General features: G+C 40.6%; 1 protein-coding gene across 3 annotated transcripts; it reads right to left on the bottom strand.

Moving 5' to 3' along the window:
- Positions 1-11,673: 11,673 nt before the first annotated feature.
- Positions 11,674-230,552, bottom strand: frmd3 (FERM domain containing 3). Of its 3 annotated transcripts, XM_043712851.2 has the most exons (15): positions 229,800-230,552; positions 156,941-157,045; positions 148,826-148,868; positions 131,651-131,729; positions 125,868-125,965; positions 118,960-119,083; positions 105,958-106,045; positions 94,816-94,914; positions 86,863-86,951; positions 75,351-75,414; positions 58,599-58,687; positions 56,224-56,298; positions 46,815-46,883; positions 45,386-45,507; positions 11,674-13,283 (listed from the first exon to the last, which is right to left on the bottom strand). In XM_043712851.2, the coding sequence occupies exons 1-15, from the start codon at positions 229,902-229,904 to the stop codon at positions 12,682-12,684; spliced, it is 1,851 nt and encodes a 616-aa protein (XP_043568786.1). In that variant the 5' UTR covers positions 229,905-230,552; the 3' UTR covers positions 11,674-12,681. The 3 variants fall into 3 exon arrangements, with proteins under 3 accessions (XP_043568786.1, XP_043568796.1, XP_087849462.1); XM_043712861.2 differs by lacking the exon at positions 94,816-94,914; XM_087993336.1 differs by lacking the exons at positions 94,816-94,914; positions 148,826-148,868; positions 229,800-230,552 and having other exon boundaries at positions 156,941-157,024.
- Between the last annotated feature and the right edge of the window lie 13,241 nt (positions 230,553-243,793).

Here is a 243,793-nt window from a genome sequence, read left to right as displayed (position 1 = left end):
TATTCTATTGGATAATTTCCTGATAGAATTCTATGGAATCTTAAATATATTTGTAAAAGTTAGGTTGAGCAACAAGGAACTCTATATTTTACTACCTCCCCATTCACCACCTTCCTTTTCCCCTTAATATACTCTAAATTAGTTTGTGATGTTGAGAGCATCCATTTCCTGATTAACTGCTTTAGTCTTGGAATTGCTATCTACAAAAACACTGGAGGCAATCTCAAACAGAAAGACCCATTGAAGTGGCAGGAATCAGTTTTAACAGTTATTCACAGCAGTTTTTGAGATATAGAAATGAAGAAGCTACTAATATGGGAAAGCAGATGGACTGTTTTGTGCTATCGACTAAGCAGGATGCTGTTGTGGTTCTGATTCTGTTCGGAAAAAAAGAAACAGAACAAATGAGTTTCTTGACAACTGAATGGAGAGTCACCAAGGTGTGCCTTGTTGGTGATAACCAGGTTGGGAAAACTAAGACCGGGAATGAAATAATTGTCAAGGAATACAAGTTTCAGCTTGGTGTGGCAGGGGTTGGTTCCTATAATGCTACACATCTTCCAAAATGCAGAAGTACCTTTTGGTGATAGTGATGGAAGTACTTTTTCTTTCATTTAATGTATTTTTAACAAGTATTTTTTAAATCTGTTAAGTATTGTTTAATACATTTTGATTCTAGTATGTTACAATAACAGTCTTACAAAATTATCTCTTCTCCCTCAGTTCTTCCCATCAGTTTCTGGGAAATTAATCTTTTTTTAAAAAAATCAGCGGCACGGTGGCTCAGTGGTTAGCACTGCTGCTTCATAGTGCCAGGGACCCGGGTTCAATTCCCGCCTCAGGCAACTGTCTGTGTGGAGTTTGCACATTCTCGCCGTGTCTGCGTGGATTTCCTCCGGGTGTTCCAGTTTCATCCCACAGTCTAAAGATGTGCAGGTTAGGTGAATTGGCCATGCTAAATTGCCCTTAGTGTTAGGTGCATTAGTCAGGGGTAAATGTAAGGGAATGGGTTTGGGTGCGTTGCTCCTTCGGAAGGTCGGTGTGGACTTGTTGGGCCGAAGGGCCTGTTTCCACACTGTAGGGAATCTAATCATCTAATCTAATCAAAGCAATAAAAATACTGGCTTCTGTGATAAAAAGATTTAATTCCACAAGAAATTCAAGTGTGGAAGCAGATGAACAATAGGTTGTCTTTTTTAAATAAAGATCAGAAATATGATGTAGGTTTTTTATTCTTTAGATTTATATCTTCAGTAGAAAAGTGAAGCAAAAGAGAAATAAGATTCAGCGGTCTCTGCAGATACTACAGCTCGATAAGTGAAAGGTAAAACACACGCTATTGTGGAAGGTGCAATAACATGTGTATAAGGGAAGAAAGTAGTAAATTTGATTACAAAATGCAGGCTATGTCAGTAAATATGTTGATTCTGGATTAGTGGTGCTGGAAGAGCACAGCAGTATGTTGAGCCAAGAATAAGATAGGTGCAATAGGGAGCCAAAGATTGCAAGTGTCAATACAGGTATTAGACAAATATAATTGTGAACAAGTAAGCAGGTCTGAAGAATATAATCAAAGTGAGTGACACTGATCTTGTACAAAAGCATCAACAGTGTTACAGTTGTGTTATCACAGTCAAGAAAAGATGAAGGTGTGGCAAGATATCATTTGATTAGAATGAGATTCAGATGGAATTCATTTTTATGCAGAGAATAAAGTTCAGTCTATGGAATTGTTGGATGGGAAACATGAATAAAATTTTTAAACAAATAGGAGGAAATAGACAAATTGAATGCCAAGAGACATTTTGTATTTTACAAACAGAATCAAAGCCGGTATCCATGAAATAATTATTATGAGTCAGAAAAATCGATATAGTTTTGTCATCCTCATTCATGGTCATGCTTCTGGCAAGCATAATCTTCTGGCTGGAAGCATGAATTGCATTGCTATTGCTCTCAGCCTTCATATTATAAACATTGAAGTATAAACAGTACATGAAGAGTAACTTTTTTATGTTTAGAATAATTAACATGTGGGATAAGTCACCTACCATTCTGATATATACTGATATCAATTAGGCACTTGAGTGGGAATTGAAGACATCTTTGATTCAGTATAGAGCTATGTGAATCATTCCCTCAATTAATTAAGCATATGTAAGAGCTCCCGATCAGTATAGACTGGGCATTTGGGGTTGGAAGCTCTTCTAATCCCAAACGTCCGACTGTGAAGGCACAGATGGGAACTCAAAACAAAGAAATTCATGTATCCCTACTTGTCAATAGGATTTGGTGTGTGATTATCAGAGATACTCCTGGTCAAACCAGACACTTCAACTGCCTGTCCGGCTCTGTTGAAACGTCCAACATGATTTCTATGAAAAATATTCTTGAGGACTAGTGAAGCATTAGCAGACAAGTCAGTCTTCCTGGGAGTCAACCCAAGGAAAATGACGAGCCCAGACAGAGTCCCCAGATAAGCACTTAGATCCTGTGAGGACCAACCGGCAGAGGTATTCACAAACATCTTCAACCTCTCTCTCTTATAAGCCGAAGTTCCCACCTGCTTCAAGAAGACCATCACCATCCCAGTACGTAAGAAAGCACTTGCAATGTGCCTTAATGACTACCGCCCAGTGGCTCTGACCTCCATAATCATGAAGTGCTTTGAGAGGCTGATCATGGTTCACATCAAATCTAGTCTCCCAGCCTGTCTTAATTTCCTACAATTCTACTGACACAACAGATCCACATCAGATACCAGTTCCTTAGCCCTGCACTCATCCCTGGAACATCTGGACAACAAAGTCACCTACGTCAGAATTCTGCTCACTGACTACATTCCATTATCCTGTCCAGACTGATCTCAGAACTCTGAGACCTTGGTCTCAGCTCTGCCTTCTGCAATTGGATACTCAGCTTCCTGACCCACAGACTGCAATCAGTGAAGATAGACAACAGCACCTCCTCCATGATAACACTCAACACTGAAGCACCCCGCCCCCAGGTTTCAGCCTCAGCCCCCTACTGTACTCCCTATATATCCGCTATTGTGTTGCCAAATTCTGAATGAATGCCATCTACAAATTTGCTGATGACACCACCGTGGTAGGACGGGTATCCTACAATGACGTGTCAGAACACAGATTGGTGATGTGGTGCAGTGAGAACAAGCTCTCTCTTAACATTAGCAAAATGAAAGAACTGATCATTGATGTCAGAAAGAAAGGAGGAGAACATGCCTCCATCTACATCAACGAAGCAAAGGTTGAGAGGGTGGCAAGTGTCAAGTTCCGAGGAGTGACGATAACTGACAACCTGTCCTAGGCGTCCCACGCAGTTGAGACAGTCAAGAAGGCACCACAGGCAGCTTCCTCAGGCGGCTCATGAAATTTGGCATATTCATTAGGACTGTTACCAACGTTTACAGATGCACCATTGAAAACATACAGTCCTGGTGCATAATGGCCTGGTAGGCAAATACTCTGCCCAGGACCATAAGAAACTACAGAAAGTTGTGTGCACAGCACAGACCATCACGGAAGACAACCTTCCATCCATGGATTCTGTTTACATGCCTGGTTGCAGTGGAAAGGTTGCAAACATCAGTCGCACCCTGTTACTGCTCTCCGTCAGGCAGAAAAAACAGAAGCTTGAACACATGTACCAACAGGTTCAGGAACAGCTTCTTCACGCCCATTATTAGACTGATGAATGGATTCTCTAACTTCAAATAATGCTGATCTTGCTAATGCTGATCTTACTAATGTTGATCTTGCCTAGCGCACACCGTGTGTGACCTAACCTGCATGCCTCTAGGTTTTTTTCCTCACCCTATAATCTGTATGTACTTGCTTACTTACACTATGATCTGCCTGTACTGCTCGTAACCAAAGCTTTTCACTATACTAAGCTACACGTGATAATAAATAAATCAAATCAAGTCAGAACTAGAGTCACTGGCAAAGTGAACTTGTAAGTTCTACTCAACCATTATGTCTAAATTGTTGAAAAAGCAAGGTATAGCATAAATATATTCTAACAGGCTTCAGTAATATCTATTCTTAACCAACCATTTTTCAATATCAAAAGCAAACGATGAGTCCCAATCATCCATCATCACGATGCTCACAGACTTACATTGAATCCATAAAATTAACATATTGTTTTTAACATTCTCATTCTTGTTTACAGTTCCATCATGAGCCATCCATTTGTAGCTCCATAATCTCCTCCCGCCCCACAATTCTCATCTAATTCCGGCCGCATCAGCATTTCTGGTTTTAATTGCTCCATCACTGCTGGCAGCATATTCAGTCGGTTAAGTCTGACACTTCTTTGCCTTTCAACCTCACTTAACTCTTCTAACGCAGACCATAAAACATACATCATTGATCAAGCTTTTGGTTAACTGACTTAATACCTCACAGTGATAAATATTACAGTACTCCTGTGAAGTCCCTTATGATGTTCTACAATGCTAAAGGTTGTTGTTTGATTGACAACGACATAGTGTTGTGTTGGGACCACAACTAATCACATTATACATTAACAATCTGGTTAAAGGAACTCAGGGCATTGTTGCTAAGTTTGCAGATGACACAAAGATAGGTGGAGGGTCAGGTAACATTGAGGAAGTGGGGAGGCTGCAGAAAGATTTGAGATTAGAGTGGTGCTGGAAAAGCACTGCAGGTCAGGCAGCATCCGTGGAGCAGGAAAATTGACTTTTCGGGCAGCAGCCCTTCATCAGGAAGGTCTCCTGCCCGAAACTTCGCTTTCCCTGCTCCTCAGATGCTGCCTAACCTGCTGTGCTTTTCCAGCACCGCTCTCATCTTGACTCTGATCTCCAGCATTTGTAGTCCTCACTTTCGCCTTGAAGAAAGATTTGGACATGCTAAGCGAGTGGGCAAAGTGGCAGATGTGAAAAAGTGTGTGCATACATGTTTTGGAAGGAAGAATAGAGGTGTAGACTATTTTATAAACAGGGAAAGACTTCTGAATTTTGAAGCGCAAAGCGATTTGAAAGTCTTAGTTCAGGAATCTCTTAAGGTTAACATGCAGATTCAGGTGATGATTAGAAAGTCAAATACAATGTTGGCATTCATTTCAAGAGGGCTAGAAAACAAATTCAGGGATATACTGCCAAAATAGTATAAGGCTCTGGTCAGACCACATTTAGAATATTGTGAGTAGTTTTGGACACTGTGTCTAAGGCAAAATGTGCTGGCATTGGAGAGTGTCCAGAAGAGATTACAAGAATCATCTGGAGGATGAGAAGCGGTTGAGGACTCTGGCTCTGTACAAAATGGAGTTTAGAAGGATGAGAGGCGCCCTGATTGAATCTTACAGGATACTGAGAGGCCTGGATAGAGTGTACATGGATAAAATATTTCCACTGGGAGGAACAGCTAGGACCTAGGGGCACAACCTCAGGGTGAAGGGACAACCCTTTAAACCTGAGATGAAGAGGAATTTAATCAGTAAAAGGGTGGTGACTTTGAAACTCATTGCCACATTAGGCTGTGGAGGCCAAGCTATTGAGTGAATTTAAGACATTGATGCGTAGGTTCTTGATTAGTAAGGGGATCAAGGCTTATGGGGAGAAGATAGGAGAATGGGTTTGAAAAACCAATCAGCCATGATTGAACAGTAGAGCAGAATTGGTGGGTTAAATGTTACATGACACTATAATCTTTTCTTATATATTCTGTGTCTTATGATCCTCCTCCACAGCTTGCAGAAGAGAGCACCGATCCAAAGGGAAGCAGCTTGAAGTGACACTGAACAATAGCAGAGGATGGTTTCGATCCATCAATCTCTGGGTTATGGGCCCAGCACGCTCCCGCTGCGCCACTCGGCCTAGTTCTACTCTTTTATCACAACTGATTCATTCCTATTGGATCCCTCAGTAATTAATGAAGTAATTTTATTTGTAGATTAAGGTCAGTTGAGTGCAACACTGAAATAGTCTCGCTTAAGATCTTCTGTCACCAAGATGTATAGGGATGGTCAAGGACAGATTGTAGTCTGACAATAGCAATTTTGTTATTTCTATTTATTTCATTCTTTGATATTGACTTATTGGTTTCCATTAATTCCCTTCTCTCAGCAGGCAATTCTCTCAAACAGTCAGTGTACCTCACAAGCAACCTAATAAAATCATGGTCATTCAATTGCAGCCAAAAGAATAATGAGACAATGTTTGAATTCTGAATTTTAAAAATTGTACAAGAAGAAATACTAATTAGTCTTTAATCTAAGTTTTCTAGACCAGCCTCCTTCCTTTCATCATCAGCAAATGAAGATAAGCCAATATTCTGCTGCCTACCTGCTTACTTACATCAAGTCTTATTCAGCTCTAACCTCTAAGTCCTGTGCTTGCTGACCTATTTTAGCTTCCAGTCTGTCATTGTCTCAATTTCATAATTCTTATTGCAATGTTCAAATTCATCCAAAGTCTCGTTCTTCCTTTTCTCTAATTTCTTGCAGCCCTTCAGCCCACCACAATCTCTGCACCTCTTCAGTTTTCCATGCACTTCTTCACTTTAATAGATGCATGCTTAATAGTCATATCAGCAGCTGCCTAGATTCTAAGCTCTGAAATTCACTCCCTCAACTTGTCCACCTCTCTTTCCTTTTATGTTAGTCCATAAAATCTACCATTTGACCAAGCTTTTGGGTATCCTGGTGTCAAACTTGTTTAATAATGACCCTGGAAAGTGCTACTTTGTTATAGGTGCTATACAAATGTAATTTGTTATTGTTATCAATAACGAAACTTTAAAGGTTTACTTTCAATTCTCTATACTTTTAAGCAAAACTGTAAATTCCAAAGAATTAACTATAAAACTGTAACCTGATTCAGTGGTTAAGATGATATTTCCTCTGTTCCTGGACATCATAAATTATTAAATTAGAAAGCTTTATTATCAATGACCCTCTGGCAGAATAATTTCTTCTTTGTCAATTTAATTGATTTAATGATGGACTATGGTTCTCCAGGTGGAACCCTCCAACGCTATTTCAATTATGCAAAAAGAGATCATAGCCATGCAGGATCCTTTCCTCAGCTGTACAAGTGTTGCTAATCTCCGGTATGGGTCAGTGTGTAACAATCAAGAACAGAAACACAGCCAAATTTCTCCTGCAAGATTAAAGTCAATTGTAGCAGTCAATCTGCCAACCTATCCTGAAATAATTAAAAATCATACAACACCAGGTTACCTGATGAAGGAGCAGTGCTCCGAAAGCTGGTGCTTCCAAATAAACATGTTGGACTGTAACCTGGTGTTGTGTGATTTTTAACTTTGTCCACCCAATTCCAACACCGGTTGCTCCACCTCTTAGAATAATTTAATCAGCAATAGCCAAGAATTCTGGCCTGTGTAGTTCAGCTACTCGCCAGACACATTCCCTAAAGTAGTAGGAAGTTCATATGTGTTCAATGCATTTATACACAATTTAACTCTTTTTTTTATTATACTCAAATTGTATTTTAACTGGCAAAAGCATTGGTAATTTCTGACATTCATCAGGAAAACATATTTCTAATTGTACTGGGTCTGGCATCCAGGATCAGGTCATTTTCCTTCTCTCTTAGCACAGCCATGAAGCTGCCGTATACAGGGCTGAATAAACTCTTTAATTCTATTTTTTAACAAGTAAGAAATGGAGCTTAGGGATAACCAATTGTTTGCTCCCTGAATAGATACACTGTCTGATATTTTTTCACTGGACACCAGTGAACAATGGTAACGTAATTCAACTAGCAGGAAACTGACATGAATGGATTGATAGGAAATTCTGAAAATCACACAATCTTACATAATTAGAAAGTAAAATCAAGTGGTCAATGTTATAGCTTCAGATTCCCTGTGACTGGATTATACTTACTACTTGGACTATTTCTTAGCTGATTCACAACACAGGATTACAATGTACAGAAGGGGGATCGATTTTTTTCTGAAATTTATTTAAGATTATACTAAAATATGATAAGGGTGACTTCATGTTCATATCTTAATAGGGAATGACATTCAAAAGAACGCATCTGGGAGAATCATTGCCAAGAACTTACTAATTATTTGTCCATTCTTTTTAACAAACAGTAAATCACAGCCTATGCACTCCTGATTTTGCAAAATTCACAGCCTATTCATGAATCATAATTCATGAGTACCATTAAATATCTTGTTTCCATAATTCAGATCAAGTAGCTGCTGTGTTTTAGTTATTTGGATAGAACAGTTAATGTCTGACTGCAAGAAAGGTGTCTTCCACTTGTAAATCCTAAGACCTCTGCCATGCATTTGCAATAAAAATGAGGGGAGTGTTTTTTTTTGAAGTGTGATACTACTACAATGGGAAAATACTACCTGAACAATATTCAAAATTATGCTGATAAGCAGCAAATAATGCTAATGCCACATGGTTGCCAGGCAATGACCAGCTTCAACAAGAAAGAATCTAACCACTTCCTCTTCATATTACAAATCTCTGAAAATGACACCATCAAAATCAGAGCTTAATTTCACAACCCTCATAAACCCTGTTAGCAAGTCAATTCAGATGCTTGGTATTATGTATCTAGTATTTTATCTTGTGATTCCCTAAAACATGTCCACAATTTAAAAAGCATAAGTCAGGACTGTTGCCTGGATAAGTGCAACTCCAAAAACCACACAAGGTCCAACAACATCCATGATAAAGCAATCTACTTGACTGGCACTCCACCCACCACCCTAAACACTCCCTCCACCACCGACCGACCGTTACTGCAGTTCATATTATTCGCAAGATGCACTGCAGTGATTTGTGAAGTCTATTTCAACAGTTTTTTTCTAGATCTGCAATCTCAATCATTTAGAAAATCAATGATACCAAGTGCATACAACATCACCACCTGCAACATGCACTTCAAGCAATATGCCATCTGACTCAAAAACACCCTCATAGCATAGTGGGTACACTACATCATATTGATTGCAGCAGTTCATTTAGTATTCACTATCACTTTCTTGAAAGCAATTAGGGTGAGTGATAAGCAATACCCTCCATCCTAGGTACATTCAGAAATGATATCTCGAGCTTCTCTTGTATATATTTCCAAATATTACTTAAAAGTTTTTGCCAAAAGATCTCACTGCAAGTGTTATCAAAATGGCTAATAGTGAAATTTCTTGTTTATAGCTTTAACAACAGTGATTATAGTCAATTAATTAAGCATTAACAATTGTCAAAAGTTGTTTTCCCAACCAAATTTGAGAAGTAGTAATTTGAAAATCTTAATTATGAAATCTGGAAAATAATTGTTTGATTTTGGTTGATTCCCTGAGGCAGTAAACACTGTGGACTGCTAACCACACAGCACTCTTCAGTGATATCAAGGAAGAACCGGGCACGCTGCATGAGAATTGTGGTAGTGAGCAAATTCTCACCAATATCCTTAATCTGCCCAGATATATCACATGGTTTTGGATATACATGGACTATTCACCTTAAGAGTGGTCAAAAACAACATTAAAAGCATGGGTTCAATTTCCATTTCAGCTGAAGCAGATTTGGTTATACTTACACTTCTTGTTATTTTCTGCAATAGTTTTTAGCTTCTAACTTGAAACAATCTTTCTTTTCATTGCAAGGTAACAGCTTTACTGTTTGACCCTGTTGGTTCAATTCATGAAATTTGAAACTACGTAGGAGTTTGAATGAGTGATGTGTATTCTGCCAGAAGACAAATTCTCAGCTCATTGCCTGTTAATGCTTCATCCTGATTTTTTTCTATAGTTGTTTCCTTTCAAAGGTGATTTGCCATTGTTTTTCCACTCACTACAGGGTAGGGCAAGGTCCAGGTCTGCTTCAGCTGAAATGGGAATTTAATCAATGCTTTTAATGTTGTCTTCAACCACCATGAAGTTTCACTTGCCCCTGTACACAGAAACTAGCTGATATTTCTGTGCAGGTTAAGGATATTGGCAAGTAGTTTGTCACTACCATTCAATTCCTATGATCCTGCCCCACTAGCTATCTGACAAAGAATCAGCGCTCCGAAAGCTTGTACTTCCAAATAAACCTATTGGACTATAACCTGGTACAGTGTGATTTTTAACTTTGTCCACCCAGTTCAAGGAGAAAGTGAGGACTGCAGATGCTGGAGATCAGAGCTGAAAATGTGTTGCTGGAAAAGCGCAGCAGGTCAGGCAGCATCCAGGGAACAGGAGAATCGACGTTTTGGGCATAAGCCCTTCTTCAGGAATGAGGAAAGTGTCCCCAGCAGGCTACGATAAAAGGTAGGGAGGAGGGATTTGGGGGAGGGGCGTTGGAAATGCGATAGGTGGAAGGAGGTCAAGGTGAGGGTGATAGGCCGGAGTGGGGTGGGTGCGGAGAGGTCAGGAAGAAGATTGCAGGTTAGGAAGGCGGTGCTGAGTTCGAGGGATTTGACTGAGACAAGGTGGGGGGAGGGGAAATGAGGAAACTGGAGAAATCTGAGTTCATCCCTAGTGGTTGGAGGGTTCCCAGGCGGAAGATGAGGCGCTCTTCCTCCAACCGTCGTGTTGCTTTGGTCTGGCGATAGAGGAGTCCAAAGACCTGCATGTCCTTGGTGGAGTGGGAGGGGGAGTTGAAGTGTTGAGCCACGGGGTGGTTGGGTTGGTTGGTCCAGGTGTCCCAGAGGTGTTCTCTGAACCGTTCCGCAAGTAGGCGACCTGTCTCCCCAATATAGAGGAGGCCACATCGGGTGCAGGGGATGCAGTAAATGTTGTATGTGGAGGTGCAGGTGAATTTGTGGCGGATATGGAAGTATCCCTTGGGGCCTTGGAGGGAAGTAAGGGGGGGAGGTGTGGGCGCAAGTTTTGCATTTCTTGCGGTTGCAGGGGAAGTTGCCGGGAGTGGAGGTTGGGTTGGTGGGGGTGTGGACCTGATGAGGGAGTCACGGAGGGAGAGGTCTTTTCGGAACGCTGATAGGGGAGGGGAGGGAAATATATCCCTGGTGGTGGGGTCCGTTTGGAGGTGGCGGAAATGACGGCGGATGATCCGCTGTACATGGAGGTTGGTGGGGTGGTAGGTGAGGACTAGTGGGGTTCTGTCCTGGTGGCGGTTGGAGGGGCGGGGCTCAAGGGCGGAGGAGCGGGAAGTGCAAGAGATGCGGTGGAGGGCATCGTCGACCACGTCTGGGGGGAAATTGCAGTCCTTGAAGAAGGAGGCCATCTGGGTTGTACGGATTTGGAACTGGTCCTCCTGGAGGAGAAGAAGGGATTGGGAATATGGGATAGCGTTTTTACAGGGGGCAGGGTGGGAGGAGGTGTAGTCTAGGTACCTGTGGGAGTCGGTCGGATTATAGTAAATGTCCGTGTTGATTCGGTCGCCCGAGATAGAATTGGAAAGGTCTCGGAAGGGGAGGGAAGAGTCTGAGACGGTCCAGGTGAATTTGAGGTCGGGGTGGAAGGTGTTGGTAAAGTGGATGAACTGTTCAACTTCCTCGTGGGAGCACGAGGCAGCGCCGATACATTCATCGATGTAGCGGAGGAAAAAGTGGGGGGTAGTGCCAGTGTAGCTGCGGAAGATGGACTGTTCCACATATCCACCCAGTTCAACACCAGCACCTCCACGTCATGACTTCAATTCCAATGGAGTGTGCCCAGTTCTTCCTTGATATCACTGAAGATTGCTGTGAAGGTAGCAGCCTACCATGTTTACTACCTCAGAGAATCAACCTAAATTAAATAATTTTCTCCTGGTCCATTTGTGTTAGAAGTTGCTAAGCTATTTACATTACATATGTTAACATATGTATAGCAATTTGAAGCCTTGTGGAATCCTGTGTTTTAAAGACATCTTGTGATAATCTTTCAGTTTGCATAATGATGTGAATGAAGTGAATGCATGCTATAAACCTGAAGAGTTGAGCCAATTTTCCTTTGTTTATAATTTGCAATCTCAATTTACTCAAACACATCATTTTCTTGCAGCTTGTCTAACATTGGCAACTCTTGTCTCCTTTTATACTGCAAAAACATTCATCATTTCATGAATCCACCTATTTGAAAACATCTTCAGTTTATGTAGAATTTAATTACAAGAGGGTGTATTTCCATGGACTGGAGGCATTCTGTTGTACTTTTCCTCCAGTTACAATAGAGAAGTGGAAGCACCTCCATGGAAATTTACCCCAAATGAGCTTGGTGTTTCCAATTATTATAAATAATTTCTAATAAATAATTAAATAAAATGTTGTTTTGATTTTGGACCCTATGAAAATACCAAGTGCCCACCCTCCAAATTCATGCATTTTACCACATGTAACCCAGTCAACACATTTTATGCAAATACACAAGAAAGGTCCATTGCCATAACAGTTATTCATCTGTATAGACCATTTGGAATCTTGCATCCATCTTGAAAAAGATGGAAACAAAATGCTGTATATGCATACACAAATACAACAACCATGGAATATCAGAAAATACTCCATCATGCCACACTTATTACTTTGTGCATTACAATTCAATCATTTCATGAGCAATTTTCACTTCAAAAAATGAATAAAATTTCCTGAAATACTTTTTAAACCACATTAAAAAGGTACAAAACATAAAAACAGTAAAAACAGCAGAAATAAGTTTTGCTCAGAGACGAAGTTGTCATAAGTTGTTACTGTTTGTCCAGCTGGACACTGGTGTGGTTTCAGGTGCTGCCTAGCTTATCAAAGATATAATGTACTTTACATGCCAACCACTCTCTAAGCGGACAGTAGTATTCACTGTGAAACTGCTCAAACTCTGGTGTCTGCCGGATTTCTCTCAGAAAAGAAGCATCAATGTCGGATTCCAGCAAGACCAAAAGAAGTGGGAAAGCAAACAGCATCAAGCCCAACCCCACCAGAAGAAGTTTCACAAAGCTTTTTGCGAGTGCGTTCAGATGTTTGTTGCTTGTTAACAATTCAAAGCTGCTGGTGAGTACTCGCTTTACATCCTTTAATTCTTCTTCTTCAGCAATCAGCGGTGTGGTTTCATTTGCATCTAGCTCATCATACAAATTTCCTTCATCCCTCTGATTTCCAAATGGGTGACTATTAAAGAGCAAGTCAATCCCACCATCTTCTACAGGAGTAGGCAGGACACTGGCACTTGGATTATACACTAATTCTGATATGGTTAAAGCTTCATCACTGTTTTCCTCTTTGTTCTCACATTTGAATTCACTCATCTCTCCTTTCTCACTCTGTGGCTCCTTCTCCTTTTCTGCTTCAGAAGGAGATTCATCATTCAACACCAACAACTCTCCACCTGAAAAGTACAAGAACAGTTAAAGATCTTAACATGACATTTCACAATCTTTCTCTTCCTGTTGAACCTAAGGCAATGTGTGAGAGACTGCAGGTCCAAACTTGTCTCCTACATTAAGCTTTCTAACTTTGTCTAATTACACCTTATTATCTTAAAAGCAATTTTCTCAAGTCATCTGAGAAACATGGACCTAATTATCCAATTGGAAGATGGTCACTGATCATTTGCTATTTTCTCTGACAAAACACAATCTGACTGCTGAAAGGGCATAGATTGTACTGGACTTAGAAAAGTGATTTTGATTACTACACTTGATAACATTCAGCACGGAGTTTAAGCAAGTGAATCTGAACATGATACGTTTCAGTAAAATTACACAGATTGGTCTCATGCTATCATTTTGCTGTCCATACATGTACAACTTCCACTATTTAGCATAAATTTTTAAATGATCAATATCCAAATAGAATCAACTGGAATACTGTGTTCAGTTCTGGGCCCTACACTTTAGGAAAAATGTCAAGGTATTAGACAGAGTTGAAAATAGATTTACTATCATTTAACTTAGGATGAGGAGAAACTGCAGTAACTTGGGTTGTTCTTGGTCGAGGAAGGGACAAGAAAAGATTTGACAGAGGTATTTAAAATTATGAAGGATTTTGACTGACTAAATAATGGGAATCTGTTTCCAGTGGCAAAAGAGTTGATAATCAGAGAGCATTGATTCAAGGTGTCTCTCAAAAGAGCCAGAAGCAACGTAAAGAAACTTATTTTTTATGAAGTGAGTTGTCGTGATCAGAATGTATTGCTGAAAAAGTAGTAAACAGAGATTCAGTGGTCATATTCAAATGAGAACTGGCTAAATATGTGAAGGAAATAAATCTACATGATTACGGGGAAAAGGGAAAGCAGTCTGATTAATCAGATTGTTATCTCAAAGAATCTATACATGCACAGTGGATTGAAACATCTCCTTTAGAGCAATGAGACCTGAGCAGAATACACAATGATGATGATGTATAATGATGTAAAGTTGATGTCAGTACCACATGATTATGTAGAGTGATCTGAAGCTCTATTAGAGTCTTCAGAAATGTGTATATCTGCAATGTTGTAAATGAAGAGTTCTGATAAACTAAAATATGTGTCAAATGCAGTCATTTAAGTGGCTAGTTTAGCTCAGTTGGCTACATGCTGGTTTGCAATGCAGAGTAACACCAACAGTATGGCTTAAAATCCTGCACCATTGAGTTTATCATGAAGGCCCCACTTTCTCAACTTCTCCCCTTACTTGAAGAGTGGTGACCCTCAGCTTAAAACCCCACCAGTCATCTCTCTCTAATGAAAGAGCACGGTAATGATGATTTTATTTAGTGAACCTCATGGTCAAGAAAGAAGAAAGAAAGGTTTTCAAGAATTATCTAAGATGTCAGAGTTATCAAAGGTAGCTGAGAACTTAGAAACACACTCAAAGACCAGGCATCAATGAGCACAGACCCAAAACAGTAGCTGGCAGAATAACCAGGGTCACAGTCAAAACTGCAGGTCCAGAGAGTCATAGAGTCAACCTTGCCACTTCCAGGTGACCAAGGGACTGAAACAGACTCAGAAGTGGGAAGTTTGGAAGAAAAGATTTATGAAGTTTAGAACAGCTTCAGAATTAAAGGGAAAAAGGACAAGACCTGTACGTGATGGAGACTATTGTGAATGATGTAGTTGCAGAACAGATTTTGGCGAAAATACAGAATCAAACAAAGACGTATTGAGGGCATTTCATGCTACTTCACCGTCAGCAGAAATTTAATAACATGAAAGAATTTTAAGTTCTTTAACTTTAAGAATTTAAAGAACATGTGAAGTGTAATCAGGGAAAACAGAGACATAAGGAAAGCATGGATTTGTTCATAAGTGACCTTTACCTGCTAGCAGCAAACGAGGAGGGATTGAAGGCAGAATTAATTTGCAACCTGAATGTAATCTGGAGTTTCACATGAGGTTTTCTCAGAGCTTTTACCAGTCAAAAAGGATTTGGTACGAGAGAAAACAGACAGATTGCTGAACACAGGGATAGCACATTTCCCAGTGAGGCCAACTTCAAAAGGGAACCTCCAAAATGTCCACCTTCTTTCTCAACCAAGGATTCCCCAGCACCATAGAGCTTCAATCAGGTCCAACTCATCTCCTGCACCTTCATCCTCATCCCCCTCTTCTCTCTCGCAACAGAGATAGTGTTTCCCTTATCCTTGTCAAAAAGTGTGGTGCTGGAAAAGCACAGCAGGTCAAGCAGCATCCGAGGAGCAGCAGAGTTGATGTTTCAGACATAAGTCCTTAATGAGGAATGCCCGAAACGTTGACTCTCCTGCTCCTCAGATGCTGCCTGACCTGCTGTGTTTTCTCAGCGCTACACCTTTTGACTGACCTCCAGCATCTGCAGTCCTTACTTTTTCCTCTCCCTTGTCCTTGCCTACCATCCCACCACCATCTACACCTAGAAGATCATCAAAAACCATTTCCGCCACCTCCAGTGAGTTGCCACTATCAGACATATATTCACCTCCCCTCCCTTATCCACCTCTCACAGGGACTGCTCTCTCTTGGACACCCTTGTCTACTCTTCCTTCACTCTCAACACCACCCCTATAGCCCACAGCACCTTCCCCAGCAACCACCAAAGGTGTAACACTGCCCATTTACTTCCACCCCCCTCATTATCCAAGGGCCCGAACATACCTTTCAGGTAAAGCAGTGCTTTACCTGTGCTTCTCACAATCTAGTCTAATGCATTCACTGCTCACAGTGTGGTCTCCTCTATGATGGGGAAACGAAGTGTAGACTGGTGACCGCTTTGCAGAATATCTAAGTTTTACCCAAAAAAATACCCTGAGCTTCCAGCTGCCTGCCACTTTAACACACTACCCTGTTCCCCAGCCAACATCTGTGACTCAGGCTTGCTGCAGTGCTCCAGCAAAGCTCAATGCAAGCTAGAAGAACAACAACTCATTTTCTGCTTGGGAACCCTGCAGCCCTCCGGACTCAACATCGAGTTCAATTATTTTAGGGCCTGAACTGCCCAATGTCCTAGCCCCCTACCACACACACCAGGCCTTGTTATCACATAGCCTGCAATTACACACTACCTATTGTTAGCGACTAACAGTCTCCATTAAAGCTATTCATCCTCCCAGCCAGATCGTTACCGACTTCTTTGTCTGTTCAACTGTTCATCTCTCTCTTTGGGCTCTATCTCTATCTATCATTTACCCTCCCCTAATCCTATCTTCTGCACATAAACCAACACATTCCTAGCTGCCATCAGTTCTGAGGAAGGGTCACTGGACCTGAAACATTAACTTTGATTTCTCTTCACAGGTGCTGCCAGACCTGCTGAGCTTTTCGAGCAACTTTTGTTTTTGTTTCTGATTCACCGCATCTGCAGTTCTTTCAGTTTTCACTAGAGTGGAAATGACTGCTATGAAAATGTTTGGCCAATTGAGGGGAAACCAGTTTAACAACCCAGTAAATACTGGGAAATGAATGCACTGGTCATACTGGAGCTCCATTTTGAAGTATACACGATCACTCAGACCAGTATGTGTCATTTGTAAGTTTTACTGTTATTATTCCACACACATTCTATGTAATAAGGTTGCCCCTCAAGTCCCTTTTAAATCTTTCCCTTCCCAATGAAAACCTCTGCCCCCTAGTTTTGAACTCCCCAACCCTAGGGAAATGATCTTTGCTATTCACCTTAGCTATGCCCCTCGTGACTTTCTAAAACTCTGTAAGGTCATCGGTCAACCTCCTATGCTCCAGTGAAAAGCATCCCAGCCTATCCAGCCTCTCTTTATAACTGAAATCCTCTAGACATGGCAACATGCTGGTAAATATTTTCTGAACCCTCTCTAATTTAATAATATCCTTCCTGTAGCACCTCGTCAACACCGTACAAACTCAGCATGATGTCCCAACTCCTTTACTCAATGGTCTGAGCAATGAAGGCAAGAGTGCTAAACATCATCTTAATCAGCTTGTCTACCTGTCATCCAACTTCCAAAGAATTATGTACCTGAACCCTTAGGTCTCCCTCTTTGACAACATAACCAAGGGACCTATCATTTTATAAATATATTGAAGGGAAGAGGTTAACCAGGGGAAGAGTTTTGCCCATTAGGGACCAAGGGGGCTACCTGTATGTGAAGCCACAGGATATTAGAAGGGTGTTGAATGAATACTTCTCTTCAGTCTTCACTCTGGAAAAGGAGAATGTAGGTACAGATTCCAGAAAAGAGGCTGTGAGGAACATGCACAGTTTGACATAGGGAAGGGGCAGGTGTTTGGAGGCTCTGTTGGGACTTAAAAACAGCCAAATGCCATGAGCCAGATGAATTGCATCCCAGGCTACTGTGGGAGGTGAGGCAGGAACTTACATGGGCTTTGACACAAATTTTTAATTCCTGGCTGACCACAGGGAAAGTGGCAAGGGCTGGAGGATGGCTAAAATGGTTCCACTTTTTAAGAGGGATGGTAGAGATGAACCAGGAAATTCCAGACTGGTGAGTCTCACATCAGTGGTTCAGTAAGAACAGAGAAAATGGTAAAAGAGGGGGTGATGTGGCACTGTTAGTCAAGGACAGTATTACGGTTGCAGAGAGGACGTTTGAGGATCCATCTACGCAGGTGGAATGGACTGTGACTAGAAACAGGAAAGGAGAGGTTACCCTGTTGAGAGTTTTCTATAGGCCTCCAAGTAGTTCCATAGATGTAGAGGATAGTTTAGCAAAGATGATCTTCGATAGGAGCCAGAGTGACAGGGTTGTTGTTATAAGGGACTTTAACTTTCCACATATTGACTGGGAATATTATAGTTCAAGTACTTCAGATGGGTCAGTTTTTGTCTAATGTGTGCGGGAGGATTTCCTGACACAGAATGTATACAGACCAAGAAGGGGTGAAGCCACATTAGATTTAATACTGGGTAATGAACCCAGCCAGGTGTTAGATTTGGAGGTAGGTGAGCACTTTGGTGATAATGACCACAATTCGGTTATGTTTACTTTAGTGATGGAAAGCAGGGCAGAAGTTATCGCTTGGGGAAAGGCAATTACGATGTGATCATGCAGGATTTAGGATGCATAGGATGGGGAAGGAAACTGCAGGGGATGGGCATAATTGAAATTGGAGCTTATTCAAGGACCAGCTACTGCGGGTCCTTTATAAGTATGTACCTGTCAGGCAGGGCGGAAGTTGTCCAGCGCGGGAGCCATGGTTTACTAAGGAAGTTGAATCTCTTGTCATGAGGAAGAAGAAGGCTTATGTTAGGATGAGATGTCATGGCTCAGGGCACTTGAGAGTTACAAGTTAGCCAGGAAAGACCTAAAGAGAGAGCTACAAAAAGCTAGGAGGGGACATGAAAAGTTGTTAGCAGATAATATCAAGGAAAACCCTAAGGCTTTCTATAGCTATATCAGGAACAAAAGAATGACTAGAGTATAATTAGGGCCAATCAAGCATAGTAGTGGGAAGTTGTGCATGGTGTCAGAGGTGACAGGAAAGTGCTAAATGAATACTTTTCATTAGTATTCACTCTAGAAAAAGGTAATGTGGTCGAGAAGAATACTGAGATACAGATTACTAGACTAGATGGGATTGAAGTGAATAAGAAGGAGATGTTAGCAATTCTGAAAGTGTAAAAATAATTAAGTCCTGGGCCAGATGGGATTTATCCTAGGACTCTTTGGGAAGCCAGGGAGGAGATTGCCGATCCTTTGGCTTTGATCTTTATGTCGTCATTGACTACACGAATAGTGCCAGAAGACTGAAGGATTGCAAATGTTGTTCCCTTGTTCAAGAAGGGGAGTAGGTACAATCCTGGAAATTACAGACATGTGAGCCTTACTTCCATTGTGAGTAAAGTAGTGGAAAGGGTTATAAGAGATAGGATTTATAATCAGCTAGAAAGGAATAAGTTGATTAGGGATAGTCAACACGGTTTTGTCAAAGGTAGGTCGTGCCTCACAAACTTTATTGAGTTCTTTGAGAAGGTGACCAAACAGGTGGATGATGGCAAAGCAGTTGATGTGGTATATATGGATTTCAGTAAGGCATTTGATAAGGTTCCACATGGTAGGCTATTGCAAAAAATACAGAAGCATGGGATTGAGGGTGCTTTGTGGTTTGGATCAGAAATTGGCTAGCTGTAAGAAGACAGAGGATTGTAGTTGATGGGAAATATTCATCCTGGAGTTCAGTTTCGAGTGGGGTACCACAAGGATCTGTTTTGGGTCCGCTATTGTTTGTCATTTTTATAAATGACCTGGTTGAGGGCATAGAAGGATGGGTTAGTAACTTTGCAGATGACACGAAGGTTGGTAGGGTTGTGAATAGTGACGAAGCATGTTATAGGTTACAGAGGGTCATAGATAAGCTGCAGAGCTGGGCTGAGAGGTGGCAAGTGGACTTTAATGCAGAAAAGTGTGTGTGATTCACTTTGGAAGGAGTAACAGGAATGCAGAGTACTGGGCTAATGGTAAGATTCTTGTAGTGTAGATGAGCAGAGAGATTTTGGTGTTCAGGTATATAAATCTTTGAAAGTTGCCACCCAGGTTGCTAAGGTTGTTAAGAAGGCATACGGTGTGTTAGCTTTCATTGGCAGAGGGATTGTGTTTCAGAACCATGAGATCATGCTGCAGCTGTACAAACCTCTGGTATGGCCACATTTGGAGTATTGCATACAGTTCTGGTCAGCACATTATAGTAAGGATGTGGAAGCTTTGGAAAGGGTTCAGAGGAGATTTACTGTGATGTTGACTGGTATGGAGGGAAGGTCGTATGAGGGACTTGAGGCTGTTTTCATTAGAGACAAGAAAGTTGAGAAGTGACTTAATTGAGACATATAAAACTATCAGAGAGTTAGATTGGTTAGACAGTGACAGCCTTTTCCCTTGGATGGCGATGGCTAGCATTAGAGGACATAGCTTTAAGTTGAGGGGTGATAGATATAGGACAGATGTCAGAGGTAGTTCCTTTACTCAGAGAGTAGCAGGGACATGGAAGGCACTGCCTGCAACAGGAGTAGACTTGCCACCTTTAAGGGCATTTAAATGGTCATTGCGATAGGCATATGGACGAGAATTGAAAAGTGTAGGTTAGATGTGCTTCAGATTGGTTCCACAGGTCAGCGCAACATTGAGGGCCGAAGGGCCTGTACTGCACTGTAATGTTCTATGAAACTATGAAACTCAGAGAGTAGTAAGGGTATGGAATGCTTTGCCTGCATCGGTGGTAGATTCGCCAAGTTTAAGTGCATTTAAGTTGTCATTGGACAGGCAAATGGACGTACATGGAATAATGTAGGTGGGATGGGCTTCAGATTAGTATGACAGAGCGGCGCAACATCGAGGGCTGAAGGGCCTGTATGTTCTATGTTCTATAACAAATTAATAGCCATTTGAAAAGGTATGGGTTAATGAGGGATAGTCAGAGTGTTCCTGTTCAAAGGAGATTATGCCAAACAAATTTGTTAGAATTGTTTCAAATTTTTGTGATCAAGTGTGTGGATGAGGGAAGTTCAGTCGATGTAGTTTATATGGATTTTAGCAAAGCTTTTGACAAGGTCCCACATAAGAGACTGATTGTGATGGTTAAAGTATGTGTAATTCAGGGAAACTCGGCAAGATGGATCAGAAACTGGCTTAGTAATATGATACTGAGGGTACTGCTGGAATGTTGTCTGAGTGACTGAGGCCGGTATCCAGTGGTGTACCACAACGATCAGTACTGGGACCCTAATTGTTGTTATAAACATTAATGATATAGATGAAAATGTGGGGGGAATGTTCAGCAAATTTGCAGATGACACCAAGATTGGTAGAGTGGTTAATAATGAAAAAGATGGTTGTCTGTTACAGGCAGACAAGTGGCAGATGATATTTAATCCTAATAAGTGAGAGGTGATGCACTTTGGAAAAAGAAACAAGATGAGAGAGTATTTAATGAATGGCAGGACACTGGTTAGCTTAGAGGAACTGAGGGATTTTGGGGTAATTATTCCCAGATCCCTGAAGTCGGCAGAACACATCAATAGGCTAGTTAAGAAGGGATATGGGATACTTGCTTTTACCAGCCACAGCATAGAGTATAAGAGCAAAGAGATAAAGTTGGAGTTGTACAGAGTATTAGTCAGGCCACAACTGGAATACTGTGTGCAGTTCTGGTCACCTCACTACAAGAAGGATGTGTTAACACTGGCAGAGTACAGAGGAGATTCACCAGGATGTAGCCTAGGATGGAGATGTTGAGCTAAAAGGACAGACTATATAGGCTGAGATTGTTTTCTTCTGAGCAGAGAAGACTGAGGATGGATGTGATTGAGGTGTAGAAGATTATGAGAAGTATGGACAGGGTGAATAGAGAGCTGTTGTTTCTATTGGTAGAGGAGTCAATCATCAGAGGGCATAGTTTTAGGGTAACGGGTAAGAGATTCAAAAAGGATTTGGGAAAAAAAAACTTTTACACTCAGCAGGTGGTGGGAATCTGGAGTGCACTGCCTGGGAACATTGTAGATGCTGGAAACCTTAAAAAAAAATTTTGAATGAGTACTTCAAATATCAGAACATCAGAACAAGGATATGGGACAAGTGCAGGAAATTGGGATTAGCACAATTTTCGTAGTAATTATGTCAGTGCAGACTCAATAAGCCAAAGTGTTGGTTCTGCTATATGAATCTATTGACTGTATATGTCCTGCCCCTGTTCACTTTAACAAAATGCTATACCTCACGTTTATCCAAATTAAACTCCATTTGCCACTTCTCAGCACATTGGCCCCAGTTGATCAAGATCCCTTTTTAATCTTAGGTAATCTTCCTTACTGTTGACTATGCCACAAATTTGGTGTCATCCACAAAATTATTAACCAATCCTCTTACATTCTCATCCAGATCACAGAATCTCTATATATCATCTAGAATCAAGAATGTTCTCTACTATCAGGAATGCATAAATTAATTCAAAAATTGATGAGATTGCATATGCAAAACAAAGGAAATTAATTTTAAAAAGAATTCCCAAGATTACAGGTTTGAGTAAATTGGTACAGATAGCTACATTAGGGATAAAGCAAAACTAATAAGCTTGTACACATCAAGAGGGTGCCATACCCACACTTGGACATAGAAATAGGTTCTACACGCAGATAAGGAGTAGTTTAATTTGTTTCAGTATTGATGGGATGGTATAAATGGTTACTGTGCATAAAGGTTTAGCAAGAATCTTTTTGGATCAAACTCAAATGAATAAAGCGATGGAATGTGCAATTCACTCTATGACTTAATTGGATGAATAGTCTAGCAAAACCAGCTAAGAATACCCTATTCATCAATCTGCACCCAGAACATTAACTCTGATCTCTCTCCACAGATGCTGTCAGATCTGCTGAAATTTTCCAGCAATTTCAGTTTTTGTTTGTATTTGACCCTGTTCATCAAACTGGATGTGAACAGTGAACTCTGGCAGTTACCTGTATTTGAAGACTTTCGTTGATGACCTTTATTAACCCTTTTGAGCATTATTACTTTAACAGGCTACCCTTTGAAAAAGCAGAGGTTTTCCAAAGAACAATATCAAACACATTGTCAGGTATTGAGGGGGTAACATGTCACATGAATGACATGATGGAGCTATAAAGGAAAATAATGATCAAAGAGTTAAAACAGACATAAAAGTGATTCAGAATGCAAGTCCAATGTTAAATGAGAATAGTTACATTTTCACAGCCAATAATAACATTTCTTGGGCACATAATCAAAGGGACTAAACTCACAGTAAAGATAAAATTGTTTATAGTCCCACTGGATTGTGGATCTGCTCTCTCATTAGGGAGAGATGACTGGTGGCGGTTTAACAGGAAGTTCACTATACCTCAGGAGATGAGTGAGGTTGAGAAGAAGTATCCTTTATGATAACCTCAGCTGACTGGGGAATTAAACTCATGCTGTTGGCATTGCTCTGCATTGCAAACCAGCCATCTAGTCAACTGAGCTAACCAACCCCTCGTAGAAATCATAAGAGACCCATAGAAAACCAAAGTAACTGAAGAACTTTCACTGCTGTGATACATTATAATGAGTCTTCGAGATAACTACTTTGCAGGGATCAACAATGATGTTGAAATGTTGAACAGAAAACACCGTTTAACAAAATCAAGCAAGTTCTGATCTCATCAAAGATTCTATCACATGATCATCTGCATCTACTGACCTTAATAGCAACAGATAGGTCTGCAGTAGTACTGGAGGTTAACTAAGTCAAAACAACAATATGCAACAAATGAAAAGGAAACTTTAAAAGCAACATAGGTAGATTATGTCATTCAAATTATGTAATGGGCCTCCAATTTATGGTAGAAACTGACAACTGGTCTTTCACCCACTCTTATTTCTTACCTTTACCCATAAGATTCTACATTTTCTGATCCAAGATTATTTCATGGTATTGTACTTACTTGTGTTGTACTAACATAGCTACCCCACCTTCATGCTTTACTGATGGTCCTTTTGAAATATCAGGTAGCCCTGAATGTTTAGTTCTTCCCACAATCCACACCACCTCTGCATGCAATCACAGAAGGTGTAACAACTGCTTCCTCCCTCCTCACTATCCAAGGTCCCAGACACTCCTTCCAGGTGAAGCAGCAACTTGTTTGTGCTTTACTTAATCGATTCTACTGTATTCGCTGCTCACAATGTGACCTCCTCTGCATAGGGAGGCGAAGTGCAAAGTGGGCAACTCCGTTGCAGAACACCTAAGTTCTGTCCGTAAAAATGACCCTGAGCTTCCTGTTGCCTGCCACTTCAACATAACACTGTGTTCCCTGGCCAAAATCTCTGTGTCAGGCTTGCTGCGGTGCTCTAATGAAGCTCAGTGCAAGCTGGAAGAACCACATCTCAATTTCTGCTTGGGAACTCTGCAGCCTTCCAGACTCAATATAGAGTTCAATAATTTTATGGCCTGAGTATCTTCTCCTATGTCTTTATCCCAACCCCTACACACCAGATTTTGTCATCACATGGGTTGCTACCACAAACAACAAATTTTCAGCAACTACTGGTCCCAATTATCAGCTATTAATTCTCCCAGTCTGATTTTTACTCATTCCTATGTCTGTCCAACTGTCTTTTTCTCTCTCTCTGGGAACCATTTTCACTTACTGTTTACTTCTACCCCCATCCACCCACACCATCTTCAGCATGTACCGAGCTAAAATCAAATCTAAAGAAGGGTCACTGGACTTAAAACATTAACTCTGCTGCCAGACCGGCTGATATTTTTTTCCAGTAATTTCTGTTTTTGTTTCTGATTTCCAGCATCCAGAGTTCTCTGGGTCTTCTTTTGTCAAATAATTTCATAACAGCACATGGATTTTGTGTGTCAATATCTTGCAGAACTTAGATGCAGCTGGAATTGTTACCTTTGCTATAACAGAAAAAAACAACTTCAGCAATAGTAATTTGAGAAAGCATGGTAATTAGTGTCACAACTGGAATACAATTCCCATAAATTACCCCATTCATTCATTTTTCTCTTGGACTAAAATCTCTGCCTGGAGAGCACAGAAAGTGGTAATCACAGCTCATTTATATTACTAGACTTTATTATATAACAGCATCAACTATGACTGTTCATATCTTTCATATTAGTGCTGCTTGTGTATTTATTATCTCAAATTCAGTGGTAACACTTTTTTGATGTTGTTTAAAGCACAGATTGAATTAAATAAATCAGTTTGTTAATCTGTAATTTTTCCCCGTGACCAATTCAATCAGTTAGTCCCTGTGATTCAAAAATAATCCCTGCAGCAGTAATTCACAATCCGAAAATAAATGCGTGTCCTTGTCTGGATCTTTAGCAAGCCTTTCAGCATGTCTACTCCTTTCAAATTCGTCTGAAAACACTATAAATCAGTCACTTTCTTCCCTAATCTAGTCTTTACAGAGTTGTCAATATAGCATACAGAATTAAAGTTAGATTAAATGTCAAATGTGTGAAAGGGCTTCGGAAAAGGCCATGAGGGAACTGAAGACTAAGATTACAGTTATTTATAAACTGCTTACGTGAATCAACTGTTAACATTGGACTAAAAAGACTTGTAGGAAAGTTTTAACTGAATACTATTGTCTTTCTATTTGCCTATAATGTAAAATTTTTGAGAATCGTAATTTCTAGGTGCCCTAGCCTCATTCTTTTTCAAGCATCAAGGTTCAAGAGATACATAGTCTGGGTTTGTTGTTATTAACCAAGGGTTGTCAACACTTAGCGCATAAATTTAAGCAGCCTGTCCTACCTCTACTGAAGGAATGCAGGTATGATAGGAAAATAAATCACAAAATGTTATAAGCTGCACAAGTGTGGGCACATGTGCATGTGAGAAAAACTTATATTATGAATTTTTTGTTTTTTGGGAGAATCACATAAAATTCATTACTTGCAAGTCTTGCCCATTTTTGGTTGCTGGGTTGCAACTTGCTTGATGAATAATGGGATGTCTTTACAGAATCATAGTACTGTTACAACACATGAGGCCATTCAGCCCACCATGCCTGCACTATCTCTTCAAATGAGCATCATTATCTAGTGCCAAACTCCTGCACTCAGAGTGTAAAACAATACTGGAGTTTCAAAGAATGAGGTGATCTCATTGAAACATGTAAGATTCTGAAGGGCTTTGGCAGAGTTTATTTCCCTGGTAAGGAGCATTGTCTCAGGTTAGGGAGTTGGCAATTTAGGACTAAAGTGAGGAGCTTTTTTGTCCCTTAGAAGGTTATGAGTCTTGGAATTCTCTGCTCTAGAGTGTTGTGGCTTCAAGACAACAGCATCAGTGTGACTGTTACTGGAGACTTTGACAGTATAGTGTTGGGATGCTTTGATCTTACACTCCTGGAGAAAACCAACTGCTGCTACCAGGGTGATCTCTTTGAGAAGACAATATGTAGCCCCATGGTCTAGCAATTCCTCACTGTAGGCTCTCCTTCAGGCTTCAGAAAAGGCAGTAGGTCTTGTTTCCAAGGGATGGTAGCAAGGGATCCTCCCAGCAATCAAGATGTTCTGGGCGGAGGAGGCAATCCAGGTTAGCAGCCATGTGCTGAGTAGAACATCGATCCAGTGCAGGAAGAGGATGAACAATCCGCTGTGCTCCACAAGGATAAGTGGCACTGTGTGATGTTCATGAAATGTGACATTCAGAGGGGCATCAAGCAGTGTAAGTGTGTTGGTGCAGAGGAATGTTTCATAGAAGTTTGGTTTGCAGACCTCAGCAGCAGATAGAACACATGGACAGAATGTACGGGAGCCACTTCATGCTGCAAATGTTGCACCAGTTGCAGGAGAATGAGGGGTTGGAACACTAACTGGGAAGGCTCAGGACCTGTCATGGTGTGCATGGCCGTAACATGCTTACGTGGCCATTTGGATGGCTGTGAGCTAGTGAAAACTGCCTGTAATAGGCAGAAGCGCCCAAAAGTGGTGGAGGTTTCTTGGGCACATGAATCCTGACTGCTGCTGAGAATGAGGCTGTGGAAGCAGCCAAGTAGAACCATGCCTTCATAAATGGAGAAACTAGAGTTGTTTAGCAATCTGGTAAGAACACCTCAAGTCTGGTGCTGACAAGTGAACATACTGGACCAATGCCCAAAACTCTAGAGAGAAAGGAAGTGTGCATAAAAATAAACTAATTCTTGTGCTGAATTGTGTTTAACTCAAATAAAATTTTCACATAAAAGATTTGACTTGAATTCTGTTTAAATATAGTTATCTTTAGTAGTATAATACAAGATGCACTGCAGAAATTCACTAAAACTCCTTACACAGCACTGTCTAGTGGGCGGCACGGTGGCACAGTGGTTAGCACTGCTGCCTCACAGCGCCTGAGACCCGGGTTCAATTCCCGCCTCAGGCGACTGACTGTGTGGAGTTTGCACATTCTCCCCGTGTCTGCGTGGGTTTCCTCCGGGTGCTCCGGTTTCCTCCCACAGTCCAAAAGATGTGCAGGGTCAGGTGAATTGGCCATGCTAAATTGCCCGTAGTGTTAGGTAAGGGGTAAATGTAGGGGTATGGGTGGGTTTCGCTTCGGCGGGTCGGTGTGGACTTGTTGGGCCGAAGGGCCTGTTTCTACACTGTAATGTAATCTAAGTAATCTAATCTAAACCCTCAACCCTACCATCTAGAAGGACAAAAGCTGCAAATAGATGGGAACACCACTACTACCATTCACCTGCAAGTTCCCCTCCAAGCTATTCTCCATCCTGCCTTGGAAATATAATGCTGTTCCTTAAGCATAGCGGGGTCAGAATCCTGCTACTCTTTATCTAACAACATTGTGGGTCTACCTAAAGCAAACGGATTATCAAAAAGACAGCACACCACTACCTTCTCAAGGGCAACTATGTTTGGGCAATTATTGCTTGCACAGCCACACCACCCACATCCCCCGAATGAATAAACATAAACCTGATTAACTCCAGCCTTGAGCTTCATCGAATGCTGACATAATTTCTTATTGATTCTGTTATTCTTCTTCACATGGATGGATCCTGGATATGAAAGACTGATTGTTCACCCTCCCATGATCATTAATGCATTTTCTACCATAAAGCCTCAGCCCATCACTCTTGCCTCACCCTCAGGTAGGTTCCACACAGCCACTTAATAGCCATGCACCTTGGGATTCCACCGATAGTACATTTTCTGTCTGTAATCTGCATTCCATCATCCTTGGCACTTTCCCTATCATTCTTGAGCTTCCCACAGTTTCCCTCAACTCTCAGGACTTCTAGATTAACCCTCCTAGTATAACCCTTACCCTCCAAACTACATGTTCCATCATTGAAATTTCCTGTATGCTCCAGTATCCTTCCACTGTGTCCCACGAGAGATCGTAAGAATATCATATTCCACATTCATTCTGTCAGCAGGAGCTGACCTTCAGAGCATCCTTCTCTCCTTCTCCTGACCTTTCTGAGATCTCTTTTGAATGAGAGCCATTCATCAGGCAGCAATGTGACTGCATTCGGTGAGTTACATTAGAGATGAAAACGTACCTAGCAATGCTTCTCATTTATTTAGTTTAGGATTATTAGCCCGCTGGACTAGAAGGCCCAGATTCAGATCCCACCTTCTCCAGAGGTGTCAAATAACATCTCTGAACATTAGAAAATCTCTTCAGTATTTATTAAAGTGTCCATTAAGTTGGCCAGTTGTGCCCAATTTTAACTCCATTCAACAATAACAATCTTCCTTCACCTTCAAAGGATTGCACTTTCAGAGTGAGTACATTATGAAGACATTTTTAAAATGTTGTGCTTCACATTCTAGTCTCTTTCCACTTTCCAACCCTCCACCACAGTAACCTACCAGTTTACCTCCATCATCCTTGACCCACCCAATATAACAATTCCTTTCCTCTCCATTATCCTTGAAATTAAACCAAGAACCATCCACGTCCTTTTCTCCACCCTCAGCCCACACCCAATACAGTCAACCATGCTCACACTAACCTGACACCTCTTGTTATATCCATGTCACCAATTCTGATAGATTCCATGACTTCCTGCTGTCAGGCCTTGTGATGCTTCATCTTCCAATGTACCACATTTTACTCCCCCTCACTACGACTGCATCCTCCACTGTCCAGTACCATCAGTTATACTATGACTCCACCATTGATCCTGCCCTTTAGGACCATTTTCTCCATCATCTTGCCCAGAGAGCCCTTCAAGCACCCAACAACAGAACCACAACACTCAAAACACTAATCTGTTCTCTGTTCCAGATATCTCTATACCCCTGTTTTCGCTCCCTAAATTGGAAAACTTCCCTCCAAACCTTCCTCCATGGAAGTTTCAGTCCCTTAGAGAACTTTCCTTCATACCAACCGCTGTGGATAACCTTCTTCCCCAACTTTCTTTCTAATGTAGATACCTGCAATGTCCCTTAGGATGTAACTGCTCTCTATGCCTCAGAAAGCTTCCCACCTGTCCTTCTCCATGCACCTCAATAGCACACAGCAGTCACAGTGGGTTTGATGGCCATCATTTACTTTGAGTGCTCTAATTGGCCACCCATGTTGAAGGGCTTTTGCCCGAAACATCGATTTTGCTGCTCCTCGGATGCTGCCTGAACTGCTGTGCTCTTCCAGCACCACTAATCGAAAATCTGGTTTCCAGCATCTGCAGTCATTGTTTTTACCACCCATGTTCTCAGTCTGACTGCCATCTTTTATCACTGAGGGTGCTGCCCTATTACTTATTTAGTGGCCTTGCCAAGAAAATCATGCCACAAACATCCCAACTTGTCTGACACTGGTTTTGCAGGGTAAGTTAGAAAATTCAGGCTGCCTCTGAAATTGGAAATTTACATACAAACAGCTTTAAAATCAAAGTCTCCTTGAGAAAGTTACTTTTCCTGTGTTCCCTATTTATGTTGAAAAATGTGGCACTGGAAAAGCATAGCAGGTCAGGCAGCATCCGAGGAGCAGGAGAGTCGAGCCTTAGATGAAAAGCTTATGTCCGAAACATCGACTCTCCTGCTCCTCAGATGCTGCCTGACCTACTGTGCTTTTGCAGTGCCACACTTTTCGACTCTGATCTCCAACATCTGCATGCCTCACTTTCTGCTCCATATTTTTTGTTAGTTGAAGCTCATTTGGCAGTCTTCTCGTACCTGAATTCAACTCCCACTAGAGATAGGAGCATAAAAATCCCTGCTACTGTTCCAGGGCAATACTGAGGAAGTGCTGCATTTTTGGAGGTTCTGTCTTATGGATTAGATGTCACAAGGATCAGATGGATGTGAAAGATCTCATGGCACCTTCTTAAGGAAGAGCAAGTGAGTTACATACTTATTCTCAAACTCACAGAAAGAAAATATCTGATCATGGTGAAATATGTGTTTGTAGATGCCTATTGTATGCAAATTACTTGCTTTTTTGCGACATTATTGCAGTATTTTAATAGTAATTCATTGGTTGAAAAGTATTTTGGGATGTTCTGTGGTCAAGAGAAGAATTTTAAAGTTCAAACGTTTTGTTTTTGTTCTAACCAGACCTGAATCCGGACTTTTTCTGGTTTCTCTTGCATTTTCTGGAATAGCAACTTCAAACTCAACCTTTCTCAATTACATTTAGTGGTCACCCAACTAATATTCTGCCTTCCTTGATTCTGATATTAGTTTAGCAAATCACACTATCCCCTCTAATACATCTTCTGGGTTGTCCAGCTCATGTTTGATTTCACACTTAGCTATCAAATCATAACCAGACAATTTTTAACTTTTTACCCACAGGATGAAGAACAGCATTTATGGTCCATTCCTTATTGCCCTCAGGAATGAGCTGCCTTATTAACAGCTTCAGTCCACACGATGAATGGACACACAGTGCTGTTAACAAGGGAGTTCTAGGATTTAGATCTTCAGTGGAGAGTGAAGGAATGACAATATTATTCAGTAGGATTATGTGTGATTTGGAGAGGAGCTAGAAGCTGGTGGTGTTCCCATGCATCTGACGCCTTTGACCTTCTAAGTTGTAGAGGTCACGGATTTGAAAGATGCGTCAGATGAGCCTGAGTAGGTTGCTACAGAGCATCTTGTACAAGCTGCACACTGTCACCGCTATGCATTCATAGTGAAGGAAGTCATAGAGTCATAGAGATGTACAGCACAGAAACAGATCCTTTGGTCCAACTCATCCATGTCGACCAGCTATCCTATATTAATCTAGTCCTATTTGCCAGCATTTGGTCCATATCCCTCTAAACCCTCCCAATTCATATACCTATCCGGATGCCTTTTAAATGTTGTTCACTGTGGAAGGTAGGAATAGGATGCCTATCAAGCTTTGTTCTGAATTGTGTTTGTACTGTTGCAGCTTTATTCATCAAATTAACAAACAAAAGTTACAAAAAGCTTGAATGGAAGAGGACTTGAAGTAATGTGAACTGTTCTGGTCTCCATATTCTAAACAGGATGAAAAGACTCACAAGAACAAAACTAAAACTGCGAGGTTACACAAACCTGGAAAGGTTAAAGAGTTCAGGCTCTCTACAAAAGAAAAGGCTCAAGATGTGATGAAGGCCTCTGACAGGGTCAGAACAGAGAAATTTGCCCAGATCCTCCAGTCAGAGCTGTCCATGTGATCTCAGCTGAAGCAAAATTAAGTCAGGGCAAAGCTTCCAGTGTAGGCCCAGAACACAAAAGGAAGTCAAAGGAAAGAGTGGACACATCCCCTTTATATAATAGTAGCTACCTTATTTAGGTATGTATTTTAAGGCTCACTTCTTCTAATGAATGATTGTAGGTTAGTGAATGGATGAGTGAGCAAGCATGTGAGTGAGGTGTGTGATATGATCAAGTGAGAGAGTGGAGTGATTTTATTGGGTGAGTAGGGTAGGTGAGTGATGTGGCTAAGTATGTAGATGAATGACTAGGGAAATGAGTAAGTGGATGAGTGAATGGGAACTGAGTATGAGAGTGAGTGGGTGAATGATTAGGAGAATGGGCCATCTGGTCAGGACTGTGATCAAATTGGGGTGGTGAATCAAGTCAGGTTGGGGTGGGTTAGTCATATTTGCTTTCAGTCATGTCAAATATTCAGCCAGGAGCTAATGGGAAGCCCACTGCAAATTTAAACTTGCCAGGCAATTCCAGCACAAGTATGTACTCAGAATCCCAATGCACATTACAGACTGAAGTCCAGATTTCACTACTCCAGTCATGAGAATACGTGCCTATTGTTTACACTTGTAAAGGCATTTAAAACTTGTGGTCATATATTATTTAATCACCACAAATCTAGTGAACAATTAAGGAGAAACTTACTGAAAAGTGATATGAATCTTGAATGTGCACCACCAGAAGTAGTTGAATGAACAGCTTAAATGCATTTAAAAAAAAATACATAAATACAAACAGGAAGGAACAGCAGGATATGTTTTTGAGTTAGACATTGAGGCACAAAAGGATGCTTGTATGAACAACTAGGACAAATAGTCTGTTTGTGTTCTGTGGATAATACAACTATTTGATGTTATATAAATAACCAGTTTGCATTAAGAATGTGATCTGAGTAGATGGCATCTCATGATCGTACAGTTTAATATTCTGAAGTGTGAGATTCTCTTGATCCTGTCCATTAAGCATAAAATACATTATCTTTTCTTCATCCTGAACTTGAAATCATTGGAACCAATTTTAACTGAGATTGAGAGACAGAACGATGTGTCCAGCTTTCATGATCTTAATAATGCTTCCAAGCTGATCCTCAGCATAATTTCCCTGATCAATAACAGATAAGTAGCTTTATGATTAGAATTTTAAATACCACAGGGACTATTAGGAAAGCCTGGGAGCAGTGTCAGCTGTTGGGCTGAATTCAGAAGATGATTGATTGCCTCCCTTGGCAAACACCTGTTAGATCTGTGGTTTGAGGGACTGATGTTATTACATATTTAAATCATATAGCTACAATAATGTGATGTCAAGTTTTGTTTGATAACACTCTTGTGTGAAGTGCCTTATGACACTTTGCAATGATACATACAATCTAGTGAATATCTATAAAATTTACATACTAGTTGTAACAGTATGAAAAAGTCCCAGATTTTGAGGAATACCCTCTTGTTGATAAGATACTAACATTGCTTAACACTGAAACTATTTTCATCCAATGGCTCCACATCAGTTTATTAGTCACAAACTGTCTCAGTTAGTAGTTGTTTTTAGTCCAAAGCTTTTTCATTAAAATTTACTAACTAATGACTGTTATTAAACAGAAGATGTTTATTGGAAGTGTTTATATAATTTTTATACTTTGATAACAGTTGGAAGATTTCTGTAAATTTTATTTATCCATTCCTGAAAGCACCAACCCCAAAGATTCATAGGCCACAAACCCAGGTAGTTGCCTGGATCAGGCCAGCCAGAAAATAACATGTGCCTCTGTCACTGTGTATGTATCTCCATGGCCCCACAATGGCATTCCATGGATGGTGGAGACTTGACTTTCCAGATCCCACTTCCTTCCCCTTCCTCCCACCACGATTCCAAAATTTATTTCTGGGAACAGCATTATTTAGAATGATTATTTCATATGCTACTGTAGTAAATTGTGTGGTAATTATTTCTAACATAATTTACTCATGGCTGTCCAATGGACAATTCAAGCATTGGTCGAAGCAATGGAGCTGGAAACCACAAGAATCAATGATCTCAGAATTTCTCAAAATGATTATTTCAGTCTGGCCATAGTACCCACAATACTGATTCTAAATGTTGCTATTGCAACACGGAAGTTGGGGTGGTGGTAGAAGTCCTTCATGCTGCTGAAACCCCTTTTTAGCAATAGCAGTCTGAGAGGCAGCAAATCCATTTTGATCTGCCCCTTCTGCACTATCCCTACAGAGGTTAGCTACCACGTTGGATTCTTAAAGGGCACATGGTATCCCAAAAATTGATATAACCAAGCTCAACTTTAACCTCAAAGTCTGTAATCACTTACTGCAGCAGGGTTATCTATGGTGTCAGCTTCATTTGTGGCAGCCTAATTTTGTTATGGCATCCTACAATAGATGTTAAGTTCCCCATTGCTTATGCTCTCCATCCCTAATTCTGTTCCAGCAGTAGACCATGGACAGCTATGTGCTGGGGCCTTCATATTATGGCAGTACAGAATGTGCACAAGCCCATGTTGTGAAGTATCTTCAGAAACCTATTTTATTCCAATGAAACAAATGTAGAACCTATGAATTGCTAGTCCTTAACATCTAGAGCAGCTAGTTTCAGAGTAGTTTAAGTAAAAAATGGACTATAGCTAGAGATGAACAAGGTGTTAACTTTATTACCTTTTATTTGCTTATAGCACTACAGGAAATTGATTGTCTTTATTGTTCAAACTATACAGTGTTCATCCAGATACTTCATGACAATAAAGTTATTGGTTTCAAATTTAGCAGTTTCTTGACAGGGTGCTAATTAGCCTGCTTTAAGGAAGCAGGGTATATATAATGATGCAAACAATGATCTAGTAGCTGACGTGTGTTGAACGTATTCACAGTTACAATCCCTTAGTCATGCCATTATTTTACTACACATTGGGCAATACTGAAAGATGCACTCCAAATGGTTCAGAGCATGAAATCTACTTATAACATATGGATTAACTCAGAGCAATTAACATGGATCTATAACAGACAAATTGAGAAAATAATGTAGTCTTTTGATTAGGGAAATGAAGTGTGTTCTGTCCACAGTTTTCAAAAGATATTTGTTAAGGTGTCACACAGATTATTTTAGATTTTACTAACTGAATTTAAATTCATCAGCTTCCAGTTGGGTTTTGTCCCATTTAATGTCTCATTAGCTTGGGCTGCTGGATTACTATAACAGTGACATAAACATTACACAAGCATCTCTCCATTTGAAGTAGTACAGGCACTATGTGCTGATGTTATTCCGGAACACCAAGAAAAATCAGAGAAATAACAGCAGGGACTCCCAGCTGAACTGTTCAAACATTCCAAAATGTTGAAAGTTGGGAGTACTTTCAAAGGACTGCAAAAAATGCAAAGTGTTTGTTCAAGAAACAGGAAAAGGAAAAAAAACTGAATATGTTACCTGGCAATGGTTAGTTCCCTTGCAAGTATAAAATATAATAAAATTAATGCTGACTAAGAAAAATATGATTCAATTAAGGACAGTTAATATAGATTTGCAAAATGCAAATCAGTTGTGTGTACGTTCTTAAGACCAGGACAAAATTAATTTATCTAATAACCTACTTAAAGATATTGGTTGATTAAGACCATCAATACAGATTCATAAAGGGAAAGTTACCTTAAAAATATGCCACCTAGTTTTGAACTTCCCCGCTTTAGGGAAAAGAGCTTTGCTATTCAGCTTATCTATACCCCTCATGATTTTACAAACCTCTGTAAAGGTCGCCCCTCAACCTCCTGTGTTCCAGTGCCAAACTTTTCAGCATTACCTAGGCCCTACCATTAACTGTATAAGACCTGCCTCTGTTTGTTTTACCAAAATGTAATACATCACACTTGTCCAAATGAAACTGCATCTGTTGGAAAATGGACAAGAAACAGAAGGATTAATGGATGCTTTTCAGACTAGAGGATTGATGAATAAAGTATTCGACAGAATCAGTGTTAATGTGTTATCTGCATTCACAATCTGGACTTTGGTATCATACAAAAATTTGCAAATGACATTAGAAGAGAAAGTATATTTAACTCTGTGTGACTTGACAAGCAAACTGTTAGATTAGACAAATAGATGTTGCAGGGATTATGAGATTATGAATTATGTGAACTGGAAAATGGACTTTGAACATTTCTGGATTGCAAAGAATTTATCATGTGATTTTCCCGGAACTGAGGTTAACACGTTAAAGGAAACTATGGTGTATTTGCTATTTACAAAAGAAAAGGTGACTTTGGAAGGCAGTCTCCAGCAATATTTTAGAGAGTGATAAGGGTGGAGTTTTATTGCTTTAATTGTTGAGCAAACATACCTGAAAAACCTGAATGGGTCACTGCTGTTGTCATCCAGTAATAGTCTCTGGACTGATATAATGTGTGTTTTATCAGTACACACTGAAAAGCTGTAGATAGTTGCTGGAGAGGTTTACTGGGATGGTGTACTGTCTCTCATAGTTTGTAAAAGTCAGAACTTGAAGCTGAAAGCAGGACTCTATTATGTTTTAACAGAATAGTTTGAAACAAAAACTGATTCAGTTTCAAATATAAGGTCTTCCATTTTTCATCTGTATCTGAAATCTGCTCTGAAGATTTTCCATCTTGAGCCTGTTGACAAGAATCCAAGGGAACTATGAGAAAGTTACTTCATTTTACTCTTTCAGTTTGAAATCTTTATCCATAGGGTTTCCATATCTTTTCTATTCATAATTGTCCTGCAGAGCTGCGTCAGCCATGCCTTTGCCTTGTGTATAAATGTATGTGTGCTTGGAATTAAAAAGAAGAATTAAAGGGTTAATTTGTACGGTAGTTTGATAACCAGTTTTATCACTTGCTTGAGGAATTTGTTTTCCTCGAATAAACTTGTATTTTTTTGCTGATTAAAAAGTTTAGTGAAAGTCTTTCTTCTAATTAACAGTGATAAACAGAAACAAATCGATCTTGTTCGTGATCGATTATGATTCTTATACTTTTGCAGTTCCTTGTGGAGAAATGGGACTTGATTTCCTCCCACCTGAGTTGTAATAATGAGGAGATAAAGAATAATGGGGTGGAAGAAGTGTAATAGGTTCCATTAAAGATGTAAGGGGTGCAGGTCATTCTGCTATAACATGCGTTTCGTTGACACAAATGCACTATAATGCTATTGATGAAATGAGGACACTTTCTGAAGCACAAACTTTTAAAACATCTGTTGGTTGTAACACAATTACATTGCCAACTCTTTGAACATGGTTTCTAAAGTGTGATTTTTCTATAACACAGGGTTGCAGAAGAATGCAACTATCGCATTATAGAAGAACTACCTGTATTGTATATTTTGAGACAGAGGGCAAAACAAGAATACTTAATTAATTTGATTTAAAAACTGAAAGAACTTAGATGCTGCAAATCAAAGACAACAATAGAAATTGCTGGGAAAGCTCAGCAGGTCTAGCAGCATCTGTGGAGAGAAATCAGAGTTAACGCTTCTGCTTGAGTGACCCTTTCTCAGAGTGTTTCGTTTTGGGAGCATTCACCAAGAAAGGCCAGCACGGAATTATAAAAGGCGAACCTTTCTTGATCTTGTTGATTAGGAGGGTCACTGTTAGTTTGGATAAACAAAAGCTTAAAGATAGGAAATAGTAAAGCATTTCCTAACTGAAAGGAGGTAGACAGTGGTCTTCCCCAACGTGCAATATAAATAACTTAGTTCTTAAGTTTTTATGCCTAGGTACTTGTACCTAAGATGGCGTCATGTGTGGTGACATTGAAAAACCATTCACTGTACTCCTGTACTTTTGTATTTGAATACATATGATAATAAAGTCTACATCTGAATCTAAACCATTGCAGCAGATCATAGATAGGCTAGCAGAATGGGTAGACAAGTAGCAGATATAATTTGAATTAGAAAAATGTGATGTGATACACTTTGAGGATATGAAGAGGGAGTATAAATTTAATAGTACAAGTCTAAAGACTGTCCAGGGAAAGAAGGACCCAGACATTTGTGCTTAGATCCTTTTGGGTGCAGGACAAAATGAGAGAGCAAATAACAAACCTTTTGGGATCTTGGGCTTGAAAAATACAGCGAGTTAGTACGAAAACAAGAAAATGACATTAAACCCTTATAAAGTGTTAAGCCATAAATAGGGTATTGCAACCAGCCTGGTCACCATATTTTTGGAAGACTGTGAGGGTCCTTGAGAATATGCAAAGGAGATTTACCAGAATGGTTCCAGGATGACAGGTTTTAGGTACAAGGTTGAGTTAGAGAAACTGGGCTGTTTTCCTTAGAGTAAAAGAAATTAAAGGAAAACTTGACAAAACTGACACAATCGTGGCAAGCTTAGTTCAGGTAGACAATGAAATTTGTTCCAATTAGCTGATTGTGCAATGATTAGTGAACCCTAATTAAAGATAGGTAGGGATGTGTGTTGGAGAACTCAGTCATAACCTGGAACTTTCTACCTACAAAGATGGTTGAAGCTAAGACAATCAATATTTCAAAAGGAAACTGGATAGGCATTTGAGAAAATTAAATTTGTAGGGAATGGGACATGATAGAATCCTTCCACGGTCACATGAAAGGGACAATGCAGTTCAACGGCAGCTCTTCTGAGCCCTTCGACATCCACAGCAGTGTCAAAAAAGATTGTGTCCTCACTCCCACACTCTTTGGGATTTTTTGCTGTGTTCCTGAAACATGCCTTTGGCACCACAACGGAGGGGATTTACCTACGCACTAGATCAGATGGCAGGCTCTTCAACCTAGAGAAAGCAAGGACTGCAGATGTTGGAGATCAGAGTCGAAAGTGTGGTGCTAGAAAAGCACAGCTGGCCAAACTGCAACCAAGGAGCAAGAGAATCGATGTTTCGGGCATAAGCAAACCTGGCCTGCCTCAGAGGCAAGACAAAAGTACATGTGGCACACATTAGGGATGTGCTGTTTGCCAATGCTGCTGCAGTTGCAACACACACCGAGCCAGAACTTCAATCATGATAGATCACTTCACCCACACTTGCAAGTATTTCTGAAGAACATTAGCATCCTGGGACAGGACACAGGGGCACCGCTGGTCATCACCATCAACGACTATGTACTCAACAACATCCATCAGTTTACGTACCTTGGTTCTACCAACACTGACAACCTCTCCTTGGACACAGAGATTAACAAGAGGATTGGAAAAGCAGCCTCAACTCTTGCTCATCTCACGACTCGAATATGGACAAATCCCAAGCTGACAGTGAAGACAAAAATGTCAGTCTTCAACGCCTGCGTCATACGCACACTGCTGTATGGCAGTGAAATGTGGATCACATATGCCAGACAGGAGAGAAGACTGACAACCTTTCACTTGAGGAATATCTGATGTATCCTGGGCATATCCTGGCAAGACAGAGTGTCCAATGCAGCAGTCCTATTTTGTGCTGGGCTTCCAAGCATGTACACTCTGTTCAGGCAGGGGGGACTGCATTGGCTGGAACACGCATAGAGGATGGCTGCATCCCAAAGGATATCGTCTATGGAGACCCACAGGGTGTTCCCAGCTGTGCTACAAGGACATCTGCATGATGGACATGAAGGCGCTTGCTATCATTACGGAGTCCTGGGAAAGGCTTGCAGCTGACCACATGAGATGAAGAAGCACCCTGAACCAACACCACAAAACAGAGGAAAAGAAGCTGATGAGCGCTGTAGCAGACAAGCAGATACGCAGGAAAGAGTGCAGCAGCTCTAGCAGATCAACGAACACATATAGATGTGACCTCTGCGACCGGGCCTGTCATGCCAGCATTGGTCTCTTCAGTCACAAACGACGTTGCTTCAGGGAAGCAGAAAGCTAGAACAACAAAGATGCAACTCATGGTCAGCCATGACCGAAAGCGCCTCACAAGGGACACACTGGCATGTTCTCCAGAGAGCCAGCATTGACTTGACAGGCAAATAGCCTCCTTGTGCTTTAATGACCCATAAGCACAAGTAGGAAATGTTACATTCAGCCCCATAAAAATTATTTGTAAATAACATTCAGAATATTGTGTCTGGATTTTGGGTACTACTATTAGAAGGGTGTCAAAGTTATTAAGAAGATGATTTCATAAGATGATGAAAAGATTGAGAAATTTTTGTTTTGAAGAGAGGTTTGGAAAGTTATGCTATTTTCAGTTTTATTTCCATTTAGGTAATACTGAAAATATCATTATTTTCAGTAATAATACTTTACTGAATAATAATAAATGCTAGTGCTTCAATTTCTACTTCTAGATTTGAGTTAACCAATTATTATTAATTTTATTATAAAATTAATAATTGGTTAACTCAAATCTAGAAGTAGAAATTGAAGCACTAGCATTTAAGCATGCAATTAACAAAGGAAATTAAGACAAAGTTGAAAATTACTCTCCCAATAAACAAGTCCTCATTAACTGTAATTTTCCTTTGCACCTCTGAGCTAGCTGTTAATCCCTTTCTTTCCGCTGACTGAATTTGCTCCTCATTGGCTTCCCATCTGTTGTTTTACTTCTTTCAACACTGCCAACTGCTATTATCCTTATTACTCAACCCCCACCCATTCCCAATACATTTTCCATGAGCTATTATTCCCCTTGCCTACTGATTGGTTTCTCTGCTTTCTTCTACTCTTTGCTCTCCCTTCATCATCAAAATTATATTCCTCTCACTTCTCTTTGGCTTCCCCTTTTGCCTTTCCTTCTTCTCACTTTTCCTCTCCCCTGCTTGGTTTTTCCTCCCCTTATCTCCTTGTCCCCTTCTCCTCCATTATCAATCCCTAGTTTGACTGCTTGTCTGCAACATGGCCACATATTGACTAATTATTGCTGAGTGGTTACTGCATTTCATTTCAAATTGCCTTGAACGGTGCCATGTTACAGAATCACACAGCACAGGAGACTGTTTTGTCTAATATGATACTACTTTTACACAGAATAATATATTAAATTGTCATAATTTGACCATATATGTTACACTTACAGGTGAAATGATATTAAAACTTTTCATTGTTAAATGCCACATAACTTTAGCTACAGAACTAAGAGAAAGTTATATTTTGGAAATTCATAAAGAACGTTTGTGACTGTCTACAATTGCAAGCTCCAGCCACCAAGTGTCACTGTGTAACAGTCTCAGCTTGTATCAACGCATAGCTACATGAGTATCGACGGGTAAACATTAAGATTAGTGATCTCCAGTAGAGAGTATTGCATACGATGGTCCTATGCAATAAGTGTTTAAATAGATTCATTGGGTGCCAGGCCATGTGCAGTTTTTTGTGGCCTGGAGAAAGCTGTGTTTCATGTTTATGCTGAATGTTTTCATTTGCAGCCCTTATTTAGTTTCTTAAAGAGGCTGCTTTTACATTTTTATTTGTACTTTAGCCCAATGCACCTGATGCATGGGCAATCTGTGCTGAGGAGAGTGGGTAGTTTCTTCGTGGACCTGTTCCTGGGCCTGACCAAGGTTGCCATCAACAGGTCCAGGCAGTGGGCAGTGGAAGTGGTCATAGCCAATAGCTGCGACGGTGGAAGAGCACACCATGTCAGACAGCATCCGAGGAACAGGAAAGCTGACATTTCAGGCCAAAACCATGCTTGGGTGTCCATGGAGAGGATCATACAGTGTCCATCAGACCAAAAGATGCCTTTAGTGACTGGTGGGTACCACAAGGGCAGGAGTGCATTATCACCTTAGTAATGATATTTTTATTTAATTTTGATAAGTCTCTGTTTGTTAACTTCCATGAATCTTTTCATTTTTAAATTACGGAATCCCACCAGGGCAGTCTAAACCATTATTGTACATTTAAAAGGATAAAGATATTAAAAGGGAATATTATATGTTTTATTCATTATGGCTTTGCAACTCTGAGAAACTTGTTTGCACACCAACTTATTAATTACTTTTCTGTCCACTAAATGTTTCAAATGTAGTCAAACACAGTCACGTTTTTGGTCACATAGCAATTTCCCATCTTGTACAACAATGCTTTGCATTGTGGTAGTCAATTATGTTAAGCATTGTCTGGTACCGTTCAGAAGTCCCAATCTAGCATGGTAGTACCTACTGCATTTGCTGCAGAACGAGACAGTGAGCTAAGAAGGTTCATGACTTACTGGCCTCTGATTTTTCTGGGCCCTTGACCTTCTTAGCCAGTTGAGCGTTTTGCTTCTGCTTCTTTTTCCAATGCCTTCCAAACAGTCAACCTGCAGAGTTCATGGCTCTCAGTAACTGTTGCCCAGTTGTCAGTGTCAATATCCACCATCTTTGTATCTTGCTTCCCAGTGGGAAGAATCAATAAAAACATAATACATGGAAATTAAAAGACTAATTGTACAGGAGCTCCATTTTAAGGTTGGGCCAGGTCAATATTCATCATTTGCAAATTTTACTTGTCTTTTCCTTCTGCATTATAGGCACCCATGTTACAGAGGTATTGATGCTACTGTTTCACACTCTCTTACCCAGCTTGGACATAACAGCTGCAGATTTTGCTATATAGGTGTTAGCTTCAGCATCAAGTGACAGATTGCTAGTGATTGTGGAACCTAAATATGCAAAGTTGTCAGTAAGAGAGTGTGGTGCTGGAAAAGTACAGCAGGTCAGGCAGCATCCGAGGAGCAGGAGAATTGACGTTTTGGTCATAAGCCCTTCATTAGGATTCCTGATGAAGGGCTTATGCCCGAAACATCGATTCTCCTGCTCCTTGGATGCTCCCTGACCTGCTGTGCTTTTCTAGCACCACACTCTCACCTCTGATCTCCAACAAATGCAGTCCTGACTTTCTCAAAGTTGGCAATAACTCCAGCATCATTTGACAATACTGACAGTTGGCAGTATGGCAATTTCATGGACTATGACATTTGTCTTCCTGGTGATGATCATCAAACAGAACTCTTCACAGTCATGATAGAGTCTGTCCATTTTCCAGTACATGTGTTTCTCAATATGCAACATTAGTGTGACATTGTTAATGTATAGCCACACTCTAATTTGGATTTGTATGTTAGGCAAGTCCGAACAGCTTTCTGTCAGTTCTGGTGTGTAAGTGAGCATACCCCCTGTGGATGGCTTGAAGGCATATAACAGCAGCAAAGAGAAAAATATCATGTGTTAATGCCACAACAAAACTTTTTTGATCCCATACAACTCAAAAGATCCCGATATTGCCTTGACAAAGCTGATCTTACCATCATGTTCTTGTAGAGAAAGGAGATCACATTGAGTAGCTTCAACAGGCAATTTTCTCCAGGGGCTAAAATAGAGAGCCTCTGCTCACACAGTCAAATTCCTTGTGTGATTGATAAACACAATATGTAATTATTTCTTTTCTTCATGGCATTTCTCATACAATTTCTGGACTGAGAAGATCACATCAGGTGTAGATCTTCCAGTCAGAAACCACACTGGAATTCTATGGTCCGATCTACATGGCAGTATTGGCATATACTTTTCTAAAATGCCGAGCAGGGAGTTACTTCAGCAGTTGTTGCAATTACTGCAGTTGCCCTTATTCTTGTACACAGTTAAACCTTTACATCATGCCTATGCTGGGGCTTGCTCCCTCCAAAAAATACCAAGAAATTTATTTGGATACTTTAGGAGTTGATATCCTATGGTTGACAAATTCAGGCACTTAAACATCAGCATCTGGAGCTTTGCCTGTGACAAGCAAGTCAATAGCTTTGCTAAACTCCTCCACAATAGGTACAATATCCAGTGCTGTAATGCAGGTAGGCTTCCATAGTGTTTAGAGAAACCTCCACGACAGTGTATTTGCTGGGCCTGTCTGCAACCTTTGACATGATTGATCGCATTATGCTCCCCCATTCTTCTCTTCTATTCTCCAGCTGGTTAGGACTAGACTCATCTGGTTCTTTTCCTAACTGTCTGATCACAGGCGATAAATATCTGCAATGTCTTCACTTCTCACTCTCACATAAGTAGCACTAAAGTTCACCAAGAATTCTTCCCTGGCCCTCTCTTATTTCTGTTCTGCATTAGTGACAATAACACCATCCAAAAACAAACATCTGGTACCCCATGTATGCTGACAACACCAGCTCTAAGTGACCATTACTATGCTCAACCCTGCTACTCTTTGATCTGTCACACTGTTCAACATTCAGTACTACAGGAAAAGGAATTTCCCCCAACTAAATAGTGGGAAGGTTGAAACCATTGTCTTTGTTCAGAGCACAAATTCTATTTTTTAGCCAACAACTCCATTTGTCTCTGTGGTCATTATTGCACTGAATCAATTAACTTGCAACTTTGATTTGCTTTTGAACCCTGAGATAATATGCCAACTCCACATCTGCAGGATTAGCTCCACAATATTGCCCCTCCTGACTCTGCCTTAGATTGTGTGCTGTTGAAACAGTTTTCCATGCCTTTGTTAAGTGTAAACATGACTGCACCCATGCTGTCATAGCTGACTTTCCATTTTTCAACCACCATTGAGTGGAGCCCATTCAAAATAAGATCAGATGAAACATGATCTGCAGCAGGACATTCAGCCATCAAACCTATATCCTAATTCAATATGATCATAGATGATCTAATTATGGCCTTCACTCCACTTTCCTGCCTGTTGACCAGAAATCTGGATTTACTCATCAGAAATCTGTCTAATTGAATTGACTTAGGTCATTGAATCAAGTGGGACAGTAAGGACAGAAAATGGGTAGCAGTGGGACAAGGGAAACCTATGTGTAGAAATGTAGCACATTCTTATGATTAAACTATTTTATGCTCAAGCAGGCAGACCAAACAGTACAGTGTGTTAATAAACTTGTATAAAAATTAATGTTTGCCTTATTTTATTAACAAATGTTACACACACATAGCAATTATATATATTTCACTTTAGCTTTAGTGATATGAAACTTAGGGCCCTCTTATGGTGTAGTGGTAGTGTCCCTACCCCTGGATTGAGAGACCAAGGTTCAAGTGCCACTTGTTCCAGATGTGTGTAATAAGATCTCTGAACAGGTTGATTAAAAAAATTGGTTAACTAAATTAAAATAAACACTCAAGGGCCTTCATTCTCACTTGCTAACTTATTTGACTTGAACAATGTGACTGTACACAACTAGCTCAAATAATAAAGCGGAAATTGACTACAGGTAGATTCCATTGTATTTGGGGAGGCAACGGTCAAGTGGTATTATTGCTAGGCTGTTAATCCAGAGGCACATGAAATGTTCTGGTACCTGGGTTCCCAATCCTGCAGATGGTAGAATTTGAATTCAATAAAAATCAAGATTAAGAGTCTAATGATGGCCATGAATCCATTGTCAATTGTCAGGATATACCCATCTGGTTCACTAATGTCCTTTAGGGATTGAATCTGTCATCCTTACCTAGTTGGGCCCACATGTGACATCAGACCCACAGTGATGTGGTTGACTCTTAACTGCCCTCTGGGCAATTAGGGATGGGCAATAAATGTTGGCCTGGCCTGCGCTGCCCACATCCCATGAATTAATAAACAAAAATTATCAAAACATCACATAGTATTCACTTTCTTTTCTTTAATTTCTGCTTGTTTACAATTTTCAACAGTGCTGATAACCTTCCATTACCTTACTGAGGGCTGTGAATGGTTATTATTTTCTCCTGTGGTACTGCCTCATATAAGCTGGTTTAATTACTTTCGCATGGATGTGAACATGCAAGTATCACCAGTCTGAATATTGCTCATTCAAAAACTAATGAAGCCAGAATAAAGTATTAGGATGATTAAGGGCCTGGTTTCCAATTCGATTTCAATCTATACAGGTTTTGTATCTGCTTTTAGAATTACAAAGCTGATCAAGTTGAGAGTCAATATGAATTCTCACCATCCATGGCAGATTGCTCTTCAGATTCATCAGGAGATGGAAGCCATGATTTTGTTGTCTCAGTGCTTAATATCAACTGCTTGGATAAAGAATTGTAACTCCGACTCTGGGCAAGTGTGGACCTAAAAGTACAATGTCAGAGTTAAAAAGATTGAAATTTTGCTTTGCACAATTCTAAGTATGAGACTGACTCAAATTCTTAGTTTTCTCCTTTCTAGATACATCGTCATAAGCAACCTGTCTTCTGCAACCATTAGTTTTTTTAAAACCATTTGCAATGTTAAATGTGTTGATTTTTCATTATTGTTCTATAGTAACTACTGTGTGTGTTATTTTTGAGTTTTCAAAATGTTTAAGCTGAAATTTAGTATACCAGTAAACATCACTTGACAGAGGTTCAAACCCAACTACTGACATGTCTTTCCTCAGTTGGCTGACAGCAAAATTATTTTCTGGATTAGTGGTGCTGGAAGAGCACAGCAGTTCAGGCAGCATCCGAGGAGCAAAATTAGTTTGGTCAATGCTACACTCTGATCAAATACTTTGCCAACATTCCTGGCTAGACTAAGATGTGACTAATGACCACTTGGACAGAATATTGGTTCCTGCTTCAGGAGGGCAGGGAAAAGTCAATTTATGAGAGAAAAATATTACAAACACACAAAACAAAGGGCATAGCAAAGTACAAATTAATACAATCTTATTAGGAAGAATGGCCTGTTTCTCATATTTCCTAGTAACTGGTGGTTAAATACCTGACTTGGTATTTAGCCACACAGGCTAAGCTGATACGGATTCCATCCCTTGACCAGGAATATACAATATTCTAATATTTTGTGTGCATGCCATTTTCTGTCACTTTTCCTTATTTTTCTCTGGTTTATTACATAATAAAACTTTATTCTTTTACTCAAGAAGACCTTGGAATTGGTGCTTTTCCATTTTGGATCAGAATAACTAAATTTAATTGAAGCTATATGCTTAAAAAAGATTGTTGCAAAGGACCAAGATAGGGTTTAAAAAGAGAACTGATGATGTCTCCTCATCTGGATTGAACAACTGTCAGGTCTTTTTGTTTTCACACACATTTGCTGAGATCATATGCTGGTAGGAGGAAGCAGTATGGTGCAATCACTTACCCAATTATGGGAGATAAACTCTTACACTCACTAACATAGTAGATCTAGATTCAGGCCGACATCAACAAATGTATGTTACCCAAGGTTGGTGGATGGCATAGGGAGATCCAAGAAGGATTTGAGGGAGGAAATGAATTCTGAAAATCTCATCGTCTCCCAAGAATGACTCCTGACAAAATGTAAACAGGTTTTTTTCCCCCTAATGTTGAATGTTTTCTGACCTAAATCTCACTATGGATGCTGGATTGCTGAGTGTTAAGAGCTTGAAGTGTATATATTTTTCATCTTACCTATGAACTTCAGGAGGGGTGCGCTGAATCTTGGTGCTTGCTTCAATAACCTCTTTTGCAACTCTTCCACTACAAGCAACAACACAAATGTTATTTTTTTTTACAAATTTCTAGTTTAACCTTATGAAAATAATGGGTAAAATCTTCTCGGACCCTGAATGTTATGACTGTGGTCAGAAATTTAGGAAAATAGGGTGAGGCTTTTCTCAACATTGAGACTGACAGCTTGCATTTTCCAACCAAATCCTGGATGGTGAGACAAGATTCTCACTAGTGAGTGATCACTCATTATCATCCTTATTAAATGCAGGTTCCCATTCTCCCACTCATTCGACTGAAACTAGACATTGAGAATTCCTGACATGAAAATCTGAGCATATACCTGAGCAACTCCTCACCACTTGCTTCTCTGGAGCTCCATCTTGGACACCCAGCATCTCAGGCATGTTCATGGGCAGCAGTTACGTGCAATTCATGTCCATTGCAGCTGACATGTGCCGTTTTCTGCATTATCATGGCACATCACTGTTCCTCTTACAGTACACTTCTGAACATCAATGTTGTAATTTGGAGGGCATTGGCACCACTGATTGTAATGCTGTTGCACGAACACTTTGTCCTCAGGAATAGGCACCTAACTCACTGACTGGACCAAGCTAATCTCTGAGCACTCAATCACTTTATGCCTATTTAAATATTCACAGCATCCTGCCTGGTCTTGTCTTGCCTTTTTGCCTTCAGCTGCATCTTAAAGGCTCACAGTACTTTGTCCTGCATTGCACTTTACTGCAGACATAATGCCAAACAGCTGTCATGCTGGTCAGCAATCAACTATCAAGAGGGAGTGAGTGCATATTTTATTGCAAGGCATTGTCTTATGTCAATCTCATACCTGCTCCATGTGCCAGCCACACACATACCATATACACATCAATGTATATGCATATGTATCAACCAACTCGTGTCTCAAAGTCTAAGTGGAGTAGTCCTATGGGGAGTAAAGTCCAGGAAGACTCTCTTCAGTATGGGATCCTGGCACAGTAAGTCAAAGGCAGTCTTCAATATCAGCCCAAAGGCTTGGGAATGTAAGGTGATCAGCCAGGAGCAGATTAGTAGAGGCCTCCTAATGTCAATTGTTGCATTCAAAGTTCAGATGGAGATCATGAGATGCATGGTTGCTAACATGTAGCTCTACCATCATGGCTGTTGCTTTCAATGTTCATCGGGCTTGCAAATTCCTGATAGTCCAATAGTTTGTATCCTAGCTGATTAAGTGGACTGCTATGATCCCGCCCACATGTGTGGTAATGGTACTAGAGAGCACAAACCTACTGTCATCTCTCAGGATGACTGCATTCATAGCTCCAGCCAGTGTCCTAGCTTTTGTCTCAACCAGATTGCTGTCATCCATGCTTAGATGGTGTAGTTTGAAACTGGGTCCATGATTTCCAGGGCAGTCCAAGGCATCAGATAGCTCCCTGAATGGAAGTTAGCAATCTTTCACCAGCCATGTTGTGTCCATTGAGGTAGCATTGTGGAGGAGCACCAGGAAGACAGCTGTTAGTAAGGCCCTATTGAGGTTCACAAGAACGACTGATATGCTCTTGGGTAAATTTGTTCACTGAAAAACTTACTTGTTGGACTTCTTTGATTTTTGTTGGTATTAAGTCTGTGGTTAGAGAAAGGCTATCTAAGTTAGAGTGGGAAAGATTTTACTGAAGAGAAACCTCACAATGCAATGAGTCACATTGTGTCCAGATTTTAATAGTCCATGTAATCTCTGTTGTAACAGGCCCTAAGGATCCCAAAGGGTTCATATTAAGGATAGATTTGTGGACAGAACAGCTTAAGGTCTCAAAAGAGTCAGAACTAACATGAGGCACTTTCTCATAGTTCTTGTAAAATGTTTATCATATCAGTGTAATCTGTAACTAGTTGCTAACATCAACTACTTGGTCAATATAAACCCCTCTTTTAATTAAACCAAGAAGTGATTTTCCTTAACCCACACCAGACGAAGCAGGACCTGTGCACATCCACACTTAAAAGAGAGTAGAAGCAGCAACCTTGCCACATGGTGAGAGACAGACTTGTTTTGACTTCATATACAAAATGATGAGTCATGATGTGAGATCATCAGACTCATCTTAATTCATGGTGCACTGGCAATCAATCAGCAGCAGGGAAGAACTGAAAATTCTGTCATCCCACAGAAGAAACTCTTGTGGGAAGGTTCCACAAGGAAGAAATCCAGTCAATGGTAAAAGTATTTTAGACATGGTGAGAGATTTGCTGCAGGAGCTACTGAGAAAGCTGGTTGGGTCCTAAAGGACTTTCCCTCTTCTTCAGTCTAGAAGTTAAGATAAAATTGATCTCATCCTTACCCATCTGCAAATTGCAGATGCATCTATCCATGACAATATCAGTAAAAGTGACCAGTTCTTGTGGAGATGAAGTCACACCTTCACATTGAGAATACGCTCCATCATGTTGTGTGGCATTAGCACCATGCTAAATGGGACAGTCTTCAAACAGATCTAGCAACTCAAGATTGGCCATTCGTGAAGTGCCGTGGGCCATCAACAGCTGCAGAATTGTGCTTCAGCACAATCAGCAACCTCATATGCTCCAGTCAATCATTAACATCAAGCCAGGGGATCAACCCTGGTTCAATGGAGAGTGCAGGAGGGCATGTCAGGAGCAACACCAGGCATACCTGATAATAAGGCTACCAAACACAACATCCTGATGATGGGCTTATGCCTGAAATGTCAATTCTCCTGCTCCTCAGATGCTGCCTGACCTGGTGTGCCTTTCCATCACCACACTCTCGAATCTGATCCCCAGCATATGCAGTACTCACTTTCTCCATTATGTGTATGCCAAACAGGATAAGTAGCAAGTGACAGACAGAGCTAAGTGATCCCAGAAACAACGGGTCAGGTTTAAGCACTGCTAATCTGCCACGTACAGTCATGAATGGTGGTGGACAAGTAAACAACTCACTGGAGGAGAAGATTGCACAAATATCCCCATCATGAATAAGGGAAGAGACCAACGCATCGGTGCAAAAGATAAGGCGAAGCAATTGCAGCAATCTTTAGCCAGAAGTGGTGAGTGGAAGATCCTTTTCAGTCGCATATAGTGGTCCCCAACATCAAGATAGCAGTCTTCAGCCAATTTGATTAACGCCACATGATATCAAAAGCAGCTGGAGGTATTGGATACTTCTATAGGCCCTGAAAACATTCCAACAATAGTACAGAAGACTTGTACTGCATTATTTGACAACCCTTAGCCAAACCATTCCAGTCCAGTTACAACAATAGCATCTACCTAACAATGTGGAAAATTGCCAGATATGTCTTGAACATAAAAAGTAGAACAAATCCAACTGAGCCAATTACCGTTCCATTAGTCTACACTCAATTATCGGTAAAGTGGTGAAAAGTATCATCAACAGTGCTAACAAGCAGCACCTGCTCACTGATACCCAGTTTGGGTTCCACCAGGGCCACTCAGTTCCTTACATGATTGCAGTCTTGGTTCAAACATGGACAAAAAAGCAGAATTCCAGAGGTGAGGCGAAAGTGACAGCCCTTGACATCAAGGTCACATTCAACTGAGAGTGGCATCATGGAGCCCTAGCAAAACTGGAAGCAATGGATATAGGGGCAAATTTTCCACTGATTGGAGTCACACCTGGCATGTAAGAAGATGGTTGTGGTTGCTGGAGGTCAGTCATCTTAGCTCCAGAACATGTCTGCAGGAGTTCCTCAGGATAGTATCTTAGGCCCAACCATCTTCAGCTGTTTCATCATTGAACTTCCTTCCCTTATAAAGTAGGAAGTGGGGATGTTCACTGAAGTTTGCACAATGTTCAGCACCAATAGGGACTCCTCAGATACTGAAGAAATCCATGTTCAAATGCAACAAGATCTGGACAATATCGAGACTTGGGCTGACAAATAGCAAGTAACATTTGCATTGCACAAATGCCAAGCAATGACCATCAGTTTAATCACCGTCCCTTGCCATTGAATGTTACCATCACAGAATCTCCCACTATCAATATCGTTGGGGTTACCATTGACCAGAACTAAACTGAACTAATCACATAAACGCAGTGGCTACAGGAGCAGGTCAGAGGTTAGGAAAACTGCAATGAGTATACTCACCTCCTGACTCCCCAAACCTGTCCACTATCTACAAGGCACAAGTCAGGAGTGTGATAGAATACTCCCAACTTTCCTGAATAGATGCAGCATCAACAAACTCAAGAAGCTTGACACCATCCAGGACAAATCCACATTCATTTCCATCTAGAAGGACAAGGGCAGCATACACATGGGAACACTACCACTGCAGGTTCCCATCCAAACCACTGATCATCCTGACATGGAAATAGATCATCGTTCCTTCATTTTAACTGGGTCAAAATCCTAGCATTTCCTCCCTAATGGCATTAGGCATCTACCTACAGCATGTGAACTGCAGCAGTTAAAGAAGGCAGCTCACCACCACCTTCTCAAAGCCAACAAAGGACGGGCAATAAATGCTGGCCAGCCAGCTATGCCTATGTCTCATGAATGCATAAAAGAAGTGGTTAGTTAGGAACTCAATGGAGCAGGAGAACTAGTAATTCCTAAAACAAATGCAAACTGCATTGTCTGCTGGTGGTCAAGATTTATCGGGGAGTAAACAGTTACTACAGGCTCCATCAGCAAAGTTAAGATCTCCAATGGGTAAGGAATAACCTTAAAAACCTTACAGAACAACACAGAACACAGGCTGGAAAGTAGTACTTATCTCCTCATTAACAATTACCACCATAGCTGGGGGATAAAATGAGGCATAATTACAGCATGGCAAATCAAGGGCCACAAAGGTCACAGACTGAGGTCACAGACTTGGGACTGGCGCAAAGCCAAAATTAAAACAACAAAGGAGCAAATTAGAGGCAGCCCAGTCCGAAAAGAAGAATTTTTCATGGTGGGGAGTACTTTTAGAAAGTATCATTTAAAGTCTTACAGTCTTAGAGTCATAGAATCATACAGCATGGAAACAGACTCTGCGATCCAACTTGTCCATGCTGACCAAGATTCCCAAACTAAACCAGTCTCATTTGCCTGGATTTGGCCAATAACCCTCTAAGCCTTTCCTATTCATGTACCTATCCAAAGGTCTTTTAAATATGCTAACTGCACCTCCATTTACCACTTCTTATGGCAGATTATTCCAAATGCAATCCACTTTATGATAAAAATGTTGCTCCTCAGGTCCCATTTAAATCTTTCTCCTCTCACCTTAAAAATATGCCCCCTAGATTTGAACTCCCCCACCCTAAGGAAAAGAGCTTTGCTCTTCATTTTATCTATGCCCCTCATGATTTTATAAACCTCTAGAAGGACACTCTTCAACCTCCTACATTCAACTTACAAAAAGTCCCAGCCTCTCCTTATAACACAAAACCTCCAGGTTCAGCAACATCCTGATAAATCTTTTTCTGAAATCTTTTCAATTTCATAATATCCTTCCTATAGCAGGGTGACAAGACCTGTACACAGTACTCCAAAAGTGGCTTTACCATATCCTGTACAATCCCAACAGGATGTCCCAATCCTGTAGTCAATGGTCCGAGCAGTGAAGACAGGCATGCTAAATGCCTTCTTAAACACAATGTCTACCTATGATGCAACTTTCAAAGAACTATGTGCCTGAACTGCTATGTCTCTCTGTTTAACAACACTACCCAGGGCCTATCATTAACTGGATGATTTCTGCCCTTGTTTGTTTTACCAACTGCAATACCTCACATACATCCAAATTAAAATTCTATCTGCCACTCCTTAGCCCATTGGTCCAATTGATCAAGATCCCTGTGTAATCTTAGATAACCTTCTTCACTGTCAACTATGCCAGCAATTTTGGCATCATCCACAAATTTATTAACCATGCCTCCTAAATCCTCATCCAAATTGTTTAGATAAATGACAAACAAAAGTGGACCTATCACCGATCCCTGCGGAATACCACTGGTCTCAGGCCTCCAGCCCGAGAAACAATCCCCCAACACCACCCTTTGTCTTCTACCATCAAACCAATTTTGTATCAAATTGGCAAACCCTTTCTGAATCCCATGTGATCTAATTTTAACAATTAGTCTACCATGCGGAATCTTGTCAAAGGCTGTGCTGAAGTCCATGTAGACAATGTCTACTGCTCTACCCTCAATCTTTTTGGTCAAAAAACTCAATCAAGCTGGTGAGACATGATTTCTCAAGCAAAGAACCATGCTGACTATCCCTAATCAGTCTCTGACTCTCCAAATGCAAGTAAATCCTATCTGTCAGAATCCCCTCCAACAACTTAACCGCCACTGATGTCAGACTCACCGGTCTATAGATCCCAGGCTTCTCCTTACAGCCTTTCTTAAATAAAGGCACAACATTACACACCCTCCAGTTCTCTGGCATATCATCCATAGCTGTAGATGATACAAATATCTTTCCTTGGGACCCTGCAATTTCCTCCTTAACTTCCTGCAACATCCTAGTATACACTTAGTCATAATCTGTAGATTTATCCACCTTTAAGTTTTTTAAGACCTCCAGCACTTCCTCTTCTGTAATGTGGACTGTTTTCAAGACATCAATAGTTATTTCACAGAGTTCCCTAGCCTCCGTTTCTTTCTCCACAGTAAAAACTGACACAAACTTTATTTTTGTAGTATCTCTCCCATCTCCTGCGGTTCCACAGTTAGACCACCTTGTTGATCTTTGAGGGGATCTGCTCTTTTGCTCTTAATGTACTTGTAGAATTGGGTTATCCTTAATCTTATCTGCCAAGTCTCTCTTGTATCCTCTTCTTGTCCTCCTGATTTCACTCTTAAGAATACCCCTGCACCCCTTATCCTCTTCAAGAGATTCATTTGATCTCAGTTGTGTATACCTATTACATGAATCCTTCTTATTCTTGACCAGAGCACCATATCTTTATTCATCCATTGTGTCCTACTCTTACCAGTGTTACCCTGCACTCTTAACAGGAAGATAATGCTTCTGAACTCTTGTTATCTCACTTTTGAAAGTCTCCCAATTGCCAGTCATTTATTTACCTGTGAACAGTCTACTCCAATCAATTCTTGAAAGTTCCTGTTTAATACCATCAAAAGTTACCTTACTCCAAATAAGACTTTAACTTTTATACAAGTCCTATCCTTTTCCATAACTATTTTAAAACTAATAGCGTTATGGTCACAGGTCTCAAAGTGCTCCCCACTAACACTTCAGTCATTTGCTCTGTCTTATTTCCCAAGACAAGGTCAAGTTTTGCTCCTTCTCCAGTAAGTACATTTACATATTGATGAAGAAAATTTTCTTGAACACATTGAACAAATTTCTCACCATCCAAGCCCTTAACACGATAGCAGTCCTGGTCTATTTATGGAAAGTTAAAATCCTCTACTTTTACAACCTTTTTTTTACATATATCTAAGATTTCTCTACGTATTTGCTTCTCAATTTCCCCCGACTCTTGGGGGGGTCTATACTACAATCCCATCAAGGTAATCATCCCCTTCTTATTTCTGAGTTATACCCGTACAGCTTCATTACACAATCCCTCAGAAATATCCTCTAAGTACAGCAGTAACGTTTTCCTTAATGAAAAATGCCACTCCCCCTCCTCTCTTGCCTCCCTTTCTAACGTTTCTATAGCATCTAAAACCCAGAAAATTGAGATGTCAGTTCTATTCCTACCTCAGCCATGTCTCTATAATAGCTATGATGTCCCAGTCCCATTTTCCCATATATGTCCTGAATTCATCTGCCTTTTCTACAAGATCCATGTATTGAAATAAATGCAGTTTAATTCTTCAGTAACCTCATTTTCTCACTTGCTCTTGCCCGCCTTTTCTTATTAACTTGCTGGTTTTTCAATTGAGAACCATCTTCATCTGTCTTTCCATTCTCACCACTACTTTGGGCCCTCCCACCGCCAGACTACTTTAAATCCATACAAATAGCTCCATCAAATCTTCCCACCAGGAATTTGGTCCTTTTCAGTTCAGGTGCAACCCATCCCTATGATCCAAAAATCTGAATCCTTGCCCACTGCACCATCTCCTCAGCCATTATTTTATCTGCCCTAGCTTCTTTTTCCTACTCTCACTAACACATAGCATTGAGAGAAATCCAGAGATTACTACCTTTGAGGTTCCACTTTTTAAGCTTCCACCTAATTTCCTATATTCACTCTGCAAAGCCTTAACACTCTCCTTAATTTTGTCGTTCTTACCAATATGTACAACAGCTTCCGGCTTTTCACTCTCCCCTTTGACAACACAGTCAGTTCTGATATAACATGATAGTTCCGTTCTCGTGTAATCTCGCATTATAAGAAAATAGTGCAATAGCCACACCATTTAAAATAATGGAGCCAGAAACATGTTATAGCTAATACAGGTAAGAAAAGTTTGCATTCTACAAATAACAGATGAAATTCTTCGATTGCATTAAAGCCAATTTGCGTTGAAGAAACACGAGTTATAGCAGAACTGACTATATGCTGCAATCATTTTGAGGTGTCCTTAATCCTGGCACTATAGGGAGGTAGCCACATGACAAAATATGGATTGATTCAGAAATGTCAGCATGGACTTGTCAAGGAAAAGTCATCTCTAACTTGCTCACAGTTTTTTGGAGAGGTGACAAAGAGGGTTAATAAGGGGAAGGCTTACATGGGACTGGTGATGTACATGCATCTTCAAAAAGGCATTCACTACCAAAACAAACGTGTGAGGAAAGTGATTGGTCAGAGAGTAAAATGCAACATGGATACAAAATTGGCTGAAGGATAAGAAACAGAGAGTATTTTTGGTTGGGTATTCTTTGACTGCAAAAAGGTTTGTAATGGAAGACCAGAGTAAGAACATCCTAATACTGGCAGCAGAAGGCTCCCACCACTGACTATGGATATCAACACCCACTCTGTACAATCTGTTCATTTGTCCTTCAGGGCCATTAAACTGTTCTCAACTGTCATGGGTCATTAGTTGTGCATAAGTTTTTACACATTGATTCTTACAAAACTACTTTAAATCACTTTCAAACTTGATTCCCTTTTCAGGTTAAGCTGTGGTTCCTAAATGTGAACCTTACAAGTTGTGTAAACATGTGAACTAGTTACTTAAGAGCAAACTGAATAATCGGATGTTAAGACATATCTGTAGATTCTGTTCTCATGCAACTCAGGAATTTGTACTTCATGGTCAGAATTAGAATGTAAGTGGTTTAGCTACTGCATTTACAGCTAGTCTCTAAGTTATTACATAAAATAAATTGCTTATTGAATTTATAAGCTTTAGGCAAAATAATAAGGCACAGAATCCTTTGACAGAAAAACCCACCTGAAACGAAATCTCCTGCCTTTGAAAAAAATGTTGCTGCTGGACACAGTCTTGATCTGACTGGATTTTTCATACCTAAAAATATGAAAAATATAGTATTTGGTGCAACTAGCATTTTGATTAAAGGACTACAAAGGAAAAAAATCCACCCAAATTATTAGATATTACTTCCTGGCTAAGATTTACTAATTCTGCTTTTGTCAGAAGTTGGGCAAGCCAAATGCTCAATTCAGAGATACAGATGCTAATCTAATTAAAACAAAACACTTTGGATACTGGAAATCTGAATTAAAAACAAAGTGCTGGTGTACCTCAGCAGATCCAGCTGCTTCTGCAGAGAGAGAAACAGATTTACCATTTGAGTCTGATATGACTTCTTCAGAATGGAATACCACTACGGAATGCTAGTATGCCTGAATTTCTAAAGCAGAATCTAAAACAGCAGCTTTGAGAGATTCTAGTCTTCTGTGCCAGAGAGACATGTTTATGATTTAGTTCACATCTGCTAAACAAAAATTTATAGAAGAATAATACTAATGAAGGTCCACATACTGTTTAGGTCATAAACATTGGACTGTTGTTTTTTTTGTTTGAGATTACATTTCCAAATATTTGTAATCATAATATGAAGAATTTCACATTCACTTAGAGGGAAAGATTAGTATTTCAAATGTAAATTAGGGCAATTATAAGGGCATGAAAGCAGAGCTAGCTAAAGTCAACTGAAAAATTAGGTTAAACGATAGGTCAGTAGAGATACAGCAGCAGACAAGGGAACAACTCAGAATACAGTACAAGTATATGTAAATCATACAGATGTAAAGGCTTATATTCTGGTTGACAAGATGTAATGACTGATGTGCCACAAGGATCAAGGTTGTCCTTTTTACACTTTCATATAAATGATAAAAAAAATTCCAAGAGTGGACCCATCATCTGTGATTAATAAAATTTAAAAACAAAACCCATAATTACATAAAATTGGGTGGTAGCTCATAAGATTGGATAGAATATTATTAAAAAGAAATTAACTAAAATATTAATAGGAAAAGAAAAACTAGAATACGTGAGAAAGCTAACTAGGAAATTTATAAACAGATAGTTGGTGTTTCTACAGGTAATCTAAAAAGCAGAGTCAATAAAGAAAGCATCAATCCTAAAGGAGTGAGTCTGGGGAATTAATAACGAAAAATAAGGATATGGCAAATGAGATTATGTTTCGGTTACACAATGCATTGATGAAATCACATTTGGAGTATTGTGTACAACATTAGTCATGTTACATAAGGAAGGATTTACTAGACTAATATCTAGAATGGGTGGATTATTTTATGAGGAAGATTAGACAGGTTCAACTTGTATCTGCTGGAGTTTAGAAAAGCAAGGAGTAACTTGATTGAAGTGTTAAAAATCCTGAGGAGTTGTGACAGCATAGATTGGAAAAAGATGTTTATTCTTGTGGAAGAATATAGAATCAGGGATCACTGTTTTTTGAAAAAAGGATTGCCTATCTATGACAGAAATGATAACATTTTTCTCACCGAGTGTCTTGAGTCTATGGAACTCTCTTGCTTTCTAAATGCAGTGGAAGCAGAGTCTGAGAGTATTTTAAATACAGAGATGAGTAGATTCTTGATAAAGAAGAAGTGAAGGTTTATCAAGGGTAGGCAGGATCATGGAGTAATCAGATCAGTCATGGTCTTATTGAAAGATGGAGCAGGCTTGAAAGGCCAGTTGATCTACTTCTGTTCCTAATTCATTTATTTTTATGATTGTGTTATTTCTATGACCAATTCTTTTAGCTATTTTGAGTTAACATCAAATGAAAGCATTCAACATAACTGTACTTCATCAAATCCCTCCCTTCCTCGATGTATTATATTGAAAGAAATATCAAAACTGGCAAATGCATTGTATATTTAAATATTCATCACACTATTAGAAAATCAAACTGTTAAAATTGAACATTGAAAAATAATTTAAGTGCCTATGTTTAAAATTATGTGCATTATTTTAAATTGTAAGTAATCATGATAAATTGAGAGGGAGGAAATGTATGGGACAATATGTAAATAAATTGAGAAAAATCTATCACATTAATCCATATAAAAGTAATATACTGCAGATGCTCGAAACCTGAAATAAAGACAAATAATACACCAACTATTCAGTAGGTCTGGCAGCAAGCCTGAAATTAGAAACACAGTTAATGTTTCAGGTCAACAACCATCTGATGAAAGATCACAAACATGAAATAATAACTCTTTACTCTCTCCAGAGATACTGCTAGACCTGCTGAGTATTTCCAACATTTTCAGTTTTTATATCACTTTCATCACTTTTCCACAAAAACATCTCAGTATTCATAAACTCACTTGTAAAAAGCTTGGTTCTCCACACCACATTTCCAAAGATGCTTGCAAGCAGCTGGAGTTGATGTATGATAAGTCAGTACTGTTTTCTTCTAAGAATGTGAAATGACAACCATTATTAAACTGGTGTCTAAAAATACATGTAATAAAAATATTAAGGCAAATAGAATTGTATTGTGGGTTTACCTACAGCACGTGAACTGCAGCAGTTCGAGAAAGCATCTCACCACTATGTTCTGAAGAGCAACTGGGGATTGGCAGTAAATGCTGGCCAACCAGTGATGCCCACGCTCCATAAGGAAATTTTTAAAAATGAGCAAAATTACTAACTATTACCATGGTCATCTTTCAAAGTATTGATGCTTCATTCAAGTTCTTGTTTGCTATTTGATCATGTGGGACTGAAGGTATGTACTCAACCAAATATTTACACCTGTACTCTCCAGCAGGGTCACATCTATAGTGATTAGAATTGACATAGTTTGCTTATATTTTTCTCCTGCTAACAGACTCTGAAGCCAGTTGGGAAAGACAGAACACAGGTACATATCACTGCAACAATGCAAATCTGGTGAAAATTAATAAGAGCAGATCAGTAAGTTAAGGGCAAAATATCACACTCATGAAGAGAAGGAACATTAAACCAGAGAGGGCTTCATTCAGAAACTATTGATAGAGGAACAGGAGCAATAAATATATATGGAACAGTAGAGGAAGAGAAAAAGAACAATTAAAAAGAAACAAGAAGCCAGCTAAGATAATCTTTAAAGGATTTGTCTATTTACAATTATTAGGTTATGTTTATCATCTTCCCATATCTGGGGTTGTTTAAGTACAATGCAATAATCAACAATATGTTTATTAGCAAAATAATATGAGCCTCCATTTTTAACATTCCCTTGAAGTTTTAAACTTTGCATAAAAGTTCTCTGAAGAACTGTAAGCTATCAATGGCATGGACCTCCTCTGGATGAGGCAGTAAATCAAAGTTCTACGATCCTCCTGTGGTATAAGTAAAAAAATTCCCAAAACACTATCCCAAAGCAAAAAATTATTGCAGTGCCCTGGCCCTCAGTCAAACATCACTAATAAACAGATTAACTGGTCACGTACATTAATGTTGCTTGTGAAAACATTTTGATATGTATAAACTGGTTGCTCTGCTTGCCTACAACAGTGACTACTCTTCAAAAAGTACTTAATTGGCTGTAGTTGATCACTTGAGATGTCATGGGGATCTGAGAAATTCTACCAAAATGCACATTCTTTCATTTTTGTTTCCTACTTAGTAGGTAAGTTTTTTTGTTCATTCATAGGGTGAGAGTATCATTATTTCCCAACCCTAACTGCTCTGGAGCAAGTATTGTATCTGGCCTATGTTGAGTCTCAGGCAACATTATCTTTTACATATTCTTCCATAAATCCATAATTGCTATTGGCAATTACAAAAACTATCTAAGATGCTTCACAGGAGCATAATTTGAGCTGGAAAGACATTGATCATAAATGTAAGTTTTACAGACGACTTTAAAGGAGGACAGCAAAATAAAACAATAAGGAAGCTTAAGAATGACTTGAAGGAGTTAGGACCTAGACAACTGAAGGCACAACCATCAAAACTGAGAGAAGTGGAGAATGATCAAGACTTCACAGAATCATAGAATGTTTATGGTTCAGAAAAGGGCCAATTGGCTCATGATGCCATCACTTTAAGTCTAGGCCTCAAGTGAATAGGCCCTTCCCATCCATCCTATCCATTTCCTTACAATTTTGTATATCTCAATCAAATCTCCCCTCTCCTCCTCCTCCTCACACACTGTCCCTTGGGCTTAGCAAAAAACAGGCAAGTGGGCAGCCAGGCAGACAAAGATGTTGTCAGCCAAGTAGACAAAAAAGTCTTGGAGTCCATCAACTCCAGCTGATTATGAAACATCACAAATATGTGCTAAGCTACAAAAAGATTTTGAAGATGACTCATCAAACCAAAGCCAAGCTGAATATTCTTGTCGATAACTGTTCAGTCTTGAGGAAGATGAAGATTCAGTATTATGCTGTTAGCCAAGACTGGCATGTACCATTACAGTAGCAACAACATTTAACTAGGTATAGTTTGTGGTAAATACTACAGAGTGTGCACACTGACTATCATTCATCCTGGTGATCCTGATATCATCTGGAGCATGCCATAACAAATCAGTGAGAAATAAACTTGTGGGTGGCACAGTGGTTAGCACAGCTGCCTCCCAGCGCCAGAGACCCGGATTCAATTCCCGCCTCAGGCGACTGACTGTGTGGAGTTTGCACGTTCTCCTCGTGTCTGCGTGGGTTTCCTCCGGGTGCTCCGGTTTCCTCCCACAGTCCAAAGATGTGCAGGTCAGGTGAATTGGCCATGCTAAATTGCCCACAGTGTTAGGTAAGGGGTAAATGTAGGGAGCTGAAAATGTGTTGCTGGAAAAGCGCAGCAGGTCAGGCAGCATCCAGGGAACAGGAGAATCGACGTTTCGGGCATAAGCCCTTCTTCAGGAATGTAGGGATATGGGTGGGTTGCGCTTCGGCGGGGCGGTGTGGAAGGGCCTGTTTCCACACTGTAAATAATCTAATCTAATCTAACTCTGAAATGTTCTACACATAAAGGTATTTTGTTTAAACAAAATGCAAAAATTCCATATTTCTTAACTAACTTATCAACCTATCTTACAATCATTAGGGGCCTGTGGATATTCACTCCAATGTCTCTCACTTCAACACTCCCTATTAATTATAGATTCCTTTGCCTTGTTCAGCTTGACCTCAAACATTTCTGGATTAAGTTCTATTTGTGCTTTTCTACCCACCTGACCAGTCCATTGATATCTTTCCACTGTCTAAGACTATCCTCCTCACTAACAACCATGTAGCTATTTTTTTTCTCATCTGCACATTTCTTGATCATGCTCTGTGCATTTATATCTAAATTATTAACACACAGCACAAGAAACATTTACTAGTAATGCGCCCTGCAGGACATCACTGGAAACAGCCTTCCAGTTGAAAAGACATTTACCAATAATCACCCCTTGTTTCCTGTCACTGAGCCTACTTTATACCTAGCTTGCTTGTTACATTCTCATGGATCCCACTTGAGTTTAAATTTTTTTACAAATCTGTCATGTGATATCTTGTCAAAGGCCTTGCGAAGTAAACATTGACCACCTCAACTGCACTCCTCTCATCAGTACTCCTTCTTCAAGAATTCAATCAAATTAGATAGATACAATTTTCCATGAATCCATACTAACATTCCTTAACTAATCCATGTCCTTCTAAATGATTGGTTATTCTGCCTGACTGGTCTGTGATTATTTGGTCTATCCCTTGCTCCCTTTTTAAACAAACATAAAACACCAGCAGTATTCCAAACCTCCAACCTATATCCAGTGAGGATAGGAAAGAGATGTTCAGGCCTTCTGCCTTTCTTCTCTAACTTCTTTTAACATTTCATCTGGACCTATGATTTATCCACTTTCAAGGATGCTAATTCCATTAATAATTCCCCTCTCCTAACCTTTATCACACCCAATACTTTAACCCCTCTTCAAATACAATATCTGCACCACTCTTCTTTTTATTAATAAACACAAAGCATTCTTTAAGAACCATAGGAGCAGCTTACACTCTACACATTGGGTATCTTTTCAGTCTTTTATGGGCCCTATTCTTTCCATAATTATCATCTTATGCTTAATGTATTGATAAAACGTTTTGAGTTCACCTTGATTTTACTTGTCAATATTATTTAATACCCTCTCTTTCCTTTCCTAATTTCCTGTAAGATCCTTGACATCCAGTGAACTCTAGATTTGGCTGTCCCACCTTTTTTCTTTGTGGGAACATGTTTACTTTGATCCCCTTGAATCTCTACTGAGATCGGACACTGACTTACTTTTAAGTAGACGTTTCTAGCCAATGTTTGCTCAATCAGCCTAATAAAATTGGCCTTGCTCCAATTGAGAATTCAACCTCTTCTTTTATGCATCTTTTTCCATAATTATATTAAAACTAACTGAATTATGATCACTATCATCAAAATACTTTGCCAGTGCCCCTCCTTCCACCTTCCCAGCTTCATTTCCTTACTAGAAGTCCAAAACTGCCCTTCTCCTGTTGGACTTACTATATGTTACAAAGTAGTTTATACAAAAAAGTCCTTCTGGTTGCACCTCAAGAATACAGCTTCCTCCATTCCTTTCACGCCAAAACTATACGTTAATATCAGGATATTTAAAATTCTGTTATTTTACTGCCATTTTGTTGAACCTATCAGAGATATGCCTATATCTTTGCTCTCAGGCTAATTTGGGCTGGATAATATAACCTCAGCAATATGACTGTCCTTTTTCAGTTCCTTCGGTCAATCCATATGGCTTCGTTTGACGATCCTTCTGACACAACATCCCTTCTCACAGCTGCAATTGTTTATTGATCCAAAACTGTCAGCTCCCTTCTTTTGTAAACCTCTCCCCATCTGTATCTTAAAAGTCTGTAAGCAGTAACACTGAGCTATCATTATCCACTAATTGCCTCCCTTCTATTTTTATTTCTGATTTTGTCCCAATTGAATCTATCCTCAGATCTCTACCTCCCTATCAACTTAATTAAAACCCTCCCTAACAGCACCAAAACAACTCACAATGAACTCCAGGTCCCAGCTCTGTTTAGGTGTAACCCATATTGTCTGTACAGGTGCCATCTGCCTCAAAGCTGGTCCCAATATCCAAAGAATCCAAAGCCATACCCGTTGCTCCAAATTTCCACCCACCCATTCAATCGCCTTATTTCCCTTTTTACTGTACACACTTGTTCTTGGCACTTATGCATGGGAGTGAATCAGAGACTGCTACTTTTAAGACCCTGATTGATCATTTTCACCTTAGTTCCCTAAATTCTGACCTCAGGACCACATCCTCTTTCTCCCTATATTGGTTCTGCTGTGGAGTATTGGCTGTTCATGTTTGCCACCCCCGCCCGACTCCTGAGATTAAATATCACCCTCATCAGTATTTAGAAGTGGTTGGAGCTAGATCCATTCAGGGTATTCCTGCATTATCTGCCTGGTCCTTTGTGACTGTTTAGTAGTCACCCATTCCCTCTCTCAACATATTCTTAAGCTGTTGTTGACCATAGAATCATAGAGACGTGCAGCACGGAAACAGACCCTTCGGTCCAAATCGTTCATGCCGACCAGATATCCTAAATTAATCTAGTCCCATTTTTCAGCACTTGGCCCATAACCCTCTCAACCCTTCTATTCATACACCCATTCAGATGCCTTTTAAATATTGAAATTGTACCACCCTCCACCACTTCTTCTGGCAGCTCATTCCATACACATCTATAAACATGCTATCCAAATAACTCTCTGGATGAATTTGACCCCAGAGTTGGAGAAATACATTTTTCAAAAGTTTACCAGACTGCTTAACAAACATCCAGTGCTGGATAAGCAGAAATCGTCTCTAATTAAATATTGGTGAAAAGGAAGCCATTGTTTTCAGTTGTCCCATCCTTTTCACTAGCAAACCTAAGATAAACCTGTTCTGTTCACAACATTGGTGTCATGTTTGATCCTGAGTTGAGCTTCCACGTCATCTTTGTACTGTTTCCAAGAACACCTGTTTTCACCTCTATAATGTTGCTTGACTTCCTGTTTCAGCTTATCTGAAACCTTCATCCATGCCTTCATAACCTCCTGATGTCTATTCCAACGCTGTCCTGGTTGGTCTGCCCAATTCTTTTTTCTCTAAACTTGAGGTCATCCAAAACATGTTGTCTGAGTCTTATCACATAGTAAATCCTATTCTATCAGCTCTGTCTTTGTTGACTTGCATTGACTCCAAAACAACATCTTGATTTTCAAATTCTCGTTCTTGTTTCACGTCCTTATCTCTGTAATCTCCACAAGGCCGACAACATCCGCAATATCTGTGATCCTCTGATTCAGGACTCTTGTGCACTCCTAATCATTAGTGTTCCATTGTCAGTGGCCTTGCATTCAATTGCTTGGTTTCAAGATCTTGACGTCCCAGTCTATATTTCTCTGCCTCTACCTAATTTTCCTCCTTTAAGACACTTTTAAGACATTTATGGGCGGCACAGTGGCACAGTAGTTAGCACTGCTGCCTCACAGCGCCAGAGACCCGGGTTCAATTCCCGCCTCAGGCGACTGACTAACTGTGTGAAGTTTGCACATTCTCCCAGTGTCTGCGTGGGTTTCCTCCGGATGCTCCGGTTTCCTCCCACAGTCCAAAAATGTGCAGGTTAGGTGAATTGACCATGCCAAATTGCCCGTAGTATTAGGGGCAGGGGTAAAAGTAGGGGAATGGGTCTGGGTGGGTTGCGCTTCGGTTGGTCGGTGTGGACTTGTTGGCCGAAGGGCCTGTTTCCACACTGTAAGTAATCTAATATAAAATCTACCACTTTGACCAACTGGTCATCCAACCAACAGTGCCTCATTTAGCTTGGTAACATACTTTGTTTTAATGCTCCAGTGAAGCATTTTGAATGATTCATTGTGTTGAATATCAATATATTGCTGTTGTACAGCTGGAAGACATGAGAGAGGGAGGGAGGGAGGATGGGTTCAGTTGGTCTCAATATCCTCAAGTATCCTGCTAGGACTTGGGCCAAGGACTAGCAAATGGGAGTAGGTTAGGTTAGGAAATCTGGTCAGCATGGAAAAGTTGGACCGAAGGGTCCATTTCTGTGCTGTACATCTCGAAAACTTTATGACTTGCTGTGAAAATTCACATATATAATGTCTTGTTGGGTGACCAATTCCCATGGGAATGCAGTGGGTTAGAAATACATATACACATAAGGACTGTGATGAACTGGAATACGGAACTGTTTGGACATTTCATATTAAAAAAGATGTTTACCGTATAGTTTCTGGGAGTTATATTCTGCAATAAGTACTGAAGGGATTATAGTCTGCTATAGTTCGTTCATTGTTTACAACAAATCAAGTGATTTTGGAGAAGCAAAACTTTTCAGAACAGATAAAAGATGAGATTCAACAAACTGTTTTAAGGGGTCCTGACTTGGAAGCCCTGACTTTCTTGTCTATCATTATTCTGTAGACTGCAGTTGCTATTTTTTCCATCATATTTTACCTTCATCTCGCAACTTTATTGGAAGGTGTCTTCCCCTATCCCAGGCCTAGAGACCAAGTGGCTTCTTATGGCCCAGAATGGCAATTTAGGCCTGGTGCCTGGCTAGGCAGTCTCCCAATGTGACAGGTCTTGTCCAGGAAGGACGGCCTCAACCTCAAGTGGCATTTTTGTCCCAGTGTGGAAGTCCTGTCCCATCATGGTGGTCTTCTTCAGTGGCTTCTGGGTATTCGAGCAGCCTGGCATGAAGGTCTAGTTCTGGTGCAGAGGTCTCATCTTAGCGTAGAAGTCTCATCCTTGTTTCAGAGGCAGCTTCTGGATCTCCAATGGTCCAGTGGGGAGGTCTAGTCCTGGCATGGAGAGCTTGTCTCGGTGTGGCAAGACGGTTTCGGCCTAGCGTGGTAGTCTTGGCCTGGTCAAGCATGGCTGTTTTGGTCTGGTTTTCTAATGTACCCCAAACCCAGGATTTTTTAACTGAACTGTAATGGACTGTTGCATGTGTTTCTTCTTATTTATAACTTCTATCATTAATTTAGGTGCCATAGTTTGGTAACTTATAAAACTTTTCACTTTGTTTTGTCAAAATACACATTACAATAAATTGCTGTTCTACTCTATTTTGTTCTAAACCAGAAACCACTGTCAAAATCTCTCTTGGCTAAAATATTATAAAAATCTGATAAACTTAAATATCAGGATTTCTAGTTGACTTTCATCTGATTTGATGATCACACTGATTGTACAACTGTCAGAATTGTGATTTCAATGACAGGAAGCTGACTGACTTATGAAAAGTCTTTTTTTTCTTTGACATTGAACCCTTGGCCCCACTGGGGTATTTTCCCATTTGCCCTTACTCGCTATAGAGTTGTTCTGTCTTGTCTGTCACGTGATTGTGCATGTTTAAGGGGGCAAAGTTTACCTCCTAGCAGCTGCTTTATTGATACAGAGTTTTGCCTTGTAAGAATATATTTGTTTATAATAAACACATTATTTTTGAGCTTAGTGAAGTAAACCTATGAATACAAAGTCTCTGTTGTCATGGTGAAAAAGGTAGAAAAGCAGAGTTGAGGATTATCCGATCCACCATGAACTCATTAAATGGCAGAACAGATTCAATGGGCTAAGTGACCTATTTCTACTCTAATGTCTTATCGCCTAAACAATTGTAAAAGGTCACAAGTGTGGAGAAAAATAAAATAAAGCAGAATTGCTCAGATTGAAATGGAATTTTACAAAGTTAATGTTGCTACATTTACGGAAGGTAGGAGAATGTACAATCAGGAGGAAAGCAAATTAAAAGATTTGAGGTAAAGTTGTCAAACATAATTAATGCTGATTGTACAAAAAGCTGTAGGTTTTCAACTCTGCATAGTAGGATGCTCAAGAAAAAAAACATAACTACCAGCATTTGCTATCTATGCCTCCACCACCAATGAAACAGGATGTAGATTTTCAACTGAAAGAACTGTGGATGCTGTAAATCAGAAACAAAAACGGAAGTTTCGGGAAAATCTCAGCGGATCTAGCAGCATCTATGAAGAGAAATCAGAGTTAACTTTCGGGTCCAGTGACCCTTCCTCAGAAGATTTTCACCTTGGTGGTCCTGAAGCCAGGAATTGGGGAGTTGGGCAATTAACCAATATCATGATACTACCTTGAGTAGCTGTTTCTGACCACCTCTTGAGTAGCTGTTCCTGTAAAAAAACCTGGAGTCAAGGCTCTCACTTCCTGAAGCATTGGGGGAAGTAAATGAGGGTAGACATTGGGTTGGGCACAGATGAATCCATTCTGTCCCATGACTGATAAAAGACTCACAAGCAGTGCCATCTTAGTGCTGAAAAAAATTGTACGATGTTCTGTGAGGAGACAGCTCACCGAGAGACAACTGTGAGCCCCATTGCTGATTAGCTCATTCGGTAATCTACTGCTGCCCTTTAAAAGTTGGTATAGTATGAAAAAACTTTAAATGAACTCCCAACCCAGTGCTTGACTAATCTGTTATCTTTGAAGCTGAAACACAGATTTCTTGAGAGCAGTCTTTAGCTGCTCGCTCTTCAACTGACTTCCTCCTGTCAAATAGACACAACTGTGCTAGTGGACACAGCAGAGATTCCTGATGAAGGGCTCATGCCCGAAATGTTGATTTTCCTGCTCCTCAGATGCTGCCTGACCTACTGTGCTTTTCCAGCACCACTCTAATCTTCACTCTAATCTCCAGCATCTGCAGTCCTCAGTTTCGACTGGTGGGTACAGCAGCTCAGCTCAGGTTTTATACAGTTCTTTACAATCCTACAATTCTTTACAACTACCTGGTCTCTGGCACCTCAGCAGAGGAGGTGAGAAACTGAGCAATTCCTTGATTTATCCAAGTTTGACCTGATACCAAGGCATGTGTACCCCTCAAGGAACTCTGTCCCCTTAAAATGTTGCTGCTCAGTCACAATGCATCCCACCCTGATACCCATACAGTAACAGTGAGGTTACCAAACCTCTACAAGGCAAAAATACTGACATTCTGAACACAAAAGACTATCAGTTACCATCATGCCAAGTTAATAATGCGACATACATACGAATAAATGGAATTCATCAGCCCCAATCCCAGGATGGCTGAAAATGGAAGCAGCCATGAAAACAGGGACATACCAGTCCTTCAGTTCATCAATAGAGAGCTCAAGATTTTAGTGCATAGGTGAAGACAGGTGGGTCATACTTATCCTCCAGGCCATAGGTTGCCCCAATCATAGCAAAGAAGGTATGAATGGGGATTGTGAAGGTGGTCAGCTGGTCACTGATGTACATGGGTGCAGTGCCAGAAACATTTTCATGATTTGCTGCATACTGGTAAGACAAGCAAGATTTTCACCAAGAGCTCCCTGTGGATCATAGACATATAAAGCACTTGGGGTCACAAGGTGCATGATGTTTCTCACCCTTGGAGAAATATGTGCCCAAGTCATTGAGATAGCATCAACCAAACAGGGAAATCAAATTCAATCCCAGCGGAAAATCCCTGTGCTGTGCAACACAGAGCTGCTTCATTACCCTTTCCCTCGTTCTCACAGGATGCACAAAAGAGGAAGAGGAAGTGGGACTGCATTGCTGAGGGCCAGATAAGCTGTGGAGGAGAATGCAAAAGGAGATCACAAGTATTCCATCTATTAAGCATCTGGTTGACAGCTAATACCCCATTCAGGTATAAAGGTTATGGAATCATACATTCCTTGCAGTGTGGAAACTGGCCATTCGACAAATCAGGTCCACACTCTGAAGAGCATCCTACCCAGACCCCCTACCCTATAATCCTGTATTTCCCATGGATAACCCACCTAGCCTGCACATCCATGGACACTTTGGGCAATTTAGCATGGCCAATCCACATGTTTGATTGTGGGAGGAAATCAGAGCACCGAGAGGAAACCCACACAGAGACAGGGAGAACATGCAAGCTCCACACGGCCAGTCGCCAGAGGCTGGAATCAGACCGGATCCCTGGTGCTGTGAGGCAGCAGTGCTAACCACTAAGCCACCATGTCATCCCACAGCGGGAGATGGCATCCTTGGGAATAGTCTGATGCAGATCTTGTGGAATGGCAGTGTTGAATGACGGAGGGTGCTGGTGGCATTTGCCACTACAGTTTAACCTAGCTGCATGTTGAACTATTGATGGAATGTTCAGTGTTGTCAATGGTGGTCATTAGGGTCTTCAAGCCTTACAGTTATATGCTTCTTTTTTTTTGGATTTGGATTGAAATGCTATCATGTACAAATTACCGTCTTAGACTGCCACAGTCATATGGCTTCCATCTCTACATCTCCAATAGTTTATTTATACATTACAATCTTTAGTATGGAAATAGAGAAACTATCTGATACAATTCCACAGTAAATTTTTTGGTTTATGCAATAACTGTGAAGATTTGAAAAAGTAGGAAATATAATTCCTTACTCAAACAAGATAATCCTGAGAAGACTACAAAGGAAGTTCTAATGTCACTCACCATACATATCAGGTCATGACTCTATTCCTTCCTCACACCAGTTAAAATGTTGATGACAAAAACGGAGGTGGGAATTCCACATGCAGGGATAGCCTCTTATTGATTTTCAGACTAAGCATTTCTGGTGCTCATTTTTAAAGGGAATTAAATTCTAGTTTTATTTTATTAATTCATTACTAGCACCTCTGCATCAATATTATTCTAAAACTAGTAGACAGGAATTGCAACAAAGCAGTCCCAAGCATTTATCCCTCCCTCTTTGGTCTCAACTCACTCATCTTGACAGGATGCAAAGATGGAGTAATAGGTGTAAACTTGTTAAATACTCGTTGAATAGAACAGTACATTCATCATTTTAAAAGATTCTACTACAACTGCAGGAAACAACTATACATCTTCTAAAATGCTGTACATTACAAATTATTTTTAAATAGTATTGTTCCATAAGCTACAAAATAATGTATTAAATTAAAGTGAACTCTAGTCATCAAAGCACAAAATGACTTCAATATGAATCATTGCATTGACACATTGTGGATTATGGGCTAATTGCTAAGACTACACAGAGTTCATTATTTATAGCAACTGTCAGTGTTGATTGTCACTAATAAAACTAGTTCAGTTATCAAATGAAATCCATAATTAAATTGATAGATGAGACACTCTGCATAATCAGAACATGTAGTAATGCAGTAATAATACTGCATAAGCAGACAGCAAAAGTCACAAGTGAAATCAGTTCCTGTTGAAAATTATGGATACAGATTAAGGACACTGAATTTATTACTAGGAATTCTTATTATCAGAAGCCAATACAGTATGTTACATTAACTATTTTTAATAGAATCAAAATGATCATGCAGCTGCAGATTACATGCAAGTAGAAATCTCTTTAATACTAGCTATGTTCATATTTTTGTTCTTGCTTTATAAGCCCTGCACACAAGAATCCCCAAAGTTTCAGCAAAGAAGAGGAAAGAAATTGATGAGGTAAGAGAAGAACAAAATGACAGTAGACTACCTAAAGACAAAGAAACAACTTATGATTGTTTCTATTAGTATGTAAATAAGAGCTTAGTGAAAATAAACTTTGGTCCATTAGAGGCAGAGACAGGTGAATTTGTAGCAGAGAATAACGAAATGGCAGAGATACTAACCAAATATATAGGCCTGGAGTTTTGCTGAGCCAGAAGACTTGGAACCTTTTTAAAAATGGCAATTGGGTCTCATTTCAAGCTTCCTGATCCCATTCCCAGGGTTTCCAATTTCCACCAGGGCTATTCAAAGGTGCAGGCTGGTTTAATGGCATGAACAGGCAACCTGGTCTCCAACCTTGCCGGGTTTAGTGCAGAGACAGGCATGGCCTACAACTTTGCAATTTTGATGGAGTTGGGCCAGTTTCTATAGGGCTTATGGATCATGATGCTCACTCTGTCCACAAGCCATGTTCTGACCTTCCCTCATCACTCATCATGGTTCCTCATGTCCCCAAGCCAACCTATGCCCCCTTCAATCAAATCCCATGGTTTCTCATACCCCCATATTAGGCTATGGCACTTCATTGCCCACAACACAACATATCGAATAATGAACCAAACAGTGACAATGAAATGTGCAAGAAAATCTTTTCATAAGAAGTTATTTGTTCATTACTTTCCACAGCAAAATTTTCAAGCATTTGTGTTCTTGTAACTTTGTATAAATAACAAATATTATTTAAATGGAGACACACTACACAAAGCAGCCACACAGAAAATGACAAAAAGTAGCATCCAAGGTTAGTTTGTAATAGGAACGGCAAATGGAATGTTGACCTTTATTTCAAAGAGAATGAAGTATCAAAATATGAAAATCTTGTCAAAGCTATACAAGAACCTGGTCATACCACATCCTGAATTTTGTGAACAGTTTTTGTCCTCTTATTTAAAGTAATATATACTTACATTGGTGGCAGTCCAGAGAAGGTTGGGCATGGAGGGATTTTCTTATGAGGAAAGTTTTAGCAGGTTGGACTTGTACTCATTGAAGTTTAATAGAATGAGAGGAGACCTTACTGAAACATACAGATTTATTAGGGGACTTGACAGGGTAGATGTGGACAGGTTATTTCCCTTTGCAGGAAAGTCTGTGGCCAGAGAGTATAACCTCAGAGTTGGGATTACCATGTAAGACAGAAATGAGAAAGAATTTCTTTATCAGAGGATAATGAATCTGTTGAATTTTTTTACTGCAGAGGCGAGGTTGTTAAGTATAGCCAAGGCTGAGATAGACAGATCATTAATAAGTAAGAGCATCAAGGGCTATGTGGAAAAGACAGGAAACTGGAGTTGAGGATTATCAGATCAAATCACGATACAATCTATAGAAACAATGAAATCTGCAGCAACAATAAGACATGTAAAAAAAGATTTTTATAAAAACGAGTCATTCGTTCACTACTTTCTTCTTTCTGCAAGCCAATAAAAGGTCAATCATCCAGGCTCTTTAAAGTGTCAATACCATAAATGAGGCTTGGCTGAGAGCCCAAATATCCATTGGAGTGCTGAAATGGATGAGACCCAAAGGAAACATTGCTTGATTAACAATTCTGGCTTTCTGTTCCATCTTGTCAAGTATATAATGTTTATTTAGACCATAGGAGTAGAAGTAGGTCATTCAGTCCAGCAAGGCAAAAGTGGGTACTGCAGATGCTGGAATTCAGAGTCTAGATTAGAGCAAGTCTGTCCTTCTATTCTAGATGTTGATCTTCTCAATGCCACTATCTCCATATCCTTTAATGTTGTTAATCACAGAAACCTATTGATTTCTATCCTAAACCCACTCAATGATTCAGTTTCCATAGCCCTCAAGAGTAGAGCACTGGTTCCCAGCCTTTTCAGATGAAGACTCGTGCTGCATGACTAAGTAGATTTCCATTCTCCTTAACATGCATGGTGACAAATTTCAGCAGACACGGCCTTCAGTAATATGCCCGAAACGTCAATTCTCCTGCTCCTTTGATGCTGCTGACCTGCTGCGCTTTTCCAGCAACACATTTTCCAGCTTCAGTAATATATACCAAGGATTTGGAGGAGTTGGTAGCTCAGATGCAAACTTTTTGCGGCATTCTTCTTACCTTGGCCACCAGTTAAAAACCACTGGAGTAGAGAATGCCAAGGATTCACTATCCTCCAAGTGAAGAAATTCCTCCTCCTCAAACTTAAATGAGGTAGGTGGTGACAGGATGTCAGGGGTGAGGACGAGAGTTTTTATGAAAACTGAAGAGAACAAATCCCACAGCACTGATGAAAATTCTTTAAGCAGCCTAATACTATAGCAAACGGTCCATTTGCTGTCTCCAACCTCTTGTCCAAGTTGGCTGCCCTGACTGCAGATGGCTTCCACCCTCCAGGAATGAAGTCACTTTCTCCAGAGGCAAAGGCACAAAGCAGGAAATTCACCCAACTCCCATTAATTGCCTCTTGAATGAAACTTCATATTTTTATGTCTATTGAAGCCAAAACAAATACCAGAAGTCATGAGGAAGACAGAGTCTAGAAGGAATGAGCTTAAAGAAATCAGTGTAAAAAAACTTGACTGGAGAAATTAATGAGGAGGAGGAGGGTCAATATTTCAGGCAAAAGCCCTTCATCAGGAAGGGCTCATTCCTGATGAAGGGCTTTTGCCTGAAACATTGACTCTCCTACTCCTCGGGCGCTGCCTGTCCTGCTGTGCTCTTCCAGCACCACACTCCCGACTCTAATCTCCAGCATCTGCAGTCCTCACTTTTGCCCTAGAGAAATTAATGAGTCTAAGTGGCATGGACCTGATGATCTGCATCTTATGATCCAAAAAAAAAGTCATAACCTAAAAATTGGATGCATTGCTTTTGATTTTCCAGAATTTTAGATTCCAGAAGAGTTTCCAAGAATTAAAAGGCAGCAAACATAACCCTGTTCTTTAAGAAAGAATGAAGAGAGGAAATGGAGTTCTAAAGGTCAGTGAACCTAACATCATTAGTGAGATAATCAATTATGAATAATTGGAGCCCTTAGAAAATCGGAATATATTCAAGCAGAGTTAACGTCAGTTTATGAACGATAAATTTAATTTGACAAATTTGATAAGAATTCTTTGAGGATGTAACTAGCAGATTGGATAAAAGAGAACCAATGAATGAAATGTATTCAGATTTTCAAAAGCACTTAATGAGTTGTCATGCAAAAAAGTTTATGATATCTAATTATGTCACAAGGGATTGGGAGTAATGTATAAGCATGGAATAAGGATTATTTAATTGATAGAAAGCAAAGAGTAGAAATAAATATAATACTTTCTGATATAATTAGTATGGTATACTTAGGCCTCAACTATTTACAATCTATAGTAATGACTAAGGTGAGGGGGCAGACTGTCAAATATCCAACTTCTCTGACAATATGCAGCTAAGTCCCCCAGATGAAGAGTGGATCTGAGGAGAGTGCAAGCAACTAGAATTGGTTTTGAATATTAGCCATGAGCTTGCTGAATGTCAAACTTCACAATGGGCTCACTGGCCGACTCCTGCTTTTATTTCATCATCGCAATACTATGGGACCCTGTGAGAGGTTTTCAATGAGAACACATAACATAGGGCAATGACCAGCCTATTGCCTTCCTGCTTGTCCCTGAACCTTCCCTATAAAAATGAAGCCAGGAAAACATCAAAATCAGCACCCTCTATATCATATTTAAAATGATAATTAACAGCAATTGAGTTTCATAATAAAATGTACTTAATCTTATGCTGTGAACATAATGTGGTTGGCATGGGAAGATGAGTGAGTAGGTTTTTTTTAATTAGACTATTGAAAGATAGGAAGGAAGGGGGCATACATACTTCAGGGGTGCTCTGTGTGCATCAGGAGCATCCCTCAAAGATGTTACCACCCAACTCCCTGCCTTTGTCAGTTTTCACTCACCACTCCTCTCCTTAGCCACAAATCAGATTAGCTAGCAGATTGCAAGAGTAATACTTTCTTTCTCTGAGGGATGGAAGTCCCATTCTCGATTAAGGCTACCTACGTATGTTATTGCTGCGGAATGATCTTTTGTAATGTGTGTCATGGGAACTGGGGAGGAGAGCAGTACACTGTCCCCCACCACCACCCCCACCTTGTAAAACATAGCTCTGTAAGACCTTATGTTCTGATCTTGTTTCTAATCAAGAAAGATTGTGAGATTGTGATAAAAAGTTGTTCTGCTTGACATAGCTATGATTTGTTTGGCAGTACTGGTGCTTAAGCAGCTCATCAACAGCTTCAAGTGTGAAAATGAGAATGAATGCAGACACAGTCCTTGGTGTCAGTTTCTGCCTCGTGAAAACACATTTCTGAAACATGTTTCTGATGGAAATACTGACATGCATCTGGAGGTTTAGTCCACAGAAACAGGCTGACTTTAATAATTGTTCCTAATGGAGAGAAAACATGCCCATATATTCACACACAAAATGTTATTTGCAATGTATGCTAGAAGACATGCACAGAACAAGTTTGTTAGTCAAGTTTGTTGGCTTTTAGATCTTTATCGTTTTTTTTCCTGTCTTTTCCATGTTATTGTGCACTGACAATATAGTATCTAACCTCTTTCTGAACACCATGAACATAAAATGTCTTCCCATCGAATTTCAATTTGCTGACATCAGACCTGGAAAAAAAGGAAAAAAACACATGAGGAGCTTAGGAGAAAATGAGGACTGCAGATACTAGAGATCAGTCGAGAGTGTGGTGCTAGAAAAGCACAGAAGGTAAGGTAGCATCCGAGGAGCAAGAGAATCAACATTTCCGGCATAGGCCCTTCATCAGGAATGAGGCTTGTGGGCCAGGAGACTGAGATAAATGGGAGGGGGTGGGGTTGGGGGGGGAAGGTAGCTGAGAATGTGATAGGTACATGAAGGTGGGGGAGAAGGTGATAGGTCGGAGAGGAGGGTGAAGCGGACAGATGGGAAAGGTGATGGACAGGTCAAGAGGGTGGTGTTCTTCCTCCAGGCGTCGGGTGATAAGGGTTTGGTAATGGAGGAGGCCCAGGATCTGCACATCCTTGGCAGAGAAGGAGGGGCAGTTGAAGGGTTTAGCCATGGGGTGATGGGGTTGGTTGGTGCGGGTGTCAGAGAACATCATATTCCACCTTGGGACCCTGTAACCACACAGAATCAATGTGGATTTCACCAGTTTCCTCATTTCCCTTCCCCCCCACATTGTCCCAGTCTCAAGCCTTCAACTCGGCGCCGCCCTCTTGACCTGTCTATCATCTATCCACCCCACCCTCCTCTCCGACCTATCACCTTCTCCCCCACCTTCATCTACCTATCAAATTCTCAGCTATCTTCCCCCCAATCCCACCCTCCCACTCCCATTTACCTTTCAGCCTCCTGGTCTACAAGCCTCATTCCTGATGAAGGGTTTATGCCCGAAACGTCGATTCTCCTGCTTCTCAGATGCTTTTCCAGCAACACACTCTCGACACATGAGAAGCATGACAATAATGGAAAATTAATCAAATGTGTTACTCTCCACACATGGGAAATGTAAAAATATGATCAGTTTAGAAAAATATCAAGCCAAAAAAGAATATAGAAATAAGAGGAGGCTATTCACTCTTTTCCGTCTGTTCAGCCATTCAATTAAATTAGGTTGGATATCTATCTTATTTCCAGCTACACAACCTGATACCATAAGTGTTAATAGACTATCAAACAAAAATCGACCAATCTCAGTTCTGATATTTTCAATTAACCTAGCCACAACAGCTTTTGAAGGACAGAGTTGTAGATTTTCTCTATTCTTCATGTGCAAACTATTACGATCCCTGAAATTAAAATTTGGAGATGAAGACCATTTGTTCTCTCCTAGAAAAGCATTATTCTCTCCTGACTCCACCAAATAGTATTTTAGCTTTAATATCCTTTTGTTTCAGGGCTTAGTTCCTTTGGTCCCCAGTGACATCCTTATCCTATCTGATTTCAGTGGCCAGGCAATCATTCACTGCCTGTTTCCCAGGTCTGGAAATAGGCAGGAGGCTGTTAAAATTGGTCAACTTGCCTGGCTACTGTCCTTCTCAGATGAGCACACTGTTTGCTTCATTGTTTGGAAGCTAAAAATGAGAACAACATGTCAAAAGTACTTAATTGGTTGCACTTTGGGATTTCCTAAGGAAATCAAAGGAACTACAAATGCAACTGATTTATTTTTCTTTATTTCTTATATCCAGAGCTTTCTATGAAACCATCCTATTTTGCACAAGTTTCTTCAGTTTTCTTGCAATAGATGAACTAACTCCTTGATAAGGTTTACCAAAAACTTGCTGTGAGTTTTATGCTAATACTGTAGCTATTTAAATAACACCACATAAAAATGTGAGTATAGATGTCACTTTAGGAGTTCCAAATGTGTTGCTAGTGGTGAGGAATACAGGTTCACAACATAGAAGTACACAACATAATATAGAACAACATTTAAGACATTTTGCATTAAACCCATATTACAATAACAGGTTAAGACTGTTCAATATGCCAATGAGATAGTATGCATTATCAAAGGTCATGATGCAATGTCATTTGATCTTGCTCTCCCTTGTAGCAAAATACAGTCACAGAGATGTTTCTTCAATAACATTAATGTTTTCCTTACTTCAAGCACTCTCAATTTTTTGTTTGCAGCACAGCAAGACTAAGAATATTACTTGGTGGCAGTGAGTGAAAGAACAAATTAGAAAGGTCTAAGTCATTGTCAAAATGCTGCAAACAGGTCACAGGTCCTGCAGATGTGTGCTGAGTGGGTGAGATGATTTACAATTATTACACATGCCAGCTTCGCTAAAAACCGAGCACAATGCAAGTCAATACAATATTATATAGAATGGGTACCTATGCAGACAATATCCTACTCAGGCAAATGTTAGATGCTAAAAAAGCTATGGAGAAGGAAGTAACAAAAGCACTCAATGACTACTTCAACCAACAAGCAAAGAAACACCTACTGTCCGAACCTGTTTTGCCACTTTAAATAACTTATGCACATATAAACTGAGGTCTCTCTGTTTCTGCACTTTAGAGTTATACATTTTATGCTTTATTGTCTGTCCATGTTCTTCCTACCAACACACATCTCACTCTCCTCCACTGAATCGGACTTCATCAACTTGCCTATGTCCTTCTAAAGTTTTCACTAACCTTTTCATAGTTTAAAATGCTTTCATGTTTCATATTAATCACAAGTTGTGAAAATTTGCCCTGGACACCAACGTCTATTAATATATAATCCAGAAAAGCAAAGATCTTAATACCGATTCATGGGAACTCAACTGCAACCAATCCAAAGAATCAACTATTAACAATTTCTGTCTGTTTCCTGTCACTTAGCTATTTTTAAAAAATCTATACTATGACTATTCATCTTATTTCATGAGTTCTAATTTTGCTCACAAGTCTGCTGTGCAACACTATATCAACAGCCTTTTGAAAGTTCAAACTCTTACATCAACAGCACTGCACTCACCAACCCTCTATGTTATCTCTTCAAAAACTCCAGCAAGTTAGTTAAATATGACTTTCCCTTAAGAAATCCATGCTGGTTACTTAATAACCCACAATTGTCCACGTGTCCATTAATCTTGTTTTTTTTCAGATGGTAACCAGGGAGGGCCGGGTGCTACATGTGCATAGTTTTCAAGGAGGGTCACTCAACCTGAAACATTAACTCTGATTTCTCTCCACAGATGCTGCCAGACTTGCTGTGTTTTTCCAGCAATTTCTATTTTTGTCTCTGATTTACAGCATCTGTAGTTCATTCAATTTTTATGTGTAGTCATTTTCTCCTGCACTTGTGGAAATCCAGCAATGGCAGTGAATAACGTTGGCTTTCTGTTTATTCTTTGAACAACCTAATAAATTCATTCATTCTTTGAAAAGTGTTACTTCCTGAATGCAGTTATGTGTGGCAAACTGTGATATACCACACATCCTCAGTGCAACCCTGGAAAAACCTGAAGGTGGGAGATAATGAGAACTGCAGATGCTTGAGAAGTCAGAGTCTATAAAGAGTGGGGCTGGAAAAAGCACAGCAGGTCAGGCAGCATCTGAGGAGCAAGAGGGTCAATGTTTTAGGCATAACCCTTCATCAAGACACTGCAGGTGATGGCGTCATTGACAGTGTGTATTGCTTACCAATCCAAGAGTTCATAGAACTTCCTGAAGGAATGGTCAAAGGGGAGTGATGACATCCTGTAATATTCTCAGCCAACTCTGGCAATGCCACTCTGATAGTTGAAGCTAGCTGTACTGGCTGTGAGATATTCAATAGCTCAATGTCACACATGATCTTGGTTACCCAGCATCCTGCACTGTTTGACCACTTACTGTCACTCCTTGTGACTGTCGTGGTCTCTGCTCTAGCTGGTCATGGACCACCCTCTACAGATTTCTCGACAGCTGCACCAATTTACCAGTTAGAAGAAAGAATGAGTGTACTTCACTCATCATCTTGCCTGCCTGAGATAATCTGTGAACAAATTGCAGGGAACAATGTGGTCAGCAGAGACTTCAAGACCTTTCCTCCTGTCCTGAGCACAAAGTCAGAGAGTCATAGAGATGTACAGCATGGAACTCATCCATGCCAACCAGCTATCCCAACCCAATCTAGTCCCACCTCCCAGCAACTGGCCCATATCCCTCCAAACCCTTCCTATTCATATATCCATCCAGGTGCCTTTTAAATGTTGCAATTGTACTAGCCTCCACCACTTCCTCTGGCAGCTCATTCCATACACATACCATCCTCTGTGTCAAAATTTTGCCCCTTAGGTCTCTTTTAAATTTTTCCCCTCTCACCCTAAACCTATACCCTCCAGTTCTGGACTGCCCACCCCAGGGAAGAGACTTGGTCTATTTATCCTATCCATGCTCCTCATAATTTTATAAACCTCTATAAAGGTCACCCCTCAGCCTCCAATGCTTCAGGGAAAACAGCCCCAGCATATTCAACCTCTCCTATAGCTCAAATCCTCCAACCCTGGCAACATGCTTGTAAATCTTTTCTGAACCCTTTCAAGTTTCCCAAAATCTTTCCAATAGAAAGGAGACCAGAATTGCACATAATTTTCCAAAAGTGGCCTAACCAATGTCCTGTACAGCCGCAACATGACCTCTCAACTCATGCACTCAATGCTCTGATCAAGAAAGGAAAGCATACCAAATGCCTTCTTCACTATCCTATCTACCTGCAACTCTACTTTCAAGGAACTATGAACCTGCACTCCAAGGTCTCTTTGTTCAGCAACACTCCCGAAGACCTTACCATTAAGTGTATAAATCCTGCTAAGATTTGGTTTCCCAAAATGCAGTACCTCGCATTTATCTAAATTAAACTCCATCTGCCACTTCTCAGCCCATTGGCCCATCTGATCAAGATCCCATTGTAACCCGAGTCAACGTTCTTCATTGCCCACTACACCTCCAATTTTGGTGTCATCTGCAAACTTACTAACTACAAAGGAACTTAGATTATCTGAATATCAATTATCCGAATGTCGGATTATTGGAATGGGATCTCAAGGTCCCAATAGAAACATTACGTCAAAGCGCTGTTTCAACCCTGATCGCATCTTTTGTTTACAGGTACAATGATTAAAAGTGAACTCGGCTCACTGAAATGCTGCCGAGCACAGTATTGGACAGTCCAGGTACCGTCTCTAAATGACTGACCTCCTGCCCTCTCTCTCTCTCCCCACACTTTCCCTGGAGTTCTAATAGTGGTGTCCCCTAAACCCCCCTTCCCCAGATAATCTCTCCAACATTGTCCTATACAGGGCAAAGGTGGAACATGTCAGACAGTTGCAGTAAAAAGTTGTGTGTGTGTGTGTGTGTGTGCTATTTGCTTACCCCACAAAGGCAGCAGCAGTCTTAATATTGGTGTCCAGTCCAGCTGCCCCAGTGGCTGGGGGGGTGGGCAGCAGACAGGGGCACGGGGGGAAGGGGGGGGTGGGAAACTGAGTTGGTGGAGCAGGGTGAATATGGGAAGGAGTTGTTTGGGGTTGGGTGAGGGAGGACTGGGATTAGGGGTGGGCAGGGGTTGGGGGTGGGGTTGGGGTTGGGGTGGGCAGGTGTTGGGGGCAGGGTTGGAAGCAGGCAGGGGTTGGTGGTGGGGCGAGGTCGGGGTGGATGGGGTTGGGGGAATGGGGTTGGGGCAGGGCTGGGAGTGGGGCTGGCATGGCGGGGATGGGGCAGATGGCATTGGGTGGGGCGGGGGGCAGTCAGAGATTTGGGGCAGACAGGGGTTGGGGGGGCAGAGGCAGGGGTGGGGTTGGGGCAAGATGGGGGTGATGGACTTGGGAACGCACCAAGGTTGAGGGCAGGGTGGGCAGGCAGAGATTGGGGGCGGGGTTGCGGGGCTGGGGTGGGGTAGGGTTGATGGGAGGATTGTGGGGTAGAGAGTGGGGGGGGGGGCAGGGTCTCCTGAACGGGGAGCAACCTTCACAGAAAACTCCGAGCCCCAGAGGAAATCAATTAACTGAATTATCAATTATCTGACCGAAATAGTGCCCGCCAATCTCGTTCGGATAATCAAGGTTCCTCTGTATACCTCTTATACTCACATCCAAATCATTTATATAAATGACGAAAAGTAGTACACCCAGCACCGATCCTTGTGGCACTCCACTGGTCACAGGCCTCCAGTCTGAAAAACAAACACCCACCAAGACCCTCTGTCTTCTACCTTTGAGCCCCTCTGTATCCAAATAGCTAGTTCTCCCTTTATTCCATGAGATCAAACCTTGCTAAACAGTCTCCCATGGGGAACCTTGTCGAATGTCTTACTGAAGTCCATATAAATCACATCGACCACTCTGCCCTCATCAAACTTCTTTGTTACTTCTTCCAAAAATTCAATCAAGGCTGTGAGACATAATTTTCCACGCACAAAGCCATGTTGACTACCTGTAATCAGTCCTTGCCTTTCCAAATACATGCACATCCTGTCCCTCAGGATTCCCTTCAAGAACTTGCCCACCACCAACATCAGGCTCACTGGTCTATAGAACCCTGGCTTGTCCTTACCACCCTTCTTAAACAGTGGCACCATATTAGCCAACCCCCAGTCTTCCGGCACCTCACCTGAGACTATTGATAATACAAAGATCTCATCAAGGGGCTCAGCAATCACTTCCCGAGCTTCCCACAGAGTTCTAGGGTATACCTGATCAGGTCCTGGGGATTTATCCACTTTTATGTGTTTCAAGACATCCAGCACTTCCTTCTCTGTAATATGGTCATTTTGTAAGATGTTTCCTCATATTCTATATCTTCTATGTCCTTTTCCACAGTAAACACTGATGCAAAATATTTGTTTAGTATCTCCCCCATCTCCTGCGGCTCCATACAAAGGCTGCCTTGCTGATCTTTGAGGGGCCCTATTCTCTCCCTAGTTACTCTTTTGTCCTTAATGTATTCATAGAAACCTTTTGGATTCTCCTTAATTCTATTTGCCAAAGCTGTCTCATGTCCCCTTTTTGCCCTCCTGATTTCCCTCCTAAGAATAGTCCTTCCGCAATTATACTCACTTGATAGATTCATTTGATCTATCTTGTCTATACCTTACATATATGTTTGCTTCTTTTTCTTAACCAAACCCTCAATTTCTTTAGTCATGCAGCATTCCCTATACCCACCAGCCTTTCCTTTCACTCCAACAGGAATATACTTTCTCTGGATTCTCGTTGTCTCATTCCTGAAGGCTTCCCATTTTCCAGCCATCCCTTTACCTGCGAACATCTGCCCCCAATCAGCTTATGAAAGTTCTTGCCTAATACATCAAAATTAGCCTTCCTCCAATATAGAATTTCAACTTTTAGGTCTGGTCTATCTGCTGGCCCCAAAGTGCTCGACTGACACCTCAGTCACCTGCCCGACCTTATTTCCCAAGAGTAGGTCATGTTGTTGCACCTTCTCTAGTAGGTACATCCACATATTGAATCAGAAAATTTTCTTGTGCACACTTAACAAATTCCTCTCCATCTAAACTCTTAACACTATGGCAGTCTCAATCTACGTTTGGAAAGTTAAAATCCCCTACCATAACCATCCTATTATTCTTACAGATAACTGAGATCTCCTGGCAAATTTGTTTCTCAATTTCCCTCTGACTATAAGGGGGTCTATAGTATAATCCCAATGAGGTGGTCATCCCTTTCTTATTTCAGTTCAACCCAAACAACTTCCCTGGATGTATTTCCAGGAATATCCTCCCTTAGTACAGCTGTAATGCTATTCCTTATCAAAAACACCTCTCCCCCTCTTCTCTTGCCTCCCTTTATGTCCTTCCTGTAGCACTTGCATCCTGGAACATTAATCCACCAGTCCTGTCCATCCCTGAGCCACATGATATCCCATTTCCATATTTCTAACAATGCCCTGAGTTCATCTGCCTTCCCTGTTAGGCCTCTTGCCTTGAAATAAATGCAGTTTAATTTATCAGTCCTACCTTGTTCTCTGCTTTGTCCCTGCCTGCCCTGACTGTTTGACTCACTTCTTTTCTCAATAGTACCAGTGTCAGATTGATATCTTTCCTCACTATCTCCCTGGGTCCCACACCCCACCTTACTAGTTTAAATCATCCTGAGCTGCTCGAGCAAATTTCCCTGCCAGTATATTGGTCTCCCTCCAATTCAGGTGCAATCCGTTCCAATGATCCAAAATGTGAATCCTTCTCCCATATGCCAGCTCCTCAGCCATGCATTCATCTGTTCTATCCTCTTATTACCAACCTCACTAGCTCATAGCACCAGAAGTAATCCAGATATTACTACTCTCGAGGACCTCCTTTTTAAATCCCTGCCTAACTCTCTGTAATCTCCCTTCAGAATTTCAACCTTTTCCCTTCCTATGTCGTTGGTTCCAATGTGGACAATGGCCTCCTGCTGGGCCCTCTCCCCCGTGAGAACATTCTGCACCCTCTGAGACATCCTTGATCCTGGCACCAGGGAGGCAACACACCATTCCGATTTTTCGCTGCTGGCCACTGAAACATCTGCCTGTGCCTCGGACTAGAGTCCCCTAACACAATTGATCTCATGGAACCCAACGTACCCCTCACTGCATTAGAGCCAGTCTCGATACCAGAAATTTGGCTGTTCGTGCTACATTTCCCTCAGAATCCATCACCCCCTACATTTTCCAAAACAGCATACTTGTTTGAAATGGAGTTAGCCACAGAAGGCTCCTGCCCTACCTGCCTACCTCTCTCACCTTTCCTGGAGTTAACCCATTTATGTGACTGTAACTGCAACTTTTCTCCCTTCCTATAACTGCCATCCATCACATCCCCTTGCTCTTGTAATTTCCTCATTGCCTCTAACTGTCTCTCCAACCGATCCATTTGATCTGATAGGATAAGCAATCAATGGCATTTATTGCAGGTATAATCATCAGTAACACAAATGCTCTCTAAACTCCCACATTCAACAAGAGCATATCACTCTACTAAAGGCCATTTTTGATGGGTTCATGTCACATTACAGGTGATCACCACTGCACTGCACTGCACTACACACACACAGATATTCCTACACACACACACACTCTCACATACACACGGACACAGATACACATAGACGCGCACACAGACACACACACACACACACCCTTATAGACACACAGACTTCCACACATGCACCCCCTCACAGACTTAAGACACTCTGCACTCACTATACACACACACACACACACACTTTCTCACACTCACAACCCCCACCCCAGACAGACACACACACAGACAGACAAAGACCCACCTGCACACATATATTTTGTGTGGTGAATTGTTTTGGTACTTTCAGAGTTACATTGCACTTTGCTCAAAAACCACATACATTCATGTAGAACTCTGAGCTCAAAAACTGCATGAATTTATGTAAAACTCTTATCTCACTTTTTAGATTGGAATCAATCTAAACATCAGGTCATAGACAGAGAACACAGAGGGCTAACACCTTCAACATATTGTCTAGCTATCACCATTGTTAACAGCTAACCCGAGAATGCAACTTTAAAAAAAAGGGTTTTGTGATTTACACATGAAAGAAGTGAAACTATCACTGTATTCTAACAGATGAAAGGCTTAACAGACAATCAATTCTTCAACGTATAATTTCAGTTACATCACACTGCAAATTTTTGCTATAAATTCTGTGTTACGATCGAGCCCTCCACAATCACCTGATGAAGGAGCGTCCCTCTGAAAGCTAGTGTGCTTCCAATTAAAGCTGTTGGACTATAACCTGGTGTTGTGTGATTTTTAACTTTGTCCTCCAAGATTAGTTGTGAATTTCACTGTTTGTTAATTTTCCCAGATGCACTCTGATGTCCAGCGATACATGAATTCAAACAGCAATGGCAGTAACTGCACAGGTTCACTGCTGTGTCAGTTAGCAGTGTGGGTTTCTTTGTCTCTTGCTCGCGCGCTCTCTCTCTCTCCTGCACTGACCTCACCATGTGCTGCCTTTGTCTGTTCCTCTTCCTTTTAAAAGTGATGTTGTTTTGATTTTTTTTCTCCAAACTTCAAAAACAATGCAAACAGCATATAAAACAGTAATTGCTGCCCCTGGAATTAGAGGAAATCACCTCCAATACCTAAAATACCTCAAAAAAAGGAGCAGCTTATTACAGCCAGAAATGTTTCCTGTCCTCCATCTTGGATTACCCAGAATCCCCCAAGCAAAGCCCTATACACACCATGACAGTCACCTAGCCACCACTCATTCCACCATATTCAATAGAATATGGGAGGTTCATTGCTGAGATTTCTTCCTGTTGATGCAATCATGTGCATGGACGCTGAAACAAAGATTCTGGAAATGGATACCATTTCTCTGCACCACTTCGCTGCCCACAATTATGTTTTCTTCTACAGTCTCCTGACATTGCCCTTCCCTGAATGGTCTGCCCTCCTCCCTCTATCTAGCACAATTTCTAAACCTGATGCAAGGTAAATCTAAGAGTAGAGACGAGATAGAATGGCATTAATATGTGAAATAAAAAGCAGACAGTAACAGGAAGTACAAATTTAAGAATATAAAGATAATAGCAGAGACAAAACTAAAGGTTCTGTATCTGAATGCACATCGCATTCAAAACACAAATGAAGTGGTTGCACAAATGGAAGTAAGTATAATCTGATAGCCATGAAAGAGACATGCAGCAAATGATTAGATTGGGACATGAATATTGAAGAATAATCACTTTTTAGGAAGAACCCCCAAAACTACATCCCTGAGCCTTTAGCTCCCATGTCCTTGCACCTTCCTTTTGTTTTCCTTCCTTTGTCAGTAATCCCTGTCCCATTCCTCTTAAATCGTCATCTCTCTTTTTCTCTCATGCCTTTGGTCAGCCATACCCTCTTCCTGTTAGACTGCCACCTCCCTCTCCCAGTTGGTTAGCCATGCCCCATTGCTTTTTGCCTGCCTCAAACTGATCTCAATAATTGTGCGCTGTTGAATGTTGCTCCCCACAGAGTTAAAAGCAGCTGCTGTTTACTCAAACAATTAGACTGCCTTCCTGCTGCATGCCACTTGTATGCAGTCGTAAATCTGAAGGCATGTGTATCTCATTCACAGATAACTCAATTGAAATAAAACATTATTAATTCTAGCAAGATTGCCATTTAATGAGCATAGATGACACAGCACTGCAATTTGCAGTCAAAATTCTGAGAACATTTAATCCCCTAATTTTTTTCCGAATGCGGGTGATGATTTTTGTGCTTCCATAAAATCAAGATGCCAAGCTTCCTGCTCACAGGATTGTGCCTACCAATTATGCTTCTCAGATGAAACCTGATATGCTGAGCTTTTCCAGGATTTTTTTGTTTTTAAATGGTTCATGACGTATTCTGAGCTCCTTGATTAAATAACAGGTTATGGCTTTGAGATCGGTTATTCTATCACAGTTTAAACATTAATCATGATATAAACCACAATTACATATCAAAGCCAATTTTGATGCACCTCATCTGTATCAAATGCAGCACAATCTTAAACTCATATTCAGACACATTCTTTTTGCATTTAAATGCTCATCAAATGCACGGTGAACATAAGCAAATTTACCATTTTAGGAGATGAATCCTTTTATTCCCTTGGAACACAACAAAACCTGTGGCAGTGAATCCAATGAAAGTTGTAGCTCCTGATGAATCCTTAGAAGAAAAAGATAAAATTTAGAATACTTTCAATGCACTGCAACCTAGAAATAGGCTAGTCAATTCTTAATACTTCTATAGCGCATTTTTCTCCACCCTGTTTTAAGATGTCTTAATCAGTTGAGCTTAGATGGTTTATACAGTTTATTTATATTATACCATCCTAATCAAATAGTCATTCCATGGAGACAGAATGTGTGTGTGTTCCCATTATATGACTTTCCAATTGGCCTAACATGCAGTCCCATCTCCAACTCTGTGGCTAATTGTAAAGATGTGCACAGATCCAATGCGAAACGAAATCAAATTTTGCGGCCAATCATATGGTAAGAACCATCAGCAAGGAATTATGAAAAGGTTGAAGAGATTTGGGATTTGAGTCTACTTTTTGATGAATCAAAATCACTATAAGATCAAATGAATAAGAAGTTTGCATATGCCTTTGAAAATAAGAGGCTAAATGGGATAGAGTAACAAGTCATTAAAAGTAGTGATGTGAGTTTTCAAGGTCATAAAAATCTGCACAAAGCAGTTCTGTTTTAGAGCTAAAATTGAAAAGGAGACTTCTGTTAAGCTTATGTAGAATCTTGGTTAGATCACACTTATACATATTGTACACTGTTCAACTCTTAATACCTCAAAATGGATAGAGGTACTGGAGAAGGTGTAAAAATAATTTACAGGATAATACAGGAAGATCTCAACAGGCTGGAGCTGGACTGATGGATTATCTAAGAGGCGTCTTGAAACTACAAAGGGTTTTAATAGGGTAGACATAGAAAATATTTCCTCTTGTAGGCGAGTTCAACACTTGACATCATAAATATAACATAGTCACCACTAAATCCAAAGACAGTGGAAGAAATTTTGGCTTGAATGTGAAACTTACTATTACGCGGTGTAGTAGGAGAGGATAGTAAAGATCCCTTTAAGGGGATGTAGAATAATAACTTGGGTGGAAAAGAAACAGAACCACATGAACACAGGGTGAGATCAAGTCAGATGTGAAGAGGATTGTGTGTGCATAAGCAGATCAATTAGGTTGATTCGACAGTTCTATATTGCACATTCAATGTAATTTTGTATGAAGTAAATGGCAAAGTATTATCAATGCATTCCAACCATAGGAATAACCATACAGTTTATTTTCCCTCTGATGTTCGACTTTCTTCTCCCATCAACTCTGACCTGATTCATAAGTACATGCCCCTTTGATCCCATTTTCTTCTCACTTGTTTAAAGTCTTTAATTTTCAATTCGTGATTCATTTGCCTATGTTGCTCAAACACTTGTGACATTTCTATCACATCTAATTTCAAATATCTAATTTTTTTGTGGTGCGAACGTAAACATTTGTGGGCAGCACGGTGGCACAGTGGTTAGCACTGCTGCCTCACAGCGCCAGAGACCCGGGTTCAATTCCCGTCTCAGGCGACTCTCTGTGTGGAGTTTGCACATTCTCCCCGTGTCTGCGTGGGTTTCCTCCGGGTGCTCCGGTTTCCTCCCACAATCAAAAAATGTGCAGGTTAGGTGAATTGGCCATGCTAAATTGCCTGTAGTGTTAGGTGAAGGGGTAAAGGATGGGTCTAGGTGGGTTATGCTTCGGCGGGTCGGTGTGGACTTGTTGGGCCGAAGGGACTGTTTGCACACTGTAAGTAATCTAATCTAATTTCTTACTGAGTTTTGAGAAGATTTGTAGCTCAGGTTGAGATTTTGGATGTAGGTTTGCTCGCTGATCTGAAAGGTTCATTTCCAGACGTTTCATTACCTTACTAGGTAACATCTTCAGTGGACCTTATGCAAAGCAATGCTGAAACTTCCTGCTTTCTATTTATATGTTTGGGTTTCTTTGGGTTGGTGATGTCATTTCCAGTAGTGATGTTATTTCCTGTGGTGAAGTCACTTCCTGTTCCTTTTCTTAGGGGGTGGTAGATGGGTTCTAACTCGATGTGTTGGTTGATAGAGCTTTGGTTAGAATGCCATTCTTCTAGGAATTCTAAGAATGCCATACTTCTAGCCAATGGGGACATTCAAACCAGCGTCTACAGAAAAACATACAGACCAAATATTAAACTACAGAAGCAATCATCCCAACACCCACAAACGAAGCTGCATCAGAACATTATTTCAATGAGCCAACACACACTGCAGCACAAAGGAACTACACAGAGCAGAGGAAAATCACCTACACTGTGTTCAAAAAGAATGGATACCCAATGAACACAGTCCGCCGATTTCTCAGCAACAAACCCAAACAAGCAGACAAAACACGTCCAGAAACCCTAGCCACTCTCCCCTACATCAAAGACATCTCGGAAATGACTACTCAGACCCCTTGGCATCATGGTAGCCCACAAACCCACCAACACACTAAAACAGCAGCTAATGAACTTGAAAGACCCTGTACAGACAATGAGCAAAACTAACGTCATTTACAAAATACCGTGCAAGGACTGTAACAAACAATACATTGGACAAACAGGCAGAAAACTAGCCACCAGGATACATGGACACCAACTAGCCACAAAAAGACATGATCCTCTCTCACTAGTATCCTCACATACAGATGAGGAAGGACACCACTTCGACTGGGACAATACATCCATCCTAGTACAAGCCAAACAAAGACATGCACGAGGATTCCTAGAAGCATGGCATTCCAAACAGAATTCTATCAACAAACACATCGAGTTAGACCCGATCCACCACCCCCTGTGAAAAGGAAGAGAGAGTGACTTCACCACAGGAAATAACATCACCACAGGAAATGACATCACCAACTCAAAGAAACCCAAACATATATATAGAAAGCAGGAAGTTTCAGCACTGCTTCGCATGAGGTCCACTGAAGATGATACCTAGTAAGGTAATGAAACGTCTGGAAATGAACCTTTCAGATCAGCAAGCAAACCTACATCCACAAACATTTCTGTATATTCAACAGAAATGGAAGAGCTCATTAGCATAGAATGGAAATGTCATGACTGCTGTCAAGATAGTGAGTACTCACCGCAAAGATCTGGTATGTACACTTTCATAACAGCTGGATGTTAATAGAAGGATAGCCTTAGGGTTAAGGAGTATTTGCTCATTGACATGTGTTGCCAGCAAAGACATGTGTGCAGTTGATAGTAACTTGTAGTACTCGAAAGCTTAAATCTACAAGCTCTCTCTTTGTTCAGTGAGAGTGAAAAGACGATAAAGTCCTTCCATACAGTGTCTCTGAAACTCCCTGATCCAGTGTTGGGAAATGAACTCAGTTGTTGTTCATGTCACCTGTTCCCACCTGGAAGGGTCCACAGGAATAGAAGTTTTGGGTCACAGTGACCCGAGGACCAGTGATCGCACTGGCCTTGTCATGTTGTGAAAGAGGCAGAATGTCAGGCAGAAGATACAGAAGCTTGAAAACACGCACCAACAGGTTCAAGAGCAGCTTCTTTCCCACTGTTAGGATATGAATGGGCCTCCGTACTTTCAATCTAATGTTGATCTTGCTTTGTGCACCTCCTGTGCAGCTATTACCTTATTTGCCTCGCTCCGTCTAAGCACTGCACTGCCTGATCTGCCCGTACTGCTCATAAAACAAAACTTTTCACTGAACCTAGGTAGAAGTAGGAGAAGTGCCTCTCAAAGACTTTTAGCAGACAGTCTCCAATTGCGAGCACCCTCCTCCTTTTCCCTGTCCACAAAACTTTCCCCTCTGCTTTTTGAGTTCATTTCCAATTCATGCTGTTGTCTGAAATAATCTGCAATTACAGTTCCAATTATTGACTTTTTCTTGACAGATCAATTAATCCATTGACCACTTTGTTAAAATTCAGCACCACTCCCTTGAAATTCCTAGTACGTTTACTACTCCCACCCATAATGGTGAATACAGTATTTCTGCTTAGGTAATTTTGCTGTCGACCCAAAGGACCATAGGGCTGTTCTCTCTTTAAACAAAGATGGCAGGTGGTGAGTTTAACCTCAGGATAACCATGCTCAAGTGAGATGCAAGATTTAGAAGGCAGGACAGAGCACTGCTCATGTCACTGTCACAAATCAGCCATGTAGCCAACTTAGCAAATGCACCCTTAAAGGTTAACTCTTTAAATAATGCCAGAAGGTAGTCAGTTGTGATACTGAAAACACTTTCAGCTGGGACAGTTTTCAGAGAGAGTGTTAAATGGACATGGGCAATCCAAGACAATAAATTGTGCACCAAATTAGCACTGGAGGCTGTTTGACATCATGGTCTACTCATTCTACAAGCTTTCAGCACTCACAGAAAACAAACCTATCAAGAGATTTGTAAATCAGGATAGTTGTGTGGATTGACTTCCATCTCCTGAAATCGGGATTCTGAAGCATCAACACCAGAAAATGATAAAGGACCAAATTTCATAGCAATCTATTTAAAGACAAGAATCCAACCACTTGCAACTGAGAAGAGGAGGAATTTCTTTATTCAGATGTGTGTGGATCTTTGACACATTGAATCATTCAGTACTTGTATCAAAGATTTCCAGACCAGTATGTGAAGGAACTGACTATTTCAGATTGAAATATTGGACAATAAAATAGGGTAATTTATGGACATTTTCTAATCAACCTGATAAGAGAAGTAATTACATGCGCTGGATAGATGGGGCTTGAACCCAGACCCCTTAGCTTAAAATATAGGCACACAACCATTGCACCACAAAAATACTAAGGAATAATTTATAATCTTGCAGTGAACAGGCCTCCAGGGTAGAGTGATCATAATTTGGAGTATACCTTATGCATCATGCTCTGTAAACTCTGTAAAACTGAACAGAGGGCTTGTCAGTCTAATATAGCATTGGGACACAGACAGATGTCACATCTATTGTTTAAAAAGTTGAGATATCTTGAGAATGTAAATTAAAAGAAGCTCTGGGATTTACATATCAAAGAACAGAGACCAGCATATTCCATTATAAAAGTTGAAAGTTTTAATCTATGATTGTTTGCTGTATCACATCTCCACGACCCTGGACTCCGTTGGCCATAAATTCTGTGAGTATGATATTAACCTCCACAACTACCTGATAAAGGAGCAGCACTCCAAAAGCTAATGCTTCCAAAATAAACCTGTTGGACTATAAGCTAGTGTTGTGTGATTTTTAACTTTGTCCACCCTGGATCAACACCGGCACCTACAAGTCATGAAAGAGATTTAAGTTAAGCTTGAAACTAGGGACTTAAATCTGAAAAATCAAACTACGTTAACAAGTCAGGTGAGTTGGCCAATCACATTAAAATATGATGGTAATTAAACAATAGCAAATGTGTAAATAATTAGATTTAACAAATATACATTCCAAGAAGGAATAAAAATAAAAACAGTAAAAATGTAATCATTGCTAATTAAAGCAGTTAAATATAACATTGGATTAAAGGACCAGAGCATTGGGAGGATTTTAGAATGCATATAGAATGATTAAGAAATGACTAAAGAAAGAGAAGGTAGAGTAAATAAACATAACATAAAACTAGATTGTGAAAGTTTCTATATATGTGTAGAAAGGAAGAGATCAATAAATATGGTAATATTAGACAGTAGAAATTACAATGAAATTACAATAAAGAAACGAAACAGACACTGAGCAAATTCTTCATATCTGCTTTCATCATGTAAGACACAAAAGACAGCCCAGATATAAATGGCAAGCCAAGAGTCCAGAGAATGAAAAATTTAAAGGAATTAGAACAAGTAGTAGTACTGCAGGAAGCAATGGTACTGGAATCAAACAAATCCAGTACCTTGGATGTTAAGTGTGTCTTCCACTTTGAAGCTTTCAAAATATTTTCTAAAAGCTATGGCCTTGAGCATGTTGGATTCTAGCATATCTGCCATTACCTCGGGCACATTATCTTGCGTGATCACAAACCTCTCAGCTCATTATCTGCAAAAGCATGATGTTGCATCAGCTACACAACAAATCATGCAGCAAATGAACCACAAGTTCACAGGAATGATGGCACCTTCGGCAATCAAAGGTTCTGACGAAGGTTCTGACACCATACTAAAAGGCCAGCTTGATTTAATGTTTGGTGCTGCAAATTAGGAATTTCCCCTTGTCCTACAGAAGCCCAGAAATGTCAGCCTAAATGCTATGATGGCTCCCTGTTTTACTTATGCTGCGCTTAGAATGATGCTCACTGAGATTTTTGACAGAAGGAACAGTCTCTTCCAAGAACACTGGATCAGAAGGCCATCCCACTTGCTTTTGTTTTAAAATTACTCAATGTCCCACTTCCGCCACACTTTGGGAAGAGAATTGTTAACAGATAATTGAAACTCCTCAGATAAAGATGTGGTCATTCTTATCTTAAATGGAAACCTTCTAACTATGCCACCTAGTTTCGGTTTTTCCAACAAGGGGGAAAACCTTGTCAAGCGCTCTCAGGATCTGAAACGTTTCAATAAAATCACTGCTTATTCTTCTGAACTCAACCTGACCAACCTTTCTTTATGTGAAAACTCCCACTTCTCAGGTATCAGTCAAATAAACCTTCTCTGGGCTGCTTACAAGGCATTTATATATTTTCTTAATTGAGAAGATCAAAACTCAACACAATATTCCAGATGTGATCCCACCTAACACGTGTGTCTCTATAGCAAAATATCCCTACTTTTGTATTCCATTGCCATTGAAAGAACAATATTCAGTTTGACTTCCTAAGCATTGCTCTACCACTAGTATTGTGTTTCATGCACCAAGATGTTCAAATATCAATAACTGGGGACACAGATTTAAGATAAGGAACAGGAGGTTTTGTGAAGATTTGAGGAATTCTTTTCACTCAGAGGACAGTGGGTTTCTGGAACTCACTATCTAAAGGGTGATAGAAGCAGGAACATTTAAGAAGTATTGAGATGAGTACTTCAAACACCATAGCAAAAACGGGCTACAGGCCAAACGCTGGAAAATGGGATCAGAAAAGATAGATATTTGATAATTGCACAGACACATGATCTGCAATATTATCAGACGCTAAAGGAATGTAGGGATCTAGGGATAGGGCAAAAAAGTGATTTTGATGATGAGCCACAAAGTTATTAAGCGGCACAGATGGCATAAGGCCATGTGGACTACTGCTGGTATGACTTAAGATTAACACATTTGAACTTGTCTTCGATTGCAAGGAGAGTTTTCCAAACAGCCTAACTAAAATGTTATTGTGCTAGTTTATTAAGAATTGAAGTAGAAGTTAATAAATTAAGACACGAACATGGAAAATAAACCATATTAGGCAGTTAGGCAGTCGGGCTAAGTGGGTTCAAGATTATAGGCCCGTTGGCCACTTGTTTGACATATACCTGAGTGGAAGAGGAAATGGGCTCTCTCTAAAAGAGATGCAATAGGACTCTCTCCAGCCCCCAGCTAGTTGTCAAGACTCTATTTTCCTTCACAAGACTTAGCTCTGTGTCACTAGGTTAATAATTTAAAGTTTCTTAACTAATAATCCCAATGGAATATGAATTTAAACCCACCATGGCAGATTGAGAAGTTGAACTCAGTTTAAAAGTAAATGGTGCTTAATTAATTCCCTGAAAGTAAACTAGTTCCACTGGCACATATTTGAAGACAGTCAATTGCATCAAATTTAGAGAAGCTGGGCTAATTCCATTGAAGCTCATATTCTGAGAATGAAAAAGAATTAAATTATTTGAGGAGGCAGGCAGGTCACAGTAAATCTTTGTTCTATAATGCGTTCAACTTGTTATAATTATTGGCCTTATGCTGTCCCTAGAAGTGCCTTTGTTGCATGGGAATGCAATGAACCATGTTCTGAAAAGATGACGTACATTTGATAAAATGTGCAACCTAAATTTTAAACAATAACTTACATAGTATTGAAAACATTGGCTGGATAGTTCCTCGGAGCTGCTCCCTCTCCGCCGTACTTCTGGAGAAGTTACGGCAGCCTGTTTGCACGTAAACACTGGCTGGGATTAGGAGTAAAGGGAAAATGGGTTATGGATGGGAGAGTACACTGACTTTTAGTTTGGAGTGGATTTAATGACACTGAGTGACCAAGTTAGTTATTGATTAAACATTATTAGTTAATTCATTCTGATATTTGTCTATGATTTAAATGTCAGGGTAAAAGAATTTAAGGATGGAAACAAGTTTCCAATAGTTATAAAGCAGATCCAAGTGGGGAGTATAATAATCCTAAGGATTCACACAAAATCTGTATATGTCTGACAACCATTCTTAAAATAGCAATAAGTATGATGTGACATCAAATGTGAACAAACACAAGGAACAAAAACTTTATTAAAATATTTGTCAAAACTGTTAGGGATGGGAAAACCAGTAGAGGTTTTACAATGTGGTCAAGTAGACAAGATTCATAGCATGTCACATGTTTGCATGCAAACTAAAATGGCTCTATAAAAACAAAATATAAAGTGGTTCTGGTCTCCATTGCAGATTGATTGCCAAAAATTACTTTATGGATCACTGGTTACGTTACTCATTGTGTGAAAAAATGGATGTAGGATCCGATGTTCGTATATTTCAATAACCTCCAGTTCAAAAATAGGCAGATATGGAGATGTGCTTGAAAGTTCCAATAGATGGAACTTTCACCAAGGGGCAACGAAATATTCCCTCTGATTTTTGTTTCTTAGACAGGACAATGTCAGAAAGCTGTTGAAAATTAGACCCGATGAATTCAGTGTTGTGACCTGGTAATTACAATTATAAGGTTAGAATGGCGATTAGAATGACAATGGAAAGATTTTTTCATAGAGAAGACATAATTGTAATGAATGGTGGACACTATAATTAACAGAAAAGGCAAAGCTGAGGTAAATGCTTATTGGATATGTGCAAAATGCCTTAGAAGTTCAATAAAGATAAGATAATGCTATTTGTAATGGTAGCAAATTTCTTGCAAATGTAAATGGTGTGAGTAGATTCTAAATCAATAGGTTTTGATAACAATGAACAAGATAGCATTAAATGTTAAACCAGTCAATATAAACAGGTACATTGCAATAAACAATTCACATCTTTATTTTATCAGCAGCCTAACATTATCTAGATAAATTACTGAGCTTCTCGAAGGTTGAAATTTCATGCTGTGTTCTCAAAATGATCTGACAACCTGAGCTTTTGAAGCAGTGTAAAATAAATTTTAAAATCAATTGAAACTATAAATACCTATCTTAAAATTGAAGTTCATTTGAATACATTAATATCCAATTATTAGAACACAGAACATAGAACATCACAGCATAGTACAGGCCCTTTGGCCCTCAATGTTGCGCCGATCTGAAGCCTAACTATCCTACACTATTAAATTTTCATCCACATTTTTATCCAATGACTATTTGAATGCCCTTAAACTTGGCGAGTCTACTACTGTTGCAGGCTGTGCCTTCCATGCCCCTACTACTCTGAGTAAAAAAACTACCTCTGACATCTGTCCTATACCTATCATCCCTCAATTTATAACAATGTCCCCTTGTGCTAGCCATCACCGCCTGAGGAAAAAGGCTGTCACTGTCTACCCTATCTAACCCTCTGATTATCTTATATGTCTCAATTAAGTCACCTCTCAACCTTCTTCTCTCTAACGAAAACAGCCTCATGTCCCTCAGCCTTTCCTTACTGGCTATTGCCCAGTAAATCTCCTCTGAGCCCCTTCCAAAGCTTCCACATCCAATCTATAATGCAGTGAACAGAACTATACACAATACTCCAAATATGGCCGCAGCAGAGTTTTGTACAACTGCAGCATGACCTCGCAGCTTTGAAATTCAATTCCTCTACCAATAAAAGCTAACACACCGTATGCCCTCTTAACAACACTATCAATCTGCATGACAACTTTCAGGGACATGGACACAGAGATCTCTCTGCTCTTCTACACGACCAAAATTCTTACCATTAACCCAGTATTCTTTATTCCTGTTACTCCTTCCAAAGTGAATCACCATACACTTTTACTCATTAAACTTCATTTGCCACCTCTCAGCCGAGCTCTGCAATGTATCTTTGTCCCTCTGTAATCTGCAACATCCTTCAGCACTATCCACAACTCCATCAATCTTAGTGTCATCTGCAAATTTACTAACCCATCATTCCAGGCCCTCATCTAGGTCATTTATAAAAATGACAAACAGCAGTGGCCCCAAAATAGATTCTTGCAGTACACCACTGGTAACTGAACTCCAGCATGAATATTTCCCATCAACTGCCACGCTCTTGTCTTCTTCCAGCTAGCCAATTTCTGATCCAAACCATTAAATCATCCTCAATCACATGCCTCTGTATTTTGTGCAGTAGCCTACCGTGGGAAAACTTATCAAATGCCTTACTGAAATCCATATACACCACATCAATCACTTTACTCTCATCCACCTGTTTGAAGACCATCTCAAAGAACTCAATAGGTTTGTGAGGCATGACCTACTCTTCACAAAGCTGTGTTGACTATCCTTAATCAACTTATTCCTTTCTAGATGATTATAAATCCTATCTCGTATAACATTTTCCAACACTTTACCCACAACCAAAATAAGGCTCACTGGCCTATAATTACCAGGGTTGTTTCTACTCATTTTTTTGAACAAGGGGGCACCATTTGCAATCCTCCAGTCGTTTGGCAATATTCCTGTAGACAATGCCGACATAAAGATCAAAGCAAAAGACTATGCAATCTCCTCCTTGGCTTCCCAGAGGCTAAATCCCATCCAGCCCAGGGGTCTTATTTATTTTCACACTCTCCAGAATTGCTAACACCTCCGCCTTGTGAACTTCAATCTTGTCTCGTCTTGTAGCCTATATCTCAGTAATCTCCTTGATAACACTGTCTTTTTAGAGTGAATTCTGAGGAAAAATATTCATTTAGTGCTTTCCCTATTTCCCCAGACTCCACGCACAATGACTGGGATCCAGGTTTGATTCCAATCTTAGGTGACTGTCTGTGTGGAGTTTACATGTTCTCCATGTATCTGCATGGGTTTCTGCCGGGGGCTCTGGTTTCCTCCCACTGTTCAAAGATGTACAGGTTAGGTGGATTGGCCATGGTAAATGTGGGATTACTTCCCACTACTATCCTAGGTTGATCATAATCTTTCTTTCGTCATTCTTTTATTCTTGATATGTAGCTATGATTCACTTCCCTTTCATGTATCACATTTACTAATGCTCACTAATGTTGATACAATCCAAACTATTATGAAGTTAAGTTAATGGTCAAAGAAATTTCTCTGCACTGTCAAATTTTGTTGTTAATATTTAGCAAAATTCAGTTCGCATATGACATCAGCTTTATTTATATTTAACTTAATCATTGATGTTTAATTTTTGAACACAGCAAATGTCTTTTCCACTACTCTGGTGATGTGGTTTCTGGGTAAAACACCACTGCCAGTATGATTTAGTCAGATTGTTCTCTTTAAGACTAATATGTACCATAAGACTGTTGAGACAAATATCTTGAAATTTATTGACAACATTAACTATTACACTGTTAATAACACCTAAGACTTACACATAATCTGCATGCAATTATACAATAACTCCAAGAAGACGACTGCTTCTGAAGATGTCCTCTGTTATAGATCATCATATGTTGTGATGCCATCTAACTATCTTAAAGCTACACTGTGTGTCTTGTTCTGGGGTCTATGCAATAATACAACAACATCTGGCAAGTAGAATTTCTTTTTTCTAAATATATCTGCAGCAAATGGAACAGAACAGAACAGAAGCAATAAACAAGGGTAAAATAGCAGCTGCAACCTGCAAGGATGTCTACCACCTCTATTCCTGACTCTAATGATTTTCCAAAGCATAGAACAATGAACAGGTTAATTTGCTACTCATTAAGCAGGCAGTTTGCAGACACTTTAGAAGCTGAGAATCTCTACCGCAGGGAAAGAGGCCGTTCTGCCACTATGTCAGCACTGACCCTCCAAACAGCATCCACCCAGACACAGCCCCCCACCCTGTACTGTAATCCTACATTTACCATGGCCAATCCACCTAACCTGTACATCTTTGAACAGTGGGAGGAAACCAGAGCCCCCGGCAGAAACCCATGCAGATACATGGAGAACATGTAAACTTCACACAGACAGTCACCTAAGATTGGAATCAAACCTGGATCCCAGTCATTGTGAGGCAGCAGTGCTAACCACTGTGCTACCATGCCACCCTTATTTTTGAACTAGACATTAGGGAACTGGAAAAGAGCTCACCTTCTGACCTCCCAAGATTTTCATGGAGTTTGGCAATCATTAGGAGATCTTTGAAGATAATGAGCAGCAACTTGGCAGATTCAGCAAGACTGGAACAGTTCCATTAAGTGTAAAAAGTGGTAATGTCGACAAAAAAGTCCTCAGAAGTAGCAAAAGTTTAGTCACCAATCTTTTCCCTCTTATCACAAATTTCTGTCCTCCTTTTATCCTGAACATGAAGATCCCCTCATTTGTTAATGCCATGCACAGACAGCAGCCACAGCAATGGTTGTCAATTCAGGCTAGAACATGACAGCAATTTAAAAAGCACCTTCACCACTAAGGGAGAATTAAAGATAAACCTCCATCACTTCAGAAAATTCTATGATATCAAAGGCTTATTTGTATACATCATCGACCTAACCAATGGAATCATAGAAACAAAATACAACAGAAGCTGGAAATAGAAAACAAAAACTGCTGCAAATATTCTTCAAGTGCAACAGCATCTGCTAAGAGAGTAAAACAGATTTAATGTTTCAGGTCAATTGCCATGCATCTAAATGCAGAGATTGTTGGGTTGGATCTTAATGTTTTTGGCCAACAGTCAGCTTCATTGAGTTTCAGAGGGATTCTCTCCTCTCCATGAAACCAGCACGATCTCTTGCCGTATTTTACTGAATTTGCCTCATTAATTATCCACTCCACCCACACCTTCTCACCCAATTCTAGACCCATCCTACCACTCACCATTCCAGAAACAACTTTCCATTCACCATATATCCATGACAGGTCCAGCATAACTGGAACCCATACTATATTTAGATGCTTGCTGTGTACGAAACGAGCACTGGCATTTTGAAATTGGGACAGTCTTTCCAAAGAAGCCTGTGAAGGGTAAAATTGCAACATGATTTACTGACAGGCACTTGGAGGTCCTGATGGACAAGGCGGTCCAGAGGAGGAATGGCAAGGAGACCACATAAGGAGATCCTGGCAATTTGCTCCAAGGTTGTCACTCAGGTCCAGTGCCATATGCATGGTCCAGAACAACAGCCAGCAGTGCTGCAATATGTTTTCCACTGCACGAGGTTAAGTGTACATTCTCCTGTCAGCTACCTCACGCTCATTCTCTCTGCTCTAGTGCACTTACCATCCATCAAGGCTCACATCCTGCCACTCTCACTACTGCACACAACATCTTCCCTCACTCAATCTCATTCCCCCACAACTACCCACATCACTAACCCTGAATTCACTCTAAATTGCATACTCATCACTTCAGCATATCTCACCCGGACAATCACAAAGGCCAACCTCCCATCTATAGAATCAATCTACCAGGCCCGCGGTCACAGAAAGGCCGCCAGCATTCTCAAAGATCCATCTCACCCTGGCAATGTTTTTCTACAACCTCTACCATCGAGGAGAAAGTACAGAAGCCTGAACACAAACACCAGCCAGTTTCATAACAGTTCCTACCCTACTGCTGTTAGAATACTGAAAGGACTCACAAACTCTTAACATTCGTCTGTACCTGTGTTTTTGTTTTTACCGCTGTTTACCTATTACTTACTATCCCTGCTATTTAACTATGTGATCTGCATGTAATGCTCGTAAGACAAAGTTTTTCACTGTGCCTTGGCACACGTGGCAATAAATTCAATTCAATTTTGACTACCTGTAACAGCACGAATAGCCATGGCACCCACATCTCTCTATCACCCACTCACTCTATCCTACCTGCTCTCTCACTCCAGGAGAAAACAGCCCATAACAGACGCTAAACGTCAGGGTAGGTGCAGGGGAGCCTGACATCAGGCATCTCACCTACTATGAGGACAAAATCCCAGTTCACATCAGTGAAGGTAATGGATCACTCCTTGTAATGTTAAAATATCGATGTCCTGCCAACTGAGTAAGTACCACTTTTCACTGCACCGGGTCTCTCAAAGCAACCCAGCTGTTAGTGTCATTCATAACACACTGATTCTAACAATTGGCTGTGACGCCTTCTCTTTAGATTAGATTACTTACAGTGTGGAAACAGGCCCTTCAGCCCAACAAGTCCATACCAACCCGCCGAAGCGCAACCCACCCAGACCCATTCCCCTACATTTACCCCTTCACCTAACACTACAGCCAATTTGGCATGGCCAATTCACCTAACCTGCACATTTTTGGACTGTGGGAGGAAACCGGACCACCCGGAGGAAATGCACGCAGACAGGGGGAGAATGTGCAAACTCCACACAGTCAGTCAGTCGCCTGAGGTGGGAATTGAACCCAGGTCTCTGGTGCTGTGAGGCAGCAGTGCTAACCACTGTGCCACCATGCCACCTTTCTTGTGACTTGGAGTAAGACCACACAGAGAAATGGCCTGTTCTGCTGGAAGGCACCTCCTCGACGTCCAAGGAAGAGGATTCAGAGAAATGAGAGGAAGCATCAGCAAAAGTGCCTCTGACATACCCCACAAGCTCAGATACAGACAACTCAGTGGAAACATCAGGTTTAGAACATATAGAACAAAAACTGGTGAGAACCTCACTGCAGTCACTCTGCAGCTGGCTGAGAAAGAAATGCACCTGACCTCTGACATGTAGAGGCTGCCAAAGGCCAGGCACATGGTCAGCCCAGGCAGGAGGGGATCCTGTGGTGTCAGAAATCAGGGACTTTGTCCAAATGCACGGGAGGAAGAGATGCAGCAATCAGAAATGCAGGACACAACTGTGCAGTATGCTTTTGACCGAAGCTGGGGACCATGGATCGATGTCTACTGTTGAGAGCATGCTGTGGCATATGTAAACAATGTGAATAAATATTAGAAAGGGCAACGGGTTCTGTTTGCACATTGTCCCTCTTGATCAAACAACCCTATTCTTTCCCTGGCCTCTTTGTGAAAAACTTGGTGTTAAATAAAGTGGTTAGCAATATGTGGGGCAGGGAGGTGTACAGCACCACCAGGGATTTATTTCCCTCCCCACCCCTATCAGCGTTCCGAAAAGACCATTCCCTGCGTGACTCCCTTCGTCAGGTCCACACCCCCCACCAATCTACACCCCACTCCTGGCACCTTTCCCTGCCACTTCAGGAAGTGCAAAACCTGCACCCGCACCACTCCTCTCACCTCAATCCAACACCCCAAGGGATCCTTCCACATTCATCAGAAATTTACCTGTACCTCTACCAATGTCATCTACTGCACCTGTTACACCTGGTGTGGTCTCTTCTACATCGGGGAGACAGGACGCCTTCTTGCGGATCATTACAGAAAAAATCTCTGGGACACCCGCACCCACCAACCCCACCACCCCATGGGTGAACACTTCAACTCCCCTTCCCACTCTGTCAAGTATATGCAGGTCGTGGTCCTCCTCCACCACCAAACCACTACCTGATGCCCCAACCCCACCACCCCCCCCCCCCCCCCCCCCCATTTATCTTTCAGACCTGACACACAAGCCTCATCCCTGGTGGAGGGCTTATGCCTAAAATGTCAAATCTCCTGCTCCTTGGATGCTGCCTGACCTGCTGTGCTTTTCCAGCACCACACACTTTGACTCTGATCTCCAGCATCTGCAGTCCCCATTTTCTCCTTGCACACAGTGAGACATTGCTTTGGGATGGGTAGGAATTAGAGAGCCACAGGTCTATATCCTGTACTGAGCTTAGGTCTGAGTATAAATTTCTTGCCCTCTAAAGGGCATCACATTGACAGGCCTTGCATCGCCTCATTCGCAAGTTGAGACACACATTCACCTCGGCTGTGGTCACAGTCATTTTCTTTCCCATTTGTACTTTTGATTTGCAGCATGATGGAAGGTGACAGTAAATTCATTTTGGACATAGTTTCTAGTTTCCACCTCTAAGTATTAGTGAGGCCTCATACATCCAGATCACCTTCTTGGTAGCCTTCCTATTAACTTCTCAGACTTTACTCAATCCCAGGTCCCTTCAAGTGTGGTCATACACTGATCCCCTCCTTGAAGCTAGCGTGCTCCTAACCACAGACAAACACCCTCCTTCTTTACGCCATTCCAATTCATGCTTTAGCATGGCACACCTTCAGAATCATCACCACACCTTTCTCCACAGCCTGGAGCTCCCAATCCCCACACACAGGTTCCAGCAGAACCCCTTGCTCTCAGTCCCAACAGACCAGCTGTGCATCTTGACAGACATAGCTGGACAACCCTGGACAAGGCGTGTTCAGAACCCTGACAGTTGGATTTCTCTCTGACAACTTTAGCTCCTCAACCTTCCCTCCTCATCAGATTGGCTGCAACAGCCCACTTTCTGGATACAGAGGTTCTCCAAACAGAGAACACAAACTGGAAACCTGAACATGGTCAATCCTCTGGACATTGCCCTTGGCTTTCTATGTTGGGAATCCTGACAGACAAGTGCCTCCATGGATTTCAGTAAGGAGAAATTCTTATGACATGGCTGCCTGCTTGCTGCACATGCACTGTGTTTGCCACGTCAGCTGCTCACACATGGAGCAGGTGTGAAATTTACATCGCACACTGTCATATAGCAAGATGTAAGCTTCCTTGACTGAGAAAACTGACTGTCATAGGAAGATGCCTGGGTGCAACATTGTTAATAAGCACTATAAGCAAGGTAAAGCAGGAATTCTGCAAGCATGCAGTTACATCCTAAACGAGGCGAGTTCTAGGACAGTAAGCAAGCAGTCCTGAAATGTGGCCTCGTCTAATCCATGAGCTGGCACCCTGTCCCCGTTGCCAAAGTGTCACTGCAACAGCCTTTTAATGCAAGCTGCCAGTGCAGCTCTCAATTTCCTTAGCATTTTGCAAGTGGATTGGAGATGTGCCATGAGGATTCTAAGAAGCTGGCAATTACTAGATGCTACTATCCCTGGACGAGAAATGTGTGCAGCTGGTGCCTGGAGATTGTGTCCAGAGATGCTGTCGCCAGGTTACAAGGAATCTCCTCAATCAGGGGATGAACTGAAGCAAAGTACCCACTCTGACTTCCATTTCAAACATTCTCAGTGACTAGTTTGCTTGTTTTGGGTGGTAGGATAAAAAGCAGCATATTAATAAGGTGAGATGTACAATTAATAAAGTCATTAACAAGCAATAACCCTTGTTAATAGGCAACTTGCTGCTGCCTACTATGAATCTTTACTTGACCCCAAGATGTTAGTAAAAAGATGCAATGAGATGCTCCCAATGTCGAGATAGACCTCATCAGATCTCTTACACAATTCTGCCATGTTTCTTTCCACAGACCATGTCATTCAGCACCCTAAAAGATTTTGCCCATTAACTATCTCTTTCTCCACAGACCCTGCCTGACCTGCTGAGCATTTCCAGCATTTTTGTGAATAATAAGAATTTGACTTATGTATTCTATTTTAAGTCTGCGAAGTATGACTACAGCAGCTATAATCAGTCATTTAGTGAGCCAATTTGTTTAATAATTTGTTTTGAAATACCAAAAGCATTTTAAAAATATAAAAGACTTTCTCATGAGGACAAAAATGATCTTAGCAGGGATAATTTGTACAATTACATTGAGATAACTTTCCAGCAATACTTGATTTACGAGAGTAAATTACTAAACTAAAAGCAGTAATAATTCATAGTTAAAGAAGAAATCAAATTAACGCAGATATTGGAATTCAATAGTGGCTCAGTTTTATTTGAAGACGACAAGACGACTGAAATTTTAAGTGAGACATGTCATATTAGAGTTGGAGGATTATACCCATGGACCAACCAGATATCCCAATCTGACGTAGGTCCATTTGCCAGCATTTGCCCATATTCCTCTAATTCCTTCCTCTTCATAGATCCATCCAGATACCTTTTTAAATGTTGTAATTGTACCCACCTCCACCACTTCCTGTGGCAGTTCGTTCTGTTACGCACTACCCTCTGCATGAAAAAGTTACCCCTCAGGTGTTTTTAAATCTTACCCCTCTAACCTTATACCTATGTCCTCTAGTTTTGGACTCCCACCCTAGAAAAAAGATCTTTGCTATTCACCCTATTCATGCCCCTCACGACTTTATAAACCTCTATAAGATGATCTCTCAGCCTCCGATGCTCTGCAAAAAAGCCCCAGCCTATTCAGTCTCTCCTTATAACTGAAATCCTCCATTCCCAGCAATATCCTTGCAAATATTTTCTGTACCCTTGCGTATTCTGGAAGTGGCTTCCCAATGTCCTGTACAGCCGCAACATAATAGCCCAATTCTGATACTCAATGTTCTGACCGATGAAGGCAAGCACTCCAAACGCCTTCTTCACCACCCTGTCTACTGCGACTCCACTTTTAAGGAACTTAGCACCTGCACCCTTTGGTCTCTTTGTTTGGCAACACTCACCAAGGCCTTACCATTAACTATATAAGTCCTACCCTGGTTGTCTCACTAAAATGTAACACCTCACATTTATCTGAACTCCATCTGCCACTCCTTGGACCATTGACCCATCTGATCAAGGTTCCATTGTACTCTAAGATAATCTTCACTGTCCACTGCACCACCTATTTTGGTGTCATCTGCAAACCTACTGACTATGTCTCCTATATTCACATCCAAATCATTTATATAAATGACAAAAATAGAATGGATTCTGATATAATGTTAATGTTAGGCTATCTTACACTTGCATGCTTTCCTTTATTTCAGATTTTCAGTATTTGTCCAGTTTTTCCTTTTATTTCTATTTTGATAATGTTTTCACGATATATGTCTTGATACTAAAAGGAAATCAAAAGTGAAATCTATAATTCAAATGCAGATAAACAGTTTCTTGTTACCTTGCATGGATGGGGATCAACACCATAGGTTTCTAAAGTATGAGCTTTCTGCAGCAGATTCAGTTCCGCAACAGCTGCTGTCTGTCCCCTAAAAGGATAATTAAATTGATCCTTAATTATTCGAGCATTAATGTAAATTCAAAAACCATTCATGTGGATTAACTGAAAAAGAGCTAAGGGTCATTGAAATTAAAATCTCATCTCGAAGAAGAAGCAAACAAAGAAAAAGCTGAAACCAAAAACCGCAATCGCTGGAGAAACTCAATAGAACTTGTAGTATTTGTGAAAGAGAAAGCAGAGTTCTGAAGAAGTGTCACTGCACTCAAAATGTTAACTCTGCTTTGTCTCCACAAATTCTGGCAAATTCTAAAAAAAATACACCATTGGCTGTAAAGCACTTTGGAACTTCCCACGGAAATATTCTATAAATATGCCTGCTCTTTCTTTAAAATAAAGCAAAAAACTGTGGATATTAGGAATGTGAAACTGCTGGAGAAACTCAGCAGGTCTTGCAGAATTTGTGGAGACAAAGCAGAGTTAACAAAACAGAGTGCAGTGACCCTTCACAACTCTGCTTTCTCTTTCACAAGTGCTGCAAGACCTACTGAGTTTCTCCAGCAGTTTCACATTCCTAGTATCCACAGTTCGTTGTTTATTTTAAAGAAAGAGCATGCATTTTTATAGAATATTTTCTGAGGAAGTTCCAAAGTGCTTTGCAGCCAATGACATTTTTTAAATATAGTCACTGTTCCAAGAATGACTTGCATTTGCATAGCTCCTATTGACACATTAATGATAACAGTCTTATAATCAAACATCCTTCAAGGATTGATTAACTTCCTGGGTTAATTTATATAAAATGGTAAAACAGATTGCCTGTTACAAAGCAGAAATTACAACAAATCAACTGATTTCCATCTATACAGCTTGCAAATGCAAAGCAGACTGACTGCTAGGCACTGTTGCAATATTGTATACTCAAACCATATGGATTCCTTAAAAGTGAACATTTTTCAAGGCAAGGGTACACATACGTATTTTTTTTTCCTTCCAAAATGAAAGTTTAATGATGTATAATAACAAGTAAGTCTATGAGTCTCTCCAGCATACAAGTAATTTTCTGATAAACCCAGAATTATGATAGTAATTTTGTCTGGAGGTGCCCAATCATCAGTGATAATGACTATCAGTCCAGTTCATGTTAACAAATCTTTCTTCCACAGACTGCAGTTATTGTTCCAGAATTTGTTTGTCCGAATGCACGACAGGTAAGATTTGTTGCAGATTAACTACTGATTAATCGTATTCCTCATTTCTGTTTTGTTCCATAAGAACTTGAATTTTGAAGCTTCCGGTTTTACACGCTGTATTCTAAGTAAAGGTTTAGCTGTTTTTGGTTCAGTTCATGTGTGTTTTCTTAATGTGCTTTAACAACTGTTTAGGCTCTTCAACACATTTTTACTTCTGGCTTTCTTTAAAGCCTGGACCTCTTCCAATTCTACTTCAGTGATCGTTTTCATCTATATCCTGTTGGAATTCTTTCATGAGAGCATCGCTGCTTGCATTTGTTTCTGAAAGTCTCATGGGTGATATCTGGAGCTCCCTATTGTGTGCACTGTGAGTCATCCCCTGATTTTGTCCAATTATAATGGGCTGAAACTTACCAGAAATCTGCTGTGTAATTTTCATCATGGTTCTTTCTATAAGGCCTATTGAGTTTTCTTATGCTATCTCCCAAACTCACCTCAATAACAAGATACATTGTCGCTATAACACCTCACTCGCCTGATGTTAGGTTGATTTTCCCACTCGCCATAGGCAAAAGCATTCACTACTGCCAAGATATTCCAGGATCACTGATGATCGTGCCATGTTTGAAGTTTAGCCACGTATCCAGTCAATTGTTTACAGTCAAGAATTGACCTTCACCATGCACTTAGTGGGAGAGCAACCATAAACCATGGTTCTTAGGGCAGTGTGGTGACACAACTAATAGTTCATTCAAGTACAACTGCACTTTCTACATCTATTGCTGTTTAAGCACTAAACCACACAGCTTAACTATACTTAGCCACATCCCTTCTTGCATCCTGACAGAAATATATAAAATGAGAGGCATGGATAGGGTGAAGAGTCTTTTTCCCAGGGTGGAAGTGTCAAATATTGCTGGGCACAGTTTTACAGTGAGAGGGGGTAAGTTTAAAGGAGATGTACAAGACAACTTTTTTTTTTACACAGAGTGTGATAGGTGTCAGCAATGCACTGCCAGGGGATGAGGTAGAAGCAAATATGTTGACAATGGTTAACAGGCAGTTAGACAGATGCATGAACTGGCAGGAAAAGATGGATATGGACCATGTGAAGGCACATGGGATTACTTCAGAATGGCATCATGGTTGGCACAGACATAGTGCACTGAACGGCCTGTTCCTATGCTGTGATGTTTTAGGTCTATCCCTCTCTAAGTCACTGCTACTCTTTACCCGATACCAAATGTAGCCTAGCGTCTTATCATTTAGTGTGGGACCATTGCATACAGGTAAAGCTTCAAATAGTCACAGAGTCATAGAGATGTACAGCATGGAAACTGACCCTTCAGTCCATATCGTCCATGTTGACCAGATATCCTAACCTAATCTAGTCCCATTTGCTAGTACTTGGCCCATATCTCTTCAAACACTTACTATTCATATACCCATCCCAGATGACTTTTTAAATGCCACTTCCTCCAGCAGCTCATTCCGCACACACACCACCCTTTGCATGAAAAAGTTGACCCTTAGGTCCCTTTTAAGTTTTTTCCCTCTCACCCTAAACCTATGCCCTCTAGTTCTGGATTCCCCCACCCCAGGGAAAATACCTTGTCAATTTACTCTATCCATGCCCCTCATGATTTTATAAACCTCTATAAAGTCACCCCTCAGTCTCCACTGCTCCAGGGAAAGCAGCCCCAGCCTATTCAGCCTCCCTCTATAGCTCAAGTTCTCCAACCCTGGCAACATGCTTGTAAATCTTTTCTGAACCTTTTCACAACATTGGTTAGGCCACTTTTGGAAAATTGTGTGCAATTATGGTCTTCTTCCTATAGGAGGGAGACTAGAAATGCACACAATATTCCAAAAGTGGCCTAACCAATGACCTGTACAGCCGCAACATGACCTCCCAACTCCTATACTCGATGCTCTGACCAATAAAGGAAAGCATACCAAACACCTATTTCACAATCATATCAAACTGTGACTCCACTTTCAAGGAACTATGAACCTGCACTCCAAGGTCTTTTTATTCAGCAACACTCCCCAGTACCTTACCATTCAGTGCATAGGTCTGGCTCTGATTTGTCTTTCCCAAAATGCAACACCTCACATTTATCTAATTAAACTCCATCTGCCACTCCTCAACCCATCTGGCTCATCTGATCAAGGTACTGTTGCACTCTGAGGCAACATTCTTCACTGTCCAGTACATCTCCAATTTTGATGTCATCTGCAAACTTACTAACTATACCTGCTATGTTCACATCCAACTCATTTACATAAATAACAAAAAAAATCAATGACCCAGCATCGATCCTTGTGGCACACTACCAATCACAGACTTCCCAGTCTGAAAGGCAACTCTCCACCACCATTCTCTGTCTTCTATCTTCGAGCCAGTTCTGTATCCAAATGGTTAGTTCTCCCTGTATTCCATGAGATCTAACCTTGCGAACCAGTCTACCATGCGGACCCTTGTCGAACGCCTTACTAAAATACATATAGATCACACCCACTGCTTTGGCCTCATCAATTCTCTTTGTTACTTCTTCAAAAACCTCATTCAAGTTTGTGAGACATGATTTCCAATGCACAAAGCCATGTTGACTATCCCTAATCAATCTTTGCCTTGTAAATCCTGTCCCTCAGGATTCCCTCCAACAACTTGCCCTCCACCCACATCAGGCTCACCAGTCTATAGCTCTTTGGCTTTTCCTTACCACTTTTCTTAAATAATGGCACCACATTAGCCAACTTCAATCTTCCAGCATCTCACGTGTGACTATCGACGATACAAATATCTCAGCAAGAGGCCCAGCAATTGCTTCCCTCACTTCCCACAGAGTTCTAGGGTAAACCTGATCAGGTCCTGGGGATTTATCCACCTTATTCTTTTCAAGACATCCAGCACCTCCGCCTCTGCAATGTGGACATTTTTCAAGATGTCACTAACTATTTCCCCGTATTCTATATCTTCCATGTCTTTCTCCACAGCAAACACTGATGCAAAATATTTGTTTAGTATCTCCCCTATCTCCTGTTGTCCCACACATAGGCTGCCTTGTTGGTCTTTGAGGGGCCCTATTCTCTCCCTAGTTACTTTTTTGTCCTTAATGTATTTATGGAATCCCTTTGGATTCTCTTTAACCCTGTTTGCCAAAACCATCTCATGTCCCCTTTTTGCCTTCCTGACTTCCCTCTTAAGAATACTCCTACTGACTTTATACTCCAAGGATTCACTCAATCTCTGCTGTCTATACTTGACATATGCTTCTTTCCTTTTCTTAACCAAAACCTCAATTTCTCTAGTGATCCAGCATTCCCTAAACCTACCAGCCTTTCCACTCACCATTATAGGAATATACCATCTCTGGACTCACTTTATTTCATTTTTGAAGGCTCATTTTCCAGCGGTCCATTTACCTGTGAACATCTGCCCCCAAACAAATTTTGAAAATTAGAGTCATAGAGATATAAAGCACGAAAATAGACATTTTGGTCCAACTCGTCCATGCCGACCAAAGATCCCAACCCAATCTAGCACCCTGCCCATATCTCTCCAAACCTTTCCTATACAAATACTCATCCAGATGCCTTTTAAATGTTGCAATTGTACTAGACGCCGCAACTTCCTCTGGCAGCTCATTCCATATATGTACCATCCTCTGAGTGAAAATCTTGCCCCTTCAGTCTCTTTTATATCTTGCTCCTCTCACCCTAAACCTATGCCCTCTAGTTCTGGACTCCCCCAACCCAGGGAAAAGACTTTGTCTATTTACAACTATCCATGCCCCTTATGATTTTATAAACCTCAATAAGGTGACCCCTCGGCCTCCAATGTTCCAAGGAAAACAGTCCCAGCCTATTCAACCTCTCCCTATAGCTCAAATCCTCCAACCCTGGCAACATGCTTGTAAATCTTTTCTGAACCCTTTCAAGTTTCACAACATCCTTCCTAGGAAGGAGACTACAACTGCATGCAATATTCCAAAAGTGGCCTAACCAATGTCCTTTACAGCCACAACATGACCTCCCGACTCCTGTACTCAGTATTCTGACCAATACCAAACGCCTTCTTCACGATCCTATCTACCTGTGACTCTACTTTCTAGGAGCTATGAACTTGCACTCCAGGTCTCTTTGTTCAGCAACACTCTCTAGGACCTTAGCATTAAGTGTATTAGTCCTGCTAAGATTTGCTTTCCCAAAATGCAGCACCTCGCATTTGTCTAAATTAAACTCCATCTGCCATTCCTCTTCCCATTGGCCCACCTGGTCAAGATCCCATTGTAATCTGAGGTAATCTTCTTCGTTGTCCACTACACCTCCAATTTTGGTGTCATCTGCAAACTTACTAACGATACCTCTTATGCTCAGCAATCACTTCTTTAGCTTCCTATAGAGTTCTAGGGCACGCCTGATCAGGTCCTGGGGATACCTCCTTACAAATTTGTTTCTCAATTTCCCGCTGACTATTGGGGGGTCTGTAGTACAATCCCATTAAGGTGATCATACCTTTCTTATTTCTCAGTTCCACCCAAATAACGTCTCTGGATATATTCCCATGCATATCCTCCCTAAGTACAGCCGTAACACTATCCCTTATCAAAAATGCTACTCCTCTCTTGCTACTCTTCCTATAGCTTTCTACTCTTCCTATAGCTTTTTTATCCTGGAACATTAAGCTGCCAGTCCTGTCCATCCCTGAGCCACATCTCTGTAATTGCTATGATATCCCACTCCCATGTTCATAACTATGCCCTGGGTTCACTGCCTTCCCTGTTAGTCCTCTTGCATTAAATTAAATGCAGTTTAATTTATCAGTCCGACCTTGTTCTCTGCCTGCCCTGATTGTTTGACTCATTCCTTTTCACAACTGTACCAGTCTCAGATTGATCTATTTCCTCACTATCTCCCTGGGTCCCATCCCCTCACCTCATTAGTTTAAATCATCCCGAGCAGCTCCAGCAAATCTCCCTGTCAGTATATTGGTCCCCTTCCAATTCAGATGCAATCCATCCTTTTACTCCAGAACAAAGTCCAATGATCCAAAAATGCAAACTCCAGGCCTCACCTCCAGAACACTCCTCTGCCCCAGCTCCTCAGCAACGCATTCCCTGCTCTATCCTCCTAGTCCTACCCTCGCTAGCTCATAGCACCGGGACTAATGCAGATATTACTATCCTCGAGAACCTGCTTTTTAAGTTCCAGTATAACTTTCAATATTCTCCCCTCAGAATCTCATCCTTTACCCTTCCTACGTCATTAGTTCCAATGTGTACAACGACCTCGTGCTGGTCCCTCTCCGCTTTAAGAATATTCTGTAACCTCTGAGATATCCTTGATCCTGGCACCAAGAAGGCAACAAACCATTCTGATTTCTCACTGCTGACCACAGAAACATCTGTCTGTGCCTCTGACTGAAGAGTGCCCTATCTCAATCGATTGCTTGGAATGTGACGCACCCTTCATTACATTAGAGCCAGTTTCAGTACCAGACACTTGGCTGTTTGTGCTACATTCTTCTAAGAGTCCATCATCCCATACATTTTCCAAAATAGCATACTTGTTTGAAATGGGGATAGCCACAGGAGACTCCTGCACTACCTGCCTCCCTCTCCCAACTTATCTGGAGGTAACCCATCTATCTGACTGTAACTGCAGCTTTTCTCCTTTCCTATAACTGCCATCCGTCACACTCCACAGCTCCTGAAAATTTCTCATTATCTCTAACTACCGCTCCAACTGATCATGCGAATCCTATCAGATTGTAACCAAACACACTTACTGCAGCCATAAATCATCAGTAACATGGAAACTCTCCCTAAACTCCCACATCCGACGGGAAGAGCACATCACTCTACTAAATACTATTTTACTCCTTAACAATCTACAGACCTAGAAAATAGCACAGTCTTCCTGCTCTAAAAAACAATGCTGCAAGCAAACTTAGAACCTATGTTTTTTACGTTTAAAATTTAATCAATAAAATGTATAATCAAGAAAGAACCAACTCTACTCACTATTGTAGATTTACACATTTCATCTGATCTTGTGAGTTAAGATTATATTCCTGCTGGTCAATGTGTTCACCTTCTCCTCAGGAGACTACTCCCACTCATTCAGCTCATTAATATGCATCAGTAAACCCCTTTGACTGATCTAATTGTTCAGACCAGAGCATGCTCAGATAATGCAGCACACTGTGTCCCGACGTTGTTTTTGTTATTCATGGATGACAGTGCCACTGGCTAGGCCAGCATTTATTGTCCATCCCACTGGGCAGTTAAGAGTCAACCACATTGTTGTGGATCTGGAATCACATTTAGTCCAGTCCAGATAAGGATGGCAGTTTCCTTCCCTAAAGGACATTAGTGAACCAGATGGGTTTTTCCAACAGTCAACAATGATTTCATAGTAATTATTAGACTCTTAATTCCAGATTATTTTTAAAAGAATTCAAATGCCACCATCTGTCATGGCAGGATTTGAACCCAGTCCCAAGAACATTACTTGGGTCTCTAGGTTAACAGTCCACTGACGATACCACTAGGCCATCACCTCCCCCCTGTACTGTAAGTATCTTAGACAAATTCAAACGCTACATTCTGCTAAACTGGAGTTGTGGTTGATGGATGGGCAACACTGTATCAATGCTCAGCTTCAGTAAAGGGGTTTTATAATGGAGTCATCAGTGTTGGTTCCAAAGGGTAGTCCTTGTCTCCCAGTAGCTATCTTTGCAAGGCATCTGGCCTTCAAATACAGCAGAAAAATTAGAGTTAATAGATGTGGAGCTGGAGAAGCACAGCAGATCAGACAGCATCGAAGGAGCAGAAAAGTCAACGTTTCAGATCGGGACACTTCATCAGGACTGTCTCGAAGAAACACGAGAGTTGTCAAAAATACAGGCATCATGGCAGCTCTCACGATACCTGGTGTACACATCCAAGATGCGGAACTAATGATCACAGATGAGTTACACATTGATGGAACGCAGCCCTTTTTTACTGATGAACGGAAGTGTGTGATGATATGGCCCTCTCATTACAATGTGTGCGCAGTCTCCTATGCCTTGCACCTGGGAGAAGCCAGCTCTGTTGGTAAAGCCTGTTACCCAGGCAGTAGCACTGACCTCATCACAGGGAAATGAGATGAAGCAGTGTGACCTGGCACAAATGCTATCAGTATCAGCCTTGATACATTTATTGGTGGACAATTGAGAAGTTCCACACAGGTCCTTAGCGGTTCCTTAAAAAACACCAGTTGCATAAAATTTCAATGCAACTGTCACTTGATGGCCAGCCAGAAAGGATCACCACTCATTTGTTCATGTTGCAGGACCCACTCCGGAACCTCTCATTTCTATGGCTGTCCCAGGACATCTGCAGTCAGCACAAAAATTGTATCTCACTCATCTGGAGAAAATATTATGGAGGACTGAAGTCTTTGGGCATCATGTACCTCCATCATAACCCAAAGGTAACTTCAGTTGTGCCCTCTTCTTATGGAGGTTGCTGCTAATCCTGGGTTTGCCAATGGATCTGTTGCTCCTCCATCTTTCTGCATCTTTGTTGCTTTGTAGCTACAGTGATGGTAACTCTTGCTGTGTCTGTATCCATCAGTCATCTTTGCAATGAACCTTTGTAAGGAACATAAGAAACAGAAGAGGTCCTAAGTAATATGAAGAGTCAGCATACACATCACTTATAATGACAATTTATAATACTGTTCCAAATAATGGGACATAGAACACTTTGGCATAGAGGGACATGGAATGTCTCTCCATGGTACTTTGACATTGCACTGTATTTTTATGCATGTATCAGCTGTTATGTCACAAAGACACAGTGCAAGATTGTATTTCCTGCATGCGTACTAGACCTCGTCCTCCAAGTCCTACATCATCTATGAAAGCCATCGTTATATATAGGAGCAGGTTACATTATACTCACAGTTCAAGATGATAGGAAATCAGTTCCATGTCCTGCAGCTTGTGGTCTTGCCTTATCTTTGCACTTTATGGCCTTCAGGGTTTCACTTTTAAAATCACCAGTGATTACTTAAGCTTCCTAGAGATGGATGTCTTCAATCTGTAATGATCAATGACATGGCCAAGATTGCTTCTGACCAGCATTTCCACCCCTACACCGCTGTATACTGCATACACCAGTGACATGATTACAATCTGTACCCTGCAGTGCATGATTGATGATATTGCATCTTGATGGGCCTCCCATCCATACAAGGTGAAGCCAACATGTGAAACAGAAAACAAACACTGAATCCGTCCATTCCAGATGTGTTTGCAACCATTTTCCATTCAAAATCTGCATTTAGGTGGTGAGAGAACATGGAAAGCCACGCAGGTTGCACTTTGTATGATGAACTGCAGGCTCAGCTTGGTAAGCAAGAACCCCTCCCACCCCTACAAACCTCCAAGCCTCTTTCTACTGGAACTTTCTGGACAGTCCTGATCCCCGACCTATTGCCAGCCACCATGTATTTTCAGACTGCAGGACTGACCATGGTCCACTCCCTAAATTGTAGTTAGGTGGACAACCTGACCCGAATTGCCCTAAGCAGAATGACTAACCATGCCCAAGCCCTTGACTGACCATTTGGGACCCACTTACTGACATCTTTCGACCTTTACTGGACTGAGGACTTGACAAGTCCCTGTGATTTTGGAATATGGCCATCTGGTTAAAGCACATGTCGCGTCCTTGCAGCTGGCACATGCTGTAGTGAGATTGACTGCACCGTGCAATAACATGTCCACACCCCTGGCTCTTGACAACCATGACAAGCCACCTGGCTTTGTGTCTGCTAAAAGGCAAGTCAAGACAAAAGTACTGTAAGCCTTTAAGGAGTGGCTGAGGGGTCATAAAACAGCAACACAGCGATGTTCTGAAGTCAGTACAAAGTGAGCAAGCACGAAGAGAACAAGCAAGCAAGCCCTGAGCTGCACTTTGGTTGAAACCATGAGAATGTCCCTGCTTGTAAAGCATCCCTTGCAGCAACATTACAAATGAAAGGTGCTGGTGTGCTCTGAAGTATAACACTAAAGAACAGGACCATACTGTAAGTGAACCATACTAGTTTCTACAGTTAGTCCTGCTAAACCTGATCTCATTGATGTGCTCCACAGCTCCCTGTAAACTGGGGTATTTTCTTTCGATATAAAGCTTCAGTTTTAGACTGCTTCTTTTCTTTTTATTTTAGTTCCTCATTCACCTTTGTAAGCTGAGAGGAGCTATCCCCTAAAGACTTACGATGAAAGTGCATTCAAACAAAGAACAAAATACACCTCTTAAAGAGGTATATTTTGTTTTTTTTTAATGATGAAAAATTGAGACAGAGGTGATGAACAATCTGCTCCAAAGCCACTGAAGTAAACAGCTGGTGAGGGATTTTTTTTTAAAGTTTGAATAATAGATGTAGCCTGAACGGGTGATGAATGGCTGTGATCATTAATTCAACAATTCTTTTTGCTAGCTCGGGATCGGACAAATCATGTAAACATGCCCTTTTTATCTTAATCTGTTCACAGTTGTCTATGGATAATGTAGGCTTCTGTCTAAAAAACGAATTCTAATTGATGCATTTGTTTAATCTGACTTTAAATGGTCTTCTTTTGCAATTCATACCTTTTGGGGAGTTATTCACTCTTCTGTTGTTAATCCTTTACTGCTGCAGCTAGATGTACCTTTGCCACCAATTGCAATGGGGCAGCATGGTGGCTCAGTAGGGGCAGGTACAGTGGCTTAGAGGTTAGCACTGCTACCTCATAACGCCAGGGACCCGGGTTCGAATCCAGCCTCAGGCAACTGTCTGTGTGGAGTTTGCACATTCTCCATGTGTCTGTGTGAGTTTCCTCCAGGTGCTCCGGTTTCCTCTCACATTTCAAAGATGTACAGGTTAGGCGAATTGGCCATGCTAAATTGTCCATAGTGTGTAGGTTATGGGTAAATGTAGGGGAATGGGTCTGGGTGGATTACTCTTCGGAGGGTTAATGTGGACTTGTTGGGCCAAAGGGCCTGTTTCCACAGTGGAGGGATTCTATGGAAATCATAGTGTAATTAAGAGAAATAAACCATTATTTTTTCTGAAGTAGATAACTGCTTCTATAATGCTAACACACAGCGTAAAGGTGTCATGACAACACTTCAGAATCCCAAAGTATGATGGACACTTTTAGATTTTAATTCTGAAATGTGTTTTTTCAAAAGTGGGTTGTTATGGATTTAAAAAAAACTACAAATGCAAATTCAAACACTGGCTGGCAAAGTCTTGTGTGGAATCTATGGAATATCACACCTGTACAGTATCAGGGCAACTAAAATCAGAGATTAATGTAACAGGAGAAAATGACTCTGTCCCATTTCCTACTTTCCTGATGAAGGGCTTATGCCCAAAATGTTGATTCTCCTGCTCCTCGGATGCTGCCTGACCAGCTGTGCTTTTCCAGCACCACACTCTCAACTCTGACCTCCAGCATCTGCAGGCCTCACTTTCTACTATTTCCCCTTTGTAGCAGAAACCAACCTCCTGCAGATATTCTTTGCATTTTGCCCTTCTGGGAACATACAAAAGAAACAGGTTAAAATTCACTGTAACCCTCATTTGTGTGCACTAATGGAAGGAGGTGTGCTAGTGGAAGGAGTGAACTGAGACACTTAGTGTGTGCTGTGAAGGTGAAATTCAACAACTCACCCATTAGTCAGTGGGTATGCCGTTAATCCATGCATTGCAAGAAAAAAAAGTCTCTAACACTGAATGCTGGAAGACAGCTAGTTAGCTAACGAGTCAAAAAGAACTGGGACAATAGAAAGACTGTCTTGCTCTGACTGTTGCCAACCAACCACTGCCAAAAGGAAACAGGACAAAAGGATTTTAACTAATTTGAAAAAGCCAAGAATCACAAAATCAACTCTTCAACTATTAACATTCTAATAACTATTTTTCATAGACCACTTAGAGAATCTAATCCATATATCTTCTAACCTCTTTCTTTCTTTGGACTCCATTCTTATTCCTGATCTATGTGTTTGTGTATTATGTTACTATTTGTTTTCATGCTTAGTAACGAAAATATTCACTCTTTCTTTAAGAAAGCATGGTCAAGTTGGGTTCTTTTAAAACATAGATTCATTTGGTCTGGAAGATAGGCATCCACAGGGGAGGGATCTTTTTTAAACTGACTTCATTGAAATCAACCAAGGCATGGGTGAATAAAGAAGAGGGGCCAGGTCTTTCTTCCTCACCTGGAGGCTTAACAATTTGGGGTATCCAATCTGGACCTGTTATAACCTGGGGAACCTTGCCTAGGGTCTGGTCACAATAATAGATTAGCATAGAATTTGTGAAAAAAAAAATCCTTTCAAGGTGAGAAAAATATAACTATTGTACATATGTGTGGTTATTATTGATTAAGATATTTCCTGAAACAATAAGTCTGAAATTAATCCAATTTTCTGATACTATATGCAGGTATGAGGAAAATTCTTCTTCCAGGCACAGGACAGATGAAATCACAAGGAAACTGTTAAAGAATCATTCTCTATTCAGTATCACTGCCAACCATACCACAATTAATAAAAAAGCTACCCTCTTAAAATACACAGTAAAAAGTTAAGAATGTTTGAGAATCATTTTTATTTTAATAATAAATATCAGAACAATCCAAAATACAGAAATTTAGTTACCAAGGAAAAGGCTATTAAAGACCCAAAGCATCATAAGATACCTTAGTTCATTTTTGTGAATCTGCTCCATTTTTCTTTCCAGTTTTTGAGTTTGCTTGGGAAACAATTTAATTTCACTAACATATCCCTCTGGGTGTTCACCTGGTTCATAATCACCCAACTCAGCTGCCAAGAGAAAAATATGTCAATTGAATTGTAATTGTTGAACATTTCTAAAGAAATATGCATGTTATAACAATTGTTTTATCCGTTTTTCATAAATGAATTCCAGTGCACTGTAAAGCTAATATTTTGTTCATTCCACTGTAAACCGCATTGACATTCCAGAAATAAACCTCATAGCACTATATGCCTGTAAGTGTTCTACTAATTACTGCAATCATTTTCAGTATGCATTTGAAAACAACCTAACTTTTCCATAAAGTTTGCATGATCCATGGAGAAATGTTTTGCCACCAACAATACAAAATAATAAGCTGAACCAACATTCTTTCTGCTTGAAGATTTCTAAAATTGCAGTAGCAAGGACAGTTTCCATTAAAACTGCATGCTCAATCAGACAATAGTCACCACTGGTCTGACCATAAATACCACAGCCTTACCATTATTCTCTGCCATCTGGTGCTTGTTTATCCATTAATGTCAAACTGTAAACAGTACCATCATCTAAACTTACCATGTGATTTATTTCCATCTGTTGGCCATTCCAAATGCTCCCTTAAAGGAGTCACTCGAAAAGCTCCCAGAGAAATACATAATTTATATTTTCATTGTTGAGATCGATGGGACTGAAAATCTAGTGACATATGTAATGCTCACAGTATATTATTGCACAAAATCAAAATTACATTGCCTTCTATACAGATCATCTGACCCCAGGTTGTAATCCTCTTTCAATGCATCCTCTGCAGCACTTCCTCACCTGTATTAGGTTAGTGTTTTTCTTTATTTGCAGGAAATCAATACTCACTTCTCCCCTCCACACCATGCAAAAGTGGCCAAATATATTGGCATGTAATTGAGAGAATTACTGCAAAAGTTTAAATTCAATTTGGATATTGAGGCATAATTTGGGGTGTTAATAGCCATTAATTTATTTTTCATGGAAATCTACTTTTCTTCTGAATTCTTGAGGACCAACCTGCACTTCTGCTGACTGGGAACACCTCGAGCCAGGTTTTAGCTACCATGGTATGTTGTTCATAGACAAAAATTTCCCAATTCCCCAAATTTACCTCAGTATAAATTAAAACCAACTTCTGCTCCAAGGGATGGGGGGGGGTGAGATTTCTGGGAACAGGTACAGCCAAGCTGGCTGACTCCAGATGTAGATGTTGGTGGCCACAAGGCTAAAGAATGTTGAGGCAGGTTGGTTAGAAAACCCACTCTAGCACTCTGGAACTTTGTCCCAGTTGTATTAGAAGATTCCATGTCCATTTACTTAATATGTTCGATTTGCATAACTAATAAACCATCTAATAACAATGGCAAGACAACATCCATTCGCAAATATCCGTTTTTTTTTAAATTGACAACTTTATACATTGTAGGAACAGCAAGCAGACAAATAACCAAAATATCAATATTAGAGGCTTGAAATGCTGGACACTTCCTTAAGATTGTCCAAACAAACACTATGAGATTTATAAAAGCGAACATAGTAAGGGGAACTTAGTATAACCAGTATCTTCCAACTCCATGACCACCACTATCTAGAAGAACAAGGACAGCAGATACAATGGGAACACCATCACATCCAGTTTCCCGAACAAGCCATTTAACATCCGGACTGGAAATATATTGCTGCTCCCTCATCTCACTGGATCAAAATCTGGGACCTCCCTCACAAATGGCTTTGTGAGTCTACCTACAGCAAATGGACTGTAGTGGTTCAAGAAGGCACCTCATCACCAGAGGTGAAAGACTTATTTTCTTCCCCAAGGAATGCCGGAGATAAATAGCAGCAAATCAATGAAAGTAGACAGGCAGCTACACCAATCAATTAGGAAGGCAAATAGAATATTGACCCTCATACCAAGAGAATTTGAGTTCAGAAGGAGGGATGATTATTACAGTTTTACAGGACCTTGGTGAGACAACATCTAGGATATTGCCTACAGTTTTAGTCTCCCTACTTAAAAAGGACATACTTGCCAAAAAATGAGTGCAGTGGAAGTTTACAGGCCGATACCAGGAATCGTAGGACTCTCCTACAAGGAGAGATTGGCTCAACTCGGCCTATGCGAAAGTGAGGACTGTAGATACTGGAGATTAGAGTCAAAGGTGTGATGCTGGAAAAGCACAGCCAGTCAGGCAGCATCCGAGGAACAGCAGAATCAATGTTTTGGGTTTCTTGATCAAGGGTTTTTGCCCGAAACGTTGATTCCCCTGCTTCTCAGATGCTGCCTGACCAGCTGTGCTTTTCCAGCACCACACTCTCAACTAGGCCGATGTTCATTACAGTTTAGAGTTTAGAAGGATGAGAGGGGATCTGACAGAAACATAAAATTGTAACAGGGCTAGACAGATTAAATGCAGGGAGGATGTTTTCCTTGACTGAGGAGTCTAGAGTCCAGGGACACGGTTGCAGGATACAAGGTAGACTATTTAGGTCTCAGATGACAAAACATTTCTTCACTCAAAGGGTAATGAATCTATGGAATTCTCTACTGTAAAAGGTTGTAGAGGCCAAGTCACTAAATACATTCTAGAAGTAGACATTTTTCTTTTAGATTTAAAGACATTAAGTGGTATAGCGAGAAAGCAGGAATGTGGCATTGAAATGGAGATTCGGCCATGGTCATATTGAGTTGTGGAGCAGGCTCAAAAGGTCGAATGGCCTATTCCTGCTTCTAATTTCTATGTTATTGCATGTGTAGCTGAATGATTGCATCTTAGTGGGCGGCACGGTGGCACAGTGGTTAGCACTGCTGCCTCACAGCGCCAGAGACCCGGGTTCAATTCCCGCCTCAGGCGACTGACTGTGTGGAGTTTGCACGTTCTCCCCGTGTCTGCGTGGTTTTCCTCCGGGTGCTCCGGTTTCCTCCCACAGTCCAAAGATGTGCAGGTCAGGTGAATTGGCCATGCTAAATTGCCTGTAGTGTTAGGTAAGGGGTACATGTAGGGGTATGGGTGGGTTGCGCTTCGGCGGGGCGGTGTGGACTTGTTGGGCCGAAGGGCCTGTTTCCACACTGTAATGTAATCTAATCTAATCTCAATTCCTACACTGCACAAAAATGGTTAACAAGGATGATGAGATGATGAGAAAAAGTGACCAACTTCACAAGAACAATAGCCCACTGTACAAGGCAGAACCAAACATTGCTCATTAAGCAGGATTCTCAAGGTAAGGACTGCTAAAAGGCTACTTGACCATCATGGCTGTCAAGGCTACTAAATTAAGGACAGAAGGCAAGACAATGAAACAGGTGTATCTTGCCTGTCAGAACCTCAGATGGATTACCTTATAGGGTCCTGTGAGGGAATCAAACTTTCTGGAATTTGCAAGAGAAAAACATATAAAAATAAGTGCTTGGAAAAGATCATCAGCATAACCTAGGAACAATTATTGCAGAGGCAGGATCCTGAGTTCAGGGAAGAAGGACCGATACAGCTGATTGACTGAAGCTTGGCCAGCTAACCCTCAGTGTGGGTAGCACCCAAGTTCAGATGAAGATTCAGCCTAAGACATTGTACAAAGTATGCCTACCGACTGCCTCTCATTATAATAATACACCCTCATATTTCTCCGTTGCAACTTTATGCCTGATGTCACTTCTGTTGGAATGACTGGAAGTGGCCTTTGCAGGCAGAATGACAGAAAAATAGCTACAATCTGCTCTTTAATTTTCTTCTACCAATTCAAATAACCTCTTACAACTCCAATTACATCTCTACACTCTGCCTCCTCCCGCTCCAGTCCCTTCTGTCATATAACTTATCAAGCCAAATGAGTGGTGTTGTGCCATTCCATTCAACAGTGCATTCCACACTGTCAGCATTTTCTATGTATAGATGCATTTCTTCCATGGATCTATTACTGATTGTTATATCCCATACTACCCACACCACTATTCTGAACTCACCCACAAGTGAAAATATTTTCTGCAAAATAACAGAAATTAAAATTTTAAATGTTCCAAACATAAATTAATTAATTGTGAGCTGACTGAATCACCTCCTGAATCCACAAACTTTAGTTATTTCTTGTGCCTCATGGTCAGTGTCTCAGTGCCTCAGTGAGCAGATTAAAAAAACTGTCAGCAACTTCATCACTCACCGCTCTCTCACTGTAAGTTCCCATCAGAAGGAAGTGAAAATGTTGCTCAGACTCTCTAAGGGCTCCACAAAAGTTTTAACCCAATGAAGGTGCGTTGCTGCCTCACACAGAAAAGCTGTTTAGTATCACTAACATTACACACATGTTCTTTCCGTGAGAAAGAACAGTGCCCTACTAACTGATATATTTAGCTTCCAGTAGACCAGCAATCCTACATTGGTTATCAGCATAATTCCTCTGCCCTCTAGATAATTATGATGTGGAGGTGCTGGTGTTGGACTGGGACAGAAAAAGTCTGGAGTCACATGACACCAGGTTATAGTCCAATAGGTTTATTTGAAATCACAAGCTTTCTTGTGACTTCAACCAATGAAAGAGCAGAGCTTCATAAACTTGTGATTTCAAATAAACCTGTTTGACTATGACCTTGTGTTGTGAGACCTCTGGTTCTACGTAATTAGGGATGGCCACTAAATGCTGGCATGGCTAGCAATGCCTGTATCATAAAAGAATAAAAATAACCACAAGATTATGGAGCAAATGTTGTACTTTTAATGTCATTGGGCCTGTTTCAATGCCAACAAAATAGGTGTTGAGGTACCAGTGTAGAACTGGGGTGGACGAAGTTAAAAATCACAACACCAGGTTATAATCCAACAGGTTTATTTGAAAATCACAAGTTTATGAAGCTCTGCTCCTTCATCAGGTAGCTGTGGAGCAGGATCATAGGACACAGAATTTATAGCAAAATATCAGTGTCATACAACATCAATATCTTGCTGTTAAGTCTGGGTAAGATGAAAGACATAACAGAAATCTAGGTTTGTTCAATATATCGCATCAGTTGTATGACACTGATATTTTGCTTTAAATTCTGTGTCCTATGATCCTGCTCCACAGCTACCTGATGAAAGGAGCTACGTTCCAAAAGCTAGTACTTCCAAATACAGAGGAACCTCGCTTATCCAAATACCAATTATCCGAAAGAGATCTCGAGATCCCGATAGAAACATTACATCAAAGACATGTTTCCAACTGTGATCACATCTTTTGTTTACAGTGATTAAACAGGCACCGGCTCCAAATGACTGACCTCCCGCCCCCTCTCTCTCCCCACACTTTCCCTGGAGTTCTATAGAGAGGTGTACCCAAAACCCCTCCACCCACTTCCCCAGGGAATCTCTCTAACATTGTCCTATACAGGGCAAACATGGAGCCTCTCGAAAAGTTGCAGTAAAAGTGTGTGTGTGTGTGTGTGTGTGTGTGTGTGTGTGTGTGTGTGTGTGTGTGTGTGTGTGTGTGTGTGTGTGTGTGTGTGTGTGTGTGTGTGTGTGTGTGTACTCGCACGCTATTTGGAGACACCCCACAAAGGCAACTGCAGCAGCAGTCTTGTTGTTGGCGTCCAGTCTGGCTGCCCTGAAGAGGGGATGGGGGGCAGGGGTGGACAGGGTTTGGGGGCGGGGTGGGGGCGGAGTTGGACAGGGTTGGGGGCAGGAACGGTGTTGAACGGGAATGGGGGCAGTATTGGATGGGGGTAGGAGACAGGGGGACAGTGTTGGACGGGGACGGGACGGGGTGGAGTTGGACAGGTTTGGGGGTGGGGGGCGGAGTTGGACGGGGTTGAGGGACAGGTGTGGTGTTGAACGGAGACGGGAGGGGGGCGGAGTTGGACGGGTTGGGGGAGGGGCAGAGTTGGCAGGAGGGGGGGCGGAGTTGGATGGGGTGGAGGGCAGGGGGACAGTGTTGGATGGGGGTAGTGTTGGGGGCCCGGCGCACATGCTGTGTGCTGCTGCAGTCTCCTGAATGGGGAGCAGACTTTAAAAACTCCGAGCCCCAGAGGAAAGGCATTTAATCAATTAACCGAATAATCAATTATCCAAACGAAATAGTGCCCGCCCATCTCGTTCAGATAATCGAGGTTCCCCTGTAAACCTGTTGGACTATAACTTGGTGTTATATGGTTTTTAACAAAATAGGTGACAGACGTTCTCTTGTTCATTCCTTAGGGGAATACCTTGATGAATCATAGTTAATCTGCATTTTGCAAGATTTAAACAAGCTTAGCTGTTAATTGTCAGACAATAGAAACTAGTGCATTCACCATTGAAATGCTTTTACACATTTAATTGTGGCTTTCAAAATGAAATGAAAAATGGAATTGGATAATTACCAGGAGGAAGATGGGGAAGTGGTGGGGGAATGAATTCAGGGATATGGAGGAAAAGCAGGGCATTGGAACTAGCTAAATTGCAGAGATTTAGTAAGAATTTAATCATCAAAGTGATTTCCTTCTGCTTTGTAACTATTGTATCATTTTAATTTACTGGAGTGTAAAACTTATGCAATGGAAATTTTTGCATTGGCATTACTCTTATTTTTTGAATGATTTGGTTATTTGTACTTATGTCCTTGCGGCAGTAGTGGAAACAGCATACATCAATTCATCCATTATTTTCATATTCAACAATATTCGACAAATAAATAGGTGCATAAAATGCAAACTATTGTTGCAATTAAAAGACAAATAAAAAGGATAAATATCACTTTAGAATATTTGATCAATTTAATTAGATGGGTGACATTCGGTTTAAAAACCACTTTTACAAGATTGTAATGTACGTGAATTCTAATAATGTGTGTAACTGCATCACATTGTATTTGCTGACTTACCTTGTAAAGTATATGCACCCAGAGAAGCTGCATCTGACAAAGAGCAAAGAAGCCGTCCATGAAATATGTCCCTTTTAATTTGAAGATACAATAAATACCTGTAAAGCAATATATTTAAACAAATAATTATTTCACAAAATCATTATTAAAAAGCCTGCACAACAGACCTGATTTTAACATTAACTCCACTTCCTGGCACAAAGGCTGCACTGAGAGGAGAATCAAACTCAACTTTGGGGAGTAACTCAACCAACCAAAAACTTCCTATAAATATTCCATTGCCTGGATGAACCCAGCCAAGTCCTACTGTATTGTCCTGGATAAGTCTTTAGATGTATGGTGGCCTGCTGTATGCTAGGCAATGAGGACATTTTGAAGGATCAAGCAAGCCAGCCACCACAGGAACAAGATGAAGAAAGAGTTGTTGAAGAGGGTAATGGGGAAGACCAAGTCTGGATTAAGATTCCACCCATGTGTTCAGAAGAGAGAGAGATTGTTTGATCTGTATCATCTCAACTATCATTCCTACGGGTGGAAAGGCTATGGGTGGAATCTTACCTTTTTTTGGCAAAGTGCAGGCTGAGTCAGATTTGGTGGAGTGATTCTTGCTGCAAGGCTGAGTAGGTTTCCTCATTGTATTTTACCAAACTCACCACTTTAATTGCAGTTTGCATCTCATGGCGAGAATCACACACTATTTCCACCCCATTTAACACTCACCAATCCCCAGCAGAGATCCCAGGATTGACCAATATCCTTGGTGATGACGCCATATTTAAATGGCCTTTGTGCACCTGGACAAGCATGGTTAGTTAAGAGCTGCCTTGCATGGTTCCTGATATTTATCCCAGACATGGCAACAGGAGGAAATTGATGGTGGATGGGACGGTGCACAGCAGGATGCTGTCTTCCCTCAGGAGTAGCAGTGGAGACCACACACCAGACAATGCCAACATTGTCTGAGAATGCCACCCATACAGAAGCAGTCTCAGTTATCTGGAGGAATGCCCAGTGATGTATGAAGAAAAGCAATATCCTTAGAATCATAAAGGTACACATACCTTGGTGGATGGAGAGCTGCAAGTGGTGTCAGAGACAGGGAGTGGAGATAATCATGAAGTGTCACAGCAAGCAATATATGGTCCATGATAAGGTTCAGTTTTCTCACATGCAGCAGGACCCTGATTTTAAGAGTAAATAGGGTTCCAATCCCACACATGCCAGCAGCAAGTTCAGTGGCACAATTCTCCAGCTAGAACGCAAGTCTTCTCATTGGCCTGGCAGCACTAGTTAGCCAATCAGATGGCCAGCAGCTTTGAAGTTTCAGTAGCCTCACCAGGAGGTGTGGGTGCTGTTGAGGCTGATTAAGAGCTGCAAAGTGCCTCAATAAGTCAGCACAGAACACTCTCAAAGCCAGTATCATCATTGAAGTGAATGGAAAGCCTCTCAGTATGACCACAGTTGCAGCATTTAATCCATATTATCCATAATCCATCTTATCATTGGGGAATGGAGACTCTGACTCCAATATCCCATTAGTTTGCCACAGAGAGGCCATCTCAATGATCTGCTGCTCTGTTGATGTGGGGAACATTCCACTGGTGGGAATGTTCCTCCAATACATAAAATTACCACAGAAATTGCCTGCCAGCCAGTCTAGAGTAGGCAGTAAAACTAGCTACTAGACCAACAATTTCAATGTTCCCTGGGTTCAGGAATAAATCAAGAATCTATCCAATGCTCCTCCCGGCTATTTTCCCACCTCTACAAATCACTTTAAACCACTGCAACCAGGAAAATCCAATCCATTCAGCAGAATTTCATATTTAAAAGCAGCTTACATCCATAAACATCCACTCTCTCAATAGCAGCAGTGTGTACTAACTATAAGATACAGTGCAGAAATTCAACAACAATCCTTTGACAGTACCTTCCAAACTCATTACCGCTATTATCTACAAGGAAAAGGACAGCAGATACACCATCACCCGCATAATCCTCTCCAACCTTTCATCAACCTGACTTGGAAACATATCACCATTCCTTCAGTTTATTGGGTCAAAATCTTGGAATTCCCTCCCAAAAGGCATTGCGAATCTAGCTAAAGCACATGAACGGCAGCAGTTTAAGAAGGTAGCTCACCATCAACTTATCAAATGCAACTGGGGATAGGCAATAAATACTGGTTCAGTCAGTGATGTCAACATTCCTTGTGTGAATAAAAGGAAAACAAGAAGGTGGTGTGGGCACAAGTGGCTCACCTGGTCCCATCCAATCATGTGGTCTCATAACATTTTAATGCTGCTGGCCAATTAATGTCCAACCAATGGGACTCCAGGCAATTGCAGGCAGCGAAAGGGGTGACTGCACAGATTACAGTGCCCCACAAGGGGCTGTTTAATCCATTAAAGTCTGTTGTTTTAAGAGTAGAACAGTTTCTGGAGGTCAGCAATGAATATGAGTGCAAGGGAGAGCCTGAGGAGTGTGGAGCAGGCACTGGCAGTCAGCTGGAGCCACAGGAGCTACATGACAGCCCCAGTCATCAAGAAGAACTTAAAAGCACGGGTCACTAAGATCAATTTTGAAGCACTACATGACTTAAAGAAAGACGACCTAACACCCTGTCACCAGTGGCAGTGGCATTATCGTGGCTGGTCCCATTGTTTAATGATGACACCTTGTGTGCCCTTCTCCAGTCTGTAGGAAGCCTTGGATGGAGATAGCAGGGGAAGTCAGTAGTAATGGGTTCATTCATTCTGCCAAAACAAAATTAAACAAACTTTGATGTGCTGTTGCAAGAGTGAGTAAGAATCCTTTAGCTAAAAATGTGTTCACAACTATGAAATGTTGTGTATGTGCTATGAGTAAGCAGATCTCCACCAGGGGAGTGGATAAATGGTCTCAAGATGCCCATCATCTAGGTCAGGGAGTCTTGGCATCCACTAAATCTCTGAGGGCTGGGATGTGATTCTTGGGAAGGGTAACTGTGAAGGAAGCAGTATTATGCCATGCAGTACAAAAGCAACAGAAAATCCTGTGGAATTCATACATCATCAAACTGCTATTACAGGAGAAAGAACCCACAATGTCCGTTAAAGACCAATGACAAGTGGAGTCATCTCAAACTTGGCACTGGCCTCAAGGAGAACATCTTGGATCTGGCTAGACAGAGTGTCAGGTCAGTTGGAAGAGGCAACATGGAGTTAGTATTGAGGATTGTGGATGTCCTGGTTACTCTCTCTTGGCAATGTGGTGGCAGTAATTGAATTAAACAGGGATGGGATGAGCTTTTGAGTTTCAATGGGAACAAATGTCTACTTCTGTGACAAGCTTTATATCTTACACATTTCTTTTGAAGATGCAATGATTTTTGTATAGTATTCATGCAATATTGAGTTGCATTCATGTGAGTTATTCCCTTAGCAATTCAGTTCACAGTCCCAACAGGTACTATTTCTAACATATAGGCATTGATCTCTCAAGAACAGATCAAGATCTCAGAGAATGCATCATTACATCCTTTCTACATATTTAGCACCAGCTCAGAGACTGGTACTTCAGTAAGTATACATGAATAATCAGACTGATAATACCAATTACCAATAATTGCCAGAGTTGTCAGAGACTGTGAGGAGAAAGTGAGGTCTGCAGATGCTGGAGATCAGAGATGGAAATGTGTTGCTGGAAAAGCGCAGCAGGTCAGGCAGCATCTAGGGAACAGGAGAATCGACGTTTCGGGCATTCCTGAAGAAGGGCTAATGCCCGAAACGTCGATTCTCCTGTTCCCTAGATGCTGCCTGACCTGCTGCGCTTTTCCAGCAACACATTTCCATCATTGTCAGAGACTGTGGCAATCTAGACCTCTGATCTTCAGGGAATTGTCATAGACCAAGTAGTTGCAAAGCACCAGGCAGATGACAAGACTCTGGAGTCATCCTTAAGGCTGCTGATATTTAATGGTCAGCGAGAGGTGCATGAAGATCTATCAGAGATTCCTGAGGATGTATATATACAGTAGGAATGATAGTTGAGATGATACAGATCAAACAATCTCTCTCTCTTCTGAACATATGACCATCTCTATCGAGAGACTGGGATCAGTAATAAAAAGCAAGACCTAGTAATACAATCAGTGATTCTGAGTGTGAACTATGTAAAGTAGCCAGTGAGATAGATAAAATAACTAGAATCTCAAATTGCTCCTCATCTAACTCAGGTTAGCAAGAAGGGTCAACTGAACTCATGTTGATGGATGGGCAGCAACTGCCTCCTTCTCGGGACAGTGGCCCTAATTTCAATCCCCTCTGCTGCTCCACCATACAAATAGTATGGGCATTATTAGGGAGGAGACAGAATCAAAACATTGGAAATTGCCTGCCTCCTGATTTCTGCCTCCAAAATTATATACCTGGCCCAATAGCGTCAAGAATCCTGGGTGTACTTTCAAAGACCAGTCTGAATTTGCTGTATCATCTTCAGAGACTTATTCATAAACGATGGCCCTTCTCCTGTAGCCTCTTTAAAATTGGACCACCTATTCATGTTGTCTGTCCTCATTCCTGGTATCAAATTGTATCACTTCTCTGCATTGAAATTCATCTAGCATGTCGTCCTAAAGTGTATTATCCTCCTCTCTGTTAATTACATTTCTAAGATCCATCTCACCTACAGACTTTGAAAGTGCACTAAATAGTGCGGTGAAGAAGGCATATGGCGTACTGGCTTTTATTGGTAGAGGAATTGAGTTCCGGAGTCCTGAGGTCATGTTGCAGTTGTATAAGACTCTGGTGCGGCCACATCTGGATTATTGTGTGCAGTTTTGGTCGCCATACTATAGGAAGGATGTGGAGGCACTGGAACAGGTGCAGAGGAGGTTTACCAGGATGTTGCCTGGTATGGTAGGAAGATCGTATGAGGAAAGGCTGAGGCACTTGGGGTTGTTTTCATTGGAGAAAAGAAGGTTTAGGGGTGACTTGATAGAGGTGTACAAGATGATTAGGGGTTTAGATAGGGTTGACAGTGAGAATCTTTTTCCACGTATGGAGTCAGCTATTACAAGGGGGCATAGCTTTAAATTAAGGGGGGGGTAGGTATAGGACAGATGTTAGGGGTAGGTCCTTTACTCAGTGAGTCGTGAGTTCATGGAATGCCCTGCCAGTAGCAGTGGTGGACTCTCCCTCATTATGGGCATTTAAGCGGGCATTGGATAGGCATATGGAGGATAGTGGGCTAGTGTAGGTTGGTGGGCTTGGATCGGTGCAACATCGAGGGCTGAAGGGCCTGTACTGCGCTGTATTCTTCTATGTTCTATGTATGTCCAGGACTGAAATTTACAACTTTGGTGAGGTGAAGGAAGAAAGGGTTATAATGTTTGGATTGACCCCCCAGAAAGAAAGTCAACAGTTAGCCCAAAGGCCTAGAAAGAAGCCTGCACACAGCCATGGTGTGCTGTGGGTGGGATAAATTAGTATAAGGTGGGACTTCCATTCCTCAAGGGATCCAGTGAAGTCAAAGGCATTGGCTGACCTTTGGCAGGGTTTTAAAGTCCACGCAGGGAGGAAAGCCTGGAGGTTACAATTTTCCAGACGGGGAGAGTGGCTGCTAGCCTATACAATGGACATTATGACAAGTCTATTATCTGGTACTTCATCAAAAGCCTTTTGAAAGTCCATATACATAACATTAGCCACATTTCAGCAACCCAAGTTCGAACGATTAATTTAAAAATAACCATGTACTTTCTCAAATTCTACAGTTTCATTTTTATAAGAGAACAGAAGTACCTGGTGAGCTCCTCTTTAACCTTGACTGGTTCACTAGGATAGAACTTCACTCTAAAACACATGGTATACGGAGGCTGAGCTGCAATATCACAAAGAAATAAGTGAAAGCAGTAGAAAATATATGTTTTATATGACTGCAGTAAACCAGATATTAACTCAAAATTTGTTCTTAGCCAAACATTACCTCATGCGATAATGAGCTCTGTAATTTCAGGCATACCACTGCTGTGAACAAGAAAGCTCATTTATAAAAATGGGATGAAGGTGCAATGAAAAGGCAGCTTCAAAGCAGAGTGCATGTCAATAAATAAAATATACATAACATTTACTTCTCATGATACTTACTGCATTAAAACATTTGAAACTTAAGCCTCATTTGGCAATGCAATTTTTGTGTTACTCCCTTGGTCTAATGGTACAACACTGAAATGAAAGCAAAATATTTAAATGCCAGAGATGTGAAATAAAAGCAGAAAGTGTTGGAGAAACTCAACAGATCGGGTAGCATCTGTGGGGAGAAAAGCAGAGTTAACATTCTGAGTCCAATGACTCTTCTTCAGAACTGCAATCAATATAAATGTAAAGTCACCGTAGTCCTACCAGATCAAAGGTCCGCTCTCTGATTAGAGAGGGATTACTGTGGTAGTTTAACTTGAGGGTCACAACGCCACAGGTGAGGGGAGAGGTTGAGAAGGAAAGTTCTTCATGGTAACCTCATTTGGTACACAAATTGAACCTGCACTGTTGGCATCACTTTGCATCGCAATCAGCTAACTGAGCTAACAAATCCCCTATATTACATTCTGATCTACTCTGAATTTAATAATTTTCATCAATGGTGATAGAGGTGAATCTTTTTTTAAGATGGTCAATCCAAAATGATTCAAAAGCTTGCTTTAATTAGCAATAACTTTATATGCGTTCTCTTGTCTTCGTGGGGGAGAAAATAATGTATAGCATTACTATCCAGTGTTATACACATTCGCTTGTGGACCTATGTGACATAAATGGGAAGAGGAAGAAGATCCTGCTGAAAGAATGTCCTAGCAGTTCCTTTACTTCTACCTCTCTTAATTTGGCATTAATGGAACTGAAGTGGGAGTTCAGTCACCCAGTTCACTTGCAGGCTCTAAATTTAAAATTCAGGATATTAAGGGAAATAATCTTGAGATAATTGCATGAGTCATGTGCTAAAATGAAGGTTTGATGTGAGAAAGACTTGTTTTACTTGTTGGATTAGACCAATTCTGGGACAAGCAAGAGCTGTACCAATGGGATGAGACCCAAAGAACCAGGATGAGAACCATATCCTTGACAAAAATGGAGGTGGCTTTAAACTATTCTGCGGGAGAAATCAATGTACAAGATACACAAGCAGCCTAAATGTAAACACACAGTGTTAAATAGGAAAGAATAAGGGAGGAATTTTCATGGCAAGGGAATAAGTAAAGATACATAATGGGAATATCATGAGATATTTTAATATGACATGAGAGGAACCCCTACCAAAACTGAGTTAAGATTTCAGTACAGCAATGCACACAATGCTCATAAGTAAACAGGGGAGGTGAAACAACTGATGGCAAAGAGGAACAAAACATAGCAAGGATTACTGAGATGAGGATACAGAAAAAAAATCAGGACTTAACATTAAAAGGAAATATTTAGAAATTATAGAGAAATGGAAAGTTGTACTTATTCTGGTTAACGTAACACCAATAGAACTCAGCTTTCAGAACTTTTTGAACAGAGATACATGATAGTAAAGGATCAATCAATCTAAAAGATCCAGTCTACAGACCATTGAGTTGTGGAGGGAGGTGGAGGAAGATATGTAAAAATTAGGGATTTGAGTAAAAAGCACCAAATAATAATCATGAGGATTTTAAATTCCCAAGTTTTAATTAGGCTGAAGAAGTACACAAAAAGAGATAAGAGAATGAAATTCCTACAATATGTACAGGATTCCTTTCTAACCCAGGACATGAAAAGCTCAAAAGTGAAAGTTTTACACTTGATTCTGATGGAGGAGTATTCAAGGAGACAGGAACTGTGGCTCAAACGTATTGTTAAAACTGGAATGCAGCTGTCAATGCAGAACAAGCAGAGTAGGAGTATTTGATAAATCATAAGATGTTCCTTCTAGGATAAGGACAAATTCCTAATCTACTAAAGCTATGCTCAGTTGTGACAAGTAGTATCATTACTCTATGTGTCTCTGGAGTTCATTGAATAATCATGGAGCAGTAAAAACTATTAATCTGCGATTGGTAGAAACAAATGAACTACAATAACTGGATATGTATAATAGTAACAAAGTGTAACTGATTGGAGGACCTTGTGCATCATCATCAGATATATTCAACACCCAATGCATATGTTTAAATAAACCGATGAAGAAATAACTTGTCTTGTCTGATCACTGCAAGTGAACTGGGTGACTGAACTCCCACTTCAGTTCCATTAATGCCAAATTAAAAGAGGTAGAAGTAAAGGAACTGCTAGGCAATAGTGACCATAGTATGTTTTCAGATCATAATAGAGAAAGGCAAAAGTATGATGAAAATCAAGTTAGTAATTTAGAGAAATGTTGATTTTAAGGGATTTAGGATAGATCTTGGTGAAGTAAAATAGGGAGCTATACTGGCAAATAAAACTGCAAAGCAATGAGGGGAACATTTAAAGCAGTGTTCAACTGAGTGTGGGGAAATATATGTTTCATTAAAATGAAAGAACAACCTGAACCCTGGTTATAGTCTATGGATAAACAGATCAATTAAAATGTTAGAGAATATGGAGTCATGGGACAGGCGGCAAAATAAACCATTAGCAAGACAAAAGACAGAATGAGAACAACTGAAGGTCGGAAGTGGTTTTCAACAAGGAAAGGTTCAGGGACTACAATTGTTTGCAATTTACATTAACAATTTGGACTTTGGAATCAAAAACACAACTGTTCAATTTACAAGTAATTCTAAATGGAGGAATATTCAATATTGAAGAAGTCCACAGCAAATTGCAGGAATACATTAACAAAATTTATGGATGGGGAATAATTGGCAAATAAATTCATTTTAATAACAAGAAGAAAATCACTTTTTATTTAAAGATACTGGACTAGGTTGGGCAGAGGAACAAAGGAATCTCAGAATAGAAAGCCAGCAATCATTACATATTATGTTACATGCATTCAAGGTCATAGTTAGAGCAATGCAAGTATTAAGCGTTACTTCTGGTGGAATAGAATTGAAAAATTATAGCTAAAACTATATCAAACTTGCAGGAAGTGCACCCATCTCCAGCTCCTCCAAGACCGTGTTAGGGAACTGGAGCTGGAGTTGGATGAACTTAGGATCATTCGGGAGGCAGAGGGGGTCATAGATCGGAGCTTTAGGGAAGTAGTAACTCCAAAGATGGCAGATAGATAGGTGACAGTGAGGGGGACTGGGAGGAAGCAGCCAGTGCAGGGACCCCCTGCGGCCATTCCCCTCAAGAACAAGTATACCGTTTTGGATACTTGTGGGGGGGACGACTTACCAGGGGTAAGTAACGGGGCTCAGGCCTCTGGCACGGAGCCTGTCCCCGTTACTCAGAAGGGAAGGGTGGAGAAGAACAGAGCAATAGTAATTGGGGACGCGATAGTTCGGGGCACAGATAGGCAGTTTTGTGGGAACGAGAGAGACTCACGTTTGGTATGTTGCCTCCCAGGTGCAAGGGTACATGATGTCTCTGATCGTGTTTTCCGGGTCCTTAAGGGGGAGGGGGAGCAGCCCGAAGTCGTGGTCCACATTGGCACCAATGACATAGGTAGGAGGAGGGCTGAGGATGTTAGGCAGGCTTTCAGGGAGCTAGGTTGGAAGCTCAGAGTTAGAACGAACAGAGTTGTTGTCTCTGGTTTGTTACCCGTGCCACATGATAGAGAGTTGAGGAATAGGGAGAGAGAACAGTTAAATGCGTGGCTACAGGGATGGTGCAGGAGGGAGGGATTCCGGTATTTGGATAACTGGGGTTCTTTCTGGGGAGGTGGGACCTCTATAAACAGGATGGTCTGCACCTGAACCTGAGGGGCACCAGTATCCTTGGTGGGAGGTTTGCTAGTGCTCTTGGGGGGTGGTTTAAACTAACTCTCCAGGGGCATGGGAACCCAGACTGTAGCTTTAGGGTGCAGGACCTGGAGTGTAGGGAGGTTAGGAACATGGCATCAATTTCAAAGGAGGGTGATGTAAACAGGAAAGTGGCTTGAAGTGTGTATACTTCAATGTAAGAAGTATATGAAATAAGGTAGGTGAACTTGCAGCGTGGGTTGGTACCTGGGACTTCAATGTTGTGGCTATTACGGAGACAAGGGTAGAACAGGGACAGGATTGGCTGTTGCAGGTCCCAGGGTTTAAATGTTTTAGTAGGGTCAGAGGTGGGGGTAAAAGAGGGGGAGGTGTGGCATTGCTTGTCAAAGATAGTATTACAGCTGTGCAAAGGACGATGGATGAAGACTCGCCATCTGAGGTAGTTTGGGCTGAGGTTAGGAATAGGAAAGGTGAGCTCACCCTGTTAGGAGTCGTTTACAGGCCTCCTAATAGTCCTAGGATCGTAGAAGAAAGGATTGCGAGTATGATTCAAGAGAAGTGTGAAAGTAATAGGGTGGTTGTTATGGGAGACTTTAACTTTCCTGATATTGATTGGGAAAGCTATAGCTCAAGTTCGTTAGATGGGTCAGTGTTTGTCCAATGTGTGCAGGAGGGTTTCCTGACACAATATGTAGATAGGCCAACAAGAGGTGAGGCCATACTGGATTTGGTTCTGGGTAACGAACCAGGCCAGGTGTTAGAATTAGAGGTAGGTGAGCACTTTGGGGACAGTGACCACAATTCGGTGACTTTTACTCTAGTGATGGAGAGGGATAAGTGTGCACTACAGGGCAAGAGTTATAGCTGGGGGCAGGGAAATTATGATGCGGTGAGGCATGACTTAGGATGTGTGGCTTGGAAAAATAAGCTTCAAGGCAAGGGCGTAATTGATATGTGGAGCTTGTTCAAGGAGCAACTATTGAGTGTCCTTGATAAGTATGTACCCGTCAGGCAGGGAGGAAAGGGTCGTGTGAGGGAGCCGTGGTTTAATAAGGAATTGGAATCCCTTGTTAAATGAAAGAGGGCGGCCTATGTAAAGATGAGGTGTGAAGGTTCAATTGGGGCGATTGAGAGTTATAAGGTAGCCAGGAAGGACCTGAAGAGAGAGCTAAGAGCAGCAAGGAGGGGACATGAAAGGTCCTTAGTTGGTAGGATTAAGGAAAATGCTAAGGCTTTCTATAGGTATAAAGGTGGTAAAAACAATGACTGCAGATGCTGGAAACCAGATTCTGGATCAGTGGTGCTGGAAGAGCACAGCAATTCAGGCAGCATCCGAGGACAGGCAAAATCGACGTTTCGGGCAAAAGCCCTTCATCAGGAATAAAGGCAGAGAGCCTGAAGCGTGGAGAGATAAGCTAGAGGAGGGTGGGGGAGGGGAGAGAGTGGCATAGAGTACAATAGGTCAGTGGGGAAGGAGATGAAGGTGATAGGTCAGGGAGGAGAGGGTGGAGTGGATAGGTGGAAAAGGAGCTGGGCAGGTCGGACAAGTCCGGACAGGTCAGGGGATCGAGTTTCTGGAGGTTAGAAGCTAGGATGAGGTGGGGGAAGGGGAAATGAGGAAACTGTTGAAATCCACATTGATGCCCTGGGGTTGAAGTGTTCCGAGGCAGAAGATGAGGCGTTCTTCCTCCAGGCGTCTGGTGGTGAGGGAGTGGCGGTGGAGGAGGCCCAGCACCTCCATATCCTCGGCAGAGTGGGAGGGGGAGTTGAAATGTTGAGCCACTGGGCGATTTGGTTGATTGGTGCGGGTGTCTCGGAGATGTTCCCTAAAGCGCTCTGCTAGGAGGCGCCCAGTCTCCCCAATGTAGAGGAGACTGCATCGGGAGCAACGGATACAATAGATGATATTAGTGGATGTGCAGGTAAAACTTTGACGGATGTGGAAAGCTCCTTTGGGGCCTTGGATAGAGGTGAGGGAGGAGGTGTGGGCGCAGGTTTTACAGTTCCTGCGGTGGCAGGGGAAAGTGCCAGGATGGGAGGGTGGGTCGTAGGGAGGCGTGGACCTGACCAGGTAGTCACGGAGGGAACGGTCTTTGCGGAAGGCGGAGAGGGGTGGGGAGGGAAATATATCCCTGGTGGTGGGGTCTGTTTGGAGGTGGCGGAAATGTCGGCGGATGATTTGGTTTATGCGAAGGTTGGTAGGGTGGAAGGTGAGCACCAGGGGCGTTCTGTCCTTGTTGCGGTTGGAGGGGTTGGGTCTGAGGGCGGAGGTGCGGGATGTCAGGAATAAAAGAATGACTAGGGTAGGAATAGGTCCAGTCAAGGATAGTAGTGGGAAGTTGCGTGTGGAGGCTGAAGAGATTGGGGAGACACTGAATGAATACTTTTCATCAGTATTCACTCAGGAACAGGACATTGTGGTCGATGTGAATACTGAGTCACAATTAAGTAGAATGGATGGCTTTGAGGTATGTAGAGAAGAGGTGTTGGAAATTCTGGAAAGGGTGAAAATAGATACGTCCCCTGGGCCTGATGGCATTTATCCTAGGATTCTCTGGGAAGCAAGGGAGGAGATTGCAGAGCCATTGGTCTTGATTTTTATGTCCTCGTTGTCTACAGGAGTAGTGCCAGAAGATTGGAGGCTAGCAAATGTGGTTCCCTTGTTCAAGAAGGGGAGTAGGGATAACCCTAGTAACTATAGGCCGGTGAGTCTCACTTCTGTTGTGGGCAAAGTCTTAGAGAGAATTGTAAGGGATAGGACTTATGAACATCTGGATAGGAATAATATGATCAAGGATAGTCAGCATGGTTTTGTGAAGGGCAGGTCATGCCTCACAAACCTTATTGAATTCTTTGAGAAGGTGACTAAGGAGGTGGATGAGGGGAAAGCGGTAGATGTGGTGTATATAGATTTTAGTAAGGCGTTTGATAAGGTTCCCCATGGTAGACTACTGCAAAAAATACGGAGATATGGCATTGAGGGTGAGTTGGAGGTTTGGATTAGGAGTTGGCTGGCTGGAAGAAGACAGAGGGTAGTAGTTGATGGCAAAGGTTCATCTTGGAGTGCCGTCACTAGCGATGTTCCGCAAGGATCTGTTTTGGGACCATTGCTGTTTGTCATTTTTATAAATGACCTGGAGGAGGGGCTAGAAGGTTGGGTGAGCAAGTTTGCAGATGATATGAAAGTCGGAGGAGTTATAGACAGTGAGGAAGGATGTGGCAGGTTACAGCGGGATATAGATAAGCTGCAGAGCTGGGCAGAAAGGTGGCAAATGGAGTTCAATGTAGCTTAGTGTGAGGTGATTCACTTTGGTAAGAGTAACAAAAAGATGGGGTACTGGGTTAATGATCAGATACTTGGTAGTGTGGATGAGCAGAGGGATCTTGGTGTCCATGTACACAGATCTTTGAAAGTTGCCACCCAGGTAAATAGTGCGGTGAAGAAGGCATATGGCGTACTGGCTTTTATTGGTAGAGGAATTGAGTTCCGGAGTCCTGAGGTCATGTTGCAGTTGTATAAGACTCTGGTGCGGCCACATCTGGAGTATTGTGTGCAGTTTTGGTCGCCATACTATAGGAAGGATGTGGAGGCACTGGAACGGGTGCAGAGGAGGTTTACCAGGATGTTGCCTGGTATGGTAGGAAGATCGTATGAGGAAAGGCTGAGGCACTTGGGGTTGTTTTCATTGGAGAAAAGAAGGTTTAGGGGTGACTTGATAGAGGTGTACAAGATGATTAGGGGTTAGGTAGGGTTGACAGTGAGAATCTTTTTCCACGTCTGGAGTCAGCTATTACAAGGGGGCATAGCTTTAAATTAAGGGGGGGTAGGTATAGGACAGATGTTAGGGGTAGGTTCTTTACTCAGCGAGTCGTGAGTTCATGGAATGCCCTGCCAGTAGCAGTGGTGGACTCTCCCTCATTATGGGCATTTAAGCGGGCATTGGATAGGCATATGGAGGATAGTGGGCTAGTGTAGGTCGGTGGGCTTGGATCGGTGCAACATCGAGGGCCGAAGGGCCTGTACTGCGCTGTATTCTTCTATGTTCTAAGTTCTATGTTCAAACCTTGATTAGACCATATTTGGAATATTACAATATTCTGGTCACTTGCTCAAAAATCTCATTGGTGTTTTTTTTAAAATCTCATCTAGTTCAAAGTATTTTACAAAGGCAGTACAGAAGGCACAGAAAATGTTCAAGGATGAAAACAAAAATCTATAATTAACTGTATCTGGAATGGATGACAGGGTGGATGTTTTTTGCACTTGGAAAAAAAACATGGAGGCATAACACAGTTAAAGTCTTTTTTGTAAATCCTGAATGGTTTTGATATAAGTAGATACAGAAACAATGTATTCTCTTGTGGAAAAAAGGGTATCTAGAAGCCATCAACTTAAGATAATCACCAAGAAATCCAATATAGTAATCAAAAGAAGCTTTATTAACCAAAGAGTGATGACAGTGTGGAATGTGCTGCCACAGTTGAAGCAAATAGTACAGATATATTTTCGGGGAAGCTTGAAGTCAGTGAGGGAGAAGTAAACATATGCTTACAAAGTTAAATTTAAATGAGAAAAAGTAGATCAACCAGAGTGTTCCAATAGTATGGTTTGGTTGGATCAATTGACCAGCTTCCGTGCCATATTTTGCATGTTCTCCTAAATAAGGATTGCAGTTAGGCCAGGTGCCACAGATCCATCAGAACATATCAAACTATACCCTTGTTAACGTTTATATTGTATCATATCTACTGCTCTCTGTCTCCTTATCTGTCAACTATAAGCAAATGTAGCACCAATGAGACACTATGTAAACTGGCCTGGAATACTGATTGCACAACCTACTAAGCCTCTAATAAACAGAGGAGCATTTGATCATTATGAGCTAAAAGTAAGCTCCCCTCCATTTTGGCATAGAAAAGAAAAAGGAACCTAAAGCCCACACTTAAATAATATTTTTTTTCATATTTTGCTGGAGGTAGTCAAGCAAAATGCAGGAAAGAATTGTAAATTTCTGGATCAGAGATTACTTTGATATAATACATTTAATTTTATTGCTAATGCTCATGAGAAGTAAATATTATTTACTTTGTATATTAAAATGGTAATGCCTAGATTACTTAAAATAGCACAGTAATTACATTTTAGCTTAAAATAATCTGGTCTAAAACTATTGCTTGTTTCTGACATATAAGAATTCACCTGTTTAATAACTTTAACTGCATGAAACAAGCCATCAACAGTGCAAGATTGAGTAAGAAGCTAATGCTCTGAGGTAACATGCTACTATCCAAAATATAAGTAATATTGTGCATATTTCACCAGCACACCCACCTGGCAAAAGGCAACTCTGGTGACACTTCTTGGTTCTTGTAGCGCATACATATGTTGAAGAAGCAAGTTCAAGATAATACGGATTATTAAAAAAACTACAAAAATAACCCACTCACTGTCTAGCATTTCCTCTACCTTTGTACTACCTTGATGTTTAGCATTTTATGATCAATTTGATTTGAAGCTATTTTCCTACTACTGGTTGTAAACTAGACATTACCATTCCATTTGAATAACATCTTTAGCACATCTACACTCAGTAAAAATGAAATACAAAACATCGATCATCGAAGTAAATACCTAAATATATGCCTAATAGTTAGAGCAGAGTGCACAATGGACATCTTTCTTAATCTCTTATGTGAGTGTTAAAGATATAAATTAATAAACAACAAATGTTGGAAATTTGAAAGGCCATCAGAAAATATTAGAACTTCACAACCAGTTGAAAGTAAAAGATTGCCTTGTGTGTGGCCATTCATTGAGTCGCCAATGAAACGTGAACTTGAAACATTTGCCAATCTTTTTCTTTCATAATACGTTATATTTTGATAAAATAACTTGGTTCCTTTGTGGCTATATTGCATAGTATATTCATCAGCCAACTCATAATTGCACACATGCATTTGTCCATTTGCAGTTATGTTCAGAATCTAACGAAAATCGTCTTGAAAATCAGATGAAGATCCATAGAGGTTCGGATATGAAGTTCTAGATTTTCATATATTCAGCATTTTTTTATGGCTAATCACTTGTTCAGTTTCTCAGCAAAGAGACCTGAGCTGTTTTAAGTCTTGGACCTCATTTAAATAAAGCCAATGATTTGCCTGTGTTAAAAAGGGTATCTCAGTATAGCTCACTTAAGTGATGCAATGCTGGGATGGCCTCTCCGGTGGAAAAAGGGTAGGTTGGAAGTTGCTTCGGTGAGGCAACAGGGGGTGGTGGGTGTGCAGAGATGTGGCTGGGACAGCAGCAGCACACACTATTTTTGTGGGGTCCAAAAGAATGCCAGACAAGTCAACCCCATCACCTACACCATCTATTAAATCAAGAGACAAATATTTAAAAATCAAAAGGTTTAATAAAAATGTATGACTTGCTGAAAAATCTCATCTAGTTCAAAGTATTTTACAAAAACTGTCATAATGCATCTGAAAACTCTTGACAAGATAATTTTTTTCAACAGTCCTACCAGTTATCAGTTGTGCCTCTTGTCTCAATATACAGAAAACCATATTTACCAAAGCAAGATATAGTTTGTGGGGTTGATGAATGAGATAGGTTTCTGAGGAATATTCTATTTTGATTAACAGTTCCACAGCCAAAAACTTGCTAAAATTGGACACAGTGATTGCAAGGAATATCAGCCATTACCTCCAAAGCTGCACATGCACCCAGGTATATACCCAGACTTCAGAGAACAGGATGCAAAGGAAACGATGCTTTGTTATCCTTTCTATCTGAAACAAACTTCTTTCTCTGGCTTAACTGAAACTTGAAGCCTGTAAATAGTGAAGCTGCTTGCAGTTTGTCTTGCCCGAAGCATGAATCACAGTACGGCATCTGTTAGGAAGCCACAAATCACTACTGAGATTAAAGCAACACCGAATCCACAATTGGCTCACATGTATTACCACAAATTGCAAGGAAATAAATCACAAACTGCACAAGTGCCTACCAGGGATTTCCATTCAGGTTAACATGCATGTACTATGGCAGCAAATAGTCCTCAATTTAAGAACATAGAGCGATTTTCAGTGACACTATGAATTACTATTGAGGATAACTATTAATACATGTACTAGTAACACTATAAATTAATAGAGATATCATCTATATAAAAAAAGCACAGTCAACAGCATCAACATCCGAGCAGGAAGCAACTTCAGAGACCAGAATGATGCAGCAGTGTCAGACTCAGAACAGGCAACAAGGAATTTCAACACAAGGTAAGGGTCAGGCAAGGCAGACAGGAAACAGTTTCAGGTACCAGTCAGGTAACGTACATCATCAGGCCCCAATTCCCACTTCCTCTGCAGGTGGCTCTCCACAGTTCAGATCCAACCATAAATTGTTTCTGCATTTGCAGGACTGGTGACCAAAATGAGGCTGATTTAATTGCAGCAGGTTGACACCCAACAGTCAGAAAGAGACTATGAACTCATCTTTCAGGAGTCCTTAGCACATTTCACTTCTTATGAACGGAGGACATGAAGGTTGCACAAAATGGGCAGTGTTTCACTGGTTGTCCTGATAGGGTAGATGTCCCGCTGGATTCCCAAGAGAAAAGACAGGGCAATGACAGTAGGGAGTTTTGTAACAACTTTGTGGCGCACTCAAGAAATTTCCTAATTGTCCACATGACCAGTTCACCTCTTTGCATTAAAGCAATAGAGGGCTTGATAAATGGTGTATTTCAAGTTTAATCTTCTTTGTTTCTCACTGCATGCCTCCTTATTTATTAATTCATGTTACACTCCAGCATTTTGGTCTGACTGACCACAATCAACTTCCAGGAGACACATTGCTGGATCTGAATCCAAGCCATTAGGCAACAGAAAACCACAGTCTATAAAGGAATCTATCTAATTTTGTTTTCCATTTAAGTTAACAAAGCAAAATCAGATGGGCTCCTTTGCAGACATTATGCTACAACCTGTCCTATTTATCGACTTGCAATGTATGCAGGTTATCCAATATATGTCAACCTTTGAAAATCTCCCTAAAGTAGCATTCAAGGGTTTTGTTTTACTGTCAAGCATTGAAAATTGTGTTCTCATTCTAATCTTTCAGGTAACCAAGAGGATGTGTCATGTGGCTTTTCAGCAAACAATGCAGCCATTACTTAGCACCTAGCAATATCTTGTTATTCTCTATGGGTCAGGATCTATTTGTGATTTGTGGGTGCAAACATTTCACATTGTTCCACTCATCTATGGTGCTAACACATGCAGTTTAAAGTTCATAACCAGTTCAAAGGGGGATTGGATCACCTTAATCCCTACAGGCAAATATTGAAACCCAGCAGACATCCACATATTCCCTTCATCCAATAAGGCAGCACATAAAAGCAGCACAGCTTATCCAATACAAGACACGCCATATACTTTCACTCGAAGGAGAAACAGCAGGAAAACACAATGAACATAATATAAGGATTACACATTGACAGAAGTTGCATATTTTTAGTTCAAGGCCAGTTTAAGTGATTGAGGAGTCAGGTGGTTGTTCACATACACCCTAATGTGCAACTGGGCCCACTGGAGTTTTTTTTAAATAGAAAATTATGCGCATTTAAAGAGGGCTATTGTGCATTGGTAGGAGTAGATTACTAATAAAGGGTTAGGTGAGAAATAAGTACCTTGTATTTATATACATCCTCAACATAGCTCACTTCAGTATCTATGGATCACTTCTGAAGTTTAATAATAACCAATATGCCTTTCACCAACAGCACGATGCTTCTGAGACATAAAAGCCAAAATCTTCTGGGCTAATATGGGCCTTTTAAAAGGGTGGGCAGGGGAACTTAATTGGGTGTGTCACAAAGACTCAGTTTTACAACAGCAGGTTCACGTTTTGGTATGAGCTTTTCAGGCAACTCAGCTTTTAGAAGGATCACATCTGCGTACATTAGCATTCCACAAATACTCATTAGCATCCCAGCCAGATGGAATTGCATTCACAGAAGCCATCTTGTAAGCCAAAACTGGAAATACATATGTTCACAAACCCAATGATATGAGGCATATACCTACCGCAATTTTCTTCTTCACCTAAGCTCCAATAAGTACAAACTTCTTCCATTACTTTGCTCCTATAAACCATGCTGGTCCTTACACAAATGCTCACAACATAAGTGGTGAAGCCTGTGTGCGCCAACCAGCTAATGAAAATCTCAGTCATATGCAGTCTTGCTTCAGGTTTCTAAACACTCGTATAAGCCATAAAGCCCCTCCAACAAGTCTCACCCATTAATGATCTGGATTTCTTGATCACTTATAGTATAAGAGGTGAAGCCTAACCAGATCAACTAGCTTATGAGTTTCAATTAGATGTGGTGTTGCCTGTTGTAGTTTGATGGCTATGGTGTAATGGTGGAAGGTTGGCCAGGCCCACTAGCCTGAGTAAAAAAAGTAGCCAAGCTGATTTCCATCAGTAAACTTGACCAGGGCAGGAAAGCAGCACTCAACTTAAAATTGGATCTTAAATGAAACTGAAAAAGATTCGGAGAAAGGTGGACTTGGTGGAAAGGAACAGTAGTGAATGGAACTGTAAGGGTATATTTGTTTGGGGTACTGGAAGCACTAGGGAATGGATGATAGCAAAATAGAATAAAGGAGAGAATGGCAGCAATAGAAACACATTGACAAGGAAGAGTATACAAAAAGGTAGGGAATATAAGGGGGTAGAAGGAGAACAGCACATTGAATGATGGATAGTGTAAGAATAAGACTGGAATGAGATTTGGGAAGGAAGTGGGATTGAGTGATGAGCAGGAATATGAAGGGAGACAGTGAATGGGCTGACAATCATTAGGTGGGGTGTGTGGGGCAACTGAAGATGGATAGTTGGATACCACAGCATATTAAGGCCATCTACTCTTAAGGCGGGGTGGAGGGAAGAGTGCACTCTAAAGGGAGAGGGAGAGGGAGAGGTTAGAGAGTGAATAACTCGAAGGAAAGGTTTACCATCACCATCTTTCCAGAAATCACTTTTCTAAACAAGGATTAGCGAATGCACAAAGCAAAGTATGGTGGATGGATCTGTTTACATGTATTCCTGCATAGTGCAAACACATCTAACTGAGGGAATTGAAACATAAACTGAAAAATATTATTATATCAGCAGACAACTAAGAGCTTTTCAGCAAAGGAAAACACTCATTGCAATATAGAGTGAATAAGCTCTGACAATTCCAAACATCAACATCTTGACCATGTCTCATCATTCACGAGCTTTTGACAAGAAGGGTACTGTGGTATTTTCCCAGATGAACACTGCTTCCACCTTGCAGTGTATGTCATAATGATAAGTGATAATGGTTAAGTATTATTTGAGTCTTCGGCCAATCCATCGATTAGTGTTAGAGGATATAACTCTGTACAGAATCTGAAGAAGAGGCACTATTCCTAGATAACAAAAAGGTATATTGCATAAAAGCAATAAGGCCAATTACTTTTGGACAGACTTATACAGAATCACAATGTCTAAAAGAGGGCCTTTATTGTGATAACCTTGGGGAACTAATTGCCTTCACCCTCAAATTGTGGAGGGTATGTGGGTACTAGCACAGATACTTGTATACTTTGCCTGCATTGACAGATACAGATAGAGGTGTCAATCCCCAAAGTTGTGATTATGTGTATTACTAGTAAGCAGAATGTGGTATTAGTAAGTTAGGAATTTAATGGTTCTGAATGATAGTGTTGTTGAAGAGTAGATTCAAATGAAGAAATGTCAATGATCTAACAGCTGTTAAGTATTGCAGTTCCTTCGCTGTTTAAAGAGCCATTAGCACTATGGTGCAAGTTGTGCTACATTGGTAGCTGCAAAACCCTTATATAAACTGATTGCACATGAGACAACTGATGGAAATTCCTGTCACACAAATCTTATGTGTGACAGTGTTTTTACAATACCAACTAAAATTTGTGGTGGTGTGATGCATTGAAGACTATAGCACATACCCTAGCTAAGTGCAGCAGATCATTTTCCCTCTTGTGGCACTGTAGCAGGATCTCTTGAGCCACTAATAAGCACTGACCTCCGCAGCCATGTCTGTCCAGGCTCTCTTCATCAGTCAAGATGGCATCCTTTTGCCATCCCCAGGGAAAAGCACTTCCTTTATTTCCTGAACAGCCTTCAAGAGAGCCTCTAGTAAGGCATTGGTAGAGCATGGCATAGTTTTTTATCTGGTCACTAACATTTCCATGGGTGGGTGGAGCTGATTAGTAGAGGGTGGGTGATGTTCCTGGGCTGCAGAGAGTGAAACCATCTGCTGTCCAGATGCCTTTTAAAAATGGTGTCCACAAGTTGGAACTCAGGAAATGCCAGGTGTGGGTGGAACCTCCTCCTGCCTGTTTGTAAAGTTTGATGTTTAGACAATGAATAGACAATGAGCTGAGAATAACTTCATTGTACAGGTTAGGTGGATTGACCAGGCTAAATTTCCCTGTAGCATCCAGGGATATGCAGGCTAAGTGGATTAGCCATGATAAATGCAAGGTCACGGGGATAGGATGGAATCACTTCAGAGAGTTGGTGCAGACTCAGTGAGCTGAATGGCCTCTATCTGTAGGGATTCTGTGATTCTATGAAATCCCAACTCCATCCCCAAACATTTAGTCTCACTGGCATACTGAGTCTCAAGAAAGCAAGATTCCATCCATGGTCTTACTATTACATATGAAAAATGTCAGATCTAACATCTCTACAATATTGAAATCTGAGGGGGTGTGGGGAGTGTTATGCCAGCTAATTCATAAGTCATTTAAGAGTCTCATCCTGCCCCTGCCTCTATTTAGCACATAGAAAGTAGCCAGCAATCTTTCTTAGAAGAGCTAATGATAACTAACAAGTTTTGGGACCTCCTCTGGGGGCATTTTCTTTGCCGGTCTGAGGCATTCCCTCCTCCAAGATTATATACTATCTTTATGCCTCCCTAACACCATCTTAAACTTTGCTCCCCCACCCCCGCGAGTGCTAGTCTCCAGTCCCCATGCTAGGAGACAGCCAGGCCTCACTAAGATATCAAACATGGTCCTGCTGGGACACAGAGTTCCCAGTCACTCGGACTGTTTGCGAGATTGCTAAGCTGGCCCTATAAAATCCATCCCAAGGGGTCATTTTCAGTACAGGTGCTTTGGCATTTGCTGTCAGAGCTATTACAGACTTGAAGTAAAAAATGCATACTTCCCTTGGTTTTCCAAGTTTATCTGGCAGACCTTAAAATGACCAAAGGGACTGCTGAGGACCATCTAAGTTTTTTCTGATTACCCGGCAATATGATTGGTCGTGCCAGCTGTCACTCTATTTAACTCCCCTTTCCCATTTCCTGTATGGATCTATCAGTGGGATGGCTCTCCATCTTAGACCTCCAGCATGACAGGACCCCTGTTTGAAAAGCTGCATTAGAATGCCCATTGACCAAGAATCAATTTCTAACAAGACTCAAGTATCTGGTTTTGGGCATGTTTGGCAGATACTTTAACTACTTTATGCCAGAAACAGTAGCAACACATATTATCCAGTCAAAATATGATTACTAGATCAGTGTAGATGTCTTAAGATCTTCTTGTTATGAATATTCAAAGCATCAGCAACTATGGATGTCACTAAACAGCACTTAATTGTCTTATTTATTAATTAGAATCATGTCAAAGGGGCAGTAGAAAATCAATAACTAACTAAAATACACAGGATGAAAACATATAGGATATGAAAATGCAAGTGACCAACACAGAGTGGCAGTTATTCGTAAATGATTCATCATCAAATAGTAATATAACTGAATTTGTGATACAACTCAACCTGAATTTTTCAGCATTTTTCTCAACTGACTGTTAATACCATAATATAGTATAAGCCTGATCCATGTGGAATTGCCAAGAAAATGATAGTGTCCCTACCTCTGGGCCAGCAGGTTTGGGTTCAAGCCCCAGCAGTCCTAGAGTTATGTCATAACATATCTGACCAGACTGATTAAAAAATAAATTTTAAAACTGTCAATAATTTTAAATGTGTATTTACAAAGGAAAAACAAATGTCAAAACTTACATTTCATTTGCTTCACAACTGACTTGTTGGGTTCCAGCCAATGCTATGAAAGAAAACGATGATCAACAATTAGACAATATTATATATCTTTTTTTAAATTTTGTTTCTCTCTCTCTTCTCACACATACAAATCACTTTGTGTTGTGCAATATAGCTGCCAATTAATTTCAAATGTTCAGTTGAGTAGATTAGGAATGTGAATCTACAAAACAAAGAAGTATTTGGTCAGCATTGACTGTGTATATACCAATCATACACCAAATTTCAAATGGAACTAAACAATAGAATTTCTTGTTATGTTTGTGGAGGAATCAGAAAGAACATTATTAAGTAATCACTGCCTCCTAATTACAGTACTATTTTTTAAAAAAGGTTTTAGTGCTATAATCATACATTAACAGGACTCAGTTGAATACCCAGAGCAAATGTGAAATATGCACGAAATCAGAGAGGATGGCTGGAGTCAGGAAACAGAGCACTAGTGAAGATGGAATGCTTAAACAATATTAGCAATTGTATTTGAATCTATGGTCTGGTCACATGACTCCACCTACGTAGAAAAAAGGCTAATTTCTTTTCCCAATAATGTAACTTTGGTATTTCTGATAAAAATATCCAAAAACTTGGAAGCAGAAAAGTAAATGTTTTATTTTTCAAAATTGGTTAGTTCTGCATTATATAAAGTGAACATAATGAGTTTGAGATATTTGATTATTCTGTACATAAATGAGGGAGATGACAAAGAGTCCATTCCATCCATTTTAATGCAAGGATCTCATTTAAGGCACACGGGAAGCTATTAAGGTTGAGAAAACATTGACAGACATCTTGCCAATCCATGGAGGGCAGGAAAGCTGGTGTTTGACCATGAAGATAATCCAGGCCAGTGTCACTGAAAAGGGGACAATGTTCAAAGAGGAATAGAGGAATTGGAGCATGCAAACAGGATTTGAACACATCTGATTTTGAACATCATCTTCTTAAACAAAATTTCTGTCTTGTTCATTAAACATGTCAATGCCTGGAGCCAGTATTTAAACCATGTCTTACCCTGAAACAATATGGGTAACTTTAAGACTTGAGTGGAAATGTCACCCTGTGATAGATGAACAGTTCAAGATTAACAGCTGAATTAGGGGTGCCTAGTTAATTTTAGCAGCTGATCTTGGATTCAACACATGGTTGAGTCCCTGAACAGTCAGGGAGAGTTAGAGATCAAACATACAAACAAATTTCATTAAAGTGGAATCATAAATATTAGAGGATTTTAACAACGCAAATATTAACTAAGATAGTTTTAGTATGAATAGTAAGGAGGGAGAAAATTCTTAAATTGCATCTAAGAGACCATTTTTAGCCTTGTAAAAAGGTCAAAAAAGAAGGGTGCAATTCTGGCTCCAATATGAGCCTGGGCAGGTAGAATGCATTTCTGTCAGGGAACAGTTTGGAAATGGTGACTGGAAGTCAGTTTGATTTCTAACAGTTATTGAAAAGTATGGGACTAGGTCAAGAATAAAAGTTCTAAACTGGGGAAAAGCTAATTTCAGTAATTTTAATAAGATATAATAGTCCAAATGGACTAGGAAGTTATAGATGAAACTGTATCAGAGCAGTGGGAGGCATTCAAGAGGAAATAACTAAAGTCCAGGGTAAATGTATTTCCATAAGGACAAAGGCTGGATGAAGACCTGAGAACCCGAGGAACTTAAAGAATGCAACCACTCGGACAAAGAAAGAGAAGCTTACGACAGCTACCAGGTTTTCAATACAGCAGAGTGCTTACAGTAACATAAAAAGTGCAGGGGATAACTTAAAAAGAAAATTTGGAAAGCCATGATAGTTCATAAGAAAGCACTGATGGGTAAAATAAAAGGAAACACAGAAAGTAACTAGGGAAAGAGTAGGGCCCATAAAGGAGGTAATCTGTGTGTGGACACAGAAGATGCCAGTACAGTCCACAAAGAATACTTTATGTTAGTCTTCACATTGGAAAAGGACAAACATCAGGGTACAGAATTGTGGATCATAGTACTTCAAAGTACAGTTTTCTGCTGACAATGTTGTTTAAGGGATTCAAATATGGCCCTTCTGCCATACATATGGTCACACCATTCTTATGAGCTTTCTCAACAAAGATGCTTTGTCAGAGAAGTTCAGAATTCATAAAGACAAGTTGAAGAATCCACAGCATCTCTTTAGGTTTTCTTTGGTTTGGGGGAACAGCATGCATCTTATATCTGTACCTTTGCCTGGCTTGGGGAAGATTTCACAACCTGAATATACAGACCCATAAAGAATTGATCTGACTTACAATCAGTTGGCAGGTCTTGCTGTTGAACAAGAGTCCTTCTTGTGAAAAACCACCATCACGGTGTAAAGGTTCCAATTGTGCTCTTAAGTAAAAAGAGTTCCAAAGGAGAGTCAGACTGGACTCAAAACATTAACTCTGTTTCTCTCTCTACAGATGTTGAACAGATCTGCTGACTTTCTCCATTGCTTTCTGGTTTTATTTTAGATTTCCAGCATTTGCAGTATTTCGTTTTTAACCAATCTTACTCTTCTTTGGTTTTTTTCCATTACCACAATACCATCAGCAATGCATTTGTATACAGGAATGTTTCATGCAACTCTATCTATATGCTTTTGAAAGAGGTATAACTGACAGATAAACTGAAAGGTCATGACTTCCTGAGATTCCCTGGCTAAGTGCATCAATCAATATCCATGTTTGGCTGCCAGGTTTTACAAAAATTTACCTCCAATGATCCCGGTATTCAATTCTTCAAACTTGATTTTCTTTGGACATCTTTTTATAGTAAGGTTTCTATGTCTCAGATTTAGATGTATTCTGAATATGCCATCCTTCTTTAGAATGCACATTATTGAACTGTACTAATTTGTCTGGTCTCCTATACAGGAATTATCCCATTGCATTCCACATCATCTAGACTGCACTTAGATTTTTCTTTTTTGTGAACACTGCACTTTCTGGGATATCAATTGAAAGAATGGTATCTTCTTTGAAGTGTAAGATAGCTTCACATTTGAAACTGCCGATCGCAGTAAACGTCTGCAGGAACAATTATTATAATGTCTCAGCTGACTCAATGCAAGTATGCATGGTCTTTTCTGTTGCCATGAGTATTTTGGTGATCTTGTGGACAGCCACAATTTTGAGATCCTTACACACTGGTTGTCCTGCCACTGTTAGTTTGCTCAAGCCTACCAAGTAAATTATGTGTGGTTTTGATGCTGACTTGCTATAGCTGTATTGCATTGTTAACTTATCAATGCAAGGAATACGTAATCCATTGTATCCAATTAATTTCATGGTTGTTGCATGTCCCATTGATTTCCAATGATCCTGGAACATGCTTTCAAAATGAGGACCGTTAGTATGTACTTGCACTGCCTGGTCTGTCAATTTTAGTTTTGAGAATGTGCTTGCCAATTTTCATTGGGGATATGACATTGGTTCAAACAAAATCTTATAATTGTCTGACTTCTCCTATGCAATGTGTTACTTTCACAATGTTGAAAGTCTGGCCATCTTATGGTTGAAGCTGCTCCAATTGTCTTGGGTGTGTCTGACTGAATTATGTGCATTGGTTTGTGTTTACATAAGTCTATGGTGCACTCTTCACATTTTTGCCATACTATTGTGTCTGTGTTCCGCTTTCTGTGTTTATTTTCTTCTGTTCTGTATACAGCAGGAATTTCTGGAGTACTTCTGAATCTTGCCTGTTTTTTTTTTTCTCCCACAGTTTTCAAGCTGCATTGCTGTGTTCTTTGTTCTGCTTTATTTAAAGAGACAATGGCCACTGCATACCATAATTGCTATCCACATGCAAAAAAAAGATACATGGATTCCATTTGCTTTAAGATCTCTAGTGCGCTTGTTTACAGTTGAAACAACAAACACTCACAATAATTTCTAGAGACATCGTTTGTCTAGGGTTCTACAATGCAGAGTGGCCATGGCCTCAAGTCATGCGATGATATCCAGCTATTTGGCTTATCTACAAATTAAGCATTTTAAAGGAATAACACTTTTAAAGTGTTAACACAGTAATCAATGCTCTTGCTGGCAAGAGATTTTGGATTGGGGAATGATGAGGAAGAAAAGCTTATGAAATTATTTCAACAGGGATCAAATAGGTGAGGTCACCTATATATTTTAGTCATGATGCGGATGAGCCAGTGTTGGACTGGAGTGGACAAAGTTAAAAAAATCACACAAAACCAGGCTATAGTCCAACAGGTTCATTTGGAAGCACTAGCTTTCGAAGTACTGTTCCTCCATCTGTAGCTGTGGATCAAGATCATTAGACACAGGTTTTGTAGCAAAAGATTACAGTGTCATGCAACTGAAATGATATATTGAACAAACCTAGATTGCTGTGAAGTCTTTCATCTTTTAGAATAAGTCGCAGGTTTCAGTTCATTAATATGTAAATTCCAGAACTTCTTTTAAGTCACATTCTCAAGATAACTTAAGGTTTTATAAAAAAAGGTGACATCTCAGCTCAGACGATATATTAAAGGTGTGAGGTTAGAGTCTGTCTGTATCTCAATCTTGAGCCAGACTGGTTCTATTTCCAAAGTAGGGATTTATAAAATATTACATGGATTGACTGCCTGCATTGACTGCCTGCAGGTTGTATTCTTTTTGAGCAAAATAGAATGCATCTGCACATATAATTCTGCAAATGCAAATTCACCCCGTGTGTGTGTGTGTGCATGAGAGAGAAAGAGAGTGTGAGCATGTACAAATGAGTGTGTGCATGAGTGTGAGTGCGCGTGAGAGAGTGTACGTTTGTATGTGTGCATGCTCGGCAAAGTGTGTGTGTTAATGTGATGGAGTATATATTTTAGTATCAGTATTGTCAATGTTGGTTCCTCAACATGGCTAGTAATACAGGAACAGTATTCATCAGGAGGCAGCAACTGACAGCACAACCTAAAGGCATCATAAGCTGTAGTCAGATAAAGCTGAAGCATGTCTAACAACTACGTTTTCTTTATATATAATAGGTAGTTTTAATGTAAGTGTTTCCCTAAGTTTAACCCTGTTCTGTTGTGCATGCTCTTTACATTTCTGAGCTATGTAAATCTGCTGTTGCATTGATCCTGCAATACTTTTAACTCTCTGCTTAAAGGTGTTGATGCAAATACACAGCAGTCTATAACAAAATGTCTCCAGTTTTACTGAGACATCAGAAAAGGTAACAATGGAAAGACCTAAGCTCATTTGAGCATCAACAATTTGCTGAGTAAAAATATTAACTCTGAGACTTAATGATAATCCACTGACTTAATTTGAAGTTCACATATGGGAGCATCAAACAAGGCTGGAATTAAGCTTAATGATGATCTAATGAACAACTGATGTTCTCTGCCTATCTTTGCAAGTGAAGATAACACGATATGAGAATGTTGGCAGAATCCATGGCACAACACCTCAGTACAAGTTATGTATTCAGAAGGAGGGGAAAATAACTTGCATAATAAGAACTACAATGAAATGAGGAAAGAATTAGCTATAATAAACTTGGTGGATAAGTTAGCATAAATGACAGTAGTAATCAGAAGTAGACAGGCAGGAGGCTGGAAGAACACAGCAAGCCAGGCAGCATCAGGAGGTAGAGAAGACAACGTTTCAGGTGTAACCCTTCTTCAGAACTGGGGCATCTGCAGATTTTTTTGTCCCTAAGTAAGTAATCAGTGGCAGACATTTAAGGAGGTAATTCATGACTCTTAGCATGAAGATATCCCAGTAAACAAGAAAGATTCAAAGAGAAGCACAAACCAACCATGGCTAACCAAGGACGTTAATGGAAAGTATTAAGTTCAAAGAAAAAGCATACAAGGAAGCCAAAGTCAGTGACAGCTCCAAAGACTGGAATAAATTCAGAATTCAGCAAAGGAGGACTATGATTGTAGAATCTCAACAGTGCATATAGAGACCATTTGGCTCATTGAGTCTGTAGCAAAGCTCCAAAGAGCACCTCAAACAGACCCACCACAGCTCCACCCTATCCCCATAACCCCATATTTACCATGGCTAATCCAACTAGCCTGCATACCCCTGGACACCACAGGGCAATTCTTAGCATGGCCAATCCACCTTTGGACTGTACGTGGAAACCAAAGCACCCAGCAGACACTAATGCACACAAAGGGAGAATGTGCAAACTCCACAGAGACAGTCACCCAAGACTAGAATTGAATCCATATCCCTGGCACTATGAGGCACTTATGCTAACAACTGTGCCACCAAGCACAGACAATAAAGAGATAATAAAGGAAGAGAAAATAAACTATGAGGCCAAACTAACAAGTATTATAAAAATTGACAGTAAGGGCTTCTTCAAATATATGAAAAAAAGAGAGGTCAAAGTGAACCTAAGTTCTTCGAAAATGAACCTGGAAAGCTGGTTATGGGGAAACAAGCAAATGGTAGAGGAGTTAAACAGATATTTTGCATCAGTCTTCACAGTGAAAGGTACTTCAAACATCCCATTAATACTAAAGAATATGAGAGATAAATTAAATACTATCACCATCACTGCAGAAATAGTGCAAGTCAAACTAATAGAGCTAAAGGCAGCTAAGTCCCCTGGCCATGATGGCTTGTATCCTAGGATAGTAAAAGAGGTAGCTACAGAGATAGTGGATGCATTCATTGTAGCTTTCAAAAAATCCTTGAATTCTGGAGAAGTATCAGAGGATTAGAAAACTGCTAATGTAACACTCCAGTTCAAAAAGTAAAACAGACAAAAAACAGGTAACTACAGGTCAATTATCCTAACATCTACTGTTGGAAACAGCAGAGGAATTAATTATCAAAGAAGTAATAGCAACCCATTTAGAAAATCATAACCTAATCATGCAGAAGGCATGACTTCACGAAAGGGAAATTGTATCTGACTAATTTATTAGAGCCCTTCAAGGATGTCTTGACCAGAGTGGATAGAGGGATACCCGTGGATGTGCTGTATTTGGATTTCCAGAAGGCTTCAACGAGGTATCTCAAAAAAGATTAAGTCATAAGATAAAATCCCACAGTGTTGGACGTAATATGTTGTCATGGTCAGAGAATTGACTAATGGGCAGGAAACAGCGAGAGGGTATAAGGTTGGTGACCTGTGATCAATGGGGTTCGACAGAGATCAAGGCAAATGTACTGAAACCAAACTCGCAGACGTCATAAAGGTAGTTGGAAAGGCAGATTGCAAGAGCGCTACAAACAGTTTAGAGAGAGATGAGATAATGTGGGGAAGTGTGAAATTGTTCATTTTGGAAGGGAGAACAAAAGAACAGAATATTACTTAAAGAGAGAAAAACTGCAGAAAGCTTCAACACAAAGAGATTTGGGAGTACTTGTGCATGAAACACAGAGAGCTAGCAGGCAGGTACAACAGGTAATCAGGAAAGGTAATGGAATGTTGGCCCTTATTTCAAGGGGCGTGAAGTAGAATGGGAGGAAAGTTTCACTGCAACTGTACAAGGTGCTGGTGAGACCACATCTGGAGTGCTGTAAGCAGTTTTGGTCCCTTTATTTAAAGAAATATATCATTTTATTGGAGACAGATAAGAGAATGTTCACAAGTATGCTCCCCAGTAAGGAGGTCTTATGAGCGAAGGCTAAACAGGTTGGGATTCTACTTACTGCAGTTTCAAAGAATAAGAAGTGATCTCACATAAACATCAGATACTTAAGGGGTTCGACAGAGTAAATACTGAGAGAATAATTTCCCGCCCTCAGGGGAGAGTCCGCGACAAGAGGGTGTAATCTCAGAATAAAGGGGTGCCAGTTTAAGACTGAGATGAGGATATTTTTCTCTCAGAGAGTTGTGAGTCTTTGCAACTCTTTCCCAGAGAGCTGTGGGGCAGAGTCCTTGCATATTTAAGGCTGAAATAGATAGATTCTTGATCAGTAGGAGAAGCAAGGGTTATGGGGAAAATGTAGGAAAGTGGATATTACGAATGTCAGATCAGCCATGATCCTACTGAATGGTGGAACAGCCTTACTCTTGCTCCTATTTCGTATTGCCTTATAAGAAAGTAAAAGAGTTTTTCATCTCCATTTGATTAAAGATCATTAATACATACCCTTTGTTTTTCTGGATCAACATATCTAATGCCAAAGTAATCCTTTTCCAACAAGCTGAAATGGTTGCAAACATGATCAATGAGGAATTGACCTTTGGTGTCTCTCTGCAAAACAAAAAGAACAGTGTTCCTCTCAAATAAGCATTAATGGGTGTTATCATCATTTCACACATTATTAATTTATTATATTTGCATTTCGTGGTCAACCTTTCTGACAACATGCAGGCCATTAAATTACTTCCAATCAATAAAAGATTCCCAGAACAGTTTGCTATTACCAGCATATTGCTAAAATAATAGGGCTGCAATTTTGTTATATTCACTCTATGATTGAATAAATAGCTTCAGATTATTCCTACCTGGGCTAAGATTAAATCATTTGAAAATTGACTGAGGATATGAACGATGAGTTCTATTCAATGGCTGTTCAAATGGCCACAATATTATAACAGTGATTGAACAATTTTGAAAACTTTATAGTTCATACCTTTAGAGGCTAAGTGACAAAATAAATCATGCTTCTGAATGAATTTTATATTGTTTATCCAAAGAGTAAAGCAAAATAAATTAGATACTGGAAATCGGAAAATATTAGAAAAACACATCAGGTTCAGCACTGTTAGTAGATAAAGAAACAAAGTTAACACTTTCAGTTGGTGACCTCTAATCAGGTTGGTTAAAAACAGCTATAAACCAAGTACAGGCCCAGGAAAGAGGGAAGGGAAAAAAGAACAAAAAGGGAGGTCTGTGTTAATGAGATTATAGAAATTTTCAAAGAGTCATGGAGATTGGGAAACCTTCTAAAATGGTGGCTGGGACCAGGATTCATTTGAAACATCCCATTTATGATGATAGATGCAAGGGGGCATGACTCACACCTGACAAAATCACGAATTCAGCATGATGAGTATGAGGAGCTATTGGGGGAGAGTAGAATCCATTTGTTGGCACAGAGGGAAGGAAGGGCCATTAGAAGTGGGGTGGGGAGCATGCATTTGCACAGAAAAGGATGAGGGACCATTGTAGGCTGAAGGGGAAACTAGATTTGGCATGAATGGGGCAGGGGCTATGAATAGGCATAGAGAGTGAAAATTAAATGGTCTAAAATATGAGCAAACACTCATATTTGATGAAGTCACAGAAAACTGAGGCAAGCCCTTTAATTAGACTGCCTTGTTACTCATCAGTGTCAGTGGCTGAGTCTGATCAGCATTGGAGGTCAAGAGGCCAGACAACAGCCCACCCCACTTTCACCCTAAGAATCAAGATCCTACTATTTGGGGAGGTTCCCAAGCAAACTAGGAAATCTAAAGCACAAAACCTTTAAAATGATGATATGAAGGAAAAAGAACAGCAAAGGAACAGATAAAAATAAATCAACAGATAAAAATGGATCAAGAGGGTAACTGGGAATATTAAAAACTCTACTAATATGTGTTGTCCACAAAAATAGCAGGAGGGTTTTTTATCTGAATTTGGTAAACACAATGTTGGGTCCAGGAGGCTGTAAAGGGCCTAATTTAAAGGTGTTTCTCATTAAACTTATATGAAAGGCAGAGGTTGAGAACAAAGTGATCAAAGTAGGAGTGAGCAAAGAATTAACATGGCAGTAGCTTGGGATCATACTCAGGGAATGAACAGAAGGTTTGGTCTTCCTGGTGGAGTGGGGACACATTATTAACAACAAATGGGTATATTAGTTGAAAGAAGTGCAAGAAAGTTGTTGTTACCCCTGAACTGTGGGAAGGGAATTAGTATAAGTACAAGCCTTGCATTTCATGCATTTGCATAAGGAGATCATTTGCAAAAGGGGAAGGAATTTTTGGAGTGAACAAAAAGGTAAACAAGAGTGTCATGGAAGGAATGGTCCTTTGAAAGCTGAAATGGGAAGAGGTACAGGTATACTTGGTGTTGGCATAACTCTGAAGATGAAGGTAATAGTGAAGAATAGTTTCAATGTGGAAACCCATGAAATGAAGTTGAGGCCTGAGATAACCCAATAATGACTCCAAGCATGGACAGGAAGGAGTGAAAGTAGAAACGTAGGTAATAGAGTGGACACTATCAATATCTTTATTATATAGCTCCTATTTGCTGTTGATTCGATGAACACTTTGGCATCATAGATTAAGAACACTACAAATCAACATAACTAAAAAAAGGAATTTAAAAGATTACATTATTGCTTTAAAAATACCTTCATTAACTTCATTTGAAGAAATGTCATATCAGACTCAAATTTTAATTCTGGTTGTCATTCCACAGATAATGCTGAGTTTCTCCAGCACTTTCTGTTCTTCTTCAGATTTCCAGCAGTATTGCTTTTAAATAAAGTCACCTGTTCCTCAGAATCTATGGATGCAATTTTCCTTCTCTAGAGGTGATGGGAAGGACAAATAATTGAGTGAGTTCGCCCTTCTCAATATTTCAGCAATTCAGTGCTGGGCTAGAAGGTTCAATGGGGACCTCTTTGACTCATCAGCAGTTATAGTCCTCAAGTGGTGAAATTGTACATAATTAAGGGCTTCAACTCTCTTCCAACTTGATTCCATGCCTTCCCCAATTGGAAAACCAGGGAGACCTGACCAGTTCTGTCACATTTGGAAATCTGAGGCCAATCGGGTGATAGGGATGAGAGGCAATAGGGGACAGTTCAACTTTTCATATAATCCAGCAAATCTCCCAAAGAATGTGATTATGTGTTGAGCAGAGATTAAGACATTGACTTTACCGTGGCTACCTCATGCATGAGGCATGAAAGACTCCACAGCCCTTGCCTCTCTGACCACCCAATTTCCCTGTCATCCCTACCCTGCAAGGCCCAAAAGAAAAATACTTGTCTTCTCACCATGGGAAGCCCTGAAGACTAGCGTCAAGCAATGACCTCTCGGACCCAGAATTTGCTGACCTCTGATTAGCTGGTGAGGCGGAACCTCAAAGTCAATGCCTGCGACTCATGGAGAAACTCACCTCTCAGCTCTTAGCAAACTGATTGGAGCTTAATCAGGCAAGCTGTCTCATTGGTGGGGGTAGAAAATCATTTGCCAATGAACATAAGTATGTGGTTTTGTGCTGCAAAATCCAATTTCAATCTAAGGAAGCATCGATTCATTATTAAATGTTTCTGCCTTAAACGTATGTGCAAACAACAATGGGAATAATATTGTTCATTAGCTTTCAAAGTTATATTCCAACCAAGCTGATTGGATCCAATAGCCTCCAGGAACTACACACTGTACTTGATCAACACTTCTTACCAACAACCTCAAATTCCTAATATAAAATGTATTTTCATATACAAAATACTGATAACTCAGCACAAGGTGAAAAGCTGACTATCAATTTAAATAGCTGACAATTCACAACGCATAACCACTGTAGTAATCTATTTGCACCTCCTCACACTGTCAATCATAAATTTGTAAAACTCAGCCTGTCAGAAAATCAAGGATTTGACAGTCAAAGAGTACTAGCTATTCTGTGATAAAATGCTGTCCTTGTTTTATAATATATCCATAGAATGCAGCCAAACACCAAACAACAAAGGCATTAAAACCTTCAGATCAGAGAATAAGCCGGTTCTTTGTCAACTCATAAGAGAAGAACTGAATAGAGAAATAGAAGATCCTGCAGATTATAAATTAAGTATGCAAGATGTCAAATTAGATTAACAACCAAGCATTTAACAATCCATTAAATATGTATCACAAGCAAAAAGCTATGATCAGTGCAGCAACAGATGAATATTTCATAGATCTTAGCAACAGCCACCTTTGGCATCGGTCATAATAACATGGAACTAAGAATACGCCTTACCTTAATTGAGCAAGCAAACACATCTTAAAACCATAAGACATAGGAGCTGAAGAAGGCTATTCAGCCCATTTAGTCAGCTCCAACATTCAATAAGATTATGGGTGATCTGATCATTCTCAACTCCGTAGTCCTGTCTTTTGCTATAAGCCTCAAATCTATTGATTAAAAATCTGTCTCAGTCTTGAAGATGCTTAACACAGCCTCAACAAAACCGTGGTAAATAATTCCACAGATTCACTACCCTCTGAGAGACAAAATTCTTCCTCACTTCTGTCTTAGGGGTGACCCCTTGTCCTGAGATTATGTCCTCTGGTCTCACTCTTCCGCAGGGGAATAGCCTTTCCGCATCTACCCTGTCAATCCCCTCAGAATCTTTAATGTGTCAATAAGATCACCTCTCATTCTTCTGTATTCCAACGAACACAGGCCCACCCTACCCAACTTTTCCTCATAAACAGTCCCTTGAAACCTCCTATCAATCTTGTGAACCTTTTATGGACTGCCTCCAATCCTGAATTTCAAACTGCAACTTTTATATTGCTGTAGGCAGAAATATTATATTTCGTTTCTCTTATACCATACAACAGTAAAATTTTAATTTTTAAAAACAGAACTCTATGCAATTTTCTATAAGTTTTGGGGGAAAAAAGTGAATAATTGTTAACCATGCCTGTCTGTTCATGTTTTAAATTATTGAATAACCTGACAGGAGACAAGAAATAAAAATGTTAACCCTACGAGATTTTAAAGAACAGAGCAAGATATTTTCCAAGGGAAAACAGAAAATGATTTAAAACAAATGTAGCATGGAGTGCGGACTGATACACATGGATACATGAAACTAGCTCTCAGTGCAACTATAGTAAAAGTTGAAATGCTCATTTTCAAAAACTTAAGAATGAGGAGGAAGAAAGAAATCCATTATGCTTTACTCATTTAATTTATTGCTGAGGAAAGGTATATTTTGTCCAAACATTTTTGGTCTCTCAGTCATCAGGACATTTCACAAGATTACCAGTTCAAGGGGAAAACCAACATTAATACAGCATAAGTGGGGGGTGCTGATTATGTGGCAAATGGACTTTGACAGAGAGAGGCATTGCCATGGAGACTACTGCCATTACTGCTGATTGACAGTTTTGTTTAAATTTTAAACCAGGCAGATTGTCTTTGATTGTCAGAGCATTACCCTTAGAAATGAAACATCAAACAGCTGTCACCTATTTGTTGAATTGAAACAGGTGCAGTGTGCATACAGATTGTTTCTGTCTTCAAAGAACAGGGCTCTCTGTATTAATATATGCAGCTTCCAGTACAAGCCCAACTAATATTCCTAATTTTGACAGCATGTGTTTTAAACAGCTTTATTAAAGCCAACTTTATTAAGTACTCTGATTGTCAAAAGTAACAATGTGCGTGAGAAAAACTAGGGAATAACACTTATTCTCATGACTCAATTTATGTGGTGAATATCACTCTAGGAATCCTTCACCAAACATTTGTTAGAATGAGCTATTCTCGTGCATAATCTTTGGTCTCAATTCTTATTAGATTACATTATATTTTTGCTTGAAGGATTAGTTGATTTACTTGAAATCTCACTAAAGTCCCAAATTGTAACGTGATGAAAGAAATTGTGTCAATACATAAGTTCAATATGAGCATCATTTCTGTGAACATTTATTTTACGTGGTTTGGTGTACTGCTTGACTAGTTGGTTTTATAAGCACCAATATTTAATGGTACAATGTCCTAGTTTAAATGAAACTGTTAACTTGGAAGAATTTTTAGTTCAAATAGGGCTTATGCAACATGAATCAACAGAATGGGCCCAAACATGTTGTCAAAATACTGATGATTTAAGTATATCAAAACTTTCGAAATTCGTGTAATGATGTGATTTGTCAGGGGTCATGAATTGCCACTAATTGTTGGGCTACTATCAATCGAGTAAAAACTGCAACACAGCAAATTCCCCATAAGACTCAAGAATTTATTGCACTTATTGCTGTAATAATGTGTTAAATCATCTATAGAAAGTTAGCTTTGCATAGGGCCCACTGTTAGTGGCATGGTGTGTTTTCATTGGGCTTCCATTCTGAAAGCAGCCAGCAATTAAATGATCATGGTTTTACACAAGTCACATGAATCTTTCAACCAGGATGTTAAATTTATTTATTGTGAATTCTGGCTGGAAGTTGATACTGATTTATTTAAATTTATTTAGTCTTGCCAAGACTTATACATGTCCCTTTCCCCACAAAAACTAAAAACATGTGTATCCTTTAATTAGTAAGCAGTCAATCGCCAATTTGCTGATTACGCATGCTTTGAATTGCTTTAAAATGTCAATTTCATGTTTAAGATGCATTTAATTCCGGAATTTCATACATTAAAAAAATAATAATCTGAACTTGGGACAGGGATTACCTTTGTCATTTAGAGTCATAGAGATAGACAGCACGGAAACAGACCCTTCAGTCCAACTCGTGCATGCCAACCAGATATCCAATATAAATCTCGTCCCATTTGCCAGCATTTGGCCCACATTCCTCGAAGCCCTTCCTATTCATATACCCATCCAGATACCTTTTAAATATTGTAATTGTATCAATCTCCACTATTTCCTCTGGTAGCTCATTCCAGAGATGCACCACCCTCTACATGAAAACGTTGCCCCTTAGGTCCCTTTTATGTCTTTCCCTTCTTACCTTAAATCTTTGCCCTCTAGTTTTGAACTCCCCCACCCTGGGTAAAATACCTTGTCTATTTACCCTATCCATGTCCTTCATGATTTTATAGACCTCTATAAGGTAGCCCTTTAGCTTCCGACACTCCAGGGAAAATAGCCCCAGCCTGTTCAGCCTCTCCTCAAAGCTCAAACCCTCCAACCCTCCGTGTAATTCTTTTCTGAACTCTTTCAAGTTTCACAACATCCTTCCAGTAGGAGGGAGACCAAAATTACACAAAATACTCTAAAAGTGGCCAAACCATTGTCCTGTACAGCCACAACATGACCTCCCAACTCCTATACTCGATGCTCTGACCAGTAAAGGAAACTAAATGCCTTCTTCACTATCCTATCTACCTAAGACTCCACTTTTAAGGAACAATGAACCTGCAATCCAAGGTGTCTTTGTTCAGCAACACTCCACAGGATCTTGCCATTAAGTGTATAAGTCCTGCTCTGATTTTCTTTTCCAAAGTGCAGCACCTCACATTTATTTAAACTAAACTCCATCTAACACCCCTCAGCCTATTGGCCCATCTGATCAAGATCCCGCTGTAATCTGAGGTAACCTTCTTCGCTATCCACTACACCTCCAATTTTAGTGCCATCTGCAAACTTATTAGCCACACCTTCTATGTTCACAATCACATTTATACAAATGACAAAAAGCAGTGGACCCAGCACCAATCCTTGTGGCACACTGCTGGTCGCAGGCCTCCAGTCTGAAAGGTAGCACTCTGTCCTCTACCTTGGAGCCAGTTCTGTATCCAAATGGCTAGTTCTCTCTGTATTCCATGTGATCTAATCTTGTTATCCAGTCTACCATGAGGAACCTTGTTGAACACCTTACTGAAGTCCATATCGATCACATCCATCGCTCTGCCTTCAATAATCCTCTTCATTACATCTTCAAAAAACTCAATCAAGTTAGTGAGACATGATTTCCCATGCACAAAACCATGTTGACTATCCCTAATCAGTCCTTGCCTTTCCAAATAGGTGTAAATCCTGTCCCTCAGGATTCCCTACAAAACCTTGCTCACCACCGACATCAGGTTCACTAGTCCGTAGTTCCCTGACTTTTCCTTTCCACCATTCTTAAACAGTGGTATCACGTTAGCCAACCTCCAGTCTTCCGGCACTTCACCTGTGGCTATCGATGATACAAATATCTCAAAGGGCTCAGCAATTACTTCCCTAGCTTCCCACAGAATTCAAGGGTACACCTGATCGGGTCCCGGGGATTTAGCCACCTTTGTGTGTTTTAAGACTCCAGCATCTCCTTTTCTGCAATATGGACATTTTTCAGGATGTCACTATTTATTTCTCCACATTCTATATCGTCTATATTCTTCTACACAGTAAACACTGATGCAAAATACTCGTTTAGTATCTTCTCCATCTCCTACGGTTCCACACTTAGGCAGCCTTGCTGATCTTTGAGGGGTCCTTTTCTCTCCCTTGTTACCCTTTTGTCCTTAATGTATTTGTAGAATCTCTTTGGATTCTCCTTAACCCTAATTACCAAAGGTATCTCATGTCCTCTTTTTACCCTCCCGATTTCCCTCTTAAGTATACTTCTACTGCCTTTATACTCTTCTAGGGATTCACTTGATCTCTGCTGACATATGCTTTATTCTTTTTCTTGATCAAAACCTCAACTTCTCTTGTCATCCAGCATTCCCTACACTTACCAGCCTTGCCCTTCACCCTAACAGGAATATACTGTCTCTGGCTTCTCGTTATCTAATTTCTGAAGGCTTCCCATTTTCCTGTCGCCCACCCCCCACCCCCACCTTTTTGTCATTTTGTCATGTTCTATAGCCAAAATGACTTATAACTATACAGTTTTTGCATATAATTTGGTGCTACACTTCGTTTGAAGAATGTCCAAGTTGTGATTTAGTCAGAAGTCACACAACATCAGGTTATAGTCCAACAGGTTTATTTGAAATCACACAAGCTTTTGGAGAGCAGCCCTTTCATCAGCTGCAGTGAGAAAGTAGGGCAATACAGACACAGAGTTTATGGGCAAGGAGATCAAGATCTGAGAAATCAAAAGATCATACAACTGGTGTGAGTGGAGCATCAGATAATAAGTCTCTGCAGGTGACTAAGTGTGTTGACTGTTTGTAAAGCATTTATAAAGGCAATGTTAAAAATCAGACAACACCAGGTTATAGTCCAACAGGTTTATTTGAAAGTACTAGCTTTCAGAGCGCTGCTCCTTCATCAGGCACCTAATGAGGCAGGATCATAAGACACAGAAGCTATAGCAAAAGATCACAGTGCCATGCAATTAAAACGACATATTGAACAAATCTAGATTGCTGTTAAGTCTTTCATCTTTTAGGAAGGGTTGCAGGTTTCGGTTCTTAAAATGTAAATCCTAGAACTATTTTTAAGTCACATTTTCAAGGTAACTTACGGTTTTATTAAAAAAAAATCTCAGCTCAGACAATGTATTAAAGGTATGAGATCAGAGTCCGTCTGTATCCCAACCTTGAGTCAGACTGGTTCTATTTCCAAAGTACAAATTTTTTAAATTGTATATGGATTGATGGCCTACATTGACTGCCTGCAGGCTGTATGCTGTTTGAACAAAAATAGAATGTATCTGCACATATAATTCTGCAAATGTGAGCGACTGTAGTGACCTCCTCAGGATGCAACCAATAGGGTACCCTTCTTTGTCCAGTAATGGGGGAGTCCTGAACTAAGGGTCATAGTTACTGATTAAGGAGAATTCATTTAAAACTGAAATGCAAAGGTATTTCTTCTCCCAGAGAGTAGTGAATGTTTGAAATTCTCCACCCCAGAGAGTTATGGAGATGGTCTTCTTCTGTGCTGCAGAATTCCACCATAGAAACAAAACTATCTAAATGGTATTACCATGTGCATGATTATCATTTTGTTTTGGTTTTCCTTTATTAGATGTGGGCATCACTGGCAAGGTCAGCATTTGTTGCCCATGTTTAATTGCCAAAAGAAACTAATGGATTCCATCTGGTTCAGGTACATTGCTGTTGGAAGGGAGTTCCAGGATTTTGGTTCAACTACAATGAAGGCACAGCAATTATAGTGCCAGGTCAGGATAGTGTTTGCCTTACAGAGGAACTGGTATTTTTATACATTTGTTGCCTTTGTCATTTTAGGTGGCAGAGGTTGCAGGTTTGGAAGAGGCTGTCAAACGAGCCTAAATACATTGCCACAGTGCAATTTGTAAATGGTACACACTGCTACAATAATGCATCACTGCTGCAGAAATGAATGTTTAATGTTGTGGGTAGAATACCAAGGAAGTGGGCGACTTTGTTCTACCTGGTGTCAAGTGTCTTTAGTGTGCTGGAACTCCACTCCTTCAGGTGGGCTCCATCACACTCTTGACTTGAACCCTGTAAGTGATGGATGGACTTTGGCGAGTCATGAAGCAAGTCACTTGCCACAGAGTTCTCAACCTCTGACTTGTAGCTCAGCTTTCATAGCCACAGTATTGATAATATTTTGTTTCCATTCAGTTTCTGGTCCATGTTAACTCCCAAGGTGTTGACCTTGAGGGATTCAAAGGTGGTAATCTTATGTAATGTAAAGGGGTGGTGATTAGATTCTCTCCTGATAAAGATAACCATTGCCTGGCACTAATGTGGTGCAAATAATATTTGCCACTATCAGCCCAAGCTTGAATATTGTCCAGATCTAGCTGCATATTGGTACAGACTGCTTCAGTATCAAAGAACAATCAAGACCTAACTAATCTGCACAAGTTTAGAAAATATTTAAAGCTAACGTTCAATTTCATAGGACTCTATTCTCAACCATTAGTCTTTTTCATGTTTAATTCCTCCTGAAGCTTTCTACTATTACTTTCCAGTTGTGGATCATTCTTAAAGTTGATTGCAAGCACTTGAAACAAACCTTATCATGGTGACAAAATGGTAAAGTGAATGGATTAACACAATGTATAACAATAAAGATATCTCACTTTGTTGTCAATAAATCTTTAATTGAATTCTCTTTGCATTTATAGTTGGAAATAAGAAGAAGCAAATTCACACATTCTGGTGATACAGCTAACATACAAGATAAATGATAATGCTGCGAAGTTGCTAATTTCTCAAAAAAAGGGTCAGGTGCTATTTGTACTTCAGTTTGGGAAGGGACTTTGAATATATAATCTGAATAAAGCATGCTTTAAGAAATAGAACAATATTATCAAAGGTTGGGGAGCTCATCTAACCCTACAAGATAAAGGAATTAAAACATTAAACAGAACCATGCTTTCAAATGACTAATAATAGCTACAGCCAATGACAGATATAAAAAATCTAAAGGAAGAAATGAACAAACAACAGAGACAAGAGGGTCATGAAAGTTTCTTAACTCTTACGTGGTATCTAAACTTATCCCTACCATCACCACAATGTTCCCTTATCCTAATCAGAAGGCAGTTACAAGATGGACAAATTAAATGAGCAGTCAGAAGTCCCTATGCAAAATTTAATACTGGTGGAAAAAATACACTATTTATTCAGATTTAGTTATCTGACACTATTCATACCATAAGACCTTTTGTTTTTATAACAAACATGCTTTTGTGATATGGATCACATGACAGACAACAAATGGAGGCCTTTGGAAACAGATGTTTATTGTGACATTTGAAAAAAAGGCGTGTGTATTTACAAAGAACTATTCTGTGCAGTCCCACTTATCTTTCAGCAATCAGCAAACCCAAACACCAAAGTGGTCAAATCAAGGAAAATTCAGGAGTTCAAACGCACTCTCATTTCAAGTTCATCTCTAAATATAGCAAACAGATAGCTTCTAAGAATGTCAGCCCAACTCTACAGAAAATGTAGCTGAAGTTTTAGAGGTTTAAGGCAATATTCTGAGATAGTAATTCCCTGGTTCAGTTAGTACTTTTGCCATAAAGTCAGATGGTTGGGACTCCAAAACCCACATCAGAATTTGAGCATATCATCTTCATTGAAGCCCTTAGTACAGTAATGAAGGGGCTCCATTCTCAGAAGTGCAATTAATTCTTTGAAGCAGCTCAGGACAAAGTGCTAATTTACTTATTTCATTTTATTTAGGTCTAAATGATCACATAAAAATCATCACTGATATATTTCAGAAGAGTTAGCTTGATACGCAAGTTAAATATTGATTAATTTAAAGTACCTAAAGGAAACATGAAGTGAAAGATGATGACCAACAGAAACATCAAACACATCATAAACTGTGTGATATCTCTATCCACTCCTTCAACAATCCCACAGCCTGAAGCATGATGATTGCCACCAAAAGGATTGACCAAAATGCCTCCAGCATTATCAAGGAACATCATAATGCAATGGTCGAAGTCAGCACTAGTGCACCTGATGTAACAGCAGACAAAACAGGCCCAAAGAAGAAAGCTCCAAACATCGTGAGCCTCAGCAGAGACCAAAAAATGTTAAGTACCTGGGAATCAGGTTCAAGGGACAGAAGAATTCCACTGTGTCCTTTCTGTCCAATTGCACTAGGTTACCAATATCTTCCAACAGGTAGTCCAGGGAAATAATGGCAAATTAGTGACAATTTTGTCTAGCACCTTTAACATGGACAAATATCTGACAATGTTTCATAGGGATGCCATCAAATCAAATTTGGCACAATATTTTACACAATATCAAGACCACAAAAGGAAACAAATGAGTGAACAAATTCTTGATCAAAGATATTGCAAGTGTTGTATTCAGGTCATTATTTCACCCAGGTAAGCTGAGACAAATGTATAAATTGGTAATATTGCAGGCAAAAAAAGAACAGTTTTGGTGTCAGGCAGAACATTCAGCTGGAAATTTCACTCTGAATCAAAAGGAACACCAATATTGCAAATAGTCTTACTCAGCCTCAGATAGTGACCAGACAGAGTGATCAAAATAGTACAAGAGAATAAAGTATAATGTATGGTCAGCTATTTCAAAGACTGCAAACAGACCAACAAGAATAAAGGAGGAATAGTTTAACACTATATAAATCACACAGTATATCATTTGTGACTCTGATCAGGACTGTTGTCATACAACTTAATAAGTTTACAAAGGAGTCAGGGATCAGGTCAAACAATCAATTATTTTCATGCATATGCAAGGAAAACTAGTCTTATCATCAAGAAGTGTCCAACTACTCAGGAGAAGCACGGTGGCTCGGTGGCTCAGTGGTTAGCACTGTTGCATCACAGCACCAGGGTCCCATGTTCGATTCCAGCCTCGGGCGACAGTCTGTGTGGAGTTTGCACATTCTCCCCGTGTCTGCGTGGGTTTCCTCTGGGTGCTCTGGTTTCCTCCCACAGTCCAAAGATGTGCAGGTTAGGTGAATTGGCCCGTAGTGTTAGGTGCATTAGTCAGGGGTAATTGTAGGGGAATGGATCTGGGTGGGTTGCTCTTTGGAGGGTCAGTGTGGACTTGTTGGGCCGAAGGGCCTGTTTCCACACTGTAGGGAATCTAATCTACTCTGCTTTACACCTCCAAGCTTTATACAAAACGTTACAATTCACACACTTCTTTGTCCAGGTATCTTACATTAGCCACTGTTTTCCCAGAGGTGAAGATGTGGTGCTAAAAGCAGACTGAAAGGGGAGGGGTACAGTACGTGCTGAGAGAGAACTATGAGCAATATCAGCTGACAAGGTGAAGAATGGAAGTTGGGTGTTCAGTGGTTTGGCAGGAATTGGGTCAAGGGAGCGGGCAATGGATTTTATGGATAAGATTAGTTCAGAGTGGGCATGATAGGAGAGAAGCTGGAAAAATATGAAAGTTTAGGACATGTGAATTCTGTCAGAAAGTTAAGCTTGGTACTTAAGGACAGAGGAAGGAAATGACAGAGGCAGCTGAACAGGCAGTTTCAACTTTAATGATATAGGAACCCTGAGCTATTTGCACTTGCTGAAAGTGAGAGTGGAAGAGGATGGGGAGATGAGTTTTAAAAGATAGTCTGTAGTGAAGAGAAGTCTGAGGTAATCATTGTATTCCAGATGATTATGGAATACTAGGCAGATTTGAACGAGGACAGCAGGACCCTAAAACAATATACATAGATTACAATTAGAATTCCTACTGTGTGGAAACAGGCCCTTCGGCGCAACAAGTCCACACCGACCCTCCAAAGAGCATCCCACCCAAACCTATTCCCCTTCATTTACCCCCAACTCATGCACCTAACCTATATATCCCTGAAACAATATGGCTAATTTAGCACAGCCAATTCACCTAACCTACACATATTTGGACTGCTGGGAGGAAACCGGAGCACTGAAGGAAACCCACACAGACACAGGAGAATGCACAAACTCCAAACAGACAGTCACCCAAGACTAGAATCGAACCCAACCTAATTGGCAATGACTTTCAAGTCTACGTTTTGGATGTGTGCCATTCAAGCAAACAAAACAGTAATAGAATTAATATGTAGAAAAACATTAAACATGGAGATGCAACTATAATTGAGAAAACAATAGCTGCTGAAATGTTGTAGTAAATAGAAATAAAAAGACCTCACAGTTGGGAATTCGAAAGAGTTTTGTAGGACAGTTTTATTTTTACCTGAAGTGGGCACAGAAGAAAAGAGTTTATAAGAGGAGGGATGTTAATCGGAAGGATATAGGAAATGATTAGCTATTCTGATCATAAGTTTCATAATAGTAAAAGTGATGATGGATGTAGATTCCAGAAGTCCTGGCATCAAACACAGCACCCGTCAGTTTCACTGGGGCAACAGGGTAAATTGCATTGTGTACATCTGTGGCACACAGAGGAACCTGCCTTCACTGAACAGCCAACTTCCATTCCTGGCCTTGTGAGCTGATATTGCTAACAGCTCTCTCTCAGCAGGAACAGTATCACCCTCCTTCTGGTTGGTCTTCAGCACTGTTGGAAAACAGTAGCTAATGTAATATATGTTGTAATGATTTGTACATGTTCTAACTGGGATGTCCAACTGGGATGTTGGATTAAGCTTTTCAGGAGAAGATCAAAAATGCCAATGTCCTACAGAGTGATAGGATACCCTTTTCAAAAGGTAAGGTATCCATTTAGATAGGTTGAAGGATGCTTTGGGAGAGGTCAGCTATTCTTTGGGAGAGGTCAAGTGTCATTTGAGATTGTTAAAAGTAGATGTGAATATGTGTACAGTGGGTAATCTAACTGGAATGTATTTGAGCTGTCAAGCCAATTGAAACTGTCAAGGGAACCACCAAGCAAACTGGAAATGTCAGGCAACCGAAGGATTTAAATCTCCTGACCTTTAAAGTTTTTGAAAGAAAATTAAACAAAATCCATGCTTTCTATTTCACTCTGTCTCCTTACATAAGCTTGATAGTTATCATTTAAAGGTTTGTGCTGTGTGACAGAATTCAAATACTACCATTATCATAGTGGGGTTCCTGTCTGTCACAGTTTGATTGACAGCTCCAAACATTTGTAAAATCCTGGACTGGGACAATGAATACAATTAATTGTTTGCATAAATGATTAATTAGTTAAAGGTATTTGAATATTGTGAATAGATTATTAATAGAGAGTTATTTTTAAAATAATGAATTACTGTACCTTATTTATCTCAGCATAAGCCTGGTGTGATTTGTAACAAATTAATTGAGAAAGCTAATGGTATGTTATCCCTTATCACAAGGAATTGAACATTAAAGGATGTAATGTTTCAGTTACACAGGCATTGGTAAGACCACTTCTCTGTGTGCAGTTTTGTTTCTTTTTTCACTTAAGGAAGGGTGTAAATGCATTAGTGGTAGCTCAAAGGAAGTTTACTTGATCGATATCTGGAATGAGTGAGTTGTTTATTAAGATATGTTCGATAGGCTGGGTTTGTTTCCACTAGAGTTCAGAAGAGTAAGGGATAATTTGATTGACGTGTAGAAGATCCTGAATGATATTGAGAAGGTGAATGTGGAAAGGATATTTCCTTTATGTGTGTCAGTCCCAGAACTACAAGGCACTGTTTTAAAATTAGAGATCATCCTTTGAGGTAAGACATGGTCATTTATTTTTCACTCAGAGGGATATATGACCTTGTAACTCTCTCCCTCATGGTGGTGGAGGCAGGGTCATTGAATATTTCTAAGACAAACATAGATAGATTCTTTTCGGCATGGAAATCGAGGATTGTTGGGGGGGGAAGGGGAACATGTTAAATTCAAACATAGTTCAGCCATGAAACTAATGAATGGCTCAGGGGGACAAATGATCTATTTTTGTCCTTTTTTTGTATGTTTGTATCTGACTGTCAATCAGCATTAACGGGTGCATAAAAATCTTCTGGTAAGAACTAATCATAGCAAAGAAAATGTTCCGATGTGTTCAGGTGCCTATTAAAAATTATTCAGCTAGTAAAAGGATGTTCATAAAATTATGGATACCAGAATAATTAGTATAAATTAGCATACTTCTATTGAGTATTTTGTTTTCTTTACCAGAGGAGCCTTGTGTCCTTTGTAGAAAAACTCTGCCAAAATTCATTTGTTCTTGGCTACAGAGTCAATAAAGTGTGGTGTAGGAAAAAGCACAGCAGGTCAGTCAGCATTTGAGGAGCAAGAGAGTTGATATTTCAGACTTAACCCTTCATCAGGACTTGAAGGGGGAGGATTGAAAGGAGAAATTGGTTAGGGTGAGGACCAGTTCCACCAATCAAATGAGAGTATCCATGGAGGGGGACTGGGTGAGTCAGCGGGAGAGGAAGAAATGGAGGGTTTTTAGGCCTTCTTTATGAAGGATACAGATGTAGAGGGACTGGATGTCCATGGCAAAGATGAGGTGTTGGGAGCCAGAGAATTGGAAGTCATGGAGGAGGTGGAGGGCATGGGTGGTGTCTTGAACTTATGTGACGAATCTCTGAACCAAGTGGGAGAGGATGGAGTCAAGATAAGCAGAGATGAGTTTGGTAGGGCAGGAGCAGGTGAAGATAATCGGTCAGGTTTGGGGATTTTGGTAAGTGATAGAACCAGGTGGTGCAGGATTGGAGAACTATGAGGTTGGAGGCTGAGGATGGGAGATCAGCTGAGGTGATGATTCCTGAAGAAGGGCTTATGCCCGAAACGTCGATTCTCCTGTTCCCTGGATGCTGCCTGACCTGCTGCGCTTTTCCAGCAACACATTTTCAGCTCTGATCTCCAGCATCTGCAGACCTCACTCTCTCCTCATAGCTTTTATTTATATCAACTTTAAAGTTGCTGATTACAAGATCAAATAAATTAGATTCCTTTTGACTCTTCTTCAACTGAACAGACATGTCTAACAAAACATAAGCTATCACCATGGTTATTTATGAAACTGAAATTACTTTGGATTCTGTGCACTCCAGATATGAGGATTGAGGGGCTAGAGAAAAAGATTCTACTTTTTATGCAAAAAGAATATAAAAATTAATTTCACACTTTCTGTACTTTGAATTGTCCTTTAGGTATTTGCAGCAGAAATTGTGTGGAGGCTTAAAAAGTATAATAATTCATTACATTCTTAACTGGGCAAGCAGACTTTTTTTATTTAAGTGCTGGTACAGAATTTACATGAAGAGATTTCTTAAAGTGCACTGTGATATGAAAAAGTAATACTTACAAGATTGGAATTTTACTGCAACAAAACACAAGAGAGTATGCACATTTTAAGAGCTTATACTGATTAGACTCAAGCTGTTAGTGAATGATAAAGTACTGAATGTGACAGTTCTCACATAGAATGAATAATATTATGATAGAAACAAGCAGGATAACAGAAAGCTGACAGCATTATAAACCAAGGAAATCAAGCCTACAGAATTTCAACAGAACCTATGACTGAATTGTTGGCATTACAACTTATAGTGAAAACACAAAAGGCATCTTATGTTGATAGACACCGCAAAAAAAGTTGGGAAGGTGCAGAGTTCTCCAAAAATTCCAGGACTTGATGAGACAGGTTAATTGCTGACTCTGTTATTATGCCTATTTCCCTTCCTTCTTTACTACTTGCTATTCCTGCTAATCCATACTCCGCTTGTGACATCTACTATTCCTTGGATTTGCACTTAACTCCAGTTGCAGGTATTATTTAACTCACTGGGAGGTTCTCACCTCCAAATGACTGTCCTTCACTTGCTAATAGCTGCAAATTAATTAATATGGGTTTGTAAATGTACCACCATGACATCACCTATCCTCACAGTAACTGCTGCTTTATTTCCTTTAGCTAATTCCTTACTTTGATTACAAACAAGCTAACACGCCACAGAAGTCTTGAGTTCCCTGAAGAAGTTACAGTCTTACAATCATCCAAGTTTGAAAATTACACAAACTTTGATGGGAGGGTGAACTGTGAGGAAGATGCAGAAATACTTCACTGTGATTTGGGCAAGCTGAGAGAGTGACTGGGCAAATGCTTGCAGCATAATGTGGATTATTGTGAGGATATCCTCTTTGTTAGCAAAAACAGGAAGATAGATTATTATCTAAATGGTAATAAATCAGGAAAGGTGGAGGTGCAATGAGACCTGAGTGTCCTTGTACACCAATCACTGAAAGTAAGTATGCAGGTGCAGCAGGTAAAGAATAAGGCAAATTGTAGCTGGTCTTCATAGTGAGAGGATTTGAGTACAGAAGCAGGGGTGTCTTGCTGCAATTGAACTGGGCCTTGTTGACACTTCGAACACTGTGTGTAGTTTTACGTCATTACCTGAGGAAGGATGTTCTGGTTATGGTAGGAGAGCAACGAAGGCTTATCAGACTGATTTCTGGGATGGCAGGATGGATGAACGAGGAGACACTGGAATCAGTTATGAATTGAATTTTTAAGAATAAAGAGGGAATCTTGTGGAAACCTATTAAATTCAAAGAGAACCAGACGGGATAAATGTAGGAAGGATGTTCCCAATGACCAGACAATCCACAATCAGATCACAGTCTACGGATATTAGAAGGCCATTTTGGATTGAGATTAGGAGATATTTCTTCACCCAGAAAGCGGTGTGTCTATGGAATTCTCTGCTACAGAAAGTGGTTAAGATCAGAACATTAAATCATTTCAAAAAGGAGTAAGTATAGTTCAAAGACTAAAGAGATCAAAGGGTATGGAGTGAAAGCAGGAATAGAGTACTGATTTGGAATGAACAGCCATGATCACATTGAATGAAAGAGCAGGCTCAAAAGATCAAATAGCCTATTCTGTTCCTATTTCTGTGTTTCTATTTCTCTATTCTTCGGATTCTGGTATTGTCCAATAATAAATGTGCATAAAACATCAAGTGAAAAGTATAGAACCATCAAGCCAATTAGAAATACTTTTCAAGCATATCCTTCTGTAAAATATTATGCCATGATAAATTATTTTACTTGTTGTATACATTTCTAAGAAAATCATGCTATTAATTTGTCCACAATGAAAATTCTCACAGAAACACATTGCTTCATAGACTAATAAATGCCGATCATGACAAGATGATCAAGAAAGCTGACATTATGGAGTATACCTGGGCCACCAGTAATTGTAGCGTATTAGGCAGCAGATGGGAAAGGAAGACCACCCTGAAGAGGTAGCTGAGTTGCTCTCCAAATTCTGGTAAATCATCCCTTGACCAGGAACCAGTGTGATCCTGAACGATCTACAACTGTAAATGTATTAGTGGCATGGGCCTCAATTGCAAGACTCTGTAAATGGTGTGACTAAGTCATGCAGATGATCTAACCATACAAAATCTTATATTTTAAAACCTGTACAGACACAGTGCCCACCGAAAGGAGTGAGAAAGTTGGTGGAAAGAAGAAGTTGGAGTCAGCATTAGTAATAGTTTTTGCAGCAATTAAATTTAGAAACAAAACCAGAAACTGCCACTGAACATTCCCAGCCAACTTTACCCTCAACTGTTACAACTTGGAAATGTAGCTTGAAAAGTAGCAAGCAATTGATGTAGAAAAGTATTTGCTATGAAATTGGAGAGAAAACATCAGCTATCAGGACCATCCAGTATCCCGACTGTTATATTCATAACTGCACCTCACCAGAGAACTCAGTCTGCATCCTGGTCACAAGAGAGCTTGAAGCATTTTAAATGAATGTACTTTAAATATGATGTGGAGGTGCTGGTGTTGGACTGGTGTGGACAAAGTTAAAAATCACACAACACCAGGTTATAGTCCAACAGGTTTATTTGGATTTACAAGCTTTCAGAGTACTGCTCCTTTGTCAAGTAGCTAGTGGAGCAGAATCATAGACACAGAATTTATAGCATACAACTGGTCATACAACTGGTCATACAACTGGTGCGATATATTGAACAAACCTAGATTGCTGCTAAGTCTTTCATCTTGTAGAATGGGCTGCAGGTTTCAATTCATTAATATGTAAAAGATAGCTTAAGGTTTTATAAAAAACTTGTATCTCAGTTCAGACAATGCACTAAAGGTGCAAGATTAGAGTCTGTATGTATTTCTCTCTCAAACACATGCTCTCTCTCTCAGGCATATACTCCATCACACTCACGCACACACTCTATCAAGCACGCACGCACACAGACACACACTCTCTCTCTCTCCCACACACACACACACACACACACACACACACACACACACGCATGCATACAAGTTTATGGGGTGAATTTGCATTTGCAGAATTGTATTTGCAGATGCGTGCTATTTTGTTCAAAAAGCACACAATCTGTAGAGAGTCAATCCATGTGACATTTTATAAATTCTTACTTTCGAAATAGAACCAGTCTGACTCAAGACTGGAATACATACAGACTCTAACCTTACACCTCTAATGCACTGTCTGAGCTGAGATGTCACAATTTGTTTTATAAAACCTTAAGTTATCTCAGGAATGTGACTTGAAAGAAGTTCTGGGATGTACATATTAATGAATCAAAACCTGCAACCTATTCTAAAAGATGAAAGACTTAATGGTAATCTAGGTTTGATCAATATATTGCATTATTTGTATGATACTATGACCTTTTGCTATAAATTCTGTGTCCTATGATCCTGCTCCACTAGCTATCTGACAAAGGAGCAGTGCTCCGAAAGCTTGTACTTAATAAACCTGTTGGACTATAACCTGGTGTTATATGATTTGTACTTTAATCATATAGTCTATTCAACATTTTAAGTTATACTGATTGAAGATGAGGGCATTTAAGTAATGAGGCGTCCTTTACTCTCAATCTAGCCTTCATCTTGCTCTTCAAATAATCAATTTGCACTTTCTTTCCTGGCCCTTCTTCATTATTGAATGACATTATCCCTGGAGCAAACAAAAACTGACCATTTTGTAAAAGGGCTGGAATTCAATAAATCAATGAAAACTTCTGTTATTATTCCATTTCACTCAAATGAATGGAATTTAAAAAGACTTTTTAGGGACAAGAAATTAAACAAAATAATTTTTTTAAAGTGTCTGTGCAATTAACATCATTGTAATTTCAATTGTAAATGAAGTTGTTTAGCACAAACATGTAGAAAGTTCCATTTTGTCCTTTAGGATTACTGATGCTGCTTTAGATTAGATTAGGAAACAGGCCCTTCGGCCCAATAAGTCCACACCAACCCTCCGGAGTAACACACCCCAACCCTATATTTCCCCTTGCCTAATGCACCTAACACTACGGACAATTTAGCATGGCCAATTCACCTAACCTGCACATCTTTGGATTGTGGGAGGAAACCAGAGCACCCAGAGGAAACCCACGCAGACACAGGGAGAATGTGCAAACTCCAAACAGACAGTTGCCCGAGGCTGGAATCGAACCCCGGTCCCTGGTGCTGTGAGGCAGCAGTGCTAACCACTGAGCCACCGTGGTAAGAAAGAAACCTACTAAATATATTAATTCATCTGGCAAAGACAGTTAAAATTTGCAAGGTACTAACCTAAATAAGCCGCAACAAGCAGGATCTGTTCACTGTGCAGTCAGTACTTCATCCAGAAAACATTATTTATGCTAGTATCAAACTGCTAGAAAACATCGCACACATGTATATAAATAAACATAAACATAAATAAATGTAAAATCTCCCAGCTGACAGATGTGATGATGTGCCGAGCAACATCTAAGGGTTGTCAAGGCACTGATTATACTCAAGGGTATAATTTCCCACAGTACATAGTAGATAAAAAAACTAAAATGCAAATCCAACAGGTGTGTACAAAATAAACCCGAAGCAAAATTGCACATTGTAAATATTCTCACTTGCTTTCCCACTCCTGCTTTCTCTCCAAATCCCTTGATACCTTTAGCTGCAAGGGTCACCTCCAGCTTTCTCTTGAATATATCTAATAAACTAGCCCCAAATGCTTTCTGTAGGAAGGAATTCCACAGGTTTATGTTTTTTCTCAATTTTCAAATTGCTAACAGAGGGACTTGAAGGGATTTCACTCCACTTGGGAGGAGAGAAGCAATATTGATTTAAAGTCTCCATCCATCAGCCATAACAATGGGAACACAATGCACAACACTGCTATGGAATTCATGATATGACAAACATTTACTGCATTCTCCATTTACAGCATATCATTTGAATACATTTATCTATGCTAAGTTGATTAAAGTAAACTTCTGTCATTTACGGTGGAAAATCCTAGAAGTGGGAGTGGGCCTCAAGGAGTCTACAGAATACCCCCTTGTGATTAATTTTATTAGATCCAGCAAAAATTCAGTCCAAGTTCTCTTAATTTTCCTAATTTATTTCACTCTGAAAAAGAGTGGGTGAAGTGAGTAATTTTCACTCTGGCATCTGTAAGCACCATTTATAATTGATACAGTCTCAAATCAGTAATTTGTTTTGTGTAAATTGCAAACATGGATCTATGGTTAATATATGGTGTTATGGTTCACCACAGAACACACCACACTGCCACATGAACCAATAAGATGTGCCATTAAAGTGACACCACATTTAACAGTTTCATAAACCTGACATAAGTGATTTCTGAAGTGACTTGAAGTTTTAATTGTATGTTTCTCTCCACAAATCCTCCTTTCATCCCATCTGCTTTCCATAAAATAATAGCAAAAGTTCTGAGGGAGAGTCATATCACATTCATTTTTTTCCAAACCTTTGAAATTATATCATTGGTACTGTCCCAAATTTCCCAAAATGCGTCACTTATTACTTTTGTGGATTAAACTTCATCTTTCATGTGAGTGCTCTTTTCAACACTATATCTATTTTTTTTTCTGAAGTACAAGCATAACAACATAAAAAATAGGAATAGCAAAATACCATACAGTCTATCAAGCCTATGTGGGATTCAATCTCACGTTCCTACCTACTATCCCATATCCCTTGATTCCTTAAGACACCAGAAAAATGTTTCTTTCGGCCTTAAATATGTTTAATAATGATGCACTGTGGAATGAAAGAACTCCCTTCCTACCAGCATTATAGATCAACTTGCACAAACTGCAATGCAGCATTTTAAGGAGGTAGCTCACTTCTACCTTCTCAATGGCAACTCGGGATGGGCAAGAAATGCTGGCCAAGCCAGTGACATCCATATCGTATAAACAAATGCAAAAGAATTTACATCTCTCAGAGGTAGACAATTCCAGTGTGTCAATATTTTGAACAAAGAAATTTCTCATTATTTCAATCTTGAATGATCAGCCCATTATTGTGAAACTGTATCCCCTTGTTTTGGAGTCTCCAGCCAGAGGAACCAGTTTCTCAGTATCTACTCTGTCATAGCTACCATAACCTTGAATGGTGATCTAATTGAAACCATCATTCTTCTAAACTCCAGAGAATATAGAGCCAATTTACTCAGGCTCTTAGCATATCCATCTCATCCCAAGGACTAATCTAGTGAACTTTTGCTGTAATGCCTTCAAGCATGTATATCCTTTCTGAAATATGGAAACCAAAATTGCACAGTCTCCCATAAGTCTCACCAAAGTCCTGTGCAATTATAGCAAGATTTCCTTAATTTTCGATTCCAATCCCCTTTCAATTAAGATCACCACGCTATTTGTTTTCCTTATGCTTGTTGTACTTGCATGTGTTCCTTATACAAGTATATCCAAATCTCAATGGGTACAAGATTTACAAGTTCTACACCTTTTAAAAAACAATGCATTTTAGTATTGTTATGCTATGAAGTGAATAACATCACGCTTCCCCACATTATACTTCATCTACTGTTTTGCTGCCCACTCATTTAACCTATCTACATTGCTTTACAGCCTGTTTCTGCCCTCCTCACAGCTTACATTCTCATGCAACTTTATATCATCAGCAAACTTACATTACTCTCTATCTTTTCATCCATCTCATAAATGTACATTATAAATAGATGAGGCCCCAGCACTCATTCTTGTGGCCCCACTAGTTGTAGCCCAGTCACTTAAAAATGCCCCATTTAGCCTCTTTCTGCTTCCTGCCCATTCACCAGTTCAGTCACCTTATCAAATATGCTTAATTTAATTCATATAAACAATTAATAAAAAGAACATAGAACTCAAAGAGGATAATGATTAGACTTTTGGAAGTTTGTGATCACAGTTACCTACCACAGGTAGTTGATCATTCATAAGAAATTTTCAAACAGTTTATTTTGGTTTGCGAAGAAGCAGTTTAGAATTGATACTTCAGTTAATTAGACAAAAAACATAAAACATGTGACAATTGAGAATGGTTCACTGATATCAGAGGACAAACAGGCAGTGATATGGAGTGGGTCAATTTCATTGAAGTTGCAAAGGCAGTACCCTGTCGAAGTGTTAGAATTTTTCCTTGGGTCTTTGCTCAATCCTTTCTGATCACATTCCTTTGAAAAAAAAAGTTTCCTGTTGAGGATTCACCTCTACAAGGACTGACTGACAACGACTGGTCTTGTTGATTACCCTACTTCTAGCGGCTGGTGTTTTAATTTGTGTCAGTCATCCTTTTGAATCCTTCTAGCCCATGGACTCGAGACAGGTACTCAAGTTGTCAGGATAAACATTCTCTGCTGCCCACCTTCATTTGATGGTTAATTATCATCCTTTTTGGAAACAAAAAACACTACTTTTTCTAAACACTGCATTAATTGCAGGCTACATATGGTGCCATAGAGTTCTTTGGCATCAGCCTATTAAACATAGTGGCTTTTATTGTCACTTGCATTTCTCTTGTTTATTGAAAATTGTTTATGTTTGGAGAAAACAAGCAACTGCTATAAAAGCAGTTAAATGAGATTTCATGCTAGAAAATTCAGTTTCAAAGGAACCCAGTGCACAGGTCATAATTAAATGTATTATACGAAACTGTTCTTTTTGTTAAAATGTTGTCCCACCTTTTATATGTATATTGCCAACTAAATATCCTAACCTTATCTAATCCCATTTGCCAACATTTAGCCCATATCCCTCCAAACCCTCCCTATTCATATACCCATATAGATGTTTTTAAAGTGTTGTAATTGTTCCAGCCCACATCACCTCCTCTGGTAACTCATTCTATACACGCACCACCCTCTGCGTCAAAAAGTTGCCTGTTTCCATGCTATACATCTCTAAGACTCTATGACTCTAATTGTACCAAAGCTCTACACTGAAACTAAAACTCTTCACACCAAAAAACCGAAGTAATTAAGGAAACATAGCATTTTAGATAAGTGAAAACTGGCCAAAGAAAGCAAAAAAAGCCACAAAAGCAAGACAGCAACATTTTTCCTTCTGGTGTCTGCCAACTTTGTTTTAATGTGATTAAGAAACTGGTTAGGAATGTGCTTCTGCAATGCTCCACTTTGCCTATATTTTCTCAACAGTTGAGCCACATATGTGGACTGGCATATGTAAATCAAGTTGACATTAATGAAACAGCACTGTTGCTCTATTTAAATTCCAGACAGAAAGTGTAGCTGCATTAAGTCACTGAGATGTAATTTTAAATGGCCTGTAGAAATAGTAATCTTTGTGGAAACCACTACAGTTAGTCTGTTTTATTTCTGTGCCTCCCTTAGGTCTTTTTCACATTGCCATTTCAACAGCTTGTAGCCTGATTGTTCCCTTGATATGCTTTAGCCATCCCCCTTAGTAACATTCTGTCAGTTGCATCATCTGAAAATACAACTAGCATGGCCTTCTCAAGGAAAATTAGTGAAGGACAATAAATTCTACCATAGCCAGTGTCACCCACATCAAAGACCAAATAAAGAAATTACTTTATTTCTGATTTGACTTCTGGTGACAAGTGATAATACTGAGGCCCTACTTTGTTTCCTTGATGGTAAGGATGTCATTCATGTCTGTATATCCACTGGTCATAATATTCAAACTCTTGAGACAAATCAAAGATTCATAATAATAGCAAATAATATCAAAACTACACACAGTTGCTGTCTGCCACTGCAATCATGGGGCTATTAGGATCATAGTCTTTCTTCTGATTTTTTTTAGGTTTCAACCATCACATTACACATCCCGCCCCACCGACTGAAGGTTCATAAAATACTATTATTATTAAAGACATGGATTCTAAAGAGAGGGGAATTAGCTTTTGGTTTTAGTTCTGTAAAGAGGACTTGTAATTATTTGGGGAATTCAGAAAGTCATTTTGAACGTTAAACAAAAAACAGCATTTCCAAAAAATCTTGTGACTTAAGCCCATAAGAAATCGGAACAGGAGTAGGCCTTTTCAAGCCTGCTCCACCATTCAACAGGATCATGGCAGATCCAACATTCCTCACATCCACATTCCAGCACCTTCCCCATAGCTCTCAAAATCACCTACTGATCAAGAATTTATCACAGCTTTAAATATACTCAAGGAATCTGGCCACAGAGATGTCCGTGGCAAGGAGTTCCAAACCTCATTCCAAACCTGATGACCCTTGGAGAGAAGAAATTCCTTGTCATCACAGTCTTAAATTGGCATCCCATTATTCTGAAACCATGATCTCTGGTCCTAGACTCTCCCAAGAGGAAAAATATCATCTCAGCATTTAGCCTACCAGCCCCTTAACAATCTTATATGTTACAATGAGATCACCTCTCAGTCTTCTAAATTTCAGTGAATAGTATCTCATCCTGCTTACCTTTTGCTCATAAGAAAATGCCCTCCAGATCAGTGATCATCCGAGAGAGCCTTCTCAGAGCTGCCGGCAATGAAATTATATATTTCCTTAATTAAGAGGACCAAAACTGCTCACAGTACTCAGTTATAGTCTCACTAGTACCTTGAACAGTTGCATTAAGACTTCCCTATTCTTATACTTCAACCTTCTTGAAATAAGGGCCAACATTCCATTAACCTTCCTGATCACCTGCTGCATCTAAGTGCTAGTTTTTTGTGTTTCATACTCAAGTATCCCCAAGTCCCTTTGTGTTGCAGCTTTCTGCAGTTTTTCTCCATTTAAATAACATTCTGTCCTTTTGTTCTTCCTCTGAAATTGCACAACTTCACATTTTCTCACATTATATTCCATTTACCAATTTGTGTCCACTTATTTAACTTATCAATATCTCTCTGTAAACTTATTCTACCTGCCTCACAACCTGTCTTTCTAAATATTTCTGTGTCATCTAAAGATTTGGCTACAGTGCATTCACTTCTTTCGTCCAAGTCATTCATGTATATTTGTAAACAACTATGATCCTTGGTTCAGGTCGGTAAGGTGAAAAAGAACCCCTTACTCCCTACTCGCTGTTTCCTGCCTATTAGTCATTTCTTTGTCCATCACAATATACTACCTCAACACCATGGACTCTTATCTTATGACTTAACCTTTCATAGGGTACCTTGTCAAACTCCTTCTGGAGGTCCAAATACAACACATCCACTGGTTCCCCTCCATCTTCTGGTTTAGACTTTCTCAAAAGACTCTAATAAATTAGTCAACACAATTTCCCTTCCATGAAGTCATGCTGACTCTGCTTGAGAAGAATATGATTTTCCAAACATTCTGCTTTAACTTCATTAATAATTTATTCCAATATTTTTCCAACTATAGATGTTGGGCTAATTTGCTTATAGTCACCCCTTTTTGCCTCTTTCCCTTTTTAAATCAGTGTCACATTGGCTGTGTTCCAATCCTCTAATACTTCTCCAGAGATGTATTAATTTATCTTAGGGGTGACAGACACTTAAATAGAGAATGCATGTTTCTCAGCAGAAGTACATTCCAGAAAAGAGGAAAGATTCCACGAGAGGGATAAACTAACAATGGCCAACCAAAAATGTTAAGGTGAATATTAAGTTAAAAGAAATACCAAGGAACTTTGGAAAATTACAACCAATGCACCCAGCATCTCTGCAGCTATTTCTTCTTATGATTCTAGAATGGAAGCCATCAGGGTCAGGGGATTTATCTGTCTTTAGTCCCATTAGTTTGTCTCATACTATTTAGCTTGTGATGGTGATGGTACTTAATTCCTCCCCTGCATTCTTTAGTATGAATAGAATGTTCAAAGTATCTTGCACTGTAAAAACTGATGTAAAATATCTGTTTAATTTCTCTGGCATTTCCTTATTCCACATAATCGTCACTCACTATGTTCATTTTCTTAGGGGCCTATGTTCACTTTGATTTCTCTGTGTTTTATATATTTAATGAAGTTCTTGTTGTCAGTATTTGTATTCTTCACTAGTCTGCCCTCACAGTTTAGTTTCTCTCTATTATCTTTTTAGTCCTCCTTTGCCAGAATTTGATTTTTTCCCAGTCTTTGTGACTATCACTGACTTTTGTCTTCTTATATGCTTTTCCATTCAACTTAACATTCTCCTTAGCTTTCTTGGTTAGCCATGGTTGGTTTATCCCTATCTTAGTTCTTTCCTCCTTACAGGGATTGGTTTTTGCTTAGCGCCATGAACTACCTCCTTAAATGTTAGCCACACTTAAGCTAAATTAGTAAATAAGTTACCTGGTTGGATAATTGTTCAAGTGTTCACAAAGTTGAGCCTTTAGGACCTACAAGGGCCACAAGCAGGTTCAGTTCAGAAGACAAAGAAAATCTATACCAGCAGAAGGACAGTTTAGATTTGGCAGTGTGATGCTACCAAGGCTGGAAGGAAGCCTTAAGCTGTTTTCACCCTCTAAGTAGACAGGCTGGAAAATGCCCTGAGCCTTTTGTAGAGTTCAGTAAGAGAAGTCAGTGAGTTAGCCAGTGTCTTTCTCTCTGGAAAAGATAGAAAGAATCACACCGAGTTAATATGTAGAAAGTTGTTGAACAGAAATACTTGTGACTTTGTCAGTTGAATGTGATGTTTTCAAGGAGAAAGTGAGGTCTGCAGATGCTGGAGATCAGAGCTGAAAATGTGTTGCTGGAAAAGCGCAGCAGGTCAGGCAGCATCCAAGGAACAGGAGAATCGACGTTTCGGGCATAGGCCCTTCCTGAAGAAGGGCCTATGCCCGAAACGTCGATTCTCCTGTTCCCTGGATGCTGCTTGACCTGCTGCGCTTTTCCAGCAATACATTTTCAGCTGTGATGTTTTCAAGTAAAGATAAGAACTATCTGGGATGAGTGACTGTAAATAAGCTTGCAGGGAAAGAAAAGTAAATCATTATTTTTACTATTTATTATCAGCTCTTTTAAAATTGTCATATATACACATATGAAGTTTCTCTTTGGTGCATTAAATGTAATTTTCTTCTGTTAAATGTGCATGGAATACATTCATTCAGTGACCAATCACCACAGTAACTACTGGCCTAACAATCAAGGTTTCAATCTGGAATCTGACTTGTCCAGTATTAGCATTGTTTGGCACACAAGAAATGCAAGATTACAGGCACAAACCTCCTAACTCAACTACGCCTCTAGTTTCAGTAAGCATCTCTTCATAACTACTCATATTAAATCTCTATTAATACCCAACACTTACATTCAATCAAATGCAACAGACAATCAGCATCAACATTCTTCCTATAATAGCATATTCAGTACAATTTCCAAATTTGACAAAGTCAATATCAATAAATTAGTGATGAAAATACACAGATCAGCAATCCTGACACTTACTGACTTGCCCAGGAGCTCCATTATTGGCCAGCTAAAATATACAAACTCAAAGGGACAGCATCTACCTCTAATGGGCCCAATGGACATCCACAATTTTGTAGATAAATCCTGAGTCCCAGCCAATCCTGACTTACCAAGTACACCAATTTGAGATTGCTCAGGACACAAAAATGTGTCTCCCACCCTTCCAACTGAAATTTTGCAATTAAGCCAAGAAATACCTGAATAATTTTTATCCCATAATGCTTAGATCTGGGGGCAGTCACTTTGTTGGCTAGACAGCTAGCATATAGTTCAGATTAGTGCCAATAGCATGGGGCTCAATCCCTGATCTGACTAGTGGATGCATAATTTGACATAATTGTGTCAATAAACGTACAATATCTAACCACCTTCCAAAGAAAAGCCAGTTGAAGTCTGCACAAAACTAATTCTAAATAAAACACACAGTTAATTAGTGATAAATTTGAAATGTCAGATGGCAAGGTAATGTTTATGCAAATACATTGTGCCATTTCAAAACATTTTCCCACCTAATCTTTATATAGCAACACAGACCCAGCTGTCAGAATTAGCAGAACTGTAGCAGTGTAAATTAAATCCAATTAGTGGAAGTGGCTCCTGAAGTAATGTCCAAACTGAAATTTCCATTTAAAAATCATTAGTCAGTCAAAGGCATAAATTTTGGTAAATGGAGCATTCTAAATACTTATAAATTTTCAAGATGGAAAGTAACTTTCAGTTTCTGTGTTGTAATCTGCACAAGATTTAACAGACTGTATTAATATGCATCATATGCATTCACACAATTCTTTTATAACTGTTAAAGAGAAAGCATAAAGCACTAAATTGGATCACATGTGTATTGTAATTGCAATAACCAGATACTGCAAATCAACTGGTAGGGTGCTCTCCACAAATATATCAAGGCACTTTGTCTGCTTCTACTTGTATCTCCACACTGTTTTTGTGAGAAAGAAAAATGTCAAAACTGTACAGGATTTAAATACCTGTAAATCTTTGCACTTAATGTGGTTTGTGTGATAACTTCACATCCACCTGTGTCACTATTAAGATGTTCTTATTTGATTATGTAAATGACCCAAAGGTGCCAACAATTATTTAAACGAGTCCTTTTTTTCAATCTTCTGGTATTAAATCAGCAAAATCTAGAAAACCAAGAATTATAAGAGGGAAAAATCCAATACTAGTGAGTTTCCACTATTATTTTGCCAATTAGAATTACTAACATTGACAGTAGATACACAGTACAGGTGCTGAAAATGTGTTGCTGGAAAAGCGCAGCAGGTCAGGCAGCATCCAGGGAACAGGAGAATCGACGTTTCGGGCATAAGCCCTTCTTCAGGAATGAGGAAAGTTTGTCCAGCAGGCTAAGATAAAAGGTAGGGAGGAGGGACTTGGGGGAGGGGCATCGGAAATGCGATAGGTGGAAAGAGGTCAAGGTGAGGGTGATAGGTCAGACTGGGGTGGGGGCGGAGAGGTCAGGAAGAAGATTGCAGGTTAGGAAGGCGGTGCTGAGTTCGATGGATTTGACTGAGACAAGGTGGGGGGAGGGGAAATGAGGAAACTGGTGAAATCCCTTGTGGTTGGAGGGTTCCCAGGCGGAAGATGAGGCACTCTTCCTCCAACCGTCATATTGTTGTGGTCTGGCGATGGAGGAGTCCAAAGACCTGCATATCCTTGGTGGAGTGGGAGGGGGAGTTGAAGTGTTGAGCCACAGGGTGGTTGGGTTGGTTGGTCCGGGTGTCTCAGAGGTGTTCTCTGAAACGCTCTGCAAGTAGGCGGCCTGTCTCCCCAATATAGAGGAGGCCACATCGGGTGCAGAGGATGCAATAGATGATGTGTGTGGAGGTGCAGGTGAACTACACTGGCCCCACACCCCACCTTTTCCTCCGCTACATCGATGACTGTATCAGCGCCATCTCGTGCTCCCACTAGGAGGTTGAACAGTTCATCCACTTCACCAACACCTTCCACCCCGACCTCAAATTCACCTGGCCAGTCTCAGATTTCTCCCTCCCCTTCCTCGACCTTTCTATTTCTATCTCAGGCGACCGAATCAACACGGACATCTACTACAAACCGACCGACTCCCACAGCTACCTGGACTACACCTCCTCCCACCCTGCCACCTGTAAAAACGCCATCCCATTCTCCCAATTCCTTCGTCTCCGCCGCATCTGCTCCCAGGAGGACCAGTTCCAAAAACGCACAACCCAGATGGCCTCCTTCTTCAAGGACCGCAATTTCCCCCCCGACGTGGTCGACGATGCCCTCCACCGCATCTCTTCCACTTCCCACTCCTCTGCCCTTGAGCCCCGCCCCTCCAACCGCCACCAGGACAGAACCCCACTGGTCCTCACCTATCACCCCACCAATCTCCATGTACAGCGCATCATCCGCCGTCATTTCCGCCACCTCCAAACGGACCCCACCACCAAGGATATATTTCCCTCCCCTCCCCATCAGCATTCCGTAAAGACCACTCCCTCTGTGACTCCCTCCTCAGATCCACACCCCCCACCAACCCAACCTCCACTCCCGGCACCTTCCCCTGCAACCGCAGGAAGTGCAAGACTTGTGCCCACACCTCCTCCCTCACCTCCCTCCAAGGCCCCAAAGGAAACTTCCATATCCGCCACAGATTCACCTGCACCTCCACACACATCATCTATTGCATCCTCTGCACCCGATGTGGCCTCCTCTATATTGGGGAGACAGGCCGCCTACTTGCGGAACGTTTCAGAGAACACCTCTGGGACACCCGGACCAACCAACCCAACCACCCTGTGGCTCAACGCTTCAACTCCCCCTCCCACTCCACCAAGGATATGCAGGTCTTTGGACTCCTCCATCGCCAGACCACAACAATACGACGGTTGGAGGAAGAGTGCCTCATCTTCCACCTAGGAACCCTCCAACCACAAGGAATGAACTCGGATTTCACCAGTTTCCTCATTTCCCCTCCCCCCACCTTGTCTCAGTCAAATCCATCAAACTCAGCACCGCCTTCCTAACCTGCAATCTTCTTCCTGACCTCTCCGCCCCCACCCCAGTCTGACCTATCACCCTCACCTTGACCTCTTTCCACCTATCGCATTTCCGACCCCCCTCCCCCAAGTCCCTCCTCCCTACCTTTTATCTTAGCCTGCTGGACAAACCTTCCTCATTCCTGAAGAAGGGCTTATGCCCGAAACGTTGATTCTCCTGTTCCCTGGATGCTGCCTGACCTGCTGCGCTTTTTCAGCAACACATTTTCAGCTCTGATCTCCAGCATCTGCAGACCTCACTTTCTCCACACAGTACAGGTGAGCATATTATGTTCTACGGCCAGAACTTAATGCATGCAGTAGGATTCCAGGGGCACTCTGGACAGCAACCACCAGAGTAGTAATCCTTTTTAAGGACAATGCCCACTCTTAAGAGACGCCAGTCAGAAGACTGATAAATCAGAAGTGACACGAGAAGTGACAGTTGCTGTAGAGGCAGCACCTTATGAAGTAAGACACATCACGCGCCCTCACAGCTAAATTTATTTTTCATTCACATATGGGACATGGGCCTCACGGGCTGACCAGCATTTTCTGCCGATCCTTAGCTGCCCTTCAGAAGGTAGTGTGAGTGGCATCCTTGAATCGCTGTAGCCCATGTGATATAGGGTAGACCCACGATGCACTAAAGAAGGGATTTCCAGGATTTTGATCCACTGACAGTGAAGGATCAGCAATACGTTTTCAAGTCAGGATGGACAGGAACTTGGAGGTGGTGGTGGTGTTCTCATATATCTGCTGCCCTTGTCCTTCTAGATGGAAGTGATGGTGAGTTTGGAAGGTGCAGTCTAAGGATTTTTGGTGAATTTCTGAATGCATGTTATAGATTTGAGCATAGGTGATGGAGTAACTAAATGTAGATATGGTACCAATCAAGCAAGTTCTTTGCCCTAGATGGTGTCAAGCTTCTTGAATGTTTCTAGTGCTGTATTCATCCAGACAGAATTAAAAATCACACAACACCAGGTTATAGTCCAACAGGTTTATTTGGAAGCACTAGCTTTCAGAGGTAGTTCATCAGGTAGTTAGATTAGATTAGATTACTTACAGTGTGGAAGCAGGCCCTTCGGCCCAACAAGTCCACACCGATCCGCCAAAGCGCAACCCACCCATTGCCCTACATTTGCCCCTTTTATCTAACACTACGGGCAATTTAGCATAGCCAATTCACCTGACCTGCACATCTTTGGACTGTGGGAGGAAACCGGAGCACCCGGAGGAAACCCACGCAGACACGGAGAGAATGTGCAAACTCCACACAGTCAGTCACCTGAGTCGGGAATTGAACCCGGGTCTCTGGCGCTGTGAGGCAGCAGTGCTAACCGTGCCGCCCACCACCAGTTGTGGAGCAGGACCATAAGACACAGAATATATAGCAAAATACTGCAGAGTCATGCAACTGAAATGATATATTGAACAAACCTAGTCGGGAATTGAACCCGGGTCTCTGGCGCTGTGAGGCAGCAGTGCCACCGTGCCGCCCACCACCAGTTGTGGAGCAGGACCATAAGACACAGAATATATAGCAAAATACTGCAGAGTCATGCAACTGAAAATTATATATTGAACAAACCTAGATTGTTGTTAAGTCTTTTAGAATGAGTTGCAGGTTCGGTTCATTAATATGTAAATCCCAGAACTGGACTTGTTAGGCTGAAGGGCCTGTTTCCACACTGTAAGTAATCTAATCTAAACAAAAAAAACGTTATTTTTGTAAAAAAGTGACCTCTCAGCTCAGACAATGCAATAAAGGTGTGAGGTCAGAGTCTGTCTGTATCCCAATCTTGAGTCAGACTGGTTCTATTTCCTAAGTGGAATTTACAAAATATTACATTGTTTGACTGCCTGCATTGACTGGCTGCAGATTGTGCATTGTTTGAGCAAATTAGAATGTATCTGCAAATATAATTCTGCAAATACAGATCCACCCCATAGACTTATATGTGTGTGCGCGTGCACGAGACAGAGAGAGAGAGAGAGAGAGAGACAGAGTGACTGTGTGTGCTTGTGAGTGCATGAGAGAGTGTGTGTTTGCATGTGTGTAAGCTTGGTAAAATGTGTGTGTGAGTGTGAGGCAGGTGAGGAATATTCCATTACATCTTTGACTTGTGCCTTGAAAATGATGGACAGGCTTTGGGGAGCGAGGAAGGGAGTTACTCACACAATATTCCTAACTTCTGACCTGCTCTTGTAGGCACTAGATTTATAATACAAATCCAGTTGAGTTTCTGGTCAATAGTAACCTCCAGGATATTGATAGTGGGGGAATTCAGCAATGGTAACACCATTGAGTGTCAAGGAGCAATGGTTAGATTGTATCTTATTGGAGATAGCCATTGCCTGGATTTGTGTGGTGTGAATATTACTTACTACTTTTCAGTCCAAGGCTGGATGTTGTTCAGGTCTTACTACATTTGAACATGAAATGCTTTAATATCTGAGAAGTACCAAATGGTTCTGAACATTGTTCAATCATCAATGACCATCCCCACTTCTGACCTTATGATGGAGGAAAGTTCATTGGTAAAGCAACTGAAGATAAGCCTTGGAAACTACCCTGATGAACTTCTGCAGATACACCTTGCAGCTGAGATGACTGACATGCAACAACTACAACCATCTTCCCATGTGCCAGACATGACTCCAACCACCAGAAAGTTGTCTCCTGATTACCAGTGACTCCACTTTTGCTAGGCCTCCTTGATACCACACTCAGTTGAATGTGGCCTTGATGTCAAGGGCTGTCACTCTCACCTCATCTCTGGTGCTTGAACCAAAAGTGTAACGAGGTCAGAATCTGACAGGGCCTCAGGGAATCCAAACTGGCATCAGTGTGCATATTATTGCTGAGCTAGGGCTGCTTTTTAGCACCACTGATGACACCTTCAGTCACTTTACTGATGACTGAGAATAGATTGATGGTTGGGTTGGATTTGTCCAGCTTTTTGTGAACAAGACATACCTGGGCAATTTTTCATATTGTCAGGTTGACAGTCTTGGAGCTACACTGGAAGCTTGACTAGGGGTGCAACAAGTTCTGAACCACAAGTCTTCAGTACTGTTGCTGGAATGTTGCCATGGCCCATAGATTTTCCAGTATCTAGTGCCTCCAATTGTTTCTTGATATCACATGCAGGAATTGAATTAGCTGAAAAGTGGCCTCTCTTATACTGGATCATCTACTCAGCACTTCTGGCTGAAGATAGCTGCGATTATGTCAGCCTTATCTTTTGCACTAATCTGCTCTGCTCTCCCATCATTGGGCACCAGAGTATTTGCAGAGGCTCCTCCTCCAGTGAGTTGTTTAATTGTCCACTACCATTCACAACTGAAGGGGCAGGACTGCAGAGTTTAGATCCATTGATTGTGGGATCATTTAGCCCTGACTATCATTTGTGCTAATGCTGTTTGGCACACAAGTAGTCTTGTTTGATAGTTTCACCAAGTCAACACTTCAGTTTTAGATATGCCTGGTGTTATTCCTGGCATGTCCTCCTGCACTGTTCAGAGGACCAGGGCTGATTCCTGGCTTGATAGCAATGGAAGAGAGTGGGATATGCTGAGCCATGTGGTGATAAATTGTATTGGAGTATGATTCTGCTACTGCTGACAGACCATAGTGCCTCATAGGTACCAGTCTTGAGTTGCTAGATCTGTTTAAAGTCTGTCCTATTTAGGACAGTGATAATGCTACACAACACTGTAAAGCACTATCGGTGTGAAAACGGGAAAGGTGTTATCAATGTGAAAGTGGGACTTTGTCTCCACAAGGACTCTACAATGGTCAGTCTTACGAATACTCTCATGGGCAGATGGAACTGTGGCAGACATATTCATGAGGATGAGGTCAAGTATTTTATCCCTCTTGCTGGTTTCCTCACCATCTGCTGCAAACCCAGTTGAGCAGCTATGTCCTTTAGGACATGACCAGCTGAACCAGTAGTTTTGCTGCCAAACCTCGCTTGGTGATGGACGTTGAAATTCCCTACATTTTGTACCCTTGTCATCCTCAGTGTTTCCTCCAAGCGTTGTTCAACATGGAGGAACACAGTCATCAGTTGAGGGAGAATAATACATGGTAATCAGCAAGAGGATTCCTTGCCCATGTTTGACCTGATGTCATGAAACTTCATGGTGTCTGGAGTAAATGTTGAGGTCTCCCAGGGCACCTTCTCTCAAATCTATACCACTGTGCCTCCAACTCTGCTGGGTCTGTCCTGTTGGTGGGGACAGGACACATCCAGGGATGGTGACACTTGTATGTGAAGCATTGGTTGTGAGGTAAGATTCTGTGGTGTGACTATGTCAGGTGCAAATTAAGAAATTTCTGGAGAAACTCAGTGAGTCTGGCAGCATCTGTGGAGAGAAAGCAGAGGTAACATTTCAGGTCTAGTGATCCTTCTTCAGAACACAGTACGTTGCTTGTCTAGTCTGAGAGACAGCTCTCCCAATTATGGCACTTGCCCCCATATGTTAGTAAGGAGGTCTTTGCAGGGTTAACAGAGCTGTTTTTGCTCTTGCCATTTCTGGTGCCTAGGATTATGCCAGGTGATCAATTCAGGTTCATTTCTTTTTTGAGACTTCATAGCGATGGCTATAACTGAGTAGTTTACCAGGCCATTTCAAAGGGCAGTTAAAAGTCAATGACATTGCTATGGGTCTGGAGTCACATGTAGGCCAGACCAGATAAGGATAGTAGATTTCCTTCCCTGAAGAACATTTGTCACTCAGATGGGTTTTCTGACAATTGACATTGGTCATTAGTCTCTTAATTCCTGATGTTTATTGAATTCAAATTCCACTAGCTGCCATGATGGGATTTGAACCCAGGTCCCCAGAACATTAGTTGAGTTTCTGGATTCATAGGTTTGTGATAAAACCATTGAGCCAAAAAGAAGTTGCAGTTTGATGCCATCAAAGCCAGTCAAGAAAGCACCGGGAGTTAATAGAAGGCCGATGGTGAGGTCAGGCAGCCCAAAGAGAAAGGTTGCCAGCCATCTGGAAAACCACGAGCAGCAGGAACACAACCTTATGTGGGGACTTGTGGCTCAGTAAGCAACTGCAGAAGGGTCTTCTGTTACCTTTTCTGCTGGGGCAAGTTGACCTGACAGCAGGAAAATAACAAGTCATTCCCCTTTCTGACCATTCACAAGAACACCCATTTCTTAGCTCATTCCCAGGCTGCTGAAAAATTTCAGCTCCTTGTAAAATAGAAATTCATATTAAAGTGGCACAGTTTAATGAATGAATTAATTGTATAAAGATACTTTTAAAACTGTCAAATTCATTCCCTTCAGCATTTTACACAACAGCTTCATCAAATTCATTCTCAATGATTTTGACTGCAGCATCATCTTAAGGATCCCAATTTGGATCAGATGTGAAGCTTTTGTTTTCAGAGTCAGTCCTCAACAACAAGTCATCTTCCTCCCCATTCACTGAATTAGATATTCTGCATTTTTTTATGATCTAGTGACAATTGGTACACAAATAGTATTGCATGATTTAAGAGCGAAACCACACAAAACATCAGTTGGGGTAGCACTCATATTTCCACTTCTTAGGAAAGGTTTCCTCCATCAACCATTCACTTCTTTCTTTTGGTGCACACATAATCCTTGAATGGTTCGGTGAGTATATTCAAAGTTTGAACATCATCATTGGCAATCACCTGGCAAATTCCATGTCACTGGTCATGGGTTCTGTGAAAGGTTGTGTGGTTGATGAGCCCAATACCAGAGCCGTATCACTGGCCACACATTTGACAGGTGTTTCTGAAAAGTGGAAATTGTTCTTGGCCTTGAGATCCCTGGCATTCCCTTCTCAGGTCCCTTTTCCAGACTCTCTCTTGCCAACAGGTGTTCGCAAAGAATAGTGTCGCTTCCTATGTCCACCTTCCCACCCAGTCAGTTTCTCCTGAGCGAGGCTCTCCATTGCATTGACATTTATTGACACCTATGTTTCATTTTTAGAGGTAAGCCTTCAGGAAGACTTTTAGCCATTCCCTTGGTCCTCCTCTCATTTGAGTGCCTTCCTTGAGTTGGGCAAAGAAGATTTGCCTTGGTAGTCTTCAACTCCTTCTCCCACTCCCCCAAGGATGTGCAAATCCTGGGCCTCCTTCATCGCCAAATCCAAGCCATAACTGGAGGAAGAACGCCTCATCTTCCGGCTTGGCACCCTTCAACCACATGGCATCAACATCGACTTCACTAGTTTCCAAACATCCCCGCCCACCTCATCCCATAACCAACCTCCAACCTCTTGACCTGTCCTACCCCTCCATCTTCCTTCACATCTATCCACTCCAAGCCCCACCGACCTATCACAATTACCCACCATCTGCATCCACCTATCGCCTTCCTAGCATCCTTCCCCCCATTCCCACCCCACCCATTTATCACTCAGCCCCCTTCCCGCTCCACACTCCTGATGAAGGGCTTATGCCCGAAACATCAACTCTCCTGCTCCTCAGAAGCTGCATGACCTGCTGTGCTGTTGCAGCACTGCACTTTTCAACCTTGGTAGTCAGAACTCAGGCATCCTAAAGCCCAGCTGAGTTGTTTTTGATGACCATGGCTTCAATATTGGTGCCGTTGCTGCTTCAACCATGCTGATGTTAGTAAAATGCCTTTCTAACTGATGCATAGAATCCATCTCGAGCAGCACTTATGGTACTGCTACAGAGTCTTGAAGTGGTATCCATATGTGGTCCAAGTTTCAGAGCCATATAGAAGAATCAGATGGATAACTGCCTCATGCACAAGAATCTTCTATCAGTAGAAGATTCTCAATCTTAAGCTTCCAAAGGTAGTGCTCAAAGATTGGATGCAATGTTGGATTCCTGCATCAATGCCAGCCCTAGATGAGAGGTAGCTTCCCTGGTAGTGGAAATGTTCCACATTTGGGAGGATTTCTCCATTGATCTTAATGGAGGAATAGACCTGGAACTTGAGTCTTCTTGCGGTTGAGGCTGAGACCAATTCTTCAGTACGCATCCATAAAAACTTTAAGCAAAGTTCTTCAAAGACAGCAGAGATGACATTGTCATTTGCATATTGAAGTTCCATGAGCAATGTTGGTGTTGTTTCCTTCTTAGATTTCTACTGGTTGAGGTTGATCTACAGTCTAGGTAAAACTATGGTGTGGGTGTTGCTTCTTTGCAAGCATTTCTTGATATCATTGATTATTTAGGATCTGCACATCTCCTATACTGATATGTTGCATTCCTCACAAGAAACCACCAGGGTATCTATTACATATATCATTGATCTATAATCTCACTCCATCCTCATGAATCCCACCAATATCATAGACATAAATAAATAACCATGCAGAAAACTTAATGTTCAGCATGGTTTTACATTTAAAAATTACCATAGGCTTTTAATGCATTCTGTCAGCAATGAAGACCTGTACTTCTGTGAGTCTGTTCTTTCATGTCCAGTTATTTTCATGAGAATTATATTTATTCCATGGTTTGGTTGTTGAGCAAATTGATGCACTTTTGATTCATGTCGCCTATATGACCTAATGTATACTCAAGTTCTTGCTGCTGTGTTATGATGATTCATTAGAAACTGGTAATTTTAGCTTCAAAGTCTTTGATAGACTCTGATCAATCTTGGTCTTCTGCAACAATACTTAGACAAGACAGTTATAGCAACTAATTGTTGATTTGAAATTTTCATTGGAGTCAGGAGTTGATTTGGCCTACAAATACTCATTTCATTTCTGATGATGAGGTAACTTATTTCACAATTTTTGAGGAATCTCTCCAATATGTATTTGTCAAGATCAGATCAGTAGCTAGCCCCTGTTCCGATGGCATATTTGGCTTTCAGCATCATGTTTCATTCTCACACCGGTCTTCACTAACATCAAATTCCCTCACTGCAGCACAATTAATTGATGAGCGAGCAAGTGTTACAACTTTTGGCTTGAAAGCAACATCATGTTTAATTTACAGTTGCGGGAAATCTGAAACAAAAGCAGCGAGTGCCTGAGAAACAACTGGTCTCGCAACATGCGTTGAGAGCAAAAGAGAACTCATGTTTTGAGTGTAGTCCTGAAGGATTACTGGATTTGAAAAGCTAACTCTGTTTTTCTCTCAACAGATGTTGCAAGAGCTGCTACGTTTTCCATACGTTTTGTTTAATATATTTTGCTAGAGGACTAAGCTTTGTTCATTATTTGCCATGATATATACAATCTGGTTTGTGTGGACATGCCTTAACACCTACACAAATTCGCACAACATATCCCTTATCACCTATTTGATCCCATGTGCCCACATACATCATAAGCTGAGTAATACAAGCATTTCTAATATGAAAAATTGAGACTATTAATACAAGTAGAGCATTCTGTATATTCAAAAGCATGACTTTATGCACCAAAGAAATGAGGTCAATTTATACATAATGATCTATGGTTACAATACAGATTTCCCTCTTGCAAATGGTTACAGATCACCGACTTCGAAAACAAGAGAAGCAAGAATAAGTACTTTCCTTAAACATCTTTTAAGATACTTAGGCTGTGGTGAGCTTGCCAATTGGAGGTTGTTTTTCAGTCTGGAGGCTTGTGACCAGCGGTGTTCTACAGGAATTGGTGTTGGGTCCACTATTATTTGTCATTTACATAAAGGATTTAAATAAGAATATGGAAGTCATGGTTCATAAGTTTGTGGATAATTTATGGTTTTGTGGACAGTGACGAATGTTATCAAACATTACAAAGAGATCTTGATCAATTGGGTCAATGGGCTGAAGAGTGGCAGATGAAGTTTAATTTGGATAAATGTGAGGTATAGCAAGCAAACAAGTGCAAGACTTGTACACTTAGAAGTAGGGCCTTGGGTGGTGTTGTAGAACAGAGAAACCTAGGGGTTCAGGTACATAATTCTTCAAAGTTTGCATCACGCTTAAATAGGGTGGTTAAGAAGGTGTTTAGCATGCTTGCCTATATTGCTCAGACCTCTGAGTATCGGAGTTGGGACAGTACATTGAGGTTGCACAGGACATTGATGAGGTCTTTTCTGAACTAATGTGTCGCCTTGTTGTAAGAAGTATGTTATTAAGCTGGAGAGGGTTCAAAAGAGATTTGACTTCTAAGGAGAACTGGTTAGGCTGGGACTTCTTTCACTGAGCGTAGGAGGTTGAGGGGCAACCTTATAGAGGTTTATAAAATCATGAGGGGCATGGATAAGGTGAATGGCAGGAGCCTTTTCCCCAGTGTGCAGGATTTTAAGCGGGCATATTTTTCATGTGAGAAGAGAAAAGTTTAAAGAAAACATGAGGGGCAATGTTTTACACAGACAGCATGATCTCGCATGGCAGAGCAAACTCAAGGAACCGATTGACTGCTCCTGCTCCCATATTCCTATGCGCTTTAAATTGAGTAAGTGCTGACTCGAACTATATAAATGAAGGGAAGCTTAGAAAATGGACATGGAATGGTAGCTCAGTGGTTAGCACTGCTGCCTCACAGCAGCAGGGATTCAGGATCAATTCCACCCACAGGGATGGAAGTTTGTGTGGAGTTTGCACATTCTCCACGTCTGTGTGGGTATTCTCCAGGTGCTCCAGTTTCCTCCCACAGTCTAAAGATGTGCAGGTTAAGTGGATTGGTCATGCTAAATTGCCCATAGTGTCCAGGAATGTGTAAACTAAGTAGATTTGCGACGGGAAATGCAGGGTTATAGGGATGGGGTGGGTCTGGGTGGGATACTCTTCGGAGGGTCGGTATGACCTCGATGAGTTGAATGGCTTCTTTCCACACTGTAGGAATTTTATAAAACACGGCAAATCAACTTCTTCTGTACTGAAGCCTATTCCAAGATATTTAAGTTGATTGAGGTGTTAGGTTGGCATCTCACCATTAGAATGCATAGATCAGATTTGTATTAATAATCATGTCCTCTTATTCCTTTCATCCATTCTTGTACTGATGTGAAAGTGCAATATCAATAAAAACATTAAAGGACTAGTTTATGTTGTTGGCTGTAAAGAAGATCAATTGTCATTACCAACTAGTGAGTCCAAAATGACTCAGAATATGCAGTGTGTGTCAGTTCAGCTCTCAAAAGCATACTAACTCTACCAGATATATATTACATTTATTAGACATGCTTTTAACATCCATTAGATGTCTGTGATCTGGCTTTTCCTGTTTCTACATTCCATTCCCATTTCCATTCAAACAGCCAGACCACCTCATGCTCCAAATGTGTCTAATTTCCAAGAGGTTACCTTTATTCTTTTACTCACACATGCTCTAGGCCAATTTCATAAAACACAGAACTGTGGATGCTGGAAATCTAAAACAAAAGCAGAAATTGCTGAAATCCTGAAGAAGGGTCATTGGACTCAAAATGTTAACTCTGTTTTATCTCCACAGATACTACAAAACATGCTAGTTTCCCCAACAATTTCTATTTTTGCTCTGGACCAATGCTTTATTTCTTTAACACTACCACCACCACTCCCTCTGTCTTTTGTTCCATGAATATGAAAAAGTGTTGCCATGTGGGAAGGTGATGACCTACTGGTATTACTGCTACACTATTAATCCAGAAACTCAACTAATTTTCTGGGGACCCAGGTTGGAATCTTGCCATGGCAATTGGTGGAATTTGGATTTAATTTTTAAAATCTGGAATTAAGAATCTGGGTGGTGAAGGAACCAACAAGAGGGAAAAACATACTTGACCTCTTCCTTACCAATCTGCCAGCTGCAGCTGCAGCTGCAGGTGCATCTATCCATTATTGTATTGCTAAGAGCGACAACTACAAAGTCTTTGAGGAGACAACATTCCATCTCCACTATGAGAATAATGTCCATCATGCTGTGTGGCACTATCACTGTGTTAAATGGGACAGATTTCGAACAGATTTGGCAACTCAAGATTGGGCATCCATGAGGCACTGTGGATCATCCACAGCAGCAGAATCATACTCCAGCACAATCTGTCACCTCATGGCCTGGTATATCCCCTACTCAACCATCAAGCCAGGGGATCAACCCTGGTTCAATGGAGAGTGCAGGAGGGCTTGCCAGGAGCAGCACCAGGTATATCTGAAGATGAAGTGTCAACCTGGTGAAGCCACCAAACAGGACTAATTGCAAGCCAAATAACTTAAGCAGCAAGTGATAGAAAGAGTTAAGTTATCCCACAAACAGCAGATCTAAGTTCTGCAGTCCTGCCACATCCAGTTGTGAATGATGGTGGGCAATGAAGCAACTCCACAAATATCGGATCAGTGGTGCTGGAAGAGCGCAGCAATTCAGGCAGCATCCGAAGACAGGCAAAATCGACGTTTCAGGCAAAAGCCCTTCATCAGGAAGCCATTCCTGATGAAGGTCTTTTGCCCGAAACGTCGATTTTGCCTGTCTTCGGATGCTGCCTGAATTGCTGTGCTCTTCCAACACCACTGATGCAGAATCTGGTTTCCAGCATCTGCAGTCATTGTTTTTAACTCCACAAATATCCCTATCCTCAATGATGGAAGAGCCCAGCACATCAATGCAAAAGATAAGGCTGAAGCTCTCGCAGCAATCTTCAGATAGAAGTGTCAAGTGCATGATCCATCTTGACCTCCTCCAGTGGTCCCCAGAATTACAAATATCAGTCTTCAGCCAATTTGATTCATTCCACGTGATATCAAGAGACGGTTGGAGACACCGGATACTGCAAAGGCTACAGGCCCAGACAACATTACGACAATAGTACTGAAGGCATGTGCTCCAGGACTTGCTGCTCCCCTAGCCAAGCTATTCCAGTACAGTTACAACACTGGCATCTACACAATAATGTGGAAAATTGTTCAGGTCTGTCCTATACATAAAAGCCCGAGCAAAACTGAAATCAATGGATATCAGGAGGCAAATTCTCCGGTGGCTGGAGTCACACTTGACACATAGGAAAATAATTGGAGATCAGTCAGCTTAGCTCCAAGACATGTCTGCAGGAGTTCCTCAGGTTAGTGTTCTCAGCCCAACCACCTTCAGCTTCTTCATCAATAACCTTCACTCCATCATAAGATCAGAAGTGGGGATGTTTGACAACAATTGGACAATGTTCAGCACCATTTGCAACCCCTCAGATACTGAAGCAGTCCATGTCCAAATGTAGCACAACCTGGACAATATCTAGGCTTAGGCTGAAAAGTGGCAAGTAACATTCACACCACATAAATGCCAGGCAATGACCATCACCAATAAGAGACAATCCAATCTTTGCCCCTTGACATTCAATAGTGTTACCATCACTGATTCCTCCACTATCAATATGCTGGGGGTTATCATTGACCAGAAACTCAACTGGACTCATCACATAAACTTGGTGGCTACAACAGCAGGTGAGAGGTTAAGAATACTGCAACAAGTCACTCATCTCCTGACTCCCCAAAGCCTGTCCACTATCTCCAAGGCACAAGTCAGGAGTATGATGGAATACTCCCCACTTGCCTGGATGAGTACAGACCTAACAATACTCAAGGAGCTTGACACCATTCAGGACAAAGCAGCCCACTTGATTGGCACTGCATCCACAAGCATCCACTTCCTCCACCACCGATGCTCAGTAGCAGCAGTGTGCATTATCTACACAATGCACTGCAGAAATTCACCAAAGATCCTCAGACAGCTCCTTCCAAACCCACAATCACTTCCATCTTAAAGGACAAGAGCAGCAAACATGGAAATGTATCACCATTCCTTCACTGTCACTGGGTCAAAGACCTGGAATTCTCTCCCTAATGGCATGGTGGGTCAACCCACAGCAAGTGAACTACAACAGTTTAAGAAAGCAGCTCACCACCACCTTCTCAAGAGCAAGCAGAGATCGGCAATAAATGCTGGCCAGCCAGCGACACTCACATCCTACAATTATTTATTAGAAAAACTAAACAAAAGATTGAGAATGAGGAGGATTAAAAGTAATTAATAAAATAAGCAAAAGTGATGAAGAAAAAGTGTTTCCACTGCCTGAGTGTGAGATGGAGGTATGTTCAATTAAGACTGTCAAAAGAGAATTGAAAAGAAACAACTTGCAGTGTTAGAAAAGGAAGAGTAATGTATAATACTCATTTGGGGAGCCAATAAAGACACAATAGGACAAAGGGCTTCCTCTTGTGCTATAACAATTCTGTGGTCCATGACACTTTTAATCCCTCCTGCACATTAACCTATCCCTGACCTTTCTTGTTTCTCCACTTATCTCTCTGCCCACTTTCTCAACAGCACTGAAACCCATCACATTTCTACCACTCATTGAAAGACAATCATATTGCGATTTGAAATGTCAGTTTTCTTCACCATAGATGCTGCAAGACCTACTGAATTTTTCCAGTATTTTCTGGGGTCTTTTTTATTATGACTTATCTTTTTTTTTGTCTTCTTCCCCTAACAGCAATCACTGCGTAAACGACTAACAAAAACAAGATTTACACAGTAATTGCCATTCTGTACTTTATTCAATTCCTATAAGCTGATAAAGACTACTCTGCAGAGGTTCACAATAGTTGATCTTCAAAGAATTGAAATGTATAAACTTCAACATTAAGGCAGTAAGACAAGACTTTGGGGTCACAAGCTCTAAGGCAGCAATAGTTACTGTATAACTCAGATTGATTTCCAAATGCTGAAAGACCTCTTTAAATCCTCGCCTTCATTTCTGTTTGAATATGTGGCCTAATGGAATGCTCTCTGTTGCCTGATTATTGCTGCTGAAAAAAAGCCTGTGAAAAAGTGTTTTTTTTTGGTGTAGAAACTCTAACTTTTCATCTTCCACAAATGGTCAACTCCTGTTGTCTCCACCACAGTCCCTCATGTCCAGAACGAAAGCCTTCGCTGGCTACTCCACAGCAAGTGAAGCCACCTCCATCCTTTCAGTAACTGATGCCTCTTCCATGTCTGCTGAAAAGTTTCTGTGATCCAAAATTTTCTCTTGGATTAAATGAAATCCATGCCATTAAAATGGGGTCACACCAGGAAAATGTATAGAAGTACTGCAGTAAGGGAACAGCAAATTTTATCCATTAGTCTTGGAAGGATTGGAGCTATAGGGAGAGGTTGAATAGACTAGGGCTGTTTTCCCTGGAGCGTCAGAGGCTGACTGGTGACCTTATAGAGGTTTATGAAATCATGAGGGACATGGATAGAGTAACTAGACAAGGTCTTTTCCCTAGGGTGAGAGAGTCCAGAACTAGATGGCATAGTTTAGGGTGAGAGGGGAAAGATATAAAAGAGACCTAAGGGGCAAAATTTTCACGCAAAGGGTGGTGTGTGTGTGTGAAATGAGCTGCCAGAGGAAGTGGTGGAGGCTAGTACAATTGCAACATTTAAAAGGCATCTGGATGGGTGTATGAATAGGAAAGGTTGGAGGGATATGGGCCAGGTGCTGGCAGGTGGGACTAGATTGGGTTGGGATATCTGGTCGGCATGGACGGGTTGGACCGAAGGACCTGTTTCCATGCTGTACATCTCTATGACTCTATGACTTACTTCTGCTCAGGTCTCAAACCAAAAACCATTGTTCTAATAGAAATCAATGCTGCTCAAACCATAAACATTTCAATTAAAAATTTGGAAATAAAACCATTCTAAGCATATAAACTTTCTAGTACTACTTTGCCTAGATCTAAGGACCATATCCTTAAAGCAGTGAAATAAAGTGAACAGTCAATATTAAAGAAGAGGATGTTATACATTCAGTTTATAAAAGTAATGTAGAGAATCATATTTTCACTAAACTATCAAATATATTACAAACCACAAGCAATTGGTATACAAGCAATTTATCAATCATCTTCTCATGCAACTCAAGTAGAGTTTTCAGTTTGTGAAAGCACTGAATTCTAAGACCTGTATACTGCAGATGCTGGAAATCTGAAATAAAACAGAAAGAATTGGAAACACTCAGCATGTCTAGCAGCATATGTGGAGAGGATAACAAAGTTAACATTTCACGTCAACAACATTTCATCAGATCACAAGTGATCTGACCAATGGTGTTTGACCTAAATGATTAACTCTTTCTGCCTCTACCTGAGTATTTCCAACATTTTCCAATTTTATTACTGAATTCTAAATTCACATACAAAGTTCAGCTATATTTGTTGCTGTTAAGTTTCATTTACAATTAATCTTTCCATTGTAATAGTAGTAAAAACACCAGATCCTGGAAAGCAAATCATAATATTCTAAGAAAAAGTATTATACCAAACTAAAATAACTGAACTCCAATAAAAATCAATTGTAATCTAAATTCCCTAAATATATTCATTTTAAGCAATTGGTTGATTTCCGTACTTCAAAGCTTTCATTGGGATTTGGGATTGCATCCAAAATAATTAATTGTTCCTTACACCCAACATCAGTGTAAATATAACTGTAGCATATTCAGTATTTAGACCAATGTTGGAAATTGGCCAATTAACCTGGCTCAGTACTGAATCTGGAAGCTGGGATTCTTCCTAATTAGCCCAAACTAAATCTTTTTAATCAACCTGCTCAGAATGTTATGGCACAGCACAGGCGCAGGTGAATCTTGAACCAAGGGCTTCCAAGGTGGGGGTTTGTGCCACAAGACCCTAAACATTTTATCTAACAAGCCAGGTTTCATTCTGGTATATAACTTGTCCAGTATTATCATAACTGGGATCATAACAACACATTATGGCACACCACCTTGTCTATCACATCCTGAGACTGGACTTGAACTCAAAAGTAGGAACACTACCACAGCACTACAAAACTCTCCAAATAAATCTGTATGAATATCGTAATGAGCAGGGTTATACTGACTAAACAAGAAGTGAAGAGCTCACCAGCTAGGATGCATAGTTATAGCTGATCTGACTCCAACAGAACTCCTTTCAAAATTTATGAGATCCCAAGGCTTAGATTTTGTCAGTCTACAATATCTGAATTTCAATAAACCAGATATTCTCTTGACAGGCTAAGGAGTACATTGCATATCAGGCAAATCAAAATGCATGGTATGGAATTATCAGAAAGTAGGGCTACTTTCCGTGACTGGCTGTAGCATTGTGAGAGCAGCTCTGAGAAAATAATGAGAATAAAAATAATGGTGAACATTTCAAAATTGGACAGTAACTCCAGTGAGTTTTAGCTGTACCTATGTTTTAAGTAATGCTTCACTTTAAAAGAAGCCTCTACAATTCTCCAAAGACATATTTCAGATAAAAGAAATCATCAGATAATATTCAATCACTAAACTGCTCAACTAAAATAATGGCAATATTTCTAAACATAATAAGTATCGAGACTTTTTTTTAAAATGTGCGAATTGCTCTGCTTGCCATTTTTTAAACAACACAGAGAGCCATCCAACTGATAACTTAGCACAGCAGAAAGCAAAGAATGAGTTATTTTCGTATGATCTTCAATCGATTGTTCTTTTCTTTCATTTTCCAGATTCTGACAGCTAGAACTATATAGATTTTACGCAATGATATGAATAGTTCATTACTCTTGCAGTTGTTGTAGGTATGTTCACTGAGCTGGGAATTTGGTTTGCAGATGTTTTGTTTCCTTTCTAGGTAATGTCCTCAGTATTGTGGAGACTCCTGTGAAATACTGTTGTACTATGTCAGTTGGAATTTATAAGGTTTAGCTCCCACTGGTTCCGGTTGCCAGTTCCAGTTGTTCGTTGCAGTGGTATGGCAACTGGAAGCAGTGGAATCAAAACCATATAAATCCCAACCAACTCAGTACAGCAGTGCTTCACAGGACGCTCCACAACACCGAGGATGTCACCCAGAACGGGGACAAAATGTCTGCAAACCAACTTCTCAGCTCGGTGAACATACCCACAACTACCGAAACCAGCAACCAAGCTACAAATCTTTACACATACTTTGAACTTCATCACTCTCTTTGGTTGCTGCTGTTCATTACAATAGTTAGGTAACACTGAAATGATAAAGAGTTACAAGTTTGATCTTTCCTTAGTTCTTTTCCCAGCTTCCTCTTTTGATAATTTTTTTTAACAGTGTAGTAATTTGTTCTGAGTCTAGCTAATACTAACTAATATATAATGAATGGTATTGTATCAAGCTCAGAGTGAACGCTGGCAGGTCATTGTTAAGAGAGTCAAAATCTCTTTTTTGCCACGTGCCTAATTTTGTTTCTGGTTAGCATTTAAAACTGTAAGATAAAAGTTAAGCATTTTGAATCAATCAATTCGGACATTTAGTGACACATTTCTGGCCCAAGTGGTACACGACCCTGAACCCTCCTACTCACAGACATGGATATTACGATTGTGTCACAAGAGCCTAACTACTTTAATTGTAAAGTTGCTCACCTGCAGCAGAGTTTTAACAAGGTCCCAGTGGAAGAGCACTTGGGTTGAGTTAATTAAAGAAGCAACTGAAACAGGTTCGCTCTGTTAGTTACATCAGCTAGCTTTTGAACTGGGAATGTAGAAAAATAGTCAAAATGTGCAACTTAATATCTAATGGTGAGTTAAGCTGATCGCTGAGAGTTAATAATTAAGAGAGTTGGGGGAGGAAGGGAAGGAAGTGCTTCTTTGTTTTTGTTAACTTTTCAGCTTCCAGGAATTGGTTCTTTTACTGGTATAGGAATAAAAGCTAGTTATCTGGTGAGTATATAGTAAGTGTATTCTATTCCTAAGGCTCAAAATAATATAGTTACTGGTGGCAGTAACTACACACATTTAAAAAGTAAGTATATGACTGAATAGAGTAATTAAGTTGCTATGTCAAACACACAAAGCGAAGCAGAGCAGATGATGTGTCAGAGTTGTAGCATGTGGGAGCTCCTAGATGACAATGTGATCCAAAGCAAACACATCTGTGGTAAATGCTTGAATTTTAGAATTTATGAGCTTAGAGTTCAACTTACAGTTTATGAGCTCGAAGATGAAACAGGTACACATTCATCAGACAGTTGGCAAGTCTCCTGTATTATGTGTAACAGGAGGCAGTCACACCTCTCAAGACAGGCTCCTCTGATTTGGTCAGTGTTCAGAGACAGTGTAACCATGAGAAAAGTAGGGTAAGGAGATCCGGAAGACAGGACAGAAGCAGCCTGAGCCTTTCCAACTGTTCAAGTGGTTTGAGTTGAAGAACATAAGATTATTTTCAGTGAGAGTGGGGGCTGCAGGATGAATGTACAAACTGGAACAGGAAACCATTAAGGCAAGGGGTGGTAGTGGTAGAGGTAGTGGGGAACAATTTTGCAAGGGGAATCAACACCACTATCTGCAGCAAAGATAGTCAGTCCAGACAGCTTTGACGCCTCCCAGTGCCAGGATTCAGGATACCTGCTCAGGGCTGGACAGCAACTTATAGTGAAATGGGGAAGATCCAGTCATTATAATCTTTGCAGGCATCAACAACATAGACGGGACAAAGAAAGAGGTCCTGTATAGTTAATGAGGAGCTAAACAAAATTAAGATGCAGAACTCCAAAGCTTATATTCTCTGAATTATTACCTGAACCATGTGTAAATTGACAGAACAGGTTAGACTTCTCTGTTTGTAAACATAGAAACATACAAAACAGGAACAGGAGTAGGCCATTCAGCCCTTCAAACCTGATCCTATCAATATGATCATTGCCATACATCTAGTTCAATACCTATTCCCACTTTTGTCCCACACTCTTTGCCCCTAAGAATTATATCTATGTCCCTCCTGAAAACTTCAATGTTTTGGCCTCAACCTCTCACTGGGTGAAGAGATTTCTCAACTCTAAGTGGCTTATCCATATCCTTACACTGTGACACATGGTTCTGGTCTTCCTGGTCATTAGCAACATCTTTCTGGCATTTACCATGTCTAGTCCTGTTTGAATTTTATAGTATTTTATGAGATACACTCTCATTTATTTTCAAGTTTGCAACTGGTATACCACAGAGATCAATGCTGGGGTTTCTCAACTATTTATAACTGATGTAAGTGCTAGGATGAAGAGTCAGAGTTTTGGTTGTCGAAATTGCTGATGACACGAAGATAGATGAGAAAGCAAGTTGTGAAGTCGTACAATCAGATCAGCTATGATCATCTTGAATCACAGAGTAAATTTGAGGAACTAAATGAACTACTACTGCTCCTAGTTTGTATTAAGATTTGCATTATATTATTGTTTTTTAAAAAGACACACTGTCAATGAAATGCAGCTCTCCATCAATTGCTTGGAGCAGTGGTGACCTGACAATGTTGAAAGTCTGGCAAACGGAATGTGCATATTTCAAAAATCACATTGAAACATTTTCTAACATTCACTCCTATTTGAGTGACATGAGGACATTTCTAATGAAATTGTCTGAATTGTCAGGAATGCAATCACCAACATGAAAACCAAACCATCAATTTTTCACAGTTTTCAATAGTTTAGTTGTGTCTCTGAAGGCTGTAATTTTGAGAGTTTTTTTCAATTTATTAGGCTCACAAATATTCTTGTACCAAGAGTGCAGCATAGCTAGGGACTGATCTTGGATTTTGGATGTCTACTTACCTCATGGTCCATGTCAGTCCTGTACATCAAGACACTCTAAGTCACAGCACTGATAATTCTGATTTTAAGGGATCAAATCATTTTCATGTGGAACGATTCTTTATGTTTAGAGAATGCATTGTTTGCTATTGCTGAAGCTCTGATTTCTTGAAAGCGTAATCATCTTCAGACAAGATACCTGTTCACTATTTAACTTAACCACTATATTCTACCATTACTTATTCCAATCTTCACAATATTCATCAGTTTTTATTTTAAATTTCATTCCACAAGCTTTTACCACTTTATTTATTCAACTGTTAACATCGGTCTATTTTCTTCTATGCTAGTTAGTAAAGCTTAACATCTGAGAATGACACTATCTTCATCAATTGTCTTCCAATTGTGACTCCATTTTGCATATCTAATGCTTCTTTTACCATGGGCTTTTACATTGATATTAAAAAGCAAAGCTGCTAGTAAGCATATCCATCAGTTTCAGGAACCCTCAATTAAACCCTCAATTCTCTTTGCTAATAATAGGATACGCCAGTCAAAATCTCATCAAGTGACTATCACCTGCTCACTGTGAGTTCAAGATTCAGACACAATTCCAACTCTTGTTTTAAACCCAAAGCAAAAGTTCAGCCAAAAATGACCTCCTATTAAGTCTGCATTTATCTTACCTCTTGAACAGAATTTAATGTCCCAAATCACTTCACAGTACGTTTATTAACTGTAAATTAACACCAAGTCGCATAAGAAGATACAATCATGGATGATGAGAAACTTGATCAACAGGTGAGTTTTAAGGAATGTATTAGAGGAGAAAGATGGAAAAGCAAACAGGTTTAGAAAAGAAATTCAAAAACTCAGGACTTAGACAGCTCAAGGCATAGCTCTGAATTGTGAATCTATTAAAATCACAAATCAGCAAGAGACCAGAGGTGGAAGAGTACAGAAATCTCAGAGTTGTAGGGGTTAGGCAAATTGCAGAGCTAAGGAGAATGAGACAGTGGAAAATTTGAAAACAATCTTCCCAGCCCCTTGAACAACTTGGGTAATGGTGTGTCAGTCAGGAAAATATGGCGACATCGAAAGAAAAGAGATTCTCAATGTCAAGGGAAGACATCTGATTCTACGACCAAATTTTGAACAGTGACGTGACAATCTCACTAGTGCATGGTGATATGCCTATTTGCATGCAATTGTCTGTTATTAGTATTGAATCTCACCTCTTTGATATGCATTTTCTAAATCATCCACGTGTAGGTTTGAAACTAAACTGCAGACCTTGATCCTGAATTTCTTCCAAGGCAGTGCGCTGTCAAGTGCATACCTCAATTAAGACATGCAGTTTCTCCTTATTGAATTCTGTCCTCTTCCAGGAATTGTTTGTCTTTTATTAATCAAGGTTTGGGACATGGGTGTTGGCTGTCGCTTAGATTGCAGCTTATAAAAGATCAAAATTTTCCTCTAAAACAGTACAGCACAGGAACAGGCCCTTTGACCCACCATGTCTGTGCCAAGTACAATACAATTCTAAACTAAATTCCATCTCCTTGCACAATGTCCATATACCTCTATTTCCTGTCTGTTTGTGTGCCTGTTAAACTTTGTAAACAATTCCTTCTAGCCTTTCCCCTTGCAGTGCATTCCAGGCAGCTACATCCTCAGTGTAAAAGACTTTCCTCGCACATCTCCTTTAAATTTTTCCACTCTCACCTTGAACCTATCCCCCAGAGTATGTCACATTTCCACCTTGGAAAAAAGACTGACTATCCATCCTACCCACGCCTCTCATAATTCTTTATGCTTCTTTCAGGCCTCCCCTCAACTTCCGACGCTCAAGTGAAAACAATTTTGTCCAACCTCTCTTTATAGCTAATACATTTCCAGTCCAGGCAGCATCCTGGTAAACCTCTTTTGCACACATTCCAAAGCCTCCACATCCTTCCTATAGTGTGGCAGCCAGAATTGAACACAGTACTCCAAATGTGGTCTTATACAGCTGCAACATGACTTGCCAATTTTTATACTCAATGCCCCGACCGATGCCTTCTTTACCATCTCATCTACTTACATTGCCACTTGCAAAGAACTATGGACTTAGACCCGAAGATCCTTCTATGTGTCAACATTGCTGAGGAACCTGCCATCAATTGTATACCTTCCTCTGGCATTTGACCTCCCAAAATACATCACCTCACACTTGTCTGGATTAAATTCCATCTGCCATTGCTCTGTCCAACTTTCCAACTAACCTACATTCTTCTGTATCCTCACTATCCACAACTCCACCAACTTTTGTGTTATCTGCAAACTTACTAATCAGGCTGCCTACATTTTCATCCAAATCATTTATGTATATACACACTTTACAAACATTACAAACAGGATCAGCACTGATCCTTGCAGAACACTGGTCAAAGATCTCACATCAGAAAAACATTTCTCTACAACTACTGATTGTACTTTATACCAAACCAATTTTGTATCAAACTTACCAACTCAACGTGGATGCCATGTGACTTAATCTTCTGGACCAACTTAACATGAGGACCTTGTCAAATGCTTCCTATTTCTGGCTTCTCTACCACATGGCACAATCCTGAGATAACAACCCTAGAAGTCCTGCTTTTCAATTTCTTACCTAAGTACCTAAATTCCTTCTACAGGACCTCATCTCCACTTCTGCCTGTGTTGTTAGTAACAATATGGCCCAATACCTCTGGCTGTTCATCCTGCCCCTTCAGAATATCCTGTGCCCGCTCAGTGACATCTTTCACGTTGGCACCAGAAATGCAACAAACCATCCTGGAGCCTCATTCATTGCCACTGAAAAGCCTATGTCCATGACTGTTGAGACCCCATCACCACCATTTGCCTCTACTTCAACCCTCCCTGCTGTATAACAGACCAATTGCGGTACCATTGATCTAGCTGTTACTGTTGATTTCCCCCAATAGGTAACTTGCGCCCCGACCACCCCCCACCACCCCACCACCCCCCCACCCCCCCACCAATATCCAAAACCCGGGGAGTTGACAGGGGAATGGCCACAGAGGACTCGTGCATTGCCTACCTAAGTTTACTGGTCTTCCTGATGGTCACCCAACATTCTTCTTTCTGTGTAGCCCTTACTTATGATGTTACCAGCTCACTAAATGTGTTATCCACAATGGTCTCAGCCTCATGGAATACATAGTGAGTCCATTCACAGCTCCAGCCACTGGTTCCTGAACAGCCAATTGCACACAACCTCCAGAGATCCCATCTGGATTCAGCAAGATTCTGAATTCTGTCGCACAGGTGTCTATCAGCAGAGTTTTGGGTGGTTGGTGAAGGATAGGGCTTGAAATGCTGGGCTCACCAGCCTTGGGGATGGTGGACACTAGATGGTCCTGACACAATTAATCCTTACAGTGTCAGCCAATATCTGCTACTTGGCTAAAGTTATACAAAGTCTGATGACTATAATACTCAACCCTGAAAATGCACATGGGATTGAGGCAGCTCAGGTATGCAGTGACCTTTTAGAGAAAGTGACCCCAATTTGTCATTGACCCTAGATGCCAAACCATCCCTCAGGATCTCCCACCCAACAATTTGAACCACTGAGGAAATTCCCTTCAAAACAACATGGAGGAGTTTCCTGTATGGTCTACAGATACACATTCTCCACTTCTTCATCCTTGTCCACTGACCAAAAAAAAAACCGTTGGCATGTTACTGTACCTTCTGGTGGTGAAGATCCCATGTGACATAAGGAGGTCCTCCCTCTTTGCACTGGGGCTTTGAGGTGGAGAGTGTTGCATGCTGCAGTCCCAGGCAATAAAACGTTAATGCGGTTCAGTGGGTGCAAGCCTGGAGGAAGCAGTTTTCCACATTTCCTTGGATTTTTTTTTGTTAGTAGACCTTGTTTAGTTTTGTTTTTAATTTTTTGACTGTACTTCAGCTCTATGCCTCCTATCCATCAAGATAGTCATCTACAGGTCAATGCACTGGGATGTGGACGGGGTTTAGCACCCGGTTGTCTGTCCTTCTTCCGTGGTTAAGCCGCACAGGTGTCCTTGGAAAAGGAACATGCAGAATCCACAAGCATGATGCAGATCGACAGGGACTGGTGGTCTCTACAGGGGCTGATCTATATCACCACCTCCAGAGGTGACACTGGAAATTAGTTTAGATAAGCTTCCATTACTCATTCTGATGTTTGTTTTTGTTACTGTGCAATATTGGGGGCTGTGTAACTTGCTATATTTTAAAAATAAAGATAAGAGATGGTGACAATTCCTGACATGAAAGGCTGAGGGGATAGCTAGCAGATCCAGTTCACCACTTACTCCTATAAATCTCCACCTTGGCCAGCAGTCACTAGCATCTCAGATATGCTCAATGGGCAGTAACTGCCTGTACCCACTCCGGTGGCTACTGACATACCTCTACATGAAGAAGCTGAAAGTTCCTTCAGAAAACTCAGAATCAATTGTCCTCAATGCCATTCCCTCCAGAAGAGTGAGGGCGCAGTTTTGCCACAGATTGCAGATTCCTAGGTCACAGTCGCAGAATTATGTTATCTGCTGAAGTGGCACCTGCAACCTGTAGGGGTGGGTAGTCATCCTATCTTGGAGCCATTAAGGTGATAACTGCGCTAAATGTTTGTGCAACTGGCTGTTCCCAACGGTCCACTGAGCCTCCGTGTGAGATCTTGCAAGTCTTGAACCCATAAATATTCCAAAACGTATTACCAATGTAAATTGTGCCATGTCACACTGCTTCATTCATTTCCCCATGATGGGAGCAATGCTGCAGCTCAGGCAGTCAGCTCAGCTACAAAGCTGGTTGCCCTACCTCGGTCTAGGATACTACAGACTATACACAAGTCACACTGAAAGCACTATTTCATAAAGCAGCTGACTGCATCAACAGGTTCTAATTCATCAATATACAATTCATCTGTGATCATTGGTACATCTAAGAAGTCTATGCCAAATACACTATGATGCCTACATTCTCATGATTTCTCAGGTACTGCTTCACTTCAAGGGCTGGATGCTTTACAATGATAGTTACTGGGAAACAAGGGGTACCCTTTTCAACCATGGAAGATTTTGCAACCTCATGACAGGTTGAGTGTAATTCAATGCACCACATTCTTCAACAAGACCCATCCTGCAGCAGACAACAGATTACACACTTGATCGATTTATTGGGGATTTTCTTTTGGAGGGGAGGCCCTGACTACACTTCAGACAGAGTGTGCCACATAATCCTAGTATGCTGCAAAACTCTGCACAACTGGCGGGATCAAAGAAGAGATGTGATGGATGCTGAAAAGCTGGGACAGTAGCAGCAATTTTCCAAGGAGGAAAGTGAGGACATTAAACAGGAGAAATATCACCTTCTGTATGATAGAGTGCTGTAGTATCAGGCCCAGCCACAAGTCTTAATTGAGACCCGGCTCCAATAGGTATGAGCTAGGTGCAGTGATGCTTCATAGACTGTAAATGTGCTGTTTATCAAAGGCTGAGCAGTTTGTCCCTACTGCCAGAAGTAGATGGAGCTTTTCTTTGACATTTCTTCATTTTGCTTTTTATAAATAAAAATTTAATATTTTCCAGTGCATGATGCTCTCACATTAAACAATGAGAAAATGTTGTGCTACACTGGGTGTTAAAGCAAGAGTAGCATCCCCTTAGACAGAGTTCTAAAGTCAGATGACTCCACGAATAGGTAACTTGAGTAGCTGGGTTCTCATAGGCGCTGTTGCAATGACTGTCGATCAGATGAGTGATGGTGTAAAATGGCAAACATACTTGTGAATGTGAGCTTGTATTTGCAACAATGTCTCAGCCAAGTTCCCTCAAAAATATCTTTCATTTCCCTTCCACAACAAGTACCGTGAAAGCTACTTCTAGCTGGCAGCGATTGACCTGGCGCACAGCAGAGTTTTAGAATGGCACAAGCACCAGGGAGCCAGAAAAGTCCTGGCAGTGGTGAGTACTTCCGCTGTTGCTGAGTGCACAATAGCATGAGTGGGATGCTATGGAGGCATGGTGCACTGGTTATGGGGTAGGATGCAGAGAACTGTATGAGATAACTTGGTAGTGTTCAAGGAGAGAAACCTTCCATGCAAGTCCCTGAAATGGACACAGCCAGTTTCTGGTAAATTCAACCCAAAGTGTCTGCATCTTTTTACATGTGCCTGACCTGCATTCTATGAAGCGATGCTCCATTTAACTGTTTCAAAGTAAGTGTGATTGTGAAAAACTGGCAACACAGTGAGAGCGCGCAGGGGAGAGCAAGAGAGCAAGTCAATCATATTTCCTTTGCAGACCAATAGTTACACATTCTTTTTTGATATCTGACGACAATACCATAGAATAGTGATTTTTAAGGCGGCTTGTAGCTCAGGTAGATGGTAAGTATGTAAGCTATCTCACTGATCTTGAACTTTGTTTTCAGACGTTTCGTCACCATACTAGGTAACATCATCAGTGAGAGTCTCCGGTGAAATGCTGGTGGTATGTCTTACCTCTCTATTTATAGGTCTTGGTTTCTTAAGGTGGGTGATGTAATTTCTGGTTCTTTTTTTCAAGGGAAGGTAGATGGCGGCACGGTGGCAGAGTGGTTAGCATTACTGCCTCACAGCGCCAGAGACCCGGGTTCAATTCCCACCTCAGGCAACTGACTGTGTGGAGTTTGCACGTTCTCCCCGTGTCTGCGTGGGTTTCCTCCGGGTGCTCCGGTTTCCTCCCACAGTCCAAAGATGTGCAGGTTAGGTGAATTGGCCATGCTAAAATTGCCCGTAGTGTTAGGTAAGGGGTAAATGTAGGGGTATGGGTGGGTGGCGGGTCAGTGTGGACTTGTTGGGCTGAAGGGCCTGTTTCCACATTGTAATGTAATGTAATCTAATCTAATCTAAATGGAAAGACAAGACGCACTATCACTAGTTTCTATACATACATACAAAGAAGGACACCACTTTGACTGGGACAACACATACATCCTAGAACAAGTGAAACAAAGACATGCATGAGAATTCTTAGAGGCATGGCAGTCTAACCAGAACTCCATCAATATACACGTCGTTTTAGATCCTATCTACCTTCCCTTGGAAAAAAGAACCAGAAATGGCATCACCCACCTTAAGAAACCAAGACCTATAAATAGAGAGGTAGGACATATCACCAGCGCTTCACCGGAGGTGATGATGTTACCTAGTATGGTGATGAAATGTCTGAAAACAAACCTTCAAGCTCAGTGAGCTAACTTAAATACTGTAGAAATTTATTAATTCACATGGCAAAGGCTGTGATTTGTTTGTTTCTCAATTAAGTTATAAATTAAATATTTTATTTTAAATCTTAAGTACTACCTGGTACCCGAATTGTGAAATACCATCTTCCTTCACTTCTCTGAACATATAGTTAAAAATCATACAACACCAGATTATAGTCCAACAGGTTTATTTGGGAGTACTAGCTTTCCAAACACTGCTCCTTCATCATGTAGCTGTGGAGCAGGATCATAAGACATAGAATTTATAGCAGAAGATCACAGTGTCATGCATGCAACTGATACAATATACTGAACAAACCTAGATTGCTGTTGTCTTTCCTCTTTTAAAATGGGCTGCAGATTTCAATTAATTAATATGTAAATCCCAGAACTTCTTTCAAGTCACATTCTTGAGATAACTTAAGGTTTTATTAAAAAAAGGTGACATCTCCGTTCAGACAATGCATTAAAGGTGTGAAGTTAGAGTCTGTCTACAGGTATATCCCAATCTTGAGTCAGGCTGGTTCTATTTCCAAAGTATGAATTTATAAAATGTCACATGGATTGACTGCTTACATTGACTACATGCAGATTGTGTGCTTTTTGAACAAAATAGAATGTATCTGCAATTATAATTCTGCAAATGCAAATTCATCCCATAGACTTATGTGTGTGCATGCATGTGGGAGGGGGGGAGGAAAGAGAGAGAAAGAGAGAAAGAGAGAGAGAGAGAGTGTGAGTGAGTGAGTGAGTGAGTGAGTGAGTGAGTGAGTGAGAGAATGCGAAAGTGTATAGTGAAGTGGGATCAAACCTGTAGTGTGACATGAATCCAGGGTCCCGGTTGAGACCATCCTCTTGGGTACTGAACTTGGCTATCAGCCTCTGCTCAGCCACTCTGCGTTGTTGCATATCCCAAAGACAGTCATCCGAAGATCCGAGGCCCAATGTCCCTGACCACTGAAGTGTTCCCCAACTGGAAGGGAACATTCCTGTCTGGCAATTGTTGCACGTTTTCCATTCATCCATTTTCGCAGTTTCTGCTTGATCTCGCCAATGTACCATACCTCGGGGCATCCTTTCCTGCAGCATATGAGATAGACAATGTTGACCGAGTCACATGAGAACCTGCCTCGTACATGGTAGGTGGTGTCCCCACTTGTAATGGTTGTATCCATATCGATACTCTGACACATCTTGCAGTGGTTGCCCTGACAGTTGTGTGGTGTTGTGGTCGATGTTACCCTAAAGATGGGCAATTTGCTGCGAATGATGGTGTGTTTAAGGTTTGGCTGTTGTTTAAAGGTGAGAAGTGGAGGCATAGGGAAGGTCTTGGTGAGGTGCTCATTCTCACTGATATTGTGCTGCAGGCTGTGAAGAACATGGCGTAGTTTCTCCACTCCTGGTAAGTACTGGACAAAGAAGGGTGCCCTTTCGGTCGCATCCCTGTCTGTCTTTTGAGGAGGTCATTACTGTTTCTCACTGATCGTATGGTTCTCCATGTGATAATATGGCTATTTTGCCGATATTCATTTAACCATTTTGACACTATTTTTTCCTGTTTAAATTGAGCCACGTAATTGTTTTTCTTTCTCTAATCAGGATATATCACATGATACACATTAATCTTGTCAATTGGCTTGAAGATTGCCATTAGGATTGGTGGAGGTTGCCATAGTAAATTTAAACTAATGAACAATAATGATCACCAGTAAATAATTAATAATTGCAATATGGTTTGATCTTTAAGAAACTCAGATTGAATTTTGTACAAGGTATATGAAAAATAAGCTTCTTGGCTAAAAAAAAACCATCACACAAGATTAGATGTTATTCAAATATATACAGTGCTTCAAACCACAATGAAGTAAAATGAAATGTTTTAAGCAGAAACATGAACAATTTCATTGAAAAGATTTATGTAAGTCTCAGCATTTTTATTTCAAACCATTTGCAATTTGATAACCCTTAGGAATTTTCAAATGCTATGACACCGCATGAGTGGATGAAGTTATCATTTCAAAATACTGGCAACGTATGAATTCCAATTATAGTTTAGAATCAGTGCTTGAAAGTATAAAGGCAACCATTAATTTGTTGAGTAAATGTATTCATAACATTTTAATAAATGAGTTTTATTTAAAAGTGTGATTCAGAAATGCCAATGAAAGCATAAACACCCAACATATACTTTCTTGATGCCAACGGCAACAAAGGAGCAAAACTCAAATGTGAATTGCGTTTATTTTCCAAATCAAGACACTACTGAGATGATTACTGTTGGACTGAATGCAGTACCAGCTAGTGATAGGAACTTTACTGTAACAATAAAATGTATACATCAAGTCTAATTGAATTTTTAAATCAGCCAGTCAAATCATTGTTAATGAAACAGGGCTTTTGTCATATATTTCAATACAGCAGTTATTGGTTCAGTTATTGCAGTCCCTTGGGTTACCACAATATAAGATTTCCATCATTGTATTACATTAGGGTAAAACTGTGTAATGAAGAAAAATAATTGCAGAACAATTCCAGATAGATCTATTCCTTCTACTGCTTTAATTGGAAAAAATAAAACATTGTTCATTGTGGCTAGCCCAAGCTCTCAACTGAGAAGTGAAGTATAGTCCATGATGCCTAACAGAGATGGTGGAAATACTATCTGGATCCTGCAAGATTTTTTGCCAATTTCCCTTAAAAAAGGTATATACTCCACTTTTCCAGTAATTCAATAAATTTGCCCAGTGAATATTTAAGTCAGATTAACCAAGTAACCCAATATAAAATTTGGCCACTGCTGCATTAGTTGATGTAATCAAGGACAGCAATACAGACGTAGAACTTGACTTCATTGTCCACAGGTTAGGGAGTAAAACAAAAGATTCTAACTAACAAGCTGCAGCTCTAATTAAATGGGCAGGAGTGTATGATCATATCAGTAAAAGGCAGAATCTGGTTGGATTGAGATGCTGCTCACAAATAACTGGTCAACACTCAATGAATACACCAAAAGATAATTATATTTAAACAGTATTTAAGTTCACATCTGGAGGGCTTTCATGGTACAGTGGTAGTGTCCTACCCTTGGGCCACAAGATTTGGGTTCAAGTCCCACCTGCTCCAGAACTGTGTTGTAATATGTCTGAATAGTTGATTTAAAACACTACTTTAACTTCACCTTTTTAAATGAGAGCTTTATTTCTGTTAGCCATACTCCAGAAAACTCATGTCCCACTTACTGACTTCTCCAATTCGTACCCAAATAACCCTTAATTAGTTTATCCATCATCTGTTCCCTTATTCCATTAAGTCACTATTTTTTTCTTTAATCGACCTGTTCAGAGATGTTTTACACACATCTGGAGCAGGTGGGACTTAAGCCCTGGTCGACATGGCTCAGAAGTAGGGACACTAACTTTGAGCGCAACTAACTCTTTCATTAAGTCATAACTATCCTTTGCTATAACCCTTTTGAGATGATATGAATAACATATCAACAAACAGCAAGTATCTCACTGAGGAAAGAATCAACACCTTCAGAACAGAAGTGGGGATGGCTAGGTTTGGGGAGGGGAGGGGAGGGGAGGGACTGGAGGGTGGGGGTAGTCAAGGAAGAGAATGGGAACTAAATTAGCAAACAAAAACATACCACTGTATAAATACATTAAGCTACTCATGTTGTATTCTGCAGGATCTATAAATGTCATAGCTTCACTGAGTGACAAATGACACATTACCTGGTTAGAAGCCAACATTGTACACTGGATTTCAGCTCCCAGGAGGGAAACTGAGAGAGATTGACAACAGCCATCCTACCCATGAGATGCCACAACAGATTTTAAGCATCTTTCCGCAACTTCTTTTGCCTACCAGCAGTCCTCCAATAACAAAATGGTTACTAGCTGGCAATCGGAAGATCAGGATCAGAAAGCACATATAGCATCCAATGGCAAAAAGATAAATTGCACTTCTGATCTCATCCCTTCCCCTACCTCAAGGACCAGATTAGAATTCCCCACTCCTCTATTTCCACATCAGCAGCATTGGCATTCAAATGTAGATCTTCTAACATTTCCACCAGGTCCAGCATAATGCCACTTAACAGATACTCCCCTTCTCTGTCAGCATTCTATTGAAGCTGTTCCCTCTGCAACACCTTGGTCTATTCTTCCATTAACCCAAAATGTTATTCCACATCCCAACATTTTACCATGAAATTGTAAAAGATGCAACACTTTACCTCTTCCTTCCTCACAGTCCAAGGCCTCACACATTCCTTCTTTGTGAAGTAGCATTTTAATTGTACTTTTTACAATCTAGTCTACTGCTACCACTACTCACAATGTGGTCACCTCCACACTGGGGAGACTAAACACAGACTGCTTGACCACTTTGCATCACTGAGCAGTCTGCAAGAATGAATTCAAACTTGCAAGTGCACTCCATTTCAATACATCATCTTCTGTCCTGCTTACATTTCTGTCCCAGGCCTGCTGCAGTGCTCCAGTGAAGCCCAAAACAAGTTAGAGAACAGCAACTCATTTTCTGTTGAGGCACTTTCCAGGGGCTGGACACACCATGCAGCCAGTTTGATATTGGCATCCACACTAATCTACTTTTATTATATAAGAATAGAACCAGTTGAAAGCAGTCCCATCCAGATGAACAACTGTGGTGTGGTCAACCATGTGTTAGCTGCAGAGCTGATGAGAAGCATAAGGAGGGATAGTTTACTTTTATCATAATCACATAGAAGGCCAGTGTGATTAAAAAACAGATTCAGTATTGTAGCAGGGCCTAGAACCTGATGGGAGAAATTCAAACATGGAGTTCTGGGAAAATTTGGGAGGCATCAGCACTTCCAAAGATTTGAGAAGCAAGCGCAGTTGGAAATAGAGTGGAAGTTTGCAAGGACAGTATGTTCAAAGATTTTTTTAGTACAATATATGGTTAAATTTTTTTAATCAACGATTCAGAAATATTAATACACACTTCTGGAGCAGGTGGGACCTGAACCTAGGCCTCCTGGCTCAGAGGTAGAGACACTACCATTGTGTCACAAAAACCCTCAGGGTATATGGTTAATTTTAAAAAAGGTCAGCACCTGAGGAAAAATAATCATTCACAATAGCAGCTAACAGGAGGGTCACGTCACCAATTTTGTGGGAACACAGGGTGGCACGGTGGCTCAATGGTTAGCACTTCTGCCTCACAGCACCAGGGACCTGGGTTCAATTCCCACCTCAGGCAACTGTCTGTGTGGAGCTTGCGCATTCTCCCTGTATCTGTGTGCTCCGGTTTCCTCCCACAGTCCAAAGATGTGCAAGTTAGGTGAATTGGTCATGCTAAATTGCCCGTAGTGTTAGGTGGGTTAGTCAGGGGTAAATGTAGGGGAATGGGTCTGGGTGGGTTGCTCTTCAGTGGGTCGGTGTGGACTTGTTGGGCCGAAGGGCCTGTTTCCACACTGTAGGGAATCTAATCTTAATGCTATAACCTGCCAGAAATCATAATTTTCTACTGCATAGTATTAAGATTGCAAGAGGACTGTTAGGTGCGCTGACGCAAATGCTTCACACTTCTTAAGTGATAACGAACTGTTGAAAAAAAATGCATTCAGTGTTTATTGCAACTTAAGTCATTTCTAATCACTAGCACAAATTCAGATTCCAGCCTCCTGCAACCTTCTTCCCTTTTCAAATTTTCTCTCTCTCTCTTTGCCTATGATGGGATATTGGGATGGTGCTCAGGGTGTCAGCAGTCACTCAAAAAGCTTGTTATTTTAATGTGTAAGATTGCACATTAAGTACCAATAGGCTACTTGACTGAAGGGAACATTACAGTCAGTTCTGATATTCTCCCATGTCCTTACCCCCAACCCCTGCACTCCAGATATAGTCCTCACATGGTCTGCTTTATCACACTATCCATTGTTAACCACTAACAGTCCCCATTATTAGCTATTCTTCCACCTTGCCTGACCATTATCTACTCCTTTGTCTGTCCAACTGTCTTTCTCTCACTTTAGGTTCTATCTCCACTTATTATGTATACCTTACCCCCATCTCCCCACCTTATCTCCAATACAAAAAACAACTTTTTCTTAGCTAACATCAGTTCTGAGTTACTGTACCTAAAACATTAATTCTGATTTCTCTCCACAGATTCTGCCAGACCTGTTGAGCCTTTCTGACAATATCTGTTAGATTCTGATATGGTATTTAGCTGATAATATCTGTCACAGTCACTCTATTGATCATGAACATTTTTTTCTGTTTCTCTAGTTGATAAAAATTAAAGGCAATTGTAGCGCCCATAGTTCCTCCAAATTGAAATTTGGCAACTTAACATCCAACAGCATACAAACATGGAACCGTCTTGGTCTATATGGCTTATGATTTTTTAATAGTATGAATGGATAGAGATACAAGCAGATGCAGTACATTATCCATTAAACAATTATTTACAAGTTAATCTGAATGCTGTTAGAGTTTTGAAATCGGTCCAAATATCCATTATCTGTATTGTGCCTGTTATATTACTTTTATTCATTCACGAAATGACGGCGTCACTGACTTGCTAGCATTTATTGCCCATTGCCTAATTGCCCAGAGGGCAGTTAAGAGTCAACCATATAGCTGTGGGACTGAAGTCACATGTCGGCCAGACCAAGTAAAAATGGCAGTTTCTTTCCCTAAAGGGCAGGTAAACCAGATGGGTTTTTCCAACAATCAGCAATGGATACCTGAATGAATTGAATTGAATTTATTGTCACGCGTACCGAGGCACAGTGAAAAGCTTTGTCTTGCGAGCAGGCAGATCACAGAGTTAAGTAGCATAGATAGTAAATAATAGGTAAACAGTAGCAAAAACCAAAACACAAATACAGACAAATGTTAAAAGTTTGTGAGTCCATTCAGCATTCTAACAACACTAGGATAGAAACTGTTTCGAAACCGGCTGGTGCATGTGTTCAGGCTTCTGTACCTTCTCCCCGATGGTAGAGATTGTAGAAAAACATTGCCAAGGTGGGATAGAACTTTGAGAATGCTGGCAGCGTTTCCTTGACAGCAGGCCTGGTAAATGGATTCTATAGATGGGAGGTTGGCCTTTATGATTGTCTGGGTCAAGTTCACCACGTCTCCGATCTTGAATGGTACAGTTGCCATACCAGGTAGTGATATATCCAGTCAGAATGCTCTCAATAGCACACCTATAAATGTTAGCAAGGGTATTGCCATCGTGCCAAATTTTCTCAGCTGCCTGAGGAAGAAGACATGTTGTTGAGATTTTGTAAACAGTGCATCCACATGAAGAGTCCAAGAAAGCTTGTTGTGGATGACCACTCCTAAGAGCGTGACACTCTGCACCCATTCCACCTCTGTGCTGTTACGTGTAGAGGAGCATGAGTAACATACTGCCAAAAGTCAATAATGAGTTCCTTGGTTTTACTGGCATTGAGAGCTAGGTTGTTCTCAGTGCTCCATTTTCCAGGTCTTCCACCTCCCATCAGTAGTCTGTTTCATCGCCATATTTCATCCTGGTCACATTTATTGAGTTCAAATTCCACTATCTGCTGTGGCGGGATTTGAACCCAGATCCCCAGAACATTACCTCGGTCTCTGGATTAACAGTCAAGTGAAAATATCACTATGCCTTTGTCTCCTGGGTATATGTTATAGACATAACAACTTCACTGTGTCCTTTAAAGTTGGAAATATACAGTCTTTACTTAGTCCAGCCTCCCTGTGACTCTAGTTCTACAACAAAGAAGCTGACACTAACTGTTCTCTGAAATGGCCTACGAAACCTCTCCATTGTATCAAACTACTTACAAAGGTTAAAAGGACTGCTGTGGTTCAAGAAGATACATCATCTTCTCAGAGCAATCAGATGTGAGTAATAAACACTAGCTTTGCCAGCAATCCCCAAAGACCAAGAATGAATTATAAGGAAAAACTTGTAATTTTAGTACATTATAGCTCTCCTCGCCCATTGTGTCATTACATACAATTGCTATTTGGTGTGAGTGCATGAAAATAAAATTCCGTAGTGCAAAGAAATTATCAGTTCAGATCTTTCAAAATACTTCCTTCAGTCAAGTGGTGTTATTGTGTGAAAAGCAGGAAAAGTACAACAGGACCGAAACATCAATTTTCCTGCTCCTAAAATGCTGCCTGACCTGCTGTGCTTTTCCAGCACCACTCTAATCTTGATTCTAACCTCCAGCATCTGCAGTACCCACTTCTGCCCTGTTAAGAAAAGCATATCCATCTTAGATCCAAGTGAGAATTAGAAAATACTTCCCAGTGGAATCCAAATTCAAAACCCAGTTGAGATAATAGTTTTCTCAGCTGAATGATACTAAGAAATGGAATCTTGATCATTTTGAGATTAGCATTCATGTATTAGAATACAAGTTATTGACCCCAGTTAATTTCCTTAGAGCAAAGAGGGGTCATGAGAAAATATTGGTCTTTGCAACAATCTTCCAGCAGAAGTACTGAGTGGATGGTCCATCTCTGCCTCCTCCAGTGGTTTCCAGCATCACAGTTGCCAGTCTTTAATTCACTCCATGTGACATCAAGAAATGGTCAGAGCACAAGATACTACAAATGCTGTGAGCCCTGACAACATTCCAGTAATAGTACTGAAGACGTGTGCTCCAGAACTTGACGCACCCCTAGCCAAGCTAATCCAGTATAGCTACAACACTGGCATCTACTCAGCAATGTGGAAAATTGCCCAAGTATGTCCTGCATACGAAAGGAATGACAAATCCAGCCTGACAATTACTGCCGCATCACTCTACTCTCAATGATCAGTAAAGTAGTTGAAGGGATCATCCACAGTGCTGCAAAGCAGCAAGTTCTCAGTAACAAACTGTTCACAGACACTTAGTTTGTGATCTGCCAGGGCCACTCAGCTCCTAATCTCATTACAGTCTTGGTTCAAACAGCTGAATTCAGAGGTAAGGCAACAGTGACATCAAGGCTGCATTTAACTGTGTGTGGCATCAAGGAGCCTTAACAAAACTGGAATCAACAGTAATCGGGGGCAAACTCTCTGTCACATAGGAAGATGGTTCTGGTTGTTGGAGGTCAGTCATTTCAGCTCCAAGATATCTTTGCAGAAGTTCCTCAGGGTAGCCTCCTCGGCCCAACCATCTTCAGCTGCTTCATCAATGACCTTCCCCCCATCACAAGGTCAGAAGTGGGGATGCTCGCCAATGACTGCATAATGTTCAATATCATTCACGATTCCTCAGATACTGAGGTTTCCCATGTTCAACTGCAACAAGACTTGGACAATACCCAGTTTTGGGATGACAAGTGGCAAGTAACAGTTACACAATGTAAATGTGATATGTTTCCAATAACCACTACTGGGATTGTATTCGTTGGAGTTTAGAAGATTAAGGGGAGACTTAATAGAGACGTACAAAATAATACATGGCTTGGAAAAGGTGGATGCTAGGAAATTGTTTCCGTTAGACGAGGAGACGAGGACCCGTGGACACAGCCTTAGAATTAGAGGGGGTCATTTCAGAACAGAAATGCGGAGACATTTCTTCAGCCAGAGAGTGGTGGGCCTGTGGAATTCATTGCCACGGAGTGCAGTGGAAGCCGGGACGCTAAATGTCTTCAAGGCCGAAATTGATAGATTCTTGTTGTCTAGAGGAATTAAGGGCTACGGGGAGAACGCTGGTAAGTGGAGCTGAAATGCGCATCAGCCATGATTGAATGGCGGAGTGGACTCGATGGGCCGAATGGCCTTACTTCCACTCCTATGTCTTATGGTCTTATGGTCTTGACATTCAGTGGTGTTACCATCCATAAACACCCCACTATTAACATCTTGAGGGTTACCATTGACCAGAAGCTCAACTGGACTCATTATGTAGATACAGTGGCTACAAGAGCAGGTCAGAGGTAGGAATACTGTGACAAGTAACTCATCTCCTGACTCCTCAAAGCTTTTCCAGTATATAAATAGCACAAGTCAGGAGTTTGATGGAATAGTCCCCATTTGACCGGATGAGTGCAGCTCCAGCAACACTCAAGAACATTCTCACAGTCTAGGGCAAGGCAACCTGCTTGACTGATCACAGATGCAAAAATTCACTTCCTCTACCACCAAAGCTCAATAGCAGCAGTGTGTACTGTCTATGAGATGCACTGCAAAAATCCACCAAAGATCCTTAAATAGCACCTTCCAAACCATAACCACTTGCATCTCGAACAAGAGCAGCAGATACAGTACATGGGAACACCATTACTTGCGATTACCCATTCAAGCCACATACCATTCTGACTCAGAAATACATTGCTCTCCCTTCGCTGTCACTGAGTCAATATCCTGGAATTCCCACCTTAATGATATTGCGGGTCTACCTACACCACATGGACTGCAGTGGTTCAAGAAGGCAGCTTCTCAGGGGCAACTAGGGATGGGCAATAAATGCTGGCCAGCCAGCAGTGCCCACTTTCCCATGAAAGAATGAAAATAAACTGGTGGGTAGGATTGAGAAAAAGACAAGATACTCTATAAGCATATCAAGGGCCAGAGGATAACTAAGGTTATCCACACTGTAAGTAATCTAATCTAAGGGGAGTGCCCATTAGGAACAAAGGAGGCCATCTGTGTGTGGAGCTGGATGACATTGGTAGGATATTAAATGAGTACTTTACATTTTTCTACACGTGGGAGAAGGAGGATGCATGTACAAAATTTGGGAAAAGAGACTGGAGCTTCTTGAACATTGACATATGGAGTGAGGAGGTAATGGAGGTTTTGATGGGATTAAAAGTCAACAAATCCCCAGGTCTGGATGAGTTGCATCGCAGGCTGCTGTAGGAGATGAGGGAGGAAATTTCAGGAGCTCTGACCCAAATTTTAATTCCTCTCTGGCCATAGGGAAGGTGCCAGAGTTCGAGAGAACAGATAATGTGGTTCAATTTTTCAAGCAGGAAACCAGAAAATTAGACAAGTGAATCTTACATCAGTGGTAGGGAAACTACTGGAGAAAATTCTGAAGGAGAGAATTAATCACCAGTTGGACAGGCAAGGTTTGATTAGGAGTAGTCAGCATGACTTTGTCAGAGGGAGACCTAACTAATTTGTTCGAACATTTTTTGAGAAGATTACCAGGTCTGTAGATGAAGTTAGTGCAGTTGATATAATTTGCATGAATTTCAGCAAAGCCTTTAACAAGGTCCCACATGGGAGACTGATAAAGAAGTTAAAAGCTCATGGGATCTGGTGTAATTTGGCAAGTTGGGTGCAAAATTGGCTTAATGGTAGGAGACAAAGGCTGATGGTAGAAGGCTGTTTGTGTGACTGGAGGCTGGTGTCCAGTGGCATACCAGAGAGGTCAGTGCTGCATCCCTTACTGTTTGTGATACATATAAACAACATAGATGAGAATGTTGTTTGGGTGAGCAGTGAGTAATTACGTTTGCAGATATGACAAAGAATGGCTGGATGGTTGACAATGAAGAAGGTGTTAGATTATGGAAGAACATAAATGGATTAATCCAATGGACAGATCGGTGACAGAGTGGAATTTAGCCCTGAAAATTGTGAGGTGATGCATTTGGAATAAGGCAATACTCAGCAAATGGTAGGACACTAAGAAGCAGAGAGGAATAAATGGATCTCAGGGTGCTTGTCCAGAGATCCCTGATGGTGGCAAGACAGATTAATAACATAGTTCTGAAGACATATGGAACACTTGCATATATCAGTCATGACATGATTTATAAGAGCAGGAAGGTTATGTTGGCGATTTATAAATCTTTGGTTGTGCCACAGTTGGAGTGCTGCTGGCAGTTCTGGTCATGAGACTCGAGGAACAACGAGATTGAACTAGAGGGGGTACTGAAGAGATTCACTAGGGTTTTGTCTGGAATTGAACACTAGCTGTGAAGAGAGGTTGGATTGTTTTCTTAAAGCACAGAAGGTTGAGAGGGGACCTAATTGAGTTGCATAAAATTATGAGGGCATGAAGAGAGTGCATGGAAAGCAGCTGTTGCCCTTAGTTGAACAGTCAATAGCAAGGGGTCATAATTTTAAAGGTAAAAGGCAGGATGTTTAAAGGAGATGTGAAGAAATTCCTTTTCACCCAGAGGATGGTGGGAATCTGGAATGCACTGTTGGGAAGGTAGTTGAGGTAGAAACAACCCTTAAAGAGTACTTGAATAAGCATTTGAAATGTCATAACATTCAAAGTTATGGGACAAGTACTAGAAAGTGGGATGAGTGTAGATTTAGACAAGAGTCATTTTGTTGTAGCAGACTCAATGGACCGAAGGGCCTCTTCTATAGTGTATTCAATGATTCATACTACCGCTGGAAGACCAATTATATAATTTATAAAAGGTAGCTACAATGGTTGCTATGATTGACCAAAAAACCATATTAGAGAAAACATTCTCGAACTTTGACTAACAATTAAACTAATTTGCAACAACAAGACATAAGATGTTTGATAAATCAATTATTCCAGGGTTAGTTATTGCCAATAGCTAGGCTATTACTTCAAATAAATGAACATGACATTATATATAATATGTTAGCAGGCATGGATTCAAAATACATATCCTTATCAAAATATGTAGAACTGTTTCATTCAGTTAGGACAATTGTCTACAAAATGGAATACTAATAATATCAACTCATCAATGTTGCCCAAATACAGTAATTCACATCTTGAATAAAAAATTGTAAATATACACCTAAATGCTTTAAATAATGTTATTGAAATGTAAAAAAAAAACACTTCTGAAATGTTTTCCTCTATATTTAATGTGGTGTTAGCCTAAGTGAAAACAGCTTCATTATTATTATGATTCCACGGTACTGGTATAGAGTAATGTATTGATCTTAAACTCATCAAATGCATCAGTGCGCTGGAAGAAAATTCACGTATTGCAAATAAAGCACAAAGACAAAGATGAACGCAACTCTTCATAACTAACCACTCTACCAGCGAGCAGAAGTCAAGAGGTGTAAAATAATTTTTAAAAATTGGATATCCACGATAAATACACTGAAACCCATGTGTGCGTTCATACAACACATATTTACTTTGTCCATTTATTTTTAAAAAAACAAATTTTCAGAAGGAGCAACAACTGGAATCAGATCAGTAAATGTATCCAATCACATAAGATATCAACTGAAAATCAAAAGCTATAATTAATCGTTATCATTCCAATGGCAACATGGTTGTGATAATTTTGTCATTATCACTTCGTAGTACGATACGCGAGGGCGGGGGAACTATGCGTGTATTTCAATAATATGGTAATAAACATGCATCATGTACTTTTAGTTTATAATCTATTTTAGAACAATATTACCAAAAGAAAATTAACAAAAGGTTTTTGACAGCAACCAAATAAATACTCGTGCTTCAAAGAGAAAACTCTCAATTCATGTAAGAATCTTCGAAGTAGTTTATTTGCGGCTAGATTTTAAAATGTTAAACCTATCAACCCCATTACTGTACCTGGATAATACAGGGTAGTTCAGTGTCATCCAGCAGTCTGATTGTACATTTGATCTCTTGGCTTAAGGACTTGATACTTGAACTGCGAAAGCGGAGCATTTTCATTCTGTTCTAATTTCTCTTAATTAATCATAGAAGCCGTCAACCTCAAAAACAAACATCTCCCGACTGAACTGAAAACGCCTTGGGCGTGTATCGTATTATGAAGAAAACACTACCACATGGAGAAGAACACTGACTGCGTCAAGCGGAGTCTATCTCAGATGTTCACTCAAGATTTCGTAGACATTTGTACGGCAAGAAGAACATAAGCAGCAGGGTGGAAACTCCAACAATAGAATTTTAAACCAGAAAGTATTCTTTCCGTTGCTGGATAAGAACAGGCTGGAAGTCAAACACCTGTTCGATGTACAGTATATGGTAGCTGGAGCTCACGGTGCCTGCTTCAATGATGCTTCTCTGATGCATTGATCCAGCTCCTCCTCACTCAGAGGGCGGGCACGCCGCGCCGCGCCAGAAGTCAAGGCTCAGCCAATCACAGCGCTCCGTGCTCTCCTCGCGGTTACGCGCAGCAGGTGCGCGCGGAGCGGGCCGTCGTAGGAACAAAGAGCCGTCCGAGGATGGTACACAGCATCTCCGATTCATGTGAATACACGGCTATACTGTCTGCTTGCACATTGCCATTCGATGTTATTTCTGCATTTAGATACATACTTCTGACATTTTTCTGTCATCATTGCAATGTTACTTTATTTCCACAACGGGAGATTTATTTAAGTAAAATGGTGCATTATTTACCAGTTGAATGCAATATTGTTCGCATTGATTCCCACCTCCCCCCACCCCTTCCCCCAAACAAGTCAATTAGATACAGATTGCAACCATTGTTTTCTGCTGAAGAGAATCTTTGTGGATGATTACAAGTTGGGTGAGAACCCAGCTGCGCTGAATTGTTAGGGGTGCTATCCGGCATGACTTTTTCCTTCTCGCTCCGCTCATCGTTCTGGCCTGACCTTTCTCTCGTATTACTTTCCTTCTGGACGCTGTCCCAATACGAATATCTTCCGGTGAAAACGACCAAAAATCAGCTGAGACACTCAGCAGCTGCGCACCAGGCCAATCGCTGCAAGCCAGTAACTGGCCTTCACCGTTGCAATGTTAGAAGAATGCCCCGGAGACGTCCAACAGGGGCAAGTTGGCACCCCGGGATAGTGTCGTTTCCTTGGTACTGCCAGAGGTGACTACAACACCAGACCTTGCTGACTTGGTCCAAAGTCTCCACCCTGGTCAGTACTGTCTTCACAATCTAAAGGAATGCCCAGCAATAGAAGAAGAAAGTTAAAGACCCTCCAGCTTCTGCAAGTCATCTTCCCTCTATTAACTCACATTCTTTCTAGCTCTGCCACTGCACCACTTCCTGCCATGGATTTACCACTCATCAATTGCTTCCCTCCATTGCTCCTATCCATCTCAACCACAGACGAACTCCACATGAGGGGGGTTTCCTCCGGGTGCTCCGGTTTCCTCCCACAATCCAAAAATGTGCAGGTTAGGTGAATTGGCCATGCTAAATTGCCCGTAGTGTTAGGTGAAGGGGTAAATGTAGGGGAATGGTTCTGGGTGGGTTGTGCTTTGGCGGGTCGGTGTGGACTTGTTGGGCTGAAGGGCCTGTTTCCACACTGTAAGTAAGTAATCTAATTTCTCCATTTCCTACTCAGAAACTCACCAACATTCTCCCACCTGTACCAGCACAAAAGTTGTGCCAACCACTATAATATTACTCAGTCCCTTCCTGTCGCCAAAATAGGGCAACGAGAGCCAAGTCAGGTAATGGGGATACCTAACATTTGTCATGTCACCTTGTATGAGGAGGGAATCCTTGCCTGAAGAGGAGAGGACTATAAGCAATCATCGTCAAAACAAAATAGCCATGTCCCAAGAATTAAATAAACTTCATTGTCAAATGTTGGCTGTTTACCAATTACCACCACTGTGAGCATGTTCTTACCATGTCCAAGCATGTTGTCCTTATTTCACAACTCATTATCTCTGTCTCCTGCAGGCACCAGTAGCATCTGCACACCATCTGTCATGAAGAAGCAATCTCTTCCTTCACGCACCGTAGTGTTGGGTGGGGGGTGGGGGTGGATGTAGGGGTGTGGGTGGGTTGCACTTCGGCGGGTCGGTGTGGACTTGTTGGGCTGAACGTCTGTTTCCACACTGTAATCTAATTCAAGTAAGAAGCCACAGCTCCCTCAGAGTGAGGCTGAAGATCCAGACCCCTCTTGCAGGGCCTCTCGGTCTCAGGATCGGTCAAAAAGAATCACGAGGAGTACAGTCTGTTTAAAGGAGAAAGTGAGGACTGCAGATGCTGGAGATCAGAGCTGAAAATGTGTTGCTGGAAAAGCGCAGCAGGTCAGGCAGCATCCAAGGAACACGAGAATCGACGTTTCGGGCATAAGCCCTTCTTCAGGAATCAGTCTCCCATGGGGAACCTTGTCAAATGCCTTACTGAAGTCCATACAGGTCACATCGACCACTCTGTCCTCATCAATCATCTTTGTTACTTCTGTGTGAAAAAGTTGCCACTTAGGTCTCTTTTATATATTTCCCCTCTCACCCTAAACCTATGGCCTCTAGTTCTGGACTCCCCGACCCCAGGGAAAATACTTTGCCTATTTACCCTATCCATGCCTCTCATAATTTTGTATGCCTCTATAAGGTCACCCCTCAGCCTCCGACGCTCCAGGGAAAACAGCCCCGGCCTGTTCAGCCTCTCCCTATAGCTCAAATCCTCCAACCTTGGCAACATCCTTGCAAATCTTTTCTGAACCCTTTCAAGTTTCACTTTCCAATAGGAAGGAGACCAGAATTGCACACAATATTCCAACAGTGGCCTAACCAATGTTCTGCACAGCCGCAACATGACCTTTCAACTCAATACTCTGACCAATAAAGGAAAGCATACCAAACGCCTTCTTCACTATCCTATCTACCTATGACTCCACTTTCAAGGAGCTATGAACCTGCACTCCAAGGTCTCTTTGTTCAGCAACAATCCCTAGGACCTTCCCATTAAGTGTATAAGTCCTGCTAAGATTTGCTTTCCCAAAATGCAGCACCTCGCATTTATCTGAATTAAACTCCATTTGCCACTTCTCAGCCCATTGGCCCATCTGGTCAAGATCCTGTTGTAATCTGAGGTAATCCTCTTAGCGGTCCATTACACCTCCAATTTTGGTATCATCTGCAAACTTACTAACTGTACCTCTTATGCTCACATCCAAATCATTTATGTAAGTGACAAAAAGTAGAGGACCCAGCACCGATCCTTGTGGCACTCCACTGGTCATAGGCTTCCAGTGTGAAAAACAACCCTCCACCACCACCCTCTGTCTTCTACCTTTGAGCCAGTTCTGTATTCAAATGGCTAATACTCCCTGTATTCCATGAGATCCAACCTTGCTGATCAGTCTCCCATGGGAACCTTGTCATACGCCTTACTGAAGTTCATTTAGATCACATCTACCATTCTGTCCTCATCAATCATCTTTGTTACTTCTTCAAAAAACTCAATCAAGTTTGTGAGACATGATTTCCCACACATAAAGCCATGTTAACTATCCCTAATCTGTCCTTGCCTTTCCACATACGTGTGCATCCTGTCACTCAGGATTCCCTCCAACAATTTGTCCACCACTGACATCAGGCTCACCGGTCTATAGTACCCTGGCTTGTCCTCATCACCCTTCTTAAACAGTGGAACCACGTTAGCCAACCTCCAGTCTTCCGGCACCTCACCTGTGACTATTGATGATACAAATATCTCAGCATGGGGCCCAGCAATCAACTTCTCTCGCTTCCCACAGAATTCTCGGGTACACCTGATCAGGTCCTGGGGATTTATCCACCTTTAACCATTTCAAGGCATCCAGCACTTCCTCCTCTGTAATCTGGACATTTTGCAAGATGTCACCATCTATTTCACGACAGTCTATATCTTCCATATCCTTTTCCACAGTAAATACTGATGCAAAATATTCATTTAGTATCTCCCACATTTTCTGCATCTCCACACAAAGGCCATCTTGCTGATATTTGAGGGGCCCTATTCTCTCCCTAGTTATCCTTTTGTCCTTAATGTATTTGTAAAAACACTTTGGATTCTCCTTAGTTCTATTTGGCAACGCCATCTCTTGTCCCCTTTTTGCCCTCCTGATTTCCCTCTTAAGTATACTCTTACTTCCTTTATACTCTTCTAAGGATTCACTCAATCTATCCTGTCTATACCTTACATATGCTTCCTTCTTTTTCTTAATCAAACCCTCAATTTCTTTAGTCATCCAGCATTCCCTATACCTACCAGTCTTTCCTTTCACCCTGACAGGAATATACTTTCTCTGGATTCTCGTTATCTCATTTCTGAAGGCTTCCCATTTTCCAGCCGTCCCTTTACCTGCGAATATCTGCCCCCAATCAGCTTTTGAAAGTTCTTGCCTAATACTGTCAAAATTGGCCTTTCTCCAATTTAGAACTTCAACTTTTCGATCTGGTCTATCCTTTTCCATCACTATTTTAAATCGAATAGAATTATGGTTCCTGGCCCCAAAGTGCTCCCCCACTGACACCTCAGGCACCTGCCCTGCCTTAATTCCCAAGAGTAGGTCAAGTTTTGCACCTTCTCTCGTCGGTACATCCACATACTTAATCAGAAAATAGTCTTGTATGCACTTAACAAATTCCTCTCCATCTAAACCTTTAACACTGTGGCAGTCCCAGTCTGTGTTTGGAAAGTTAAAATCCCCGACCATAACCACCCTGTTATTCTTACAGATAGCTGAGATCTCCTTACAAGTTTCCTTTCAATTTCCCTCTGACTACTAAGGGGTCTATCCCTTTCTTATTTCTCAGTTTCACCCAAATAACGTTCCTGGATGTATTTCTGGGAATATCCTCCTTCAGCACAGCTGTAATGCTATCCTTATCAAAAATGCCACTCCCCCTCCTCTCTTGCCTCCCTTTCTATCCTTCCTGTAGCATTTGTATCCTGGAACATTAAACTGCCAGTCCTGCCCATCCCTGAGCCATGTTTCTGTAATTGCTATGATATCCCAGTACCATGTTCCTAACCATGCCCTGAGTTCATCTGCCTTCACTGTTAGGCCCCTTGCATTGAAATAAATGCAGTTTAATTTATTAGTCCAACCTTGTTCCTGCCTGCCCTGACTGTATGACTCTCTTCTGTTCTCAACTGTACCAGTCTCAGATTGATGTTTTTCCTCACTATTTCCCTGGGTCCCACCCCTCCATCTTACTAGTTTAAATCCTCCTGAGCAGCTCTAGCAAATCTCTTTGCCAGTATATTAGTCCCCTTCCAACTTAGGTGCAATCCATCCTTCTTGTACAGGTCACTTCTACCCCAAAAGAGATTCTAATGATCCAAAAATGTGAACCCTTCTCCCATACACCAGCTTCTCAGCCATGCATTCATCTGCTCTATCCTCCTATTCCTGCCCTCACTAGCTCATAGCACTGGGAGTAATCCAGATATTACTACTCTCAAGGACCTCCTTTTTAAATTCCTGCCTAACTCTCTGTAATCTCCCTTCAGAATCTCAACCTTCTCCCTTCCTATGTCGTTGGTTCCAATGTGGACAATGACCTCTTGCTGGCCCCTCTCCCCTGTGAGAACATTCTGCACCCTCTCTGAGACATCCTTGATCCTGGCACCAGGGAAACAACACACCATTCTGCTTTTTCACTGCTGGCCACAGAAACGCCTATCTGTACCTCAGACTACAGAATCCCCTAACACAATTGATCTCTTGGAAGCCAATGTACCCCTTGTTGCATTAGAGCCAGTCTCAATACCAGAAACTTGGCTGTTCGTGCTACATTCCCCTGAGAATCCATCACCCCCTACATTTTCCAAATCAGCATACCTGTTTGAAATGGGTATATCCACAAAAGACTCCTGCCCTAGGTGCCTACCTTTCTTACCTTTCCTGGAGTCAACCCATTTATGTGACTGTATCTGAGACTTTCCCCCCTTCCTATAACTGCCATCCATCACATACTGTTGCTGTTGCAAATTGCTCATTGCTTCTAACTGTCTCTCCAACTGATCCATGCAATCTGATAAAATTCGCATCCAACAGCATTTATGGCAGATATAATCCGCAGTAACCCTTAGACACTCTTTAAACTCCAACATCTGACAAGAAGTACATATCACTGTACTAAAAGCCGTTTTTGCTACTTCACAATCTACAGGCCTTGAAAATAACACCATCTTATTCCTCTACAAGACACTGCTCCGGGTTAAATTAAGAGTTATGGCTTGTATTTTAAGCTTAATCAAGCGATATGTCTCCAAAAACATATAATCAAGAAAGAACCCACTCTACTCACTACCGCAGCCTTTCTATTGGACACACTTAAAACAACATTTAACTTATCTGATTCTGTGCTGCGAACTTTGCCCAAACAGGTTCCTCCAAGATTAGTTGTGAATTTCACTGTTTGTTAATTTTCTCAGACGCATTCCGATGTCCAGCGATACATGAATTCAAAACAGCAAAGGCACTAACTGTGCAAGTTCTCTCTCTCTCTCTCTCTCTCTCCTGCACTGTCCTCACCATGTGCTTCCTTTGTCTGTTATTCTCCCTTTTAAAACTGCTGTTGTTCTGACTTTTTTTCCAAAGTTCCAAAACAATGCAACAGCATATGAAACAGTAATTGCTGCTCCTAGAATTCGAGGAAATCACCTCCAACACCTAAAATACCTCAAAAAAGGAGCAGCTGTTACAGCCAGAAATATTTCCCTTCCTCCATCTTGGATTACCCAGAATTATTTTAATAAAGTGACATGATTTACAGCAAGTTAATCCAAAGATATTTCCTGGGAGAGGGTTCTTAATTACAAGAAAAGTCCAATCAACTGTAATAAGGTGACATGATTGACAACAGGCTAAACCAATGATATTTCCTGCGAAAGAAATTGTTATATGCACAGAATCACCCCATGTTTGCTTGCTCAAGGTTCGTTCAAATACCAAATCACTGTCTTATAATTCATATTATGAAAACTCCATTGTATTCCCTTATTTAGCTTAACTCAGCAAAGCAGCAGCACAAGTTCACAGAGTCAAATCATTACTTTCAGTCACTTTGTTGTGTTATTTTAAATTGAAAAGCCATTTTGTGGTTAATAAAAATGTACATATACTTGTTGCTTCTGACAACAGCCTAAATTCAAATATTTAGATCCTCAAGGCTACCTTCTATACCCTTTCACCAGCTCAGATACTAAGGTTCCAGGCGTATATTAGCCACATTCCAATATTGCCATGTCTCTGCAGCTGGCTGAAGAAGAAATTCCCCAGATTGTTAGCACTCATGACTGCCAGATGCCAGGTACCTGCTCAGAGCCAGCTGGAGATGATGCACTGGTGTCTTCATGATAACTTCATTCAAATTCACAGACACAGAAACAATAGACAGTTTTTTTCAGGGGAGCCTGGAAGCTAACTCAAAGATTGGATATTTGATTTTTTGTAATCTATCAGAGTCAGCATCGTTTTATGAAGGGTAAGTCATGTTTGATTAATTTGCTAGAGTTCTTTGAACATGTAATAAGCAATGTGGATAATGGGGATCCTGTAGATGTTATATATCTGGATTTCCAGAAGGCATTTGATAGGGTGCCACACAAAAGGTTAATAAACAAGGTAAGATCATATGGTTTAAGGGAAACTTATTAGCGTGGATAGAGGATTTGACAACTAACAAAAAGCAGAGAGTCAGTATAAAAATTGTCTTTTCTTCTGATTGGCAAGATATAATTAATGAATTGCTGCAGGAATTGGTCCTTCGGGCCCAACTATTTACAATCTATATTTATGGCTTGGAAGCAGGGATGGAAGGTATAGTACACAAATTTGCAGCTGACACTAAAAATGATGGGAATGTATATTACAACAAAGAAACAAGAAATTTACAAATGAATATGGATAACTTAGGTAAATGGGCCAAAATTTGGCAGATTGAGTTTAATGTGGTTAAGAATGACATTTTCCATTTTTGTCAGAAGAACAGGCAACTTATTAACTAAATGATGAGAAACTTCAGAATGCAGAGGAATATGGGTGCCTTTGTACATGAAAAACTAGAATGCAGGTACAGTAGAAAATAAGGAAAGGAAATGGAATTTTGACATTTATTGCCAAAGGGAGCATTGCATACAGTTTTGGTTTCCTTACTTGAGAAGGGATGCAGTTGCATTGGAGGCAGTTCAGAGGGGGTTCACTAGATTGATTCCGGGTTTGTTTCAGGAAGAAGGATTGAGTTGTTTAGGCCTATACTCTCTCAAGTTTAGAAGAATGAGAAGAGATTTATTTGAGGTATATGATATTCTAAAGGGGATTACCAAAGTACTCGTACAGAGCATGTTTCCTCTCATGGGGTAATCTAGAGCAAGATATCACAGCTTTAGGTTAAGGGTTAGCATATTTAAAACAGAATTAAGGAGAAATTACTTCTTTCAAAAGGTTGTGAATCTATGGAATTCATTACCGAGAGTTTGATGGATGCCAGGACAATGGGTAAATTTAAGAAAGAGATAGACAGAGTTTTATAGTAATGGGTTGAAGGAGTATGGAGGCTGGGAAAGAAAGGGGAGTTGAGACTGAGATGATATCACCCAAGATCCTATAAAGAGTGAAGCAAGCTCAAGGGGCTGAATTACCTACTCCTATTCCTGCTCCTAGTTCTTAAGTTGTTCTGATCCCAATTCAGACACAGCCAACTAGACCAAATATCCTCCCAAAATGTATTTTTTCTTTAAAAATCACCTGATGAAGGAGCGTCGCTCCGAAAGCTAGTGTGCTTCCAATTAAACCTATTGGACTATAACCTGGTGTTGTGTGATTTTTAACTTTGTACACCCCAGTCCAACACCGGCATCTCCGAATCATTCTTTAAAAATGTCTCTGACAAACTCCTCAAACCATCTCTTTGAAAAGTGCATGTAACAGCGAATTATTAAAAATATCAACATTTTAAGCTCACAAAATAACACGTTAACTTATAGGAGCTCCATAAATTTACAGTCAAATTGGCACTTAGGAGAGAGGAATTAAAGGTCATGTGGGACTCACACAACAATGGTTGGAAAGGTGACCAAGGCTGAGATCATAATTTGGAAAAATATTGGATTAATCTGAATGACAGAAAGCTAAAGAAAATGGTGGCATGATTGTTCTGTTAATTAATTATTGTATTAATTCAGCACTAAGAGGATTTCACATTTCTTTGCTGAGATTGTCATTTTGATAACCCTTAAAAAATTTACACCTTGTTCAATTTAACTGAGCTTTAAACAGCAATGTGATTAAATGAGATTTGATGAACAACAGAATTGGCTCTTAAAATAATATTCATAATCATGATGTGCTATTCAATGTTTAATTGGTAGATTTTTAAGCTAATTTTATTAAAAAATCAGTTTATCTTCTATATTCACTCCCATGTGTACCCTATCTTTAACGTGCTCCATGTAAAAATGTTTTAAAAATGTGTTTATCAATTCTTTGTTCCTAATGATAGAGAGTGGGAGGGGATGGCTGCAGAATCTGTGAAAATCTTTACATATGATTGGCATGGGCTCAGTGGTTAGCACTGCTGCCTCACAGCACCAGGGACCCAGGTTCAATTCCTGTCTCAGGTAACTGACTGTGCAGAGTTTGCACATTCTCCCCATGTCTGCATGAATTTCTCCAGGTGTTCTGGTTTCCTCCCACAATCCAAAGATGTGCAGGTTAGGTGAATTGGTCATTAAAAATTTCCCGTAGTCAGGTTTAATATGGGGAATGGGTCTGAGTGGGTTACTCTTCGGAGGATCAGTATGGATTTGTTGGGCCGAAGGGCCTATTTCTATATTGTAAGGAATCTAATCATAATTTTACAGTCTATTCTATCATTCCAGCTTAAAGCTGAGCATGTCCAGTAATAAAAAGCATTGCACTCAGAAGCAGCATCACTTCAGTGATAATGGTGAAATATTTATTAAAGAGGCTGCTAAATTTACTTCTCAATAAACTATGAATACTCTTGCTTTGCCACTGACCATAAAATTTAGTTCAAGACATTTGGATTTGGGATCATGGAATGGTGCATCACAGAAGAAGGTCATTCAGCTCATTAAATCTGGGTCAGCTCTTTTGTGCAATCCAATTAATTTCATACACTACCTTTCCTTTATATTTTTGTTTTTTCCCTCAAATATGTATCCAGTCAATTAGTCAAATACAATTTGCCCTAAACAAGTTTGTGCTGGCTGCTTGATATTAGTTCTCACTAGTCTGGATATCTGTTAATTTTTTCTTGGAATATGAACCAAAAACTTTCTCCGACAAGGAATGTTAAACTGACCAGTCTATTGGTTAGGTTTATATTTTCACCTATCCTGAATAAGGGTGTTATATTTGCAGTTCTGAGTTCACTGGCACTAATGATGTGACCAAGCAGGATTGCAAATTTGTGATTAGCATTTCCACAACTTCTACCCTTGTTTCCTTCAGAAATCCTAGAATTCATTTCTCCAGATTAGGTGGTGTACAATCTCGAAATGAATCAGCTTTTCTAGTCCTCTTCAACAATTTATATATCACCCACTGTTCTTCCAACCTCCATATGTAACATAACTTTGGTAAAGTTCTCTTCATCGGTAAACTACAGTTCTTGCTCACAAAGCTTTAATTCTTAATACAGCTTTGAATAAACTTATTGCATTATTATTTTATATTTCCTCATTTATAATGCAAATTACATATACACAAATATTGTAATTATTTAATCTAGTCAGCAGGACACACTGCATTCTCCATTCTGTACAAATTGCAGAAAATGTTCTGAAAATCTTTCATCTGAATTTTCAGAGTAAATAAAACTTTGAATGCCTAAATGAAGAAACCAAGAACAATAGAAATAGGAGTAAGACCATAAGACCAAGGAGTGGAAGTAAGGCCATTCTGCCCATCAAGTCCACTCCACCATTTATTCATGGCTGATAGGCATTTCAACTTCATTTACCCGCACACTTCCCATAGCTCTTAATTCCTTGCAAGATCAAGAATTTATCAATCTCTACCTTGAAGACATTTAATTTCCCAACCTCCAGTGCACTCCATGGCAATGAATTCCACAGACCCACCACTCTCTGGCTGAAGAAATGTCTTCTCATTTCCATCCTAAATTGGCCCCCTCTAATTCTAAGGCTATGCTCATGGGTCCAAGTCTCCCCGCCTAATGGAAACAACTTCCCAGAGTCCATTCTTTCTAAGCCATGCATTATCTTGTAAGTTTCTATTAGATCTCCCCTCAACCTTCTAAACTCTAATGAATACAATCTTATATTAGGCCTACCATTCCCGGGATCATCCGTGTGGACATGCTCCAGTGCCTGTACGTCCTTCTTGAGGTGTGGGGCCCAAAATTGGATACAGTATTCTAAATGGGGCCTAACTAGAGCTTTATAAAGTCTCAGAAGCACATCGCGGCTTTTATATTTCAACCCTCTTGAGATAAATAACAACATTACATTCACTTTCTTAATCACGGGATTCAACTTGCAAGTTAACCTTTAGAGAATCCTGGACTAGCACTCCCAGATCCCTTTGTACTTTGGATTGATGAATTTTCTCACCATTTAGAAAATAGTCCATGTCTGTATTCTTTTTTCCAAAGTGCAAGACCTCACATTTGCTCACATTGAATTTCATCAGCCATTTCCTGGACCACTGTCCTAAACTGTCTAAATAAAGCAGCCTCCCCACCTCCTCAGTACTACCTGCCTGTCCAGCTAACTTTGTATCATTGGCTAACTTTGCCAGAATGCCCCCTGTCCCTTCAACCAGATCAATGATATATATAGTGAACAGCTGCGGCCCCAACACTGAATGCTACAGGACACCACTTGTCACCAGCTACTATTTCGAAAAAGAACCTTTTATCCCAACTCTCTGCCTTCTGTCAATTCATGCCAGTAGCTCACCTTGAACACCATGGGCCCTCACCTTATTCAGCAGCATCCCGTGAGACACCTTATCAAAGGCCTTTTGGAAGTCTAGATAGATAACATCCACTGGGTTTCCCTGGTCTAACCTACTTATTACCTCTTCAAAGAATTCTAACAGGTTTGTCAGGCACAACTTCCCCTTATTAAATCCATGCTGACCTCTTCTTTCCGACCCTGCACTTCCAATAATTTAGAAATCTCATCCTTAACGATGGATTCTAGAATTTTACCAACAACTGAAGTTAGGCCAATCGGCCTATAATTTGCCATCTTTTGTCTTGATCCTTTCTTGAACAAGGGGGTTACAACAGCGATTTTACAATCATCTGGGATTTTCCCAGACTCCAGTGACTTTTGAAAGATTACAATCCACGCTTCCACTATTTCCTCAGCCACCTCCCTCAGAACTCTAGGATGTAGCCCATCGGGGCCAGGAGATTTATCAATTTTTAGACCTTTTAGCTTTTCCAGCACTTTCCCTTTTGTAATGGCTTCTCAACACTGCCCCCGACTCTCCTTAATTGTTGGGATATTACTCCAGTCTTCCACTGTGAAGAATGACGTAAAGTACTTATTAAGTTCTTCATCTATTTCCTTATCTCCCAGCATTTGCCTTCTTGCATCAATTTGATGCGGCCCAATGTCTACTTTTGCCTCTCGTTTATTTCTTATGTATTGAAATAAACTTTTACTATCATTTCTAATATTATTGGCTAGTCTACTTTCATATTTGATCCTCTCCTTCCTTATTTCTCTCTTTGTTATCCTCTGCTTGTTTTTGTAGCCTTCCCAATCTTCTGATTTCCCAGTGCTCTTGGCCACTTTATAGGCTCTCTCTTTTTCTTTGATATATTTCCTGACTTCCTTTGTCAGTCATGGCTGTTTAGTAGCTGCCTCTCCCCCCCATCCCCCCACCCCCATCCCCGCTCCTGTCCTTGGATGATCTTTCTTTTCTTTGGGATGAACCTCTGTACTGTGTTCTCAATTACACCCAGAAACTCCTGCCATTGTTGCTCTACTGTTTTCCCCACTAGGCCCTGCTTCCAGTCAATTTTCGTCAGTTCCTCTCTTATGCCCCTGTAAATACTTTTATTTAACGGTAACACCATTACATCCGATTTTGCCTTCTCTCTTTCAAACTGCAGACTGAAGTCTACCATACTATGATCATTGCCTCCTAAGTGTTCCCTTACTTTATGATCTTTTATAAAGTCTGGCTCATTACAGAGCACTAAGTCCAGAATAGCCTGCTCCTTGTGGGTTCCATCACAACTGTTCCAAAGAAAACCATCCTGTAAGCATTCCACAAATTCCCTTTCTTTGGATCTACCAGCAACATTATTCACCAAGTCCACCTGCATATTGTAGGCCCCCATGATCACCGTGACCTTGCCTTTCTGACATGCCTTATCTATTTCTCGGTACATCTTGTGGCCCTGGTCCTGACCACTGTTAGGAGGTCTGTACATAGCTCCCATTATGGTTTTTTGTCACTTTTGTAGTTCCTCAACTCCACCCACATAGACTCCACATTATCTGACCCTATGTTATTCAGTGCCATAGATTTAATTTCATTCTTAACTACAAGGCATCCCGCCCCCTCTGCCTACCTCCCTGTTTTTTCGGTAAGTTGTAAATCCTTGCATGTTTAACTGCCAGTCCTGAACCCCCTGCAACCACATCTCTGTGATGCCTACCACATACTAATTGTTCACGATGATTTGTGCTGTTAATTCATCTATTTTGTTACAAATGTTATGAGCATTCAAGTAAAGCACCTTAATGCTAATTTTCTTATCCTCATGATTTCCAATATCTCTAGTAATATGTCCTAAGTTATCCTCCCTTTTTGCTCCATTCCTAGTTTGCCTTGAACTTAAACCCTGCGTACATGCTAACCTCCTGCTTATCTTTCTAC

The sequence above is a fragment of the Chiloscyllium plagiosum genome, unplaced genomic scaffold (genome assembly GCF_037043375.1).
Source record: "Chiloscyllium plagiosum isolate Xiang-an unplaced genomic scaffold, Cpla_swu_hap1 HiC_scaffold_2, whole genome shotgun sequence".
Lineage (NCBI taxonomy): Eukaryota > Metazoa > Chordata > Chondrichthyes > Orectolobiformes > Hemiscylliidae > Chiloscyllium > Chiloscyllium plagiosum.
Note: the sequence above shows the minus strand (reverse complement) of the source record. Positions and strands in the feature narration are given on the sequence as shown.

Coding starts and splice junctions, on each gene's coding strand:
- frmd3 (XM_043712851.2), bottom strand. CDS start 229,904: ATGAAAATGCTCCGCTTTCGCAGTTCAAGTATCAAGTCCTTAAGCCAA. Junction 86,952..94,815: donor GCCAATGTTTTCAATACTAT/GTAAGTTATTGT, acceptor TTTTCTTCTAAG/GATTCATCAGGAGCTACAAC. Junction 45,508..46,814: donor ACCCCTCCTGAAGTTCATAG/GTAAGATGAAAA, acceptor TTGTACTTTTAG/GTCCACACTTGCCCAGAGTC.